General features: G+C 41.3%; 7 protein-coding genes across 19 annotated transcripts; 4 read left to right on the top strand and 3 right to left on the bottom strand.

Moving 5' to 3' along the window:
• The first annotated feature begins 26932 nt into the window (after positions 1-26932).
• On the top strand, positions 26933-58736 carry atf7ip (activating transcription factor 7 interacting protein). Of its 5 annotated transcripts, XM_085277087.1 has the most exons (15): positions 26933-27525; positions 48582-48634; positions 49532-50047; positions 50184-50241; positions 50425-50634; positions 51495-51676; positions 51908-52045; positions 52170-52241; positions 52332-52402; positions 54041-54105; positions 55637-56317; positions 56406-56507; positions 56595-56672; positions 56836-56921; positions 57185-58736. In XM_085277087.1, exons 3-15 carry the CDS (start codon positions 49538-49540, stop codon positions 57644-57646), a joined length of 2715 nt encoding a protein of 904 aa, XP_085133213.1. In that variant the 5' UTR covers positions 26933-27525; positions 48582-48634; positions 49532-49537; the 3' UTR covers positions 57647-58736. The 5 variants fall into 5 exon arrangements, with proteins under 5 accessions (XP_085133213.1, XP_085133212.1, XP_085133209.1 ...); XM_085277086.1 differs by having other exon boundaries at positions 50184-50634; positions 55640-56317; XM_085277083.1 differs by having other exon boundaries at positions 26934-27525; positions 50184-50634.
• A 4626-nt stretch (positions 58737-63362) lies between these two features.
• On the bottom strand, positions 63363-72538 carry LOC146572729 (uncharacterized). The gene is made up of 2 exons (XM_085278502.1): positions 72376-72538; positions 63363-64534 (listed from the first exon to the last, which is right to left on the bottom strand). The coding sequence occupies exons 1-2, from the start codon at positions 72536-72538 to the stop codon at positions 63363-63365; spliced, it is 1335 nt and encodes a 444-aa protein (XP_085134628.1).
• On the top strand, positions 72425-223762 carry grin2bb (glutamate receptor, ionotropic, N-methyl D-aspartate 2B, genome duplicate b). Of its 5 annotated transcripts, none has more exons than XM_085277082.1 (17): positions 72425-72774; positions 80469-81176; positions 103674-104363; positions 148882-149025; positions 151090-151360; positions 154834-155026; positions 169896-170010; positions 170204-170409; positions 188437-188608; positions 192692-192845; positions 196451-196576; positions 198290-198519; positions 199853-200013; positions 201302-201489; positions 214012-214250; positions 220681-221674; positions 222644-223762. In XM_085277082.1, exons 2-17 carry the CDS (start codon positions 81168-81170, stop codon positions 223048-223050), a joined length of 4299 nt encoding a protein of 1432 aa, XP_085133208.1. In that variant the 5' UTR covers positions 72425-72774; positions 80469-81167; the 3' UTR covers positions 223051-223762. The 5 variants fall into 5 exon arrangements, with proteins under 5 accessions (XP_085133208.1, XP_085133203.1, XP_085133205.1 ...); XM_085277077.1 differs by adding an exon at positions 74555-74569 and having other exon boundaries at positions 220681-223762; XM_085277079.1 differs by having other exon boundaries at positions 72425-72716; positions 220681-223762.
• Positions 223763-230457: 6695 nt separating this feature from the next.
• LOC146572727 (uncharacterized) lies at positions 230458-235520 on the bottom strand. The gene is made up of 4 exons (XM_085277075.1): positions 235195-235520; positions 232901-233037; positions 232536-232665; positions 230458-230970 (listed from the first exon to the last, which is right to left on the bottom strand). The coding sequence occupies exons 2-4, from the start codon at positions 233013-233015 to the stop codon at positions 230643-230645; spliced, it is 573 nt and encodes a 190-aa protein (XP_085133201.1). The 5' UTR covers positions 233016-233037; positions 235195-235520; the 3' UTR covers positions 230458-230642.
• nfam1 (NFAT activating protein with ITAM motif 1) lies at positions 230933-243947 on the top strand. 2 transcript variants are annotated; one of them, XM_085277073.1, is made up of 7 exons: positions 230933-231126; positions 238000-238228; positions 238420-238692; positions 241936-242048; positions 242868-242981; positions 243085-243195; positions 243285-243947. In XM_085277073.1, the coding sequence occupies exons 2-7, from the start codon at positions 238135-238137 to the stop codon at positions 243345-243347; spliced, it is 768 nt and encodes a 255-aa protein (XP_085133199.1). In that variant the 5' UTR covers positions 230933-231126; positions 238000-238134; the 3' UTR covers positions 243348-243947. The 2 variants fall into 2 exon arrangements, with proteins under 2 accessions (XP_085133199.1, XP_085133200.1); XM_085277074.1 differs by lacking the exon at positions 230933-231126 and having other exon boundaries at positions 237865-238228.
• A 3826-nt stretch (positions 243948-247773) lies between these two features.
• f8a (coagulation factor VIII associated) lies at positions 247774-255443 on the top strand. Of its 2 annotated transcripts, none has more exons than XM_085277067.1 (12): positions 247774-247927; positions 248371-248417; positions 248559-248631; positions 250409-250568; positions 250751-250819; positions 250949-251069; positions 251192-251284; positions 251559-251623; positions 253167-253248; positions 253352-253398; positions 254811-254866; positions 254977-255443. In XM_085277067.1, exons 1-12 carry the CDS (start codon positions 247869-247871, stop codon positions 255056-255058), a joined length of 954 nt encoding a protein of 317 aa, XP_085133193.1. In that variant the 5' UTR covers positions 247774-247868; the 3' UTR covers positions 255059-255443. The 2 variants fall into 2 exon arrangements, with proteins under 2 accessions (XP_085133193.1, XP_085133194.1); XM_085277068.1 differs by lacking the exon at positions 247774-247927 and adding an exon at positions 247973-248010.
• A 1187-nt stretch (positions 255444-256630) lies between these two features.
• Positions 256631-262460, bottom strand: emp1a (epithelial membrane protein 1a). 3 transcript variants are annotated; one of them, XM_085277072.1, is made up of 5 exons: positions 262314-262460; positions 260646-260736; positions 260439-260538; positions 260063-260203; positions 256631-257890 (listed from the first exon to the last, which is right to left on the bottom strand). In XM_085277072.1, exons 2-5 carry the CDS (start codon positions 260718-260720, stop codon positions 257730-257732), a joined length of 477 nt encoding a protein of 158 aa, XP_085133198.1. In that variant the 5' UTR covers positions 260721-260736; positions 262314-262460; the 3' UTR covers positions 256631-257729. The 3 variants fall into 3 exon arrangements, with proteins under 3 accessions (XP_085133198.1, XP_085133197.1, XP_085133195.1); XM_085277071.1 differs by lacking the exon at positions 262314-262460 and adding an exon at positions 261611-261676; XM_085277069.1 differs by lacking the exon at positions 262314-262460 and adding an exon at positions 261549-261666.
• Positions 262461-266114: the final 3654 nt, after the last annotated feature.

Genomic DNA, 266114 nt, shown 5'->3' with positions numbered 1-266114 from the left:
GTGGCATCAATCAGACCACTGGTATAATAAAAGCATATTTATCAAAGACCAGTGGTCTGATATCATCACCGTTAATGAACAGCTTTTCCCATCAAAGACTCGGTGCTGTTTCCTGCAGTATATTGCAAGTAAACCTGACAAGTTTGGGATCAAGTTTTGGGTGGCTTGCGACCTAAAATCCAAGTACATTTGCAATGTCTTCCCATATCTTGGCAAGGACCCCAATCGTCCCACTGGGGAGAGACTTTCTGAAAATGTAGTAATGAACTCGCTCACTTTTTATTATTATTTGTAAATATGTGTACAAATGGTTGGTTTTTTGTACTGTTTTTATCAATAAATCTCAGCAACAAAGGACATACACCCATGTGTGTTGATTTCTCCCTAAGATGGCAAACTGAAACACTCCAAGTTGGTGACTTTTGGAGATTTATTTCCCTGGATGATTGAGAATGCATCAAGACGAACACAAAAGGAAGTTCACAGCTTTTAGCAGCTCCCCCCCCGACAAACAAAGAGGCAGTTGGCAGTTAGAAATTAGCAATCATTCACACACACCCACTCCCCTCCAGAATTCTCAGGTAACAACCTAATTTACATATGAATGACTAGCCAATTTAGCTTCCACTTGGCTGAAGCTAAAGCCTAGCTAAAAGCCATTTGGCTGGTAGGCGGGTTTTAAAGGTAGGTTTTAAAGGTAGAAAAGCCAACTGGCTGCTCTCGGGGGCTCTAAGTGATCATGAAACTGACCTTACAGCCCATTGTTAGTCAGTGGTGCTAGTTCTGCTCATTATGCAAATGTACTGTTTATAAGGTTAGGGCAGGGGTGTCGAACTCCAGGCCTCGAGGGCCGGTGTCCTGCAGGTTTTAGATATCACCTTGGGTCAAATCACCTGAATCAAATGATTAGTTCATTACCAGCCCTCTGGAGAACTTCGAGACATGTTGATCAGGTAATTTAGCCATTTAAATCAGCTGTGTTGGATCAAGGACACATCCAAAACCTGCAGGACACCGGCCCTCGAGGCCTGGAGTTCGACACCTGTGGGTTAGGGAAACATGCAGTCAGCTGAGATTGAAGAAGTCCCCTCTATGAGTGACGAAACATTTCTCCCACTAAAAACGCTATGTCCGGATGAACACAATCAGCGTTTTGGGAGCTTTAGTGAAGGTTGCAAATTATTTTCTTATGGTTGCTGACAGTGGACTCTTATCTGTACTTGTCCTGATAGACCTCAGCTCAGCATTTGATGTTGACCATAATATTTTATTACAGCGAATAGAGCATGCTGTAGGAATTAAAGGTACTGTATTGCCATGGTTTGAATCATACCTACCTAACAGACTCCAATTTGTTCATCTAATCGGAGAGTCCTCTACACATACTCCAAATTAATTATGGAGTTCCACAGGGTTCCATGCTAGGACCACTTCTGTTCACATTATACATGCTTCCCTTAGTCACTATCATTAAAAGACATAGCATACATTTTCATTGCTATGCAGATGACACCCAGCTTTATCGTCCCATGAATCTACGTAGATAAGACACACCAATTAAATTGCAGGAATGTCTTAAAGACATAAAGACCTGCTTCTAAATTCTAGATTATAGATACCTGGGGAGCATTACCTTGGCCTCCAGTAACCCTGCGAGGGATTTACCAGGATGTGTCCTTCACTGTGTATGTTAAACAAATATGAATGACTTTCATGCATTGTGCACAATAGCTCTAAAATTAGAAGCTGAAGCTTCCAGGGCCCTCTTCTGTGGAACCTGATCCCAGTTTAGATTTGGGAGACAGACACTTCTCTATTTTTAGGATTAGCTTTAAAACTTAATTTTTTGACAAAGCTTATGGTTAGGGCTGGATCAGGTACCCTGAATCCTCCCTTAGTTATGCTGCAATAGGGCTAGGCTACTCAGGGGTTCCCATGAGGCACTGATTGTTAACTTACTTAACTCACTTTTTTTCACTATGTGTTTAGATACCCCTTTGAATTTTTGCATTAGTCATTATTCATCTCCGAATCTCTTTCATAGCGTTTCTTATCCTGTCTTCCTGCCTTCACTGACCACTGGTCACGAGAGATGGCTGCCCTTCCCTGAGCCTGTTTCTACCAGGGGTTTTTATTCCTGTTCAAAGGGAGTTTTTCCTTCCCACTGTTGCCAAGTGCTTGTTTACAGGGGGTCATTAGATTGTTGTGAGTTTTTTCTGTATTATTGTAGGGTCTTTATCATATACTATAAAGTGCCTCAGTTTGACAGTTGTTGTGATTTAGAGTAACATAAATAAAACTTGTTGAAATTGTTTTACGGAGGGGAGCATGGCAGTTCTGGAAGAGGCTGCTGCAGCAGGAGTTTTTCCGACAATGTTTGAGTGTATGCAAATTAGCATTAGATAACCAGCATCACATGTTGCCTGTTTGAATGCTGGGGCTGATTACAATGCAGTTACAACATGGTGTAAAAGAATATCCAACCTCACTTGTTTGTGGGCTGCAGGCTTATCACTTACAAAGCAAAATATAAATGGCAGTGAGAATATCTGTAAACAATAAGAAACAAATGGTTCCAAAAATGTTTTAAAAAGTATGCCTCAGGCTACATTAAACCTCAGTGAGGTCTTAAGAAGTTCACCTGTTTTTCCTTGTTTTCTCCTTTCAATAACATTGATTATGCTTGGGTTTGCAAGCATGCACAACTTCCAGTCATAGCATTACGGCCATATTGACAGCATTGATATCACTTTTCCACAAAAACATGTGCTGAGTCACCTTGTATCAGTAATGTCACTGCATTAATGTGTGTGGAGAAGCCCAATTGGTTTTAGAGCATTTGTGCTCCACTGAGACACCTGTAAAAAGGCATGGCCATACATCAAATAGAGTGCTGAGCATTTCTGCACTCCTGCAAGCATGCTAATTAAAAAGCAAAAAAAAAACACAAGACAAACCTCCCTTATGCAAGTGAGAAAGAAGCTGCGTTGAGAGTGCTTTACCACACAGTACAAACATCTGGACTTTTCTGTTTCACTTTTATTTTACAGTCAGTATATACGTGTGTAAAGCTTGCAGAGGCAGGAAGAGCTTTTAAAAGACACACAAAAGTAAATCAATCTGCGCATAAATGTGGACATACAACTCAAGTCAATGGAAGTCCTCTTCTGACCACTTGCACATGTGTGTATTTACCATTGACCTCAGTCATGTAGCCAGCACACCATAACTTGTGGTTTAAAGCTTTACATGCAGGACCATTACATGTGGCAACTGTTGGGTTTCCAGCTATGACTCAACAACTTTACAGCAATGCAGTTGTAGCCAGATGGGCTACTCGCCTTCCGTTGTTTTTCTTCTCTCATTCTCTCTCTCTCTCGCTCGCTCTACCACCCTCGCTCTCTTTCCACTGCACTCGCTCCTTGTATCAGGTGATCGGGTTAATTGGGAACCCACCTGCACATTGATTGCAGGGTGGCGCTAGCCTGTATAAAGCTAAGCCGATGTCTTGTTGGATTAATTCCTCCCGAGCTTCTGGTACGATACAGCAGTAAATGCTGGCGTACTGCGACGGACTGATCAGCAAGAGCCGATTATATGACAGCTACAGGTATGCTCTTGCTTAACCTTGGATTCCCTCCGAATACTGGAATTGGTGTTAATATCCTTTTCCGGCCTGTTGTAGCGCAGCAGTCTGTTTAATTCTGCCATTGCGGAGAGAGGTGTTCGTGGTATCTCCACCAATGAGAGTATAGTGCCTCCGGTCCTGGGGTAAGCTGTTAGAACTACTTTTATTAGCCTTCATAGCTATAAGAGTTTAAGGTTACACTTATCTGTTTCAGGGTTCACTGCTGTACTCACCTCTCCATGGTAAATTGTCCAACCTAAATTGGAAGAGTGGACTGCCTTCTCAGCTGCTGTTGTGAACTCCTCCTTGGTGGAGTCTGCTGTCTTGTCTTGTTTTGTCTTATCTTGTTTTTATTAAGTAGGCTTACCTTTTTTGGGTTCGCCTGGTGTTTTATTTTACCCTGGACTGTTGTTCGTACCCATACTTCTGTGATCGGGCTGAAGTGATCCTCTGCCCGAGTGTCGTGCTGGGACTCTAAATCGCCTGGGTGGCCGGTCTCAGCCGGTGGGGAGCCAGACCGGCCTACGCCTGAGAATAATTATTACCAGCACGAGTGGTAGTTTGACCCATGGGGAATAAGCCTTTCCCGTGTGTATGTGTGTGTGTGTGTGTGTGGGTGTGCGTGTGATTTCTTTTATTAAAGTGTGTTTTAGTCTTTTTATGATTTGTAGCGAGCCTGACGCTCAGTGTCCTTTTATTCTTTTAACATACTTTTCTGTGTTTTATTTCAGTGAAGGAGGACGAGCCAGTGGCCCTGGGACCTCAGGTGGTGGGTCGTTTTCACACTTTCTTTTGTACAGCACTGGGTGGTCTGCAGTGATTCTTGTGGTGTGATTTTCTTTTGGTTCCACGGCTGCTGGTAAGTCCAAGTTCCACGATTGTTTATTTTTACTGTAGGACACTGTCAATAATGACGCTACATCTTGACTTTTAATATTTTATTTATAAAATATTATTTATAATATTTTATTCATTTCTATAAATAAAACTGTTTTAATATTGGAAGCCAACCTGCCTCAGTGTGCATCCTTGAATCTGTGCGGTCTTCTTTTATTCCTTTTCTTTTTTTCTTAAATATATTTCCTGGGGGTGTAATTCCCCTAGGTGGCGTTGTCAAGTTTATTTATTTTGTTCATAACCCCGCCGACCACTTGGTCACACAGTGAAAAGGCAGGAGGTTGTTTTTTTTTTTTGTCCCTTACTGCCCACACTACTTGGCTCCCTGCAATTTTCCCCCAAATTAAAGTCAAGCTAAACGGTAGCACCTTTAATACAGTTGAGAGCAAATATATACAGATGATCAAAAAATATTTCCAATGAAGAGGAAAAACTGCACAAGGACATTATTATGAACAACAGAGTGGTTAAATTAAAATTTACGTACACCTGAATGCAGTTAAGAAACTATTTGATCATACCATTCATCTGTCCATTACCACTTATCCACTCCAGGGGCGCAGCGAGAGGGACTAGAGGCTATTCTTGTCTCTCTGTGTGAGTAGAGACACCATGAATGATGGGAAGTTCCATGTGTAAGGAACCCAGGGGGTCTCCCACACAAACTTCTGCATAGCAAGGTAAACACGTGTCTCTTCTCTTTTCCTGCTGGAGATCATGTAGGAGCCCCAGCTTGTTTAGGTTAGAAGAAATGCATGAACCATGTGGAATACTTTGTCTTTGGCCTCCAGTGCCTCATCTGCATGATTTGAGCAAGTGGGAAAATAAAAACATGTGTCCCTCAGGTGTTGCCTGTGCTCAGTTGCAGGGTTTCCTCCTTCCTTTTCCTGTAACTACATGAGGTCGTAATATTCACTAAACAATGCCAGAGGTATTAAGAGATCGGTAGAGAAACCTGAAATACTGATCTTCAGGGAAGTCAGTGTGAGTCACGGGTGTAACCAAGTCAGTGGTGTTTTGGCCATGCCTTTCCCCGAGGCTAAATGGGCAGTATCAAAAAGCAAGAGGATAGGTTCTGCTGTCCTGCAAACCTCATTCAACAATCTGACAGGGCTCTCTATGATCAGGAGGCCTCATGCAATTTCTAAACTGGTAAGCTATCAATACTAGTGTGCAAACGATGATCCTTTGCTCACTGTAAATGTGCTTTTAGAGCTATCCGGTCGTTAAGTGATGACGTGATGAATCCTACTTCCGGGCCTAAAGTAGTCTGCGTATAATATGGCTTTTGTGTTGTTAACATGTTTAATGTTATGTATTTTCTTCTATTTAATCTCAAAGCTCCTAAAACAGTCAGTGATCACTGTTGACCTCCCTCGGCTTTTATTACCGCTAAGCTCAGTTTTTAAAACCTTAGGATGTAACTACAGCCCAGCCCATGCAGCAGTATATGAATGACTAACCTTGTATTGTGGATGGATTATCTCAGTTGTTCTCCTGGCTGAAGTTTGGTCCTTTTACAGCATCCTGCCATTCGATTACATTTGTTCCTGACCACCGAGAGCACTCACGTTAACTTTTATCGAATGGAAAAAAAGTTAGCTTGTTTATATTATGCTAACATAGCTGTGTCACTAGCGGTCACGTAGCACATCATTATATACCAGCTAGCCAAACTTCAGTAACCCTACAAACGTCACTGCTGTTTAGTTTTCTGTCTTCATTTATGTTGGAAGTGATAACAGAGCTGTACGTTTTAATTTGTTTCCAAAACCCCGCAGTCAGGACATGCTATATTGTATTTCGATAGCAGCTAGCGAGCTAACTTCCTGCTAACTTCTAACTCCGTTAAATGTCCTAAATTCCGTTTTCATGGATGCCTGGATGTTAAACTCAATTGTTACACCTGGTAGAGCAGAACGCTGATCATTTTATTAAAGACTTTAGACAGTTTCTCAACTCTCAGTAATGCCATAGTGATCGTGGCATCACTATGGCATTATGGCACAGCGGTGGCTCTGGGAAAATGTGTATTCCCCAACTCTTTAATAATAATAATGGATTGGATTTATATAGCGCTTTTCAAGGCACCCAAAGCGCTTTACAATGCCACTATTCACTCTCACATTCACACACTGGTGGAGGCAAGCTACAGTTATAGCCACAGCTGCCCTGGGGCAGACTGACAGAAGCGAGGCCTACACCAGTAGGCGGTAGGGTACAGTATCTTGCCCAAGGACACAACGACCAGGACAGAGAGCCCGGGGATCGAGCCCGGGGTTACAGATGCACTTCCCAACCCCCTGAGCCACGGTCAGCCAGTGATTTTTGGATATTGCTGGCTATCGTTGGGTAAAAATCAGTTGCAAAGAAGGCACTCCACCAAAAACTTTCTAGTTATTGTTTTGGTTGCTAGCAGATTGGCATGGTTTCTGTAGTTTTCCATGATTCCATGCAACTGATTGGGAAATACTTATTTTTCCTACACAACTGATGGTTGCCAGAGGATCATGGACGGGTCTCTAGGTGACTGGAGCCTACATTGTCAACATAATTTTCATGTGTCAAAAATTTTGAAATTATTAAATGTCATGTGGTTAGCGATTATGTCTGCAAAACTTCAACAGAACTCAAACAGCTTTGTCTACCTCACAATTTATGACAATCTCCTGAAAATCTGAAAGTTTTATTTCTTTAACTGTTCCAGGCATCATCATGGGAATGTGAGGTGTTTGGACAATAATATTTGTGAAGTCAGTGAGCTGCTTAAGACCCAAAGGGAACATCATGAGTGTGGTTTGATGTGTTGCAGTGAGATGTTGCCACGGTTATTTAACTGTACCTAGCTTCAGGACTTTGAGGTGGACAGTTAATCTTAGCAGTAAGGAGATCGCACTAGTTATGGCTGAAAGTAGGGACATCCTGGACATAAAGCTGTGAAGGAGCATCATTGCCATTGCTGTTTGAATAACTGTAATTTCCTAATCCCTCCATTGACGGACGCAGATGTAATCCAGATGACTGTGAATAAATGAATAATGTGACCCATATTCAGCACTAGGCATGCACCTGAACCAATATTTAACATGTTAGATGAGGCAACATGAAAGGTTTAGCAAATTTCCCCATTCTATTAGGGAACAGCACAGTTGAGTTGATATTTTGGTTTTCTGGTCTACCAGTATTTTTTCTCAATGAATCGTTATGCAACTTGGCACAACCTTGTCCCTGTGTATGAGCCCTTAGTGCATGAGCCCTTAGTGCGCAGGGAGCCACCAGCCACCCGCACAGTACAGAGTACAGAGATGGTCGGAGGAGAGCGAGGAGGCTCTTAAGGATTGTTTTGAGTCGACTGTGTGGGAGGTGATCTGTGACGACCACGGAGAGGACATCAACAGCCTTACTACATGCATAACTGATTATATTAATTTCTGTGTGGATAACACCGTACCTACCAGGACTGTACAGTGTTTCTCCAACAGCAAACCTTGGATTACCCCAGAAATTAAAGCTGTCCTCAAGCAGAAGAGGAGGGCCTTCAAATCCAAAGACAAAGAGGAGTTGAAAAGGGTGCAGAGAGAGTTGAGGGGACTGATAAGGAATGGGAAGGACAGCTACAGGCAAAAGATGGAGAACCAGCTTCAACAAAACAACGTTGGTGAAGTCTGGAGAGGCCTCAGAACCATCTCAGGCCACAAACATCAGAACTCTCTGCCTGGGAGGGATGTGAGGTGGGCAAATGAACTGAATTATTTCTTCAACAGATTTCATTCAGCCATGAGGCAGTCTCCAACATCGGCTGCAGACTCACCCACCCCCACTGCTGCTGTTCCACCTCTGACACCTCAGACACTTCACACCACCTCTATTCACCCTGCTCACTCCTCCCCACCCCCAACAACAGCATCCAATACACACTCAACACAAGGCTCCAGCCTGTCTCTCTCAACCACCCAGGTTAGGAGGGAACTGAGGAGGATTAATGGCAAGAAGGCAGCGGGCCCAGATGACATCAGCTCGAGGGTCGTCAGGTCCTGCGCGGATCAACTGTGTGGGGTGATGGAGCACCTCTTCAACCTGAGCCTGAGGCTGGGAAGAGTCCCACAGCTCTGGAAAACCTCCTGTGTTGTACCAGTGCCAAAGACTTCACGCCCCAAGGACCTCAACAGCTACAGGCCGGTGGCTCTGACATCCCACCTGATGAAGACCCTGGAGCGGTTGGTCCTGGCTCAGCTTCGGCGCCTAACAAGCTCATCACTGGACCCACTTCAGTTTGCCTACCAGCCTGGCATTGGAGCGGATGATGCCGTCATTCACCTCCTACATCGTTCCGTCGCTCACCTGGAGACCGCTGGAAGCACTGTGAGAATCATGTTCTTTGATTTCTCCAGTGCCTTCAACACTATTCTTCCCTTGGTTCTGAAGGACAAGCTGGAGAACTCTGGAGTGGACCATCACCTCACTACCTGGATTTTGGACTACCTCACCGACCGACCACAGTATGTGAGAACTCAGGGCTGTGTGTCGGACAGGGTCGTCTGCAGTACGGGGGCCCCACAGGGAACGGTTCTGGCTCCGTTCCTCTTCACCATCTACACTGCAGACGTCTCCCACAATTCCACCCAGTGCTTCCTGCAGAAGTTCTCTGATGACTCTGCAATAGTCGGCCTCCTCACTGATGGGGACGACAAGGAGTACAGAGGACTGACTCAAGACTTTGTGGACTGGTGCCAGCTGAACTACCTCCAGATCAACGCCAGTAAAACCAAGGAGCTGGTGGTAGACTTCCGCAGGCACAAGCATTCTCCACTGCAACCACTGAACATCCAAGGTATGGACATTGAGGCTGTGGACAGCTACAGGTACCTTGGTGTTCATCTGAACAACAGACTGGACTGGACTCATAACTCAGATGCCCTCTACAGGAAAGGGCAGAGCAGGCTGTACCTGCTGCGGAGACTCAGGTCGTTTGGAGTGGAGGGCCCACTCCTGAAGACCTTCTATGACTCTGTGGTGGCCTCTGCTATCTTTTATGGCGTGGTTTGCTGGGGTGGCAGCATCTCTGCTGGGGACAGGAAGAGACTGAACAGGCTGATCCGAAGGGCCAGCTCTGTTCTAGGATGCCCTCTGGACCCAGTGGAGGTGGTGAGTGACAGGAGAATGGCGGCTAAGCTGTCATCCCTGTTGGACAACATCTCCCACCCCATTGCAGGACACTCTGACAGCACTGAGCAGCTCCTTCAGTGGGAGACTGCGGCACCCACGGTGTGGGACGGAGAGATTTCGCAGGTCTTTCCTCCCCACTGCTGTCAGACTCCACAACAAAGACTTTAACTGATCAAACACACACATCCACAAATGTGCAATAATCTTTTCTGGCATCGTTGTATTTTTACTCAGTTGTATATAGCATTTGTATTTTATTTTTATCTTATTGTATATTTTATTCTATTTTATTCTACTGTATATAGTATTTTATTTTATTCTATTCTGCACAGTTGTGTACTGTATTTATTCTTATTGTATTCTAATTTTTGTTTCATAACTTTTGCACTGTCCACTTCCTGCTGTGACAAAACAAATTTCCCACATGTGGGACTAATAAAGGTTATCTTATCTTATCTTATGCTGCATTGTGCAAGAGTTGACAAACAGTGCTTCAGTTGAACATTAAGCTTATTCCTATTTGTTCCTGTTTGCAAACAATAAAAAACATTTTTTTAAAAACAGTAATTTTACTAAAAGAGAATCAGTTATGCTTTTTCTTGTCTGTGCATGTTCTCAGTCATCCAGGTTATATTAGTCTTAAGTACTTTATCTGAAGGCAACTCAAGAGCTTAAGACAAGGGGTTAGTGGGTCTGCCCCCGTGGAGGTGGTCCTGAGAGTTGAGGACCCTTCCTGTGATGACCGCCTTAACTGAATACTTTATACACTGCCTTTATCTGACAACAGAGCTCTCTGCAGGTATACAGGCTATCCTCTGACTTAGAGCGGTTTCTGAACCATAAATTCCCATAATTCAGAGAATGACAGGTTGGGGCAACGAATTTTGGGAACACATCCAAGGGGACCACCTCACTAGGGGTTTTGCTGGGTTCCAGCATCAGAAATCCTGCATTCTGAATTAGAATTGTGAGCTGGAATGCCTTCTCCGGATTTCCAAAGAGAAAGTTGGGAGAAGCCGCACCAACCCCATTTATAATCTAAGATGGCAACAGTGCAGAAAAACAGTAGTAATATGGTAAAATCCTGTAATCTGCAATGAAACTGTAGAGCACTGAGCAGACTATCTGTGGATGTGTTGCAGCTGTGTTTTTGAGCATCATTGGCTCTACCACAATTTTTCCTTGCTTTTCCGACTACAACTGTAACATGGTCTGAGAGATGTGACTCCCTGCTCCAACTTTTGTGGTAAGAGGAAGACAGCATTAAAGATACAGAATACATATACATGTATTGTTGCATCCCTAATATATACATATACATGTCACAGTGGTGGAAGCACGTTCTAAATACCGCTGTGCTATTGAGAGCATCCTCACTGGATGCATCACCACCTGATATGGCACCCCTTATAACCGCAAAGCTATCTAGAGAGTGGTGCGGTGTGCTGAAAGGATAATTGAAGGTGAGCTTCCCTCCCTCCAGGACTTCTCCAGGAAGCAGGGCCTGAGGAAAGTGGAGAGGATCATCAAAGACTCCAGTCACCCCAGCCAACTGTTCAAACTACTTCCATCAGGTACTGCAGTATCCGGTCCCAAACCAGCAGACTGAGGCTGTGTCCCAATTCAGGGTCTGCACGCTTGAAGTACGCATTTCAAGTGTGGTTATGTCACCGCCATGCGACGACAGCTGTCCCAATTCGAAGTGTGCTTCAAATGCATACTCCAAATGCGCCGTCGATTTCCCCAAATATCAAGCGTGGTTCGGTGTACGCTTCGTGGTCCCATATATCCCACAATTCATAGCGCGGCGGTGGGTGTGGATAATTTTGCCGCGAAATACGGCAGAAGGGAGCGGCCGAAGAGGTTTTTTGTTTTTTTTTCCAAACTTTATTGAACTTATAAAGCGAACAGTCAGTCATTCCAGTTCAGTTTGTACAGTAGACATACAACGCAAATAAGAGTAACAATATACAGTACAATGAAATAAGAAGGATAAATAAATAAAGGATAAAAAAAGAAAAAAAAGGGGGGGGGAATGTGACAGACTTCATAACAACTTTGTACTTGAAAGTTGTGACAGCTCATCCGTTAAACATTTCTGAATGAATTTCAATCAATGATAAACCTTTTTTATTGGAAGTTAATTTAAGAGAGTTTAAGTAATATTCAATTTCAATCAAAGACTAATTAAATGATGGGGTTGAGTTTTGAAATTGACATTTATGTAAGTGGACTTTCCCTAATAAGATGGAGCAGCCGAAGAGTGAACTGTCAAAAGTACTGAATATGACGTCACTTATTTATGTACGAATGTTTAATAATTAAAGTCAGTCATATATCCACAAACACAACAAGCTGAAAGTCAGTGATATATATATATATATATATGTGTGTGTAATATATATATATATGTGTGTGTAATATATATATATATATATATATATATATATATATATATATATATATATATATATATATATATATATATATATATATTAGGGGTGCAACGATACACAAAATTCACGGTTCGGTTCGGTTCGATACTTTGGTGTCACGGTTCGATATTTTTTCGATACAAAAAAATGTTCATGCCTTTTTAATTTGTCATTTATTAAAATTATAAATATATATTTTAACTCAAAATTACAGTTTTTAAATTTAACCCTAACCCTTGTGCGCGTTTTTTATTTTGACAGCGAATGCGCACCTGCGGACCACTTATGTGCACCCCTGGTTATTTAGCTCGTCATATTGCAGCCACAGAAATTCTTTTGTCCATGAAACCATAAAGCTGCACTTTCTTTTTGCCTTATAGTCTCATTTGTCATAACTTCTCCGTTTTGTGGTAAGCTTTTCTTTGGCTGTCACTTTTTCACCCCGACCTGTCTTATTTGGCTCAGCAGAACTAAAATATATATACTGCTACTTTTACACACGGACTCACATAAGCTCAGCGATTCTCTGCGCGATCAACCTCTCACATGTTTAAGCTTGCTGCGGGAGATTTCACTTGTCATGTTTGCATAGTAAGCTAACGATTAATAAGACGATGTCAGAGGAATTGGTGCACAAATTATCATCACTCACAGATCAGTGCTGTCATTGCAAAGTGAAAGCAAATAAACAAGCGCAAATTCAAACGCGATTTCAATATGTCACATATTGACAGTGGCTCACCGATGCCAATGACATAATTACCCAGCTACATTTCTGAAAGAATGCAAAAGCATTGACATATATTTTTCCTACAATAGCCCGACGGGCAGGGCAGAGAGATTTTTGTAGCCCGACTGGAAAGATCGCTAGCTCCGGGACGTCGGGCTAGCGATTTTGCAAGCCCTGTATCTGATCTCATCTTTGGAAAAGAGAGTTTATTACAGAGAAATGTCTCTTTCCAAAATAAAAGCTATACTATCCGCTTCTTCTGGGCTATATTCTCAGCAGCATAAGGAGAATCACATGCTAACAGCTGTCTAAATGACTCGGCTAAAGTTAGTAGCATGCTTGTTGTTTTTGTCTTTGCACTAGGATGATGTCGGCGTAAATGTGCAGTCATATTCGTTGTGTTCCCACTAGTGCTTTCAGGTTAATCTCGTTGAAATGACCTTAACGCCACAACACGGCAAATCTCCGTTAACGAGCTACCGCCGATCGCCCCGTGCATGGGGCTAGACGGCCAACACGTTAACGAGCTAACTGCGCTAACACACTAGTTCACACCAATGTAATTAAGCATTGCATGGCACATCCAACATACTGTTTTACTTTAGTCCATGACTCGCTTACCTTCAGGGTCATACGTCACATGAAAACCAAAATAATTCCAAATGCCAGATCTGAATGAGGGTGGGGGAGGTCCATCTTGCAAGGAGAGCTTAACTTCTGTCTCGCTAGCTTGCCCTGCGCTCTTCCTCCTGACTATGCTGTCTGTGTTGAGCGCTCAGTGGATCTGCGCTCGACAGTGCAGCCTAGGCGGAGTAGTCGAACGCAGATTCACTGAGCGCTCAACACAGACAGCATCGTCAGAAGGAAAGTTGATAAAATAAATTACAAATGTTGTATTGTTCGATACATATGCGTACCGAACCGAAAGCACTGTATCGAACGGTTCAATATCGATACGAATATCGTTGCACCCCTAATATATCATAATAATCTGACAATACTATAATATTGGCCATATTATATTTACATTACCACAGTGAGATGACTTTAGTCTCATGAACAACATTAACTAATTGTTATTTACTAACTAATCTTAAATGACTGTTCAGCACAGAAATGAAGCCCAACAATTTTGTTTTACAGTCTCGTGGTCTCAGCCTCAGATACTCAACTAATCAAAGTGATGTCATGACAAAAATATATGACCAACAAAACATTTTTCTCCTTCATTTCTGTCAAACAATGCTGTATGTAACGTGTCTCGCGGTTAGTATCATGGTTGCTAGGCAACCTGAACAGCGCAACGAAGCATATACCGTCCCATTTCACAAGCCTCTCACTTCTGCACTTCTCGTACTTATAGTACGCACCGTACGTAGTACGCGTAGTGCGCGTACTTCAAGCGTGCAGACCCTGAATTGGAACACAGCCTGAGACAGCTTTTTCCATCAGGCCATCAGATTGCTAAACACTTCATAGACACCTCACCTTCACTTATCGGAATGTCAACATTATGCACTCCATACTGTACATAAATGCCATTTCTTTTGCACAATATCCAACTGCTAACCTCTGTATATTTTATTTATTTTATTTTATATATATGTATACACACACACATATATGATTTGGTATACATATTAAGTAATGCGCATGCATTCTCATATTTGTACATATATTTATTATAATTCTCATATTGCTATTCTTATATTTTGCTTTGTTATTATGTTTCTTGTATTTTGCACACCTCGGTTGCTTGTGAAGCTTGCACACAAGAATTTCACTCACATGTGCTGTACCAGTGTACCAGCACACATGATGTGACAATAAAAGTGATTTTAGTCTTTTTTCCCCCCAAACAGTCTATGATTTCAAATAAAGAGGTCAGCAAGTACAAGTTACAAGCAACCGCTGCTAGCTCAATTCTCAAGCTTCAGGTTGCTCTAAACGTTTGTTTTTTTATATTCTTGGTTTGAGATGATGTCAGTGACAGCAGATATCCTCAATATGGCCATCTCTGGCACACAGTGGGAGATGTAAGCACAAAACCCCCGCCTACCTGCTGTTCAAATCTTTTCTTTACAAGCACTAGCCAATAAGAGGAATGCTGGCTTGAAAAGGAGGGGGATGGGAGGTGAAAGGTCTTGTTCCACAAGCGCTGAGCTGAGGGGTTCCACCCAGGCTCATAAAGATGATTTTGAACAGTGAATCATAAAAACTCTGAGTCCAAGAATAAAATTTAGGAGTTGGACATGAGCTCTGAGTTAATGAAATGGGTCCAGTTAAAGATGTCTGAGATGTCATACACTTTGGATTCCAGCCAATCATTTTACCTTTGTAAGCGTAGTAGGTGCATGGGCCCAGGTACATACGTTCTTTTAGAGCAGAGCTACAGATTAAAAACGCCCAAGGCCAAGCGGTCAAAAGTCTGGCTGTACTTCACAGCAAAAGATGCAAACTCAACAGCCTGCAACAAGTGCTTTAAGCTGATACTGTGCAAAGAAGGTAACACCTCGAATCTGATGAAACACCTGGCGACGCGTAGCGTTTTTTTAAAAGCAATGCACCGTATTTGATAGCTTGCTGCGAAACCTCACATCGAGCACATCTACTGCAGGTGGGTTGCCTGTTATCGGACCCTGAGTTAGCAACATCCCCCAAAACTCCGAAGAGGAGAGTCCTGGCCCCTAGCCCTGCCAGTGTAGCAGAAATGATGACGGATGATGATGGCAGCAGCAGCAGCCGTTCTTCTCTGGGTCAGTAGCTTAATGTTGTTCGTGTGTAATTTACGTTGAGTAGGCTAACCACGTTATTAAAATAATGCACGTAAGGTGAACTAGCAAACACCGTCGTAGTTACACGCGGCTGTCTTCTTGTTTGATGGCAAATACTCCCTTCACCCTGGCCAAAAAGGCTAAAATGACCAAAGAAAAAGTGGAAAACAGTTAAACGAGAGGTTTTTGGACAAAGTTGGTGTTTTGTTTTTCCCCCCCCATTGTTTAAGCACTGCTTCCAGCCAAGAGTGATACCATAAATCCCCTATAGCTGCAAAAAAGGCTAACATTGTTCTCTTTTTACAAAAAAACAGCTAAACATGAGAGGTTTTTGGACAAAGTTTGTGTTCTTCATTCTTTAAGCACCGGTTCGAGCACCGTTTAAGCACCGGCACTGTTTCAAAAGTACCGGTTTGGTACTGGTATCGGATAAAACCTAAACGATACCCATCCTTAGTCCCGTCGCAGTGTGGACACTCAAAAACACAGACTTTCTAAAATGATGACGCATTTTAGTCATGTGATGCAGTCATGTGACCAATTAAACAAAGATAGCAGTTGTTTTGATTGCTCTCAATTTTGACAGCCCTAAAAAAGATTAATATCACTTTGTACATGGTCCGGATAGCTTTTCTTCAATTCTTTAATTCTCAATCGCTTTTGCGCACGCGCAGGACTGGAACGTAAGCATTTTCAACTCTGTGAAAACGACTGAAAACGCTAGTGTGGACGCGGAGCGCTTTCAGACGAAAAAGCCATTTTCAAATCTATCCGAGCTAGTGTGGATGTAGCCTAAATTGCTCCACTCCTATAGGTCTGAACGTCAGTGTGAATGGTTGCTTTGTGATTGGATTCTTCAACATATAGTGAAGTCCTGACAATTGTGAATTTCTAAACAGTGATGTCATGAAACTTCTACATCTGAACCATAGGGAAGCTGGTTCTCAAATTTGTTTCTACACAGCATTCAAATTCCGGAAACAGCTGTTTCGATGCTGAAAAACCCATGTAGGCTTACTTTTCCCCCCACACACATAAAGGTTGATTGGGATCTCATAATTTCTCTAACAATTTCTCATCTATAAACACAAAATTGATAATAGCATTGCTATATAAAAAGTGTTATCTTTACTATGGCAGGAATCAGAAATCTCTAAATGCAGCTGAGTCCTTATCTGATGAATAAATTGTGCAAATTTTAGGGTTAAAAAACCTTGTATTTCTACTTTTTGAAGTCCAACTATCAACTTAACATGGGTTTCTTCCCAATTTAAAAGATGAGGTCAAAAACGTTTGTAATTACACTTACTTGTCAGATGATGACACTATAACAGGTAGCCTTGGATTCAGGTAAGGTCTAAAATGGATTAGTGTTAAGAGTCAGGATTTATCAAGTAGAAAATGCATTTAAATTACTTTCACTCAATTTTCTTCTTCTTAAAGCTTTTCTGCACCTCTAAACACATGCTATTTGGAATACCTGATTTTCACTACACGATTATTGCAACAACACATTGCAGTATCTGTGGAAAATTTGAACTTTTTAAAAAGTGTGCCTTGTGCCTTGTGCTTTACGCTGGGAAGAGGGGGGAGGGGCGGTAGTTACACTCAGTAGCACAGGAACAGAGCCGGAGAGAAAGAGAGCCAGGGACAACAACGTCACATTAGAAAGGTATAGTAATCATCAGTGTTGGGACTAACGCGTTATTAAGTAACGCGTTACAGTAACTGATAGGTTTGTAGCTTGAACCTATTTGCTGGAACGTTGAAGGCAATATAATTACACAGCAAGCAAGACACGAAGTAGGCAAAGTTCTTCTTGTTACTCATGCATGAGGGAGACCTGCCTGGAGCCAAGTGTCGTTCCACCACTTGACCTCCATCAGACTCTCAGCCAGGTTCCCCATAGCACTCCTTTTATTGTGGTTACATGAACATGCATAGGGTCATTAACATATGACGTCTACATACAAACAAAGAGTACCTTGCCTCTGTGTGTGTGTGTGTGTGTGTGTGTGTGTGTGTGTGTGTGTGGTCCTGCTGATCAAAGGCTCATATAACATGAAAGCACAAAAGGTACATCCTTGGTCAGGAAGAGGGTAGTCTCCCCCTCACCCTAGATGGTTCACCCTAGATAACACGGTGAGGAAGTCCAGCAGTTCATCTAAACAAAAAGCACTTAGACTAGAACAGACGTAGCTACGTTAATCCTACTGTAAAACAATAAGACAAGGTACGACCTCTCTCGTGCTCCCAGAGTGCTCTCTAATGCACACAAAGTTTGCAGACTATCAAGGATCAAACCTCTACCAATCTACAACTAATTATAAAACTCTAAGCATATATAAGTAGATATTTCTAAGCATAAATGACAATCAACAATACAAAACCTAACAGTAACTACGTTATTATTGTGGTAACGAGCACAGTAACTAGTTATTATGCCAAAACCGGGAACGCGTTACTCGTTACTGGGATTTAGATAGGCTCGTTATTCGTTACTTCATGTGGTGGCTATCGCGGAGCTTCCACAGATTCAATAACATTAGCAAGTGGTGGAGGCCAGCAGGTGGATGAAGGAAAAGGGAGCCAAGAGGAGAGACCCGAAGCGGCCGCTGGTCCGAGAGTGTCAGGTGAACTGAACTTCAGGTAAGAAGTTATAACCTGCAGTCCATCTGGGTCAGATATAAACCAAGTTTAGGTGGAGTTTATTTTCGTTATGCTGACTTTTTCGTACTGCGTGCTAGCTAGCATGACGGAGTTTCTATACAGCTGGGTGGGTGCTATGTTACTGATGTTGAACTTTATTTTGTTCATAAGGTTAATTATTAGAGTTGCCAAGCATCCAGTAAAAAACGGAATCGTCTCGTATTCAGAGAAAATATTACGCATTTCGTATTGAGGTGAAAAAGAACATTTTGTCCCGGACTTCAGCTACAATGAAAAAGACACAAAGCTGGAGTTATTCTGTGTTTACGCTGCACAGCTGCCTCTTCTTCTCTCATCCTCTCACCCTCCCTCTCCTGTTTCTACTTCAATCATGAAACTGATCAATGATCAGCTGATCGGCTTTTCTCTCTTGTTTATTTGTCGCTCACTTTGCGCCAGAAAGAGGAAACCAGCGGATGTCGCGGTTGTCACGGTTTGCCGGGGCAAGCCGTGTGGAGTTGGAGAAAGGACCCAAAAGGCGGCAGCTCTGGTGCAGGTGAGTATTTATATACAGGAGTGGGTAAAAACAGCAATCAGGGCTCTAGACTAACTTTTTGCCATGGGCGTACCGGTACGCCTAACTTTAAAAAGTTAGGCGTACCGGCCCGGCCCGGCCCGCAGACAGCTCCGACGGGCCGGGCAAAATCACGTCCGGCGAGTCGGGCTGCGAGGTAGTAGTGGCGGAGAGAAGGTGTGGTGTGAGGTGGAGAAAGGCCTGCATGGTCGGGGAAAGCGATTCCAATAGCCATGGCAGGCCGGAAAAGAGCCGTTGCAGCCGATTTTCCGCTGCGCGGCGAAGCTCTTCCGGGGGGTGTTCCAGCCATAGGCTGAGAAGATTCTCCACAGTGAAAATGATATCGTCCTTTAGCTCCTCAGAAGGGTTGCAAACTGCTGGGTCGTGGTAGTGGCTGGTTCGTACTGTCACGGTTTGCCAGGGCAAGCCGTGTGGAGTTGGAGAAAGGACCCAAAAGGCGGCAGCTCTGGTGCAGGTGAGTATTTATTTACAGGAGTGGGTACAAACAGCAATGGTGGGTGAACATGAAACCGGAAACCTAAACTGGGTAAACTAACAACACAAACCAGAAACGAAGATGCAGGGAGATCCGAGGAAATACACATGGAGAGATGCAGGGAGACCGAGGGGAAACAACACAGACGAACCAGCAACTAACCACGAAAACAACAGCAGCACTTTTAAGCTTGATCAGCTGTTGTTAGAATTGATTTAATATTAATTTCTAGTATCAGCTGATGTTTGCTGGAGCCACAGCTGTAAACCTGCTGGTCATGATATCGGTTTGAATATGTGATGAGAGGGAAACATGAAGATGAAACCAGGAGATGTCCTTCCTGAATCATCAGAGCTGTGATGGAGAAACAGACTTACCTTTTAGTTAACATGAATGAGTTGAAGGGAAGTTATGAACTGTTTCTGAGAGACAAATAACACCAGGATCCTTTTCTAAGTAGCTGACAGCTGGTAACTGTGCAGGGGCGGGTCTAGCAAAGTGTTGCCAGGGGTCCATGTAGGGCATTAAAAGGAAAAGGGGGGCACAAGAAAATACTTTCTTATTCTCATTTAAAATGTCTCACTTTTAAAAAAATAATTATCTGAGTCTTGCAACAAACAATTGATAGATTGATACATATATACCATCAGAACAGTGTACATCACTGTCACAACAGCGTTTATTTTCATTCAAAGGCTTTATGATTTTTCCTATAATGGTGGGCTGGTCTCTAGTCAAAATGCCCGGGACGATTTTTTTGTCCCAGTCCAGCTCTGTATGCAGCTCATCTGCAGTCTGGTGTTGCCTACATCTTCCTATTCAGAAGGCAGAATTTCCGAGTTCTGAGTACAATCAAAAGCACCACGACTGCAGTTTTTGTGTTGGATGTAAAAAGCAGGCTAGGATAGAATCAGGTGTGGGATTTCTCTCGTGGAAATGTGCACATTATTTTTTCCTTTCTATTGGTAGGTGGCACAGTGCACTTGTGGCATGTAAGCAAGCTAGAAGACTGGCAATCTTGCTGGGTATCCAGTTACGGAAGCAACACATTAACAAGAGAATTCTGAGTAAAACCAAAGTTACTTTCCCTAGTAACTAGTTACTCTGAAAGTAACGAGTAACTTGAAGTAACTGAGTTACTTTTGATAGAAGTAACTAGTAATGTAACTAAGTTACTAATTTAAAGTAACTTACCCAACACTGGTAATCATCCACAACTATTTTCAGTTGCAGATGATAAAGGATTCAGAAAGTTTATTCATGCAGGTCCATATGACAGAGAATATGCATGTTCTTTTTGTTTTCATATTATAATTTATATTTAATTGTGTTGTGGTTTGCAGTGTTTTGTGTTGTTTCACTTTAAATTTGTAAAAGGAAAAAGCTGAAAATTTAAATAGTTAAAAGTTGAAATGTAAATAGTTGATTTTTGTATTATATGATTTATTTATTACATTTTATGTGGAGTGAATAAATAAAAGTATATTTACGGTGGCCCCTACAGACAAAGCACATACAAACTTCAAATCGCGTACGAACTCTGAAGCACGTACAAACTCCAAAACACATAAAAACACGTACAAACTCCAAAACACGTAAAAACACGTACAAACTCCAAAACACGTAAAAACTCAGAAGCACATAAAAACTCAAAACACGTACAAAACAGAAGTGCTCCAGGATGCTAGGAGCAGTGTTGAGCTTTTGTTACATAGAGGCAGTGTTGCCAACTTAGCAACTTTGTCGCTATATTTAGTGAGTTTTCAGACCCCCTTAGCGACTTTTTTCCTAAAAAGCGACTAGTGACAAATCTGGCGACTTTTTCTGGTGTTATTGGAGACTTATTTATGACGACTTTTTGACGTGAAAGGGCGTGTTGCTCTTACTCTCAAAAAGCAGCGGTGCTGCCGTGGGCACCTCACCCGTGCTAAAGCGCTCACGGGCGGAGGATAGTCCTCCCCCAGCTGCAGGAGATGTTCACACCTATGCGTCCAAACTGCAAATGAACCACACATGAGCGAAGCCGCTGCTCCCGCACTGACTGTAACGCAGTCAGTTCTTCTTTTACTGTTATGCTGTTTTGTGGATCACAAGGTTTAAAACTACTTATAAACACACACACACACACATAATGTAACTCCACCAGAGTGCCTATTTCGAGTCACTTTTGCCGGTCGAAGCCCGGATAAAGGAGCAGGGTTGGAATTGTGACATTAAAAAACAATAATTGCTAAAAGAAATTTAATTTGTAGTTCTAAATAAATTCTAAATGCATTTAGGACGTTTTTTTGCTCACTTTATGTCTCTTCCACGATGTTATTTCTCTCTCCAACAGCGTAGGTTACAATTATATTAGCATGACCAATTATGCAAATTAGGTGATGACATCATTTAGCGACTTCTAGCGACTTTTAGGACAGCCAATAGCGATTTTCCCTACTGAGGAGTTGGCAACACTGCATAGAGGCTACACAAGCCAGCAAGTACCAACGACCGGATTTGGTGTGTGGTAATAACAGGTAAATTAACTTTTTTTTTTTAATTATTTGACTATATATGAATGCTTGTGTATAAATACTAGGGGTGCAACGATATTCGTATCGATATTGAACCGTTCGATACAGTGCTTTCGGTTCGGTACGCATATGTATCGAACAATACAAAATTTTTAATTTATTTTATCAACTTTCCTTCTGACGATGCTGTCTGTGTTGAGCGCTCAGTGAATCTGCACTCGACAGTGCAGCCTAGACGGAGCAGTCGAGTGCAGATTCACTGAGCGCAGGGCAAGCTGCACTCGACAGTGCAGCCTAGGCGGAGTAGTCGAGTGCAGATTCACTGAGCGCAGGGCAAGCTAGCGAGACAGAAGTTAAGTATGGGCAGAAATCTGTGCCATCAGAAACTGAATTTGAATAAGTTAAATTTGAATTTGAATTGCTCAGACTGAATCTGAATTGTAACTTGAATAAATGCTTTTGAAAACCGAATTTGAATTAGTCTAATTTGAAATTGAATTTATGGTTTGAAAATGATCATCACTAAATTGAAATTGAATTTTAGATTTTGAAAATGAATTGATTTGCTTTGAAACTGCATTTTATCCTTTAAAAATTCAGCTCTCGAATACTTTCAGTTTCACTTCTCACCATTCAGTTTCAGTTCTACAATTCAATTTCAGTTCCAAAATTCAGTTTTTTGGAACTTACATCCGGTTCCGGTTCAAGCGCAGATTAATAGAACTACGTTTTACTAGCGGACCGAAAGTGTTACTGACGGGAATCTACAGCGTCTTGAGCTGAATTAAGACTTCAGAAGTCATTCGTCATGTCGAATGACCAGCGGATGAACTCTCAGGTTGGTAATAAATGTACTACATGTATAAGAACAAGCGTCATGTTAACAAATGATAGCCGTACGGTAACTTTTATGCTTATTGTAGCTGCTAGCTAAAAACGCTAATTTAGCGTAGTTTGCCCTGAATTCAGCTTTGACAACAAATATGATCGACTGTTTCTAGTAGAATTCCAAAGTTGTCATCTTGGACCCTCTCAGAGTACCCCCTCTGTATGCTTGCAGAGACCCCTACAGTAGGGAAACATGCAAAACGGTGTCCAAACCTTTGTATTTTAGCTTTATTTATGTCTTACACAGCATCCCAACTCTTTAGCTAACTTAATAACTTTAGCTAAAGTGAATAGTTAGTCTAATTCATTAGTGCAGCATTACTGGATAACTTAAAAACTTTACCTATGAGATCAAGAGAAGGCGGGTCAATGCTGGGTGTGGTTTGAAAACTTTGTGTTATTGCATTTTATTTTTGCTCATATGTAGAGATATGTTCTCTACTCTTATAAAGGTCCATTTCAGTAACAGATTCAGTGTTTTACATAAGCTGTTTTCACAAATCCATATGGAATAACCAGTTATGGAAGTTAGGTCAGGCGTGATGCTGGCTTCCAGTACTGTATTTTTAACTTTAAATAGGAAAAAATTTGCCCTTGTTTGTGAGATTTTGAAAGCATGCCAAGTCTATGAGAACCGGTTTCAGCCAGTTGGAGCCGGTTCCTTTGCTTTGGGCTGAAAATGAGAGAGATGAGAAATGTGATCTAGGTTCAAAATTCTGTGTGCTGGTTATTCGTCGTTGATGTCTTGTTGTGCTGCTGATTAGAAATCTTGGTTGTTTCAGATGTAATGTTGTACTTCACACATAATAATAATGATGATGATAATAATAATAAAAAAGTGGTCAGGTTTTACACAGATTTTTATCCTATTAAAATGAGAATGTTTGTGCTTAAGACATGCTACACTTGCGTATTTTCCAGCTTCATATTTTGTTGTGGCTGTTTGTAATTATTTAATCCTGGTAGCTGTCTGGTAGCAATATGAGTACTAAGGGGATGTTACACAGAAGAGCAGTGATGTGGCAAATAAAGACTGAAATATCAGGAAAGTTATTTGTAAAATTACAGAAAAAATTGACCTTTTAACATTACCTAAAGCAGTGAATCTTACAATAGTTTTCAGACTAGGCGACTAAAGTCTTTCTCATGTATTCAAGTTACCTGTACAGGCCTCCTAGCTATATTTCAGTTATTTAGAAAGTTCAGTTGCTGCTACATAGGGATATGCGCGACTACTTAACTAGATGTATAGATGTTACTCCCCTTGCTAGTAGACATCAGAAACACTAGTTGGCTAGTAGGGCTGCCACAATTTGTTGACATAATCTATGACATCGACTATTAAAAAGTGGTTAGTCCATCATTTTATTGTTGACGCGTCATATACATACCACATAAATGTGTTTTTGTAACTGCAATACACTGCAGGAAGGTATGGGGGCAGTATCACATTTTCCATCTGCAGGACTGCACTCAGTTTGGGATGCTATTTACACTTCTCTGACATGAGGCACATGGGTGGAAACAGTCCTCTTCCCACATGCTTACACTACTGTAAATACCACACGGTTCGGGAAGGAAGCTGACTGAATGCAGGAAGCACATGACAACCAGACTATTACCAACACGTATTAGCGTAAACTGACCTTACGTGGACTTTGTCTTGGGAAGATGGCAAATTAAAGACTGTCTAAAGTTCGATTTGAAACTTTGCACCCTTTGTTGTGCTCATAAAGAACTTTAGTTAATTTTTAATATGATTTTCTGGCGTTCTCTTGTTTACGCGGAGACTCTAAAGGATCTGGCACACCATGTAGACAAATTGGCTGGCAGATCATGATTGTGGTTTACCGTGAGCTACAGTTTCTTTATCATTGGCTTTGTGGCTGACTTATCGTGTTCAGCTGAGGTTAAAAACAGTGTGTCCGGATGGTGGTTAAAGCTAAATTTAATGTGGGCTTTGGTATTAAACTAATATTTTTAATATAATGATATTAAAAATGATCCTCCAGAATTGTTTGTCCTTCCAGAATTGTTTCTATTTGAAACAGACTACATAGCTTTTGTGGAGATTTATATATTTAGCTTGTTAGTTTAAGGTTAGCTTCACAAAGTCAATAAAATTATACACTGAAAACAAGTGTCTGTTACTCATGCCTACCCAAAATCTCCTTCTGCTATAAACAAGCACTACAATACATGCAGAAGTTTGGACACCTCAAGGCAAATTAAACGTTTATTAAATTTCAAAGTAAAAAGAAATGAATAAAGCCCTTCGGGGAAATAAGATGTGTCATTTCATTATATATTTAACTCCCATCCCAAACATTCAATGAAACTCTCAGAAGTCAGCATTAATTAACTCATTAGGTCTCATACAGTTCATGTATGTGTCTCGCCTGTCATCCTATGATAGCTGGGATAGGCTCCAGCGCTCACTGGCGTCCCTGAAGAAAGTGGGTGAATGGACTTGTACCGACAAATTTTCTGACCACTCCAACTTTGCTCTCCTACTTAGGAAATCTCGAGTTAAGCTAACTGATGCTTAAAAGCCTATTATAATATCATTAATAACGGTAATTAACAGGAACACTGTAGAACTGCTGGGCAGAAAGGCCAATTGAAAACTCCATATGATGACAAGGGACCCGGCTCAGCATCGGTAAAGGGAGACCTTACCTATGCACAGATGACCTCTGGATAAGCCAACGCCTTTCTGAAAGCTTGATTAAGGTGAGAGACTGGTGGCAGCTGAGACTGCAACCTTGCAAATCTTACCAAAGGTATATTTGGAGGAAATGGGAACATGGAAAAATTCTGCTTTAAGGCTTGAGAAGAATGGACCCTGTTATAAATACATGTATACACAAACACCACTCAAGAACTCACAATTATCAACAAGTATTATGTGAAAGTGTGAGTACTTCAAACTAATGCATACAAATGTAGTTTTTTTATTACTGCAGGAAGTCAAGCCTGCTGTGGGTTTTAATAAGCAAATTTGTGGCTACAAATGAGTGTGTAAAGACAGAGTGAAACAAATGCGATTATTGAGATTTATTTTTTTTAAATAAAGAGGCATGTGTACAGACAGCTTTATAACTCTGCCGAAACATACAAGCTCACCTGCCGATATAGTGAGATTTCCAGCATTAGGAATTTTAAATAATCCCGACAAATAAATTGAAAAGTACTCTAATTTTAAAAGAATTTATTCCTTCACTTGCACGGGTAACTATGCAAAAATACTTCTACCATCAAAGCAGCGTGTTATGATTTATTGAGGACTCTAAACGGTGATTCACCAAACTGAGAGCTTCAGCTATGCAGGCTATTTTCAGGCTGCTTGTACTGCCTAAGCGAAGGAAAATGTAAACGTTTTTTATTGCTGTGTGTTCAATTTATGCCCCAATATCAATGTATGAGAACTAAGCTACAGTGTAGCCTAGCTGATTTGACCACAGGGGGTGACTTGTCTAAGCTCAAGGCTGCTTTCTCCAGCACTGCAGACATGTCGGTGTGCAAAAGGGTGTGAGAAAGAGAGAGACACGCAGGCTCTTGGAGAGCACAGATACCAGCTCCCCTGCTCCCGATCACATGGATTCTGCTGCAAAGGGACTCAGACAACACGAGGTGCAAAGGTTTAAGCTATTCCTTTTCTGGAATACCAACAAACATGAGAATATAAGACCACTATAACTCACCCCCTGCTGGCCTCTTGGGGAACAGCAAGTTCCTCAAGCACAAGTGAGTGCACAAAATGGCTGACCTGAATTAATGCTTTGTGATCTCAGAAGGAAATGACTGCAAAAAGACTGTTGTTTCTAATAAATAGCATAACATAACATAACATAACTACTCGCTGGGACCTTCAGGTGGACTCTTCTCATGTGTGCACTTCCGCGTAGAAAGTGCAACACTTCAATGTACCTAACACCCTGCATAACCACCATGCTTGCCGATGCAGCAGGTCTGTGTAACTGTGAGTGTAGGTTTATAAAACTACAATCACACTACTGTCTGTAGTTAGGTTACAGACAAATTTTCAGGCTGTTGTTTGGCAGAAGGCTCCTCCCCCTCCCTATAACCCCTCCCCCTTAGCACTGTAATGTCTCTGGGCTCTGTCTGGACACCCCTCCCCCTCCATGCCAATGTTCAGCTGCCTGTTCTCTACCACTCATTGGCTCTGTGATTCTGTCTCAAACCTGCTCCTCCTGCTGCAGGGTAACTACAAGCTGCAGCACATTTTCTTTGAGTCCTGCATATCCTCCATACTAACCGACCTAAAACATCCTGCAGCGGTTCATATACATACCTTGCCTGCTTTTATCTACCGACTTCAGCACGGTGACCAACAGGATGCTTTAAAAAAAAAAAAAACCGGGTGAACCACTCAGACTGCATCTCTGGACTGCGCGACCGTTAGTCGTTTAACGACCAAACCCCCTCTCCCCCGGTCGCAACGTCAGCCGTTGGAGTTTTTTTGTGCGTGCGCGAAAGGAGGAGGAGTCTGTTCGCGAGTCAGAGGGGGCGCGGAGCAGTCGGTTGAATCCGCGAACACAACAGTTGTTGTTGTGGCACAGCTCACTAGTTTCCCCGGTTCATCTTGAGAACGTGGACTTGATGCAGCACTCATAACGCATCCCGAGAGCATCGGCGCTTCACACAGGGGGTCCGTAAGAGTTGGTTTGGACACCAGCGGGTGAGGAGGGGACCGTACGGAACGAAGCTTAAAATCGCGGGAACGTCGGCGGACAGCGTAGAGAAATTCGGTGAGTCGAGGTACTGCAGTTAGCATGCTACCCAGACAGCTTATTTGTACTTTTATTTAATAGCAGTGAATGTCATCCTTTATGGAACTTGTGGTTCTGAACAGAAACATTTGATATGAATTAGGGGAAAAAATCTGTTACTGGTAGTTGGCTGCATACAATGCAACAGTGACCCCTACAGACCGGGATTACAGCAGACATGCATAATGAAAACCCTGTCAGCTAGCAGTGTCAGTGTTCGCTAAATGAATAATGGTATATTGATACTGTTTTGGTTTTTTTAATCGATATCACGGAGTGAAAACATTTTATTTGCAGCTTTTATTTACAGACATTTTTTTTAAAAAATTCTCTAATGGCTTATATTCGATTCGTTTTTTTGTGTGCTAGAAAAGTCGTTTGCATAACCAGTCTGGAGTCATAACATCCGTGTATGCTAGCATTAAACTGTGAATTGATTTGAATGCTGATATATCTTACATTTGTTATTCAGGTAGTTTTTTTTAAATTACATACAGCATATATTTTAGAACATTTGAGCTTTAAAAAAATTACATGTCTATTCCTTGATTTCTGATAAACGTTGTGAAACAAGTCACCTTTATCTTTAGTTATATAAATCAGCAGTCCCCAACCTTTTTTGCGCCACGGACCGGTTTGTGCCCGACAATATTTTCACGGACTGGCCTTTAATGTGTCGCGGATAAAACTAGTACCGGTAACGAAAAAAAGATTTATTCATAACACAGGTGAAAAGACCCAGGAAAACCGAGTTAACGATAAAAACGATAACAAAATAACGCTGAAAACCGATAAAAACCCTGAAAACCATACATTTCACACCTGAGCCTCAACTCTTGCGACCCGGTACCAAACGACTCACGGACCGGTACCGGTTCGAGGCCCAGGGGTTGGGGACAGCTGATATAAATAATAGTCGCTTTACTATCTGCTGATTGAAGAAAGAGTTCTTACATCTCATCAGTAATCAAATACTTTAAGTTTGCTTCCCAATTCAGAATGTGGAAATGCACACTTGTGTCTCTGATGTTTTTGTACCTCATTTTATGGCTTTTTAGGTAAAGTTCTACAAAGTCAATGTAGCAACTGCGCCATGTTGGTGCTAGGAAGCAGCGAATATAATCAGCATGTTGACATAACAAAAAGCTTTGTGGCGTCCGTTATTGATCTTCTGTGGATGCTAAATGAAAATGTGGCTTTTATTTTAAAAATAATATCCACAAAAGTTTTTTAGCTCTTACTAGATGGTATCCCTAAATTCACTGCTACAGTATAATCTTTTTAACTTAGCTGTCTAAAGTGACTAGAAGTGAGTAGGAGAAAGCTGCATTCCTCATATTGAGCAGCTGAACCCGCCCCCTCCCCCTCTTGGTTTAAAGTGGTACAATCCAGTAATTTTCCATTTCACTCTCCTAGGATGTGGGTGTGGCCTAAAGTCAATGATCAGACAAGAGTTGAGCAGGTTTTGGTTTTTTTACCTGCCAGTGACTTTACTTGAAAACTGAAATCTCCACCTTTTATGGTTTTGGTGGAAAGATGGAAAGATGTACATGATCATTACACTGCACTAAAGATCAGACACCAAATGTCTTGGGCAATTTCTCAGTTTTCAGTGCTGTAGTCTTTCATCATATTTTCCAACATCTTACATATTTTTTTAAAAAAAATCAGTTAATATAAAGTCAACAGTTTCATATTTGCTTTTAATTTTTTGAATCATGCCTTGTTTCTGGTTTCACCTCCCCCTCTTCACTTCTGCAGTGCTCACATGGTGCACTTGTAATTCATTACAGAGACTGTTGTTTCCCTACAGAACAGGAAGCAGCCCTTAAAGGCACAACCTATTTTTTTGTGTGTGTGTGTGTGTTTAAAGTTATATTTGACTTTGCTGTAGCTATTTATTGTGCTTTTCCTGTAATCCAGGTTTTTGCAATTACTGTAATAGTAATATGCTATGCTACAGTTTGTAGTTTTACCTGTGTTCGCTTTAAGATTGTATTCAGTTTGGATGTGTGTTTTAACCGGTGCCCTTTCGGTTGCAAAAAAACAGAATGCTCGATTAAGCCCTAAACTCCGCACGAAAATGTTTAGTGGTCAAAATAAACTTTTTCCCCCCCTAGATCTCTGTAGAACCAGAGGTTCTTTTTGCAACCACAACTGTCACCCTCTGGTGGCCGTCAGATAGAAGCCACTTCCAGGTTAGCTTCGTATATGTTAGAAATGCGTAAAACAAAAAATGTCAGCTAGCAGTGGCAGTGGCCAGTGATAAATTAATTACTTTCTAATACCATAGAATTGATAATATTACACTGGCAAATTTTTAAAATTCTGATTAATATGACATTAAATGTTAAAACAAACAACAAAAAGCTACTTAAACATTGTCACTGTTTTTGTTCATAACAAACTGTTTCAGGTGGGAAAAACTACAAAAATATAATGAATTTTCTCCCAAATTTCACAACTGGAAATGTACATTTGTGTCTTGGGTATGTTCATACCTCACTTCAAGACATTAAAAGCCAGTCCTACAACATCAGTGTAGCGACTGTGCCGTGTTGGTGCTAGGAAGCTGCAGACATAATCAGTGTCCTGCAAAGGTGGTAATTTGGGCGAGGGACAAAAAAAATGACAGATCTTAATGTGTAGTTGTTTATCTTGAGATAGAAACTAATGAAGAAGGTGCCAAAGTAATAAATGGACTATGTCACTCTGTTTTGTGTCGTTGGATTGGCAGCTTTACTGAAGAGTTAGCGATTTAAAAAATACACTTGCAGGAATCGCTCTAGCTTATCAAACTGCAATCTAGATAGAGCCTTCAATGTGATAGAATAGAAAAATATAATGGCTAATGTGAGTAAGAGGCAGCTGCACCCCTCCCCTCTTGGTTTAAAGTGGTACAGTCTAGTAATTTTCCATTCCACTGTCCTAGGATGTGGGTGTGGCCTAAAGTCGATCTCATCAGACAAGAATTAAGCAGGTTTTGTCTTTGACCTATCACACAAATTTACTACAAATGAGAAATCTCACTTTGTTTTTGGTTTTGGTGAACTGATGCGCAGAATAGATATAAGGCCAGTGGAGTGATTTCTGAACTGCATAAAATATCAGGCACCAAGTGGTTTGGGCAATTTCATCTGTCTTCAGATTTGGAGTCTTTCATATTTTCCAACTCCCCGTTATAATGTTATTGATAACCGTGTCCATAGAAACAGAGAAAATTAAGAGTTTAATATTTGGTTTTTACCCTTTTAGAACATGGTATGGCCTTGTTTTTGGTTTCACCTCCCCCGCTTCACCCAGCGGCAGTGCTCACATGGTGCACTTGTAATTCATTACAGTCTCTTTTTTTTTTTTATCTGCAGAAGAGGAAGCAGCCCTTAAAGGCACCACATACATTTTTCAAAAGCTTTCTTGTAGATGTTATATTTGACTTTGCTGAATTTATTTAACTTCTTATACCGTGTAAGATTGTCTGTATTGAGTTTTATAAATCAGCAATTTGTAGAGCTAGCTTCATTAAGATTTTAAGATTGTAAATAAAAAAATATTTTGTTTTGTTTTCTATCATTAAAATCGAGACCTTCTGGGGAGCTCCATGTGGAGAAAAGGGGGAGTTAGTGTGACAGCAGTCCTGGTTTATACATGTTTGCTACCAGATGTAAGTCGGCACTGTGCAGCTGTTGGCTCATGACAACTATAGGCCAAGAGTTTTTGGCCTCAGTGATAAATATGAGCAGAATTTGATGACATAACTCAGATTCATCTGAAATTTTAATGTGTATATTAGACAAGGGCGTAAAGTGCCATTCAGGTAGGCCACATCACTGTACCATGTCACACAGAGCATACTTGTATCTTGCAGCATTTTCTGTAGAGAAATAATTAAAAATAATATATCACATTATATAACTGGTCAAGTGACAAAATGCATATTGATTCTCAATACTCTCAATACGTGCCACTGCTATTGTGTGACATTATTTGTTATGTATCTTAAATTCTTACAAAGCGGTGCACTTCAACATGAAATGGTATTCATGTTGGTATATCATAGTAGTTATGGTTAAAACCATGTCACCATGGTTATTTATTGAAATTTAAGCTAATTCTTAATAGATTGATCAAATAAATCAAATGTAGAAATATAGAGACATAACTGATTTGTCCACAATGAAAAGGCAAATCAGTTTGTGTGTTTCTCATTTAATTACAGATTCTGACATTTACATGTTATGTTATGAAATTATTCTTATGGAAGTTAGGTCAGGCGTGATGCTGGCTTCCAGTACTGTATTTTCAACTTTAAATAGGAAAAAATTTGCCCTTGTTTGTGAGATTTTGAAAGCATGCCAAGTCTATGCGAACCGGTTTCAGCCAGTTGGAGCCGGTTCCTTTGCTTTGGGCTGAAAATGAGAGAGATGAGAAATGTGATCTAGGTTCAAAATTCTGTGTGCTGGTTATTCGTCGTTGATGTCTTGTTGTGCTGCTGATTAGAAATCTTGGTTGTTTCAAATGTAATGTTGTACTTCACACATAATAATGATGATGATAATAACAATAAAAAAGTGGTCAGGTTTTACACAGATTTTTATCCTATTAAAATGAGAATGTTTGTGCTTAAGACATGCTACACTTGCGTATTTTCCAGCTTCATATTTTGTTGTGGCTGTTTGTAATTATTTAATCCTGGTAGCTGTCTGGTAGCAATATGAGTACTAAGGGGATGTTACACAGAAGAGCAGTGATGTGGCAAATAAAGACTGAAATATCAGGAAAGTTATTTGTAAAATTACAGAAAAAATTGACCTTTTAACATTACCTAAAGCAGTGAATCTTACAATAGTTTTCAGACTAGGCGACTAAAGTCTTTCTCATGTATTCAAGTTACCTGTACAGGCCTCCTAGCTATATTTCAGTTATTTAGAAAGTTCAGTTGCTGCTACATAGGGATATGCGCGACTACTTAACTAGATGTATAGATGTTACTCCCCTTGCTAGTAGACATCAGAAACACTAGTTGGCTAGTAGGGCTGCCACAATTTGTTGACATAATCTATGACATCGACTATTAAAAAGTGGTTAGTCCATCATTTTATTGTTGACGCGTCATATACATACCACATAAATGTGTTTTTGTAACTGCAATACACTGCAGGAAGGTATGGGGGCAGTATCACATTTTCCATCTGCAAGACTGCACTCAATATTAACAAAGAAGAAGTGTAGGCGAATGGCAATGCAGGAAGACGGAAGAAAATGGAAACTGAGATTTTAAAAAATGCGAAAGCATTTCACAGAAAACAAACTTAAATGCAGACTGTGCAAAGTAGGGCTGCCACAAACGATTATTTTGCTAGTCGACTAGTCACCGATTATTTTTGCGATTAGTCGACTAATCAGATCATGCATCCATTGGACGTAAAACGTACAGCTTATTGCACTAGCATGCATCTGCTCTTGTTTAACTATCATTAGCTTACAGCTTTAAGTGTTTAAGGTATGTGCTAACTAAAAGTAGAGACAAGATGATAGTTTATTAAATTTTAATGAAATTTGCAGATTTTTTCGGTGGAGCTTAATTAGAGCTGGGCGATATGAGATTTTTTCATATCACGATATGTTTTTTTCATTTCAGGCGATAACGATATCTATCACGATATAAGCCAAATAACTATATTTGTAAGATTTAAATGTGCCGTTGCTCACAAGTAAAATGTGAAATAATCAGCAGCTTGTTTGTATTTAAATATTTATTTCCCATAATAAGTTCAACAGGGTAGATGTACTTAAGGAACATGAGACTTTTTCAGATAAATAAAGGCAAATATTGCAAACTACACAAAAGGCAGCCGCTAAAGCGTTTAAGTTTCAAAATAGAACAAACGAAACAGACTAAATTGTCAATTCCACTTAGAAACAAAATATTAATTCTAAAAATAAATCTTAGTTTGTTTTACAGAAGAACAGACAAAACTGACTAACTTTTGTCAATATCAAATAAACAGAACTAAAAGGAAATTCTCAATCTCTCCTTGTTGTATAGCTTAGCTTTTCAAACAGTTTTAACAGTTACTTTAGTCTGACAAAAGCCGAATGACGAATTAGCGCTTCCAGTCAGAGACTGAGGCTACGTCCACACGTACACGGGTATTTTTGAAAACGGAGATTTTCCTTTTTCGTTTTAAAAAATAATCCCGTCCACACATAAAGGCAGAAATGAAGGAAAACGCTGCTATGAACATGCCAAAGCAGCAGGTGGCGCTAGATTCCTAACCGTGCAGAAATATTGGCCAATCAGAAGTCTAGAAGCCTCGGTGGGAAAAAGTAAACAAAGCTGGGGCATAGAAGCAGAACCGAGTCGTATGTGTGGAGGGACAGTAACTGTGTGTGTGTATGTAAGCATTTAAACACTGCAGAGAGTAGAATTAACAGTAACAGTATTGTAGAAATTCATTTCACCGAAACAATAACGTGGCGCACAGTGTGACGCATGCACCAGTTTATTGTATTTCCAGACTTGCTTTCGGCACAATTTACAGTGCACGCTACTCTGTTTTTTGTCAGACTTGAAATAGCCGAAATACCTTCACACTACGGAACTTCTATGGCTCTTCCGTTCGACAATCTCTCCGGCATTGGAACCATCATCTGTTTTCTCTTCGGTCACGCTCGGTTGATTTTTCTAGTCGGCACACTCATTTCCTCCATTACGCGCTGGCTCCATTACCCGCTGGCTGCTTCCCAAACAAACACACGTGCGGCTTGGCACTTGTGCTGTACGTAACAAGTCACGCCACGTGACGCTGCGGCTGTGATTGGTTCGGCTCTGCGCTACTTAATTTGGATTGGCTGACCTTTTTTTTTTTTTTTTTTTTTTTTTTTTTAAGAGGACAAGAGCGGCGAGGTCTATCGCGATAGCTTAATTTCTCTATCGAGTAAAAGTTATATCGCGATACATATCGTTATCGTTCTATCGCCCAGCTCTAAGCTTAATAATCTCAGTCGTCTGCTCCTTGCTATCTAAAATATAACAGGACACCGGAGTATATCCTCGAGCATCTCACACTTCTGATAATCAGTTGTCTGCTTGACGTTTATTCAGCTGTGTAAAAACTATAACTTTAATCTCAGCCAAACCGATTTACTCAGGAACAAAGAAAATACTGAAAAAAACCAAACAATAACATTTTAAGTTATCTAAGTGACTTATATATGTTTAACCTGAGTAGCGAAAGATGGCAGTGGGTTTGAAAACGATTTGCCGGGAGTCCGGTGTTCTCACCGGCTCTAGTGAGCCTTGAACCCGGGCTAGCTATCGAGCTGGTGGGTAACAGACGTCTCTGAAAACGTCGGAGCACTTTTGAAAATATGTGGTGTCTTGATACACTGAGCTGGTGTTTGAAGTTTACACAGCTACATTCTCGCCTGAAAATATGTTAAGTTTATTTTGTGACCCAGAAAGAATAATAAGAGTAATATTAAAACTAACTAGCTGCCGCTATTGTTGGAAACTGAGCTGGCATGCGCTATGAATTCTGGGACAGGGTTGGGCTACGAAGTATACACCCGACCCATCCTTCAAATCTTGGGAAATAAAGGACGCATTTGTTGGCGGCATTTGTCGGAGTCTTCGAATTTGGACAATCTTCGTCGTGTCGCTGTAACGTAATTGGCCTACTAATGCGGGCACAGGAAGATGCGGTTCCTGAATTTGGACACAGCTACGATACCGGACACTGCTTCTTCTTTGGGGTTTAAAGGCAGCTGGCATCGTTGTACATGCAGTGCTGCCAACTTCTGTTTCAGTCCGTTATTACACTCTTAAATCCTGCTACTTATTCCTGCGTCTTTTGGGATCTTACAAAGCTTCAAAACAACGCATCGACTACTAAATTAGTTGTCGACGATTTTGATAGTCGACGTAATTGTGACTAGTTGACTAATCATGGCAGCCCTAGTGCAAAGCGACAGCAGTAGTTTAAATGCTCATAAACTGCAGCTCATAAATATTTAAATCCCCAGATTTGATCTATGATATCAAATCTGAATGGGTCAGTTTTATAGATTTACGTTAATGTGTTGCGTTGATACTTAATGTTATAATGTTATGACAATGCTTGCTAAGCGAACACCATTTTAGTTTTGTTAGCTAATAAGTGAAATGTGATAGTAAACCATTAAACAGGAGAAGCTACACTGTCTCCTAGTTTGGGGGGTTTTCCACACAATTGCAGCCGTAATGATTAGTTGGCTTTCCATTCGGTTTCTTAACAGAATAGTTAAACATCTAGTCACCTAGTCAGGGTTTTGTGGTCTGTAGGGTTGTGTAATGTCATATTGTCTGCAATACCAGAATATATATTACATGATAAGTGTCATATCTCAATATCATTGCTGTAGCAAAACTATGGTTATACATTGTCTAGGTCATGCAACAAAGAGATAATCCCAGGCATGTCTGATAGCAAGAGCTGCCTGCCAGTCTCAGGTGATGATTTAATACTTAAAAAGGGAGCTACTTCAGCAACCTCCAATAAAGTAGTAGTGTAAAATATGTAAAGAATGTTGTTTCCACTGAAAATGGAAACAAGAAACTTGTTTCACCACTTAAAGAAGAACACACTGTCAAGTACAGCCAGATTATGAAGCAGGGGATGTGCGACCGAAATGTTAAAAAAAAAAAAAAAGACTCGACTGTGCATAACTGCACTCACTAGCTGCACTCCCTATGACAGAAGGAGCAAATGTTTGATGAATATTACCAATACTGTTACATGGTGGTCAAGGAATGCTTTAAGCAAACTGGTCAAAAAGCTTGAAGCAAGTTACAACTACCCAGGTAGAAAATATTTTTCATTGGCCACACTGAGCGAATTGTGCACTCTAGCCAGTAATAAAACTGTAAAACCTGTAATCTGTGTTCAGCTATTCTTTTCACAAACAGTTGGCACATTAAGTAACTCCCGATGTTTTATTTTGCATATTTTTACTGGATACCCTTCCTGATGCAGTCTCAGAGAGATTTGTGTCTCCTCCCTCTGACTACCTCCTCCAGCTTATTCAGGGAAACATCGAGCCTCTTCCAGGCCATCCAATAGACGTAATCTCTCCAGCATATCTTGGGTGTACGCCTGTGCCTTCTCCCGGCAGGTTCCTGGCCGGAATACCTTACCCAGGAGATGACAGATGTCTCAATGTGGAGGTGTAGGGGCTCTACTCTGAACCCCTCTCAGATGACAAACTCCTCACCCGATCACGAAGGGAAAGCTTATCCATGCTTCGGAGAAAGCTAATTTCCATGGCCTGTATCTGTGATCTCATTCTAATTTTGTTAACAAAAAGATCAGACCTAAATTAACAAATGTAAGGTGTTTCTAAACAACTATGCACCATCTTGTGGCAGGTGACTGCATTACATTTAGGACACAATCATTTCATGGGATTGGGAATCTATTAAAATTTTAACAATTTATTCAAACGACTAGTAACTCTGATAGAGAGTAGTGAAAACAGCAATGATTAGTCGACTACTATATATCTACTGAAGGAAATTTTGTCATAAGGCAGTTAGCTCGAGGGTCCATTCGGACACCGATGTGCCTTCTTGTTTTTTGTGACCATAGGGACTCATCCGCAGAAAACTTACTTTGCAGTGTACTAATTATACATGCTGCCCAGGCTGCGGATTTCAAAGAAATATAACAGGAATGGCTACTTAGCCGTCCGGTCTTCAGCTCCGCATCAGAGTATAATCATGATTAAAGCCTGGATAACCTTTTCCTTTTCCATCTGTTGATGCCTGAGAATTTCATCTTCAGTGAGTGAACATAAAGGTTGGTACATATGTCCGCATAACTCTCCATGTTGTGCAATTGTCCATGGACAAATTACATTACGATGCACCAACAACACATGGACTTGGCAGTGGACTTCAGGCTTGATTCCTGTTATACTTTAAAACATCCCTGAAAGTCAATAGATGACAGGTGTACAAACCAGCGTAATTCTGCAGCACTAGAAAATTAGCGACCGTGTTTCCTTTGTCAGAGTAACCAGGCCACTGCTGCAACGATTGCTAAGAGCATTAATCTGTTTTCTCCAGTCACAACAAATTTGCTGTCAAATGTGATTCTACTGCAGTATTGGTAACTGTGATGGAAGGCTCTTGGCCAAGGTGCTGTGAAAGATCACCATAGCCTTCCATGTCACTGAAGTTGTTGTGGGCTCTGTCAACCTAGTTAGTTATATTTCTCAGGAGGTGCATGTCAGGTTGTGTGCAAGGTTACAGTGTAGCATTAAAAGGAGTTTCTGGTTATGTTGTAACTTACAACGTAACTTCCTTCAGCTGATTCTGTTCCCAAGCGACCTAATGGTGTGTCCTTGGTCTATCTCAGGGACTTCTCGGAACACCTGAAAAACTTCATCTAGGATGTGTCAGAATAACCATCCAAGCCATCTCAATGGGCCCCTTTTGCATGGAGGAGTACTGTCCCTACCCTAAACCTCTCCTGAATGACTGAGCTCCTCATCCTGTCTCTAAAGCAGGAATTATACTCTCCTTGTCAGTGTGTCCGCTCCGATCTCAATTACATAAATTTTGAAGTCACATGTTTAGCATGAGGGTTTGTGTGCTTTCCTGTTTCACGTCCATGGAGAATTTACATTAAAATGCACCAACTACATATGCTCCTCAGGCAGCAGAATTCTAGCTGATATCCAAGAAGTATAACAAGAATGACTTCTTGACTGTCAGGTCTCCAGCTGTCGATGTTCGCTTCTGCAACAGAGTAAAAATCATGACTTAAGGGACAGGCCAGTCACCTGTTCAGCCTTGCAGGGTAACTTAAAAGCTATACGTGGGCCCATCACAGGAGGGAGCGTAGGGGTTTGGTGCTTTTTCAACTGGGAAGAGGTCTTGCCATTATAGTTTGAACATTTAATTATATGTGATATTTGATATGTGAATGTGAACTGGGTATGCTTGACCCAGCTAGGTTTGGTTCTAAATAAGAAGTAGAACTAGTGAAAGGGAAAATGTCTCCGCCTTTAATTTGGAGCACTTGGACTTTAACCACGTTCATAAAGGTGAGCTAGCCTTTACTACATTTACTAAATAGGCTAAGCCTAGGATTGTGCCATCGTCCATACATCATTTCAGTCAGTCCACTGAATCTGTATTGGTGTCTGCCAAGTGTCATCGAGTCTTCCAGCAAGAATCTGGAGCAAGGTAGGGTTGTTCCCAGCTATTAATTTCTTATCAGTCAAGCTTTAGATTTAGATTAATCCAACAATTTAAACACGAGAAAACGCATTCTCTTGAAAGTTAGTTGCAAAAGCAGGATTAGCTCTCTTACCTTACAGTTACCATTGTAATACTCGGTGTGCTTGTGGGTTGCTTCATGCCACCCACAAAGTACCAATATTTCACAAATATATTTTTCAGAAGTAAAAGAGAGAAATATATGGGAAAAAGTACTAGTACTTTACAAATACTATTATTTTATTGTAGCCTAGCCAAATAGGAATACTTTGAGACATTGCTAACAAATACATTTGCTATAAATACTGTCAAATTATGAAGCTGGCTAATTTATGTTAACATGTCAACAAATGCAATTGAAATGACCATTTACTGCTGTGGGTCCAATGAATGTTAATTAGAATATGTCTTCTCCTTTTATACTTAAAAAGAGTCTTCTGTTTATACAAACCAGCAGGGAGGGGAGAAACAAATATAGTTCTTTTTAAAATAGAGTGGTATTAAACAGGCGTATGTGGGGAAAGGCTAGCTATATTAATTACAAAAGGCATTCTCAGGCAGTCAGCCATTTTGTGCTCTAGCATTCACTGCAGCCCATCAAAGGAATAGAGTGGGGGATGGAAAAGTGTCAAAGTTGCTAGCTTGTTGACTTGTCTAAATTATCGAGTCAGGAAATTTTAGCTGTGTCCTGCAAAGTTTTTCACAGAAAACAGTGTGTGAGTTCCATGGCCTCTTTATGCTTGAATGTCTGTTTTTAGACAGAGAGGAGGAAGCTGTTAATACTGGATTTGTGAGTCCTTAATTCTGGACTTTATTACCACGCAGCAAACTTCCGAGAAAACCCACTTTTAGACATAAACAAGGATGAGTTATTGCAGAACAGACAGAAGTAAAATTTGATCAAAAAGCTTAAGGAGAATGAACAGGTCTTTCAAAGCCAAGGGTAAAATATCTGCCTCCACAAGAGGACTAGAACACACAACAAATCTTTTCCTGTTCAGCATAGACTTATTTAGACCTGAATATGTAACTATAGAGTCTGAATCATTTAGGTAGGTTTGAAATTGTAATTTATCTTTATAGTTCCCTCCCTTTTTATGAGAACCCCCCTACTCCTGAAATGGTTTAGTCCATGCCTGGCTGTAAACCTCCAGAGAGCCGACTGCAGGTGTGGGGGAGGGGTTCGGTGCTCTGTTGTCAGGCTGTGGCTCTGACTTTGTGTGCTAGCTGTAGCTATTTCATACAATGTGACCTAAACTCAAATTATTCCACACAGCCTTCAGACTCTTGAAAAAATAAAATGGAGCAACTACATGCAGATGTTTTGGTTCTGCAGTTAACCAAAAGTGTGGGGTTATTGTTTTTGTTTATTTTTTGTTTATTTAATGCCTTAAAATTAACTTAAGGTCGACTTTATTTTGGTGGATGGTGTACTTCACTTTGTATTTGTAACCATCCATAGCATTTTTCTGTAGTCATTACACAAACCCCGCTCAGCTTGCCTGATTCACATGGATCTCCTGGTTCTCCCACCCCCACCCTTTCCCTAGTTTTCTTCCCTTTTTTCCTTTTACCCAGCTCTCGCTGGAGTCTAATTTGTCACAAGAAGGGGGGGGAGGCACAATCACGCGTACAATGTTTGAGAAATGGTAGGCAAAAAGTCAGTGCTTATAAACGCAACAGTTAAAATCATGTCAAAAGAAATTTCCTTTCTTTTGACTACTTTTCAGAAATTGGTTTCTACAATACTACTACTACAATACTACTACAAGACTACTTTATTTATATTTTCTACTGTAATTTCCTTATTTTTTTACGTGTTGTTTTTATTACTATGCGCTTTGGGGTTTTCAGCTAAGGGAACAGTTAAAGGAACGTCACACACTGTCTTGATGGCAAATAGCTGGATATATGTAGATAAAGGAATCCCACTGGAGAGAGGAATGATCAAATATAGTGGCAATAGCTTGGTCCCCAAGTTGATCTGTCCACATGCCTGCTGAACAAAAGTGAAAACTAAATCCATAAGGAAAGCATAAAAACTGACTGTGGCAGGTGGCAGACTATACCTGATGGGCTGTGTTCAGTTTTATTGCTGTCGCTGAGTGAGTTCAAACTGCGACTGCATCCACTTATAGATGAATTATGAATTTGACAGCATATCGAGAATGTGTTCAAGGATAAAGTCTTGTAATTGCACCTGTTTCTCTGGAAAGTATCGTCAGTACCATCATGTGTACTTGAACACATTTTTTCCTTTTAACAGTTTTGGTATTGGACGTGCTCTTCCCTTCTAAAGTGTCCACGTTTGAATGTATCCATCTAAATGTTTTCTATACATCTCACCCTGTTCAAGGTCTTGGCAGACTGGAACCTCTCCTGGCATGCATACACTATCTCAGAGCAAACATCCGCGCACTTTTTCTCAAACCTCTGGGTGATTCAGATTTTCCAGTTCACCTGACTTTTCCATCCACTGTGGTTGGAAACTGGAGCTTCAGAGTCCTAGTATTATAATATTAAGAAAGCTTTGATTGAATTTGTGTACGAATATTTTAGATTGTGTGACAGCCATAGACCCAAGGTTGCTACCTGTTTAGGGGAATTTTGAAATTTTTTTCCTGTGTTTAAGGATATAAAATCACTTCAGCTAACATTAAATGTTTTGGTCAGACTTTACCACATATGATTTTTTTTGTTATTGTTGTGGTTCCTACTAAACATGAGATCTTGTTGCCGGTGTAGCAGGCAGTAAGAGCTCAGTGTGCCTGCGCACAGCAGATCAGCGTGGCCATTTTAGGTTTCATTGAATCCAGATGCAGGAGGAGAGGGTGGGGGAAGGGAAGACTGCGCATTCTGCGCAGTAATGTAGGAATGCAGGCTCTGACCTCACTGGCTGACATCTATCCCCCCCCCCACCACAGTATTTAGCCTTCATAAAAATGTCTAATATCAGATAGCAGTTAATTGCTTTTTCAGTGTATAGTTAATCAGAAAATAAAACCAACAACATCTTGAGTGTGTGACAGGCTTAGACAGCGAAGTCTCAGGTTTACTGGTTGAAGGACATACGGCAGTCTGAAAGAGAAAAGGCGTTATTTTATTACCCAGTTCTTCAGACTTATAAAATATTTAGCAATATTTGAGGTTGTCGAGATTTTCTTAATTCTTCAATCCTAGCTTAGGGTGGTAGTGAGCAAGTGAGCACAAGACTTCTGGTCTCTTGTAACAAAAATAAGCTAAACCAGGATTTACAGTAGATCACTAACATGCAGAGATAACACTCAGTCGTCAAATTTGCTGTTTCCTCAAGATCTACGTATGCATATCAAGATTTCTGCAGATACGCATTGCTTTCCCCCCTCCCCCCTTCTTTTTTTGTGGGTGGGGCTTGTTATGTGATCTGATCCAGCTTGTACTCTGCATGCTCCTCGCAGCAGCGCTGGTGGCCATTTTGTGTTTCTGTCATGGAAGAAAGGAGGGTTAGGCAAAGAGTGCACTGCAAGCTTTTATTGACTCTGGCAAGAGGGCTGTTGATGAAGACAGGTGCAGGTTGAATATGAATGACAATTTAAATAAAATTGTATTTCTATCCTACTTCATCTTATTTTGTCGTTTTTGTGTCAAATCAGGAAATTACCATAAATAGTTCTTTTTAATTTGATGAATCATTCAAAGCAAACCTAATTAGAAGAAGTGATTAAAAAAATGAACCATGTAGGCTTTTGATTTTATATTTTTAGGTGTGTGTTCTTTGTTCCTCTTGAGTAGAGGAACCACCCCCGCATAGGAATGGTTTAGTCTCATTTAACAGCAGCCCTCCCTGCTGAGGGAGAGGCTGGGCGGGTAGAGGCTGCTTATTGTGTCAGACTCTGCTCTCTTTTTTTTTTTTTTTTTTTTCTTACTGGATGCAGCTAGCATGATACTTTGGGGCTAAGAAAGCACCATTTATTCTCAATAAAAGATATATACACACACTTTCTTTCCTTTTTTGCTGAGATAATCTTTTAACATTCAATAAAAACAATAGACTGTATACACAGTTTGGTACAAAATTGCTTAACTGGCTTGTTTGATATGTTTTAGGAAGACATTAAAGACGTTTCAGCGGGTCTAGAACATTCTAGCGGTAGTATTTTAGATAAAACCAAAAAAAACTTCTGGTTTTCCCTTGGTAATTCTGAAAGTGCAGTATTACTTCAAAAAGAAATAAAGTAAAATTTTCTTTGTTTGAACGCCCCACCCCCACTTCCGCCCTACAGCAGAATGGTTCAGCCCATGAGCAAGAGGGAGAGGCTGTTCCAGAGAGAGCGCCTTTCTCTCTCTCTGTGTGTGTGTGTGTGTGTGTGTGTCTGTCTGTGTGAAAGAGACAGATGGAGAGAGGGGGAGGGTGGCTTCAGCTTGTTCTAGGTTGAGTGTCGAAAGTGTGCAATTTAGCGCTGGTTGTGCAGTGCTAGCTAAGCTGAGACTAAAGTGCACATTGTGCTGCTTTTTGTTGTGTTAGTGACTTTATTTGTTTTCTGTGTTGTTGCTTTTCATTTGGTTGTGTATATATAATGTAATGTCACTTCTTTTTTAACTTTTTTTTTTTTACTGTTTGGTTTGTCTTTAGCACAGACTGCGTAGTAGCTTTAGAGGAAAAACATAGACTCCTCCCCTTTACCTTTGATCGTCCTCTGCTCAGTAATTTATCTGACCTTCAGTGGATGCCATATTTTCTAGAGTCATCCTGATAAAGGTGAACACATACAAAAAAATAATTTCTATCATTGTTTAGTATTGAGGCTTTTGTTAATTTTTTTTTTTTTTAGAGATTTGGCGCATTGAGCTGTTTGGGTTTGTTTGGTCCACTCAGTTTGATTTTCAGTTTCAGCCTTAACAGTCTAAAGGTTTAGGTTTTTTTTTTTTTTCCAGTTCTGTTTTGAAAGTGTGAATACAGTGAATACTAAGCCAAAGGATGTCTGTGGAGATGGTGCAGGGCTCTAGGTTTTGAAATATTTCAACAAATTAAAAAAAATCAGTAAACCTTTTGGTGCCTCTACCTTTCATCGGATCTTAACACATCCTGCAAATGTATGGTCAGCTTATCACTGAACAGAAAGGAAATGTGATCCTGATTAGCGTGTGCACACTGTCTACATTATACATGGCTTAAATTGTTTATATCTGAACAATATGAATTCATGTTTATTTAAGGTTTTTTGGAGGGTTTTTTTTTTTTTTTTTTTGCATGTTTTGTCTTGAGGAAAACATTACAAAATTACTGCTTTCTGTGAGACCTATCCCTAAGGTACTAGTGCACCGCCTGTAAATACTTATGCGATGGAAAGAATTTAAAACAGCTATTGTTTCCCCCTCCCTGGTTTCTAATAAATTCAACATTTTGTGTGAAAGTGTGGCATTTAGCATGGCCAAGAAGAGTCCTGTGAGATTATGTTACAGTCTGACTCCGGTCCTCAGGAGTCATTAGAGAGCGTTGAAAACTGTGGCTAACACGGTGCTCAGCTCAAGAACAGCAAGTCCTCAGGTTATTGGAGTAAACCATGGCCGATCATATATGTATCCAGTTCAGATTAATTCTATCAAAGATTTAGCAGAGAGCCCAGAGGGAGCAGTAAAATTTTCCCTGAAAGGGCTTAATATTTTTAATTGCATAAAAACAGTGGATTGAAACAGTTTAATATTTTTAACACTGCAAGCACAGAACAGCATAAAATACTGTGCTTTCAAATAAACATAATGCCCTTAACCTTTTCATCATAAATGTCCTCTGCCGGTGATGTTTTTAATAAAAGGACAGATCCCCCCCCCCTGCCCTTTGTTAAAATGGTTTGTCCCGTGCTGGCTGTAGATTTCCATACAGTGGACTAGTTTGTGCTAGAGTTGGGGGATGGGTGTTGCCATGCAACAGTCTGTGCAGGGTACTTTCCCTCTGTCTGTGCGCTGCTAGCTAGTGTTGTCACTTTGAATCACCTTGTTGTTGAATTGTGCTATACAAATAAACTTGCCTTGCCTTGCCTTGCCTTGATAATCACTACGCTACATTTAAAAATGATAAAAGGATTAAACTTGCATGTATTTATGGCAAGCTGTAAATAAATCTTGCTACTGTGACAGCAGGAAGGGAGGAAAAAATTTAGCGGCTCATGTTATGCAACAAGACACGTTGCTGTGTCAGGAGTGCTCAACAGGCTTTTCATTTGAAAATGGTTTAATTAATAGCTAGTACAGACTTTATATGACTGCAATGTGCTTGATGGACTGGTCCTAACTGAGCCCCTCCTCTCTTTTGTAGTCTGCTGTTGGCCTCTTACCCAGTGCCTGCTTCACAGTCAGTAGGCCCCAATCCTACATAACCTGCTTTTAAATTGTGGGTTTTTAAATTAGTTTTTAAAGTATTTCAACAGTTAGAGTCTCTCTGTTATTTAAGTTGACGTCTTTTTAAGAGATCTCAAGTTCTCCTAATGAGATTTTTTAACTTGAAGATCTAGAAGATCTTTTAACTATGTTTTATTTTAATAGAAAGAAAGATTTTTTACTTTACTCAAAAAGGTAGCATTTCGACAGTCTGTCATCATCCTCTCAAAATGTAAGTTGTAAATCTCAAATAACAATATACTGTAATAACACAGCTGCCCAACTGTGTTGTCTTAGTCCAAAGCGGGCTTTCTTGGCTTGAGTTGCTGATAAACACGTGTGTTTTCTTTGAACTCACTGGTTTATTTGTTCATGCTGACCCGTGGTACACTCACACACTGTTTCTAGTGTTTAATGGTGCACAGTGGACAAACAAACAAAGTAACGAGGGATTTAACATTAACTGAAATCTGTAGGTCAGCCAGAGATGTGACGATGAATAACTTCGCGCTTCGTCACAAACATGCTCGACAGCGTGTGTTGGTGGAAAGGCCAAGATGTTAAGCCAGGTTGTCTTATGTTGTCTTGAAAACTGATGATCAAGATGTCATTAAGTATGACCGTGTCTTCCATCTGTACCAGCGATGTTCTTCCATGTTCTGAAAGAGAAGGTTTTGATGTTGCATGTAACCACAAAGTATGAATGTCAAGTCTTGATTGTTTGCTTGGCTGCTAAAAGACTGAAGAAGGTTAGAGGTTTTCTTGCTGCAACACAAACTCCTCTCCAGTCTCTCAAAGCAAGTGACCTTGCTTCTGCTTTATTTGGAAGTAGTTATGCTTGTAGTCGAGATTGACAGAGTTTGTAATCGGCAGTTTAATGACCGCTTATCGGGGGCTGACACAGTGAGTTTCAAGGAATACTTCTAAAGGAATGAGCAGCTATTTTGTAACTTGGAGTAAAGATTTGTTTAAGTCCAAGGATGGAGTCTGAATATCTCTCCATGGCTCTTTCCTTTGATGCACCCTCTGTAGCTTCAAATAAATGAAGCAGTTGCTGTTCATATTTAGTAAGCTGTTAGTCATAGCCTGGCTTAGAAAACATTGCAAAAATAAAACGCAAGTGTTAAATTAAAAAGTGCATCTGTGGCATAGTAAGATCCTTGAACTCGGTTTAATCACATAGTTGTGTTTTTAAGGACACAGAAACAGTGGGTGTCTGCTGTTTCAGTAGTCAGTGGATTCTCTCTTGGGAAACATTCACAACTTGTATGAATCGTCATTTAGTGATTTGAATTCCAATCTATAAACCTTCATGTGTTGGCTTTCCTATGGGTTTCTGTTGTGTGAAGTTTGATTAACGTTGTGCTGTTTCTGCTGATTTAGGATAAATAATTTTTTAAAAAATAGTGTTTACCTTTTTTGGCCTAATTTGGAGTGAAGATTAAATGCCACACCCTGATGCTACTCATACATGTTATGACTGCTTTCTGCACTTTACAGGGGCAAAATGACTAGTTCTCGTAGCTGCAAGCAACTATTAAAAATCTATGCACTGAGCGTTTATACACAGAACTGCGCTTTTTTACAGTCTGTGTACATTTTTAAAGACCATAACAATGATTAATAATAAAACCTGACAAAATCGACTCAATACTTTTTCTGCTTGTTTTATAGCAATAAAAAGGTTGGATTTAAAGATCACTTTAATAATATTATCAGCAAATAACTGAGATTATGTTTGGCTTAATTAGCACTTTCTTTAAATGTTCTACAATTTGTTCACAATGTGACAGCTTGCCGAAGTGTCAGGCTGAATAGAAAACTCTTGCTAAGCAGAGTTGTGCTGCAACCTGATACACCTGAATGAGAATCCTTCTCAGCTAGCTACTGAGAGCTCGGGCTGACATTAAACAACAGATCCAGCGGCCATTTTGAGTTCCTGCACTAAATCCAGGAGCAGTAAATGAGGCCGTGGGACGGGGGAGGGGGATAGTCGGCTCTGCGCAGTGTGCAGTAACACTGGAATGTGAAGCAAACCAATAATTGTTCTTGCAGTTTTCACTGCTCCACATATTTGTGAACGCTTTTTTAGGAGTTTTTTTTTCTGATTCTTCTTGTTTTTCAGGTCAGATCTTTTTTAGGCAATTGTATTGAAATGCTGCCTTACTTATTTTTAGAACAATAGGAAGGAAAACAGCAAGAAACATGCATGCTCATGTAAAAACAGAGTAGGGAAGGCCTAACATATTGAACGTGTGTACAAACATCTCACTGTGCTGCTCAGCATTAAAGCTGGAGCTATACGCTCAGTCCACATTAGTCTTTGTGTTTTTCCATATACATGTGGCAGCCTGCTAAGCTTCAACATACACAAGGCTAAATGAGAGATTTTTGCAAGTTGAGGCTGTTTTCCCTCGGTTCTCTCTGCACCATGTGAGTACTGCAGTAGCAGTAAAGCTAACCAAGTTTACAGTGTGAAACTGACACGGCTTACTGCTCATTCCTGGTCGGAGTTTAAAGGTTTCTCATGTAGTAACCACTTTTTATGTTGTGTTTTTGCACTGAAACCAGTATAAAGACATGGCTGTTTGAGGTTCCTACCATCTGAATGTCTGTTTTTGCTTTTTACCACTAGAAGCGACAGTCTGATCTTAGCAGCTGGGGGAAAAATAAGACCAAAAATATAACAAAACTGTCAGTGACTGCATGTTTTTGTTTTTTTCTTCTTACCTGTACATAATTATGTTTTGTTTTTTGGGTTTTTTTTTTAGTTCAACCTTTCTGCAGTAAAACATCTTTTTCTGTCCATCATTCTGGCAAACCACTTTCCTGTTTTGCGTCCTTTTGTGTTAACCTTTTGTGTGTTTGTCACCACTTTGGCGACCTTCACCAGTTTGTCACCACTCTATTGGTGTTCTTCTTAAGCCTCTTGCTTGCAGATAACTGAATAATCGCCCAAAATATAATTGTGATATTACGTTATTGTGTTTACCTTTGAGTAATTTTTGCCTTGTGAGTTACTGAATTTTGAAAAAAAAATAGTTTCGAGTTTTGTCACGTCATAAATACTATTCCTAAAAAATTCCAAATTAAGGCAATTTCATTTGCTTTACCAGCACGAGTAAGCGAAAGCTGGTCACGACCGATAATTTTACACTGCAGAAACAAATGTAAGGAAGAAGCATCAGTCTTATCAAAATCCGGGATTTAGTGTCCTTAGTCTACTTTACTGTATGCTATTTTAAATCTGGATATAAATAAGTATGTTAAAAAATACAGTAATTGACATAATTGCACTTTTAGTTGATGCAATTCATATTGACCTGGAAAAATATATCACTTTGAAGCCAAAGAGACAGTTAGAGCTCAAGTTACTAAGACATTTGCTAACAAATTATTCTCATTTGTCCTTCAGGTTGTCGACAAGTCCTGTATTAAGTCCATTGTCAGGAACCCTTTGGCTTGAAGGTGAGTTCTAAATACTTTTTCTATGCTACTTAATATTATAACACATGAGTGTAAAAGAAGAAAATTACTGCAAGTAAAGTATCTCCTGCACACAGCTCAGGTTCATTTTTACTTCTGACACCCATAAAATGAAGGTAAAATCAACACATGCTTCCACGCATATAAAATAAGTAGACATGAAATGAATCCTTGTAGAATGTGACAACTAGCCTTAACAGTAAATTGTGCACAACAATCACAACTATACGGAAAGTCCTTCATGTTTTGCATAACCCTTTTGCTGCTGCCAGCACAGCCTGAATGGGTCCGTTCTGATTTGCTGACGAGGGAACCAATAGGAGGATGGGGGGATGGGAGGAAGGTTGAGCTGCTGCTGTTGTTAACTCGTGCCACTTCTGTTCTCAGGATTGGGGCTTAGGTAAACATGAAATCCGTAGTTTTTCAGAAAAGTGAGGTAGAGGGGATTTGCAGAAGCAAGTTTAGCTTTTCTGACTACCATGAAAAAAGGTTTCCTGGCTTACTGAGCTGCTTGTTGACTTAAGTCACTGTAGGACAGATGAAGCAATGTGTAATCAGATGGATGAGTGTGATTTGGCTTGGATGCTGAGTTAAATTTGTAGTAAAGGAACGGGCTGCTAAGGAACCATCAGTTTGGTGCAGAGACAGCTGTGACAGAAGAACCTTCCAGAAAGAAAAAGCTAATGCCAAAGAGCTCTGCAGTGTCCTCTAGTGTTTTCTCGGAAACGGTGCACCCAATACTGTGCAATGCGTAAAGATCAGAATCAGGAAAGGTTAATTAGCGGAAGACACTGTGCCATTAACTTTTACAGCTCTGGGTGTTGTCTGTTCTCATTAATCCCTTCTGAATGCATGTTATCTATTATCTCTACTCCACAGGCAAAGATGGAAGTTATTGTGACAGAAGAGAAGAAGAAGATTTTCCGCGCCAGGAAAACCATGAAGATCAGTGATAGACATCAGCTGGAGAACCTGCACAGCACTTTGCTCACTGTGGGTACAAGTTTGTCCAACCCATCTCCACCACCTCTGATGAATGGAACACATAAAGAGGACGGACAAAAAGTGGGCGACAAAGAGCAAAACAACATCCTGGACTTGAACACTCCCCAGACTACACCACCCGTCTCTCCGACCGCTCTGAGCTCTCCCACACCGTCCCTGTCCCTAAATTTGTCTCCTTCCCCTCCCTCTTCAAGTCCAAAAGGACTCGAAGAAATGACTGCTCCGAGATCACCAGTGGATCCTCTAAATTTTGAACTGAAAAAGGTAGAAGAAGATGAGAAGAAAGATGGCACACCATCATCATCAAGTGAACCTGTCACAGCTAGAACAGACTGCAAGGGACAACAGGAAAAAGACACTGAGGTGATCCCAGCTGAGGAAAAGAAGAAGGTAAATGCATGGAAACATGAACAAAACTGTCAGATACCTTTATATTTATTTAAAAAAATTAGTTTATACTGTAGTTCGTATTGAAAGTGGAGAGCCCGAAAAACGTTTAATTGGTTATCATTTTTAATTTTCTCAGGAGGACCACACTGTAGAAGAGGACCCAGCTGTAGATTTGGCAGTGGACCCACTGAAAGGTTTGGATACACCTGTGCCACCTGCAGTATCTGACTTCACAGAACCAATGGAAACAGATAGTGACACTACAAAGGAAATGGACACTGAGGCTTCCACAGCCAAAGTACCAGATGAAAAGCCTTCTTCTCCTAAATGTACCACTTCCGATTCTTCCTCATCTTCTTGCTCTATACCCAATCCAGCTTCTTCTTGTGTGGACCAAAAACAATCAGTGGAAATCAAAGATGACATAAAAGAAGAAGAGACTGACAAAGCGGATGTGAAGAAAGGCTTGACGTGTGAGGAAAAGATGGAGGTGGGCTCTGTAAAAGTGGAGCCCAAAAAGGAAAAAACTAATGTGGGACAAGCCTCAAAGCCATCTCGACCATCGTCCACTCCACCATCTGATACAGGTATGAGATGGTGGATGTTGCAACGCAAAAAGCAATTATATACTACATGACATGTGAATAGGATAATGTAACACTGTACTCAAAACATAAATGATTTGATAAGATTTCAAGTCAGAATGCAGAATCCTTGCATACTTTACCATGGGATAAATCGGCTTCCTCTGATCCTGAAGGGAAAAGTTGGGTGGTTTCTTTTTCGGAAAATTGTCACAGGAAATTTATCATTTGAGGATTTTACTGCAATAAATTTCCTGGATGATATTGCAGTTTGATACGTGGAACTCTTTCGCAGTTCTTGGAGTTGGAGGAAGTTGTGCCTTTTTTCTGTGTGACTGCAGGAGTAGGAAAAGATTGCAGTTAGTACTCTATATTTGGTGTTGTTTTTACTTGAGGGTAGGGACTCATCCAGCACAAGAGGACCCTTTGTAAGTTTACAGGGATTCGTTTAGACTTCAGTTCATATGCTGATTGGTCAAACAAACAGAAGAAGAAAAAAACACCAGGTGTAAACACTGGAAAAATGTTAACCATGTAAACAACGGCTCTTATTGCTAGCTTGTAAAAACGGCGTCACAGAGTAAGGAACCACTGGTAAAGTCCATATGAATATGGACTCGGTTTATATTAGGACATGCCTTTGATTCAATTACTAACTAACCTCTGATCAGCTTTTACATAACTTCAGCGTTCATAATGGCAGTATCAATAGAAACAGAAAATAAAGCCTTCAGAGGTATGCAGTTCTTTTTGAGGGCCCCGGGTCACTGAAAGGGAGACCCAACAAATGTTCTTATTGAAAGTAACTGTTACTGGTTCTGTGTTAAGTTTAAATATTTTGGTGTTTGTCTTTGTTTGCTAAGCAGTGAAAGAGGAGAGGAGCTCAACCTCGGGACTGAAACGCACTTTATCGGAGGGCTCTGAAAAAGATGGGCAAACTGTAAAAATAGAGGGTAAGAGGCCCAAGATGGACCGTGAGGAGTTGGAGGCCCAACTGGAACTTAAAATTACTACAAAAGCTGGCAGTCATCATAAACTCGGGAAGGTTTGTATTCGAGTATTCAGATATGCTTTTACTCTAATAGCTTTTAAACACTGGTTGCATTAAATCCATTCACACATACAGCATAATTGATGCCGACTTCATTTTTTTCACAGTGCTCTGTGGCCTTAATTATAATAATTTTGACTGATATAGCTGAGCTTGGATAAATATAAGTTTCTCTTCACCAATTTTCCTAACATTTCATCCCTTTCACCTCATTCTTCTTCGCAGATTGTGCAGCAGTTAGTGGAGGAGCGATTGAAGGTGTTGGAGCTCACCATTTTCGACAAACATTTCCAAGAGCTGAAGGACAGAGTAGACAAAATTGACTGCGCCACTAAACACCAAGCTGCCATTAACACACTCCAAGTGAGTGCAGGTTAACTTTTTATGTTAAATTAAATTTGTCCCATAAGGAGAACATGTTGGGCATTGGAAGATGCTCTGCTTCCATTTGACAAGTATCTAAAGTCTACTTGGTGTTTCTCTTCAGGCCAAGATTGCCCGACTATCAAAAAAGTTTGGAGAGGCTAATCAGGTATCGGAGAATAAAAGGAAACAGGAGGTAAGATGTTTTTTTTGTAACTTGTTAAAATGTTTCCATTTGGCATGCAGGTGATGAAAAATGTTGAAACTTCTTATTTGTTTTCTACAGGCACTTGCTGCTGTTGCTGCTGCTACTGCTGCCAAAACGGCAGCGGTTACGAATAACCCTCAAGCTCAGCGGTAAGTGTTCAGGACTCATTTTCAGTCTAGATCCCTGTCAGCTATGCTTTGTATGTTAAGTCATGTATTTGAGAGACAAATCTCCATGGCTTTTTTAAAAGACATTTTAGTCCCTTCAGTGGAAGTTAACACCTTTTGACAGTCCACTTGTCAGTCTGATTTTGAGGTTTCAAAACTGACAGCATCAGTGTATTTAAACATGTAATCTTTGAATCATACAGCAGTTTGTGCAGGATGATATTTTGTGTGAATATAATTTTGCTTTTGTATGAACGTGACAATACCGGACTAAAGCAAGTACTTACTACACACGAAACCGTTACACTGTGAATAGTTGACATTGTCCCGGGTTGCTAAGTGTAATCACTAGATTACAAACAAATGGACAGAATATCAATCTTTACGTCCTCTAAATCCATACTTTTTTGGAAACAAGAATCCATGTCCCTTGTTCGGTTTGTCAGGACCATCTTTTTGAAAGTCTTAATTTCGCTCCAAATATTTCTAAAGACTTGTTTGGAATAAACAAACACATGCCCCAGTGTGTGTTTTGCACCTGCAAAGTAACCCCACATGGGTCCAGGTCCTGAGTCTTGTGACGTTCTACAATATGAAGCCTGAGCGTTTCTTCAGGCAGTGCAGAGTGTAGTTAAAACTGCACCTCTCCTCCCAACAGCGTGCTCCGTCGACAGACAATAGAGCCGCAGCCTGAGGTGCCCAGAGAGGGATTGGTGCCCTCTGTTGATAAGACTCCGGCACTGTCTGTCAAGATGGAGGAAGAAGACGAGGAAATGGAGGAGGAAGAGGAAGCAGATATGTCCCGCCATGTTGCCATGGCGAGAAAGCTGGCAGAGTACAATGAAGGGAAATGCAGAGCAGACATTAAACTCCGCACGATTCCCTCGCACTTGGAAAACGTGCTCTACCACAACTGCAAGAGAAGCTCAGGGAACCCAAGACCTGACCGCTACGCCTCGTACATTTTCCGCTACTTAGTGCCATACGATGTCTACTGTGACTGGGTCGCAAAGGTCAACTACGTTGGATTATTGGGCAAAGAGGCCTTGCCCGTAAACTTGAGGAGGGCAATGAGGATGTACATTGAGCGTCGATTTCCTGTGCTGTCTTGTGAGAAGTGGAGAGAAATTCGAGACGTTATCAATGAAATACTGCGAGTAAAGAGAAGGCCGGAGTTTTTTCGAGAGTACGAGGAAAGAACTGGCATGTCGTTTTGACGCTTGAACGCCACAGGAACTGAAGCATACTGGGACAATTGTCATTATTCGTGGTAGAACATATATAAACATTTTGTCAAAATATCACCCTCCAGTCACTTAGATCTTTGTAGGTGTTCTTAAAAATTATCATGTTGAAAAGGATATTAATCTCTGCTGACAGACTTTGTGAAGTTGGCACCATGCTTGAAGAGAGCGAACTGCAGTTAAATACCGATGAATGATTTTGTGAAAACTCGGACACACGCTTTAAGTTTGATTCTCGTTCCTACCACAAAGATGACTGTGTTACATGGAATAAATCTAAATGTCAACACCTTACCTCATTCACTCTTCATCCTGTAAAGGACATAAGCAACTTCAAGTGTCAACAACTCTAAGTATCAGCAATCTTTCTAAACAGGCCAGGCTGGACTTCCATGGAGGTAAAGCAGACATCCACAACTGTTTCTTCATCCAGCACAGCAGGTGAGTAACAAAGATCTGTCTTTAATTTTTTTTATGGTAAATGTTGTGTACGTTTTGTTTGTTTGTTCTTTGACAGAATTAATGGCTTCTTGTGGGAGTTTTGAAACTTTAGCTTTTTTCTTCATGTGGGTTTGCATGTTGTTCGTTCTTTGTGTGTACTTGAAGCCTGACCAGTGTTGGATATTTGGGACCTATTCCCAGGTTTTAGGTAGTACAAATTCAGGTATTGGTGTATTGGCTAAACAATAAATGAAAATGGGATCCAGTGCAAGCTGTGACAGATAAAGCTAGGATTTGACACAACAATGCAGTCATTTCAGAACAGTTTAGAGTGATCTTCAAATAATAGACAAAGTATACTATATCCCTAATGCATACTTACACAGTTAAACAAATGGCACATTAGACTTGTCCTTATCTATTTACTTTCTAGCAACAGAAAGTTGCTTTTGTCTGCTTCGTTATTTATGAGCGGTTTCCACAGCAGAGATCCCTGCATGTTTGATTTGGCAGATTTCTTTATGGCAGATCTGATAGTTTACTTCACAAACCTAACTGTTGTGTTATTTTGAAGACATGGCTCAACTTTGCACCATAGTTTGCTCAGTTCTGATGCATACTCTGCTGCATGTGCTGCAAATAGTGGTGAGACTTTTGTAAACAGCAGAGTCAAAGCCTCTTTTTTTATTCTTTATTTTTTGTTTTTTTCTTCAGGAAAGTGTTATAGTTATTATAGTTCTGTATTTTCTAATTAGTTTTTATTTTTCTTTCATTTTAACCTTTTGTTTAAAATTCCGTCTAGTTAGTTTGTTTTAGTATTTATTTGTTTTACACTTAGTTTGGATCTTTATAATTATTTATGTCCGAGACAAGATTTAAGAAAATCAGTACAGCAGTTAGAATCAAAAAACACTGAACTTTCTGAAAATGGATACAATTTTTACCAAACATTATAAGTACTAAACTTTCTCCTACACTCTTTATTTTATTTTGATTAGTTTTCACAATTTTTTTTGGAGAAGTCTTGTTTTTATTTAGTTTTCACAATACACCGAAACCTTCAGAAATAAGAAAACAGTCGACTTCTTAGTAAGTGTTTACAATGTAGCCAATTATATATAGGAAAAAAATATTGCCTAGTTTTAATTTTCAGCAATGTTAATTGAGTTGGTTACAGAAACACCGCGAAAGTGAGCGTATCAAACTTCTGGCTGCTCTTTAATGTTTATTCCTGTTAAGAAGCCATGTTTGTAATTGGAAGTTTATTGACCATGACAGAATTACAGAAAATAGGTCATCTTACCTTTCATGTTTTCCAGGAGCAGTGTGGAAAAGTGTCATTGAATTTGTCTGCATGTTGTATTTTTGCATAGATGTCTCAAAATCTTTTGTCCATGTCATGCTGGGATGGGTTTTTAACTGCCATCACCTTTACTAGCAATTAACAAATGATTGACAGTCTTTTGAGCAAAAGTGTACCCTGTGCAGATATTTTCAAGTCTCTTCTAACAAGTCTCTTTCCCCCCCCCAGTAGTTCCAGTTCCTACCGCAACCCCTGCCGCAGCTTCAGCCCCTGCTGCAGCTTCAGCTCCAACTCCCACCTCCACTTCAACTGCCATGGTTCAGCAGACCCCTATCCTCCAGCTGATCACTTCCAACTCTAATCCCACCTCCACCTTGGCCACTGGCAGTACCACCCAGAGTCAAACGGGCACCCTCCTCTTGAAGACTGCCTCTGGGAGTAGCATGATGGCTACAGGCCAGCCGCTTCTCATCCAGTTGCCTTTATCAGTGAACGGCCAGGCAGGGACACTGGTCAACATCCCCGTCTCGTCTTTGTCTGCAGCCAGCTCACTGAACAAGTCCAAAACCACTGCTTCTACCGCCACGTTTATACTCAAGCCTGCACCTGTCACGACCACAGCCACAGCCTCGGCACCAGCCGTGGCCACTGTCCCAGCCCTCCATGGCTCCAGTGCCCAGATGTCCTCTGGCCAGATCTCTCTTGCTCGTGCTGTGTATCAAGGCGGTGTAAGTGGAATAACTACACCCCATGCTGGGGTATCTGTGACCACGGCCAGGACACCAGCTCAGTCTGTCTCTGTAGTCGGGGCCATGTCTTCAGTCTCTTCACCTACAACATCTGGGCCAGCAGCAACCGGATCCACTGCTCCGGGACCTCCACAGGGGATGTCTTTGACATCAAAGACAGGTGAGGATGACTGAAGAGCACGGAGGTGCTGCTGACATTTCATTTTCCTTAACTTGGTACTAAATTTAGATTGTTTTGTATTTCTCAGACAACCAAGTTACAGTAACCGCTGCATCTAAAGCAGCTGCACCAGCGGCACGACCCAAAGGCTCCGTAATTGACCTCACCGAGGACGATGATGATGTCCAAGGTTAGAGTTGGCGAACTTTTTGTTTTGTTTTTACTTCCCCTAATATATGTTATTAAGGCTAATTATGTTATGTTTTATGGTTTTCAGTGACTGGAGTGAAGAATGCTACTGTTACAACTCCCTCACCGAGCCCACGCACTAACCCAGTCATCAGCATCCACAACAGTAAGAGCACCAAATTACACTAAACAAATTTTATCACTCTGGCAAATTATAAAGTATCTAGTAATTTAGGCAGATGCCTATGCATATGTATCCTGTGCTTTAATTCTAACTTATACATATAATCTGAGTTTCTTGTTTTGTTTGCTTTTGTTTTTGTTTTCAGATACAGGAGCAAGAGCATCCCCTCTAAGCAATCAGAACAGTTCTGGCAATCCTCAGTTGACAGTACATCACCGCCCCCCAGTGGTGGTGAGCTTTTAGAACTGGATTCTAAATATTTCTCACACAGGCACTTCACTACTTTTCTGTTCTGTAACTTCAATGTTTAAGTCTTGGTGAATTGTTATTTTAACATGATTTGCTGATGGTTGGTTTCTAAAGCTATTATTAGATTTTTCTCTGTTGAAAACTACAGCTGTTAGCTGTTTTGGGAGTTATCCAAGCACGAATGATCCTTTTGCCACAACTAAAAGGAAAGAACAAGCTGTGACACCAGATTTCTTTTTTTGCAGGATACTCCATTAAAATCCCGCAGTGTAACCACTACTACTACACCAACTCGAGGCTCCAGCATGGCGCTTCCACCGCTCCCTCCTGCACCCGCACCATCACGCTTACCCCCAGAGGCTGAACGGACCTCACCTCCTCAACAACCTCAGCTAAAGCTGGTGCAGAGTCAGACTGGTATAGTGCTCTCCTGGTGTGTTGGAGAAGTTGATCGGACCTGCGCAGCTGTAGAAAGCTATCACCTTTATGCCTTTCATCAAGATAACTCTAACAGCAATGCATCTCAGCAGCACTGGAAGAAAATTGGGGAGGTGAAGGCCCTTCCACTGCCTATGGCCTGTACGCTGACCCAGTTCCAGTCTGGCTCCACGTATCACTTTGCTGTTCGAGCCAAAGATGTATATGGGCGCTTTGGCTCTTTCTGCGAACCTCAGTGCACAAATGTCATCAGTTCCAGCTCTAGTTGAACCGTTACAGAAAAGACATAGCGTTTTGCCTTTGATAGTTTATGACTTTTCACCTGTTTTGTGTTAGGAACTGAAATATTGTACGCTGGACAAAAACAAACACCTGTAAATGTCTTCCCACATAACAACTGGGCAACAAACTGACTTGGAGAGTTCAAGTGGCAAACGGTTGGTTTTGTCTGACTCATCATATGTAATGTGTTTTTTGTGACTTAAGCTGTTGTGTATATAAGTTGAAAAAGTTTGCCCCTCCTGCCAGATCAGGTATTTGTGTTGTTCGCTCCTGATCTTCAGACCCAGATCTTTTTTTTTTCTTTTTTTTTTCTTCCTCTTTTACTTGACAGGATTTTTTTTTTTCCATGTAAACTAAATTGCACAGAAATGTATAAATGTGTGGTAGAAACAGAATGATAACTTTTGTAAGTTTTGTCTGGCAACCAGACTTTCACAAGCATAATAAAGAGGTTTTATTAAAGTCAGCGACAGGTTAAATATTCTGTATTTAATGCCATAGCACTCCTCTGCAGTTAGACTTTAGTCACCTAGGCCTAGAGAGCCTGGATGACTCCTTTGTAGTTCCCATAGGATTGGCAAGTTGTTCATAGAGGTTTGTGGGTGATGCTATGTGAAATCTGTTTCAAAGAGTGCTGCATCCACAACGTTCTTGTGATTGCCCAATTGGTGCAGACAAATCGTCACCGACACAGTGGCGACTGCCAGCAACCACTCACCAGCTGGTTGTGGGATACATACTTTTCCTAAACAACCTGGGGTTGCCAGTGGATCACTGACTGATCCCTAGGCCTATGTGAATGAGGCTTCAGCAATCGATGTCAAAGCGCGCATATATATATATATATTTTTTTTTTTTTTTTTTTAACCTCATTACCAGTGGTTGCCGGATGATTACAGAGTGGACATTAAGCCTGTGTGGCTCGGACCATACAGAAACCACAAAGCAGAAAACCAATGCCTAACAAAGACATGGACTTTGGTAACAGGATACAGAAAATATAGTCATGTGGGGACCAAAATCAAAAAGGTTATGTTATTGTCTCTGAATGTGCACAATAAACCTTGTCAGATGGCAGTCCTGTGACTCAGTGGATGTCTTATACTGGTGTTCTTCAAATGCGAGAACAAGATCAGAACAACTATTTGGATAAATCCTTGTGAAGGCATCAAGAGGATTATTGAAATGCTTTAAACAGCTGTAACCACTCCGTTATTTTATTGAGCGACAGATAATTTGGAGATGCTACTTAACCTTAACAAAGCTGTCTCTGGACTGCAAATGGAAACCCAATGAACCACATGGAGAACATGCAGAGTGCACGGCTGACCATAACGTTCAAGCAGAGAACCTTGTTTCTGTGAGGCGACAGTGCGCTAACCACTGCTCAAATGTGCTACCTATCCTTCTCTAGTGGGACTAGCTGCACAGCCCCATTAAAATCAAAGCAGAAATTGATTCTCAGACTGCCTCGTTAAAGAGTTCTTGGGCTTTGACCTGTGGAAGCTGGTCAAAAGAAGAATACACTTGATTTTAGTCTTAGCGGAAAGAGGAACTGAAACGAACCATTCTGGTAAAGAAAATTGCCAGGCTGGTAGATGATCTGGTTTGGAATTTTAACAACAAGACAGTCTCATGTCTCCAGGAAACTGGCAATGCAATGTCTGGAAGAAAGGGAAGTAGAAACTAGCTCGGACTGAGACAAACTGTGTACATTGGCTGGCCATGAGCTCTGACTGACGTTGGCATGTCTCGGATGAGGATCTATAAACAGACTAGGTGGAAGAGGTGCAGTCTCATTCTTATAAAGTGCTTTTCTACTCCGAACACTCAAAGCACTACATACTAAAATCCTCATTCATCGATTCGCGCAAGCACGCAAGTGCTTTCTACGTAATATTCACACTCCAATGAATGCATCAAGGTTCACTAGTTGGCATGCAGATTTGAGCAGCCAGGGATCAAGCCACCAACTTTCTGATTAGTGTCCTGCTAATCTACTAAAAAGTCCTGGCTTCAGGGATGGTATATGGAAGTGCACTTCCCTGGTAAGATTAGATGAAAATGCTGACAGGGCATGTTGCACTGCTCTGATGAAGGATGGAGGAACTCAGTCCAGAAAATCTGAAGTGCAATAGACTAAGCTCACTGCAATATGATAAAATCAACTATGGTAAATCAAGACAGAAAAGCTAAGTGGTCCTCTGGAAGTGATTGGCAGAGGGAGAGACTGGTTCACCAGATTAGGCTGTGACAAGACATGCCTGGATCCAACAGTGCTGCATCAATATAAGCCTTGGAAGATGACATCTGAAATTTTTAAATCACTGTCAAAGTCTTTAGTATCATTGCATTTTTGACTTTTTCATGGACCTCAAATTTGCGCAGTGAGCAAAATAGGTGTCAAGCTCAATCTTCATGTTGAGGATCATCACTGGTGATAAGCTGTGCCTTCAAGAGACAGACAGTCCTCAGTGGATGAGTGGAATTTTGAGGGCATTGCATCAAGAGATAAAACTAGACCTGGAAAATATCTCTAGACTGTAACATTATGAAAGGTCCGAGAGAGAAAATTTGGGACAAAAGATCTGAACTGTGGCACTTTCCCATTGTACAGTTGTGCACATTCATCACAGAACCACCTTCCTCGCTCAGATCCAGGTTTGAGGCCCACTGTTTTGATGGATATGATACAATGTGCACTGAAAATGTGAACATGCAGTTGGTCAGTACAGAACATCCATAGAAAAAAAAATGGAAGTAGCAAGGTTGCTGGAAGTGGCGCAGCACTGCTCATAAAAAGTACCTTGAAGGGAATAGTGACAAAATTGAAATTGGAGCTTAATGGAGTCTTAATGGAGTCTTCTCGATGGTCTGTACGAGCCAGTGTTGGAACTTTGAGCTGTACAGGCTATAACATCACATTCACTGGCTTCACCTGGGATGGGTACCAGCCTTCATGGAAACATTTAATTAGGTCCGACCTTAGTGATGGCTTTGGTTCTTCCAGGTCATACAGAGGCTTGATTCAATCTCCACACTTACAGACTTTGACTCAGGGGCTTTTTACGGTTACTGCATTGGTTCTACCACTCACAAACAATCATGTCACTACAGCCCATCACCATTTGAGAACTGAGGACGTGAGAATTTGCTGAAGTATTCTTTTACAAATGATAGGTGTCGCCACCCAGACAAGCAGCGTGCAGGTATAATTGGCCTTTGAGTCTTCTCAGTCCATGAAGGCTGAGGGTTGAATGAGTGTTTCTGCAAATTTTGCCTAAAGTCCTTGCCCACATGTTATGCCATACAGGAGTGAGTAGATGTCTTAGAAAAAACTGTGGAAAATTACGATGTAAACAAGCTCACATCCAGGTAGATATTTAAAACCAACAAAGAGATTACAGATGACTGTAGCGTGCCCTTCATTACATTTTGAGTTTGTTTACCTTTTTTCTTCATTGGCTCGTCATTGATGTTTGACATTTATTTGCTATCCACGTAAGCAAGGCAAGGTTTCAAATGGAACAATTAAATTCTTTCACCATAAAGAAAGTAAACAATCTTAACTTCCAATCCAACTGCAAGTATCAAGAAACTATTGGGGTTGTCGAGATTCATATCATTCTGAGCCCTTATGAATTCACACTCAAATACTACTGAGACAGCACCATTTGCTGCCTTAAAAGATTTAGTGCTTAGGCCTTCAGTCAGATCCTGGGTTGAAGTTAAGGGTTTTGCCATAAGCTAGAAAAATAAAAACAGCAAGATGGCCAGCAGCAATGTGTCATTGTTGGAAGGCAACAATAACTCAAATATCCACTTGTTACAAGCAAAGTATACAAAAGAGCGTATCTGAACACAACATTTGTCGAGCCTATAAGCAGATGGGCTACAGCAGCAGAAGACCACAACTTCTGCCATACCTGTCCGCTAAGAACAGGAAACCGAGGCTACAATTTACGTGGGCTCATCAAAATTATGTGAGGGGTCTGCAGAGATGTTTTCTGTCCTTCTGGAGGGAAAATCCACAGCGATGATCCTGTCTCCAGACTGATTGTCTGTTGCACTCTGGCGCTGTCCTGCTTCGTGGCTGAGCCGAACCAGACAGCGATAGATCTGCACAGGACTGTCTGGATGAAGGCAGTGAAGAAGATGACCCTATGACAGGGTTAAGTTTCTGACTTGCCACAACTTTTTCCAGACAAATTCTATATGTGAGGAGCACTTTAGATCACGTGAAGTGGTAGATCCTAGGAATCTGAAGTGATCCACAGTAACTACTGTATTGTTGAGGATGGCAAAAGGTGGGAAGGTTTTTTGGGTTCTTCAAAAGTCCACCGTCATCTCCACAGTTTTGAGCGGGTTCAACTTCAGGTGGTTCTAACTGCACCAGTGGACCAGTTTATCTGCTTCCCTAACTATGCACGGATTTATCCTCATTTTGGATCAGACCAATGATAGTGGTGTCATCCACAAACTTTAGGAGTTTCACAGATGGTTCTTCTGAGGTGCAGTGATTACTGTAGAGGTAGAAAAGCAGCAGTCAAACTGTGAGTACGTCGTTTTTCAAACAAAGGTAAGTCAGCTTGAGTCTAGTTGAATGCGATTGATCGATTGACCTTGGCCTTTCTGATCTACAGCTGCACTGTGTAAGGTATAAAAATGCTGCAACAGTTACTGGAGAGCAGGCAGAAGCTATTGAAGGACACACAAGACTTCAGCACAAGAGCCCTGATTGGTTCCGATGGCGTGCCGGGAGAATCACAGCTTCGGTGAGGCACGCTGTATTTGCCACAAGTTTAGAAACTCCCGCCCAAAGCGTGGTTAATCGTGTGTGCTACCCTGAAAAGTCTATGTGTATTGTGCAAACAAGATGGGGACTGGAACATGAGGAGGACGCACGAAAGGCCTACACTGAAAAAATTGCAGCACTTCACCACTATCTGCAGGTTCGTTTGTGCGGTTTTATTGTGAACACACGTTTTCCTGAACTTGGAGCATCTCCTGATGGACTCACTATGCGTGAATGTTGTGGGAAAGGGTGCTTTTAAATACAGAACGGACAGCATTAAGCAAGCAGTGGATGCGCAGGATAAAGACTTCTGCCTGGAGTTAGCTGCAAATGGACTTCACTTTTAAAGAGGACGCACTCTTACTACTGTCAAGTGCAAACACAAATCTTCGTGACCAGCGCCAAGCACTGTGACCTCATTGTATGGACCCAAAGAGACATGGCTGTGGTTAGCATCTTCCCTGATGTAGACTTCTGTGAACCACGATTGAAGAAAGCACAGGAGTTAATCAAAAAAAAAAAAAGTGCCTTCCTGAACTTCGAATATTTTTCTCTATGCGTAGTGCAGCTCTGAATATCTAATTCTTTCTTTCTGGGGTCTACTTTTATGCCTGATGTGCGTAGACATGTTCACAATTTGCTTTCACTACTTTTGTACTAACAAAATACCACTTTACAAAATGTAAATAAAGAAACAAAAGATTTTTTTCTTGCCTTTCATTACTTTTATTACAACAATGTCAAAGGCGATCAAAGTAGTTACAGTGACGAATAAGTGTCAGTTACAGTTTACAAATACATTAATGTAATGACAACGTTTTTATAACATAACGCACTACCAACTGTCTTGAAATTACTATGTCTTAAGAGAAATGATCACAATACATACAGCACACGTTTACGAATTTTTAACAAGAGCAAGTTTCAGTTGTCCCTGGTTTTACCACCACACTGGGACACATGTTCACCAAAACGCAGCAAACCTTCACTATTTTATCAAGAAGGGTCACATCTTCACCCTCACATGGAAGAAGTAGACGGATTGGCATGGTGGTATGCAGCATTTTGAACTTATTGCGCAAAGTACCTATTACTCGCTCAACATGAATTCTTAGGTGGGCAATGGCTCTCTTATCTTCTATGTCCCTGGCATCGAGTTGACAGAAGCCCTTTGTATATGCAGGGATCTTAACCTCTGCACACATCATTCCCACAGGATTTCTGATGGCAAAGCCTCTGTCAGCCAAAACTACATCCCCTGGTAACAGCCTTTGAAGAATACCACAGTTCTCTGTGATATGTCTGTCTGATGCACTCCCACCCCACCCCTTGGAAATGAATGAAATTGCACCAAGAGGTGTAATCCCAACGAGGTATTTCATGGTGTGTGTACCCTTATACTGAGAGTATGTTTGTGCATGTGCCTTTAAATTTGATGGTCTTTCTGTACAAATTTCAAAACAATCTACAATGATGGCTACCCGTTTTCCAAAAATTTCAATAAATTGAGGGGGCATTGTGGCCTGTAAACAGTGCCTCTCTGGCCAGTGCACCAAGGCTCCTAAGCGGGCATACAAAACATCAATGGTATCGGTAAAGACAGAAGACAGAGTTTTGTGGGAAACATTGAATAGATCACAAAGATGCTGGACAGGAAGATCAAGTCTGAGACGCATGAGTGTGAGTAATAGCATTTGGAAATGCGACAGTTTCTGTGACGCTGGCAGGAAAGCTTTTACATTGTCAAACACGGCCAGTAAAATTGCAAAACAAGGTAGTCCAGTGTAATATCTTACTTTTTCCGTGTCATCCTTTAAAAAATGTTCATTCAGCTCTGTCTTTTTCAGTTGTGATTGAAGCTTCCTGTTCTCCTCCAACAGCCGGTTTACTTCTGCTCTGCTCTGTTCACAGCACACACAATCCTTCGTCTGTCTTGTAGCCTCTGTGTGTCTTACTGTCAGATCAAGATTTTCTACATTTGCAGTTGCTAACTCGGCCTCCACTTGTCCAACACAACTCTGGCCCACAGCCTCCTTGGCAAGGTGACTATGGTGTTGGTCTTCTGTCTGTCCAACTTGAGCTGCTCTTCATGTGTAACTGCTGCACAGGCCTCACCTTCACACTCTACTACTCCTTTATGAAAGCCTGTCAGCTACAAAGAGTACACACACAAAAGGGAAATGTTCAGCAGTATTCCAAATAAGGGCGCATGATTAATTAAAACGCTATGTGATGATTGCCGGACAGTGAGAGCACTTTTTTTAATTTTAGGATGGGGTGGTGGTGTTCTTTACCTCCGACTGCCGCTCTTTGTTGCGTTCGCTGTCTGTGACGGTCAGAATTAGATGTTAGGATTTCGGAGTGCCCCATATGGAGCGTTGGAACCCAGTCAGGATTTGTCTCATCCATTACATAGGCTGGTTTACCTACAATTACGCAAAAATAATATTAGCGTATCTATACATAGAAAGTATGTCTGCGAATTTACTCAGTAGGATGTTTGCCCTCTGAGCGCATCAACATTAAAACTAATAGGCTATAAAGCTTGATTTGTACATATTTAGAACTTACCGGACTGAAAATGTCTGGAGCACACCAACAGATGTTTGGAGATGGAAGAGAACTTGATATCAGGTCTTCTCACAGCTGCTATCCAGGTTTGGTTACATCAGCAACATGAGCTCCCTCATGTTGCTTCCAGGTGGGGAAAGAATGAAAAGATAAACCGTTTTCAGGCTTGTTCCTTTGCCGGTCGCGCGAACTAACGTTACAACCGATTACACAGCAAGTACGAACCATAGCTAATGTTCTCCGTGTGCTTTCGCTCCTCTTTCGCTAGCGCTTTTTTTGACCCAGAAATATGGCGCCTCAACCAAAAATCCTGACCACGCCCCCTCCCGTGACATCACGCTCCAAAGGCCTCCAAAGACTGCATCCTTGGTTCACCTGTTTGGCCAGTAGGCAAACTGCAGGGGTTCGAGCAGGATTTCTTTGATGTCTTTCAGGAGTGTTAACACCATACATGCCTCCCTGCCGATTTCAGTGCCCCTCCCGATAATCTCCCGGAGCCACCATTCTCCCGAATTTCTCCCGATTTTCCACCCGGACAACAAAATTGAAAAGCCATATCGCAGAATTCATAGCGCGGCCCTGCCAATTCCAGTTTCCAACAATGGCGGCAGCTACTTAGTTTTAATATTCCTCTTATTATTCTTTCAGGGTCGCAAAATAAACTTTTAACATATTTTCAGGTGAGAATGTAGCTGTGTAAACTTCAAATATCTGAGCCGGCGAGAACACCAAACTCCCGACACATCGTTTTCAAACCCCCGCGGTCTTTCGCTACTCGGGTTAAACATGATATATAAGTCACTTTGACAACTTAAAAATGTTATTGTTTGGCTTTTTCAGTGTTTTATTTGTTCGTGAGTAACTCGGTTTGGCTGAGATTAAAGTTATTCGATTATATTAAATTAATTTAACTTTATTAATCCCTCGGGACGTTGTTTACAACGGTGACATTTAACGTTTTATGCGATAAATAAACACTGTAAAATGTATTTACCCCCCCCACAACAGCCCTTTTGAATGTCTCACTAATTCTGAGGTTGGCAAGTATGGTTAACACTAGTCTTTCAAAGGACTTAATGACAACAGACATCATGGCGGCAGGATGATGGTGGAGATGATGGGGGGAGGGGGCAATAGGTCAGCACAGAGTCTCAGATACAAGGGGGGCAAACTGTCCTGGAACCCCGGTGTTCCGTCTCTGACAGAGCAGACAAACATCCTCTTCACAGATCTTTAATGTAAGCAGGGGGTCAGAGGGGAGGGAGTGAGGGCTGCTGATTCTTTTTGTGTGGATGTGAGGGTGAGCATAAGGGACGTGTGAATAGTTGTCTTTCACATCTGCAGTAGAAGGTGTTAAGGTCGTCAGTCAATTGAGGATCCTCTTCACAGAGGGGGGATGGACTCCTGTTACTAGAATGTGCTGCAGGTCTCTCCAAACTGAAGCAGGGTCATTGGCTGAGAAGTAGTTTTTTTTTAACTTCTCATTGTAACTCCTCTTAGCGACCCTGATCTCCTTGCTCAGCTTGTTTGTGGCCTGCTTGTACAGGGCCCGGTTCCCGCTGCTGTAGGCCTCCTCCTTGGTCTGGCACTGCTTCCCCAGATTTGGACTAAACCATGGTTTGTTATTATTGTATGTGCAAAAGGTCTCAGTTTACACCCCCCACGCACGGGGCGATCTGCGCTAACTTGCTAACGGAGATTTGCAGCGTTAATGTGGTTATGGCGTTAACATCATTTTAACGAGATTAACACTGACAGCGCTAGAATAAATCTTCTTTTTTTGGTACTGGTACTGGTTTTATTTTGTTGTATTTATCGGCAATACCGTAAAAGCTGGTGCGTGAAAATATTGTTGGACATAAACCGGTCCGTGGCGCAAAAAAGGTTGGGGACTGCTGCTTTAATGTGGCCACAGTCAGACCAAGGCTCTCAGTAGCTGAGCTGCTTTGTATATCTTAGTGTTTCCTTTGTGCCTTTCTAGTGAGAATTGAAAAGATGAACACATCACATTAAGCACTGAAGTGAAATTCATTTTATATTCTCTTATATTATAAATAACATCTGGTCAGTTTGGGTTAAAAACATTCTGAAGTGCCATACATTTTGATTATTTGACTTCAACAGAGACCTTAAAGTTTCACATAGACAACCCAACATTTCCCATTTAGGAAGCACTTACCAAAAAGAAAGGAAAAAAAAACCTCTGGCAGCAATTTACCTCAACAGACTGCAGAGTGAGGAAAACTGAGCACTGTAAAAACAACAGACAATAAACACTGAGCAGATCCAGTAGCCACCACAACTCTGGACCACACATTGCTGGCGCCACTGATACTGCAGAAAAGTGCAGGGAGGGAGAGGATAAAAGCATTAAAGCATAATCCACAGTGCAGAGAAAACAGTAGGTAAACGCATACATCAGTGGCATTAGAGTAAGCAGATGCCTAATGGAAACTTTAAGTTTCCATTGACAGAAAAAAACATTGCACGATAAGTAAAAGAGGTAAACTGGCCTAAAAGAAAATGATCTTACATATAAACTTCTTTGATTCAACAGCTCTGTAATGACAAAAAGAGAAGACACAGAGACTTAAAGGTGGATCTTTCCGGATTCTTGAATTATTATGGTTTTATTCAGCTCAGTGTTTTGTTTTTTTTTCTAAATTAAGCATGTGAGCTACTGTTAACATGAGCGTAAGAACTGCACATTAATGCTGCGACCTCCACACTAATGTCTGTGGTTATCATTGCAGTTGACAGGTTTTGCTGTGATATTATTTAATCCTAGCTACAATAAGTAATGATATGAAACGAAAAGTCAAGTTTGTGGCCACTGTTCGTTGCTGACCTGCAGTACTTTCAGTTGCCACAGAGGGGAGCCCTGGAGCCTTCAAAATCAAGTACTGCCAATACAGCTATTGCTGTCATGGCTACAATTCTAACAACTGGTAACTCACCAAACTGTATTATTCTTTGTTTTGTGCATCATGGTCTGCTCTCCTAATCACAATCGAGGTTTGCTGCAGATAATGTTTTGTTATATTGTGTATTTTATTTTAATATGCTACAGCTAAACAGCAAATCCACACAGTCCACACCAACAACATATCAGAAGAACACACAAAAGACAGAGAAGAAAAATCATGAGACTGGTGCTCTAATCTCTCATCATAATGCACGACACAATGCTAAAAGATTACTTTAGTGGAATTTTATGTCTCACAGATACATGGAAAATATTGTGGATCCTGTTACTGCCATCATGAAGTTTCAGTCTTTCTTTCTTTTTGTCTTTTTGGGATATTTGTCACACTTACATGTTTCATATTTAAATATTACACAAAGATAACCTAAGTAAATTCAAGATACAATTTTTAAATAATTACTTCATTTATCAAAGGAAAAAAGTTATACAAACCGACCTGGTCTTATGTGGAAAAAAAAATGCTCCCTAAACATAATAACTAGTTGCAACAAGAACTGAAAACAATTTTTTTTTTATGAAATTAGCAGTAATCCACAGTTCCTTATTGCAGCTTCCTACAGTAAGTAAGTTCTCTGATAATGGTGTATTTTATGTATTTTATCCATACTGTCTTCCAAATCTGGCTCCAAACATCCATCCATCACCAGGCCAACCGCAAGATGTAATCTCTCCAACATATCCTGCATCTGCGCCGGGGGCTCCTCACACTAAGACATGCCTGGAACATTTAATCCCTCTGAGAGAGAAGATATCAAAGGACACTTCCACCCTGCCTGGGATATCGTTACCAGGGATGCACCCTGGAGGCAAGCCTGGGGAGGGAAGTTGAGGGAACATGCCTGGTGGCTGGGCCGATGGAGACCAAAGAGATGATATGGGCCCACCTCCTGAAGGAGGTGCTGTATGGCGTTTAGTATAATATTTGTTGTACGGTGATCAAGAGTGGGGGCTCTGACAGTTCAATGTCGGGCTATTGAGGCTGGCTATGGAAGAAAAAAATGAACTTTTTGGCACTAATGTTAAGGATTCAAAATGTTTAGCACAACACAAGTGGGTGATAGCTCTGTGGCTACATCCATCATTTAAATACAGTCTTTGACCCACATGGACAAGTGACGAGGCACCGTAAGAATCATGCTGATGCAGTAATACGAACTACAGGAGTTGTTGGATACCCTTTTTCAAGCACACATTCCCATAAACTTTACCTGTAGGCAGCTTCATTCACAAGCTGGCAGGTTTCTGTGGCAACACGCCACATAAGCGGGATGCCTTTCTGTTTGATTTTATTACATATTTAGTTCAGGCACAAAGAATAAAAAAAATAAAATAAAGTAAAAAAAAATGCTTGTTTTGAATTAAAACCACATGTTAGATGTGACAAAACTATCAGTGTCAAAAAAACAAAAAACAAAAAAACCCCCACATGTTAGAAAGCTCCATTTTCTGTGTTGTTAGGCGAATCATACATGCACCTATACAAACTACCACTAGAGGTCTCTCACATAATCTACTGCTTCATATTTCCCACGGAATGAAACTGTAAATAACACACTTTCTGCACCAAAGAGAAGGTACAGAATCATACCTGTTTGTCTATTGAATTAACACAAGTCAGCGATGGAAAGAGTAAATGAATTTAAGAAAAAGAAGAAGAAAAACTACAAAATCATAACAACAAACCTATGTAAGTTATATTTTCACAATTAGAAAAACTTAGTTTCACACTGCAACAGTAATCCTAACATATATGTAACTAATACTCAAAATTCCCAGTTCTACCACTCATATTTAGTACAATAAGCTGAGTGTATATAAAGACTTCAAGCAAACTGTAACTTTTTTATATACTGATGAGTGTAAATAAGTGTAAATTCTATTTCACAGGCTGATTGCGTGCATATTTCTTATGTAAATAATTGAGCTGTAATATAAAAAGTGAACACACATCGAATACAGTAGATAACCCAATAATTGAAAAAAAGCTGCAGCCTACTGTGTGTAAGCAAAGAATTTCCATTAGCATTTTATTTGGGCCTTTACTGAGCTTTTATGGGGGTGAATGTACAAGCACAGGAACACAGAACACACTGTCAAATATACACTCACCTCTCACTTTATTAGGTACGCCTGGTTAACTGCTTAACTGCTTAATGCAATCAGATGACACAAACTTAAGCATGTAGACAGGGTCAGGACAGCCTGCTGAAGTTCAAACTGATGAGCATTAGAATAAGTAGGAGAGGTAATTTTGTAACTTTGATTGTGGCATGGTTGCTGGTGGCAGACAGCTTGGTCTGAGTATTTCAGAAATGATCTCTATTGTTTAATCTCTATTGTCATAGTGTTAACAGAGAATATCCACTAGCTCACTTATGAAAATGCCTTGTTGATGCCATTAGTCATAACCACTCGTTACAACCAACATGCGTAGAAGAGCACAAGTTGCCACTTCAGCTAACAACAGAAAAGTCAGGCAATACATTCACAGAGTAAAGCTGGGCAAACACTGTGCGATTTTTTTCAGTCGCGTTATTCAGCTTCTGCTCAAACTGTACGATTGACTCGCAGGGGTTAGAAATTGGTAGGTAACGATGCAGGGTCTCACACTATACGGCCCGATGCTCTGATGCGACCCGAGTGCTCACACCGTGCGTCCATAAAAATGAAGGTTATAACAGAAAATCTGTCGCTCTATGGGATCAGAACGATGCCACCTTGAAATGAAACCGAGAAAAAATATTGTAACTGAAATAAATGTACTGAAAAATCTTGTATTGAAACTGAGAAAAAAATGATAGTGAAAAACAATGAATTGAAACTGTAAATTGTTTTGTTTTCGCGTACAATTTGTTTCAGTTGAGACCCTGCATCGTGACCTACGAACTTCTAACCCCTGCGAGTCAATCGTACAGTTTGAGCAGAAGCAATAACGCGACTGAAAAAAATCGCAGTGTTTGCCCAGCTTAATGTGTGCTAAAATAACTACTTTAGTCACTACATAAAAAAAATCTGTACTTTCTTTTCACAACACCACGATCACAAGGACTGCACGTATCCACAAGTTTTGGTAGTTTTGGTACTTCAGCATGTAGATAGCCCTATGAAAAGTAGCGAGCATGAAGGAAGCAAGGTTTTTGTTTTGTTTATTTTGTCTGTCAGAACTGTTGTTTGGAGCGACGTTTTTTAAGTGGCAGGTCATTTCAAACGCTACGTTTCTTTCAACTCAACAAACATCAACAAACACGCGAACTGTTTGTGTGCAGTTTGTTGCTAGCTTAACGTCCAGCTGCTGTATTTCACAGGGAGAGAAAAGAAAGAGCCAACTTCACTCAGAGATGGAGAAAGATGGGGAGAGGAAGAAGAGAGGTTAGATGCAAAGGTAAGGACTGCTCAGTGAGATTTGACAAACTGGAAATTTAAAGTTTACATGTGAGATAATCTGTTTTCATATTGTGTGAAATGGCTAAACAAGCTGAGGTTGACTGTGTTATGGATCAAAATCATTAAAAGCATGAAAATCCTCTGCTGATTAGTGCAGGATTAACAGGTTAGATTGCTGTACTGTGATGGATTTAAAGTAAAGAACAAGTGTGGGACTGGTGCACAGTGACTGTCTAGTTAGTATAAACAGTGTACCCTCAGTGCAGAGGATGGAAATCAGCCAGGACAACTCATGAAACATCTGCTGACACCTGGTTGAGTCAGGTGTGTAAATTTGTAAAGAGCAAGAGGTCAGCTGATCACAGTCTGTACATTAAGACCCCCCCCCCCCCCCCCCACTGAATCCCACTTTAACTCTTGACACATTCCTGTTTTAAGTCAAAGAAAATGGAGCTCTCTCTTTTTCACATTTTCCTTCTATCTATCTATCTATCTATCTATCTATCTATCTATCTATCTATCTATCTATCTATCTATCTATCTATATGTGTGTATATATATATATATATATATATATATATATATATATATATATATATACATGCTTGCTATTATTTTAGATACAGTAAACTAGTCTTAATGCCAAAATAGAGTTTAATACAGTTTTAAGTTGTGACTTTCGGCTTTGCAGAACTTTAGATTTTTACTTTTTTGTAAAAAGCATCATTAGCAGTCCTAATGTACTTTGAAATGCAGGTGTTTTACTTGTAATGGGGTATCGTTTCGCAGTGTGGCACTGTTCTTTCAGCTCGTTCCGCTGTCTCCCTCAGATGCTGCCGAGTCTAATCTCCAATTAAAACAGAGCAACAACAGAGGGAGCCATTGCTTTCTGTATTGGAAACAATTTTCTTGACAATTGTTGCAGCAGCCTGGCTTCACTGTACCATATCTCTAATTCACAACCCTACAGAAGGACCCACCTCCACATCGCTCTCTCTTTCTCTCGCTCTCTTGGAAGGAGGGGGAGGAGAGCGAGCGCAGTTTGAGTTGCGCTCGCTCTACGCCAGCCAGAGGTGTGTTTCGGCTCCACACTCTGTATCTCTGCGTAGCAGCACCCAACCATGCAGCCAGCCTGAGTGCCATGTCCAACAGCTGTGTTGGCAAAGGGTTACCGCTCATCTGAAGGGAAGGTAGCGTCTTGCTTTGAGGAGGACAGAAGATAAAAGAAGACTGACCAGTTGCAGAGAGAGAGAGAGGGGGGGATATAACTGAAAGCCCCCTCCTCGCCTCACTAAACAGAGCAAAAACGGAAGGCTTTGGAGTATTCAATTTTTTCTTTCGTTTTATATTTTTCTTATTCCTCATCGCAGTGCTGGGAGGTGCTTCATCTTTTCATATAGTCTCTCTCTCCGTCATTTGCCTCCTCATCTATTTCTCCATCTACCTGGTGTACAATTTCTTATATTTATGAGTGAGATAGAGGGGAAAGAAGGGAATTTTGTTTTTCCAATTTTTTTTGCCCTTTCTTTCTCCCTCTTCACTCTTCCTTCTTCTCTTTTCACCAAACCATATCATTCCTGTCATTCCCTCCTTTGCATTTCACATCAAAATGCTGCTCGTCAGGTCATCATACCCCATCCTACGCCTCTTTCTGTGTCTAAAGTCTGATGATTAATGATCTTGGATGATTTTTTTTTCAAAGACAACTAAAAAACTCCTCATGAATGACTATTTTTTCCCCCCCTTTTCCTTCTCTTTTGGTCCCCTCCACACCCATTTCTTTTGCATCACACTCTTGCGGGATTCTTAATTGTTACTCTAGGTAGGTTCAATATCGTTTAGTGTCTGTCTATCTGTCTGTCTGTGTGTATTTGTGTGTGCTTTACGTATACATAAAACACACATTAACACACACATGCACTCGCACACTAAACTACGCCTAAAGGATGAGCGTTCAGTGAGTCGACATCGGTCTGGTCTCGCATCCTTCTCCTCATCTGTCCTCATCATCATGGCCAAGTGCGCCCATTTTTAATTGTTGTCTTTGAGAAATCTTTTTTTTTTTTATCTGTACACATGTCATGATTTAATAATAAAAAAATCTTTATATATATTTATTTGTTTAGTAACACATTTGTAACACATTTGAAATGGAAAAAAATGAGTTTGCAGTCTCACTGGTGTAATTTTATTGACTTTGACAGCCGAATTTTGGCAAAGTTTGGGATATTTGTCCTAAAAGGAATGATATTCTTTTCACATGATCTGCTGAGCTGCATTCAAAGTTTGGCGCTAATGGCCATCTCAAGTCATTAATAGTGTATCCCATTTCATGCTTGATTTTGTGCTTATTTTGATTCTGCCAGTCCATCAGCAGCCATTAGTACTTTTACTGCCTCCCTGCCCCTTCCCATCCCACACACACACACACACACACACACACACACACACCAACGCACACAGACACACAATCTTCCCTCTTCAGCATGTTTTCAGTTTTCCTCCCTCTTTTACCCAAATCTCTCCATTTTCTTTTATTCCCCGCTTTCATTCTCACTCCCTTTCGGGCCAACAGAGACCGGTTACCATTAGCTGGATGTTGATCAGTGGATTCAGCGGGTAATTCCTCGCTGTGGATTTAAGGTGTAATAGACAGCAGGTCTTTAGATAGAGACAGACTGATAGACAGATTAAAATAGGTAGAACTTCACGCGCCATTTCATCACTACCTTCCTCTTTTCCTCTGTCACATTTGTCCCCTTTCCCTCTGTGTTTTGTTTGACGCTACGTCTCTACTTCTCACCGCCACACCTTTTTTGGGAGAGCTGCTTTAAAGCGTTACCACTGCTAGTCTATTCTCAATTAGCCCATATACACATGGACATTTAACTGAAAATTGCCTGTGCACTCAGCCGTAAGGTGAAAAATTTTGCCTACTAGCATAGGCCCACACCAACTACTTTAGTCTCACCGCCCACCCCCTTCTTATGGACTGATAAAGAGGCTTAATGAATCCCTCTTTCTTGATTGTTCTGAGAGTGGGATGTCGTCATGAAGGAATATGAAGGACCGCTCGTTTTGCTCTGTCTTTGCTTTTGTGTCTCAACTCTGCTCCTCTGTAAAACATCTCCACTACAGTCTATAAATTATGTGTTACAGAAAAGAGTTAATTAGGTGAGTAGTGAATTAATAAAGCACTCACTTCTTCTTTGCAAGTGAGCGTATGCACATGCATGAAAAGAAGGTGTGTACCCTAAATACGTGTGCAAGAGCACAGCTGACGGAGCAAGAGTGTGCATGCGTTTGTGTACATTCGGAAGTCTGCATGAAGCTGGTGGAAATGTATTCTGCATGAACTTTCATCTGCAGGTGATGGCTGTTTTTGTATTTTCCACCACAGTTGCTTGCACGGTTTCACCTTTCGTCGTCGCTCTGTGACTAATTGGTTGTTTATCCACTTAAAAAAAAAAAGTCTGTATAATTGAGATTACATCTTCAAGAATTTCACACTCTCACACGTTCAGCTGCATTTCGGAGCACAAAATATCCCTCACTCATGCACTATTTCTAACGCGCAGAATGAAGCTTATACCAGGTGACTCACTCAGTTAGTCCAGTGCAGCGTGCAGGTGCATGGATTTACATCTGTTCATTACTATTCTCTCATTCCTTATTGTGCGCCTAAGCTGGTGGAGGTGCGTTAGCCAGTGCCAAACTGATGTCATCCTCCTCCTGTGTTACCTTTCTTCTTCTTGTTTCCTCCCCAGTGGGTCTGCGACAGATCGTTGACAGTGAATAAATCACAGACCTAATATCACTCATACACCAGCTTTGCTCTAATTGACTCTTCAGCAGGACTTTATTGAGTACAGTGCACACTAAAGGCGATGCAAAAGACTGTATGCTGGGAATTAGGCTATAAAGTCCCATTTCAAATTAAAATGGTTAGGTAAATAATACTAATATTTAACAAAGTTAGGAACTGCTTCACAGGAAGAAATTTATAAGCTTTAAAAAAACTCCTGGAAAAAAACAGAAAGGCAAATAATGAAAAATAAAAGAACATTGCTACCTTTTAAACATCCATGAAAGCTTTTCCATAAAAATGTTTTAAGAAGAGATTTAAAAGACAGTAAAGAAGTTCCCTTTTTGACCTCAAAGGTCGGACTGTGCCACAGTTTGGCAGCTCTGACAGCAAGCACCTGCTGACCTTTGTCTACTAGCAGAAACTTTGGGATAACCAGCAGATCGCCCTGTATACGCCCTGCCCTATGTAACAGGTTAATAAGCCCTTAATGTGCTTCAGATGAAAGATGTATGATCAGTGAGATTTTAAAATCAATACAAAGTGAGAATTTGCCTGTACTCAAGTAATGTGTTTATATTCTTGATGCCAGTTAGCTGTTAAAAAGTAAAAACAGAATAAATATCCTAAAAATGATTAAAATGCACCATTAGACAAAAGAGAGCAAAAGTGAACTGAGTCTGTAGGTAAGAATAACTACAGGATAACAATAACTAAATAATAAGAGTCACACCTTTTAATGATCTCCTATTAATGTAATCTGTTTTGTGTCAGTATGAAAACAGTTTCTAGGCATTTCTCATAAGCAGCTGTAAAATAGAACATGATTTTTAGGCAGTCTTCATACATGATGTTGGACGTTCTCTATATAGACCAAAGTACTGGGCCACACATTACACCAGCCAGTTGGTCATAGAAGCCAAAGCCATGAAGCTCCCGGCGCCCAGTTTTTGTGCTGATGTTAATGAGTGTTGGCGACTTTTACGCACTGCTCTGTAACCTGGCACGGTCTAAGTCCTAAAGCCTTCACCTTTGCAATAATATATCTAACAGCTGATTGTGGGATATCTAGGAGGGATGAAATTTTAAAAACTGACAAAGTTTCCATGCTATCACAGTACCACGCTCAAACTCGGAGAGCTCGTTTAAAATTCTTTCACATATGTTTGTACAGGCAGGCTGGCCATGTGCTTGATTTAAACATCAGTGGCAACTGGGCTGAAAACACCTGAATTCAGATGTGTGGTTCAATACTTTGGTCCGTTAATGCTGTACATGAAAAACACAAAATCACCATTTAAAAACAAACTAATTTCACATGCCATAAAACAAGTAATCAGTTAGCCGCTGTTCATTTTGAGTAATATTGAGTTACGTATACATAACCATAAAAGCATTCACATTTACATCCATAAAATGGCTCTCTGGGATTGCATAATTCAATATTTTGAGAAGCTGTTGGTTCATAGCGAGGATACTAAATGAATAAACAAATAAGCCTTGTCCAGTTGTTTAATGCAAAAGGTTTATGTAAGGATGTACCGCATTATTCTACGAGTCAAGCCATCAGAATCATATTAATGCCACTATGAGAGTCAGAGATAATTAGAAGGAGTCAGAGAGAAAGATGGATTTTTGTAAATAAAATTTGTTGAATGAATAATTCATTTCACTGCCAGACGGGATTAAAATTCTACACATGCACATATCCTCTGACAGTTTTCCTAAGGGCTAAACTCTGTGTACCTACATATCCTGCATCTACTTCAAGATGCAATAAATACGCACATGTTGCCAGAAATAGGCATATCCCATCTTATGAGCGTGTGCCAGTAAAGATCTGTTAAAGGATGAAAAACTAGACATAGCATACATTAGTCAGGCTACAGCTTAGATATTTTTAATACTGATGGATCATTACATCATTTTATACCACCACAAGGGAACTTAGTGATTTGAGACTGCGACCATGTGCAATGAATTTGCAGGTTTCTTGCCTTTGTAATGGTTATGCATAGATGGGGACCAGTTACTGTCCTCGATGCATCAAGACAGAGTTAGTCTGCTATTAGTCTGTAAATTAATAAGGTCAAATTGGGAATTTGACCTTATTAATGTGCAACATGTTTGTGATCAGTTGACTGTGATGAATCTCAAATGCGCAGCTATCTGCATACACAGCAATGCACATTAACTCCTTACATTCAGAGTTGAGCTCTAACCTCAGAGAGATAAAACAGAAATTTAAAAATTCCTCCGCAAACTGTGGTGGGCTGCGAATCTTTGGAGACAGGTTGCCTCCGCAGTCACCTTTCAATCTAAAGTGGTTGCCCAGATGATGAGGATGTTGCGTGCTCGATGTTTGGGTGACCTTGTCTTTGGTTGCAACTGGGAACCGCTGATTTTTCCAGGTCACAAGCTGGTGGTCATCTAATGTGACCAAGCCATCACAGAGCATGAGACTGATGCGCTGCAGCAACTCTGGTCCTTAGTGGAGCTTTTACACGATACACAAAAACATTTTGCAATTTTGAATTGCAGTCCGTTAAAACTTAATCAGTGTTTTGAAGTTTGTCAGTGGTGGCCGGTGAATCTTATTCAATTTTTTTATGCGATGTCCGACCCAGAGTGAGGAAAAACCATTTAATTCAGCTTACAAACCAAATGTAACATTCATTTAATATATGAATGTACAATTAATGCCAACATTAAAAAGAAGTTCACGTAGTTCTGTATAAAAAAACAACTCACCGTGAACATTTAACTATGATTTCTAACACTTCTTAAACACTTCCTTGTAAAAAATAACTTACTTTCAAAGTTATTTGTACATATTAAGTAAAATGTTCCTGTAGTGTGTAAATAATAATTAGTTGCTCTGCTTGTTCTTTCGTAGAATAATGCACAGTGCTGTTAATTTCCTCCCATAAATGTTTCATGTCTCTAACAGCCTAGGCTTTATCCGTTCCCGCTGTTTTAAAAAGCAAGCACGGAAAGGTAAATAATGCATCTGCATGGCTGCATCCAACTTTTGCTGCACCAGTTAGAAGTCCTGCGTATATACTGTGTTTTTCAACCTGCTGTCTGATGATGACGTCCACTTGTTTTTTACTTGTACCTTCTTCTCCCCTTTAAGACACCACGTAGGAGTCCAAAAGATCAGCTGACGATGATTTAGGGTCGAATTAAAATCCACAACCTGAGTCACAATGCTGCGCCCAAATTTAGCCTAGCCTCAATACAAAGCCTGTCACTTCGACTCTTTAATCTCCACCTTCTGTGTTCTCTCTCCCTGATTTTGTTCTTGATTGTATCTCTGCCACTTTGGCCTTTCTTTCAAAGTTTGGTCCCTCTATGCCACTACTCTTAGTCCACTTGCAGAATAAGTTACGCCTCTAGTAGTTCGCCCAAAGAGCGTTGTCCTAGATACCTCAAAGCCAATCCTGCTTTTTATTTTTATATTTTTATTCATAGAAACAATAGCAAAATCAACAAAATAGATAAAGGTAAAGGCATGCAATATCTGAAGCTTATAATCTGCATGACAATGTCGCTGTTTAATGAATGCAGGACAGGACAAGCAGAAAGTCAGAGCTCTCTGGTTCAAAAGAACTTTAGCCCTAATTTTATTTTCACCATTGATGCAAACGACAGGGAGGTAATACAGAGAGAGAGAGAGAGACAGAGAGCTGCCTGGCATGAGGAGAGAGCCCAAACAACCAGATCACACTTTTTTAACTTAAATGACCCTGATAGTGTTGAGAATTTAAGCTGTCATCCCTGAAAGGATATCATCTTTCAGTAATGTATGCAGATGTATGTCTTCAGACTCATGGGAAAGACAAAGTAGGGGTGATTTGCAGGATTTTTATCCCTGAGACTGGTTTAGATCATTAAGGTTAGGAAAGTTTGGATTTATTTATTTATTTATTTCCTGAAGCAGGCTGGATGATTCCTGTGATCAGCTGTTCATGTGCCAAATTACATCACAATTAAAAACACACCTTTCAGATTTTCATGTATTTTGAAACTGGGGTTGTTTTTTGGTTGGATACCTTGAATGTAAATGGCGCTGTCTCTAAAGCACTTTAGGTCAGCTTCTGTTGTTTAAATATGCTAAAAATAAAATAGACGTGACAGTCAACATAAAAAGGTTTAAACATTTTTCATACTGCATGTCTGAGGTCTATTTTTTCAACACAATTCAACAGGCATACTGAAGTTAGAGGATAGAAACAAAGTATCGATCCTATTGTGCTAGTATCGGTCTGACACCTATACCAGCGTTGTTTTCAGTACTGTCGATATTTGGGTTGATCCTCCCACCTTTAGCCTACGCTGCTTTACTCTGTCGGCCCTGGAAGATCTGTGTAAAAACAGGGAACAAACAAGTTGAAAAACAATCATTTAATTTGCACATAGATTTAAGGATTCTGCACATTTGAAAAACAATAAATTGATCAAAAATCAATAATGACACTTTTAACCATGAAGGGGAATCACACCAGAGACTTTTTAAGCTTAAAGCCAAAAGTACTGTCCTGCTCCCATAAAACTCCCAGAAGCCCATTGAATTCTTTACAACAGCCACTTGTTTTGTGCACTGACCTGAGCACATAGTGGAATAAATATCTATAGCTATAAAATATTAGAGTCTTGAGGATTTCAGTCACACTCTACTAGCCAACTCCTGTTTTTGAATATTTTAAATTCAGCATTTGCTTTTTAAGCTGTCTTCTTCATGCCTATCCCCACTGGTGTAATGTGCATCATGTGACATGTGATAAATTGAGGGCTGCAATTCTGAAATGATCAGACATAAACAGTCGCAATCTGAAACAGTAACAGATGAAAACCAGGATGTGGATGTATAATCTCCTAGTGTGCTCTGTGTTGGTATATATTCTGGCGGAAGAAAGTAATTTTTTAGCATATCTTTCCAAAAAATCGTACCTAAAAAAATCAGTGTTGCATTGATTCATTAATTTAATAACGAGCCTTAAAGCCAGCGTGTTTATTGAGTACAGGCAGACCTTATAAAGGCCTGAGAAGGAAAAAAAACTACCAAAAGTATCTCCTGTGAAAAAACAACAACAACAACAATGTAACAACATTCAGCACATTCAGATTGCAGTGAAAAGGGCATGTAGACACAGCGGCTTGACTGAGTTAAGCCTTGACCTCAGAGGCAATTGACTTGTGTACACAGTGGCTTTCTGCCATCCGCAGCCTTACTCGGCCATCTGACTCTTTCCTTGTCTCTTTCAGACGAGGAGCGGGCCGGCAAGCTGAGGATCATGACTGGCTAAATTAAGCAAAGGCACAGAGCGACAGAAGAAGGAATAGAGGGAAGCAGGAGAAGAAGAAAAAGACGAAGAGTACGCGCACATATACACACACTGCTGCTCATCTCCTCATCTCCACGGCAACAGTATTCACACACTTGCAGACTTGAGGAAGGAGACCTGCATCACCAACTTTGGAGGAAGAGGAAAGACAATCAGATGGAAAAAGACGAATGAAAGTCCGCCCGTTCGACACTCTCCGTTCGCCATCATTCGGCTTTTCTTCCCCATAAGAGTGCTGACATTTTGAGTTGATGATCCGTTTTTAAATTCCTCTAAAACGCTCAGTGAAAAGCATTTTTCAGCCAGTTTGGATCTGGTTCTTTGCAGATTAGACTTTTTGTTCTTGGTTTTTTAAACCTTCCTGCTCTCCCCCACCCCACCACCACCATCACCACTACCACTACCCCCTCACACTGATAACAGCCCAAGCGTCACCCCTCTCCACCCATCAAGCACAACTCTGCTCATCCCTCAGCCTGCTAGACCTCACTTTTCAGCCCTCCGCGTGTGCCTTCGTCTGTCCACCATCCCTTCATCCGAGGCTATGAGAGGAGGAGTCGAATCCCAGATCACTCCATCATGCCAGTTCTGAAGAGTAGAGAGGAGATCCGGGCTGGCAATGTTCAAGGTAGGCCAGTGATTTAAGTAATTGGGGCTGTGCATATGTGTCCATGGGTATCGCTTAAAACTTCACCCCAAATTACATCTTTGATAAGCCGGGGAATCAGAAAATGGTGAATAAAATCTCTATCGCAGCAGCTCAGCGGAGTCTAAGGTGACACACACAAATATAAACGACGTGCAATTTAAAATGACATTTAGCAGCCATGCAAATGCAGATTCTTTCTATTTCAGAGGCTGCAAATGGGTGGCATTTCCCACTGAAAATTGACTTAGATTGCCTTGTTTTTCTCACATTTCACAGCTTTTACTACTTTAATCAACTTAATGAACTTTCACATGTACTGTAACATCTGAAACGCTGCCACCACTGTGACCGCTGATATCCGGCAGTTGCGATTAACTCAACCCTTATTTAACCTTCTTAGAAACTGCCCTCGTTCATGATAATTTCAGGTCATGTAAACTACGAGAGGAGGTGGAAATAATGGCTTAATGGCCGCTTTGTGAAATATGAAGGATTTCCTTCATGGTTTGATCGGGTCAAACTAAATGTATTTTTCCGTATAGTTAAAAAAAAGGTCTGATAATAAAACACTGCACATTTTTCATGCAGTTTAAATAAATCTTCAGTTCTATTCATGCACATTGCTTAACAAAAGGCCTGTTTTAGAGGGTAAGTCACTTTCTGTGGCCATGTTTATTTTCAGTAAGAGTGAGCAATCACAAGAAACAGAAGAAACAAAACATTTATAGTGCAAAAGGAAAAAAAGTACAAATTGCGTGTGTGTGGTTTTTTTTTGTTTTTGTCACTTGTTCTTTCTCGTGGTGCTTTGTGAGGGAGCTCGGTGTTGAGATAAGGGATAACGAGACACTAGCTTCAATAAGCACATCAAAACGAGGAGTTGTGCCGCTTTACGAGGGAAAACAGGTCTAGACAATAGTGACTGCATAAAGCAACAGAGTGGAGGAAGCTGGAGCCGATTTTATTGCTGAGCTCGTGCTCCTGGCAGCCGCTCAGGAGTTCGACCGATGAAAGGCATATTTAAAAGTTGGAGGGGCGCAGAAAGACAATGGAACAAGGTGTCTGAGAGGCTGCAAGTAAAATAAGCCTTTAAAGGAGAATTTGCATGGCTTTCATTAGCAACAGAGCGCACCGTTAGATCAGGGGAAAGTGCGTTCGTGTCTTCCTCGACAGTTTTGAAACAGAATATGTGCAAAATCCTTTGTTCTGTCACTGCGTCCGGCTCCTGCCAGCAGAGCAGCTCTAGGATTTGTCTCCTGGTGGCATCGCGGATTAGATTCTTGGCCGGATTGGTGTTTAGCAACGGGTGAGGCCAGTTTACGCTCCCAAATCTTTGAACTAATTTGCGCTCGCCGGCTCACAGGAGTCTGATGTAACTATCTGATTATGATGCACGTCTTTGCCGAAGCGTGACTTGGAGGAGGTGTGACAGCTGGTGTGTCCCTCCCTCGCAAAACACAACAGCTTCAACAATGTACCGGCTGTATTCTGCTCACTTATTAACATATGCTGTTCAGGCTCCGCGGTGTCCAAATTCCTGCCCACAGTATTTCAATCAAAACTTCGTTTTCCATTTCAACACTCTGATTTTCCGTTATGATGACAGCGAGCAGGAGAGGGGTTAAGGCGTGGCAGACAAAAAAGAAAAAGGAAGAAAAACAGGCAAAGATCCAGGCGCAGGCGCCAAATCCTGAGGGAGCTTCACTGACACTGGATGAAGGAGGCAGCTTTGTAGACAGATGTACCTCGGAGTGCATAAGCAGCAAGGCCTTGGAGGGGTGTGCGTTGTTGTTGCGCCGCTGTGATGCTGCGTGTTTTTCCGGAGGGCGGGTTGGGCAGAGAGGATTACTGGATCTGAGTACTGGCTCTCTTGTCAGGCGGGAAGCGTGGCCCTTAGTTTGATCGGTGAACCGTGAACGGAGTGGCAGCAGTGAACTGCCATGACGGTACCGAGCCGAGATCTTGATGCTGGAGCTCAGAGACAGCCGGCTGAGTCAGTTTTGGACGCGAGCCTCATGTGACCAGCTTTACAAATGTTGATTGAGTCGTCGAAGGATTACAGGTGCTGAGCAGCCTGGTGTTTATTGCTTACCCAGAGCCAGAGAGAGAGAGAGGGAGAGGCAGAAGTGCAAAGCAGCTAAGGTGCAGAAATTCCTCATCCACCCATGCATTTGTGGGGTTCTTCCTTCGTGTATAATGATAAAAAAAAAAAAACCTCTGAAAAGATGCTCTTCACTCAGTCGCCAGTTCACAGCTGAAATCTGGATTCTTCCATGTGTATCCTGTTCGGTATTTTTTTTTCTGCTTCCATGCTTCCAATTAGTTTGCCTGGCACGCAGGTCCTCACAGCATCTTACTGTGTTAATATTTCAGGTAAATACAACAGTCCCGCCTGAAGGTAGAACTGACGCAACACCTAACAGCTCTGACACCTTATTAGAAACCAGATTGAACAGATAAGACGTGCTGCCACGTTATCAGTTTGAATGCATTTCAGTGCAGCCCCCTTCCACCGTGCTTATCGACGACCGGTGGGCTGACGAACGACAGCTTTAGATCCAAGTTTCATCAACTTTGAAACCAACAATTTAACATTCGCACTCACTCCACGCAGCGGTTGACCCGCTCAGTGCAGGTGAGAAACCCTCAGAGCGTAGCCATGTGAATTTCTAATAGTAATTGTACCTCCTCTCTTGAGATGACGGCCAGCTCTTCACTTCACCTTCAAGTGAGGCCCTTCAGAGCTGATTAGGTAGGACGACATGTAGCGAAAGCTCTTTAGTCTGACTTTCCTTCTAAATTACGCTGTAGGAGTAACATTGTTCTGTTCTGGTTGCGGCACCTCTGCTCGCTCGCTTGATCGACGGTACGAGTAGCTGTACGGGAGTTGCCTTTTTACGGTCAACAAACAGCCTAATTTTTCATTGTTATGCAGAGCGACTGGTTCCTCGCGTCATCTCTCAGGTGATTTGTTGTTCTTTTTATTTATTCGTCAGAATTTGTAAAGTCCCTGGGCCGACCCACTGAGCAGTTTCCCGGTAATTAGGTGTCTAAATGGTAGACAAACAGTGAGGTTAAAATTGCTTTTTGTTGGTGTAAAAGTGATGTCAAACTCACACCCAGCTGCTGTTTTGTCATCGCATCAAAAAGAAATCTTGCAACAGGGAACAAAGAGAGAGAAGCTTAGGTGAGACTCATGTCTGTGACACATGAACTGTGAAGTCATACTTTCTAATATTTAGCACACAGCAGGCTACTGTTAAAAAACACTTCAGCGTGTCTTAGGTGAGGGTGCTGCTTGCATCGAGTACAGGAGGCAAGAATCAGAATGTTCTTCTACTAAAAAATATTTGGAAATAATTTTAGGTAAATGAGCCAAACTGGATGAGCTACTCGGCTGTCACGCGGGTTCCTTCAGAGCTGCTTTAATTCTTTATGGCACAGATTCAAATAAGTGCTCAGAGAGTTTGAGCCATGTTGACACGATAGCATCTCACAGTTACTGCAGATGTGTCAGCCGCACCATGATGTGAATCTCCCACTTCACCAATTCCCAAAGGTGGTCTACTGAACTGTGATCTGGTGAGATGATTTGAGCCTTGTGACACGATGCTTTCCTGCTGGAATCAGCGATCAGAAGATGAGTGCACTGTGGTCACAAAGGTTTGGACATGGTCAGCAACAGTACGCAGGCAGGCTGTGGCGTTTAAATGATGCTCAGTTGGTACTAAAGGGCCCAAAGGTATGCCGAGAAATTAGACGACCTGACAGCAGGCGATGCTGAGTGAACAGCAGCCTCACTTTCTGTTCATGGGGGACAGGAATGACACCCGGTCTTCTGCTGCTGTAGCACATCTCCTTCAAGGTCTGACAGGTTTCAGAGATGCTCTTCTGCATACCTTGGTTGCAACAAGTGGTTATTTAAGTTCCTGTTTCTATCAGCTCAAATCCATTCTCTAGCAAACAAGAGAAATATATACAAATATGAGAGAAAACAAGAGACATTGTCACCCCATAATAAGAACCCATTGTGTTGAGGTTCTGATTATATGCGCTGTCAACCAGATGTTACTTTTACATCCAATAAATTTCATTTATTGGTCTTTATCTGCGCATATAAGCTCTTAGCCCAGAAACCATCTGGCTGTGAGAATCAGCTTTTAGATAACCAGCTATTTCACATCTTTATCGAGCATCTTTTGATATTTACGGCTGTATTGGTGTTACATCATTTGTAATGCCTGGCCTAACCTGTGCTACATCTAGCTTTGGCAACATAAAATGGCAATTTAAATGTGTTTACCGCAACATACGGGGTTCATATTTATACGTGTTTGTGTGGCATGTAAATTAAGCGATGAATAATTAAACTGCCCGGGCCAAAAGTGGTCTGTATTTAGCTGGAGAAATAGCATAGCAATAGAAAACAATGGCAGCCCAGCGTAGAACTTTGTCATTTGGACAGTCAGTTGGACTTTTATACATTTACATGATAAAAAAAATAAAAGATAGATTAAAATGGTGATTGGTGGTTCATACAGACAGTGTGATAACACAAAGTGTACACGCAATCTCATTTTTATTAGAGAGTGAGAGAAACCCAAGATGCCTCTTCTACCTCTCCTCTTCAGTACCTAGTCATGTGTGACTGCGAGAGAAGGAGGAAGAGCTAAGAATAGAGAAAAGGGGGCCCGATGCTGTGATGCCGCCGCTACCCACGTTCTGTAACTGAGCGTGCTCTCGACACCATTTCTGCTGGCCTGTTTGTGCAGGCTCTGCTCACCATATACACTGCAGCTACCTCAGTGGAAATACTTTTCTTTTCGTCAAGGTATCAGATGCAGAAGTTCAGCTAGAAATGGCTCTTTCATCCTTCCTGTGTTCGATAATAACACGATCTGACTGTCACACATGGAGAGATTTAATCAGAAACAGTCACTCTTTATGTCATGCCAAGGGGAGCCTGTTTGAAGCTCCTCCACCGACAGGCAGGGACTAGAGCGAGAGGCTTTTTTAATCGGTTTTCTTTTTAAAACACAGATAGAAGCGACTGAAACAAAAGACAAGATCTGGCACCGAGGGCCGAGGTGCAGAGACAAGTAGAACTGATGGAGGGTTAGATAGCAGAATAAGATTGAGTCATATTTGATGATATTGTCCTCAAAAGGCTCACAAGAAAGAGACACCGGGACTCCCGAGAAATCACGTTGTGCAGATGACTTCGCTAAGAGGGGATTATAAGGCGATAATTATGTTTTCAAAGAGGGAGATGATGAAAGATAGAGAAGGAACAAATATATTAGAATCAAAAGAAGAAATAGGTTTGTGTGATGGCACTCATCAGAACACAAAACTTGCTGCCAGATGGCTAATTTATTTACAGATATGCTAGAAACACCACCTGCTGGATAAGAAAGTAACATAGTTTCCATCTTCTGTAAGGTAAAATCTGGATTTTACTGCAGGGCTTGCTGTGCCGTGCCGTCTTGTTTATATTTAGCAGTGTTAACAGCAGGTGGTATCTACTTGCCAAACCTGTTCAAAGTGTCAGTGAATCTGTCTCCATTTGACCCTCAGTGGGGGCAACTTGTCAATTAATTAGCCGTGACTTGAGACCGAGAGTGGGTTTGAAGCGCAGACAGCTGCAGGAATGAGGAGGAAAATGCCCCCGCTCAAATACAGAGCCGAACAAGAAGCAGCGAGATGTACTTATTGGGGAAGGAGCTGCGGCTGTCAGCGTTTTTTCTTCTTCTTCTCCCCTTAATGAAGCTGTGGAACAGGTGATCAGTGAGACAGAGAGGAGGATTAAAGGTAGAGTTAACCTCTCGGGAGGGTAAACTGGAAGGTGAGCGCTTCTGCGAGATTTAGGTCTAAGTGTAGGAGTGTGTGTGAGCCAAGCGCAGAGGGCAGATCACATCCTCAGTGTATAAAAGATTTCAATTTGCCCCTCCCGACATTTGTTGCAATCAGTCATCAAATGCCTCCAAGAGCTGAAAGAAAGCTCTCACATTAATATTCAAACTAGAAAACGCACTGATGTTTCCTGAAAACCTCCAGCAACAGCAGCCGTGCACGCCTGCGATGCACTCACAGGTGAACTTCACGGGTAAAACACTGACCTGATGTTATGATTCACTGAAGAGAACATTGGAGATCCAAGTGCAGGGCTCCGTAGGCCAAATAATTCAACAAAAAAAACCCCCAAAACAATCTTTTAGCATTCATTACATACTTTTATTTAACCAGGAAGCCCCATTAAGCTGAGATTTCCTGACAAAGCGAAACATGGCCAAGGTAGCAGCCATACAAACGCAATACATTTTACAAATGCCACAGATACAACATAAAATGCAAGCTCTACAACATGATATACAATACACAAATACCCGCAACAAAGAAACACAAGTTGCCTTTCAGGAAAAAACCACAAGTCTCCTTCACCACATTCTGGGTGATGCTTTTAGATTCAGCAATAGAGTTTTTCCCACATCTGTTGAAACCCTCAGCCCATCAAAAACCATCCATTTGGAGGAGAATAGCAGGAAAATATTGGAGCTGAGACATAACAAAGGCTCAGAAGTAAACTGGAAGTACACCCAGTATCGCTTTACAGATACTATTTTTATTTAAAACCAGTTTCCTGTTTCCTGAGAGTTTTCAGTAAAGGCCAACCCAAATAATGGAGAATGTACTGGTGGGAAGGTTTTTAACAGAAAAATACTATGTGTGTACACTTTCAGTGGATTTACCCTCAGATATAACAATTCTAAAATCATCAACCCTGATTGCTGATTGCACTTACTGTAATGTACTCAGTCGACAGTGTTTACAAGAAAAGTTTAATCCAAAGAGTCCAGGAATGCACAGCGGACCATCGTGACACAAAGCAGATGACAAAGGGAAAGACAGGACTGTGCAGCGTACACACTCAGAGATGACTGTGGATGAGACGCAGATGAAAGCAGTTCAGCTCATCTATTAGACGTAGGTGGATCAATCTAAATATCGATAGTATTGATAACAATGCTGACAGTGATATTGGATTGATACTAGCATGATAGCATCGATAAATTGTTACTGAACAAAGTCCATCAGGTTCAGTAGCCCACTGAATTGTGCTAAATAAATTGTTCCTTTTAAAATGAAAGAAATATACGTGTTTTGACTGTCACCTCTGTTTTATTTATTGCCTATAGCACAGTTAAGCAGAAGCTGACCCAGAGGGATTCAAAGACAGACACATTTACATTCAAGGTCACCAAAAAAATCCAGGTTCAAAATACATCACACAAGTGATGATGGTTCATCTCATAAACCATGACACACTGCTCTGCCCTGCATAAACTGGCGTTATAGGCTTAAGGTATCAGCATCGGTACTGGTATCTGCAATTCCCTGCATTTACTTGATACTGATTGATACTAAAATGTGCAGTATGGCACAGCACTATGAACTATACGATGACAAAAGGTGGGAAAAGAACAGGACGTGAAACCAAAACCTTCAAAGCAAAACAGGAAGTAACAGACTGGGATATTTTGGAAAATGCAGCTTTTTCTTAGCTTTTTGGATTTTCATCTACACATAAATTGTGTTTTAGGTCAATGAAAATGGAGCTTTTGAAAAAATAAAAGACTCCAAAAAGGACTTTTAAGATGAAGATTTTCAGAAACTCTATATAATCCAAGAAACCCAAAATAAAGATTTTGTTGTACAAGGTGCACACTTTATCTGTTCTTTTCTTCACATCGGCCTGTGTTGTTGTTTATAGGCTTCTGATAAGCCAGACGTTTTTTAGTGTTCTGATTATATTACCTGTTTGTTTGATATGCTCTCGTGCATTCATGTAGACTAGATTAAAAATCTCTCATTTAAAAAATAACCGTATACGTGTGGATGCAGCCTGACACTAAACAGCGTGTGGATGTGGTAAATATAAAATATAAAGTGGTAAATATAAAACCACTGTGTTACAGCTGGTCACAGTAAAGCCTTGGCGGTACTGCATGGAGGTTATTTACCTCTAAGATATGTTGTTAAGCTTACTGGGTTTTAATTAAATACACACATGTTCACAGTTGGAATACGTTTTATTAAAAAGCCACCATGTAGTTGTAGTTATTCTTAAAAAACAGCCCCACAGAAATAGAATGTTTCATCCTTACAGGAGATACTGTACGCAGACTGTGAAGACCATTTTTAAACAAAGAGGAGCTGATTAGAAATTACCAACAGTTTGATTAACTGATGGGTTTTTTCCCTCTGTAAAAATGCCCATTATGAGATAGTCTCTCAGTTGTGGGGATTTGCTGCTCAGTTTTAATTTAACTGTAAGCCTAATATCATTGGATTATGAGTTGTTTGGACAGCAATTTGAAGAAAACTTGCAGATCAGTTAGTAATAAAAATAACTGTTGCCCTAGTTGGATAAATCCCCTAAAGCCGTTTCACTGTGTAATCACGACAATCTCAAACTAAACTGAAACAACAGAAACGGAACCTTTTAAAGAATAAATATATAATATATTAATACTGAACACCATAATCTTCTAATACTGCAAATATCTGCTATCCACATTTAAGCGTAACACTTCATGCGGTGCTCATGTGTTAATCTGAATGTTTCAGCTGTTTCAGCATTGTGCAGCTTGTCTGTATGCAGTGTCCTCATCATTAGCAGCTCTGTCACTGTGTTGTCACGTTTTAAGGAATAAGCTTGTCTGTCTCTGCTGGATCTGCAGAACTCCACAGTCTTTTCTTCTGTCTGTGGCCAAGATTTTTAATGACTGTACTTCAGAAACTCTGGTTAGATAATCACAAAAAAACAAGCAAAACAGTGTTGTCTGGCAGGTTCAGAGTCACAAGCTTTGTCCTTCTGATTTTCTTTCGATGGAAAGTCAAAACTCTTTTAGAGATGCTAAAATGTGTTTTATGTAGAAACCCCCCCCCCCCCCAAATCATTGGCTCAAACACATTAAATTTGTCAGGTCTTTATTTGAATTTCCACCTTTTGCCACGTGCAAGGGAGAAAACAAAACAGAAACACACCATAGCCCTCGGTGTGACACGTGCATCCGCACACTGAGGAAAACTTGGCCAGAGGTTGGAGCAGATGTTTTCTGGATGTTATTTGAATGGTGACCAGCTGACAGAGCTGAGAGGTTTGGTGCCGAGCGTTTAGACTCGCTCTAAGACACATCAAGGACATTTTTTCCTGTAATATTTGTTATCAGTGGTTGACAGTCTGGGTATTATATTTGCACAACAGCTCAGTAAATCCAACAAAATGACTTGTCTTCTTGGCACAGAGAGGGCAGACCAGCTGCCGATGCTGGAGGAGGTATGACGATGTGTAGTAGAGGAATTCAAAGGTCTGTGGCCTCAGGTAATTAAGGGGAATTATAAAACAGACAGAGTGGATAGCCACTGAGTTATTTTATCTACTCCCTTGATGCCACAGGCTTGCTATCAAATCCTCAAGAGAGCTGTAGCTGTTCAACACTCAGATTGTGCCACCAGAGAAGCAGTTGAGACCAAAATTGCTTGTGGATGGAAAACTACGGTATCATGTTTCTGCTTTTCAGAAAGGCCACTAAAAGAAACCTGCGAAAATACATTTCAGCCGAGGTTGAAAACATAGTGTGAGTGGCTTTTTATACACTGTGCTGTGGGTAGCACATTGTATCAGAGTGAGTTACAAGACCCTTTTTAAAAAGAAAAAGAAAAAACAGTGTGCACTGTAGGCTATTGTACCATTACATACATATTGCAGAAGCATGCACCGACGAAACAGAGGACTGCTGTGGCAGTGTAACCTCAGTGGAATAAATGGCTTCAATGAGGTAATGAAGACCTCAGGGGATAGATGGATCCTGCCTCAACCCTGTGTTTGTCATCGTCCCTTTGCCTGAGTGTGTATATTCTGTTGTCCGCGTGTGCGCACTCTCTGTCCCAGTCAGTTTATTTGCCTCTGATGAAGAGACCATATAATGTTGTTTCGAGGGCTGAGGCAGCTTCAGTACAACAGTAGAGATCCACAGTGCGTCTCGTTATAAGTGCAATTAGCAGGGAGAGGATTCTCGACCAAACTAAAGTGCACTTAATGAAACACCCAAGACCCTCTTCAATAAGGCAGTGATTTTTCTCTGCCATTCTGGCCCGTATGCAACGCAGTGCGCAAGGTGACAGATTAGTCGGTAGGGAAGAAGTCTTAAGATTACTTAAACAGATTTTACTCCTCTCTTCTTTCCAACGTTCCTTAGGTTCATTGAAGTTTGTGGAGATTCACATTTGGAAAGCTGTCTTGAGCATTTCAAGTGGTTTGAGGTCTGGACTTTCCAGTACGTTCATTCTTTTGTTTTCCAGCCATTCTGTTGCAGTATGCTGTGCTTGGCATCACTATCCTGTTGCATGACCATTTTCAGCCAAGCTTTAACTGCCGGACAGATGGTGTCACATTTGACTCTAGAATACTTTGGTATACAAAGGAGTTTGGGGTTGGACTCAGTGACAGCAAGGTGCACAGGTCCCGTGGCTGCAAAACAAGCCCAGATCATCACCTCACCGGCACTGTGCTTAACAGCTGCTGTGAGGTGTTTGTGCAGATATGGTTTTTGCAGAAGTCTTGTGTTCAGTTGCACCTTTGCAATCCTAAACTTTGCTGCTATGTTATTTTCAGAGAGAGAAGCCTTTCTCCTGGTAACCCTTCCAAATAAGCCATACATGTGCAGTCTCTTTCTAACTGTTCTGCCATGAACTTTAACATTTCATATGCTAACTGAGGCCTATGGAGTCTGTGAAGTGGCTCTCAAGGTTTTTTGCAATTCCTCTGAGGATTGCAGGGTTTGACCTTGTGGTAGGTTTCCTGGGACATCGACGCCTGGGAAGATGTTTCTAACTATACAAAGATTACAAATTGAAATAGTGTTATAAGCCTTCTGAGATTGATGGGTGGTTACAATTGCTACTAACTACCAAAACCGCTTTTGCTGCTTTCATGGAGGTCCTCACATTTGCTGATGATCAGGTAATCAAGTGCATTTGACTAGCAGCACCTTGGTGTTACTGACCCTCTCGTTTGTGAAGGCGTACTTAGATTTCACACACTGCTTCTGCTTCTTGGCTTAGGTATAATAGGCCATATTTTGTTGTTCATCTGAGGTTGTATTTTACAAACTGAAAGAGAAACATTTATTTTTATTGCTTTAATATGTAAAACCTTAGAACTTTCAGAGGGTCTACTTTCTTTTTCAAAACTATATATCTTTTTATCTGCTTTCTCTCAGCCTCTCTCATCCCACTCAGTGACTAAATTAAAATCTTGAAGCATCCAAAGTGTCAGCATGATTCAGTGCAAGAGGCTATTTATCTAATGGTCAATGCATTCCTGATATGAGGCAAAAACCAATTAACAAGTGCGATGTGGTTTATATGGTTTATTCCTTACAGACCCTCCGCTGTAATTTAAAAGAACACACGCATATCCACACAGCTGTAGCTGTTGACGTTTTTCTTTAGTCTTTAAATCACCATCCCACAGCCTTAAATACTCATTTGAGGACCAAATTATTATTTGTGTTTAGTATTCGTCCACAGCTGGAAATAGTTCACGCAAATAAACAATTTGCTCATGTTTGAGAAATATTGGCTGAAAAATGAAAGGATCGGGCTGTTTTAATAAGGTCTTTCGTCTTTTAAAAAGATGTTTAGATTCCTGTTTAAGAGGGGTGAATAATATTTAGGAAAATGTAAACGGGAGTGGCACAGATAGAGCAGGGTGGGGAAGCGTTTAAAGATGGACCGAGGCATATTTGGTTCTGGTCATTTGATTTCACGGTGAACAAAAGCAGCTTAGTCTGTATCTTTTTATCCAGTTATGACTGTAACAGTACAGTGGGGAGGCAGGGTATTTTGCTGCTAACAGCCAGGCCTCGCTGACAGTTGACTTTGTGAGACTTTGTGAGAGTGAATTGAATAATTATAGAGGATGTAAATAGAACTTTTGTTAGCTTCCACCACCTCTGCAGGAGAGTCATTATAGCTGCATGATGTCTGATTACCTGAGTGAATACAACGGTATCACATGAGTCTGACTGACACATCACTTTTTGGTGAAATACAAGCTGTTCCATGGAGCACGCGTCTTTTCCATCTATGAAACAGCTCATGAGTCAGTTTTCTAATTCTGTTAAAAATAAAAAGGGTTACATCCTAAAGAGCTGTGACATCGAAACGCCGAAAACGACTGTCCTCAAAATGAAAGTGAGAGTGAGTGCTCAAAACCCATTTTCAGAATTTCACTTCAATGTGTCGTTTAGCAGCTTAATAAATAACAAAAATTATGTCAGCAAAAAGTTAAAATAAATTAAAATACATATTATGTCACCAGCACATGAATGGAAGTATTGGGCTAAAACGTAAGATCAATAGGTACTTTCACTGTGGTCCCCAGTCACACAAGCTTGGAGATCGGTCAGTGACTGCCTGGCAACGACTGGTCGCTAGGCAAAAATGCCTGGCAGGAGGTTGCTTGGTGTCACTTGGTGACACTGGTCGCACAGAGGTTTCCTCCTTTCAAGTGCATTAGGTGGATTTTGCATGGAAGTAAAACACTCACCAACTACTTGCTATGCGGCTATGAAGGGTTCAACATTTACCTTGAATAAAGCATGACCAGAATTATTGCCAAACTTGCAAGCTCAATCTCTGGGTGACCAACTGGTTATGGTAGCTACTTATAGCAATGCAATCAGAGTCAGGAAGTTTCCCTCCTATTTTTATTCTAGTGTGACCAAGGTATTGTAACGATAATCTAATTACCGTTTTTGCAATAGTAAACCCTTACTTTACTTATTACTTAAAAAAAGTAATCAGATTACAGTAACGCGTTACTGCCCATCTCTGGTTACCAGCTGTCAGCTACGTAAAAAAGGATCCTGGTGTAGAAAGTAATATTAAATAAATTCTAACAACAGCTTATTAAGCTTAAACGTGCTGCTGTTGTTTATCCGCTGGTTTCCTCTTTCTGGTGTAAAGTGGGCCAAAAACAAACAAGAGAGGCGAGAGTCGCGACAGAAAAGCCGATCAGCTGATCATTGATCAGTGTCATGATTGAAGTAGCAACAGGAGAGGGAGGGGGAGAGAGGCAGTCGCTCCATGTATCGGTTGTTAAGCTTAACGTGTAAATGCTTTACAAACATTCAGAGATGAACTTACACACTTGCTTTACTTCTCTCTTGGATAATTTTTTCAGAGATGAAATGCCGGTTTGGTAGCGAGGCTCCAAATGCTCAACCAGACCGCCAACAGGTCTAGTACTCCAAAGCCGCTCTATCATGTTACGCATGCTGCCCCGACCTGCTAAGGTTATCAGCTGAGTTGCGCCATGTGGCAAGTTTTGTGAGGTGCTTTTGTGATATTTAATGGATTGGATTACAGTTTTTATTTCTCTCCTATATCTGATCCAGTAATTTAGGTCAGTATCAGACCGATACCGATACGTAATATCGGATCGGTCCATCTCTATTTTAAACTAGCTTCCTTCTGTGATTTTAAGGCCCCTTTGGACATTGAGATATAGTACGCGAGACAGTTGCTGATTTGCTCCTGTGTGGCTGAAAAACCAGTCTCCCAATCTCCACCAGCTAATAGAGTACAGTTTTGAATTATTGATGCTGTGTTGGAGTTACGACAATAAGCAGAAATGTCAAACATTGTCACCTGCTGCTGCGTCTCACCGAGGGAAATCCAGACCTTTAAATTAAATAAAAACCCTCAACGCTGAGATTTTTTTTCCGCTGTTGGACTGTCGGCTCATACTGTGTGTATTCCTCGAAGTCAAGTAGTTTTCTAATTCACCAAAGCGTCGAGTTTAGTGCAATTTGATATTACTTATAAGTCATGTCTGATGCAGCGTGTGCTTCAGCTCGGATGAGAAAAGTACCACTCTTACCTTTAACTGACCACCCACTGAATGTAAATGGGCTCCTTAATAGATATGCCTGTCAGCTTATGTTATCCACAATGCCTTTCAGTCACTATACAGTTCAACCCACCACATCAAGCCCCCAGGGATATAGCAGGGCCTGGTAATGATGGCCTACGTATGTTTCAAATAAAGTGGCAGCTTGAGTTTTAATGTCTCAGACGGCTGCTTAGAGCCTGTGCAGCATACACCCTGGAGTCTGTAATCCACTGCAATATCCATGGGAAACATGTGACCAGTAAAGTCCTCACAAATTGGGGGAATTGACAGGGGACAAGCTGATCAAAGCAAACTATTGATGGACTGATTGATCATGTCGATTTTTCACTGGCAGATTGGAGCCCTGTGATGGCGAGCTTGTGCAGTTGCATGTCTTATGCAGCTCTGGTTATTCAATTGGTGGTCTGTGCCATTTGACAGACTTCTGTGATCAATGTTCTTTGTAAATGTTAAGGCCGATACGGTTGATGGCGCCATCTTATTGGCATGATCTAGCTCAGCCCAGATGGTGCTGTGCGCACATTAACCTCACGGTGTGCGTGTGTGTATTGGTGCATGTAGGGAGGGCACAAACTCATCTTCTCACATTGGGGAAAACATGAGGCCACGTACTCAATCAGGAGGGATGACATGTCTGACTGTATTAAGGATTTAACCATTCTCCAGATCCACACTCCTTGTCTTCTGCTCATAATAAGTAAAAAATATTTTTTCAACTGCAGGCTTGATGATGAATCTGTTCACTCTTAACCTGAGGCACACCTGCTCTAGCCTTACATTATCAATTCTGTATTACCAAATAGCAACATGAGCACATGGCTAATTAACATAGCGTTACCTAATGCAAGAAGCTATTTCTGGACCTATATTTACACTCATGCTTGGACCAACACATAGGACATTTTTCATTAAGAGCTATCTTTATTTCACTCACAAACAGACCGTATACAAAAGATGGACATAACCACCACCCATTAGTTAACAAGGTCATATTGTGAAGCCTCAAGCTGAGCATTTTTACTGTTGCCATTTTGGCTTTTTAAAGCAAGTTTGGTGTGGATTGCCTAAGAGTTGTCCACAATATTATATGTGATACAACTGCCAGTTGCTAGGGAAAAATGTGTTATCCTTCCCTGGCTGGCAGTGGTTCCTGGCTCTCACTGGATTAAACTGGATGCAAAGAAGGTGCTGCACCAAAAACTTCCAAAGAGATTGCTTTGGTTGCTAGCAGATTGCCATAGTTGCTTGTAGTTTTTCATGCTTGTCTGTAAATATTGTGTACTAGTAGTACAACTTGGAAAAGTGCGACACAAATGGTAAATTGACTTCAAAATAGAATTGTTCCTTGGAACTACCAACGTGTTTTAAAATGTGCAACTTTTACTTTTAAGGCAAATTCTCTCCATCTCTGAATTGTGTTGCACTTTTCACTTTTTCTGATCTGATCTTTTGTACCTGGCTATAAACTTTTTAACATGAGAACTGAATCCACATTGGAGGCAGCCTCTAGTGGGACCTATAGGAACTGCATTCTTTGGCTTTGTTCTTCACCTGCAAATGTTGCCCTTTGTGTTGTATATGCTGCCTTCCAGATAGCTCGGAACACTGCAGGAAGAGCAGGAAAAACAGGATTTGTGTTGGTTCTTAGCAATGTAGAGCCATTCGGGTATCACTAGCAATACAGCATAATAATTGTTTATTTGCACTTAAAAACACTGCACAGGACATTTGTGGATAGAGCTTGGTCAGTGCTCTGTGCATAGCTTAGTTAACGAGTCATAAATACACAACAGTGGCAATATAAATGAAAGGTTTTGCAGTTTTACTACTGTTTACATCCAGTGCTGCCATCTTGGAATACTAACTCAGAGTTGCTGGGGTTGCTCTAGCTTTCCAAGTGGTAAAAGCTGAGGGAGTGTTCCAGATTAACATTAGAACTGGGATTCGGAAAGTTAGACTTCCAACTTATTCAAGAACACAGCAATAGAATATGCGAGCCAATAGGACATTTTTTTGTCATAGACATCTATATTCAAGCTTTTTTAATTATGTAATCAGCAGAGTCGTCCTCTATTGGCCATTATTCAAGTTTTTGACATTGTTAAGGCCATCTTTTATATACAGATCATGTTTTCACCATAAAACCTGGCTCTGTTTCCCTCACAGCTGTTTCGCTTAACTTTAACAATGCCTGTCTTATGGGCTCAAAATGTGGTCATAAATATTTTGTACTTGTAAAAAAGATTTGTGTGTGCGTAAAAAAGATTTGTATGTGTAAAAAAGATTTGTATGTGTAAAAAGAATTTGTGTGTGCGTAAAAAAGATTTGTATGTGTAAAAAAGATTTGTGTGTGCGTAAAAAAGATTTGTATGTGTAAAAAAGATTTGTATGTGTAAAAAAGATTTGTGTGTGCGTAAAAAAGATTTGTGTGTGTGCGTAAAAAAGATTTGTATGTGTAAAAAAGATTTGTGTGTGCGTAAAAAAGATTTGTATGTGTAAAAAAGATTTGTGTGTGTGCGTAAAAAAGATTTGTATGTGTAAAAAAGATTTGTGTGTGGACTTAGAAAAAAAAACCCTGCAAGTTACAAGTACGGATTTTTGACCCTATTTTTCTTCCCTTCATCTGATTGGTCAATGTCATGTCAATCACAAATGTAACAATCCAATCAGAGAACAGATGGGTTTGGCTGTCGGAGGGGCACTTTTTTGAACTGCAGGTCCTTGAAGGGTGATACCGTTTGAAGCTGGAGGATCGCTATATAAATATCCGATAGCAGCTAGGTCCCCTAACTTTCAGTAGCTGTTGAAAGGATAAAGTTGTGGTATGTCAGTGGTTAGAAATAACATTATTACTTTAGGATTAGTTTAACACAAAGTCAGGGCTGACCCAGGACCATTGCTGTGAGTCACAGTGCGCAGCATAAAAGTCCTTTCACATCGGATGCAGGATACGCTGCTAATGCTAACTAAAAGCAAAGGATCCAGAATTTGTTACGCTGGCTGCTGGGCTATGTGTGTTTTTGCAGCTGCTCTACCTGTACTAGATGCACCTGCTCCTTGTCTTTTCTATCTCTGACTTTATGTCCTCTACAAGAGTTTATTTTTTTTGCTAGTTCTTCAAATGTTCAATAAAAACATGTATGCTAATTCATAACGAAGAAAGCTTTGTAATGAAGACTGTCATTTCCAAAACACTGCCCGCCCCCACCCCGCAGTCCGCAGCGCTGTTGAAAAGGCTGTGGAAGTCCCTGTATTAAACACGTAGACCTGTGACATAAAAATCACCAAACTCGGACGACCACAGACTGTTTTCCTTCGTGGTGATGAAGGAAAACGCTGGGTTGGCATGTAAAAGGGCATTTATTCCCTTCAAAGACCTGCAGTTCAAAAAAAGCGCCCCTCGACAGCCAAACCCATCTGTTCTCTGATTGGATTGTTACATTTGTGATTGACATGACATTGACCAATCAGCTGAAGGGAAGAAAAATAGGGTCAAAAATCCGTACTTGTAACTTGCAGGGTTTTTTTTTTCTAAGTCCACACACAAATCTTTTTTACGCACACACAAATCTTTTTTACGCACACACAAATCTTTTTTACACATGCAAATCTTTTTTACGCACAGACAAATCTTTTTTACACACACAAATCTTTTTTACAAGTACAAAATATTTATGACCACATTTTGAGCCCATACTGTCTGAGAAACATAATGAGAGACAAAAGGGCAGAGGGGTGTATCGAAAATTTGTTGGTTTCAGAAACGTGTTTGACCCACGGAGCACACATTTGGGCTTTGTGTCTGCACGTGCCGTTTAATCACGTCTGCAGTAAATTACTGGATACAAGAAGTGCACTCATGGCAGTGTCTTGTGTTAGCGCCCATTGCCACTTATCCATGTTCTCTTTGTAATTGCTGTGTGTGCGCTGTAATGGGCACGCATGAGCACATAGATTCAAATGTCAGCTCGGATTTGTTGATGCTGTTTTGTTCTAATAGGCTGTGAGTAAATAATCCACTCTCGACACCCTGCGTTTAAATGTTATTAATTGGGGGGGGGGGGCTGTTAATGACGGCGGAGACGTTGCATGAAGGTCTGATTAGTCCACATGTCACAGCCGCTCCCGCTCAGTGTTGCCGGCTGGCTGCTCCCATCCATCGTGTTATTTCTGTTTATTTGCCGGTAGCACTTCTGGACATCCATTTTTAATGTGAGGGACGGTCAAAAAAAAAGAAAAAAGGAGGACTGGATCTTCTCCGTCTGCAGGAGCGCGTTAACTCACCTCACAGGTGTTGTGCACATGTTTGCGCGGAAGGGGCCCTCGTGCTGTTTGTTTTATGTTACAAGTATTTTATTTTTGTCAGTGAGAGTCGGCGCCGGCAATATGCGCCAGCTTAGATAAAAAGTAAATTGTGTATTATTAGGGGCACGCACTGCATGTAGTGTACTGTGCGGGTTGTGTGTATCTTCCTGTCCAGGGTGTTATGTGGAGGCATATTTGAATTGTTACCATGGAAACCGAGCTCTGCCGTTACACAGGAACCCGGATGATTCTGTGCGTCTCTCCGCTCTCTCTCCCTCTCCTGCTGCTGTCACACTTCTTGTGGGATTTTAAACATTTTTTTCATACTTTCTCTCCACTGCCCTCTCTGAGTGATTTCATCTGCTCATTTTCAGAAGTTCAGCCATTTTTATCCAACTTACTGTACACTATAGCTTTCACAAAACAAAAATAGACCCCAAAACATTTCATTAACCTCCTCCCCACCATTGGTCCTTCTTTTATCATCTCATGGTAATCATGTCTTCTTTTAATCTTCCCTTCTTCCACCTTCCACGCCTCCCTCCTTCACTCCCTCCTTTGGGTTTCTTATTGCTGTTCCTTCCTCCACCTCCATCTCTTTTGTGTATGTCTCTATTTATTCTCTCCTCTCGCCCCTCTCTTCTCTCTCCTCTTCTCTCTGCTGCCTTCCTCCCACTCGCTTCCTCCTCCTCCTCTCTCTCTCTAGGCTCTGGTGTCTTCATGGAGAATTCAGCTCGTTTACAATTAGCATGTGCACCTGCAATTAAGCCTGACAAACCTCTGGTAATTAGACCTTTTAGACAAACTGTTTGGTTTTTTTTCTTTGGTATGTGGCGATCACATCCAGGCGGTTCGGCCTCTTTCTTTTAGCGCAGATTTGCTGGTTTCTGTCAGACATCAGCAGTGCTCACAACTTCTCTCTCCCTCTTTTGGTTTTTTTGGACTTTTATGCTATGGGTGCTGACTGTATCAGCTCCGCAACACACAGGCTGCTTGATAAATAAAAGATTAGCAAAGGTGTTGTGTGAAGGAGGTAGAGAGACAAAGCTTTTTATTCTTACCCTTCATTTATCCCTCTCCTCAAGTGCTCCTTTGTGCTTAATTTAGAATAGAGGCATAAACATATACTCATTAGGATTCCTCATCTTTATCTGTGCAGAAAATATGCCCAAATTTGCACTCCCTGTTCACTTGTATGTGCGCGCACTCAGAAACCACAATTCTCACATCAGGCTATGACTAATTGTGTTTCTCCCTGCCTGTCACCTCCCTCTGCTTACATCTTTCACCCCGCCTCTGCCTTTTCTATCTCTCCCACTTTCTTTCCCTTCGCCCCTCTTCCTTCCATGCTCGTCTCCGCTCATCTTTGTACATGTGCTAATAGTAGCAGCGAATACCGGCAATAATACTGACTAACAGGTCTGCAGTTGACTTCAAAGATCAGCAAATGGGTCTCAGAGGGTTGAAGGGAGCGACCAAAAAGACAGGTTTGGAGGGCTAAGGAGAGAAAAGCAGTGGAAGCAGTGAGGGAGAGGGAGAGGGAGGGAGGGAGGGAGGGAGGGAGAGACACTCAGTGAGTGTCTAATGGTCACTTAGCCTGGCAGCAAGTCCATGAAGCTGTGAGGCTGTCAATCTGTCAAAATGCACCCAGTGCTATCATGACTCCCTTAAAACAGAGACGCACACACACTCACTTACACACACACAAACACACAAAACTCCCTCTCTTTCCTGCTCTGTCTTTGATGTGTGCCACAGGGTTCCTCCGAGGAAGTCACGGCACAGTTTAATGGATGTGGCGTTGTCACTTGATGCTCTATGAGAGCTCACAGCCCTCTCTCTCTCTGTGAGGTTTTATTTCCAGCTATATGGGTCACTTAGCTTGTTCTGCGGTTAAAGGGTCAAATTTTCTGTATTTTGATAGCCTGGCCAGAACTGGGCTTATTAGCCTTATCCTTAACATAAAGCAAAGAGCAAAGACATTATTACTGCTCTGGAGTCCAGTGGCAGCATGCTTTACACCACCGGATTCGGCACTTTACATTGTGCTTGGTGATTTAAGGCTTGAATGCAGCTGCTTGGCCATGGAAACCTAATCTATGAAAGTCTCTACACACAGTTCATCAGCAAATCTGAAGACCGCATGAAGTTTAGAGGTCTGTAGCGATTGACGGAGCAGAAAGCTCCGAGATTTTATGTGACCTACCACTTCATGGCTGAGTTTCTGTTGTTCCAAATCTGATCCACTTTGTTATAATAGCACTAACCGTGGACTCTGGAATATATATTGGTGAGGAAATTTAATGATTGGATTTGATGTACAGGTGGCATCCTTTCATGGTACCACGCTGGAAGTCACTGAGCTCCTGAGATCGACCCATTCTTTCACAAATGTTAGTAGAAACAGTCTGCATGCCTAGGTGCTAAATTTTATACACCCGTGGTCTTGGGAATAATTGGAACATCTGAATTCAGTGATTTGGATGGGTGAGTGAATACTTTTGGCAATATAGTGTATGTCCGGCAAGCGTAATGGCGAGTTACTGGCCCGTTTGAAAGGAAAGCTGTAGTGAGACTGAAAACAGATGTCGGCAAACTGAGGAGTGTATTTAGGAACACTCCTCAGTGCAAACTTTTGGGAAAAAATATTATGTTGGACACAATTTCAAGTCCTTAAGTTGTGAGGTGATTTGAATCCTAGCCCTGTTGCCAGGGGTTGTCCTTTCTCAAACAGCAGGACCTTGGCAACCCATGCCAAAACAGCTCAGGTATTTACAAGTTCAAATTTTTAAAGCGGCTGGATTTTATTTTGAACTGTGCAGTCACACAAACCATTAAAAATTGCCCCGTTTTTCCGATTTAGATTCATGTAATCTGTGTAGATTCACGCAAACAACAGCTGTGACACTTTGTAAACTAGTGTAAAATAAATTACTGAATTGTGCTCGCGGACCAAATTTGTTGTGGTTCCAGTCTTTGAAAGAGCTGCAAGGTCAGCCTTGAGCAGTACGTGTTGTTGGATGTGGTGGCAAAAGTCACAAGATCTTCAGCTTTGAGAGTTTTATCAGAGGTGGGACCAAGTCATTGTTTTGCAAGTCTCAAGTAAGTCTCAAGTCTTTATCCTCAAGTCTCAAGTCAAGTCTCAAGTAATGTCAGGCAAGTCAGAGTCGAGTCTCAAGTCACTGGTGTAAAAGTCCGAGTCAAGTCACAAGTCTGAAACTTTGAATTTCAAGTCCTTTCGAGTCTTTAAAAAAAAAAAAAATGAAAAAAGCATGTTGCAGTTATGCTAAATGTAAATATTAGACCATGTAATTTTAAAATCTGTGTTTTTCTCAACACATGACAAAATAGTGAACTTAGAAAATATACACAAATTGTGAAATTGCACCTCTTTAAAATGCAGCTCAATTAAACCTAGCTCCAAGAATAATTTTCACCGACAGTTCTGAGATAAGCTGCATGTTATTCTTGGATGCGGTTGTAGGACCAGCTTCAATATGCAAGATGTTGACTGTGAGATCCAGCTGCTTACAAGCTTAATAAAAGAGTGTCAAAAAGCTGACTCGCAGGCCAGAATCAACCTACAAAAGGGTCCAATCAAGCTCAGTGGATGGAATTGCAGCGATTTAGGCTACACCTTTTGGCTTTTTCCTGTATTTTGCATCAGGAAGCACTCGGTTGCAAGAAAAGATCACATCCCAAGAGCAAAATGATTTATTATTATCTGTGTTATTGTCAGTTTTACAGCGTCCTTTCTGCCATACCACCGAAGTAGGACGGCTAATTCGAGAAGCCGTGCCTACGCATTTTTGTTTTATGACAGTAATGTTTCTTTATAATTACAGCAAACCGACAGGTAAACTGAGTTATATTGTTGAAGTTTCTCTTATGTTTTTTCGCAAAGCTGAAAAAATGAGAACATGATGATGATAAACTTTGCAGGCTGTTCATGACCTGTTTTGCAAATTGATGTGTCATTGACTGTTTTTCTGAATGTACTGTGATCTGATATGTCCCAGCTCTTGACGTGGGCTGTGGTTACTGTCATTTTCTGCAGGTGGTCGTGTTTTGCATCATCACTGTTGTGTATTAATTAATTTATATTTCAGTTCATATTTAAAGTGTTAAACATCATTTTCAGATGTTTTGCATTTATCTTCTCTTTCTGTCTCTGTTCTCTTTGCCTCCAGGGACGGCATTTACACTCCTCCACAATGCTTGTCAGCCTCCACCGTTCTCACTCCCATCTTCAGGACAAGCAGTTGATCTCCCCCTCCTCCCCCCATCCTCCCTCCCCTCCTCCAGACCAGTCATCCTATCACCCTTATCCGTGCCCTCGGCTGACGCTGCCTTTCCTCTCTCTGTCCTTCTCTCTGCTCCTCCTCTCCATTGTCCTCTTGCCCGTCTGCGAGTCCCGCAGGGGCGGAGGTCCAGGAACTGGGCCTGGAGGTTCCCCAGGGGGACAAGGAGGCCAGAGGGGAGGCAGCAACCAGAGGGGTGTAGTTATCCCTCCGCATTACTCCCCCGGCTCTCCAGCACTTCCCCCCATCAGTCCCAAGTTGATCAACTCGCTCAGCATTGCTGTCATCCTGGTGGGCAACTCTAGTGAAGTAGCCTTGGGGGCTGGACTTGAGAAGGAGGACTTCCTCCACATCCCGTATCCTCCCAAAGTCGAGGTGGTCACCATGAACGAGACCGACCCCAAAAGTATCATCAATCGGATCTGCGCTCAAATGACAAGGAACCCACTGCAAGGCGTCGTGTTCGGTGACGACACAGATCAGGAGGCCATCGCTCAGATCCTGGACTTCATCTCTGCACAGACACACATCCCCATACTGGGCATCAGAGGAGGATCTGCCATGGTCATGGCTGCTAAGGTAGGAGAACTCGGCTGAGTGCATCAATGCTTTGATCCACAGTCCACTATAATCGGGAACAAATATTAAGGTGAAGGGAAAAGAGATATACCTCATCCTGCTGTAGAATAATGCCTCCTAGATACAATTTAGAGTAATGTACTTACGACTAATAATATAATTCCCGTGCAGGTTTCTAGATTAATCATATCAGCTGCAATAATTCCAGTCAAAATTCACTGAAAGAAAACAAATAGCTGAATCATTTTTTCTGAGATAATGAACTGGTTTTTTTTTTTATGAGTGTGAAGTCTATCAGTAGTATCATTTGTTAATTTGTCCTTGTACTTTTTATGTTGCATCAGCCCCTCGGTGCTCGGTGCTGCTTCTTATTCCAAACCAGCCTCTCGACTGATTGACTTTGCTGTTAATAGACCCCCCCCCCCCTGCCCTCCGAGCCTGACGTCACATCGGAGCTCCTGACAGCGAGTCGACTCAACGTTCAAAGGACTCACAGTGGAAAACAAAAGAATACATAATAAGTCAAAAAACCATCTCTGTGGGACTGAGATACACGAGATTTGGCACAAACTGGGCTGCACAAGTAGAATCCATAACCCCGAAATGGAAGAACAGCTTTGAAATGTAGCCTCAAAGATGTCATGTTAATAGCCTTTTAAGTTTCTCACAGAGGAATGGCGGGGTCCGTACAAGCGTGCAGGAGGAGTTTTTAAAAAATTTGTTTTTAGTTTTTTTTAAATTAACTTTTAGATGCATGCTCGCTGTGGGGCGTACAGTAGATTCAACATATTGTTTGTTACCAAGTGCAAAAGTTTCTGTTGACCTTGTTATAGTTTGGAAAAACAAATCTTACCTTCCAGCCACATATCTATTAGTGGAATAAGTTGAGTGTGTTTTTTAAAGTGTATTGAACATTTTTAAAAGTCCTGAAAGTTTTATCGCAGTACTGCATTATGTTAGAGGCTGGTGAGGACTTTAAGGAAATGACAGCAATTAAATCAGGGATTCGGGTCGGCTCGGAAAAGCTCCATTGCCCATAATTTTTCAAAACTCACATAAAAGTCAAACCACTGTATGCTCATACTGATTGAAAACCTCCGATGAAAAAGCTGCAAATATTATCATGCAATAAATAGCACATGCATTTTTCTCTACTGCATACTTGCAATTTTTCAGAGATGAAAATAATCATTAGAAAAAATTACAGATAGATTGCTTAAAACTGCTGCAGTTAAAGACTTCACATTAGCAGCTCTCGTGTGTATTGTGAAAATGTAAATTCTCCACCACCAACCTGAACAGTTGCTACACGGCAACGATCCGTTTTTTCACCCTGCCACCTAAATGTTGCGGCAGAAATAGAGATTCATCAGACCAGGCAATGTTTTTCAAATTTTCTGTAGACCAGTTTTGTGAGACTTTTAGATCAAGTGTCCCGTTCTTCTACTGCTGAAGCCCATCTGCATCATGCTCCAGTATTTTTTAAATTCAGTGCTCTTCTGCATACTTTGGTTGTAGTGAGGGTGTTTTTTGGATTACTGTTAAAAACAGTTTGCAGATCAGCAGCTTCTAAAATACACAGACCAGCCCGCCTGGCACCAGCAACCTTGCGACATCCAGATTCACTTAAATCCCTCTATTCTGATGCTCAGGTTGAGCTTCAGCAGCTCGGTTAGGCCAGGGGTTGCTGCCACGAATAGCAGCAAGACCCAGCACAGAACACAGCAGACATCAAAACCAACAGCAGATATTAAGTTAGACACAGCATGAAAACAAGAAGCTGGAGTGGAGGTGGGCTGCAAAGTAGCTTGCAGATATGCATCAACTGTAGGCAGGCTAAAGTGACTTAAAATACCACAACTTAAATAGCAATCCATTAGAACTGGGTAGTGATTGAGCCCGAGCTGAACTGAAATCGGCCTGTTATGGCTGTTTGTGGCTTGAATTTGTGCCTGCTTGAACTGATTCTGTGCTCGAATATGTTTATTATGGATCATAAAATCCCCCGAAACAGCAAGTGAGTTTAATATGATCTGGAAATCGCATCTTGTGCCTTGACTTGTTGCTTCAAAGAACATTTTCAATCAAGGATACCTCTCAATTTGAGTAAACAAAGAATCAAATGAATGCTCCAAATCAAAGAGAGCTGCTTTAATGTCCTTGCAAGAAGGAGCTCTCTCCAGTGAGAAACACTCAGAGCCTACGCAGCCTTTTCTTCCCCGCTTCTCTAAAAGACAGTTGCATGGACGTTGCGTAGAGAAAGAATGCAATGAAGAGATGATACTGAAGAGATGAAGACAGAGTGAACAGAATAAACAAGTGAGGGGGGGGGGGGCGGGGTGAAGGTTATGACATAACACAACGTGTGTGGGTGTGAAGGAGGAAGAGGAGTTTGCTTAACCTATAATTATCGCATTTTGCAGCTGACAGGGAGACAGAGGCCACAGGCTGAGAGTGACAGAGGCGAAAGGATTGATAAGAGTGTGAGAGTCATGTAAAAGCACTGCTGAGGAAATGCGATGCATGAGAGAGAAATGTGTGCATGTGTGTGGGTTAATGCATTTGATGCTGAACACAGTTTTTCAGGAAATCTCAGTAGTTTCTCATTCTCAGTGATTACCGCTCACTTGGCTCGTTCTCCTTAAACCTTTATTCTTCTTCTGCTTGTTGTCAGTCACACACACACACGAGGGGGTGAATGCAGTGGATACGGTTGGCACGGCAACCACTTGCTTACACATTTCCCTCTACGTACTGTATAAAAGCAATTAGTGTGAGATAGAGGAAAGCAATGATTATTTCTGAGTCTGACAAAAGCAGAGCTGAAAGAGAAAAGGTCATGGCTGCTAAGGATGTGGCGGTGGGTGAGGTTTTGAATTGAAAGATGAAAAGATTAACGCTAAAAAAAAACGAGGTTAAAAATGCAGAGAGGATCCAAAACAGGCCAGCGAGACTAAGAGGAAAAGTGATTTGCCTTTCAGTGGCGTAAGTTCAAATTTTTAAAGCGGCTGGATTTTATTTTAAACTGTGCAGTCACACAAACCATTAAAAATTGCCCCGTTTTTCCGATTTAGATTCATGTAATCTGTGTAGATTCACGCAAACAACAGCTGTGACACTTTGCAAACTAGTGTAAAATAAATTACTGAATTGTTGCGGTTCCAGTCTTTGAAAGAGCTGCGTGTTGTTGGATGTGGTGGCAAAAGTCACAAGATCTTCAGCTTTGAGAGTTTTATACTTAAATTTTGTTTTCATTCAGTGGTTAGTTAGCTTTAGGCGGACAAAAAAAGATTTGCTGAGAGCAAGAAGCCAAAACTTTGTGGTTATGTTTAGTTGAAGCTGGTGGAAAATATTTTATCTTCCAGTTTACCTGTGTGATGAGTTCCTTCAGGGAATAATCTCAGGAATGCAAGTGCAAAATCATGCTTGAAGCAGTTTTATAAAGATATATTTTGGAGGTTTTATCCCTCATGGGTATAAATGGAATGGTACTTATATAGCGCCTTTCTACTCAATTCAGCACTCCAAGCACTTTCTACTGCAGGTCTCACTGACCCAGTCTCTCACACACACACACACACACACACACCACACACACACACACACACACACACACACACACACACACACACACACACACACACACACCCTTTTTATCTTTCTTACATTCACACACACAAACTCGCACTCATGGATGTAACTCGGGGTTCGGTATCTTGCTCAAAGATTATTGGGCATGTGGCCGGAGAATCAGGGATCAGCCCGATTGGTATTTAAACCACTCTAACACCTGAGTCACTGGAAAGACGACAGGAAGCTGGGAGGAAGAAGTAGTAAAAAGCCTCTCTTGGAAATCAGTTAAAAATGATGTTGTCACTCCTGCACAGTAACAAATAGCTTTATGAGCTGTCATAAGACTGGGGTGAACATTTTGGTTTTCTAATAATTTCTACTGCAGGAGGCAAATAAATTTTGCATTTGATATAAGTTTTCATCAGTAAACTGGGATTACTGTGTTGTAAATATTCCAAACCACTGACATTAATGTCTCCTTTAACAGTGGTGTGCTACTGCCACATCAGGGTTTTTTTTAGATTTTGGTCAGTTCCTTAACATAAAAATTCAAGTAGCACCACTCTGACCTGAGGTTTTATAGTTTGAGGAGAGGACCAGCCTGGAAAACCTTACATATATGGCAAAAGTAATGGAGCCATATATACACCTAAAGGACTCGTGACTTTTATGTACTATGCACCTCAGCACTCCACGACAACACTCTTTAACTTTACTGATAGTTGATCGTGGATTGTCTAAGAAGAAATAGATTTTAGAGACTGATTTGTTGCTGTGGTGCCATCCAACTACCAAACCAGTGACCTCTCAAAACCGACGCCGTTCTTTCGTAAATGTTTATAAATGCAGGATATACGGCTTGGTGCATGATTTTATACAATTGTGGCAAAGCATGGAGATGAAAACCCGATCAGTTCAGCTTTTAATGACCCAGTGTCTCTCCCAACTTGGCACAACAGACTGGTGACCTTCACCATCACAGTGTGCATTTATTTCTGTGAACTTATTTATGTCTCTTTTTAAACCAAACCCTGACTTTCTCCTAAACCTAATCAGCTAGTCAGTGAGGTAAATCGAAACAAATGTGAGTGAAATCGAAACACCTCTGCAACCCCTCCTCTTCTTGTACTGGCTTTGCTGCTCGTTCAAAAAAGGAGCTCTTAACAGTTCACATGTGTGAACTGTTGAAGACCTCTGACTTAGTTTAGAGCAGCTGGCAATAGATACAGGAAGTCCAAAAGACCAAACTAGAAACACAACAAGTTGCAGAAACATGTGTGTCAGAGTATTTTTGTTTTTAAAGGTTTTATTATTCATATAATAATCAACTAAGAGTGTTTATATTTCTCTTCTGTACTCAACCAGCTGTATATTTTAATTGCTGGCTCCCTACTTTATAACGGAAACTGTTTGCTTTCACATAATCACTCTTTTGCCTTCACATTGTCACTGTTTGCCTTCACATTAATTGTCAGCAGCAGGAAACCGCCACCCAAGAGTAAGAAACAACCTTGTAGAAAACACAAAGTTTTTGAGAAACCACACCTGCGTTCTTGACAAGATAAGGATGATATTTCCTTTTTTGTATGCTTCATGATGTGTATAAATAAAGCCAGACTGCACCAAGGAGGTGTGTGAGTCTCTCCCTGAGTCTCTCACCCGTGCACGTTTAAAACTGCTCTAAGTGTCTGAGTGATATTTCATTGCATCTGAGTACTTGATAATAGAATATCTTTAACAATGTGTTTGCATGTTTGTGCAATTATGTCTGCAAAAAAGCAGCTGGATGTCAGGTTTAGTGATGGAGGTGACCCCAAATGCAGACTCATAGGTTGGTGTCAAATGAAAAAAAGCTTTATTAAAGAAGGAAACCTGGTCCATAAGGAATCACAGGACCTCCAGACATACACACAGAGAGCTATGAAACGAGACGACAGGAACAGTAACCAGAAAAAAATAAGGGGAAACAAGAGTTGTAAACACATACAAGGTCATTATGGAGATGGAAACACCAGGAAACACAGCTATAACTAATCGGGAAAACTTGGAATTGGAAGCAAAACCAAATACAATGTACATGACACAGGAGAGTATCAGAAATCAAACAGGATGTCAGGTTTGCTGTGTGGCAGGAAGAGTAGGACTAACTATAAGAGACAAGAGATTAACTAAAAGAGACAGTTTTATTGCTGTTAGAAACAATGAATTAGGTTCTAGTAGAAACAATTAGTACCTACTCCGATCAATTTGCCACAGTTTTCAGGGTTTTCCATCAGGACATAGTACCTGCTTAGCTGGTGTTCCAAGCGATCCGAGCAAGTACTAAAATGCGACATTGTCCGACAGCATTCGACTGATTGACTGGTCAGTGGCGTCACTTGATGAGGTATGACAGCATCTCGTTCACAGAAATTACAACCACCATTTTTGAAACCCAGCAACGAGGGAAATGGCTACAAAAACAACGCGTTGGACTGAGAAGTCACAGACCAAGCAGCAGGTATATCGTTGCCTCGAATTTTTAGCATTGGTCTCATATACTAATTACGTCACAGGGGCTTGGACATGTTGCTATAACAACAAGCACGCACATTAGGTGGTATAAAAAAACAGTCGATCTGATTTGAGCTGTGGTGAGTCGATCCGAGTAGGTACTAATAGAAAAGGGGCTTAAAGCAACAAGGGAAGCAAAACTGAACATAATGCACTCAAGACGGGAGACTATCAAAATAAAACAGGAAGTAACAAACAGAAACCAAGACTAAAAGACACAAGGGAACAAAATGGAGATACAGAAGGTGATGAACAACCTCCCATTAACTTAAGGCACAGATCATGGAACAGAGCTACAACATCATAACAGAAAGCCTGAATGTCAACAATACAGAATATAGAAGTATATAAAGATACACAAAACTAGAAAACTCCAAACTATGACGCAGGAAGAGCTAAACAAGAGAACATCAGTGACAGAGACTTAACTATGCACAATGGACACGAGGGAGGCAGGGTAAATATCATAAACAGTAACTGGAACAAAAGCACAAAGCTGAAAACTGAATAAACAAACTAAGAATCAAACTGAAGATAAGCGATAATCAACGCAACTTAGAAATCCAAAAACACAAAATGCTGGCGCAAGACCCAGGACCATAACATGGAGAGGTTTTCCTGCATCAGTAACTTAGTTCTCATACTGTAACCAGTCAATTCTCTCTCAGACAGTAGATGTCTAATCTGTTGTTCCTGCTGAAGCCTTTAATTTATTTCAAACTTTAGAGCAAGCCACTCGATTTCTCAGGAACTGGTGAAAACAGCACTAGACATGCTTGTCCTCTTTATCGCATTCAGTCTTTTAAACGAGACTCCTCCACATGCATTACAGTCTATATTGAGATGATGCGAGCAAATAATAAACTGATCTCATACTTTGCAGAGTCCTTGGCTTTATTTCCCTTTCCAGTACTTCATTGTAATGAAACTGTGACAGTTGCAGGTAGGCCCATTATGCACCAAACCATTTGCACGCTTCCATTTAGCCATTAATTCAGTGTGTGCCATGTGTTGGTATTGGCATAATAGGGCGACAGAGTTGGTCCTGGCCCGCACTCAACTGTGGCTCTGGAGACTAATGAGGTCTTTCAGATCTATTGTTGGGACTTAAGCTGTGTGTCTGTGCATGCATGTGGATACGTCGAGCATGCTGGTGTTCAGTGATAATAGCCTCTTTGCCTGTGTTTGGGGAGATTACAGCAGTTGTCTGCGCCACAAACAAGGTACCTAGAGGCATACAGCATCCAGATACTATTTCTCATAAATGGTCTGCTTGTCTTAAAGGTGATTTTTTTTTTTTGCCCAGTCTTTTGTTGCTCTATTCAATACTTCTTACTGTGTTTTTTTTTAAACCCATACAGGGGCCTTGCAGCTTGCACTTCTTGCTTGTTTAACGTCTGCCTCTCTTGGGTGAAAAACTGTCTGTCAGGTGGGCAGTAATACAGCACATGGATGAATGGGCTGCTGTGCTGTGGCTTCGTGGTTTGTCCATTTGAAAGAAATGTAAACTTCTTTGTATAAGAAGAACAAGCTGCTTTCGTATCTCCTCAGGATAAAAAAACAAAAAACTCATCTTTTTATGCAGACCTAGCTCTCTCTGCCACTGAAAACTGATTCACTGCTCCCTGATTGATTACTGCAATTATACGCCCTCTCTATCTTAAAATAGGCATTATTTTCAGAGACGCATGTGTGGACTTCTTGTAAGGCAGACATGATCGGAGAAGTAAATTATTTTCCGGACTTGTTTGGCCACTTTGTCTGACATTAGTAAGGCCAACTGCTAGCTGTACAGTGATGCGTGTCCTTGCCAATCTGTTGCAGCTGATGATTTTTTGAGCCAAGGGTGCACTCTGTTTCCTCATGCGATTGTTCTCATTCCCAGTTTGTGGTTTTATGGGTGCTGTCCTTTCATCCTGCGTGCACCAGGTATCCCATTATGCTTGCTAGTTGTACATGAGGGGATAATGGGCTACCACCGTAATGCCCCCTTTTGGCAATTAGTTCAAATCCAGAAAGGCAAGAGAATTAAGGCGCAAACTACAATAACAAACTGCATGTATACCTATTATCACTTATAGCTCATCAGCTTTCCTGTTTTTGTCACTTTCATTTTTAAATCCTATTTCTTCATTTCCAGAAAATGTGCAGAACATAATCATTAACACAGGGCATCTGTAACGTGGAAAGACAATTTGTGCAGGAGATGTCTGCAATCAGTCTCATAAATGACACAGGCGGGAGTGTCGGCCCCATTTGTGTAGTGTCACCGCAACAAAAATGCTCCATATGTCTGATGTAACTTCCACAATTGATGCTGATGCACTTGTACTGCAGTGATACAGCTGGTTTACAAGAGCAAAGAAAAGTCTGAACAAGACTTTTCTTGTCAGTTGGAGCCGCTGGCCCCAATTCAGATTTTATCTGTGGCATTACCTTTTTTTGGATTGTTTTTATTTGGGCATGTTAGGGTTACTTTGTAGGCTTGCACAGGGAAGAAAAGAAGTGACTGGATTTGGATGGGGTAAAACAACAGGCACGCTTCAGTAATGATTACTCTATTCATTCTCTCTCTGTAAAACGAATCCCATCCTATTAGAGCTTTAAACATACTTTTCTCTCTCGCTCACTTTGTCTTCGTGACGTACCGTGGCAGTCTGCATTTGATTGATGTCCCTATTTTCCTAGCCTAGCTGTACGTTTAACCCTTTACCAGTCTAACAGATGGAGGCTGTGATAGGGAAGAAATCTGCCTTGAAATAATCCTGCTTGACAGTCGTTCTTCTGGCCTTCGACAGCTGAATTTAGGTACTGTATGAGGACACGAGTGCCTGAATCTCAAAGCTAAAAATCAAGGCAGCCCAGTCTAATCTGAGGTGTCGTGAAACAACAAAGCCTGAAGCTGGTCTTTCGTAGTGAATCGCAAATGGAAAGGAGTTAATTAAATCTGTAATGACGTCCAGGTAGTTTTTTCAGGGTGAGTTTAGTGATTTGGTTTTTAAAAGCCCGCAGCTGCAGCTCAATTTTCAGACCTGTCTCCTACAGTTTGCATGTAAAATGGGACACGGTCTGACGCACGTCTTTTTGGTCCAAATGAGGCAAAAAATTTAATGAACATATCAGATAAGTTGAAAAATGTTCACTGACAACTTACTTTAGATATTTTCCCCACAATGCCAGCACAAGCCCGCTTATGCCAACAATATTTAGATCACTTCTAAAAAGAAGAAAAACAGTATTATATTAACAAAGTGAAATCTTTGCACATGTAATCTGTTTACACCACTCACTGCAATATTTCAGTGAGTAAAAACTGGAGATTTTGGAGAATCTCTCTGCTCATCCTTAAAAAACAACTGTGGAGTGGAGGATAAAAGTGGGAACCCTAAAAATCTATCTACAGCAGATGAACAGTATCTGAAAATCATACCTCAAGAAATACGAAACAAAATCCACCTTCTCACTGGACGATACATAGACTGCAACTTACACGACATCACCCATTTATCTGTCGCATCAATTTAATTTTTGCTATCCATCAAGAGTCTGACAGCAAAGTCATAGATCAGATGCCGAAGTTGATACTGTACTCCTTTAAGGATGATATGTAGTTTGAGGGGCTACACATATATATCACAGCATTGCCTAACATAGGACAAATGCAATATAGTGCAAAAGTCTTGTGCTACCACTCATTTATCAGTCATTATTCATGAATTGCTGAGCAGCTTACCAGAGTCATTGTCTGCAGTGAGAATTTTCTGCATCATCCAGTAGTTGCAGAGCGGATTCAGTCCATGCTGACTCATGAAGAGACTAAGGCCTCAGTCACAAAGGCCTAGAAATCAGTCAGTGACTCCTGGCAGCCTTGGGTCATAAGGGAAAACTGTAGGTTCCCTGACAGGTTGGTGAGTGGTTCCCTGAGGTTGCTGGCTGTCATCAGTTGAAATCAGTCTGAAGAGGGTTCAACATGAAGAACCACCTTGAAATTGCTTTGGTGACAAGGAAATAGCCACAGTCAACCATAATTTGCATGAAAGAAACTAACTTGACAAAGACTCACTCAGACCAGAAAAGGAGAACTGAGTTATTATTTTATTATTATTCTAGATCAGCCAAACGGAGGTATGTTTAGTAGGCTGATAGAATTGTGGCCTAAACATAATAACTTGTTCTGCCACCTTTGGCAGCAAGAACTCCAATCTCGCATTTGTGATCACTGGGAGCAAGTCTTTCACATCACCGTGGAGAAATTATTGCCCACTCTTCTTTGTTTTAACTCAATCACATCAGAGGATTTTTGAGCATGAAAAGCTTGTTTAAGGTTAGGCCAGAGCATCTCAGTCAGATTTAAGTCAGGACTGTGACTAGACCACTTCTAGAGGTGGACTTGCTGGTGTGTTTCTCATCATTGTCCTGCTGCATAACCTGACATCTGCTTGAGCTTCAGGGCATGAACTGATGGCCGGACATTTTCATTCAGGATTTTCTGCTAGATAGCAGAATTCATGGTTCCATCAAATATGGCTAGTTCTCCATGTCGTGAAGAAGCAAAGCAGCCTCAGGCCATAACACTGCCATCACCATATTCAACTGTTGCTATATTGCATTTTTTATGAAGTGCTGTGTTAGTTTTATGCCACGTGTAACAGGACTTAAACCTTCCAAAAGGTTCAACGTTTGTCTCTTCAGTCCACAGAATATTTCCCCCCAAATTTTGGGGGTCATTAAGATTTCTTTTAGCAAATGTGAGAGAAGCCTGTGTTTCTTTTTGGTGAGCAGTGTTTTTTTCCTTGAAACTCTCCCATGGATGCCATTTTTGCCCAATCTCTTTCATATTATTGAATCATGAACCCTGATGTCAACTGAAGCAAGTGAGGCCTGCAGTTATTAAATGTTGTTCTGGATTCTTTTGTGACCTGCTGAATGAGTCATCGATGCACTCTTGGAGTCATTTTGGGAAACCTTCCCACTGCTGGGAAGGATTTGCAACTGTTCCAAGTTTGCAGCTCTCACCATGGTTGACTGGATTTCCAGAGCCTTAGAAATGACTTGTTGATGACTTTGTTTCTCAGCTGTTCTTGAGTTTCTTTCGAATGTGGCATGGTGTGTTGCTTGTTGAGCTCTTTTAGCCTACTTTACTTTGTCAGACGGGTTCTATTTAAGTAGATCTCAGGCCTGGGTGTGGCTGGACTTTTATGCTCGTTGTGCTACTAAGATAATTACTGCTCATTCTTATTAAAGATATTATTCTAACTTATCATCAACTGTAAGTTACTACTCAAAACCCCCCCCAAAAAAACGTAACCATTATTTTCTAGTATTAGTTTGCAGACTTTTGAAGTAAAGTATTTCCTCTGCCTCGGAGGTTATGTTTTTGGTACTATTTGCATGCATGCGTGTCAAGTTTTGAATAAATCCTGATAAAAACTAGGAATGTAGAGTCGAGTCATGTTAACGATCCACTGTGGTGACTGTGGTGGATGTAAGTCTTCAAGGTCAACTTAATGACATACTGAAAATAGACACAAAACATAGAGACTGTGATTGTTACGAGTGTGGTGTGTCGACATATAGAAAGTACTGGTATAAAGATTTAAAATATAATGTCACATTTGACCTCTGACCTTTAAATTTCACATCTGTCTTTCTTCCCAAAATGTGTTATATCTTTAAATAACGTGTTGTAAAGAGGAAGACTATGAGCTGCCTAGTTAGTTAAAAATACACTATTATATAATATTATATAATCAGCTCAAGCTATTCATGTCCACTTATTTACAAATCGATACTTATTATCCATTACCCACTCCTACATAATGTTTGTGTAGTCGGAGAAAACATCTGTCACGCTCTTATCTAATTTGCACGACTTCTTAAAGTACATTAAAAAAACAAAGAAAACAAAATGAATATATATAAAAAATACAATACTGTTCCTTTAGAAGTACATACTGTGCAGGGAGCGAGCTGCCTTGGTGGAGGTTTGCACTCTTAGACTGCTTCTTGTGTTTTAAATTAAAGTTTACAGTTTGGTTGTCGAGCGTCTAACCAAATCATTGTGTTACTTAACCACGTGCCCCCCTTCTTCTCTGCCGGCTCACTCAGTAGGGCTCCTGGTAATTTCTTTGCTGTGGTCACTTTTCCTGTTTTAAAACATATTTATGGGAAATAAAATGGTCTGTATAATTTATTTCAATGAGCCCAAGTTGTAATTTAGCATCTAATTCCTTCTCCTAATGTGTTGAAATCCCAGCTGAATACTCGTGCATGAGTGATTCTACCTTGGCTCATTATGGCCAGCACAGTTCTGCTTTCTTACAGCTTACATGCAGCGGCAGCAAGAGAAAACATTCAAGCTGCCAGTTTGTGGAGCTAAAAATTTAATGTCAGCGCTGTTTCCTGACAGTGGGCCACTTAGATTGTTTTCAAAGCGCTCCCAGGATGAGACAGATTTACTCATGCCGCTTCAAGCACTTTCTCTCTAACACAAACAAGGGACCGCGGGCATCAAGGTTCAGGTAAAAGGCGGTGTGCGGCTAAAGTGTTTTATCCCATCGCTTCCTCATCCCGTTTCATCTCCTCATCTTCATCTTCTGTACGGGGGTCTTTGAAACAACATACCATAGACTGTTTACGAATGTGGTCCCACACTCACTGTCCTATGATATCAGGCCGCGCGCACACAATGAGCTCGTTCTCTACTCTAAGTTTTTCTTGATAAATTTCTACATTTTAATTGTGCCCTTCAAATGAGCTGCAAATCCCCCTTTTCCTCTCGCTTTCTCTTTCTCTCCCTCCTTGTCTTTCTTCCCGTTTAATGAGTTCGTTTTATCAGCCGCTGCGCTGTGCGTGGACAGTATGAGTAATTTTCGAGATCACAGGAGACTTCTCTGCATTGCACTCGGTTACAACAGGTTGTCAGAAGGCTTTGGGAGCCTCACTTGGCTTCTCCCTGCCAGCAGTAACTATCCAGCTTTTTAGCATTCCAATAAATGAGGCCTAATTACCCGGCTAATCTTATTAACTAAAGATGGAATATGATTTAAATGGAATCAGATTAGCCTTTCATGACACCAGCAGATAGATATTATATTTCAAGCGCCTCTCCAACCAAACAGTTTGAGACCAGTTATGTTAACACATATTGATCAACACGACTTTTTCTCCTTAAGAAAACTGTCTCCATTTATTTTGTTTTTAAATGTCAGTATTGATTAGCACTCACCAGCCACTTGTTAAGTGCACCTGTTCAGCTACAGGTGTACAAGTGTACTCCTGCAAATATCTTATCAGCCAATCACATGGCAGCAACTCTGTGAATTTAAGCATTTCTGAACTTCAGCAGGTGAAGCTGACCTGCTGGAGTTCAAACTGAGCACCAGAATGGGGAAGAAAGGGGAGTTAAGCCATTTCGATTGTGACATGATTGTTATTGTTGGAATGGTTGGTCTGAGTGTTTCAGAAACTTCTGATCTATGAGATTAGATTTTTTTTCACACAACCATATCTAGGTTGAGAATTGTCCAAAAAAGAGAAAATATCCAGTGAGTGAACTTCTCGGGGAGAAAATGCCTAGTTGATATCAGAGGTCACAGGAGAATCGCCTGACTATTTTGACCTGATAGGAAAGAAAATGTAACTTAAATAAACACTCACTACAACCTAGTTAGCAGAAGAGCATCTCTGCACCTTGAAGCAGACAGCTAGAGGAGCAGGAGAGCACACCAGTTGGGTCAGAACCTGGTGTAAACAACATGAAAGCATGGATCCACCCTACCTTGTATCAACAGTTTTGGTTGGTGGTGGTTTAATTGTTTGGAGGATATTTTCGTATCCTTCCTTAGCCCATTAACAGCATTGTTTTAAACACCACAGCCCACCTCAGTATTATTTCTGAACATGTCCATCCCTTTTATGACCACAGTGTACCCATCCTCTGCTACTTACAGGATCTTAGAAAGCTTAATCTCAAACTAGTTTCTTGGTGTCAGTGAATTCACTTCACTCAAATGACCTCCACAGTCACTGGACTTCAATCCAATAGAGCACCTTTGGGATGCGGTGGAGCCGGAGATTCACATCATGGATGCCCTTCTGTGTTATCATGTCAATATGGGCCAAAGTCTCTGAGGAATGCTTCCAGTTCTTGTTGAATATGTCATAAAGATATATGTCATAAACACCGAGCAGGGTGTCACCTAAAAGCTATCCCATCTTTTAAATTCAGTGCATGAGTTCATACAAACATGTTTCTGAAAATAGTTCAGAGGAGAAAGAAACCCCTGACTGACATAAAGTAGCTCAGACTTTAAGTCAACTTGACGCTCCCACAGTGGGGGATTGGTTACTGGGTTTTTAGCTTGCATTATACCTCATAGTTTTTATATTGTTACTGTGAAAATGTTGATTTTTAGGCAATGTTAAAAATTATGGCGCAGTTAAAAATAAGAACCTGGTTTTACTGCATGAGTCATTTCTCTTGGAAAGCACTCGGATATCTTTTTGTCGACGGGGACGTCAGATTAGGAAAAGCTCAGATGTGTTGTTTTAGGAGGCAGTAACAAGCAAATATTTTTTTTAAGTTTAGAGGACTTGTTGTGATCACAGACTGACAAAGAATTGGTTCCCGTGACCTTTAAGAAAAAAGCAGTGATCAGATTGAGTGACGGACCATCCTGTTGCTTTCTGTGTTTTCTGTTTGTGTGCCAATCACAGCTGCTGTCTGGTCGGTTACAAATCTGAACATCAAGTTGTTGCCTGTGGGATTGAACATATTAATGCTGACAGATGCCTCAGTTATGGCAAGTAATCATGGACTTTCATGGAGTAAAGCCTGCCTACATTAAATCACCTTGCATAATAATCCTGTAGTTTTACAATACAGAACACTAACATAACTCCACACCATTCAGATCCCAAAGCCTTGTTACACCCCAAAAACTCACACTATGTCAAATTTGTATTTGCTGCGGATATTAGTGCAAGCTCCCGATGCCATTGCTCATGAAACTGACCTTCATCGTGGTACTGTTTGTTATGTTTAGGGAATACAGAGAGATATAAAAAAAAAAGTCGACAAGAGATAAAAGATATAAAGATAAGAGCCAGAGCTTAAAAAAAACTGTCACAAAAACTCTGGTGGTTTTCATGCTTTTGCATCAGGCTGAGCAAGGTCTCTTAAATACAGAGAGAGCTGGCTGACTTGTGGGTATTTAATCCCAAACAGGCAGGAAGGTTGAGTTTGTTCTAATTGCATGGAACAGGGGAGTGCAGTCATTTACATTCATCAGCGAACCTCCATTTGGGATTGAGATAAGCGAAGAGAGAGCGGCGGCGTGGCAGCAGCGGAAAGAGACATTTTGGTGCAGGATTGAAGTTTTGTTCTCGTATCAACGAAATTCCACAATGTGTTGCTCCACGCTGTCTATAAGTGCAATTTACCGTCATCCTATTATGATGCATTTTGTCAGTTTCAGCAAAAAAAGAAAAAGTTGAGTGAAAACACAAGAAGTACAAAATACAGAAAGAAAACTTTTTTTTTAAGTGGAACCTGCTTGTATGTCTGTAACTGTGGGTTTGCAAACACCTATAATTGACCATGTAGCGGTGTTTTAGTCAAACTAGTCCTAGGCAATCAAAGATGAAGCACTAAAGCTGTTGAGAGATTGTTTTACATGCATGCACTTTACACCAGATCCCCAAAGACACAGGATCCAGTGTGGATTTTGACGGAGTCCATAGCAACAAACTGTTGTTTCCAATCCATGCTGTTGTCATGGATTGGAAAAACACATCTTAAGCCCATTGCATCTCTTCTTTCAGGAGTCATTTTAGGTTGAATGTGTTACTCTGGGACACTCGGATGTGAGGTTAGGGAGAATCTGGAATCAAATCCCCAATCATTCAATTAATGGCCGGCCCACTCACTTCGCCACCTGAGCAGCTTCCGATTATGTAATCCTGTCTCACGTTGAGTGTATTTGCACTGTAGAAACACTGATGCCCTTTTTAAAGAATGAAAATGTGCTCTCAGCATTGTCTGAATGCAGAAACATGTTTGCTACGTTCATATCTTCCCCAGCCGAGTGTTTGTTTGCCACGGACTGCGAGCGTGCTAGTGATGGAGAGCGGCGAGTAATATCTGTTGGTGACAGCTGGCGAGTCTCTCCAGTAGGAGAGACTGACACATCCGGCTCAGTGGTCTTTATCTGTGGTGAGAGTGACACCCAGTGAGTGGCACCTTTGCTGGCACTTATCTCAATCAGCTTTGGCCTGAATCTCAACACTTACGCTACGCTGCACTCGGGCCTCCTGCTGCGGCTTACAGCAACATCGGCTGTTAGTGTGCACTTGAAGCCTCGCTTTGCTTAATTCGCCTCAGATGGAAAACATACAGTGGAGCGTGCACACTGTGCTTCAGGTAGCTTCAGGTTGTTGCCGGCTGCAGAGCCATCAAACTGTCACTCTGCAGAGGACCGGGCCTGCAAACTGTTGCTGAGACAGCCAAACGATGACAGTGACGGAGTTATACAATGACTCTACAGTACAATAACTCCTGTATTAAATATCAGTGGTTCTCAGCCCTGGGGGCTGCGTTCTATATTTAGTACAAGGGATGTGAAATGCAAGCACACAGAAAGCGTCATGTAAGTCTCTACCACTGCAGATACAGGATACTTTATTGCTAACAGTGTGATTGTGAAATCTTAGTTGATGCACTACCACAAAGCACCTTTGGAGAGATCAGTTGTCACGAGCTGGGTTTTTCTATGAGTATGCTCACTCTGAGGCTGATGATACCAAGGTGAAGAGGGAATGTGACAGTGCAGCTGTTAGACCCTGCAGAGTGTTATCACACACAGTCCAGTTCATTCAGCAAGCACTGCCGGGGAGTGCCAAATCCCAGAATGTGTAGCTTTACTGTATATAAATTCTGCCTGTTTCTGTGTGTTCACTGTTTTTCTCATTTTTTCCCTATTGTTTCTGCGGATTCCTCACTGTCTCTCCTTTCCTACTTTATCTTTAAACCACATCTTTCTCCTGCTCGTCTCTTCCCTCTAATCTTCCCCTATTTCCTTTTTTTTCTTCCTTCTGTTCTGCTTCAAAGTAAGCCAGAGCTTCCCGGCAAGCACCGGCTCAAAGCTTACGTTCTCGCCCTTCAAAGCCACTGCTCGGGTATAAGTGAAGCAAATTCAATACAGCTTGCATTTTCGAGATGTCAAGGGAAATACGAGTATAAATGGTAAATTATAGAAGTGCGTTTCCTCATTCAGGGTCCTGTTGTACGTCGACTTACAAAAATAAGTGTAAAGCTTCTTTTATCATTGTGAAAATTAACAAATGAAATGCTCTCAGAAATCTCACACACACTCAGTGCTTAAGGTAAAACTGTCTTCTCTCAACTAAAGGGATGCAACAAAATATTATTTTGGTTTAATTTGTCAAATTTGATCAATATATTAAAGACAAATATCAATGTTTAATTTGACCAACCAGAGTCAGTACATGCCTTTTCACATGGGCTCTTACCAAATTAAAATGTCTAAAGGGGAAATTGGCAGAAGGGGGAAGAAAATCAGAAACCCAATTAGAGGGTTTAACACATATATAATAAAGCTTTTTGCCTGTTTAGGAGCATTTCCTCTTCAGTTATCACACATATTTTACATCATACCTAACAAAATTTTGTTATTAGTTATTCTGTGAATCTCATAGGTACTTTCGGCTTCTCTCATATTCCCAAGAGGTCGCCGTGGCGATCCACATGATTTGATTTGGTACAGATTTTGTGCCGGATGTTCTTCCTGACACGCCATCCCATTTATCTTGGCTTGGCATCAGCTTGAGACCCCCAACGCCGGGTTTGTCTCTCCCCCTCGTCTTGAACCAGGGACCTTTCACACGTTCCCATAAATAATATGTAAAATGTAATAAATGCAAACTAATGATAATAAAGTAAACTTTTCAGGCCAATCACACCATTATTTTTCATGCAGACTGACTTTATTGTTAGCATAATGTGCATTTTTTATGTTTGTGGTAGTTAATTCAAGCAGCAGGAGGCGCTCCTTTGATCTCACTTTAATAGGTGAGTGCATTTAAGGAGGGTAAAGTAGAGTAGTGTAAATGTTGAAAGACGGTCTTGCACAGGGTTGATTTATTTTTACCCGTATGGTTCTGTTCTGGGACCTCCCCACCATACTTTGTGCATATATGAAAGGCATGAGGTGGAAGAAGAGCAACAAGAAACCCATCACAGCAGAAGGCAGATGGTCTAATATTGATCAATTCAAACACAACATGAAAAGGAGGAACTGGGATAGAGGTGGGTTGCAAAGCAGCTTGCAGATTCAGAAAGATCAGAATCAAATGCTTTTTTAATCCCTAAATGTCTTCTGGTTCTGATTCTGATTCCAAATATTCTGAATGTGTAAGTTGCTTTGACACCCACCTCTGTCCCAGCTCCTCCTTTTCATGCAGTATTTGAGTTGTTCAATATTCACAGCAACTGTAAGGAGACTAAAGTTGCTTAAATAGCACACCCTATATGAGATGCCTGCCTGGGCTAACGCTATGCTTGATTATTAGAAATCAGTGAGCTGAATTAATGGTAAATAAAAATTGAAGTTTTGCTCAAGGACGCTGATCTGTCTCATTAAAGCAGAGTTGTGGGCTTTCTTTGAAATAGGTAATATGTTTTGTTTAAATGAAAAATCTGAATGTATCCAGCATAAAATAAGAGCTTGCAGGAATCAGCTTATTATATCAACTTATTATAAATCTTGAAAAATAAAATGTTTCGATAGCAAGTAGCGGCTTTGTAAGCTTTCCAAATGTCAGGTTGTGATGCTAGTCTTGCATGACAGTCTCAGTCTTTGTGGGGTCTTTTTTTCTTTAACATGATATGATGAATCATTACATTTTGAAAATATTTAACAGATTATTCAAAAATGATTTGTTACTTGCAGTCCTACAGCAGCAGGCCCATGTTCATGTGCTGTAGGGAAGGGTGTGGCGGTGGGGTATTTTGTTCTGATGAAACGGTGACATAACTCTGCCTCCGCTGTTGTAGCGAGACCTCATTATGTTGAATCATAAGCCACGAAACAGCAAAGATGTTACAAGGATACACACACACACGGCTCGCTCTTCATTATAGGCGCCAGCTCATACTACGAGCAGGCAGGACTCAATATACAGTCCACTTCTGTCAGATTGAGTTAGCCTATTTTAGTTACATGTAGTAGACTCCATGTGTGAGGACGAGTGGGCGTTTTGCGATCTGCACACCGTCAGCGTCAATGAGATGATATACGGAGAATTTGGCCTCCTCAGCCTGATCTGAAGGAACTGATTTGAAGAGCAAAGTCAAAACAAAATTGGGACTAGTACAGCTAATAATATTAGCGAGACAATTTGTCACTTCTTTTCCCAAAGGGCCAAATGTGTAATTGAGCTACGAACATAAGTGGCCTGTAATTGAGCTATTATAATTGACCTCAGGTGTGTGCATGAGTAAAACTACGAGCAGGAGTGCGCTCACATGTGCGTTCTTCTCGCTCTCTTTTCAAATGCAGACTAAGCACATAGGAACGGATATGTTCCTACATTTGTGTGCATACAGTGCGGCGGAGTGTAAGTAGGTATTTTTTCACACTAATGGCATCTTTAGCAAGACCGTTTCTATAGAAACCGAGTTGCCACGGAAACACTGCACGTCTCTTTGAATTAGAAATGTCTTTCTCTATCCCTCGCTTCTCCCTTCTCCGCGTGTCTCTTGCTCGCTCTTTGCTTCCCAGTCCTCTTCTTCCCCGACTTCCCTGGCTTTGACAGGCCAGCTGCTGTCAGTCAAAAAAGTCTTGCACTGTCGAAGGAGACGTGCAGCACAAATGGAGGAAATGCGGGAAAGATGGGTTGGCATCTGCGCTGGAGGAGAGGGACAGAGGGAGGGAGGGCATCCTATTTTTTTAATTTTTTTATTTTTTAGAGGGTGAGAAGGGAAAAGGCAACATATTGAAATAGGAAGGAAATGCTGAATGGTATTCAGAAGATAACGAGGAGGAAGATGCTGTGAAACAGAAGAGCGGGAAGATTGAAGGAGGGAGGGCTACAAAGACAGAGGGAAAAGATAGCTGATGAAAGGGAAGGGGTGAAGTGATTGATTTTTGCTCTCTCTGGTGCCCGTGGTATCTGTGTAACCATGCTGCCACATTTATCCGGCCTATCTGATTTAACCGAGGCGCGCGTGATAAAGGGATGGGAGAGAGAGCGATGCAAGAAAAAAAAAAGGGCAGAAAAAGTGCAAGCGACTCAGAGAGGCATAGAGAGAAGAAGACAAAGCAGAGTGGAGGCATTGGGATGATGACATATTGGGGGGGAAATCGCCTTCATTCACCGGGCTCTCATGAATGTCTGAAAGTCGCGGAGGAGTAAGAGATTGACGCTTCAAGAAAAGTGGAGGGAGGGGATGAGGGAACTCTGAAAGGGAAATGGAGTTAAGACGTGATGAGGGAAGGCGCGTTATGACAAGGTTTTGAACCGCATGTCTCTCTTTGCGCTGCGCTCTTGACTTCAGCCTGCACTCTCACCCTGTGTGCTTGTTAGAGAGGAAAGCTGAATTGAAAAGGCTGAGTGTGGGGATGCAGGGAAGATAGAGGGAAGCAGGAGGGTGAGGCAGAGGGAGGAGAGAGGGCAAATATGAGTTTTGACACAGTTAAAGGCTCACTAAAGGCTTACAGCTGTAGATCAGCCTAGTAATGCAGTGCAGTATGCTGCGCATTCACAGTGCAGATTACGACCTTGTTTCACTTTAATTGCCTGATTTGTCTTCTTTTAAGCAAATATTGAATCTCTAGTGTTTATCTGCTTTGATTTTACCTTGCAGTTGCTGCTTCCTGCTCCTCCACCAGCACCGCAACAGATTCACGTCACATGTGCCCTCCCTGTGTGCGGAAGACCTTTTTTTTTTTTCATTATCTCTCCTCTTGATGTTTCTTTTTTTCTCTTTAAATTTGCTGTCAAGCCATATGTCTTCCATAAATGTTCCACATTCAAAGCTTTGAGTTCCCCCCCTTTTCCTGCAAGGCTTTTAATGTGAAAAACCTGCAGGAAGTGCAGGATTTTATTGACAGCGCAGGGTTAATCTGACTGCACATAATTAGTGAATAAGTGAAAGCAGGACATCTGTTAAATATTGAAATGGAGTGGCGACAGTGTCACGAGCCTATTCTGCTAATGAAACACTGAATTCCCCATGTGAGCGATCAGACTAAAGGTACCCGTTAATTGCTTCAAGAAGGTTTTGAGAGGATTTGTTATTGAATTCATATCGAGCTCTGAATCCACTTTTTATTGGTGGCTTTGGCTCCAGCTGTAGAATAGATTGTCTGTTAATCACGGGGCTTGGTAGTTAAATCCCCGGCCCCTCCGCTTCTAAAAAGAGACACCGAACCTTAGATTAGCCTTGATGGCAGTCCAGAGTTACTGAAGCTGCCATCAAAACTGTTGTTTGTACTGGCCACACATGCAGTCGTTTTAGTTGCAGCAGATGTTATGATTCAAAATGAAATAGCTTTTCTGCTCCTGATGTGTTGAGGAGTGAAGGGTTTCTGTTCTGTAACTTCCTCTTTTATTTTGTAATCCCTGGTTTTTATGCTTCCTATTTGCTTCCTGCCTTTGTTCTTTTCCTGACAGTTTCATGCATTCCCTTTCCCTCTCTGTTCGCCAGATTGTGTTGTTAGTTTAATCAATCAAGCTTGCAAGCCAGTTTGCGTTCCTCATGTTTGTTTGTTTGTTTTTTAGTTCTGCAGTTCTAAGATTTCTTGTATATTTTAGTTTCTTTCCTAATTTTTCTCCTTTTTCCACCCCTGGTTTTGGACTTTACCTTCTTGCCTGTCATCCATTCATGACTTTAGTCCATTTATTAAAGACTCTGCTTTTAGGCTTGTACCTATTATTGGTCTTCCTCTAAAACAAAAACACTTCAAGTGTTTTGTAGTTCCACAGAGTGGATTTTAGATTTATGATTAGCGTTAAACTTAAACCTGAGTTTCTGCTGTCCTGAGCAGTTCTTTCATTGAGTATTGTGTTTCTGCTGTGTGATGTGCATTAGCTCACTCAGATTACTTCTGCTGAGATGCTACATGCAGGATATAGATTCTTTGCACTCTGAGGACTGCATATAAAACTAAAATAAATACTTCCATAAATACTAAGTAAATAATACAGATTTTATTTTATTATACACTTAAAATTACCTGGAGGTCAGAGAATACTGTCTAAACGTTACAGTTGGTTAATATTTGTTCCTCTCAAAAGTGTCACAAGTTCTTATTTTTACACGATGGCTTTCAGGTAAATATTTAATTATTCATTCAACATGTTTTTAAAGGGTGATTTATGTGATTTAGTTTCAGAGCACGAGCTGATATCCTCGTGTTGGTGTTGTTCCCAGATCATCATACTAAATGTTGTTCCAGGATCAACATTGCAAGTGACCAATCAGAATGTTGTGACGTCATACTTTTGCGACTTCGGGAAAAACCGCCGTAAAACAAAAAACTGTACTTAAGCTGCGAGAAACCGCCTCTGTCCGCCGATCAACGGACCCTAACCCTAACCGTAACCCTTTAATAAACAGTAAGCAGAATTGATATTGTCCTTGCAACATTGGAATTTCATAAATGCACGAATGGCTTGGCGCGCAAAAGAATAACGTCACAACAATGTGATTGGTCACTTGCAATGTTGAACCTGGAACAACATTTTCATGATGGTCTGGGAACAACACCAACACGAGGATATCAGATCATCCAGTTTCAGATTTACTCTGAAACTAGATTTACTCAGATTTACTCTCTGCTCCACTATCTTCAGTCAGTGTTTCCAGCTGTTGAGTTAGCACATGTTTGTTTATGTTGCCAACTTTATTTCCCTTCACACACACATAGGAGATCATTAGAGACCATTTAAAAGATATCATGAAGGTTATGTCGGCAACAGAGCTCAACAAATCCAATGATTGTACTAATCAATCAACCCTTTTGGAGTTGAAGAATAATGTTATCAGTCAAATACATACCACCAGAAGGCGGCCTCCTCCGTCTTAGCAGTAGGTCATTATCTCCTCATTAAATGGAGGCTGTGCACCCTGCTGTACAGAAGCAGTACACAGCCATGCGTTTCCAGGTTAAAACAACAGCAAACATCCATATTTGAAGGCTGAAGAGGCGGCGCTGCCTGAATCCACTTTGCTCTCTGCTCTGGTCTGCTTACCTTTCATTATCTCGTGACATTTCTTCTGTTTTCACAAGCTGTATGGTTAGGTTTGGGCAAAAAACGCACAGTTAAACAGGTGATTCTACAGAATCGGTGCCATTTGTAGCTGAGAAAGAAACAATTACATTAACAATGTAAAAAAAATTATGTGACGTGACTTGGTAGTGCTTAGAAATCAGTTTTCTTATCTTAACATCAAATTTAGGTTAATATTTTCTGAAGCATGACAAACTTGGATTTAACCACATAACATTGCTTCTGTAATTTAACTTTTTATTTTTACAATAAGTTTATGATCATTTCTTTTAGTTTAACTGTCCCTCACAAATTATTGCAGATTCTAATTAAATATAAAAGAAAAGAAAATACGTCAAACACCATCCGTTGGAGGTTGCGGTGAATAATTGGTCATCCAGCTCAGCATTTTCTCTTGAAATGTGCTGGAATTCACACAGCTTTGTCACATATTGATGGTATATTTTGTTTATTTAATATAAAAATGTAACTTAACAATTTACAGAGGTTTAAAATCGAAGGGTTAAATAAACCTCCACTTTTCTTCTAGTCCTGCACCTTATTTGTCTCTCTGCCATTTTTTATTTGCCACTGTTGAACCTGAAAATATATAAAACTCAATCACCTCTTTTTATATCGTTTGATTTTATCAGCACAGAAACATAAATCATGCAGCTGGATCGCGCGAGGGATGGAGCCTATTCCAGCTGTCATGGGGTGTGAGGCAGCGAGAGGTCAATTTACCCTAACATGCTAATATTAGGGTGATATTTGTGGACTGTGGGAGGAAGCAATAGCCCCACAGAATCACAAGAAGAACATTCAAACGGCCGAACAGGAAGTGTGCTAAATACTGCACCACTGCGCTGCTCTCTGGGTCAAAGAAAACAGTGTAATCTGTTGCATTGTGAGAAGTTGGGGATATATTTCACATATTTCAGTCTCTGCTTGTCTGCCCTCATTACATTGCAGTAATTGAATTAGTTTTAAAACTCACAGGGTTCATGAAAAAGTGATCGTACTTTATAAAAAAAATCTATAATCCATCTATTAATGCTCATATGTGTCTCTCCTATTTTTATTTGGCACACCAGTCGCTTCTCCGGGCCACGTGATAGCCGGGGTCAGGTCTAATTATGTCTCGTGCTCGTTTGGATTGGTGGGATATGGCCCAATCAGCATGCAAGCTCCCATGTGTCAGTGATTAATTACCTGCGTTCTCCGCTGTGCTAACGAGCTTAATCAACTCCTCATGAAGGAGCTTTCTATTAGCAGGCTGGGCCAGAGGTGATGCTCCCTACCCTCCACCTCTCACCCCCACCCCCTCCACCCTGTCTCATTGTCTTACTTAGACTTGCGATGTCTGACAAGCTCCCCACGTTCATGTTTTATTTTAGTCGGAGATTGCTACGTGGAGCAAAAACCTACATTCTCACCTTTATCTTCTGTCATTTTTTATTATAATGAACGGTTTCCCGTCTTTTACACATTTGCTTTGCAGACTTGATTTAATCTGTTCTTCTCTGCCGTCTTCTCTGCCACTCCGTGTTAGGACAAGGCTTTGGTCTTGACTGACATAACGTGAGTGCTGCCGGAGCGTCACATGTAACAGTGGGAGATTGAATCAGACAATTAATTGTATCTCCCTCTCGGTGCACACAGTGGTGATGGAATGGTGGAGAAAGCTTGAGGCAAACAGTGGTTTTCTGTGCTTTCAAAGGAGCCCTTGTGTTTCTGTGTGTGTGTGCGTGCTGCAGGGGTTTACTGGGCATTACATGTCATTTGGTGTGTATAAGTGTGTGCATGTGTTTATATGTAGTAGCGAATGTATTTGTGAGACAGGGAGATTAATTTGTTCTAATTAGACATTCAGTTGATGATTATGTTTCAGTAGCTAGTGGTGCAGAATTGAATCCATGATGGAGTCTTTTAGAGGAGATAATAGAAACCCTCTGGTGTTTTAATGAATTCTGATGGCAGAGTGCTGGTTGTAGGTTTATCACATCTGGTTTACCATAAGAGAAGAACTCGTAAGGGGGAAAAAACATTTTAAATCAGTGTTTATAGCACTGTGGAGTCGGAACTTTCTTCTAATTTTCTTAAATAGTCTTCAGGAATAGTTTTCCAGGCTTCGTGAAGGACATTCAGAGCTCTTGTTTGGATGTTTGTTGCCTTTTGTTTAGTTCTCTGTTAAGATGATACCACACTGCTTTAATAATGGAGAGGTCTGGGTTGTGGGGAGGCCAATCCATGACCAACAGTGCTACAGGGTATGTTTTTCTACCCAGGTATGCTTTGACTACACTGACAGTGTGTTTGGGACCATTACCAGCTAGATTCTTTCCAGATGGTATTGCATGGTGGATCATAAATCTTAGGCTGCTGGTAACTGCATAAAGATACAATTTAAAATTGTCCTTTGTTAAGTTGTCCATTATGCACAGACACAACAGTGGTTTATCCCTTGAATTAGGTGCCTTTCTTGTGCCTGAAGGATTCCTCGCTCAATGTTAAGTGGCTTAAAAAAACAAGAAAGCAAACAATACATACACCTGAAATGGAACAAAGACTTGACTGAAGATGGGTGAAAAAGCAATCAGTGTTGAGAGAAAAGCTTTAAAGACCTCCAGAAAGTCTGGAAAAATATTGCTTAAGACCACTTAGAACAGACTCTGAAGCAGAAGTGCAGAAATGAGGGGTGACTGAAGACCTTTGCACAGTGAAGCACCTAACTACTTACACTCTAAACAGCCCTCTAATATATCCTGTCTTCGTGATGTTTAGTTGAATCGCTTTAGAGAGGGCTTGATGGATGTGATCTGGAGCCTGATGTTTGGGCTGGCTTATTGAATTGCAGCTGTCTGAGTACACAAAAGCACTGCACAGGTGTACCTTCCGGTATTTCATTCAATTTCAGTCTTCAAAAGGGGAAGTAAACAAATATGAGCACTGCCTGCATTCATTCAAATAATAAGCTTTTTAAGGGACAATTTAAAGTTTGATGTAAAATCATAAACCCTTCGAATATAACACAACACAAGGGACTTTTATTCTCTGAGTGATAACTGAATGCAGCCGCCTCCTCTGAGTCTGTCAGCTGTGACCTAGCGCTGCTCGCTTAGCCAAGTGTGAGCCATGTGGCACTCTTCCTCAGCCAGTGATTGAGCCTTTTTCTCCCTGCTTAGTGTGTGATTTGAAGATGATGTCACTGTTTAAAATGGTTTGGGTCTACTCCTGCCTCTAGAGGGGAGGATTACCGCAAATCAATACAAAGTTGTTCTGAGTGATCACCTTTATCATGTGATGAGACATTTCTGTCCTGTGGGGAGTGGTCTCTTCCTGGATGCCACCACCTCTGTTCTTCCTGGAAGAGACACAAGAGAGCCCTGAAAGGTTGGACGAGTATGAAGTTGATGTGAATCATGTGCTACAGCCTTGCTGTGGTGCATCACCTTTCTGAGAAACTTTAGGCTGGATTTTGCAGCAGGTTCTCATCTGTGAATAACAGATCCTGCTGCAGCTTAATGTCTTAAAAATGATCAATTACCTTTAAACACTTTATAACATGACTTCATATGTTTACTCTATTACACACTTTAATTTTGACATAGCAGAGGGCGTGAGTATTGATAATCCTGTTATTCTTCTCAGAATAGCTAGAAAATAGTTTGCCTCACTACTGGGGATAATAGAGATATGACTCATAATTTCGTTAGTATGACTGTAATTTAGGATGATCTAAGAGGACCAAGAAGGGAAGGCTTAAATGTACTGAAACTGAGACTGTGCACAAGTCTTTAGCCACCCCTCATGGCTCTCTGTTTTGCTTAAAATGGATGAACCAGTGTCGTGTGAACAGATAACAGACAACTTAGCAAAGAACCAAATTGAAGTAGTGTCTTTAGGCTCTTTGTTATTAACAGTCTGTCACAAAAACACATCATTATCTGAATGAATGAATCTGTGATAAATGTCAAAGGTAATTTAGTCTGACAGGCAAAGGGCTGTTAATTGAAAACTTTGCATCTGCTAGTGTGGTGTACTGTGCGTTCTCAAAAGGATTTGAGAAACCTGGTCAAGTAAAGGACAAAAAAGAGGTGGCAGCTCTATGACAGGTCAGACTGTCTACAACAGGTGACATGTGTCTGGAAATCACATGTTAAAACAGGAAAAAATCCACCTCAGACCTGACGCAGGACCTGACCATTCATTAGATCCATCTGCTGTCGGCTGAAACCTCAGCAGACATGATCTCAGTGTCTTTCAAGATGTCATTCTTTAGAAAGGGAAACGGAGAGAAAAGCCTGAGGTACACAAGAACTGGATGAAAATCGGTGGCGACAGGTGTGATGGAGTGATGAAACCAAATTGAAAATCTTTATTCAAATCGTCGGCAGTATGTACTGAGGTCAGGAGAGTGGTATGCCAGTGCTTGTAAATGGTTTATAGCTGCATTTTAGTCAGTGGTGTTAAAATTCATGCAATTATGAAGACAGGAAGGTACCGTCAGATTTCTATCCACTGGGTAATAACATCTGGAAAGCATCTGATTGGCAAATTAATTAATTTTTCAGCATGTCAATGAAAAAACTAAACACTGAACGTAAAAGCATACCTGACAACAAAATCCTACAATTGATCGCTAAAAGTCATAGATTGGCCTCCCAGAGCCCGGACCTACATGTTATTGTAGCAGTGTGGGATCATTTTAATAGAGAACAGAACAAAAGCAGCCAACATCCAAAGAAGGGCTTTGGATGTCCTTCAAGAAGCCTGCAGAACTGTTCCTGAAAACTACTTAAATAAATTAGAAGAAAAGCTATTTTGAAGAATAAAGGCAGTCATACTGCATCAAAATGTGCACCACTGCATAACACACACAACATAAGCGCATTAGAGTCGTAAAATCTCTGTTTTTGCCTCATTTGCTGTTTTTCCCTGTATGTTTGCACAATTCAATTAATTCCTGCACCTGCATTCTATTGTGATAGCAAATTGTGAGAGGTAGCTTGAGACTTTTGCACCGTACTATATGGTTATTTTTAAAAAGTCATTCTGCAGAAATCATGTGTTTTCTAAGTAAACAAAAAGGTAATCTTATAGGTACGTTTTGACCAACTGAAAACTCGCCTGAGGCGTTATATCAAATGAAAACATGGAAATAAGTGAAAAAAAAAAAGATTTAGTCAGTACGTGAGTGAAGAAGAATAAAAATTGAACTTCTTTTAGCTGTAACATTGTAGTCAGAGCTACTTAGAAACATATAGTGAGCTATTTTAAAAATATATATATATTTTGAGGGGGGAAAAGGGGTCAGTGTTCCCCATTTCTGTTTTCTGGAGCTCTGCTTGGGTTTTTTAGCCGTAGTGCTGAAGTTGGTTAAACTGCTGTTGATCCATGCTGGTACAGCCTCTTATGCTGCCGTCCACTGTCATTGACTCGTTCATCACCGCTGTCAGCATCCCAGCAGTAGAGACGCATTATGGTGAGAGCTGAGCTTTTATTTCTCTGTGTGGAAATCTGAAATTTCAGCACCAGATGCTCTGAATGAAGGCATAAAATTCAAGTCCCACTCGTCAGACATGAGACTCTTGCAGACTGCATCGGCACTGTCGGTTCACAGAGGACTCGGTTTTATATTTGCCATATTTAAGGCAACACTCAGTCGAATAAGTGTTTATAAAGATAAAGAATAATTAGGTGACGGCATTAAAAGAAATCATTTACAAATTAATTTAGATTGTAGGGACCACATAACCAAGGATCCTGCTGATGGCAGTCGGTACCTTTAGGCAGAAGTGTGCTGTTTGTTAACCAATAACAGCTTTCTGCAGGGAGCTGATGCACTGAGCCTGCTGTAAGGCTGTAGCATGTAATTTGCAGATGTGTGAGCTTTACTCAGCAGGTGGGGAGGAAGAAAGGAGCTGCCTTCCAGTCACTAGTGGGAGACTCAACATATAATTATTTTTGGATCCACCGTGCTTCCATGTATACATTCTGATGCAGTTTTGTAAAGACAGATTTAGTTAGAATAAATATCCTTAAAAATCTTTAAAAAGGGTAATTCAATCCAGATTCTTCAGTAGAAGAGAAATTGTTTTCAAAGAACATTTGATTATGTTTTTAGTTGTTAATAAACTTGTAATTACTAATAATTATGACTACAATTATCGTTCTAAATTAATATAATCTGAAGCCTGAAGATGGTTTGTGAAATAAACGGGTTCATTTCTCTTCCTTCACCAGAAAACAGGGTGTATTTGCTTTATTATATATAATACGGCATATACACAGTATACTGTGTAAAGCACATGTAATGCAGCACACCTGTGGTCCCTTTTAGACACGCCCCAGCATTCTGCAGGTATCATTTTTAGACAGATGCTCTCAGCCTGCAGGTCAGTTTAAAACTGTCTTGCAGATTCAAAGCTTGATACGAGAAAAGAAAAAAAAAGTTACCTGGCGCTGTTTTTCTTCACTCTGGCATTGCCTCCACTCTAGCTGATTCCCTTGCAGGAAGGGATTCGATTTTCCCCAACCAATTACTAGAAACTAATATAAGCTCTTGAAGCCAATGGCAGCATTTGTAGCCATGCCAACATACTGAGTTGTAGGAGTATAGGAGCGGATTCATACAAAACAGTTTAGATTGGTTCACCATGTGCCTCCAGGATGGCATTGGATATTTAAAATATCCTGGTGGAGGCACTCCACTCAGCAAATGTTGACAATGGTCTTAGCCCTGCTTTAGTTGAGTCATGATCGGCTAATCATTACTCCTCTTGCGGCACATATAGGACAGGAAACTGCTACGCCAGACATCCACTTCATTGAGAGGACTTGAAGGTGGCAAACTGAGTGAGCAAGTAGTCACAGTTTTCATTTAAGATTGTTCCTAATTAATCCGTGCTGTCACAAATATACAAGTGGTGGATGGAAGAATCTGAAAAAAAGTCTTTTCTGCCTGTTTAGGCTTGTTGAACAGGTAGATGTAAAGAAAGCGGACGCTGCTCTTTACTGTCTGTGGATGCCTTAAAGTTGAATTGGATGAAACTGTAGTTAAAGTAACTGTCTGGTGGTGAAATTCATATGAGACAGCCATCTACCGCCTCCCCCCACAAGCCTTACCGAAGGCCCTGTGTTGTGTCAGCCATCCACATCCTCAGCTCACTTCCTCAGAGGTGTTTTTGGGAAAGAAAATGACCTCACACTTACATATGAGGATACCCTTCTAAGTTCTGTTCACATCTCTAAAAATGGTTGACCTTGGAATATCAAAAGCTGGCACATCACGCTGGGAACACACCCAGTGGGTCAGTAAAAACAAAAAATAAAGACGTCTAAATGTTTCCTCGCCTGGTGGAGAGCACCCATTTAAAAGCCCGCCTCGATGTCCTTAAGTTGCTCCACATCCATTTACATTTCCATCCTAAGGACTGCACATGGCTGCTCTGCTATGCCTTAATTTAGAAAGAAACATTCCATTAACATTAATATGAGGTGGCACATGCGCGCGCGCACACACACACACACACACACACACAAAATCTGAGGACTGTTAGAATACGCCGCGATACACATTCGGTTTATGTAGCCTTCATTCATTTTATTTTAGACTCTATGTAAGGACGTTGGTTTGACAACAACAGTGACCATCTTTTTAAAAATCTGTTTGCGTAGCATGTGCGTGTTCGCGTGTGCGTTTGTTGAAGCCAGGGGGAGAGTAAGCGTGTGTAGTCTTTGTTAAATCCCACAGCGAGGGGGAACGTTGCATCCCAGGAGGTTTGCTTGGACCGTTCTGCTGTTTTCTAACATGGAGTGGCCTCTGGTACTTCTGCAAATGTTCCCAAAACAGTGTCGAATTAAACCGTCACTTTTAATTACAGCAAAAAGCTTCATTAGGTTACTTGTTAAGGCAAATGTAGACAAGCGCGCTCTCAGTCATCTCCACAGCCTCTCTTTCTCTCTCTAAGCTTAAAAAGAAATTTGTCACTATGTTTTTTTTTTAATTTAATTAATTTAAAATATATATATATTTGTACATTTTTTGTTTAATTTATTTAATTTTTAAAAAATTGTAATAAATTCTTATTTATTTATTTTTATTCTTTTATTTATTTTTTTCGTTTCACTGACTTGAGCCAGTAGCATGGGAGTTGTTCAAGCATGCACTAATGATTACATTATATTGCTTAAATTACTCCGTTATGTTTACTCCTACATAATTATGCACATGATAGGGGACCAAATAGAAATCAGCTCTTTACACCAGCAGCGCTTAATCAGTCCAAGCCAACTTTTATCAGCGCTAACAATGTTTAATGAAGACATTAAATGATAACGAGTTAATGAATGTTGTTTTTACTCGCCGTCTGTATGTTTTATGATCTCAAATGCTGCCTCGTATCCAGACGATGGGTTTGTAAAATAACCCATCACCACCACCGCTGCCGCCGCCGCCATCATCATCATCATCGCTCCACTGGCAGTTGTGGGAGTGAATCATATTTCAGCGCTTCTGAAATCATTTCCTAGACCCAAAATAGCAAGGGTAATTCAATCAGAACATTATGGGATGTTTAAAATGAAGTGTACTGAATGGAGCCGAGGATTAGACGTCGAAACAGGGTCGTTGATAATTAAACAGCCGAATATAAGATTAATTAAAGCGCCGTGTGTGTTTGATTAAAAATATGATGATGAAGCAAGCTGGGCTCAAACTGAGAGATTGACAGCGGCGATGGCGGGCGGCGGTGCTCGGGATGTGCGGAGGAGAGATAGACAGAGGGAGAAAGATGAAAGGTGGTGAAAGACGAGTGTGATGAAGTGGAATAAGCTGAGTGTTGGTGGGATGTGTGTGCACTGCCACTTGTGCACATGTTTTGTGTGTGTGTGTGTTTGTGAGCCCTCGTCTCTGGGAGTTCTTAGGGTTTGCCTGTTTTCTCAAGCGAGACTCTACTCTACTCTTGCTCATCCTTAACAGCTATTGCTCTCTCTCTCTCTGTCTCACGCACACACTCACTCTCTGTCCTCTTTGTCTGCCTCTCTTCCTCTCTGCTGTCTCTTTACCCTTCAATCCTCTCCCACCAGGGCTTGTTGAGCGGTGGGCCAATATGTCGCTCTTCCTCTGCAAATCTAATTGGAGACAGGCTTTCATTGGCATGACATGGAGATGAGTTGCCAAATCCTTTCAGCCCTCCTGCTAGAGGCTCTCTCTGCTCGGCTCTTGTACAGCGCCGCTCGCTGACGCAGAGGCTGCAGCCACAGAGGCTGCAGCCGCAGAGGCGGCCTCGACTCCGGCCACGTATCCAGAGAAGTGTCTGTGACGATCTGAGGAAGAAAAAAAAATCAAACGCACCCAACGCCCGCTGTCCTGATGGGTTTAAATCATGCAGCAGCCACTTGATGCTGTTCCGGCAGACATAATTCATTCATACGTGTAAGAATGAGAGGGATAGTTGCCAGCACAGCGGGGACTTGTGCTTTATGTACACACAGATGAGTGTGCACATTAAAAATACTGGGTATCTCTGTCGTCTGCTGGGTCTCGAGTGAGTTCAGCGAGAGTGCGGAGTCACTGATTTAACTGTAGGTTATGCTCACATGTTAGGCAGCAGTACCTCAGGGAGCTGGAGGAACACACACACACAGAGGTTTGTGTTCGTTATCTGGCTCTCTGGTGTCACATCTACCCAAAGTTTGAATAATGCCTCTCAAGTGATTCCACCCGCCTTCGTCCCCCCCCCCCAATTGACACAAATAACTGTTGCAGACTCTGTGGTGCTACACCTAGGCCTTTTAGAGATTCCTGTAGTGTAGCCAAAACACCAGAGCCGTGTTTAATGTGTCTGGATGAAAAAGAAGCTTTGGCATGATACAAAACGAGCAAGTGTGGTGATTAGTGTGGGAAAAAAACAATTGTAATACAGTAAATGGTCATGACATGCCACAGGAGAAGGGGAAAAAAGGGATGGGGCGGTAAATGTGCTGCTTTTATTTATTTATTTATAATTAAATTACTCAAGAGTACCACTTTTATGAGCTTTACACGTGCTCTGTGAGTGTGAGAGAAACAATGATGGCAAAATTAAAAAATAAAAATAAATAAAGCAAACTGAGCACCAAAACAGTTACCCTCCCATTTCTCCACAATAAACGTACCTCAGTGCTTTGCGGATTTTTTTTAGGAACTAGACAAAAAAAGTGGATGTGGTAAAAAAAAACAACAACTTATTAAAACTTGCCTTTTTTTTTAGCAAGCTGTTTTCTTGGTCTTTGAGGTTTTCAGTTTTATTTGTCATATGCAAGTTAGGTGTATTCACAACTGGTCGCAACATCGGGTAAATTCACATTTAGTTTGGATTTTTTAAACCCTTCTTAATGCAATGCCAAAGGTATTTTGTGTTTCCTCCCAGGACTGATTCAGGGATTGTTTGCTTGTTAGGCGAATGTGAAAACCACTACACTATGGAACCACTAGGCCTTCTTGACGTTTATAGTCTATAAATGTAATTTAGTTGTCTTTGGGAGCCATAAAAGAGGTTTTTAATCTCAATGGGACTTTTCCTGGTTAAATAAAGGTTAATAATAAAAAAAAAAAAATAATAATATCTGCTGGTGGGCTCTTTACTGTTGTTACTGTTTTTCAGTAATCTACATCCTGTATTGATTTAACAAGCATTATTAATCCCATTCAACATACAGTTCAGAGCAATACCTAAAAAAACAATATATAAATAAATCTGGCAACCGTTTGAGCTTTTATGCTACAAGTGTTTTTGTGTTAATACAGATCGTGACGAGTTCCACTGTGTCTTTTGTGGATCTAGGGAAAGCGTATGATAGGGTGCCAAGAGAGGAGCTGTGGTGCTGCATGAAGGAGTGGCACAGACGTATCTGAGGATGGTGCAGGACATGTATGAGGAGAGCAAGACTTTGGTGAGGTGTGCAGTAGGAGTGACAGATGGGGTTCAAGGTGGTGGCGGGATTACATTGGATCGGCTCTGAGTCCCTTCTTGTTTGCAGTGATGATGGTGTCACGGTCACCGAACCTCTCTGCTAATAAGAGCTAAGCCTTCCATCTGACGTCAATCCAGGGGCAACCAGAGCGAGGCGCTGCACACAAATGATTGAACTTTGAATTCAGGTGTTCCAATCACTTCCTTGTCCATAGGTGTATAAAATGAAGCACCTAGGCATGCAGACCGCTTCTACAAACATTTGTGAAAAATGGGTCACTCTCAGCAGCTCTGAATTCTAGCGTGGTATCGTGACAGGATGCCATCTGTGCAACAAGTTCAGTCGTGAAATCTCCTCACTACTAAGTATTCCACAGTCAGCTGTTAGTGGTATTATAACAAAGTAAGAGTGATTGGGAACGACAGCAACTCAGCCACAAAGTGGTAGGTACATGTAAAACCACAGAGCGGGGTCAGCGGATGCTGAGGTGCATAGTAAGCAGAGGTCTGGGTAGAAGAGTTGAGGCTATTATAGCTGCAAAGGGTGAGCGAATTGTAGAGGAGGGATAGTGGATGCATTGGACAAAGGATGTTGAATAAGGAGCTGACAGGTAAGAGGAAAAGAGGAAGACCACAGAGAAAATTCACGGATGTGATGAAGGAGGACATGCGGACGGTTGGTGTGACAAAAGAGGATGATCGGGGTAGGGTGAGATGGAGGCAGATTATCTGCTGTGGCGACCACTAAAGGGAGCAACAGGAGATGCACACAGGGAAGATAAATCTTCCTCTTTCACAGTCGCATGCAACCATTTATGCCACTATCTATGCTGCACTCAGTGCAGCCTCTGATGTGAACAACTCTAAGCATGTTCATGATATTTAACCTGGGTCATAGGTCCCTTCACATATTTAGTCTCCAGTGTGCAGACACGGTCCACACCCCATTTTTACTATCCATCCACTCGTTACTTAACGAGCTGTGTTGGGGTGAGAGGCAGGGAACACCCTGGGCAGGTTGCAAATGTATTGCAAGGCTAACACAGAGAGACAGACGACCATTCACACCTATGCTGAATTCAGTTTCACTAATTAATGTAATGCGCAGGTCTTTGGACTGTGGGAGGAAATTGGAGTACATAAAGAAAACCCACACAAGACAGTCCTGTCCTGTCTTGTGTGCTGGCTCACCTCTCCACCTTTACTGGATTTGAGGAATTTATAGTTAACCAGAAGCAAGCAGCATTAGCACATTAGCACTACACAATGCTCATCAGCAGGGTTATATAGTCAGAATGCAACAACTATGCTTATCAGCCAAAAAGTTTTGTGATGACATAACAGTGTTTCAGGTTTTCTTAAACTTCGGATTAAGAACCTATGAACGACTGCATAAAAACAATGTGGTTTTATTTCCCTGTTTTACACATCCACTGCTCAAGCTGAGCCTATTAGTGTTATTAAAAACCAGTCATGTACATGAAGCCCTTTTCGAAAATTTTATAAAAAGACAATTTGAAATATTAAAATGTCTGTTAGAAAAAGCCTCAATTTTTGTCAGTTTAATTATCTTCTACTAATTATCCATATCCATTAATTCTATTAATTATCATATAATCATCCATCAGTGGTGAAAGTGATGGCCACAGACGAGAAACGCAAAAGCTTCTTTCATCAGCGTCTGTCTAGAATAAAAAAAACGTTTGAAAAATGATTCATCTGCTATTGTTATCATTGTAAGCGGCCTGTTTAATGGGTGCAAATGGAGAGCTTGCAACAATAACTTCAGACAGTAGGGCTTAGTGAACAGTCGACTATGATGGCAGTGTATATAGTGTCTTCAGTTCATTAGAAATAATTGTTTGGTTTTATCAGTGTGAGTCTCAGATGTAATTGCTTTCAGGGATCAGTCCTTTATATTTTTCCAACCTGCAGACATTCTCAACAAATCAGACACCTTAAATTAGACATTGGAATTCATGTCACACACACACACACACGCGTGCACACACACACACACACACTTGTGATTTATAGAAAAAGAGACACAAAAACAGAGCTTGAAAATTAGGTGACAAGCCGCTTTCGCAGGCTGTCGGTCAAGCAGCGTGTGATGCAAAATGACAGGCAGGATAGCAGGCGGGCAGAGAGGCAGGCTGCCTCGGTAATGGCACACACACACACACCTGCAGCCCACAGGACACTTCACACCAATGTGAAATGAACTAATGGAGCTGCAGGACATTATGTAAAATAAACGACAGAGAGGAAAAAGACAGGGCAAGGTCAAAGGATTCAAGAGAAAGAGAGAGGGAGAAAAAGGAGACACTAATGCCATGCGAATAAAGGACAGAAATTAAATTGGGGGTGATTAGGATAAGAAAGAGAAAGTAGAATGAGATGATGATTAGCTGTAATCTAAGTAGCAGAGAATGAAATAAGTAGTGCCCTCACAATCCGTCTGAATGGCAGGTTTGGTCTCGCGAGTGATTAGACCATTCTGAGCCCTCTTAGAAAGTAGGAATCAGGAGAAAGGCGATACCAAGACAAAGAGGGACTTTAAGGAGAAGGGGGATACTGTGTGAGTAAGTAAGTGAGAGGAAGTGATAAAGAAAGATAGGGAATGACTAAGTAGCTTCGATGTACATGAGAGGTGGCGGCTGCACAAAAAAAGAGTTAAAGAGAGGAAATGTTTAAAGGTGAGCGAAGCAAAGTGGGTCCGTTTTGCCAGAGCGCCACTTCAGCCAGTTATCTGTTTTTGGTATCTGACCTCGCAGAGGGGTTTGGCCTTATTTGGCAGCCCCATTTAAAGTGGGATGTGTTCTTGTGGTTGTGTTTTTTCTGCACACCTTTTAACTAGATTAGTAGATTGGTTCTTACTCCTATAGACTGAAAGTGCTCATGTAAGACCGTCGAAAACAGGGATGCAAAGTCATTTTACCTGCTGGGCCACATACAACCCACTGTAAGGTGAAGTGGGCCAGACCAACACAAACATTACAGATAAGGTTCTGGTCGATCGTTGCTCAGACTGTCCTGTTATTATATATTTAGAGTATAGTTTTTTATTAATTCTTAGTAAATGTCCTTATGCCTTTGGTGTAGTGTGGGTGGCAATGGGCGGAGAGGGTCTTTATTATTAGAAAAAGCTCTAACGCTTATAATAAAATACAGTTAAAACTTCAAAATTTATTCACTCAGTCACATTTTCTAAAGCTGTGAAGTGGGCCAGATTGGAATATTTGCCAGGCCCATTTTGGCCCCTGGGCCTTATGGTGGACACCTGTAATCTAAAGCATTTTCAGCTTAAGCCCTTAAAAGTTTGAACCTTTTTTTTTCAATTTTTTCCTGAATTTTTTTGTTTTGTTCATTCCCTGATTCTCTATCCTCTGATAAAATAAAACAAATAAAATATGAATTTGCAAATATCAGTTTAGATTTGTGTATTATTTGCTACATCTGGCATTTATTTATTTTGCAGTTTATTGCTTAAAAATATATTCTGCAATTTATTGTAATTTTTTCAGGAAGAAAAACATCACGTCAAGTCAAGTCTCAAAAACTCAGAAAAAAAAATCATGTATCAAATGTAATACACTTGGTATTACCAAAAAATAAATACATAAATAAATAACCAAAGTTGTGTATAGTTGGAGGAGACATAGGTGTAATCGTGAGTCTTAGTTACGTCGGTCTCTAACTGTGGGGCGGCAGACGAAATATAAACAACTAATAAAAAGTGTGAGGTGTGTTTGATCAGTCATATAATATTCTGTGTTGTATTTTACACATTTCCGCCTTTTAATTATGCTTACATGCTCCTCTGTGTTTAGTTTTGCTGATTAATTTAATATGCCGCCAACCTGCCGGGGCCTGCAGATGAAAATTAGCACGTGTGGCTAAATGTGGTATATTTACATGATGAATTGAAGTGCTAATGTTAACTAATATGCAGGGTCAAACATAGACATAGTTCACAGATGGATGGATCCAGGAAACACACATTAAACCTGTACGAAATTATCATTATTATTATTTATTTAAAAAGGAGGCTCTCATTCTTTTTATTTATTTTTTATGTTTCATATTTAATTAATAGAGATAATTGTACAGTTATGATTGAAGGTCAAAAACCTGTTTTGAAACCTCTTTAGGGCCACGATTAAAACTCCAGCATGTTAGCTATTTATACGTTTGTTGGCATAAAGAAGTACATTCTGAGAATCGAACATCTTATAAAACAGCTACAGCATTTTTGAAGTGCAGTATTTAAATATTTCTTCAGGTTATTAAATTACACAGATTTTCAGAAAGCACTTGAATGAATCAACTGCTGTTGGAGTCCGTAATTAAAATTTTTGTGCGCCAAAGGTGCTCTGTTGTATTGAGATCTGGTGACTGTGGAGGTCATTTGAGTGCAGAGAACACGCACAAGAAGCCAGTTTAATGTGACTTGAGTTTTGGCACATGATGCATTATCCTGCTGGAAGCAGTCATCAGTACACTGTGCTAATAAAGGGACATGATCAGCAACAATACTCGGGTATTCTGTGGTGTTTAAACACAGTCAGTTGGTATTCCACGCACCATTACACCAGCAGCTATCACGGTTCTGGGTCATTTTGACCCAGCATTTTCTGTTTCAGTTTATTCTGGTTTAGGGTTTTGTTCTTAGGTTTTGTGTTTTGCGCCCTCGTGTTTAGTGTAGGTTTAGTTCAGTGTCAAGTCTGCGTCTTTGTGAATTGTTTCCTGTTTTACTTTGAAGGCCCATGTCTTATGTCAGTGTTCTAGTTTTGCTTCCTCTGTCTCGTTAGGTCTAACTTCTCCCAGCTGTGTTCCCACCTGTTCCTTGTTCCCTCATGTGTATTTATTGTGTGTCCTCCAGCGCTCAGCGTCGCGTCGTACCCTCAGAATCGCCTGTGTGTTCTTGTCTTAGCATTCTCAGTTTGGTTTATGTTTTGTTTTGTGCCAGCAATAAAGCTGAGGTTCTTTGAGTTTGCCATTCAGTCTCCAAGAGTCCTGCATTTGGATCCTCACCTCCGCCTGCCCGCACACAGAGCCCTGACAGCAGCAGCCTGAACTATTGATACAAGGCACTCTTACATGTTGTTTACACCAAATTCGGACCCTTCCATCCGAATGTCGCAGCAGAAATCGAGACTCACCAGACCAGGCAATGATTTTCCAGCCTTCTATTGTGCCATTTTTATTGAACTGATCTGGTTAAATAGCTCACTAAACAGTATATGGTTTGTGGGAGGAGAGTTCTCCCACATTTGTGCTCGCAACTGTCTCAGAAATCTTGGAAATACCAAATCCCACAAAATGATCAAAACATCCAGCCCTCAGTGCTTCACTGCAGCGCTGTTCTTTTTACTCTTTACTCAGAGAGAAAGACTTTAAGAGCGGTTCTTCAATATGAAATATCATTTTTAAAAAAGCTTTGAGCAGCGAGCTTTGTAGTTTTGGGGATTTTTGGAAGATACTGCTAATACAAGAGGAAACAGTGCACTCGCATTGTCAGCTACACTCCAAGAGCACATTTATTTAGGGCACGGTCTACGGCACCCATGCTCTCTGTAATGACACCTCAAGTCACGCATTTCAATAGTTTGTTTTTTAAACAGCCTCTAAGAACAGAAGGCACGGCAGAACGAGCTGTTTCAAATTTGACTACACGGGCAACACGTGTTAGTAGGATGACATCATCCTTCGTTTTGGTTCACGCGAACCGTCGCGTCGCCGATAATAAAAAATTACATTACATTATTATAAAGAGTATCGCCAGCCTCATCTGTTTAAAGTGGGGACGTGTGTGAAAGAAGAGGGTAGTATAATGTCAGGTAAACCACATGTTGCACTCATCCACACAAATTTAAAACTCAGCAGGTTGAAGCTGCAGTCATCAAACAATGATGGATTTTGATGGAAGTGTGAGGTTAGAGATGAATAGTGCATTAGCCGCCGGTCATGCCTGAAAATACCTTCATTACCGAGTTGAGTGTATGAACTGTCAAAGCAGGGAATACGCCAGGCTTCAGCCTGCTCACACACACAAATGTAAACACTCGACTTTTCTACTCATTTCCAGCGTTGCCAGCCCCTCCAACGTCACTTGACACTGCAATGTTGTTAGCATATAATCGCAGTGAAAGGTAGGTAGTACATCCTTTCTCCCCCTCTGGGTAAGAAAGTGGTGGAATAGGGAAGACTGGCTTTGATGTGGAGTGGAGGTCGTGCACGTAACCCGAGCGCTGCTCTGCTTCCTGCATGACTAACATGTGCATATGCAGGTTTATATAATTAGTCCGTGCATGGGTAAGATGTTCCACAGGGGGCAAATAGAAGAAAGCACAAAATACTGAATCTTCTACTTTAAAATCGAAGATCGTGTGAAGCGAAGCAAATGAGCGCTAACTGATTAAAAGTTTTCTTTTCTTGGTGCTGCTGTGAATTATGGCCCAACATTTCACATCGGTTTTTGCCACAGTTTATCTAAAATGACAAATAAGTAAACAAGACAAGACGGAATTAAAAAGCAATGTAAATTTTTTTAATCAATCCAAGTCACAGGAGACCTTTGTCTACAGTTATGCCTGTAACATCTTTTTTTGCCTTATGTTGGACCAACAAACCCCAATAAAGCTGAAAAAAAGAATAAATAAGAACATGGATGTAAGCTGGTTTTAAATATGTACTTTTAGCTCAAGCCTCCTTCCAGACTGCACCTGGCAACCAGTCATTCGTGGACGGTAATTTTGAAGACTTTTAATTTATTGCCATGGCCATCTTTGTTTAGTAACCAAATGGATCACATTTTAATCAGAAGTAGAGATGGGCAGTTATCTGCTAACAGTACCAGCTGCTAGCCTTTGCTGGTAGATCATTTTAAGTTGGATTCCAGTGAAATTTGGTACACAAGTTCGTGTTTATCATTTGGTCATCCTGATCACTGTCACATCCCAACTCTCACCTGCTCAACGTGTTGCTCTCTGGCAGGTGTTACAGGTTCCTGAAAGCAAGACAAACAGACCCAGCTTCTTCTCAAGTGTCATGACCTCTCCCCCTCAACACCACTACCACCTCATCTTCCATTTCTCCTTTACCTCCTTCCTGCAATAATTTCGCTCTTGTGCAATATCACAGCCAATAGAGCAATATCTTAGATCATCAGAATCCTTTGTGTAATAGTGTCTATTGTCGGTTAAGTCATTGTGAAATTGCAAAATTCTTGAAACTCACTTGTTGTTATCACATTACATGGTTACCATACCTTGCGTAGATGGGAATTGATAAGAATTTAGCAATTTCGATTCCATTATCAATATCACTTATTGATTTGATTCTCTTATCGATTCTCCTTGTGTTCTCACTGGCTCTGCTTTGTGTAACCACTATCATTAAGTAGCATATCAAAGATATTACATTCCTGCAAATTAATTCTTGCTGTGTGGTCAAATGTCTGTGCATGTTGGGGGTATTTCTCTGATTTTTTTTGGAGGCTGCAGCCTGACTGCTCATCAGTTTGTTGCCTGTTCAAGTTCAATGTCTGGCTGCTGGGCTGGGGTCAGGGTAGCATTAGCAGGCTGTCTGGCTAACTTAGCATTAACATGCTATCTGTGCAGATGATTGCAAGGAGTGAAGTTGTGTTTACAAAATAGTGTACTTATTTCTGTCCTGGATGCAGTTTGCGCTTTACCATCACAATATCATTCTTTTGTGCAATAAAAATGAAAGCAATGTCCATATCCATGCTGAAGACTACACCACTGTTTTCCTAATCCTGCACTTGAACTGAAATCAGCTAATTGTAGTACAAGTGCAACCAATAAGCAGGATCATTAGGCCAGCAAACTAATGGTTCCAAGGAATTAGCATTCTGGGAACTGGTTCTCAATTCCCATCCCTACTATATAATATAATATATAGTACATTTTAAATAGTTAAATGCAAATGACTGCATGTTTGTTCTTTATTTTTCTTTTTGCTTCTGAAGGTGTAGCCTCTCTGCAGTTTTGTTATATGTTGCATAATAGCAACAAAAGACTTCTAAGTCTAATTCTAATCTCCTTGTAGCACCATTATCATGCTTTCATTTGCATAAAATTTTCTTTTATGCTCAAATACTCAAGATTTCCATTTAAAGGTGGACTCAAATACAGACCAAACCACAGAGTAAAACAAAAAGCGAGCTTTATTAAAACCTGATAATTAAAGTCCACAGAAGCAACAAAAGGTAAACAAGTCCAGAAGGGAGAAAGAAAAGCCCCAAATAACAGACAACACACACATTTAGACATGAAGCCTGGAAACGCTGAAAACTGACACAAGGGAACCGGGAAGTACAACAGACGATCCAGCAAAGACAAAGAAGCAGACGGGAATATTTATACACAGAGGGCTGATTAGGGAATCAGAAACAGAAGGGCAACGAGATGCTAGTGAAAACAATCAGGAGGCAAAACTTCCAACATGAGAACAGAAAGCTAAACTGAAACTCAAACACAAATGTGTTCAATAAAAATTGAAAGCAGAAATCAAAGATTTAAAAAAAGGAACCGTGCCAAATATCTGCAAACCTAAAGAGATTTCCATCAGCTGCACTGCATCTTGTGATTGCCTTAACGGTTATTAGTTAAAGCTGGCATGCTAACAGGTTAAACTGAGATGAGGGCATGGTCAGCTTTTATAATAACAATAAGAAATTCTATTTTTTTGGCACCTTTAAAACACTAAGGTTCACCTAATACAACATCAGAATAGCAAGAATAATAGGAGAGATTAAAACCTTGGAATAATATGTGAGTGTAAAACATGTCAAACACTATGGTTATAGTTGACCCGCTGATGTGAACAGATGAGTTTTCAGCTGTGATTTGAACTGTGTAATAGAGTCTAGTTGACGGAGGTGAAGTGGAGGTGAGTTCCAGTGCAGCTAAAGGCTCTGGCACCCGTGGTGTTAAGTCTGAAGCGAGAGGGGCTCAGGAGTGGAGCTTAGGCTGAGCAGAGAAAGGGTGTGAAAGGATGATGGAGGTCTGAGAGTTATGGAGGGGGGTGCCATGAAAGTGAGGAGCAGGATGTGTTAGGGAAAAGTGAGTGAATGAAGCTGGATCATCATAAATGTAATATGATTGGGTGAGTTCTGAACCATTTGAAGTTGATTAAGAAGTTCTGAGGGGGATAATCCAAACAAGAGGTGGCCAGGTCGCGACCCAGAACTTGTGAGGTGTTGAGAAAGAAAAAGGGCGTAGACTAGAAATGTTGCGTAGTTGGAAGAAAGCTGAATGTGAGACATTATTAATGTTGGCGGTAAAGGAGGGAGAATGGCTCCAAGATTTCCGAAATAAGCAAAAGTGTGGACTTGAAAACATGTATAGAAACAATATTGACTTTATTTTGAAAGTGAGTCTAAGCATCAGTGTCTTACACGCATGTTTTAAAGAACTTCTGGTAGTTCTTTATACAGCTTAAGGTGAGATCTCTATTCTAGTCGCCCTTTAACAGAAGGCCTCATTGTGGACAGACTAAAAAAGGCTGCTGACACGATGCTGTTCTCATTACAGCAGCTCTGTCACGTCTCCTCGGAGGGAGGACGTTTGTAAATAATCCATCGTAACTTCTTTCTCCTGATAAGTTGTTTGGTGGTTTTACATGACTGACCTTCCCTTAACCGCTTCGTGACTCCTGGAGCAAAAAAAGAGCTTTCTTTTTTTTTCCCTTGCAGAAAAATGTTTTGACTCCTGCTGCAAAGTTGCTACCCTGCAATAAATATCATTGAACCAGGTGGCCATCTTAATTGTGCACTCAGTAGCATAGTAAATGTGATGAGGCTCTCTGATTATGAATGTCACCTTGTCTGTGTTAGAATATTCATAAATATCTTTAAGATATCAAAAGGGTTTGCATCACATGCGCTCTGTGACTGAGCCACAGAGTATTGGTGCATATTCTGTGGTGCAGTCAGACAGCATTAAAGGAGGATGGTAAACTCTGAGCTACAGACAAGACTATATTTGTTTCTCTGGCTTGCAGGAGCTGGATACGCTCCATAATCATCTGTGCCCTACCTTCCAGTTCTCTCTCATGCTGTATGACTCATGACCTTATTTGCTGATTGGCTCTGTGTATCTCGTTTCCAGGACGACCACTCCATGTTTTTCCAGTTTGGTCCAGCCATCGAGCAGCAGGCCTCCGTCATGTTGAACATTATGGAGGAGTATGACTGGTACATCTTTTCCATAGTCACCACGTATTACCCTGGTTACCAGGACTTTGTCAACAAGGTAAATAAATACAAAAAACAGACGCTTTCAATTATACTGCATCATGAATTTGTTACTATGTAGCCAATGTGTTAGACAGACTGTACCATGACCTAAAAAATGAGTCTTTGTCAGATATTTGCTTTAATAATGCACCAAAAGGCACCGACAATGTGCAGTAAAAAAGATGGACGTAGCTACCATTAAGTGACATCACTCATTGGTTTTGACTTGTGCATTTTGAAGCTTCAGCAATTTGTCTTGTTGGTTTTATTTAGTCACACCTTTATGAAGGTGTGGATTGCTAAGTTATTGCCTCACAGCAATGAGGTCCCAAGTTCGACTCCACCACCTTTCTGTGTTGGGTTTGCATCGACAAGAACACCCAGCCTCGTCCTGTGGCAGCTGGGATAGGCTCCAGCCCCCCCCCCCCCATGGTCCTGATAAGGATAAGCAAAAGAGAATGGAAGGAGGCTGCCTTATAGACTGTGTAAAAGAAGGACAAAGATTCTTGGTTGCAAAAATGGAGCCAATGCAAAAGTGCCTTGAGCTGATGTTGTGATGGGCAAGAAGGCAATTTCACAGTCAGACCCACCCCTGCCCATCACAGCTGTTTTTTTTTTTGTTTATTTGTTTTATTACTCTGAGATGGCAACGGTGAAATTAATTTAGAGGCTTCAAAACGAGACAAGATTTCAGAAACAAATGGATAGGGTCACGATAGCTACATCCATCATTTATAGAGAGGCTATGGGGAGCTCCTTGGGCTTGACCTGGCAGTCAGACGAACCACACTCCTAACTTCAGGGTTGAATCAAATTTAAATGAATGAAGTATGAAAAAATATAATAAAACAAAATTCCCTGATTGGTCAGTAAAAATCTAGCGATTGCTTTGGTTGCTAACGAATCAGTTAGCCATAGTGTGCATGGAAAACACTGACTTGTTCGCAAACACTCGCCAGCTACTCTTCGTGCAGTAGTGAACTTGTGGAAAGTGCGACATAAATTAGAACTGGAGACATTTCAAAGTAAAATTCAGCTGCAATGCTGAAACAAAAACACATTTACGTAAAAGTATCTTATCTGCCTTTATCCAAAATATACAACTACTTGATAATAAGTTGAAATCAGAAATATAAGGAGGAGTATTATCTGCAAAGATAAATGTATTTCTGTGATAAGAACTGGTTTATAATGGTCGTCACGTTTTTCAACCTTAGATTCATCCAACAGATATGTTTCACACTGGGTATTATTACTTTTGTCTTTTGGCTACCTAATATAAGAAGCCTGAGATTAATGTACTTCCTTTAATAAGATACATTCTCCTTTTAGTCTCCAATCTGTTTCTTTAAAAAAAACATAAAGAGGGTATTTGGAGTCTGGTACTTCTCTGGGGAGTCGTATTATCTTTATAACATAAACTCTGTGTGTTTGGAAAATAAGAAAAAAAGCCCAAAGAAAAAACTGATTGTATTTCTATAGTCACTTTGCATGAGCATCATAAATCTCGTTGTGCTCTCCTCTCTCAAGCAAATTTTAAAAATGTTTCGAAGACCCAAATTTTCTTCCTTAAGTACAAAACAAAGTTAATGCTGTGATGAGAAGTTGCCTATTTTTAATCTCGTACAACTCAGTTTGAAATGATTCCCTTGAGGAACAGCTATTATCAAAAGCTGCAATACTTACTGCATCCAAGTGCCGTATACTGTTTCAGTTAGAGATCTATAAATACAGATTTGGAGACAAGCTAAATAAAAACTCACGTCTTCCTGCGTTGCTCATTTATCTGTTTACAGGTGAGCACGGAAAAATAAAACCAGCACCATCTCCTAGAGAATTTTCTTTCTGTGTGTGAAGATATAGCTGTAATATCTGGGAAAAGGAGATTACCTAATCTTTTTTTTACCTAATCGACCATGGCTTCCTCCTCCCAGGAGATGTGTAGAGACTAACTGTTTGGCAGTCTCGAGGTTGGAGGAGGAGACATCTCAGTCAGTTTTGTTCCAGTATATCTCCTTCACAACTACACTGCATGTGTGCAGCCCACGCGTCTTCAAACAATCTCCTGCTTTCTCTCCAGGTCCGCAGCACCATCGAGAACAGCTTTGTAGGCTGGGAGCTAGAAGAAGTCCTCCTACTGGATATGTCCGTGGATGATGGCGACCTCAAGATTCAGAACCAGCTAAAGAAACTGCAGAGCCCTGTCATTCTGCTCTACTGCACAAAGGAAGAGGCTACCACTATTTTTGAAGTGGCTCATTCTGTGGGCCTCACAGGTTACGGCTTCACCTGGATTGTGCCCTCGCTTGTGGCTGGTGATGCAGACCACGTTCCCTCAGTCTTCCCCACAGGTACACCCAGACACCAGAGCAGAAGAAAGTCTGTCAAGATTTTAAATTTTAGGTTTATGTGTCATATGGTTGAAATGGACCTATTAGATTGATTTGCAGCAACATAATTTTATTCCTGAACGCTGATCGAGCCACATTTGAAAAGATTTTGTGTGATTCATAGATAAAACCCTTTTTTTTTTTCATATTGTGCCTCGATTTATCCTCTTTAAGAAGCAAGCTGTTTCAGCTGTTCACCCTTTAAATCATCTTTCTTCTGATTGGCTGTCCCCTCATGTTACCGACATGACCAAATGAAAAATATCCCATCTCTTTGGCACCATGCACATGCTGCAGTAGAAAGAGTCTGAAAAACTCGAGCAGTCTGACACATAAGCTCTCAGCTCACATGGATTATTTGCACTTGACCTCGTTATTTGAAACTTTGGCCATGTTTAATATGAGCATTTCCAACGTGAGCAAGGGAAAGCATAATACTTCAGTTTCAAGGTGTATTTTAATGCAGCCCATTAAAAATAGAATGTATTTATTTTAGTATCACACAGGATATTTATCGTGATGCTTTAACCTGAGTGAAAGATCCACCTCGTTCTCTCTCTTCTTGTAATATTAGTAGATTTCTACTGTTTAGAGTTTCGTTTCTAGAGTTAGTCGAGTCAGGAGGACACTTGCGATGAAGCGGGGCTGAACTTTTCATTCTTTATGTTTCCTAAGATTTCTAAACTTCCAGATGAACACGTGTTAAACAGATTTAATTTATCTGTGTTTATTTTCCATGAATTCTGATCAGTTTTTCAAGAAACTGTTGAGCAATAATCCATTCCGCGTTGTCGGCACGGGCCAAAGAAATGTTGCCAACATCTCTGAGGGGGAAGTTCTGAGTGACTGAGCTGCCAGTTCGCATCCCCAGGCGTATGTGGCAGCGCTGAGTGGGGGTTTTACGCTCACAGCCGACAGGTTTGCTGGGCAAGGATTTAGTATTTATGCATCAGAGTGCATTCAATGAACTACATTTTTCACATATAGTTTGGAAATAATGGGAAGGCTTGATTGCGTCATAGCTTGGCTCGTGCGTAGTATTCTGCCATGTAATTCAGAGTGGAAACACCAGAATGCAGTTCGAAAGCTTTATTGAAAATACAGCAAGTAATGCACCGAAACGTGGAGCTGGGTCTGAGCAGAGATAAGCGGCCAGAAGTTCTGTGAAGGGGAGGAGAGGAGAGGAGAAGATTATCTGAGAAGGAGAAGAGCTGCACAGGTATGATTGTGGAGTGAGTAATGGAAACAGTTTTACTCGCGAGCTTCTGGTCCAGAAAGGAGGTTTTCTGATGGAAGTAGGGTTTTGCGAATCCTTCCAATGCAGGGTGTGACTGAGCAGTAGCCGGGGCTGGAGACAACGCTGACCTCCACGAAACGTCAGATGGGAAACAAAGATAGGAATTTAAACGAGGAGTGAGTTAACTAGAAGAGACGGAGCAACAGTATTGAGTTACTTGGAAAACAGGTTCCTGATTTCCAACAAGGAGAGTCTGATTACACTGCAGAAATCTGTCTGTCTAACCAAGTCTTACAATCTTATATCCAGCCAAAAAGTCTTTTAGATTTTGTTTTGAGAGTGATATGTTAAGCATGAGCACAGGGAATAGGATTATTAATCTCGTTTTGAGAATATATGTCTTTTACTTCTTATTTAGTATATAAATTCTAAAAGTAGTTGTTTGAGATGACATTTCCAGCTAGAAATCTTGTTTCAAGACCTCTTAGTAACATTTCACACACTTATACACCACTTGATTATAGTCTGGATCTTCTCAAATAAATGTTTGTTTTAATATATTTAGATAGCCAGTTTTTGCAGTGTACCACCACAGAGGTTAAGACAGTGTGGTGAAGATCTGCTGCCAGATAAATCTGCTGCCTTCAAATACTGCTGAGTTGATTGCATTTAATCTGAGAAGTAGTGGAAAGGACTGACTAGACGACAATACCCCACCTAAAGGTGGCGCGCACCACTTTGCCTGAAATTCGAGGACGTGTTAGAAAAGAAAAGACAAAGGATAACCCGGCCTGCCCCTTCCCATGACGCTCTTCATCGTGGGGTCTTTGGACGGCTATTCCTGTGCTGCATCATATTTTATACTGGCCATTCATCGTTTTATTCTGCCTCACTAACTGTCAATGTTCATAAAAATTTCTTTGTTCCTTTAAACCAGATCAATGAGGTCTGAAGTGTATTGTTAAGGCTCCACTGCAGTCTCATAACATCTTGTCTGTCCTGTGAGAGGACTCTCTCCTGAGCTTTGTATAAATGTAATGTGCTTTGAATTTACACAGTCTACTACACACTGAAGGACTGTGGTCTCGGTTTTTGCATTTCCATTTACCAAGCTGACATCAAGATGCTGAAATGTCTGCAATGTTGCTTTATTCTGTGGTAGGTTCTCATAAGACTTTGTAACAAAATGTGGGCACAATTGACAGATGGGCCTGTTTGCATATATGCAAATGTTCTCCTGCTGTATTTGCACCACACCAGTGGCAGTCAGTGATTAGGTACACGCTGATTTTTGTGAACTGAGTTCATAATGTGCTTGGAAATTAATTTTATCGTGTGTTATCGTTTTGAATCCACTGATTTTTCATGAATAAGTGATAAATCATGACTAAACACACATTAGTTTTATATTGTAGCTATTGTTTTACTAATAAGCTGAAGTCTGGCCCCATTGTTACCAAAATTCCCAGTGATGGTTTCAAAGTATTTCTCCAGGGATTCAGGTCCTTTTTGCAGTGGCTCTCCCTAGAGCCCTTCCACTCACTGAGCATGTTTAAAGCCATTTATTTCAACTACAGTTAATTTATTACCGTATTTCCATTTGCCTGAGCAGGTGAAAAATCAGATTTTAACATATGTTTGAAACCAGCAGAAACACCATTTTTAGCCAGCCTAAAAATGGTGTTTTGGCTTTTCTCTTTTTTCCCAATAGATTTGCAGCCCAGGTTTCAAATGACACACATAATCCTAACCAGCCATGAAAAATGACCTGAAAACGCAGTTGTTTCTGTGTGCAAGAAATGGATGTTGACGTGTGATAGCCAGCGGTTTCTCATGCTTGGAAAACCAAGCATAACAAAGTGAGCTCAGGAGTGACCGTAGTCTCAACTGATGCTCATATTTAGCTCTTTCTTTTTCTTTCTTTTTTTCACCTTTTCAATATTGTTTTCAACATTTTAGACATTCCTTCTGAGTTTTGTCTCCCTTTTGTCTCTTTTTTTTCACCTTCTCTAAAATGCTTTTATTTTTGTATATCTTGCACCCTCTGGCTAATTTTCACAGCACTCAGCTCGCCTGTTTTTCTCATACTACTGTCTCTCTCTCTTCCTTTCATCTTTCTTTTTTCCCTCTCTCTTTCCATACATCCCTTTCTCTCACCTCATTTCTCTCTCCTTTGCTCTCTCACTATCTCTCCCAGGGCTTATCTCAGTGTCATATGACGAATGGGACTACAACATCGAGGCCAGGGTACGCGATGCAGTGGCTGTCATTGCTACGGCAACCTCTACCATGATACTGGATCGAGGGCCACACACCATGCAGAAGTCAAGCTGCCTCGGGACACCTGACAAGAAGAGCTCAAACACCGGACACTCCAAGGAAATACTGAAGTGAGTTGGCTGGATGATGTGCATACATGGTGAAATGTGTAAAGAAATCAAACCCCTCAACTCTGAATGTCCCGGTCTAATGAACCAGACCTGCAATGCAATACTGTGCTTACCTTGCAAAGCGGCGTGATTCTTGAGAACCTATAATCTTCATCACGAGAGAATCCAGGCAGTCAGCTACCTCTGCGGGACGTTCATTGTCTAAAAACACATGAGCTACATTGTTTACTACACGTACTGCTTTCCTAGCTCCTAAAGCTTCTCAGATTGTGGCTCGTTTTTCTTTGTGGCCTGTGTTCATTGATCTTGTTCTTTGAAGTTAGCCTGTGGTAGAGGGTGATAGAGGATACCTCCAACCACCTGCCACGGACAACTTCCCAATAAAGCATGTCGGGTTAGCATTTTCTGTGTGGCTGTAATAAAAGTGTTTGCTGGTGTTTATCCAAAGATAAGTGTCTTTCAGTAGCAGCTACTTCATGTGGAGAGGTTTAATGTTTTCAAGGTTAATTTTTAAGATTTTTACATGGAGCTTGCAATAATCGTTTTCTTGGTTTTACTCATTTTTGATATTATTTGGACATTTTGATGGACTGATTAGCAGAGACAGACAGGAGTCTTCATGGATGATCATATTCACAGACTACATTGTGACCTGCGGTAAGAGTAAGGAGCAGGTGAAAGAGAGTCTGGAGAGGTGGCAGTATGCTCTGGAGAGAAGACGAATGAATGTTAGCATAAGCAAGATTCCCACTGTCCATGACTTCTATTGGAAGGCATGGACAGTGCACAGGAGAGGTGATGTAGAGAGTGCAGGTAGGGTGGGATGAGTGACGATGAGTGTCAGGTGTGCCAGAAGGATAGCAGCAAGAGTGAAAGGAAAGGTTGCTATTTACCTGCTATGGTAAATGGTTTGGAGAAAGAGCTGCTAACAAAAAACGCAGGAGGCCACGCTGAAGCCTGCAGAGTTGAAGATGTTAAGATATTCATTGGATATGATACTCATTTGAAATGATTACAACAGAGGGACATATCAGGTTGAGCAGTTTGGAGACAAAGTTAGAGAAGTAAGGTTGAGATGGTTTGGACATGTGCAGAGGAGGGTTAGTGGATATATTGGCCAAATGAAGTTGAACATGGAGCTGCCAGGCAGCAGGAAATGAGGAAGACCACAGAGGAGGTTCATGGCTGTACTGAAGCACACCATGCAGAGAGCTGGTGTGACAGAGGGAGATGCTAGGGATAGGGTGAGATGGAGGCAGATCCACTGTGTCATGTGAGAACAAAGAGGCTGACAGGTGAGCAGGTGGTACAGCAGTAGCTAGGTGGGGTAGGACACAAATCAGTGGGTTAGGAGGCTGCCAGTTGCCCCTTGAGACAAACTGGTTTGCTTTTCCATCATATTTTTTTAGCACCAGTTGTCTTGAAAGCTTTAAGAAATACGTGCATATCAAGACAACAACAGAGGCAGAAGCTGGGTGGAAAACAAGAGGAGACAAATATGAAAAATCAACAACTTGTTTTATCTTGTTATTGCTCCACAATCACTCTCCTTTTCATTTCACCTGCCATGCAGTCACATGGATGTAGTGTACAAGTGGAACATCTATTTTCTTTTTCCACTTTTGGTTTTCCGTTATTGTTTGGTTCGGTTAAGAAAAAACAAATTTGGCTGTGTGTGGAGTATAAGACATTTAGCTTCTATCTGCCATTCTCATAAATCCAGCACTGAGTGATTCCAATCAGTATTTACAATGTACATGAAGAGTCTTGAGTGAAAACCAGCTGCAAAATCAACATATATTGGTGTTCAGACATTGTTTTAATACGAGCACCATCCAGTAAAGATAATCTCCCTTACTGAAAAAAAAAAACAATAAGCTTCTTTCACCTAATTTTATAAAGCTTAAAATTTATATTTGCAGCCAATGGACATGGTGTGTTACAAGAAAATGCCTTTAGAAGTAAAATATGTTTTTAAATTAATTATATCAAAGCCAAAGCAGCCATCTGGTTTTTGGTTGCCGGAGGAAAAACTACTATTACAAATCTAGAAAATGTGCGACCCCACACATGAAATACAACGTGGGCACAAAAAAACACGCACAGACATTGAACAAAGCAGAGACGTTTCCTTCGGGAGAGCCAGAATTTGTTTTAATGGCCAATAAAAACTTAAAAAAGATGAACAGAAACATTAACTCCCTTCTTATCTTTATCTTAACTCACAGCCATCTTTAAAGAAAAACATCCTTCTCGCCCCCCTCTCCTTCTTCCTCTGAACTTCCTTGTTTTGCTTTTTTGGCACATTACAGAACAAGACGGAGCATTGGTATTCAATAATTAATCCCCATTTAACTTCATGGGGCATGCTTTTAGTGTTCACATTGATCACAGATTCCACAGCTAATTGAATGCTCGGGGACTGCCGGATTAATGGAAAAAAAGAGATCCATAAAACAACAGTGGGGTTATCACTCGCACACAGAAACACGCATGTAAACACAGATGTGTTGGTATAGTGTGACATTTAAGTGCTCCTTAGGGCTTATTTTAATAAAAACTAAGGACTCCTGAGGACATCTCCTCTAATAAAAGCGGTGCTTTAGCCTTACAAAACTACTCACCTGTCTGCCTCTCTCTCTCTCTCTCCTTCTCTGTTTTTTTATTTGTTTTTTTTTTTTCACTGTCAGTTTGAATTTCAGGATTGCGAAGAAACAGGGAGATATTAGGCAACCTCCCTTGCCACTACTGCATTAATCTCCAGGCTGAGGTTGATGTATTACTGCAAATTTGGGTCTTGTCTTTACCCTTGTTTCTGGGTTGTTGTTGTTTTTATATGTGGAGCACTTATGCGTGCCATCGAGGTTTAAGCCACCAACAGGACAGAGATAACAATAGCGCCACGGCCATGAATATTTCAGTTTCCAAAGGACGCTATTAGACCCAGGGTTAGCTCTCAATCATCCTTCGGGCACACACCTGGGATGTTGCCGTGCTCTGTTTGTGTGGGTGTGTGCTGCATGTGTGTTGATACTGTGTGTTTTCCAGCCATCCGTTCCATTTTTCCCCATTTGACTGAGTGAAGCTAGAGAATTTGGACCACTGGGTCCTGATGGTGACTCCAGGGGCTAGCAGGGGTCTAGAACACACATACTTAAACAAGCGCACACACACACTGCATATGCATAATTCCAACTCTTCCATTCACTCATCCCAAGAGACAAAAGCAATAATAAGGCCATATGTCTCTATGAACTCCTATATAGCTACAGGCCACAGTGGGCTGCATGCATGCTGGATTAGCATGGCATCCTGTCAGCGCTGATGGACGGAGATGGGAGATCCCGGTGAGTCACGCTCACAAATTTGTTTAGGGGCTGCTTGACCTCTCACACACACACACACACACACACAGGCTGCAGTTACTCCAACATGGAAACCTAGACAAATAAGCAAATGCACGCACAAGCGCACAGAGCTCTAGAGGCCATCCATTGTTTCCTGCCTGACAGAGAGGACAGGAACACTGGGGTAATGAGAAAATGTGCTCCAAGTGGTTTCTGGATGAGGCGCTAAGGGGCTTATTTGTGTGTGCAGAGAAAGTGATGTTCTTTATTGTGTGTGTGTGTGTGTGTGTGTGTGTGTGTGTGTGTGTGTGTGTGTGTGTGTGTGTGTGTGTGAGGGCTGGCATTCAAAATTCTCTCAAATCCCTGTGCTGTTACAAATTCCTCACCGGTAGATATGATGTAAGACATGATAAATATTTTGTAGTGAGTGTGCTTTTATGCAGTCTGACAAGACATTTTCCTTCACGGCTGTGGGCTCGCTGCATGCCATTCTTTTGAGCATTCAGTAAAATTCAGCCCAAAAAAGTCACTGCTGCTTCCTGTGCATGCGAGGCAAGCGTGCTCCTCTCGTTTTCTTTTACCTTTAACCTCCTAAGACCAGAACTCTTCCACGGCATGCATTTTTACTTTCTCTTTGATATTTGGTCACATTGGGGCCCGATGAATGTAAAAACAAAGAATTACCAGATTTCTTTTTTTTTACCTTATTTTTGAGGATATTCATTTAAAATTGTGAGAGAACAGTAGCAGTATAATGTCCTCATAAGTGGATATCAGGCCCTTGTAGAGCAAAATTCTGTATTAACCCAAAATGTGATGTCCACATATGTGGACGCCAGGTCCTAGGAGGTTAAAGTATTTTTTCCTTCCTGTTTTTTGTCCTGCAGCAGGAGAGCACCATTATTACATTTCTTAATATGCACAATAAAAGTGTCTGTCTAATAAATCTGTGTTTATTAGATGGCAAACAAGCCATTGCATTGTGCTTCTGGGAATCCTCGCCACTGAAGAGGGCTAGAGTTATAGACTGTAAATAAAGATGGTTCCCACCATGAGGTCCAGCTGGGAGCATTTTTTGCCAACATCATACTGATGTTTTAATGTACTTGGTGGGCAGTTCTGACTGACAGACTGAGTCTGAGGAACTGGACTTCTTTTTTGTAACATATGTAAAAGACGGGGCTTCATAGCGTTCCAGTTTACACATCTGTCTAACATATAAACTTCCACAGTTTGAGACCTGGTGGAAATGCAAATCCACAAGAGGGTTTGATCTGGTGTAAAAAATCTGCCTGACTGTGACCCTTTGTGAAAAGGGAACAACTGAAAGAAGTTTACATTTAATATTAAAGGTAAATATACCCTTTTGGGCAATATCACACATGATAACCTGATTTGCAACATAAAAAAAGGGAAAAAGAGCAAAACAAGAAACATATAAATAAAATTCTTGTGATATCCTGCAATAAAACTTGTGATCTGAAATTGTAGAATTCCAGGTATTCAGTGAGTCTCCTATAAAACGTTAAACCTGCTTCAAGCAACCCTCTGAAGTCTACAGGAATACAGTCATAAGCTAACTTGATCTACAAACGGTTATATTATCAATGCTGTTTTTTTAATATAACATGATGTTCATTTTAGTTCTGTTATGGCCCATCTACACTGAAAAAAGTTGGATTTATGTAAGCATCTTGCGTGTATTTAACACAATTGCCTCATGCTTTAAAGTGAAGTGTAACTATATAGTGTAGAAACTACATGATATACAGAGAGGGTGGATTAAATTGTTCATATCATGTTCAATAATATAGCAATGTTAAATCTCGCGACACTGCACAGGATTTCAGTCTCGCGCGCTTTGGATCATGGTTTGAGGAAGGCATCCATCTCAGTCAAGTCAAGCAGCCGCCTCTACTTTCTTCGGTATACCGAAAAAAGTAAATTGGGTGGTTGTTACATTAAAGTCCACCCCTACATACTCCAGTATAAAGTAACAGCACCGGCAAGTAACAAAAGGGTCTGCTAGTTTGGGTGCGCCGAGGATGAATCCACTGGTCATCCATGGCAGCATCATCAAATATGTTATCTCCAGGAAATGAGCCAATCCGCATTCCCCATCCTCCAGAACCACCAATGATGGAAAGGCACCTGCACACTTAGATTTGCATACAACATTAGCACAGCAGTCGTAACAAGGCCCTATTAGAGTCCAAAAGGAGGAGGACTTGTTTTAGGGCATACAGTAGCTGTCCCCATCCTTCTGTTTCTATTCACCAAGTAAAGAACTAAAAACATCTGTACGGTGTTAGTACAGGAGCTCAGCTTGAGGCTTTATAACTGGACCTCACTAACCAATGGGTGACATCGTGGTGGTCACCATCTTTTATTTACAGTCTGTGAGTCTAACACACTTTAGTAGCAATGATGGGATGGGAAGGCCTGTTTGCCTTCTACAAAACACAGATTTATTATAGATGAAGCTTCCAGGTCTGAAAGAACCTCAGCCCTGCATCGATCTTCTCTGGGTGCAAAATGAAGTCTGATTGTATAGAAGTCAGTAGAAAACAAGGCATCAGTTTCTGCACACCAGTACCTGAGCAAAGATGAATAGATGGATGAATTTAGGGCAGGCCTACCTTTTTTTGCTGTTGCTTTGTGCTGTATAAGCTTGACATGTTAATAGCTTATCAATCAAAAGCATCCCTCAATCATCACATCTGGTTTCAGTCCAGTAAGATGGCATCAGCTTATAAACTTAGGTCAGTTCTTCACATGAGGAACTCACTAACAATGAGTGAGGCCACTGTGACTGGTATTCATCTTTTAAATGCAGCCTATGCTATCTATCTACAGACTGCATCAGTCTTTTAAATATCTTTCTATTGCTAACGCTTCTTTTTTTCCTTTTTCCACCTCTCACTCAAAGATTGTCGTCCATTTTTCCTGAAAACCTGTATCAAGTACATGTCTCAGTTACAAAATGTTGACTCAGAAAGTAATGTTTAAGCTTTCCACATCCCACCCCTCCTCCCTCTTTTGCCCATCTCATGCTAAAAACTGTTGATCCTAGTTTTCTATTTATAGCTACATTGAAAGGAGGGAGGATTTATGTGTTTCAGAGCTGAATCACTTATATTTGACATGAATTCAATTTCTATCCGCGCCCTGTTTATAGCTAATTGCTGTAAGGGAGATTTAAATGCCACAGAAATAACCAATCAATATTTCAAAAGGCCTTTTACTTATTGTATTGTTCGCTTACTGGATCAGCAAACAGTGGTTCACATCTGTAACGCTGCTCCCGGTGCTGCTGCTCCTGCTCACTTTCGAGACGATACAGTGTGTGAGAACTTAATGAAGACTGTTTATTTCTGCACCGCCATACTCATGTCAATATTTTAATTAAAGCGCTCTGATTGGAAGAAATGATTAACATAATTTATGTTAATCTCTTGATTATTTTCTAAATTGTTTTTTATTGCCTTTTTCCAGACACCAAAGGGACTTCTTAAGCACATTTTTCCAACCGACCAATAAATCATTAAAGTAGAGAAAAACAGGAAATTATATCTTTATATAAAAGCAACAGCTTAAAGTTTGTATTAATTGATGTTGCAGTACAATTTAATTTATAACAGGCACTGTAAAATAAAAACCTAAATGTGTGTTTTGGATATTTTTTCTTCTAATAATAGTTATTCTCTAGTATTATTCAACGATCCCCAGGAGAAAGCACTTGGTGACAGTGACAGTAGTTTCTTCCTTTAAACAAGAAGAAAACTGCACAGATCACAAGAGACATGTGATTACCAAAATAAAACAGGAAGTAAAAGAATTACACTGGGGAGGCTATACTTAACTGAAATACAGAGAAAGGACACGCAAACCAATGTTCAAGCTGTAAACAGAATAGTTCACAACATGTTCCCTTTTCAGTCATCTGTTCAGACGTAGCCTCAGAGCGATATCACAATATTTATCACGTAATGTCGTCATATTTCAGATAATTTTGCGCTAATTTTAAATATGATGAAAATTGAACATTTTATTGATAATTGTAGCTCAGAGGCAGCAGCGTTTATTAGCCCAAACAAAATTAATCCTTTTTTTCTAGCGAGCTGCTGCCACTGATGACAGACTACCTAATTCAAAGCAGAAATCTATCACGGTGCCAACAGCGGCATCATTTTAGTACAATGGTAGTGACTCAGCAATTTATACAGTGACACAGCAAATGTGGTCAAATGTAAACACATAAGTATCCCAGGTAGTGTTTTATCTGGAAGTATAACATGACTGCTTAATACTTAACCTCTCTCTCAGATGTGCTTCGGTTGGTTGTCACTGAGTGCGTGCTATTTAGTGTAAGAAAAAGTCAGTAACACTTTTTTGACATTTTCATGTAAATATTAACCATTATTATCAAGGCACTGCCCCAGCTGTCTGTATTCTTTTTGCTTCGAACATTTAAATATGAGTTTAGCTTTGTACTCACCCCTTCTGCCTTTCCTGTCACCCCTACAGCCATCCAAATTTCACTGACATTTTCTGGTCTGTAGTTGAGCTCTGGTCAGTCAGTATGGCCCTTTAATTGGTTTTAAATGTAGATTATATTTAGTATTTTTTCTTATACTTACAACAAAAAGTTTTACTTGTGAGGAAAAACTGGAAGTTTCATTCTTTTTTTGTTTTTTTATATAAAATTTCAACATCTGGGCGCCCTGATAACCATGTACTTAGGACTTAACCGGGTGGATTGTTGCTTCTGCATTAGATGCAAACCAACCCTAACCCTATAAAAAAACACTGACTAGCTTAAAAATTGAGAATAAGTTTCAAAGTTTCAAACTAAAGTTTCATGTTCTGATTACCAGGTTTACAGTTAAATATTAACTATCGCGTTAGTCACTGATGATGAGATTTCAGGGGGTTGACTCCTGGCCAGTGAGCTTTTTCCCCACATCATTCCCTGCTACCTTTCCCAACATTCCCTGTCTGTCCAAAAATGTTAAATGAAAAAAAAGTAACAAAGTGAAAATCTGCTATGTGGGGCTCGCTGTCAGAGAAGAATTCTTTTAAAATTTCACTTAAATGATGTTTTTCTCTGTGTGATGGTTAAACATCATTGTGAATTTATGAGAACGTGTTTTTGGGTGGACTTTAATGTATCCTCCAGCAGTATTTAATCTGGCTGTCAGGCTGAGCTAAGGTGTTCATTCAAACATGTTCAAATGCGAGCTGATAAAAAATTATGCCCTCTAGTTTCCTACAGTTTAAGCTGCCTTTTGCTCAGCGTCTTCACCCACACACACAAGGCTAGCTCGCTATTTTCAGACACCTAATAATTTTGTTGCTTCTTCCCGTTTAAAAACGTAAACCTACCTTTTTTAAGGAAGCAGCAGTAGCTGTGTGTCCACCATGAACAGTCTCAGACAAGAAAAAAATAACAACATACGGACACAAAGATGTTCCTGAGACGCTCAAAGAATAAAAAAGTATATGGAGATCACAAGGAGAAGAAAAAGAAAAGCAGCCGACACAAAAACAGGAAAGTTTGAGACACATGACTACATGACTATCACCAGCACAGTAAATTGACAAGCTTGTGCTTTTCCCCGTGGTACTCAGGTTTGCTTTAGCTAGTTGCTACCGGGGATATGGGATCATCTGAGGTATTTGGTCCTCTTATTGACAAATGTTAGAAATCTTCTTTATATCACCGTCTGTCAAATTAGGTCTTTAGTTCTACAAATATGCTCTATTTGTAGAGGTTAACAAGGACTGATGAGTGTGTCCTTATTTACTAATTTTAAAATCAAATCAGCCACAGTAAAAAACAACAACAACAAAAACATAACTATGAAAGGTCATTGTCATCTTCTCTTTTGCCCTTGTTCACATTTTAAATGTAAGCGATCTCTGTGATACACGCTCCCTCTCTTCAGACTCCACAGGTAGCTGTCTGATGTCTCCTGCACATCAGGGGTCCTCGCGGGCCCGGATCACACGGAGCTCCTGTGGACTCTCTTATTAAAGGCTGCAGCTCAAAGAGATTCGGAGCCTTACATCTTTTCAGTGTGGAGTCCGGCAGCACTGTGTTTGTGTATTTAGCTTTCGGGGCTGTGGCACTTGAAAAACATGGCTCAATAAATAAGAAATAAAATCATTTGGGGGATTTGGAATTGTATGTTGGGCGGTTGCATGGTGGTACAGTGGTTGGCGCTTTTACCTCACAGCCAGAATTTTTTGGGTTTGACACAGATTTTCTTCGTGGTACTCTGCTTTTCAGTCTGGAAACATGAACATTGGCTGTAGGAGTAGAGGTTATCTGGTTACCTGGTTTCACCTCTTGCCCAGTGACAGCTCGGATAGGCTCCAGCCTTCCCATAACCCAGGATTGGAGAAGCCTGAGGATCTTTTTTTTTTTGTTAAATTGTTAAATTTGTTAAATTTGATATTATTTAACTAAATCCCCTAAAATTAAAACGAACAGGGCAGAATAAAAATTTAGCGTTTAGCAACGCGATGGCTCGGTTGGCACCGATGCCTCACAGCAAGATGCTCATCTTTGGATTTGTGAAACTCGTTTACAAGCAACAAAGCAGTTTATATTCAAATGACAGAAAATGTTTGATTATGATACATGCTGGAGATGTCATGCTGGTCATGTAACTCATGAGGAAGGGCTATTTCAAGCTAATGAATTTGATTTGCAATCAGGCGAAACATGGAAATTATTCTCTGTATTCGTGTTCAAGACGCTTTTTTTAATAGGCTCAATTACACTTTGATTACCTCTGCAGACTCTCAGAGTGAGAACTATTAGGCTAATCTAAAACTTGTTAGGTCACACTGTGAACCTGCCACTGTTAAAGTTTACAAATACATAGCGGTTTTATATGTGTTTGCATTGTGACGGCTGACAATCTTTCGGTTGTAGTGTTGGTGAAATTGCTGTGTGCTAAACAGTCTCTCGCTACAGTCTGGGAAACCAGTGGCTTCTTATTCCTAAAGCAAAATCAGTCGAGAGATAGTAGCTTTGGGAATCTAAATGCAAATCCTCATTTGCTCTCTACATGTACTGTTTACCAGCTTTTAGGACCAAAAGTCCTGTCCTTTGCCCACAGATTCAGCATATTCATACACAGATATCTGTTTTTAGATTTTAACCTCGCTGCAACCAGAAAATATTTTGTCTTTTAATCGCAGCTTTTGCACCCATATCCCACCTGTTGCCACCTTGTTTAATTTGTTCTGAAGTGGACCTCGAGTAGCACGGCTCATCATTTCTACTCTGTATTTTTCATAATTCACGGTATTGTGAGGCTGTCCACTCTCTACTCGCTGTCACAGCTTCTATCCTGCAGGACATGTAAAGTGTAGTACACATTTTATCAGTAACTGGTAACTTTTGAAAGGCAGGCCTCAGGAGTCATCCACAGCAACCTGATACAGTTTGTCCATGCGAGTGTGTGTGCGAATACATGCACACACTTCCTTACACACACGCGCGCCAGAGATATATATTTTTACATCCCTGCATTGCAGCGACAGAGAATTTGTGACCTTGTTCTGCTTCACTCTGAGATTAAAAAAAAGAGAAATTCAAAAGGAGTCATGATATCAAATGGCTCAGAAACACATTTGAAGATATTTGGGGGATAGAAAAACACACACACAAAAATAGGGATTGTGTCCATGCCATTGATGATTCATTGTCTCTGTTGCTAAAAAATAAATTCCCCTCACAGCCAGTGATTAGATGGGGAACAGTTGGTGAGCGAGGCGCACAAAGCGCTGCATATGGCTGTGATGAAGCCGCGTGAGCTTCGGTTAGTGGCTCATCCCAGTAGTTTTTATGTTTTTATTTATTTATATATATATATATTTTATATTCCTCCTCCAGAGGGGAGCTCTGACACGAAGAGGGATCAAACAGCACATAAAAGCTACATCAATAGTACAGGGCTACAAAATGATAAACAGAGCAGCCTCCTCTGCTGTAAATTCACAGCGTGCATCAGTCTTTGTAAAGGCACAGGTTAATGTACGGGAAGATGAATCCTATTGATGTGTGATTCGACGCGCTTCTCCGAGGTTAGATGGAGAGATTGATCTGAAACTGAAAGACAGCATGAGGGGAAGTCAGTAAACACTCAGGTTCAGACTAAAAAATACTCCTCTCTCTTCCTCTCCTTCAACCAGCCTCTCATCTGTGAGATTACTGTTCCCATGGCAACGCAGCTGATTGCACAGAAATTGCTGTGGTTGTGGGAGCCATGGCAACACATTGCATTAAATTATCCTGCCTGCTCATGTTGCAGTTTTACGTACGCCTGCTTGCGTCACCCGCTTGTGACGACACGTCAAAGCCGTCTTGTCTGCAGTCAAAATAACACTGCTGAGCTGCTGAGTATTACTGAGACTTAATATAGACAGATACGCAGTTATTTTTATTGTCTACAATCTTGTAGTGCTCGTCAAACAAATAAAAGCACAAGAGAAGAAAATATAAAACTGCTACAACTGGGAATTTGGCTAAATTTGACCTCAGCTTACTTTACCATAAAACATTTTTCTGCATCACATGCGATGCTGATTTGATGGTGAAGCAGCATCTTCGCCGCTGTGAGCGAATATGTTTTTTAAAGATTTGCAGAGAGTGTTTTGTAAAACTACAAATACTGAGCTGTCAAATTCAGATTCTCTGCAACTTGTACTTTGTTTTCTTTGGCAAATGAATCAAAGCCATAGAGGTGGTGAGAGAGTCTTTAACCACATGTGAACAAAGACCTATACAAAAAGATTACACAGGGGTCGCCACAGGATCATCTGCCTTCATCTCACCCTATCCCTAACATCGTTTGTCACACCAACCCTCTACATGTCTTTCTTTCCTACATCCATGAATCTTCTCTGGGGCCTTCCTCTTTTCCTTCTGGCTGGCAGCTCCATCTTCAACATCTTTTCTCCAGTATATCCACTATCCTCTGCACAGGTCCACAACATCTTAACTTCGCTGCTCTAACTTTGTCTTCCAACCACTCAACTTCAGCGGTCCCTCTGACGTACTCATTTGTAATCTTGTCTATCCTGATCACTTCCAGTGAAAATCTTAACATCTTCAACTCTGTCTCCTATCTTTCTGTCAGTGCCCCCATCTCCAAATCATACATCATAGCAGGTTTCAATACCATGTTGTAAATCTTCTCTTTTGCTCTTACATATAATTATTATATGTGCATTATTGATACAGTTTACATTTTTTGCCTTTACCACGTAAAATGCAGTTACCATGACACCTCTATTGCCAGCATACCGCGTCAGGCTCTGAGGGGACACATTCCAAAACCTCCATCACATGCTGGCGCACCAAAACAGGTGTTTTCACACCTGTAGTTCATTTACTATGGCCCTGATCAGCTGATGAGCTTGTACACTTGAAGTTTTCTTCAGTGTTTTGGGGAGAAAACACAGAAAAAAATTCACATGAACCATAATGCCTCACTAGAAACCATGTGAGAACAGTTTGTAGTGGTACACAGATGTGTCTGGGGCAGGAACAGTGAATGCACATCAGTGGTACTCTACCACATGTCTGCTCAGAATGCAAAGCATGCTTAGCTATGAGAACGCATTTAGCCCAGACGCCTGATAATTCACACCAAACCTTCTGGGTGCGGTTGTTTTGGTCCGCATTCGAGTGCAGATGCCTTTAGTTATCAAACATTTATAGTTATCAAAGGTTCACTGTTGACTACTAATGCAAAAGAAAAAAAAACAGTTGTAAATATCAATCAAATAAACATTATGCTGTCTCTTTAGCAATTGCTTATGCTGGGAAACATGTATTCATGGAGGTTTTTCTGTTGGTTGTGGTTCCACAAACCATCCACATCCTCTCCTCCTCCTCCTTACCCCCCCTCAGAGCTCTTACACAGTCTTCCTTCTCTACTTCTCAGATTACAACCATCCATTATTGGTATGAACCTTTAACTCGCCTGTGCCGCCTGTGCACTCCTACAGGCTTATACGCATCATATCATTACCAATAAGCGATGATACCGGCGCTGTAGTTGTTTGGTTAACATTGTGCTTCACAAGTGCACCGTGCACCGAGTGAAATGTGCTTAAGTGATCGAGAATGGGTTTTTTGCAAAAATGGTGAAGGATAATTTACAAGCAGTGTCTAACCAGGTGTAAAATTTTTGAAGGCTTTTCCAGGAAAATGTCGGATTTGTGAGTTGGTGGAGGACGCTGAACAGGATTCATTGTTTTAGTCAAACTGTATTAGGAGGCTAATCCCATGTTACACGTGCATTACAGCACTTGTAGTGCGCAAGCCAGCCAGTACGCAGCAAATAGGCAATTCATGGAGGCTTGAGTCATATTATTGACTTGCTCCAAGCATGTAGCCTACTTAGAACTCTGCGTGTGTGTGTGTGTGTGTGTGTGAGGTCGGATATAAATATAGTTGAAGAGATCACAGATAGAAGTACCGAATGTTCTAGTGGGAGGTACTTGCGATAAAATCTTGGGCAAGTTTCAGGCCCATTGCTCATCTGTTGTCTGCAATTTATTTATTTATTTTCTACTCACTTGTGAAAAGATGTATTGTCCTTTTCACACTGTTGACTTGCTTGAAGATAATGGTGGGTAAAATGTGTTTCATACATCCTTTTAAGCACACACACACGCTCACACACACTGAGCTCCTTACTCCTTGCATTCAGACAAGATATTTATTTCTCCGGTGGATTGTTTCAGAGGCAGAGCGTCTCCATGGTGATGGCAGCCCACAGATCAGGATGAGGAAGAGTGCGGGAAGGAGGCGGCAGAGAGAAAGAGAGAGAGAGATGATTCCACCTTATCTGCCACTGCTGTGCACTTGTTGAAACACATACTGTATATGCTGATTATTATCCACACAGCACTTAACGCACTCTCTCCTCCTTTACCCACTCCTCCACCTTTCACTCTCGCTTTACCTGCTCCTGCTCTGTTCTTCTTAACACTATAACTATGCTTCAAACTGGGTCACCTTCGTTGTGGTCGTGGTTGAGTTAAGAGACTGCATAAAATATCAAGATTGCTATTGCTGCCACAAATAATAATTACAATAACAATGAAAAGAATATTGCTGCTCACACCGTGCAGCAAAGTTTGTAACTAGATTCTGAACAATGTGGAGAATTTTAGCAGCTGAACGCCAAATAATAATGAAAAAAGACTTGAAAAAGAAAAATGTTTGGTATTTGTACACATATAGCCTCCACAGCTTGTGTTATAATATGTCAGTTCAGGTTTCAGATGAATTCCTGATAATCTTTTACATCCACAGCGTGTTTGGTTCGTCTTGCTGTTAGTAATTCTGTTTTAGATCAGCGTTAAAGATGGCAAAGCAGCATTTAAATATTCATTAAACATGTTTTAAGGAAATCCAGAATGAAGTTTAAATTCTCCACATTTTGCTTTGTGGTCAACAACCGCGTGTTGATATTGGATTTTTCCATTTTCAGGTACCTTATGAATGTGACATTTGAAGGCCGAAACCTGTCATTTAGCGAAGAAGGCCACCAGATGTTTCCCAAGCTGGTCATCATTCTTCTAGACAAGGACAGACAGTGGGACAGGGTAAACCTTCTTCTCTTCTCTTCTCTTCTCTTCTCTTCTCTTCTCTTCTCTTCTCTTCTCTTCTCTTCTCTTCTCTCTGCCCTTTTCCTCCTCTGATGCTTCTGCGATGTGTCTGTCACTTTTCTGCCACTTGAAGTACTCGTTACAGTGGCGTGCACATTACACACAGCTGTCCTCCCACTCACTCATACAGGTTGGCAAATGGGAGAGAGGCTCCTTGACGATGAGGTACCACGTTTGGCCTCGCTTTGAGCTGTACTCAGGAGCGGAGGAGCGTAAGGACCACCTGTCCATCGTGACTCTGGAGGAGGCGCCGTTTGTAATTGTGGAGGATGTGGACCCGCTCAGCGGGACCTGCATGAGGAACACGGTGCCATGCCGCAAACAGCTCAAACTAAGGTGAGAAATTAAGTTGGAGTGTAAGAATTTAAAGTTTTCCTCTGTTAAACCTTCAGATTTGTGGCACTGCTATTTTTTAATAATAACATCAACCTTGGACCAGCTGTGTCTGTAGTTTAATAGAATATTTTGAAGTCTGTGCTAGTTTTCTTTTTAAAAAGAAGAAGTGCTACAATCAAACACACTCCTTACAGCCTTGAATAATTCTGTTTTGCTTGCATTTTCTCTTTTTTGTGTATCTTTGGCTTTCTTATTACACCGCGCCGCCCCTGCAGCATGCTGTAATGGTTCTCCTGTTTTTGTCTTTACTAAATGTGCCACTTGTTTTACTTCTGCTAACCAGATTACTGACTTGCTTTCTGTTCCTGTTTTTCTGCCTCCCCCCTCCTCTTCACCATGACCCTCTTGCCATCCCGTTGTCCTTAGAGTGTGATAATTAATTGTTCTTCATTGGCCTCCTTTTCTATCAATGGCGTACCTGAAATCTCCTCAGGGTGTGCTACATCTTGGAGCTCATTGTTTTTATTGACAGATCTTTCACCGTGTTCTTTCTCCCGTTCCTCTTTTCTCAAGATTTCTCTCTCAGCAACACATATAGCATTTCAGGAGCAGCCATCAATACTTCGAAGGCAATATGCAGGAGTTATTTCTACCCAAAAAATACTGCAAGAGCCAGATTCACAGAGCGCTGCAGAGTCACCTTTGTATGCACAAAAGCATAAATAAACGGGCACAGTATTGTTGCCAAAACCGAAATAAACATTAATAACCACTTTAGTCCATGCGCAATCATGAAGGTTGTTCATTTGATATAGCTGAATTCATAAAACCACAATTTCGATAAATAGAAGTTGACACACCCTTGTGTGAATACAAAACACTCAAACAAATACATTTGTCCTTAGTCTGGCACTGGAAATATCCAGCAAACAGTGCCAGAGCTTCCATTCACAGCTGTTGTGCACCTGTATCTGCTGTAAGCCAAAACAACCCATTGACTGATGACGCACAGGTTGGTTAAATGTTTGCCCCAAAGTGCGTTATTCTTAGTCCCTCATGACTGTGTAATTTGGATGACAGCCTCTAAATGTGTTTACGTGCTCTCTGCTCTTGCTCTGAGAAAAGTGAGTATTAGTCGTGACATATTAAACTTTTCCTTGTGATTTGCAGTGTTAGATGGATGTATTAAACATAGCACAGGCTTCGAATTCAAGTGTAAAAGAATATAAAAGAAATGCACTAAACTAACATGCACTAACAGCTTAGGCTTCAGACTAGTCAATGTTTTTTTCTACTTTGTGCTGAAGTAAAGTCAGCTCATCATCAAGTTGTCTTCATATGTTCATCTTAACAGCGTGACCGCAAAGTCAAACTGTGATCCTTTTAGTAAATTAGTTATTAATAGGGCATATGTATATCACATATTTATATATATTGTATCAATATATACTAAATATATATATACACATATATGTATGTATGTGTGTATATATATATATGTGTATATATATATATATATGTGTATATATATATATATATATATGTGTATATATATATATATATATATATATATATACACCCAGCACGCCCCTGCGGGCGGTTTATCCTTCAAGCTCGGGTCCTCTACCAGAGGCCTGGGAGCTTGAGGGTCCTGCGCAGTATCTTAGCTGTTCCCAGGACTGCGCTCTTCTGGACAGAGATCTCCGTTGTTGTTCCCGGGATCTGCTGGAGCCACTCGCCTAGCTTGGGAGTCACCGCACCTAGTGCTCTGATTACCACGGGGACCACCGTTACCTTCACCCTCCACATCCTCTCGAGCTCTTCTCTGAGCCCTTGGTATTTCTCCAGCTTCTCGTGTTCCTTCTTCCTGATATTGCTGTCATTCGGAACCGCTACATCGATCACTACGGCCGTCTTCTTCTGTTTGTCTACCACCACTATGTCCGGTTGGTTAGCCACCACCATTTTGTCCGTCTGTATCTGGAAGTCCCACAGGATCTTAGCTCGGTCATTCTCCACCACCCTTGGGGGCATCTCCCATTTTGACCTCGGGACTTCCAGGTTATACTCGGCACAGATGTTCCTGTACACTATGCCGGCCACTTGGTTATGGCGTTCCATGTATGCCTTGCCTGCTAGCATCTTGCACCCTGCTGTTATGTGCTGGATTGTCTCTGGGGCATCTTTACACAGCCTGCACCTGGGGTCTTGCCTGGTGTGATAGACCCCAGCCTCTATGGATCTTGTGCTCAGAGCTTGTTCTTGTGCTGCCATGATTAGTGCCTCTGTGCTGTCTTTCAGTCCAGCTTTGTCCAGCCACTGGTAGGATTTCTGGATATCAGCCACCTCCTCTATCTGCCGGTGGTACATACCGTGCAGGGGCCTGTCCTTCCATGATGGTTCCTCGTCTCCCTCCTCTTTCTTGGGTTTCTGCTGCCTGAGGTATTCACTGAGCACTCGGTCAGTTGGGGCCATCTTCCCAATGTATTCTTGGATGTTCGTTGTCTCATCCTGGACTGTGGTGCTGACACTCACCAGTCCCCGGCCCCCTTCCTTCCGCTTAGCGTACAGCCTCAGGGTGCTGGACTTGGGGTGAAACCCTCCATGCATGGTAAGGAGCTTTCTTGTCTTTATGTCAGTGGCTTCTATCTCCTCCTTTGGCCAGCCTATTACCCCAGCAGGGTACCTGATCACGGGCAGGGCGTACGTGTTGATGGCCCGGATCTTGTTCTTACCATTCAGCTGATTCCTCAGGACTTGCCTGACCCTCTGCAGGTACTTGGTGGTTGCAGCTTTTCTAGTGGCCTCTTCATGGTTCCCATTCGCCTGTGGGATCCCCAGGTACTTGTAACTGTCCTCTATGTCTGCAATGTTGCCTTCTGGTAGTTCAATCCCCTCAGTTCTGACTACCTTCCCTCTCTTTGTTACCATCCGACTACACTTCTCCAGTCCGAACGACATTCCAATGTCATTGCTGTATAGCCTGGTAGTGTGGATCAGTGAATCGATGTCTCGTTCACTCTTGGCATACAGCTTGATGTCATCCATGTACAGGAGGTGGCTGACAACTGCTCCGTTCCGTAGTCGGTATCCGTAGCCAGTCTTGTTAATGATCTCACTGAGGGGGTTCAGGCCTATGCAGAACAGCAGTGGGGACAGAGCATCTCCTTGGTAGATCCCGCACTTGATGGTGACTTGTGCTATGGGCTTGGAGTTGGCCTCTAGTGTTGTACACCACATCCCCATTGAGTTCCTGATGAAGGCTCTTAGGGTCCCATTGATCTTGTACAATTCTAGGCATTCCAGTATCCAGCTGTGGGGCATTGAGTCATAGGCCTTCTTGTAATCAATCCAGGCAGTGCACAGGTTGGTCAGTCTGGTCTTGCAGTCTCGGCTGATTGTTCTGTCTACCAGTAGCTGGTGTTTTGCGCCTCTGGTATTCTTGCCAATTCCTTTCTGTGTCCCGCTCATGTATTGACCCATGTGCCTGTTCATCTTAGCCGATATGATGCCTGACAGGAGCTTCCATGTAGTACTGAGGCAGGTTATTGGTCGGTAGTTGGAGGGGACCGGTCCCTTCTTGGGGTCCTTGGGGATCAGGACCGTCCGGCCTTCAGTTAGCCATTCCGGGTGTCTCTCGTTAACTAGCAGCTGGTTCATTTGTGCTGCCAGACGCTCGTGGAGTGCAGTCAGCTTCTTCAGCCAGTAGGCGTGAACCATGTCGGGCCCTGGTGCTGTCCAACTCTTCATACTGGAGACCCTTTCTTGGATATCTGCCACTGTGATGGTTACTGGACCCTGTTCAGGGAGGTCGCTGTGGTCTGCCCTCAGATCCTCTAGCCACTGAGCATTGCCGTTATGGGTTGCATCCTTCTCCCATATGCTCTTCCAGTATTGCTCCGTCTCCAGCCTTGGTGGTGCTGTTCTCTTATTGTTCCCTTGCCACTGAGAGTACACCTTTGCTGGTTCTGTGGAGAACAGCTGGTTTATTCTCCTGCCTTCTATCTCTCTGGTGTACCTCCTCAAGCGGCTGGCCAAGGCTGTGAGTCTTTGCTTGGCAGTTTCCAAGGCCTCAGGTATGGACAGCTTGCTGTATTTCTTAGGCACCTTATTTGTCGCACCTTTCTGCAACTCCGTTAGTTGGCTAACCTCCCTCCGTGCTACTTTGATCTTGCCCTCTAGCCTCCTTCTCCATGGAGGGTACTGCCCCTTGTTGCTGTTCAACTTGTAGCCAAGCATCTCACTGATCACTGCTGCCGTATTGTAGATCAGCTTGTTAGTGTCGGTAATCGTGGTTGTAGGTATTGCCCGTAGTGCTGCATTAACATCATCTAGCAGACCTTCTGAGGGTACTTCACGTAATCTTGGTAACCGGCTACGGGGGATCCAGGTTTCAAGCTTGGCCATGATCCTGTTTTTCAGGTCAGTTCCTCTCGCACTCAACGATCCTTCTCCTATCGCACTTGGGGCTATGTACCCAATCTCGGGTGGGGGTGATGATATCTCCCTCCTGACCTGGCGTCCTGACTCCTCCTTGCCGTAGCATTTGTGTTGTACCTCGTCAATCTCTAGCTGTGAGAGCAGTCCTTTCTTTCGAATGTTGGAACACTGAGCTACTAGTTGTTTCGCCGTCATTGTGGATATTGGGTATCGAAGAAAAAATATATATATATACATATATGTATGTATGTGTATATATATATATGTGTGTATATATATATGTGTGTGTGTGTATATATATATATATATATATATATATATATATATATATATATATATATATATATATAAATTTAACCCTAACCCTTGTGCGTGTTTTTTATTATATATATATATATATATATATGTGTGTGTGTGTATATATATATATATATATATATATATATATATATATATATATACACACACACACATATATATATATACACACACACATATATATATATATATACACACATATATATATATGTGTGTATATATATATTAGGGGTGCAACGATACACAAAATTCACGGTTCGGTTCGGTTCGATACTTTGGTGTCACGGTTCGATATTTTTTTGATACAAAAAAAATGTTCATGCCTTTTTAATTTGTCATTTATTAAAATTATAAATATATATTTTAACTCAAAAGTACAGTTCTTAAATTTAACCCTAACCCTTGTGCGTGTTTTTTATTTTGACAGCGAATGCGCACCTGCGGACCACTTATGTGCAGCCCTGGTTATTTAGCTCATCATATTGCAGCCACAGAAATTCTTTTGTCCATGAAACCATAAAGCTGCACTTTCTTTTTGCCTTATAGTCTGATTTGTCATAACTTCTCCGTTTTGTGGTAAGCTTTTCTTTGGCTGTCACTTCTTCACCCTGACCTGTCTTATTTGGCTCAGCAGAACTAAAATATATATGCTGCTGCTTTTACACACGCACTCACATAAGCTCAGCGATTCTCTGCGCGATCAGCCTCTCAAATGTTTAAGCTTGCTGCGGGAGATTTCACTTGTCATGTTTGCATAGTAAGCTAACGATTAATAAGACGATGTCAGAGGAATTGGTGCACAAATTATCATCACTCACAGATCAGTGCTGTCGCTCTCTATACACAGTTCGCACGATTGCAAAGTGAAAGCAAAAAAACAAGCGCAACTTCAAACGCGATTTCAATATGTCACATATTGACAGTGGCTCACCGATGCCAATGACATAATTACCCAGCTACATTTCTGAAAGAATGCAAAAGCATTGACATATATTTTTCCTTCCTACAATAGCCCGACGGGCAGGGCAGAGATAGATTTTGGTAGCCCGACTGAAAAAAATCGCTAGCCCCGGGACGTCGGGCTAGCGATATTGCAAGCCCTGTATCTGATTGAGGAATCACTCATCTTTGGAAAAGAGAGTTTATTACAGAGAAATGTCTCTTTCCAAAATAAAAGCTATACTATCCGCTTCTTCTGGGCTATATTCTCAGCAGCATAAGGAGAATCATGTGCTAACAGCTGTCTAAATGACTCGGCTAAAGTTAGTAGCATGCTTGTTGTTTTTGTCTTTGCACTAGGATGATGTCGGCATAAATGTGCAGTCATATTTGTTGTGTTCCCACTAGTGCTTTCGGGTTAATGTCATGGTCCTGGGCCATGTGGGCCCAGTATTCTTAGTTCCTTGTATTTTTGTATTTCGTTCCTTATTTAGGCCATGTTTCCTGAGTTGCCCTGTTGTGTTGTTCCCTAAGTGTTTTCCCTTCGTGACTCTTACCCCCTGTGTGCCCCTCTGTGTATTTATGAGCCCTCGTCTCTCTTTGTGTTTTATTCTATGTTTTCCCCAGCCCGTTATGTCTGCGTTCTCCCCGTGCTCTCTCTCCTCCTGTTTGAACCTCTGTGTACTTCCTGTTTTACTTTGCCCATCTCCCATCAGTGTTGCGTTCACTCCTGCCGTGTCTTGTTATGATTATCAGTGTCACCTGTGTTCCCCGTGTGCATCCACTTCCCCTGATCATCCCTCATGTGTATTTAGTCTCTGTGTTTCATGCAGTCTGTGTCGCGTCGTCTGTGTTACCACCCCCTGTGTTCTGTATCTCCAGCCATAGCTTTTTCTTAGTTTATGTCCAGTTTAGGTTTTCTGTTTGAACTATTACCCTTATACTGCCCTCGCTCTGGTTTGTTCTGTTATCAGCCATAATAAAAGGCTCGCTTTTGTTTAATCCACTCCTGCATCTTCGCTTGTGTTCGCGTCTGGGTCCAACACACACATTCCCACACGGTCTATCTCCACGGACCGTGACAGTACGACGCGACCATGCCGGACCCAGCGACACAAGAACGGGAGATCATCCGGACAGTGGAGTCGCTATGCGGCAAGTGGTTGCGGCGTTCCAGAGAGGAGGAACGGAACGAGTTAGCCCGCCAAGTAGGGGTATGCGTGTCCGTATTCCTTTGGTTATGGGAGGCGCTGCATCCCCTCGTCATTGACTTTCTCGTCTCCTCTCTCCAACTCCGCCCGCAACTGCAGCGGTCCTGTGTGCGTGAGCCGTCGCCAGAGTCATGCGGTAGCTCAGTTTCCCCGCTGCCTCGTGAGCCAGAAGCCGTCAGAGTCGGTACGGTGAGGCTCACCGCCGCCACACCCTCGGCTCACGCTCCATCGGCTTCTGCATCCTCGCCACCGCCTGACTGCACTACGCGGATCAAGGAGATGCCAGCGGCTATTGACTTCAGCGAGGAGGAGCGGCAGCAAGTATTACGGGCGTATCGCGAGGACGAGCGCCGTTGGAAGCCCTGGCTCATCCCCGAGGAGGAGTTCTCGCCAACCGCCCCGCCTCGCACCTGCCGCCCGCCCTCGCCGCCTCGATCGGACTACTCGTCTCCTGCTGTCTTTCTGGCACGGATGTGGTTGGAGGACGAGGAGCCGGTCGCTATGGAAAGTCAGGTTTTGTCCAAAGCCGCTTCAAGGAAAAAACGGCATTCTCGCCGCCGTCGCACACCGCTACGTCCCGCCTCGCCCCCCACGGAGCATCACGAGGATGCTGTGGGGATCCTGGATGTCGATCTCGAGGAGCAGCAGCACGCCGCATACGCACAGCTAGAGGAAGAGTTCGGGAGGGAGCCGTGGCTCGCCCCTGATCGTGGTGAGCGCTCTTTCCGGGGAACACGCCTGGCTCTGGGGGGCCCTCGGAGCTGCCAGGGTCTGCCACCCCTCACCTCCCCAACAGCCAATGCTTCAGCCTCAGTGGCTCCCTCAAGGAAGAGGCGACATCCACGTCGCCGCAGCACCTTGCAGCAGCTGGAGGTTGGTGGAACTCTCGTTTCCTCTCGGACTCCGTTAATAATAGAGGTTAGTGACAATCTTTCGCCTCAAAGTCTTCCTGAGTTGCTGGAATGTGACTGTCATGAAGGGTTCGCAGATGCTCCAGAGATAAAGACAATTTCTACATGTGGTGGAGGAGCGATAGCTACCCAGTGCTCCTCAACACCACCCATTCTCTTGCTAAACGATGAAAGTATTGATCACGAACTCATGTTTGGTGTGAAGGGTGGTGATATAACCTCTGGTCATGAGCGGTGTGACTTAAATAATGACACCCTGTCTGTACCCAGTGATCAACCTGACTGTTCCTCAGCTCGTTCATCTCGTGACTCTACTACTTGTTATGAATTGTGTGAGACCAAATTATTAGGTAAACCAGAGGAGAACAATTCAAAGCAGCCTCTGAGTGATGCTCTCACTCCTGTACTCAATAAGCACAATTCACCTGAGTTTCGTGTCCCAAGTCAAGAGGACAGTAATGGCAATGTGGGTTATGTTCTGAACTCTAAGAGTGAATTGTGCCCCCCCCAAAGAAGATGGGGGACACATGTCTGAACCACGTAGCTCCAGCACCCCGCAGGGCGCAGTGAATGCTGGGGCAGAGATCCGGGCCTCCGATACTGTCTCTAATGATCATGTTTTACCTTCAGTTTGTGTAAATCTGGAATCATGTTCTTTTGTTTCTTCTAACTCATTACAGGATGGGGTGTTGGTTGGGAGCACTACTGATTTAGTAAGCTCACAGTCTGCACCACCACTGGCAGCCACAGCCCTATCAGACACTGCGTTAGCTGCACTTCCATTCATAGATGACTCAGAGTCTCTGTCTAAATCAACTTCTGGTGGGGGGCTAGCTGGGGAACGCAGGCCTGAGACTGCCAAATACCAGGCCGAGCTGCATGATTCCTGTCAGTCAGAGCATAATAAGGCTTCAATCCCCTCTGACAGCATCACTTTTGATTTGTTTGTGACTAATATGGTCACTGCTAAAGCTAATGGCTCTGTCAAACCAATCACAGAAGAGTGTATTCAGACTCTTGGCATTAACCTAGTGCCAGCCGTCCCATCAGAAGGAAGTGTAACTGCTGTACGTGTAAGCACAGACTCTAATAAGGTTACAAGTCCACCACATGACTGCAAAATGAATGTGAATGTGTCTTCTTTGACCAGTTGTGCCACCTTAATGGATGTCCAGGAACCTAGCCGTGAACTGATTAATCATGTTTCTAGGAACGGTTCAGTTATAAATACAGCTCATGTGGTCGAACTAGCCCCTTTGGTGACTGAAACCCTGTCACAGGTGGAGACTGAAGAAACGTCACGTTGTCTTCCTGTGACAGAGGAAATAAACAGTGCTGAGAGCCTTGGGGGTCCACCTTTCGAACAGGGTTTGTCCATAACAGTTAACTTGCTTGCTAGGAATGGCGAGATTTCCGCTAGAGATGGTGCAGAGACTGTTACTGACTCTGGGCAATATTATGGGGTAGATGCTGCCTGTGTGTTCAAGATTAATCAATGTAATTCTGGTGAGGGTGAGGCAGCCACTCTGAGTTTGTGTTTTTCTGCTTCTGAGATAAAAGAACCAAAGACTGAGAATAAAGACTCTGACTTTATGTTTGTGAAGGAAAACCAGAATATGAATTTGGACAATGACAGGCAGACCTCTGAAAGGAACACACACCTAGTACTTGGCTGCGACACCACTTTCTCTCAGACTGCCATGGACATTTCTGTTCTGGGTTCTGAACCCGACAGTGACCAAATGAATAATGTTTTCAGGGGCGATCTGGTGGGAAATGAACCATGTGATGTTACATTAAATTCCCCAGAGAGTCAGCGGCATCTTTTTTCTGCCAGAGTAACGGCTCAGCCGCCTGTTCAGCTCTCTGTTTTGCCAGGGGTCTCCATGACTGCTCATCCTGCATCCGTAGCTGAATGCCTGGGTGTGCCACTCCGGCACCCTGCAGCAGCCACACCACTTCACGCCACGCCAGCTGGAGGGTCCGAGGGGCCCGTTCAGCCACCCGTCTCGGCTGGAGGGTCCGAGGGGCCCGTTCAGCCACCCATCTCCGCTGGAGGGTCCGAGGGGCCCGTTCAGCCTCCTGTCTCCGCTGGAGGGTCCGAGGGGCCCGTTCAGCCACCAGCTGCTCCACCGGCAGCCTCGTCCACGTTTGCTGCAGCCGTGTCTTCATCCACGCTAGCTGCGGCCTCCGTGTCTCCATCCACGTCGCCGCCTGGTCCAGCTTCATCCGAGTCTTCATCCTCGCCTGGTCCAGCCTCAGCCTCAGCAGCATCGCCTGGTCCAGCCTCAGCCTCAGCAGCATCGCCTGGCCCAGCCTCAGAGTCTTCGTCCTCGTCTGGCCCAGCCTCAGAGTCTTCGTCCTCGTCTGGCCCAGCCTCAGAGTCTTCGTCCTCGTCTGGCCCAGCCTCAGAGTCCTCGTCCCCGTCTGGCCCAGCCTCAGAGTCTCCCGCCTCGCCTGGTCCTGCCTCGACTGGCCCTGTGCCCACCGGGCCTCGGCCAGTACGCCTGACACTGGAGAGCCGCCGCTGCTTCCCGCGCGGCCGGCCCCCTGAACTGCTCCGTCGTCTCCTTCGCCGCCGCCGCCTTCTGCGTGGCCGGCCTCCTGAACTGCTCCGTCGTCTCCTTCGCCGCCGCCGCTGCCTTCTGCGCGGCCGGCCTCCTGAACTACTCCGTCGTTGTCTCCTTCGCCGCCGCCGCTGCCTTCCGTGCGGCCGGCCTCCTGAACTGTTCCGTCGTCCCCTTCGTCGCCGCCGTTGCCTTCCGCGCGGCCGGCCCCCTGAACTGTTTCCACGTCTCCGCCGTTGCCGTCCGCATGGTCGGCCCCCTGAACTGCACTGTGTTTTTGGGTTGTTTTTCTTGGGCTGTTGGGTTGTTTGCTGTGCTCTTTTGTTTTCTGTTCCGAGCCCTCCATCCTGGGCCCCCGCCGCCCGCCCTGGGTCGTTTCCTGTTTGGTTTTGGTTTTTCTGTGTTTGGGCTGTCTGGTGCTAGCCCTTGAGGGGGGGGTGATGTCATGGTCCTGGGCCATGTGGGCCCAGTATTCTTAGTTCCTTGTATTTTTGTATTTCGTTCCTTATTTAGGCCATGTTTCCTGAGTTGCCCTGTTGTGTTGTTCCCTAAGTGTTTTCCCTTCGTGACTCTTACCCCCTGTGTGCCCCTCTGTGTATTTATGAGCCCTCGTCTCTCTTTGTGTTTTATTCTATGTTTTCCCCAGCCCGTTATGTCTGCGTTCTCCCCGTGCTCTCTCTCCTCCTGTTTGAACCTCTGTGTACTTCCTGTTTTACTTTGCCCATCTCCCATCAGTGTTGCGTTCACTCCTGCCGTGTCTTGTTATGATTATCAGTGTCACCTGTGTTCCCCGTGTGCATCCACTTCCCCTGATCATCCCTCATGTGTATTTAGTCTCTGTGTTTCATGCAGTCTGTGTCGCGTCGTCTGTGTTACCACCCCCTGTGTTCCGTATCTCCAGCCATAGCTTTTTCTTAGTTTATGTCCAGTTTAGGTTTTCTGTTTGAACTATTACCCTTATACTGCCCTCGCTCTGGTTTGTTCTGTTATCAACCATAATAAAAGGCTCGCTTTTGTTTAATCCACTCCTGCATCTTCGCTTGTGTTCGCGTCTGGGTCCAACACACACATTCCCACACGGTCTATCTCCACGGACCGTGACAGTTAATCTCGTTGAAATGACCTTAACGCCACAACACGGCAAATCTCCGTTAACGAGCTACCGCCGATCGCCCCGTGCATGGGGCTATACGGCCAACACATTAACGAGCTAACTGCGCTAACACACTAGTTCCCACCCATGTAATTGAGCATTGCATGGCACATCCAACATACTGTTTTACTTTAGTCCATGACTCGCTTACCTTCAGGGTCATACGTCACATGAAAACCAAAATAATTCCAAACGCCAGATCTGAATGAGGGTGGGGAAGGTTAGGGTTGCCAACTCCCTGAAAAATAAATAAGGGACACCTCACGACCAGCTCCCGATCATCAATCGCTCGTGAGGGTGTCACCGCAGCTGCTCACACGCAAACACGTAAACGTCGGTGAAAAAGATGGAGCAGCACGGCTGTGCAGCGTGTGATCTGGACACAAGCGATGGAGGCACAACTTGTAGAACTTTGGAAAGCTCATCCGAGCCTTTTTGATGTGGCATCACAAAATTACCACGACCACAACAACCGTGAAAATAGTTGGATTTACACTGTTGCTCAATCACAGCTGCCTGATCAATGTCTTTCATTAGCAATTTAGCAAAGTTGATGGTGGTGGTGAGTCTGTGTGAGTGAAAGACAGAGAGAGCGAGCGACAAATTTTCTGTTATAATCTTCATTTTATGGAGGCACAGTGTGCGCACTCAGGTCGCATCAGAGCATCGGGTGAGACCCTGCATCGTGACCTACCAACTTCTAACCCCTGCGAGTCAATTGTCCATCCATCCATCCATCTTCATCCGCTTTATCCGGGGCCGGGTCGCGGGGGCAGCAGCCTAAGCAAAGAGGCCCAGACCTCCCTCTCCCCAGCCACCTCCTCCAGCTTATCCGGGGGAATACCAAGGCGTTCCCAGGCCAGCCGAGAGATATAATCTCTCCAGCGTGTCCTGGGTCTGCCCCGGGGCCTCCTCCCGGTGGGACATGCCTGGAACACCTCACCCAGGAGGCGCCCAGGGGGCATCCTTGTCAGATGCCCGAACCACCTCAGCTGGCTCCTTTCGATGTGGAGCAGCAGCTGCTCTACTCTGAGCCCCTCCCGGATGGCCGAACTTCTCACCCTATCTCTAAGGGAGAGGCGAGTCAATTGTGCAGTTTGAAAATCGCACAGTGTCTGCCCAGCTTTAGGTGTACTGTCGTCCGGGACTTGCACCGCAGTGTCGGCGTTTGTTTCCCTGTTGGCCATGCTTCTTGTTGTGGTCATCTGTTGTCTTCCGGTATTTTCTCCGTAAGCGACCTTTCCTCGACCAATGAGATAAGCAGTAATCTGACTTGTCATACTCGAATTGTCATAAGTGTGCTGTCAGCTCATTGGTCACAAAGCAGGAGAGGGACTGGGATTTATGTTTTCAAACAAAGCGTTAATTCCATTAAAAGTTATAGACTACTTTTGATTATCACTGTATTACGGGACAAAGTGCGTCCCTTATTAGCTCAATACGGGACGTGTACTTTTGTTTCGAAATACGGGACGATTCCGTTTTTTAAGGGACGGTTGGCAACCCTAGGGAAGGTCCATGTTGCAAGGAGAGCTTAACTTCTGTCTTGCTAGCTTGCCCTGCGCTCTTCCTTCTGACTATGCTGTCTGTGTTGAGCGCTCAGTGGATCTGCGCTCAACAGTGCAGCCTAGGCAGAGTAGTCGAACGCAGATTCACTGAGCGCTCAACACAGACAGCATCGTCAGAAGGAAAGTTGATAAAATGAATTACAAATGTTGTATTGTTCGATACATATGCGTACCGAACCGAAAGCACTGTATCGAACGGTTCAATATCGATACGAATATCGTTGCACCCCTAATATATATATATATATATATATATATATATATATATATATATATATATATATATATACATATATATACATATACATATATACATATATATAAAAACACCCAGCACGCCCCTGCGGGCGGTTTATCCTTCAAGCTCGGGTCCTCTACCAGAGGCCTGGGAGCTTGAGGGTCCTGCGCAGTATCTTAGCTGTTCCCAGGACTGCGCTCTTCTGGACAGAGATCTCCGATGTTATTCCCGGGATCTGCTGGAGCCACTCGCCTAGCTTGGGAGTCACCGCACCTAGTGCTCCGATTACCACGGGGACCACCGTTACCTTCACCCTCCACATCCTCTCGAGCTCTTCTCTGAGCCCTTGGTATTTCTCCAGCTTCTCGTGTTCCTTCTTCCTGATATTGCTGTCATTCGGAACCGCTACATCGATCACTACGGCCATCTTCTTCTGTTTGTCTACCACCACTATATCCGGTTGGTTAGCCACCACCATTTTGTCCGTCTGTATCTGGAAGTCCCACAGGATCTTAGCTCGGTCATTCTCCACCACCCTTGGGGGCATCTCCCATTTTGACCTCGGGACTTCCAGGTTATACTCGGCACAGATGTTCCTGTACACTATGCCGGCCACTTGGTTATGGCGTTCCATGTATGCCTTGCCTGCTAGCATCTTGCACCCTGCTGTTATGTGCTGGATTGTCTCTGGGGCATCTTTACACAGCCTGCACCTGGGGTCTTGCCTGGTGTGATAGACCCCAGCCTCTATGGATCTTGTGCTCAGAGCTTGTTCTTGTGCTGCCATGATTAGTGCCTCTGTGCTGTCTTTCAGTCCAGCTTTGTCCAGCCACTGGTAGGATTTCTGGATATCAGCCACCTCCTCTATCTGCCGGTGGTACATACCGTGCAGGGGCCTGTCCTTCCATGATGGTTCCTCGTCTCCCTCCTCTTTCTTGGGTTTCTGCTGCCTGAGGTATTCACTGAGCACTCGGTCAGTTGGGGCCATCTTCCTAATGTATTCTTGGATGTTCGTTGTCTCATCCTGGACTGTGGTGCTGACACTCACCAGTCCCCGGCCCCCTTCCTTCCGCTTAGCGTACAGCCTCAGGGTGCTGGATTTGGGGTGAAACCCTCCATGCATGGTAAGGAGCTTCCTTGTCTTTATGTCAGTGGCTTCTATCTCCTCCTTTGGCCAGCCTATTACCCCAGCAGGGTACCTGATCACGGGCAGGGCGTACGTGTTGATGGCCCAGATCTTGTTCTTACCATTCAGCTGACTCCTCAGGACTTGCCTGACCCTCTGCAGGTACTTGGTGGTTGCAGCTTTTCTAGCGGCCTCTTCATGGTTCCCATTCGCCTGTGGGATCCCCAAGTACTTGTAACTGTCCTCTATGTCTGCAATGTTGCCTTCTGGTAGTTCAATCCCCTCAGTTCTGACTACCTTCCCTCTCTTTGTTACCATCCGACTACACTTCTCCAGTCCGAACGACATTCCAATGTCATTGCTGTATAGCCTGGTAGTGTGGATCAGTGAATCGATGTCTCGTTCACTCTTGGCATACAGCTTGATGTCATCCATGTACAGGAGGTGGCTGACAACTGCTCCGTTCCGTAGTCGGTATCCGTAGCCAGTCTTGTTAATGATCTCACTGAGGGGGTTCAGGCCTATGCAGAACAGCAGTGGGGACAGAGCATCTCCTTGGTAGATCCCGCACTTGATGGTGACTTGTGCTATGGGCTTGGATTTGGCCTCTAGTGTTGTACGCCACATCCCCATTGAGTTCCTGATGAAGGCTCTTAGGGTCCCATTGATCTTGTACAATTCTAGGCATTCCAGTATCCAGCTGTGGGGCATTGAGTCATAGGCCTTCTTGTAATCAATCCAGGCAGTGCACAGGTTGGTCAGTCTGGTCTTGCAGTCTCGGCTGACTGTTCTGTCTACCAGTAGCTGGTGTTTTGCGCCTCTGGTATTCTTGCCAATTCCTTTCTGTGTCCCGCTCATGTATTGACCCATGTGCCTGTTCATCTTAGCCGATATGATGCCTGACAGGAGCTTCCATGTAGTACTGAGGCAGGTTATTGGTCGGTAGTTGGAGGGGACCGGTCCCTTCTTGGGGTCCTTGGGGATCAGGACCGTCCGGCCTTCAGTTAGCCATTCCGGGTGTCTCTCGTTAACTAGCAGCTGGTTCATTTGTGCTGCCAGACGCTCGTGGAGTGCAGTCAGCTTCTTCAGCCAGTAGGCGTGAACCATGTCGGGCCCTGGTGCTGTCCAACTCTTCATACTGGAGACCCTTTCTTGGATATCTGCCACTGTGATGGTTACTGGACCCTGTTCAGGGAGGTCGCTGTGGTCAGCCCTCAGATCCTCTAGCCACTGAGCATTGCTGTTATGGGTTGCATCCTTCTCCCATATGCTCTTCCAGTATTGCTCCGTCTCCAGCCTTGGTGGTGCTGTTCTCTTATTGTTCCCTTGCCACTGAGAGTACACCTTTGCTGGTTCTGTGGAGAACAGCTGGTTTATTCTCCTGCCTTCTATCTCTCTGGTGTACCTCCTCAAGCGGCTGGCCAAGGCTGTGAGTCTTTGCTTGGCAGTTTCCAAGGCCTCAGGTATGGACAGCTTGCTGTATTTCTTAGGCACCTTATTTGTCGCACCTTTATGCAACTCCGTTAGTTGGCTAACCTCCCTCCGTGCTACTTTGATCTTGCCCTCTAGCCGCCTCCTCCATGGAGGGTACTGCCCCTTGTCGCTGTTCAACTTGTAGCCAAGCATCTCACTGATCACTGTTGCCGTATTGTAGATCAGCTTGTTAGTGTCGGTAATCGTGGTTGTAGGTATTGTCTGTAGTGCTGCATTAACATCATCTAGCAGACCTTCTGAGGGAACTTCACGTAATCTTGGTAACCGGCTACGCGGGATCCAGGTTTCAAGCTTGGCCATGATCCTATTTTATATATATATATATATATATATATATATATATATATATATATATATATATATATGTGTGTGTGTGTATATATATATATATATATATATATATATATGTGTGTGTATATGTATATATATATGTGTATATGTGTATATATATGTCTGTGAATATATTATATTTTTGTGTCACCCATTAAGCTGTTGGCAGTAGTTTGCTTTGGATTTTTGGCTGAAAGGCTTCAGATAGAAAGCTTGAATCGACTTGTTATCTTTATCTGTTATGAATATTAAATTTTTAGTTTCAGTTCAATCAGTTAAAAAAAACAACAACAACTACTGAATCTACATTGTTAGGCTTAGTCAGTCCGGTACCCAGTGTTAGAATTAAAGAAAACCTTCTGTTATGTGCTCAGAAGTAGCAGGATATAAAAACATATATGGACATAACATATGGTAACGTAACATAAAGTTGCACTGTTCAGAGTTATTGCAAGAGGTATGAAAGATTTTATTTATCTGTCTTTGTAACAGCAGAAAAATTTAACATAGATCTCGAGAGGAGTCCCAGAATAAAAAAGGTGTTAAATGAGAGTAGCACGCCCCCCTTGATGAGCATGTGAACGGTCATAAGGTTGCATCCAGTAAGGATTTTTACTGTTGCTTCTGCTTCTGAGGTTCTTCAGGAATCATTTGATCTAAACAGTAAAATTTTAATTTCTTTTAGTTGAATCTAAGCCGCAGTCAATCCTCAAAAAGCCCCTTTGGTACTAATTTCACCTACTGAGTGCCAGCCAATATTTTCCGGCCGGAAAATATACATTTTTCCTACATCCTGCGATTGCCAGAGGCTCTCTGGCTGGTCTCTAGGCCTATGTGACTGGGGCCTTAGTTCACTAGGGTGAGTTACAATTTCAAGCAAGAGGTCATCAACTGCCGTCTCCCTCATGGTGGACTAGCTTTTCATGAGTTTCTTACTCCTTTCATATCGGGGTGGAGTGTATAAAGGAAGACAAATTTATTGACTGTATACAAAATCCAAAAGACTAAACAAGGTCTACATAACACGACTACCAAAGAGCATGATAAAGTACAGGCTGCACTACGGAGAAAGAAGACAAACAATCTGATGAGACCAAAGAAAAAAAAGACTATTCATGCATCCTGTACTGATTGGGACCAACAAACAAAAGAGGAATGAGACACAGGTGAAAGCAATCAGGATAATCAGGAAGCTCTCTCTGTAAAAAGTCTTCTCAAGTCAGCCATCCTGAATGAGAATGTGTATGGGCACCATCTTTTGGTTGCGTCCAGGAAGGATTTTTACTGTTGTTACAACTGCTTCTGATTCTTTCATTAATTGTTTGATCTAAAAAAGGTCATAAAATATGGTAAAAATTTTAATTTCCCAGAGTTAAATCAAATCCTTGTTTCGAATCACAGCCAGAATACTTTATTAATCACTGAGGAAATTATTGTCCATCCAACAGTGCAAAATCAGAAAAAGTCTGCTAAAAAAAAAAGCAAACAAACAACAATTTGCATTGTAAAAGCAAACTTAAAAAGTATGTAAGTAAAAAAAAAGATCCACATTAAAAGTGTTTATATCTGAACCTAGTATTTCCAGGTGTGGTAATCAGTGCCAAACCTTGGTGATGTCTTCTTTCTTTTGCATTTGCTGGTTTTATGTACTCAGACCAAACAAAACTTTGATCTCGAGTTCGTGAAACCTTTTATCCTGCTCTCTGATTTGCATTTATTCCTCTTTGTCCAGCAATCAAACAGGTGATTCAGGGATTTACATCAAGCGCTGCTGCAAAGGTTTCTGTATCGACATCCTGAAGAAAATCGCCAAGACGGTCAAGTTTACTTATGACCTCTACCTGGTCACCAACGGCAAACACGGCAAAAAGGTTAATGGGACTTGGAACGGCATGGTTGGAGAGGTGAGAATATTTTCTTTTACTCTTCCAGATTCCATGTTAGTTTTTTTTTATCTTTTTAAAATAAATTACTGCCTTAGATACTGTTGCACTGCAGTAGGCAGATGTAGATATAAATGCAGTGTATTGTTGTTCAGAAAACTGATCAATGGTGTTCTAAGTTCATCCCAACACTGGGAAAAAAAGAAAGCATCAGCTTGAAAATACCCTCCGGGACAGTTTGGTCAATTTCATTCAGATCTGCTGGCAAATCAGCTCACTGTGGATTTCATAGCTGGCCGAATGCTGGAGAAAAGCACTGGAGACGTCGCCATACAACCATTATTGAACCATTAGAGAGACACAATGATAGTTTATACTCATAATCTAAGTATTTTTAATTTCTTTCTCTGATTTCCATCATAACGATTGGACTTACAGTATAACTGCAGTGCTTTATATTTGTATAGCTCATCATTGGTAGCAGTGTGTTGCTGATGGTGGTGCCTACCATCTATTGTATTATTTGCATTCATTCATTCATTCATTTAGTCAACATGAATGAGGTATGACAGAAAAAGGTGCACCATAAATAGACAGATTCTGATGCAGACATTGCTTCCTTGCACAATAGCGGCCGATTGTTTGATTGTGTTATTGCGATTAAGAAAGCAAATGCACATCTTTCTTCATCTTAGTAAGAGATTTGATTGACAATTATTTTGATTATGAAATGGTTGTGATCTGAGAGCCACGTGATGTCCATTCCACGTGCACAGACTCTTAATACTTGATGATTTTTTTCAATGTATATCTCTGTGTAAGTTTGTGTTATTTCATGGCAAACTTGCATGCCGGTTGTTGTCTGTCAGTCCTCAGTCGCACAGGCTAACAACTCCCTGGAAACCTCAGGTCGCTAGGGCAAAAAGTGGAAGTTGCTAACTAAGACCAGGTGAAGAGGTGTGCTGCACCAAAACCTCCTGCGGTCGCTAGAAAATTGCTTCATCTTCTAGTTTACAAAGAAGATGCTGGGTTTTCTGGAACAACACGTTCTCATCCCAAAGCGTAACATTTTACGCTAGGTGACAAATCGTCAACATATTACGTTTTCAGGCACCCAACACCTTCCTACATGACGACATCGGAAAACTGAGGACACATGTTTGCTCTTCTCCTTAAAATCGCTTGCGGACACACTATTTAACGTCATCAAAGTGGTGGTTAAGGTTAGGAATCAGTTTATGGTTAGGGCTAGGGAGAAGGTTAGGTTTAGGGCTGGAATACAGGGCTGGAACGACAATTTGACAAATGATCAGGAAATAAACATTTTTCTTTACAACCTGTAATTGCCAGAGTCACTGACTGGTATCTCGGCCTGTGTTACTGGATCCTTAGTTAGCTCACTGAGATACGTTATTGCAACTAGAGCAAGACATCATAAGCTGAGGTTGCATTGCTTTTCATGAGTCTATTACTTTTTCCTTTCATGGGTGGAGTGTATAAAAGAGGACTTGAAGTGGATGCTTCAAGAACAACATGCAAGCCATTCATTGACTGCTTATAACACCCCCCCCCCCACCCCCCCAAAGAAAAACAAAACAAAACAAAAAGACAAACCAAAACAAAAAAACCCCATAAAAGTCAACATAACAGGAATCTAAAAGAGTATTGAGATCACAGAAACACACAGCAATCAGAAAAAGAACAAAGACGAAAAATATCACGAGACGAAAGAAGCAGACAGGAGTAGTTATACACTCAAACAAAAAGTCAAGACTAGTTATACACCCTGAGCTGATTGGGAACAAGAAACAAAAGAAGAATGAGAGACAAGTGTGAGCAATCAGGATCATCAGATAACAAAAGTAATATATATATATGAAGGAAAACTGACCTTAAAGGCAAAACAGGAAATAAAAGAAACACACAAGCATAACTAAGCATGGAACAGGCACAGAAAACAGTGAAGGAGCTACAACTTATAAAAATCACAAATCTAAACCAAAACATTGGATTGCAAACCTGAAACTCATCACTAGACTAAACATAAAGGTAGAATAAGGACTCAAAATCACATGAACTATGACTCACACCTGTACAGTGTCACTAAAGCAGAAACCCAAAGATCGCTAAGAAACAGTAAGACCAGCACATTTTATATGTGAGTGTTTTGTTCAGTTCATTTTGTTGTAGATAGTGAAATAATTTTTGAAACAGCTCTTCTACAGAAACATCTCTTTGCTAGAAGGCCCTAAAAAGGCAGCCTCCTTTTGTGGTTGGGTCATAGATTTATGTATGTTATGTATAGCAGCGTGTTAATTTCAAAGTTTTCTCCCAGGCTGTCTTTGGTCTGCGAGTCTGCCTTTGGGACTGTGGACCCAATTTGAATGTATTTAGTATGCTTTATGTTTATTTATTCAACATATTTTCATTATTTTCTAATTCTCCCCAGATTTTTAATGATTTGTTTGAAAATATCATTAGAGTACACAGACTTTCAGATTTTAAGCATTTTAAAATCAATTAAGCAATCAAGTGCCTAAAGTATGAAATCAAATACAGATACTGCTACAGTCAGTAAGTGTTATGCTTTAGTTTAATTATTGGTTATTTTTATAGTGAGTTTTATTTCGCTCTAACTGTATATGACGCAGACAGAAAATCCTGTCTGCACACACAAAAAAACAAGCAATGATTCAGTGAACAATGACCAGACTTTCCAAAATTTCCAGTTTTATTATTTTAACTGTCTGCAAGTATCGAGGCCATGTCAAAAATGTAGTTCTTTGAACGGCCTTTGATGTATAACCTATAAATAAGAGAGACATTACTTTGCCCGAAATCCTGGTCCAGCAAATGCTGGTGATTTTTGAACAGTGTTAGCATATGGTGCTAACTCTGTTTGGATTGTGATCAGTAATTTCTTATAAACCAGAAGTTTGATCATCGCCTATTTGTAATGTTACTAAAACACAGTACGCAAAGAACTGCAACAGTTTGACATCTTTGAGTTAATCATAGATAATAAACTTTTTCCATGTTAATTTAGAAGTTTTGGAATTTTTGACGTTAAAAAGAGGAAAAAAACAAAACAAACCCTTTCAGCTTGGTTTTCGCACACTGCGTCATCTCTCTGTTGGTTTCTCACTGCTTCAGCACTTGTTCCCTATAGCTTGGCCTTGGGTGGGGAGAGGGGTGGGGGAGGCTGTGATCAACTCCACAAAAACTCAAGAGGACGCTATGATGGTCCTAATCAGAGATGGGGAAAGAAAAATGCATGTAGAGAAAGGCGGAGTGATTGGGCAAGAGAGGCAGAGAGGGAGAAAGCAGCCTCAAGGAAAGACCCATTTCTCTCCTGCACATTGCACATCCACCACAATGCAGCCTTCACAAATGAACGCGATGTCAGACCTAACTTATCATGACATCGAGCGAATTATTTCATTATTACGATGGGAACATTGATTAGTGAAGATGTGCAGTGTAGTGTAAACTAAGTAAATCTCCAGACCAGTTACCATAGATTGTGGTGTATATTTGCTGCTGTTGTACGTTGGCATAGAGGCAGTGCTATTCAAATGTGCAATGCACCCATGCACAAATTCATTAGTACACATCCTTAAATGCTTAAGCAAGCAGCTAATGATTTAATTTGAATGGGGGAAATAGGACAACAGATGCAGAAAACAGAACAGAACGAGAGAGCAAGAAGAGAGCGGGCCACTATGAAGAAGTGTGACAAACAGAGGGAACAAGCAGCATGCAGGATTCCTGTTCACTCTGGCGTACATACATCCCTTTTTAACAGTCTTTTGTGCTCCTTTTTTATTCATGGCCTGAGGCTCCAGAAACTTTGGACTAAATATACCTGTACACACTTAGAGGGAGGCTGGGCTGGTGGGGAGTTCAGCTCTGACCCAGTGTGGAAATGATCTCCTTTTCCTCCTGATTTCAATCTTTGGGAAAAGCCTGTTGGTCTCTTAGCAAACATGGTGGATAGTTTAAAAATGATAGCACTGATTTACCATCCCCCTTAAAGACCTGGGAATATTCAGCACTGAGCTTCTATGTTCCCCTCCTGTCCGTGTCTGCCTGTTTGTTCCTCAGGTAGTGGATAAGAACGCCCACATGGCGGTGGGTTCGCTCACCATCAACGAGGAGAGGTCAGAGGTCATCGACTTCTCTGTGCCCTTCATTGAGACGGGCATCAGTGTCATGGTCTCCCGTAGCAATGGGACCGTCTCCCCGTCGGCCTTTCTAGGTAAGTAAAAACACACCTGATGGTCCTGGCAGATGTACAGCACAATCAAGAACAATCAGATGCGCACACACGCTCGTATCGCATAATAAATGCAGAATCACAGACAGAGATGACACTAGGTGAGTACATTGCTTGTTTATGGTGAACAACAGAGGTGGGACCAAGTCATTGTTTTGCAAGTCTCAAGTAAGTCTCAAGTCTTTATCCTCAAGTCTCAAGTCAAGTCTCAAGTAATGTCAGGCAAGTCAGAGTCGAGTCTCAAGTCACTGGTGTAAAAGTCCGAGTCAAGTCACAAGTCTGAAACTTTGAATTTCAAGTCCTTTCGAGTCTTTTAAAAAAAAAAACGAAAAAATAATGTTGCAGTTATGCTAAATGTAAATATTAGACCATGTAATTTTTTAATCTGTGTTTTTCTCAACACATGACAAAATAGTGAACTTAGAAAATATACACAAATTGTGAAATTGCACCTCTTTAAAATGCAGCTCAATTAAACCTAGCTCCAAGAATAATTTTCACCGACAGTTCTGAGATAAGCTGCATGTTATTCTTGGATGCGGTTGTAGGACCAGCTTTAAAATCGCATGACAAAAATATCATACATATTAAAAAAAACTGAATCACCAATGTAGCCTGGACAACATTTGCTAGTTAGATGAAGTCAGCTATCTCATCTTAGCATATTTATATGCATATTTATAATCATACGGTTCTTGGAGTGAGTGCACACACTCATGAAGTTTAGTAACTTCCGGTCACTGCAACAAGCCCAGGTACAGTTTACCGACGGATGGGTGCAGGACCTTGAAATGCACCGTGTAGAACGAAAGACCATCGTACGTATCATAAGTTTACCAGTCTCACAAATCGTCGTCATAAATACACATTCGTTAACCGTTTATTAATAGGACCTTTGAGCTCAACGGTAATTAATTAGTAGTGGAAATAATTTCTGGTAGCATCACAGAAATGTAGCAGTGACAATAATACTGTATGCTGTAATCGTACTGGGCAATTAGTGATACAAAAAACCTGTTTTATCCTGTGAATAAAAGTATATGTTTTTGTCAATGTACCATAATAACAGAAGTGAAACGCAATATTGTGTCAGGACAATTCACTATTTATGCACAATAAATAAAGGAGCATAGCGCCACAATTTCTGTTCAGCGCCAGACTTGCTTGTAACCTATATCACCAATTATGTTATGAAAATGACGTATTAAGTACTAAAAGACACTGACCTTCGTGTAAATGCTTGGAGCAGACTAACCTGTGAGCTGGAGTGTTCTGGGACGTTATATTTGATCTTTGAATGGCTGCAATCCAGACCATCCGTCGCGTCTTTGTTACTTTGGAAACATGGCTCGAACAATTTCTCTTCAACGACGTAATCCGATAACAACCGATCTCTTTACCCGTCGGCTTCCCGTGGCTGTCATGCGACCGGCTATTGCAGTTAATAATACAACAGCTTCTTGACATTTTTGTGTTTCTTTTTATCGCTGTGTGACTGATTTCAATTGAAAGCCTGCGTGCGCTAGTACCGCTTGCCACGAGTTCCCAGAATCCTTTGCGGTTCTACCCGTGAATGACGTCACATTTTCAATCTCTATATAATATGCATGTTAAATTTTATATTTGGGGTAAAATATCAAGTCTTTTCAAGTAAACCGGTTCAAGTCCAATTCAAGTCCCAAGTCATTGGTGTAAAAGTCCAAGTCAAGTCACAAGTCTTAGAACATTTTTTCAAGTCAAGTCTAAAGTCATAAAATTAATGACTCGAGTCTGACTCGAGTCCAAGTCATGTGACTCGAGTCCACACCTCTGGTGAACAACCTGTTCTGGCAGCAATAAAACTAACAACTTTAACAACACAGAGACATAAAAAGCAACAGGGAGCAAGATATCAGTCAAAATCACTTGAAAAAGGTATGGCTGCAGTGATGAGTATTGAAAAAAGTTTCAAGAATCATTTTTATTGTTGGCATTCAATGCAGGTTTACAGAGAAATGATAAATTTATGGCCTTGAAAACAGCAGCTGACAAAAAAATCTCACAACAAGGTCCACGGAGAGGTTATTCTGAAAGTTTAATGGAATAGCAGATGTTCAACATTTTTAGGAATTTTCTTTCTTAATAATTGAAGAAGGAACTTAAAGTTCTGTCCTTTTTCCTTTGTGCCAGAGAATCTCATTTCATGTTGCACACGGGGGCAGGCGTTTTTCACACATTTATCAGGACACTCTTTCTGTTGTTCTAAAGCTCATTGGGATGTTTTAAAGTGAAAAAGGAGTAGGCAGAAACTACAATCATCTTGTTTTGTCAGCTAATTTTTCATGATTTGACAAATGCAGTGTGTTTCCAGTGCATGTTTCCGTCAAAGTAAAAGGTCCTCTGTCCTTTATTAGTTTAGCTATTTATAATATTTAAAGCGCTAGCAGTAAAAATATAATAAGCCTGTTACAAAAACACGTTTCTTTCTTCTTTCATTTCTTAAGTTGAATCTACAAAAAAACAGGTATTAAATATTTTTGCACCAACAAGGTGATTCCCAAAGAGCTATTACTTAAAAACTTCAAAAAATATTTGAGGAAACTGCACAAGTGGAGGACAAAATCCATTATTAAGCAAAGGACACACAAGAACTGGACTGAAAATCAGTGACAATAGGTCTGATGGAGTGGCCCTGTCATGGTTTGGGGATGCATTTCGGCAAAGTGTTGTTGGGGATCTTGTCAAAATTCATTAGAATTATAAACATCCATCAAAGTTTGATCCACCGTGTAACACCATCTGGTAAGTGTCTGATGGGCAAATTAATTAAGTAATAATTACGTTTTCAGCATCACAATGATCCCAAAACACTTAAAGAACTATTCCTATAGAAAGAAATGACAAAAATGCTGCCTAAGAGAGTTGACGTACCAAACATCGACTCTCAAGCTCATTACAATTGTACAAACTCTTTTTTCCTTATATACTTACATGTTGTATTTCCATATATGTTTACACACATTTCAATAAAGAAAATGTCCCATTTTCTAAGCAAAACATAATGAAATGAGGGGTTGTTAAGACTTTAAACAGTACTATAAATATGCTGATTTGTTATTGTTTAAAAAGTGATGTAATGTAAAGAATGAAAGGAAAAGAGTTGGACCTCATGAAAGTGCTTAGAAAAATGAAACTGCAAAATACTATAGAGCTGAAAATTGGACAAATTTAACTGACTGTGAAGTGCTCAGGAAGAGCTGTCTGGTGAACCTTTGGTGGGGATTGTTTTGTCAGCTACAACACTGTGGTGTTTGTCACAGACCATAATATACGATACAAACTACAAAGCAATTGGAAAACGTGCCTCCTTCTCAGTGTTTCTCTTCAGAGGTGCTTGTTAGTGTTCACAGAAACTCAGACAAAATCCATAAATGTGACAAGCACAAAGCACATAGCGTCTGAATACAAATAGGCATGTTGATACCCGAGGGGTGGTGGTGGGGAGGAGGGGGTGGGGGGTTATATTATAATTTGCTTTCATTTGCTTTAATGAACTTCCTTTCTCTGTCTTCTCACAACCTCCCTCCCTGTTTCCCTCTCTCTTTCAGAGCCCTTCAGTGCCGACGTCTGGGTGATGATGTTTGTGATGCTGCTGATCGTGTCGGCAGTGGCTGTGTTTGTGTTTGAGTACTTTAGCCCGGTGGGTTACAATCGCTGTCTGGCAGACGGACGAGGTGAGAGGACACACACGTCCATTAACACACAAACCCAGACCCACTCGATTCCTGCTGCTAAAAGGTAACAATGAGGTACATTTTTAGGCAATCTGATGTGCTCTAATGCAGTCTTAGCCAGCAGGCTTTGTTAACTTGAATGCAGCATTCAAACTGAGCCCTCCAGGTGCTAAATTACTTTGACAATCCCGTCTGAATGAGTTCAACTGGAGCTCTGGGACTTCCTACTTGATGTCTTGAGTGCTTATCTGCATCTATAGTCACTTAAGCTCTTTCACTAATGAAAAGGATCATTGGCAAGAACCAGATAGCTGATCTTAAGTATTCTTAGCATCGCTGCGCAAAAACAAAGACTCCTCTGTTCCTGCATTACAAAATCGTTTCTGTTCTCAAATAGTACAGCAGCATTACACCGCCACATCTACGGTTGTAAAACTGCTGAATACAGTTAACAAGATCTGGTACCTTACACTGAAAATGTATGTCAGGTCTAATGATGTCTGACAGTATCAAACAACACTACCCTGTTGAATCAAATGCAGTCTCAGCACTCCATTCATATCAACTTGCCTATCAAAATCAATGGCTCAGATTCATTCTGGGTTTCCTTTTTTTCCCTCTAGCTTTTATATGCTCGCTCTGTTTGACTCTGAGGATTGTATTAGGTTGCCACAATAGCAACCTCTCAAGATAAAATCAGAGAAGTGTTATATTGCTGCTTACAGCCTTTTTTTTCTTTCAAGGACCGAAGGGAATAAAATAGTTTGGAGTAATGTTTCCTACAGTGCTGTTTTCTGAATGTCTTATGGGTTGTGTCACTTAATCGCTGGGTTGTGTAAGGCTGTTGTCCTGTACTGCTGCTGCAGCTGTAGCATATGTAATTGCAGCCTGCTGTGCGCCCATCTCCCCCCCACCTCCCTTCGTCCCTCTCCTCATTTCTGTGGTAGGTAGTGTATCCTTCCTGCCACCTTGTCATACTCCCGTAGAGGTAGGTGGAGCAGAGTTAGTAGTGTGTAACAGTGGGTTGTCATTGCCATGTCTGGAAGAACAGATGTTGACTGTAGAGCACATCCTGCGATCACTGACAAACTAAAGGATGGGGCTAAATCTATGCCGTGTTCCTCCCATCCATCAAATGAGTCCTTCAATGAGTAAATGCAGATAAAGCAAGGTAATACCTGTGATCTGTGAAACTGATCCCTTTTTCAAATCAAATCAAATCACTTTTATTGTCACATCACATGTGCAGGCACACTGGCACAGCACATGCGAGTGAAATTCTTGTGTGCGAGCCCCACAAGCAACAGAGATGTGCAAACACAACAACACAAACGAGCAAAATACAAGAATGGCCAACCTGAAACTAATAAATATATGTACAATATATAATAGTATATGCATTTCTGGATGTGTATACTAAATATTTTCCTACGTGTGTGTGTGTGTGTGTGTGTGTGTGTGTGTGTATACACATTTTTACAAATTAAATAGTAAAAAAAATAATAATAATAATAATAATAAAATATATAAAATATACAGAGTTGAATATGTGCAAAACAAGTGGCATTTATATACAGTGTGGATTGCATAATGTTGAAGTTCCAGTAGTGAAGCTGAGGTGTCTATGACGTGTTCAGCAGTCTGATGGCTTCTCCCATTTTGCTTTGCATCCTCCTCCTCCTCCCCCTCCTCTCCTGTCATTCTGTCTCCCAGAGCCCGGCGGCCCCTCCTTCACCATCGGTAAGGCCATCTGGCTGCTTTGGGGTCTGGTTTTCAACAACTCTGTCCCTGTGCAGAATCCCAAAGGCACCACCAGTAAGATCATGGTGTCAGTGTGGGCCTTCTTTGCTGTCATCTTCCTGGCATCCTACACTGCCAACCTGGCTGCCTTCATGATCCAGGAGGAGTACGTTGACCAGGTGTCAGGCCTGTCAGACAAAAAGGTGTGAATTTAAGGCAATGTGATAGTTTGTGGGGTGAAGGAGCAGATGGGTGTGAACACATGTGAGAGTGGGCTACTTAATTTGGAGTGAAACTAGTGTCTGTTTTATTATTTTTTTATTAATTTACTTTTTCTATTTAGAATGAATATTCAAGATACTAGCCCCATGTTTGCCTACTGGTGGTGGTCAGAAGGCCCGGTGGCGCCTGTGTCCGGCAGCCTCGCCTCTGTCAGTGCGCCCCAGGGCAGCTGTGGCTACAATGTAGCTTGCCATCACCAGTTGTGAATGTGTGTGTGAATGGGTGAATGACTGAATGTAGTGTAAAGCGCTTTGGGTCCTTAGGACTAGAAAAGCGCTATACAAATGCAGGCCATTTACCATTTACCATTCAATTCAGTTTTATTTATATAGCAGCAAATCACAACAACAGCCACCTAAAGGTGCTTTATTTTGTAAGTTAAGGAGCCTGTATTACTGCAGACAGCAGCCTGCTTTGAGCAAGCACACAGTGGGAAGGAAAAACTCACTTTTAACTGCAAGAAACCTTCGACAAAACCAGGCTCAGGGAGGAACAGCCATCTGCTGTGACCGGTGGGGGGTGAGGGGAGGAAGATGAGACCAAAACCCCCCCAAAATATTATGGATGAGTGTTTCGATTCAGTGCTTTGAACTTATTTGATCTCTCTGCTAACTTGCTACTGTAGCTAGTTTTGATGCAGGTGCAACATGTGGTTTTTCAGAATGGGGCCGTTAGCTTATTGTAACTGGTAGTTTAATGTAATAGCTCAGTCACAGAGTAAAAATAGATAGAACCTCCTTACAACAAATAAAAAAAATGCTTGCCTGGCGGTTGCATTTAAATTTTTATTTTTCCTCTGTCCAGAGGTCGAGGGTGTTACACTCTCAACATCTTTCCACACTTGATTGCAAAACGATTGCACAGATTGCTTCTCATAAGGGGACACAACCCTGTATGGATGGATGGATGAGACTGATGTGCATTTTGAATTTGTCATTTAATCTAGAAAAATTAAAAAATTAACGATTGCATCAAGTAATTAAATAAGAAATAAAACTAAGAAACTAAAACTGCTGCTTTGATCTTTTCAGCATTTTTATGCTTGTAACATAAATTGCAGATCTTTATTCTGAACTTGATCTGATGAGTCATACATATTTGTCTAAACATGTCCAAGGATTCTTCACATCTCTAAACAGTTAGTTGATTTTAAGCTTGCTAAAGTCCTGCTTAACAGTGCATTAAAAGGATATTTGATGCAGCTCACTGCTCTTTTCTCTGTGTGTTTTCTTTTCCCGAAACCCCCCACCGCAGTTCCAGAAGCCTAACGAATTCTCACCGCCGTTCCGGTTCGGCACGGTGCCCAATGGGAGCACAGAACGCAACATCCGCAACAACTACCGGGACATGCATGCCTACATGACGAGCTTCCACCAGAAGAATGTAGACGAAGCCCTGTACAGTCTGAAGACTGGGTGAGGAGCAGAGAGATAGCGGGCCTGATGTGGGACGCTAGGAGGGAGTTGAAAAGATTTCAGGAGGGAGAAGAGAGACTGTGTTATGGAGCCGTAAGGTCCTGTACTGATGCAATACACAGAAAAGATGATGAAGGAAAAAGGAGAGGGAGACAGAGGAAAAGAGAGCATTCTGGGTAATGTGGGTGGGCAGCGTATCTGCCTGCCACTGGCACCCAGAATAGCAGCGTAGCATGCGTTTGCTCTGAAAGCTAGGTAACATCTTTACTTCCTCTTCACTCTTTCTCTCTCCCTGTCTTCAAACGCTTTCACCCACCACGGCTGAAGAAAACAGAACAGGGACGAACCTGTGATGAAGGGCACAGAGGTCCTGGAGCCCTGAGGGGCCCTTGGTGGAGATTTGTCACCAATCTGAAGACCGTCATGTCATTGTATCTGTTAACCCAGGGTTAATATGGATAGAACACAATGCAGAGGTTTTACAGGAAACATGGCAGTTCACCACCCCAGACCCTGAAACACTTTGGTCTCATGGTCAGTTTAGTTACTGGGCTTGAAGATTCGTTCTCAACACTGGAAACAAAAGTGATATATTTTACTTCTTCACATCTGAATGGAATTGGTCATTTAAACAGCGAGGTTTATATTTGAACTCTATGACCGGTGTTTAGGTGTTATCTATCACATGATGACACCTAAACAATTTCCATGACAAGAGAACAACCTAAAATAGATTCCTTTCCTCATTACAGAAGAGTTAATGGCCTAAATTTCTCCTACCTGGTTTACTGTACTAATTTATATTTTATTTGTATTTTACTTGAATTGCCTCTGTGCTATTACTGCCTTAAAAAGATCACACAGTCTTGCCTTGTAGCACTTTATATGAGAGAAACTCAATTTCCTTGTAAATTTTCTCAGTGTTTTGCAATTTCTTATTAACTGTTACCTGAAAAAAAGAGAATTAATACCAATTAATCATAAACAAGCATAGCTTGGAGTTTGCAGTCAGTGCAGTGGATACCAGGTCAGGTCAACATGCAAAAATGTGCAGAGACAAACATATCATTAAAAATGACTTACCTGCCTTTTTTCTTTACTGCCTAATCACACCGTACTTTACAGGGAACCTCTCAGACCATTCAATGACACAGATGATTGTGATTCAGTGTCTTAAAATCTCCATTTGACATAATGAATCGGTGATTTGAACATTGTCACTATTTGTGGTGAAGGTGGCTTCACAGCTTTGACTTCCAGCTCATTTTTCTTCTGTCATCCTTCACAGCAAATTGGATGCCTTCATCTATGACGCTGCAGTGCTAAACTACATGGCTGGCAGAGATGAGGGGTGTAAGCTGGTCACCATCGGGAGCGGCAAAGTGTTTGCCTCCACCGGATACGGCATCGCCATCCAGAAAGACTCAGGGTGGAAACGGGCCGTGGATCTGGCTATTCTGATGCTATTTGGAGATGGTAAGGAGTGAAATGATGCAATACAGGAAATTAATAAATATTCTAGTGTCTCGTATCTCATATAACAATTATACAAGTTATGCAAGTCATCACAGTCTTAAAAGATTAGATAATTGTCATGTAAATTTAGTTTTTTAAAGATAATGATGTGTTTTTAGTGTCATAACTGCAGTGACTATTGCCTACTGCAGAGAGGGCTTGGGCAAGTAATGTTGTGATAGTGATATTACAGGCAAATTAAATAGACCATTACTTTTAAGAAACTTCTGCTGCAGCCTTAATTTGTACAATAATCATTCAGGTTGAAAATAACAAAGTGAAGTCATGCTCTCATCGGGGTAGTAAAACTGGAGTCATGGAAGGAACAGTGACTCAGAAGGTGGCCGGTGCTCGCTATGGTGACAACCCAAGAGCCTGCTGATGAAACCCAGCAGTCAGCGAGGCTGTCGAGCTGCAGGATGAGGCCTCCAGAGCCAGGTTGGCTCATCGCAGGCCTTAATCAACAGCGCGGTACCAGCAGGCCTGAAAGGCTGCAGCTGCTGTGGCTGTAGAAATGAAAGTTTCAACGGGGGATGGTTTGGTTATTTGGTAGCTCGGGAGGTGTTTTTGCAAAAGCCCGCTTTGGCAAAGAAATTAAATATTGACCTTAACTGAACATTGCTAGGAGTAAAGCTGGACAAAGGTGGTCTTGAAATGCTGAACCCTGTAGATGTTGTTCGATTGTTGTGATCGTCTTATGTCTCCACATTGATTTCAGGAACAGGGCCTACGGAACGGCAGAGTGATTAGGTGGAAAAACCAAATTCAGCTCGAACACCTTAAATATATTTGATTTGTTCAGGCTCGGTCTGGAGCACATCAGTAAGGATGGTCCTATACATATATCAGTGACATGATTTGAATGTTTGTCTGCAGCAGTAATATATCGAAGGGGGTTTGATACGGCCATTAAAAATTCTATATTTCGATTTTGACTCTGTTTTGAGTCAAAATAAAAATATAGTAACTTTGCTTAAGTCAAAGTTTTCTTTTTACCTTTGTAATATTGAACACCCATAGATCATCCACTGTCTAAAATAAGCAGTTTTAGCACCTCTTCTCACTTTAAGCCTCCTTTACTATGATCGACTGCTCCTCGTGAACACAAGGTATGGACAGCAGGTGGGTGTGTTCATCTCAGGTGGGTATGGTTACCAGGTAGGTATCGTCTGGTGGGTATAGCCATCTTAAACAGAAAAATAGGAACAGGGATGTTTACTGTCATTCACAAAAATCCAAAATTAGAAAAAAAACTGGCCATATTTTATCACACACACACACACACACACACACACACACACACACACACATATGTATTTATACATATATGTGTGTGTGTGTGTGTGTGTGTGTGTGTGTGTGTGTGTGTCAGAAAAGAATAATAGGTCCACTTGAAAGTAAAGTCCTTCCCATTTTTTGACTGATGTACAGTTTAATAGATACAGACATATAAAAACTTTAAAGCTCAGTCTACAATGAAAAGTACATACATTTTTAAAACCTTCACCACCTCCACTGGGTGATACGTGATATGTGCAGGGAGTTCTGGGGCTGAGTGCTTATAACCAGCACATTTATCTTTCTTTAAATTGGTGCTGCAGCTTCATCATATATTATGGTGGCACCATTACATCAATATGGTGTTATTTCAATATAAAGGAGGCAGAGTCCTGAATACAGGACTCAAAGGAGAGGAACTAGAAAATAATGGTGTTGACACCGTCTGTGAAATGTGATACTGTATGCATCACAGAGCAATGCTCTCAGTTTGCCGGTTCTGTTTTGTTTTAAGCTCCAGCTCCGTGTGTTTTGGGTGGTGACTGAAAGAAAGCAGCAGGATGTTTGATGTCATTCTAAAAGAGTGATGATGATGAGAGCACTGATCCACGAGAGGCTTAGTATTGAGCTGCCACCCTCTACATGATCAGAGTATTGGGCTAGCAAACAAGGTTTGGGTACACAGTGATGGTGCAAACTTTGCAACTCCTTTTGGACGAGGGTTGGCTACAAACTGCTGGCAGAGGTTCGTGCAGTGAGATAGGTGACAAATGAAACTATAGTGAACCTAGAATGAATTCAGCTCATCTGTATCACAGTCCCGTGAAAAACCAAGTACACTCCATTATTCAAAGCTTGTAGAACCACCTTTAGCAGCAATAACTTGAATTTTTTTTCTGTGATTTTGTCAGTCTCTCACATCTTTGTTGGGGGATTTTGCCCCAGTATTTTTTACACATTGCTTCAATTTATTGATTTTTGCACTCATTTTTTTATGCACAGCTCTTTTAAGGTCTGACCACGACCTTTGATGTGTGGATTTTGACTGGGCCATTGCAACAGCTTAGTTGTTTTCTTTTTCAGCTATTCTGTTATAGATTTGTTGGTCTGCTTGGGATCATTGTTCTGTTGCATGAACCAAGCTTTAGGGAGTTCATGGCTGACTGAATGACTGCAATGGGCCAAGGTCCTGTGGCTCAAATCATCACCCCGCCACCACCGTGCTTGACAGTTAGCATGAGGTGTTTTCGCTGATATGCTGTTTCGAGTTGTGGTGGTTTTCTCCAAACATAGACTGTGCATTCTGGCCAAAAATCACCTTGGTCTTGTCTTTCCAAAGAACATTATTCCAGACGTCTTGTGATTTGTTCAGATAAACTTTGCAAACTTAAGTTGTTTTGCCATGTTCATTTTTTTGAGAAAAGCAACCTATCCAAACAGGCCATACTGGTTTGGGCTTTTTCTAATTGTACTGTCATAACACGCTAACTAAGGCGGAGTCTGATTTGTATCTACAGAGTTTTTTTGCAGTTTCTCTGAGTCTGACTTTGGGGTGAATTGGAGTTGCTGGGATGTCCACTCCTCAGAAGATTGTGGCGTTGTATTAACATACACCTTAATGCTCCAGACCGGAAAACTGAAAACTTTTCTGCTTTTGTAGAAGTGTATACACTAGATGTCAATCATTTACTCAAGCCCGTAGCATCTGGCTGCTACTTACCCTCTGAATTCCTGAGGAAGCAGTAAGGGTATACTTAGTTTTTCCTAGGACTGCACTGAAACCTGGGAAAGCTCTTTTTTTCATGTGACTGTACATACTGTAAATCACCAATTGTCACCAACTTGTCAGTGGTGGTAGTTTCTCCACCCATGAAACGTGCAACTGCTGAATGTAGACTGTGTTATTTGTATAAATTAGTCCAGTCAGAAATGTTAACAAGGGAAAAGTTCGAGGGGTACTCCAGGGGGAACTAAAGCACCCCAGGAAAATAGTTTGATGTCCTTCGCATATTGGTAGCTGTGAAAGGGAAATGCAGTCTAATTAATTAATTTAAATGAAATGACCGACCCGGAAGAGTCTGTCTGATATTTGTGTGAAACAGAAAATAGAGTCTGACCTTTAAAGTTATATATTCAATACTGTTCAAAAGTCTCGAGCCATCCTGCGTTTCTTTATATTTTGTTTCCAGACTTTCTGGTAATTTTTTAAAAGAGGTCTCGAGGCTTTCAGGAGGACTTTCAAAGTGTTTCTTTGGATATCGACTGCTTTTTCACTAGTTTTCAGTCTAGTTCTTGTAGCTGATTATTTTCAGGGATTTTTTTCTTCTTTTTTTTTTAAACCACATAACTGTGACCTATGAATTATTCAAGCATAAAAAGACACCGCACTCAAGGTATAAAGGTGTTGTGTCAATACATAACAGACAACCTAGCAAAGATTCTGCTGAAGCCTAATCAGAAATGGTCTCTTCCTTAAGAAGCCAATCTTACCATGATACCATGCATCTGATTGGCAACAGTTTCAGTTTTCAGCATGACAATGATCCCAAACGCTCAGCCAGTGCAGTAAAATAGAACCTGAATAATAATGGATTGGATTTATATAGCGCTTTTCAAGGCACCCAAAGTGCTTTACAATGCCACTATTCATTCACTCTCACATTCACACACTGGTGGAGGCAAACTACGGTTGTAGCCACAGCTGCCCTGGGGCAGACTGACAGAAGCGAGGCTGCCATATCGCGCCATCGGCCCCTCTGGCCAACACCAGTAGGCGGTAGTGTCTTGCCCAAGGACACAACAACCAGGACAGAGAGCGCGGGGATCGAACCGGCGACCTTCCGGTTACAGATACGCCTCCCAACCCCCTGAGCCACGGTCGCCCCATGTTACACTTTATATTCAACACTGAGTGTTTTGAATAGAAAAACACTCAGCATGACTCACCTATCAGTCATGGATTGGCTGCCCAGAGCCTTGACGGCAACACTGTTGAAGCAGTTTAGGATCATTTTGACTGAGAAGAGAACAAAAGGCAGCCAACATCCAAAGAAGAGCTTTGAATGTCTTTCAAGAAGCCTTCAAAAACATTTACTCAAGACTACTTAAAGAAACTACCAGAAAGCTTGTTCACAGAAGTTCACGATGTGTTAAAGAATAAAGGTGGTCATACCAAAAATTTACTTTTAAGTTTGTTAAAACTGTACAAATTCTGTTTTACTTATTATCTTTTCATCTGTGATGGCATGTTTCAGTAAACTTATTCCTCATTTTCCAAGCAAAATTTTAAAAAAATGAGGGGTGGCTCAAGACTTTTGCACAGTACCCTACTGTACTAAAAAAATAATAGTGAAACTACCGCCTTGGTCTACTACCGTTACATTTTGTACCTCAGGAAATAAAAGACACAACTGTTCCTGATGTGAATCTTTGCCTTCAGAGAATACACCTTCTCCACTTCGACTGATAGCATGTCCTCCACACTGCTCACCTCACTACCTGCCAGATCTTATACTCTACAGCACGCTGACACACACTCATACATACACAGACGTGGCCTTCCAGGTGCTATCACTTTCCATTGTGTCGTGCGAGATGGATAAAGAGGTCAGTACGGAGAGAACATTCACCTTGGATCAGATCGTTCGGAGTCAGATTGATCCAGACGTCGACACACACTGTTGGGAACTTCCCGAGTGGCGTACATTAAAGTGCTGGCTTGTGAAAGGATGTGATTGTGACATGTAGCTGTGTGGATGCTTGAGTGTTGTGACACATCTCCACGAATTTATCCAAATGGAAGTAAAATCTTGCCGTGTACACGAGGCCAGCACATCAAGCATTACCTCTCATTACCTCTTGCAGATTGTTTGGCTGTCAACACACATACAGGTTAAGAGATCAGACTCATCGATGTTTGCTCATTTCCGTTGCTTCCTGTTTGAGTCAAGTTGTATGCAGAGGGGAAGGGGTCAGTAGCGGCTTTGCAACAGGAAATAGTGGAACTGCATACAGAATAGCCAGGAATGATGCAAGATCAGGAGGAACAGGTAAAGGTGGAGGAGAGGGGTGGGGTGGGAACAATGAAAAATAAGAATAAGCAGAGTAATAGGAGAAGAATTTTAATCATAGATATTTCTTTCACATGATAAATTCTGCTCATTAATCTAATATATCATCAATTTGGTTCACATTCTACAAAAAAAGCGCAAGCTATGCAGATTTAATAGCAGTAAGTATTCAGTTTGGAGAGCTGTTGCAAACTGTTTAGATGAATCAGTCATGCTGGAGCTAAACATCTGTTTGGAAATTTAAAGGGAATCAATGAATTCCCATTTGTGCTTTGTAGTCACAAGTCAGTCTAAAAAGTAGGTTATTCTATCAAATATTTCTCAGGCAATCTCCCACCACTTTGATCATTTAAATTTCCTTTTTGAGGCCATTTATTTCCCAAATCTTTCTGCCCTAATGTGACGTGATGCTCATTCTATTGTTTCAGCTCTGTTGATGTGACAAAAGTAGTTCTTTAATCACCAAAAAAATCACCTTGCAACGGATTGCATTTCCCCAAGTTGAAAGGTTATACTCCTTGTTTTAGTCCATCCAATGACTATCTGTGTGTTACTCATCAGCATGAAAAAACTGTCAGCCCCCCACTTTAATACTACCACATAACACAGTGCTCTGTATCCCTCACTGAGGCTCATTTTGGTCTTAATGTACCAACCTACTGTTTGTCCCAGCAAGTCTAATACTTTTGTTTTATCAATGGAGTCTCAAACACGTGCACAGCTTTGCCGTCTTCATTGGCACTGTGTCTCTTACTCTCACCTCGACATATGGACATAGATGACATGCATATTTTGTTTTTTTTAACATGCAGGGTTAATATTTTATCCTAAGCAACAATCTTTCCCTAAACCAAAGTAGTTTTTCGTCAATACACCCAAACAAAAATTAAATGAACACAAAAGTTGAAAAATGTAACTAAAAACAGAATGCATCGATTTGCAAATATTCTAAACCCATGTTTTATTCACAGTAAAATGCAGAAAACATGACATTTTGAAAGTGAGACATTTTTATTTCATAAAACAAATATTAGCTCATTTTGAATTTGGCAGTAAACGTTGGGTAACAAAAGGCTGGAAAATTAAGTGGTACTAAAAAGAAACAGCTGGAGGAACATTTTGTAACTAATTAGGTGAACTTTCAACAAGTCAGTAAAATGATTGGACCATCGAGCGGCAGATGGCCGCCCATCCCTGAGCTTCATTCTTCTGGAGGTTTCTTCCTGTTAAAAAGCATATTTCCTTTCTACTGTCACGCAAGTGATTACACATGGGCTACATGCAGTGTTGGGGAGTAACGGAATACATGTACCGCCGTTACGTATTTAAAATACAAAATATGAGTAACTGTATTCCGTTACAGTTACCGTTTAAAAAGGTGGTATTCAGAATACAGTTACTTTGTTGAAATAAATGGATTACACTGCGGTACTTTCCTGTTTCATTTTGTCGCGGGTCAGGACTGTTTGGGTTTTGTTTGACAGCTACGTTCTGTTGTTCCAGGCGGCAGCGCTACGGTTGCCATGGTTACAGGGCGACGCTCTCTCTCTCTCTCTCTCTCTCTGCGACTGTGTGTTTCCTGGGTGAGAGAGCGCCTTTTCGTTGTTGTTGTTGTGCTAAGCTAACAGGCAGAATGCTACAAGCATAGCTCTAAAGAATGTAGCATCATGGCCAGTGTAGTCCGTGTTGCAGGGAGAATGGACTGCCATACACATTATGGGTCTGTGAGCGCGAGGAGGGAGAGAGAAAAAGGGGAGTGGAAAGGTTGGAGTTGTCATCGAGGAAAAACGGGAGCTGGAAGCATGTAAATATAATAATAACCACTTCAGCCAAGAAGAGTGCCTGACGAGCCCAGTTGTAAGTAAGCTATTAGGACTCGACTGTACACCGTGTTCGTGTTTTCCTCCGAAAACAATAAGTTCCGTTGGAGCAGCCTTTCAACGCCTCTCTCTGTCTCTCGCAAGAAAAGTTGACCCACACAACAAAGTAAAGCTATTTTTCGGCTACGAGCCGACAGGGACCCCGCCGTATTAGTCAGAGGTCCCTTTACTACAGCTCGGAGTCGCGGACCTTCAGTAATAGTAATAAATCACACAGCAATAGTACATTCACGTTGTTGTAAAAAGCATGATAATATATTAACAGTGGCGTGTCTAGAAAATTTTTGTTGGGGGGGCCAGGTAGGGGCACAGATTTGGAGAAGGGTGGCATATTTAATTGGCAGATAATGTTTAAAAAAAAATTCTACCAACCATTAACCATAATTCAATAATCCTATAAACCTAATAACCAAATGCACTTTTAACTCTTATTAGAATGAGATTTTAACCACTACGGTGCAAAGTTTTTAGATACTGCGTTGCTAAAGGACAAGAGATACAATCAGTGTTTTGTCAGTGTTTACTCAGCATTCAAGGACATCAATATTTGCATAGTATTTTTACTGACATATAGTGCACATATGTTTTGGGCAAAAACATTTTTGAAAATTAAAATACGAACATTTGTAACAAACAATTGACAAATTAGCCAATGCCAATGCAAAACTTTATCTGCCTGTTAAAAAAAGAAGATAATCTTCTCACAAACTGGTGTTTGATTTTGAAACAGGAAAAAAGTGGGGAAACAAATGAAAAAACTAACATTTGAATAAAACCTGAAAGCAAGTAAATACTTTCTATGCTGCCTTATGGTAAACTTTGGTAATATTGATAAAGAACAACACTGGCTGATGATAAAATACAGTCAGCTGGCATGGTGACACTGCCAGTATTAACCTGCAGGGCTGGACTGGGACAGAAAATCGGGCATTTTTACTACAGACTGACCCACCAGGTAGTAAAGCCATAAAGACTTTGACTGAAAACAAACCCTGTTGTGACAGTGATGTACAGTCTTGTTGGTATATGTATGATTTCTATACATTTTACGTCAGATAAAAACTTTGGTTGTAAGATTTAGATAATTATTTAATAAAAGCTAGATATTTTAAATGAGAATAAGAAAGAAAAGTATTTCTTTGTTCCCCACCTTTCCCTGTTAATGCCCTACCTGCCCCCCTGGAAACACTTTGCTAGACCCGCCCCTGCACAGTTACCAACTGTCAGCTACATAAAAAAGGATCCTGGTGTTATTTGTCTCTCAGAAACAGTTCATAACTTCCCTTCAACTCATTCATGTCACCTAAAAGGTAAACCTGTTTCTCCATCACCTGTTCAGCTCTGATGGTTCAGTAAGGACATCTCCTGGTTTCATCTTCATGTTTCCCTCTCACCACATATCTAAACAGACATCATGACCAGCAGCTTTACAGCTGTGGCTCCAGCAAACATCAGCTGATACTAGAAATTAATATTAAATACATTCTAACAACAGCTGATCAAGCTTAAACGTGCTGCTGTTGTTTAGCGCGACATCCGCTGGTTTCCTCTTTCTGGCGCAAAGTGGGCGATAAATAAACAAGAGAGACGATCAGCTGATCATTGATCAGTTTCATGATTGAAGTAGCAACAGGAGAGGGAGGGGGGGAGAGAACGAGAGAAGAAGAGGCAGCTGTGCAGCGTAACGACAGAATAAATCCAGCTTTGTGTCTTTTTCCATTCTAGCTGAAGTTCGGGACAAACTGCGTCTCTTCTCAGCTCAATATGAAACGTGTAATATTTTCTCTGAATGAGGGACCATTCCATTTTTTTAAGGAGCCGTTGGCAACTCTACTAACTAACCTTATGAATAAAATAAAGTTCACTATCAGTAACATCATAGCACCCACCCAGCTGTATAAAAACTCCGTCAAACTGGCTAGAACGCAGTACGAGTTATTGCAACTGACAGTAAAAAGTCAGCACAACGAAAATAAACTCCACCTAAACTTAGTTCATATCTGACCCAGATAGACTGCAGGTCATAACTTCTTACCTGAAGTTCAGTTCACCTGACACTCGGACTGGCGGCTGCTTCGGGGCTCTCCTCCTGCCTCCCCTTCCCTCATCCACCTGTTGCCTCTGTGGAAGCCCCGTCATAGCCACCACCAAACAACGGAGTTATTTCTACACATCGACCTGCATCTGGCCAATCCACCACCTCTCATTGTTCATGCCATTACAAAAAAAATAAAAAATAAGTCACGGGGCATGTGCCCGGTATGCCCGATGGCCAGTCCAGCTATGTTAACCTGCAACCAAATCTGCAGCTCCATACAGCAATGTTACGACTTAGATTATATCTTATAACTCATAACTCTTATGTTAGCTGCCCTCAGTAGCCTACTGTCTGAAATATTCCACAGCTGCAATAATTCTTTAAGTGTTATTTTTTTTCCTTGGTATTCTAATTTCACCAAAGTTTACTAAACTCACCAAACTTAATATTACTTACCGGGACATTTATTCTGTCCTCATTTTCTTTCACCGAAAAATTGTTTCCTGCAGTGCCGTCTTTCGGCTTGGCTCTCCTACCTTTGCTAACGTGATGCACATAGCGCAGAAGCGATGCTGCATTCACTTACACTCGGATATCTGAGCGTCACCGTGAAAACATAATCGGATATTTGATTGAATTTTATTGTTTTGCCTTTGGGGTGGCACCTGGGGTGGCCAGTCTGGTTTGGGGGGTGGCCTGTGCCCCCCCAGGCCACCCCGCTGGACACGCCATTGTATATTAAGTAATCCAATGTATTCAGAATACGTTACTGTCATTGAGTAACGTAACGGAATACGTTACAGAATACATTTTGGGGCATGTATTCTGTATTCTGTAATGGAATACATTTTAAAAGTAACCTTCCCAACACTGGCTACATGTGATTGTTAGGGTTTTCTCTGTATTATTGTAGGGTCTTTACCTTACAGCATAAAGTTGTATTGTTGTGATTTGGTGCCATATTAATAAAACTGAATTGAACTGAACTATAAAGAGAGCATGTTTGACAGGCAGAGTTTCTCAGAGGCAAAGATGGACAGAGATTCCCCAATCTGCAAACAAAACTGTGTCTGCAAGCTGTGGAACTTCATCCTAATTATAGAATATTGTTCTGCAATGTAAAATTGCAAAACTGAAGTTCTAATCATGTATATTACATAGTATCAGCAAAACATCCAGAGAATCTGGAGAAATCTCTGTGCGCAAGGGACAAGTCCATAAATCAAAACTGTTTGTAATCTTTGGCTGCTCGGGCAGGACTGCATGATTCTGTCATAGAAATCACTGCACGGACTCAGAAACACTTCCAGAAATCAGTGTCTGTGAGACGACTGCGTCATCTAAAAATGTATGTTGCAAAAACGTAGTCATAAATGAAAATGATCCAGAAACACCGCCGTCTTCTTTTGACCTAACCTCTTTGAAAATGTAATAAGACTAAGTGGAAAATGTCAATTTTGAATTTAAGATTCTTTTCGTAAAACATGAATTCTGCATTCTCCAGACCAAAGAGAAGAGGCTCCATCTGGCTTGTAATCAGAGCTCAGTTCAAAAGCCTGAATCTGGTGTTAGAGCATTCTCATTCCCAACGTGTCACATACCGACGATTTGTAACGGCCCGAGGCATTGCATAGTAACGTGAAAGGTACCCTTCCACATCCTTTTGAGACGATCCGGATTCTCAATTGAATCTAACAGATTACCACTTGTGGCGGTAACACATCTCCGTTTCCAGAGCAGAGGCTCCAGCCCTCCATTCCAGGCCTAACTATAACCTTAATCCTTAACCAAAACCTTAACCCTATCAGATCGTGTTTTCCAAAGTGATTCCAAACAGCTCTCATGCCTCCGAGCGCATAACATACTGACGATTTGTCACATAGTGTTGGGATGTTATGTGTTGGGATGGGAACATGTTTGTTAGAGTCTAATGAACTGGAAAGGCACCATTGATGCTGAAAGGTATATATAGGTTTAATTAAGAGCAACATTATTATGCAGATAATAATGGACTCAACTCGTGATGTTGCTGCCATCAAATTCAAAATGACCTTATTTTGTTCTTACATTTTCTTTGTTTAAACATTTGATATGTTTTCCAAAGTGCAAAACACAAAACTCCTAAACGATCTACAATGTAATCTGCGTGTGTTGAAAATACCAGCAATAATTTTAAAAAATGTGCATATGATACAAGCGTAAATAATCCAGAACCACCGAGCACTGGTTTGAACAAAGTCACTGTGCTCTGCTGCTTCGTGATATTTTCTATGTAAACTCAGCAGTGGGTACACAATGTTTGTTCATACTTGTTTATCCATGTCTTTTTATTTATTTATTTCGTTTTTACTATTTGCCTCATTAGGAAGAATAGTGGAGTCAAAAAGTTCTTATTGGACTTTATTGGTGTTAATTTGTTAGTATTGTTCACTGTAAATTGACAAACACTGCAATAAATGCACAGCAATCGTAATTGTGTGGGGAAAATCTGATATTGTGTCAACCACTTCTCCCTCGACCGCTCCAACCTCCTGATGCAGACTCTATTGTTCTATAAAACAGGGCCATTATCTCGCTGTATTTAATCATCAGGACACTAGTGTTGAAGGACTTGTGTGTACTTCTGTGACACCCATCAAATCTGGTAGAAAAGCAGAATTTGACCCCTCTGGATACAAACACAGTGCACACGACCACACCTATGTGTGCAAACACTCACACACACAATAGTTTTATGTAAGCAGCAGGAAAATACCTTATACACACCATAAGCTCATACACAGATCTAACAAATCTCTCTGGACGTGTCCTCCCCCTTTAGTAATCTCCCCGGGGATGCGGAACTGGCGGCGACACAGTTTTTAGACGGAAACCCTTCTCACATGACCATGCACACTTCCTCTCCTAGGACTGCTGAGTCCCAGCAGGCAGTTGTATTTTTGGTCCCCCCCCCACCAACACAACAAAGGGGTTAGCCTTGCATAAGCAGTCCTTAATGAGGAGGCTTGTCTGGGGGGCATTCAGTCAGAATAATAGAACGTGACATTTGTTGCATGTACATGAGACCTGAGCTGTTTTTGGCAACAATGGCCCATCTAGAAAAAACCAAACAAGTGCCGTCTTGTTTTGTACACATATTTATACATTTAGACACCTACAAACCCATCTGCATGTCACACTTGACCAGCGCTTTTGACCGGTGTGTATGTGTCTCCAGGTGAGATGGAGGAGTTGGAGGCCCTCTGGCTGACGGGCATCTGCCACAATGAGAAGAACGAGGTGATGAGCAGTCAGCTGGACGTGGACAACATGGCAGGGGTCTTCTACATGCTCGGGGCTGCCATGGTTCTGTCATTCATCACCTTCATCTGTGAACATTTGTTCTACTGGCAGCTGCGCTTCTGCTTCATGGGCGTGTGCTCTGGAAAGCCCGGATTCACCTTTTCCATTAGCAGAGTGAGTGTGCTCGTGTTTTATTTTAGGTCTGACCTCTGTCCTTCTGACAGAAAGATCACAGGAGTGGCTGTTTTAAAACCACTGGCTGTGGTTGAGGTGGATGGAGTCAGTCAGGGAGATGCGATGACTCACCTGAGCTACCTGCGGCTTCTTTTTTTTTTTTTTTTTAGCTCAGGCTGTTGTTAACAACAAAAACAAATTCTAGTGATATAAAAAAAATACTCCAGATAGCTGCTAGAGCCCGTTATTATCTATTCAAACTCAATTTAATACTGCCAGTCATAGACAAAGAAGGTGTTTATCCTTTATCCAATTATGTGCATTTCAGTGTCACTTTTGTTAGTTAACATCTATTTCATATTTTATTTAGTGGAATTAATGCAACAAGAAAAAATCCTATTTTACTTTATTGGTGGATTACTTTAGAGATCATTGCAGGGCAGTAACATAACTGACCTCTGAAAGCACTGATATATGGGTTTACAACAGCTGCATCTTAAATAAATAACATAGGCAACAAATGTCCTTCCAGAAACTGATCTTACCCTCTGGCAGCCATCTTGGTAACACCTCTGGGGAACTTATTTGGCATTTAATTCGAGGTCTCTGTCACACTTAACAGGGAGAAAGCCATAACTTTAATTGTAATGGTTACCAGAACTGCATGTTCACATGAAATGGTGAAAAACAGCTTCAAAAGATAGCACTTAGACTACATATATGAGAAGTTATGCAACGTTACAGCATCCAGGAGCGACAACAGCAGCTCTTCCTAAAGAGCATGGAGCAAATGCTGTGCTAAATCACATGATCAGTACACTAAGACAAGAAATCTGAGTGAACTTGGGTGCATTTTTGTCTTTTCTATGATGACAAGTCAATATGTTGATGTTGAAGCTCTGCTGTTCACATGTCAGTGCAAAAACAGAAAAAAGAAGAAAGGACGCTTCATGGCCCTGATGTTCGATCCTGCAGGTGCTTCTCAGCAGGCCAGGTATAAGTACAAAAAAGAGAAACAAAGCCCAGGAAAACTTAAAAAAAAATAAAAAATTTCCAGCCTCTACAAATATGACCGTAAAGAAGTACTGAGACACTTTGTCATCAGCTAAACACCCGATAACGCCCATCAACTCTAACACAAATGGCTTATCCTGTATTTTTATCAGTTTTGTTACATCCTCCTCCCTTCACCTCCAACCGGTCACGGCAGATGACCGGCCCTCGTCGATGACAGCCTCGTTCTGCTCTAGGTTTCTTCCTGTTAAAAGGGAGTTTTTCCTTCCTGCTGTCACCTAAGTGCTTGCTCATAGGGGCATGAGCACAGGGAGTCATATGCTTGTTGGGGTTTTCTCTGTTTTCTCTGTATTATTGTAGGGTCTCTACCTTACAATATAAGGCACCTTGAGGCAATTATTGTTGTAATTTGGTGCTACATTAATAAAACTGAATTGAATGGAATTGATTGGTTCTTTGGAAATAACAAATTAACACAAAAAGTAGGCATTTCAGAGGCTTGACACAAACTGTTTGTTATCCATATCTGAAAAGCAAATGTGCTTCTGTCTGCTAGAAATACCTGCACTTGGAGCTGAGGTGAAAAGCGAGCCATCGTCAAGAAGCGAGACACAGAAATCATTAAGATTTGGACACATTTTCAGAGCCTCTCTCCTGGAAGTCATTCATTGTGCCGTGCTTGTTTGTAAGCAGAGGGAGTTAGCATGCTAAAAATGAAACCTGAGAGAAGCTGAAACCTTTTTTTTTTACCTTGTCACCTCCTCCCCATGTAAATTGGGTCCATATAAATAGTCATTTGAAGTGTCAAGCATTTGCATAATGTTACCTTTTAAGAAGCAGGTTGCTGTTGTATGCAAATTGCCTTAGTTATTATTGCCCAGGAAAAAGGGACACTGCTGTTTATGGGTTTGGTCTTAAGGATGAAGGTGTTTCTAATTGTAAGGTAATCTGGTTTACACCTACTCAGAATGACCAGAAGGACAATAAAAGAGAGTGCAGGCCATAAGCGCTACTGAAGCACACTGTCTTCTGTGTTTTTGAAATGGTAGCAACCTCCATCTGTGTTAGATTTCTTTTTCTTTTTTTTTTTTACAAAGCGTGAGAAGAGCTTGTCACTTGTTGAATTAAATAAATTCTAGTTGCAGACAAATTTCAGAATTGTCTCCTACAACTCAAGAGCGGATTAGTCAAGCAGATGTATGGGCAGAAATCTGTGCCATCAGAAACTGAATTTGAATAAGTTCAATTTGAATTTGAATTGCTCAGATTGAATCTGAATTGTAACTTGAATAAATGCTTTTGAAAACTGAATTTGAATTAGTCTAATTTGAAATTGAATTTATGGTTTGAAAATGATCATCACTAAATTGAAATTGAATTTTATATTTTGAAAATGAATTGATTTGCTTTGAAACTGCATTTTATCCTTTAAAAATTCAGCTCTCGAATAATTTCAGTTTCACTTCTCACCATTCAATTTCAGTTCCAAAATTCAGTTTTTTGGAACTTACATCCGGTTCCGGTTCAAGCGCAGATTAATAGAACTACGTTTTACTAGCGGACCGAAAGTGTCACCGACGGGCATCTACAGCGTCTTGAGCTGAATTAAGGCTTCAGAAGTCATTCGTCATGTCGAATGACCAGCGGATAAACTCTCAGGTTGGTAATAAATGTATTACATGTATAAGAACAAGCGTCATGTTAACAAATGATAGCCGTACAGTAACTGTTATGCTTATTGTAGCTGTTAGCTAAAAACGCTAATTTAGCGTAGTTTGCCCTGAATTCAGCTTTGACAAACAAATATGATCGACTGTTTCTAGTAGAATTCCAAAGTTGTCATCTTGTACCCTCTCAGAATGCTTGCAGAGACCCCTACAGTAGGGAAACCTGCAAAACGGTGCCCAAACCTTTGTATTTTAGCTTTATTTATGCCTTACACAGCATCTCAACTCTTTAGCTAACTTAATAACTTTAGCTAAAGTGAATAGTTAGTCTAATTCATTAGTGCAGCATTACTGGATCACCTCTGTTTGAAGTGATATAATGTGATATACAACTATCACTGAAACAGCAAACTTTGTAAATAAGCAAACAACACTTCTCATTCTCTAAACGTTTGGCCACAGCTGTAGATTACACTATCAGTACTTGTTCACTCTTGACAATAATTACATTTCTAAATTTACTTTGTGCATTTACAGGTAAACAATATCTAATATTTTATCTAAATGACTGCTTTGTCTTTGAAAAGGGTGAAGAGCCTGAGGCCGGTGACAGTCCAGTTCTACTCTAAGTACATCCTTACAGTGGCTCACAGGACAAGGCTACATTCCTGTCCTGCCAGAAGAGAAGACAAACTTCAGAGTCTTCATGCAGTTCAACCACACCTGTCATATTCCATATGACAGGGGTCTCAAACTCCAGTCCTCAAGGGTCAAAGTGTCATGCAACTTTTCCATGCCCTCGAGGACTGGAGTTTGAGACACCTGCCGTATGGTGTTCATGCTGTTTTCTACCCCACAGTTACAGCATGTCTGACTGCCTGTTCAGCATATGCAAAAATATATGAGTTTAAGCATGTGATGACTAAGGCCTTCCATTATGGTGTTTGTCATCACATGTCACAGACATCTGGATGATCATTTGGAATAAATAAAATACTAAAAACATGTTACTTCATCTTTTATCTTTATTATTATTATTATTGTTCTTATTTTACACTTTTCATTGTTAGGCATTAGGTTTATTTGTAGTAGTCCTTTCCAACGTCTTTCCCTCTTCCATGTTACTGTGTCAGCTTGTCAGCATCTATTTGGGTTTGGAAGTGGAACAGAAAGTAAAGAAATCCAAAGTGCCATTAAAACCAGCAGAGGTTCTTATATTTCAGAAGAAGGGATTAATTCAAAAGAAATGACCTCAATGCCATATTTTATTTAGGAACCCTAGAGAGCACTTTGCAAAATAACACATTCTTATAATTTCACCCTCAGATGAGCCAAGCTACGACTGTCAGGGAAGGTGATGTAGGTACAGAGCATATGAGAATGGTTAAGTTAATGTCTCTTGTCTATATGAAGGCACAAGAGGGATCAATGGCAAGGCGTAGAGATTCAGTATCTTCAGTCTTCAGTGGACACTCCATTTCTGGCACAAAACACCTGTAAAAGATGGTCGATTTAGGAGGTGACCCGACAATTTCAGCCTGTCAAACATAGTAATGGAGCAGTGTGTTTTTAAAAAGCAAAAATCTAATTAAGCATGCACTCAGTACCCTAAAAATTATTATGGTAGTTAAACACAGTGCTAGTCACATATCATATCTGCACTAATGAATTAGACTAACTATTCACTTTAGCTAAAGTTATTAAGTTAGCTAAAGAGTTGGGATGCTGTGTAAGGCATAAATAAAGCTAAAATACAAAGGTTTGGGCACCGTTTTGCATGTTTCCCTACTGTAGGGGTCTCTGCAAGCATTCTGAGAGGGTCCAAGATGACAACTTTGGAATTCTACTAGAAACAGTCGATCATATTTGTTTGTCAAAGCTGAATTCAGGGCAAACTACGCTAAATTAGCGTTTTTAGCTAACAGCTACAATAAGCATAACAGTTACTGTACGGCTATCTTTTGTTAACATGACGCTTGTTCTTATACATGTAATACATTTATTACCAACCTGAGAGTTTATCCGCTGGTCATTCGACATGACGAATGACTTCTGAAGCCTTAATTCAGCTCAAGACGCTGTAGATGCCCGTCGGTAACACTTTCGGTTCGCTAGTAAAACGTAGTTCTATTAATCTGCGCTTGAACCGGAACCGGATGTAAGTTCCAAAAAACTGGATTTTGGAACTGAAATTGAATTGTAGAACTGAAACTGAATGGTGAGAAGTGAAACTGAAATTATTCGAGAGCTGAATTTTTAAAGGATAAAATGCAGTTTCAAAGCAAATCAATTCATTTTCAAACCATAAATTCAATTTCAAATTAGACTAATTCAAATTCAGTTTTCAAAAGCATTTATTCAAGTTACAATTCAGATTCAATCTGAGCAATTCAAATTCAAATTGAACTTATTCAAATTCAGTTTCTGATGGCACAGATTTCTGCCCATACAGATGTCTGTCATACATTTCCATGCCTGTTTGAAGATTGTAGCTGCGAGAAATATTTCCAAATGGCAGGGCTGGTCACATAAAGCAAGAAGGTGACAAGTGATGGGACAGCAAGGGGCTAAGAAAATTTAGAGACAGATCAAAAGATAAGTTAGCAACAGTCATGATAAAAGAATAAAACTGGTAACAGGACAAAGGGTAGCAGAGAACAGACACAGTGGTGTGCCTAGAACCTGTGTTTCATTACCTTTCACTGCAGCTGTAGTAGCGATAGATGCAGACAGATAAAGACAGACAATCCCATCGGAGCGGCTGCTGCTCACCAAAGCACCCGGAAACGGAGATAAGGCAGACCCAAAGACAGAATGGAGGCATAAAGGAAAAGAGGGGGTGGGGGTGGTTGACGAATCGCATTCATGAAAGTGACTAAGAGGCCGACGGAAACAGTTTCTGACAAGTTGACGCCTTTGAGGAATACTGGCCTGCACACTGGCTGGTGGGTAGTGCGTCCTCGACCTTTCAGAGTTGGCTGTTGCCTAAACCACAGATTCCCCCAGCCCCCATTTAAATATGCTTGTTTGACTCCACTCGCAAAATCTTCCGCTCACATGAAAATGCTGCTTCTACTAACCAACCATAGCAAACACACACACACACACACTGATGGATGGTGACCTTATGAGTAAAATTTAGTCAGTGGTTATATCTTTTACCTGTGAGACAAAAGTGATTGATCCCTATTGTTTATAAAGAGAAACAAGTAAGTAGAAAGACAGCAAGGCGAGTGTCTGCTAAATTTAAATGACATTGATCAAACCTATTGACTCACTTGCTCCCCTTGTGATATCAATTAAGGCTCTGATCTGCTCTGTCTCTTCTCACTCAGTTCTCTGTGTCTGAGGTTGAGGGCTGAGCAGCAGCTGTGAGGGTCCTCGTCGTTCCCCAGAGAAAATTCATTTATGAACTCAGACCCTATTACTGTTTAATAGTGTGTAAACAAGAGGGTGGTCATAGAGAACATGGCAATGCATTAACCTCTCTGCCTCTGCCTGTTTCTGTTTGCCTCCCTCTCCCTCTCTCCCTCTCTCTGTCTGTCTCTGTGTCTGGTATCTGCCTCCGTCTCTCTTAACATTAAACCCTCCTCTGGTTCTTGACTCCTTACTCCTGCCACACATTTTGCTGTTATTGTGATCTCTCTTGGGAGTCATACCTTATCACACTCACTCTTTCTCCCTTCCATGGTCTCACCCTCTCTTTATCTCTCTCTACCTTCCCTTTTCTTCTCATTATCAATCTGCAGGGTATCTACAGCTGCATCCATGGAGTCCAAATCGAGGAAAACAAGTCCACCATAGACTCCCCCTCATCCACCATAAAGAAGAACATGAACAACACTCACTCGAACATCCTGCGGTTGCTCCGCACTGCCAAGGACATGACTGCCGTTCCGGGCGTTAACGGCTCTCCACACGCCGCCCTGGAATATAGCCACAGCGGCCGTGAGTCGGCTATATACGATATCCAGGAGCACCGGCGCAGCCTGGTGGGTCACCCTGTAGACTGCAAGTCTGCGCCACCCTACATGCCAGAGGACAACATGTTCAGTGACTACATCAGCGAGGTGGAGAGGACTTTTGGCAACTTGCCCCTGAAGGACAGCAACTTGTACCAGGACCATTACCGGCACCACCACCCGGCTCTGGGTATGTCCGGCCCCCCGCCAAATAGGCCGCGTAGCTTAGGCAGCGCTAGCTCGTTGGAGGGGGGCATGTTCGATTGCGACAGTTTGGGGGGAGGGGTAGCGCCTATCTTCACCACCCAGCCCCGCCCCTCCATGACTCACAGGAATACCAGTAAATTTGACCTGATCGCTGGCCACACCCCTGCGGATTCCAGCCAGGGTGGGTTCAAGGGCAGCAATGTGTACGGCAGGTTTTCTTTCAAAGGAGGTGCATCCAGCACGGGGCTCATCGGGGGGCATGACAGGTACTGTGGGGGTGGGGGAGGCTCAGGGGGTGACGATGGGAACATTCGCTCTGATGTGTCGGATATCTCCACGCACACCGTCACCTACGGCAACCTGGAAGGAAACGCCAAGCGGCGTAAGCAGTACAGGGACAGCCTGAAAAAGAGGCCAGCCTCTGCCAAGTGCAGACGGGAGCAGGACGAGATAGAGCTGAGCGGCTTCAGGAGGAGACCCCACCACCACACCGTCCACCACCACTTCCCCCACGGGCCCCAGGCACACCGCACGGTCTCACCACCCCTGGAGCGGAAGAGGGGAGGAGGAGGGGGTAATGCTTCACCTTACTTATTCCGCAGGGATAAAGAGAACCTGAGGGATTTCTATGCGGACCAGTTCCGCTCCAAGGAGGGCAAGGCCATGTGGGAGCAAGAGGGTGGAAGTGGTGTGGGCGGTGGTAGCGGTGGTGGTATCTGTAAAAGCTTAGTACCTGTGGAAGACTTCCTCAAAGGTAAAGAAAAGAAATCGGATGGGCTTGGTCCGGTGTCGGCAGGGCAGCAGGCCCACACCTGCTGGGAAAAGGGGGTGTCAGGGATAGGAGGGGGTGGCATAGCAGGGGGTGACTGGGAGTGTCGTAACTGCCACAGTGTGTGCCACCATAGTGGAGGAGGCAGTACTTGTCCAGTTAGTGGAGTTGGGGGGACCAGCAGTCGTCCCAGCTCCGCCACATCCAAACGCTGTGACTCCTGTAAGATTCAGCCGAGCAACCTTTATAACATTAGTGAGGATAACAACATGATGTTCACTGGAGTTAAGGGTAGCGTAGGACCCAGCCAAACACAAACTCAGGCACAGCGCAGGAAGCTAGGGCCGGGCGGGAGGGTGTTACGGAGGCAGCACTCATACGACACATTTGTGGACCTGCAGAGGGAGGGGGCAGGTCGCATGGGGATGGGTGGGGGCGTTGGGGGGCAGTTTCAACAGCCCCGGAGTGTGAGCTTGAAAGACAGAGATCGCTCCATGGAGGGCCCCAGCCCTTATGCTCACATGTTTGAGAGGTATTCAGGTGATAGAGAGTCTCCAATGTTTGGAGGGATAGGCGGGGATAGGGCCAAGGGAGGCTCCTCCTGCAGTTTGTTCCGTGGAGGCGAAGGTGGGTTGCATCGGCGGTCGGTGGGGGAAAGAGACCTGAGGGACAGAGATAGAGCTATGATGGGAGGTGGGGGCTGTGGTGGTGGTGGTGGTGGTGGTGGTAGCAGAGGGGCCGGGACTTACTCCTTGTCTAAATCTCTCTACCCAGATAAGGTGAACCAGAATCCCTTCATCCCAACCTTCGGCGACGACCAGTGTCTTTTACACGGTGCCAAACCGTACTACATCAAAAAGCCACAGACGCAGCAACAGCAGCAGCAGCAGCAACTTCTCAACAACAGCCGAGGAGGAGGGGACTTCCGCAGCTCCATGGGAGCAACTTCCTATTTGCCCGCATCCGCCACAGCTGGGGTGATGTCCAATGTGGCCCCCAGGTTCCCCCAAGAGCTGTGTCTGGGCGGGGTGGGAGGGCCCATGGGGAACCACCACGGGGGCAACAAACTACTGCCTGGGGGCAGGGACACGTTAGGTTTGGGGCAGGGACAGAGACCATTCAACGGTGCCAGCAATGGACACGTTTATGAAAAGCTCTCCAGCATTGAGTCAGACGTTTGAGAGCGAAGACAGTGGAAGAAAGAGAGAGGCGAGAGGGAGGAGTTGAAGTGGGCGAAGAAAATGAGGGGAAGAGGAAAAAGCAGAAACAGCACAGGCTGATGACCTCTCTGCGTGAAGAAAATGACAAGGCACAATTGTGTGTATGTGTGTGTGCGCGCGCGCGTGTGTGCTGTTCTCACTCCACTAAATGGAAAGAATTTGGACAATGCACACAGGCCACTGCCGGCTAAGCTGTGGTGAAGTCCGGCGGGAGACAAGTTTTTAATGAGAAGAGAGGATTCTGGTGCTGCTCCGATGCTCAGTGAAAGATCTAAAGGGAGGGAGGGAGGAATGGGAGGGAAGTAGTAGGGAAGGGGGGGTGAAATCAAATTTCCAGCCTCTGCTCTCGTCACATGCTCTTTGTCTTTCCCTCCCTCCTGCAGCTCCTCAACACCAAAACAAACGTTTTGTTTAGCAACGGAAATACAATCATGAATGAGAAATCAACACTTCTGCTGAAGTAACAGGGTACACTAACAATAACTGTATTGATAATGTTAATAATATTATTGAATATTATTCCAGTGTTTAATGATGATCGGTTTGGATTGTTTTTAAAGTTTATTTATTTGAATAGTTCATGTTACATATTTGTATGATGTTGATTCTTTCTTAGCTTACCAATTTACAGGAGTCTGATAGACCCGATGTCGGTACAGATCTTTTTTTTCGTGGGGGGTGAGGGTGAGGGGGGGGTTCCTGTAATTTGGACTCTTCTTTGCTATCAATTCTTCATGTTTTTTGTTTTGTTTTCTTTTACTTTTCTCACTTTTGATTGCTGTGAAGTGTACGTGAAAGGCATGATTTGCTGAGTACATCGTGTGTACTTGGAAAATTTGCAAAGGTCTTTTTTTTCTCAGCTGCAGAAACGACATCATCATACTGATTTGCCGTTTTGCTGTCATTTCTTTCTGCCTGGCAGTTCCAAATGGGTCTCACATTTTGAGCTGGATGTGCCTTAAAGGACTAATACTGATTCTCCATCTATCTTCTGTTGGAAAGACAGATTCACCTGCGAGTAATTAATCAATTGGTTTGAAAACTGAACATCCAAGTCACCATTTCCAATACGAGAGCAGAGTTCGAGGTGTTTAGCTGACTGTATAACACAATGCTAGACACGGAGGAAGCTTAAATTTGCACTTTGATCCCCGACCAATAAAAGAAAGCAGCGGCAGGATCGCACAGTTTAAATGCAGAATCGTCTTCTTGTATTAACGCCACAGTTAATCTAACCACAAGTAATTTTCCTTGAAATCATTTACCTCCACAAGCTTCATCACTCCTCCCCTCCTCATAACAGATGACCCAGAAGTCAACTATCCATTAATCATGTGTAAATCGTATTTAATGTCCTCTTGTTGCTGCCGTGGCGTTTCATTGGGTCTGGCTCAATTGGCCGTGACAGTTTTTCTGTTCAGGACAGGAACATAATGGACTTTCAGAGAGAGGCCTCTGTTTCTGGTATGAGCAGTTAATTTTTTTATGATTACTGTTACAAGCCTTGCCTGCCACATTAGATAGTCACATTTGAGGAATGGCAAGTGGGGTTTATCGCTGTATTGTGCAGGTGTCAACGACCACAGCGGGCTCGTGAATTTTTTTTAATACACAGTCCCACATAATTATCTCATAACTCAGAACAGTGCCACCGCAGTTTAAAAGACACTTTTCAGAGGATCTGTACATTTAAAAAAAAGTTTGCAGTCAGCTTAGCTGAGCATAAAGATTGAAGATAACAAGGGGAAGTAGCTAACCTGGCTCTATCTTGGAATAATAAAATCCACATATCAGTGCCTCTAAGGCTCACTAATAACATGTTGTATCCTATTAGTTTAATTATCTCAAATTGACATAAATACTTTTTCAGAGAGCTTGTAAGCTGTTGCCATGCCAGAAACTTCCATTTTTAGCACATCCAGCCAAAGGTCCAATAAGCTTCTGCCACGGAAAAGCATCCATCCACAATTCAAAAGAATCGCTACTCCTCCGAGAGTATTAGTTAGATTTCAGTGAAATGTGCACACAGTGATCCCCTAATCAATCATCCAGATAGTGCTCAAGGTCAGGGTCACATTTGTAGGGCTCATAAGCCTACTACATCATTGATGTTCTGGTTTATTAGCAAGACAGTGACTACTGTTTTATACTCCTGTTTTGAAGCCTTAATCCTAGTTTTATTGAACTCATCGTCTGTTTTTATTTCTTTCTGGGAGCAGAAGTGACTGTTAGCATGGTGAATCTATTCACTGGACATATAATTCATTGTAGGCATACTGCTCTTTACCTATAAGAGCTCAGTAACATAGAAATAAAATACCACATGGTTTGGACAGTTTGTTACAGCATGTGCTTTCTTTACTAATATTATTAAAATTGCTTCAAAAGCCACAAAAACTGTCAAAATGTCGGGTTTACTGAATTAGCTGAAGTTAACCCTAGCACACAGCTAGTAGCCTAGCTTAGACTAGCCCCTCCCCCTGTCATTCCAAACAGCAAATTATGTGTTGGCTAACTATAAGATTTTATTAAATTTAAATGGATGAGTTATACAAAAGAACCTCTTCCAATTTATAAAAGAAAAAATAAGCTATAAAGACCAAAAACTGTTATTTTTTTAATAAATTTATTTTTTATGTAAAGTCAGCCAACTTAATATGGAAGTCTATAGGGAATTGTTTACCTCGAAACGCCATTAAAGGAACTACAAATCAAATTCAGCTTCATTTTTCAGCCCTGGGCTTGCTGGTTGGTCTCCAGTTTATGCTAACCCAAGCTAATTGACTGTAGCTTCATAATATCAACCTTCTAATCTACATTAGCAACATGTCAGCTTTTTCCTCCAGGTTATTATCCTGCAGTGGACCTGGATATATAATAAATGTACCCCTCTGTGCTCTCGGTCATCCTTTCTACACTCATCATTAACAAATCCCTCAAATAAAACATAAAAAAGAAATCTCAGTATGTACTGTAGCCCTGATTTATCCCTCCACCCGGCCCTAATCTGTTTCACATGCTGAGATTTTTGATGAAGAAGAGAATTGGCCCTCAAGTTCAAGGTCCTGTGTGGATTGTGTCAACTGCAGACTTTTGTAAGGGGGGAAAACAGAGTAAAGAGATGTAGGCGCACTAAAATAAGGTGGGACGCTGTGTGAAAAACACCACCTTTATTATCGATTGACTTATTTTTATGTTGCTAAAAAAAAAACAGGCAGCTTCCAAATCCACATCAGACACTCAGATGATCTCTGCTCTGACTGAATATGAAGGTGAAAACTAAGTTGTGTATTTCCTAAGTTTCCTGCTCTCTCTGTCCTTTAAATTGTATTATTATTCATGAAAAGTATATTCTACTTAAAGTCACTGGTCCAGTTTGACTTGAAGTCATGTTACCAAACCAAATTTTGATATCTACAAAGCACAATCCTGTCTGAATGGATCTAATACTTAGTTTGTAGAACATCCCGGTCAATTTTTTAGAAGACTTTCCTTCCCTTGGTGGACAAGTCAGTATGTATGATACAAGGGTGATGATGAGGGGCGGGGGGTGTCCAGTGTTTGTAAGCACTTGCATGTATACACTTTTCTTTATTTCTGTTTTTTAACTTTCAATTTTAGCCCAAAAAATGTGTGTTCTTGAATGATATTTGGAATTTTATCACTTTCACTGGTACTGATGATCCATGTAGTACTATAGGTGTGTGTGTGTGTGTGTGTTTTTGTAAGAGAAGAGCGATCTAAAAGTCAAAATTTTTCAGTTTCACTCAAATGCCGAATCTGAGTAAAACTTTTCACTATGGTAAAGATAGAAGACACTTTTCTTTTCTTTTTTTTACTGTTAACCTTATATAACTTTCTTGATACTTTGTGGCTCAGTTCTTGCTTTACACACTCGCTGTCACTTAAAAAAAACTTTTTTTCCCTCTCATTTCAACGATTTTTTCCCTTTTGAATATAGCTCATTATTTCTGTTATTGTATGTGCCTGAAAACATACGCTTGATTACCTCTGTGTGTGCTCATATGGGAGACAGAGTGCGTCTGAGAGATATAGCTGTTTGTTGTACATGTACTATAAAGCTGTATGTAAATACTTTACCTCACGCTCATGGACTTTTGATAAAAACCTGTACAAAACAACAGCAGAGAGTACATCTATTTGGGATAAATCTTTCATTCTGAGATCCCCAATGCAGAACTGCTTTTTGTAATGACTTCAGGCCAGGATACGTGCAGTCATTTATTATCACACAGATAGTGCACACATTTAACGAGTGTTGCGTTTTGGGGTTTTTTTGTTGTTTTTTGACCAGTTAAGAAGGCTGTTTTTTTTTTCTCGCGAGGGGAGATCGTAAACCACCGCCAATAATTGCTACCCAGAAAGCACAATAGATTATCTATTGCATTTTTACAGAGGTGTGGTCTCTTTTTTTGTCCCTCTTTAGCTAAGTCTTCTGTTATGTTGTGTTTGGTCACAGAGGAGATCGAACAAATCTATTCCCGAGCTGTACAGATTGTGAAAAATGTACATATGTCAAAAAAATCTAGTTCATCCTTGCATTTTTTTTGTATGGAGAGAAATTACTTGTGTGCAGAGAGTATTTCAAATTTGATTGAATATTTAGTAATATTGAAAAATGAGATTAAACACAGTCAATGTGAAAATAAGTGCTGAGAAATATTATTCTTCTGTCTCTTTGGAATAAAAGTGTTAAGTATTAATAAAAAATAAGAAATTTCAGCTGGTTGGTCTTTTCTTTTTCTCCTGCAGTTTATGTGCATGTCTGTAGGTTGACCGTGATGTCACATGAAGGGATCACATTGCTGTGTCCATGTGCGGTCCTGTGACATTATGGCTGCTGCAGAATGCCATCTTTTTTGCTCTTTCATTGCATCTTTTGCTTGTCATTCTCTGTTTTCCAGTGGGAAGAAAAAAACCACAAAGAGGCATGAGAGAGGCAGAGGAGATAAGGAGAACAAAAAATAATGGGAGATATATTGAGGGAAAGGAGAAGTGATGCAAACTGAACCGAGCAGCAGAGATCAAAGCCCCCAAAAACCTCTCTCTCCCCCTCCCCTTACTCTTCAGACTCTCTCTTTACTCTTGTCCAGCAACAGGAGTTATTTAAAGAAACCAGCCGGTTTGAAAATGTACCGATGCCTTGCCTACAGATTTGGAGGGAAGGTTTTTTTTAACAGCTGCAGTCCTGGATGGTTGAACAGAACAAGGTGAGGCATAGGTAGAAATAACCTTTTCATAAGTTAATCAGCTTCTGAAAAAAAAAAGTAAAAACATCAGCCTTTTTTTTTTTTGCTTACTTCTTCGATCCCTCCATCAACCCAACAACCCCAGGATGCATTGCAACACATGTAACTACTTCTTGACAATTAACTGTTACCTAGCAACTGGCTCTTTTTGCTGAGATGGGGAGGGGTGTAGAAAGAGAGACGGGGAGGGAGATTTATACAGTATTCCCACGGCATCTTAACTGGATTGGATGCAACAATGCATTGACAATACAGTACCAAAATGGAAAGTACAGCCTGAGCTGAACGCCCACACGTAGCAGCGAAGAGGGAAGGGGGCGTGCAGGGAGAGGAGGGGGGGAAAGAGAGGTGTGGTGGTTTGATATACAGTATGGGGGTGGGGGGATCACTGGTGGAAGATTTAAAAAAAGGAAGGAATTAGCGTGCAGCTGCAAGTTGAAAGTGAGAAAAAAGGGAGAGAATGGACACGCCACCCTGCAGTATGAGATGAGGATGATAAGTGAAGTTGTAGAAGAGGAGTAGGGAGAAGCTGGTTGCTGTAGAAACACTTGGCAAAGTTTTAATGAAGGCATAAAGTTGGCTGTCTGCACTCAAGACGCACACACACGATCACCATACGCAAACAAACATTATAATTATGTTAGAAAATAATGGGCAGCCCCTGCTGGGCCCACGAGGGTCGTTCCTGGACTTCAGCTGAAATAAATAAATAAATGAAGATCAGCCTCCGTGAATCGGTGTAAAGCCGCGTGTGATTACGGCGGCAGACGAGCACTGACACCCTGTGGCAAAAACAGGGCATCCGCCTTGTTGGGACACGCACAGGTACCAGGAGAACAGCCTTCGTCTGCAGTGTTGCAGACGTCCACGCCTCTCACCGTCAGCCCTATGTGTGCGGTTAGGTGTCTGCCTTTCAAAGGTTATTTGTGTAATAAATATAGGCTTGAATATTAAATCAAGTAACGCACACTTAATGTTTCCATGAATAAAATTAGTTGCGCTGTGGACTTATTTTAAGGGTGTATTTTTTCCTGTTTTGGGCATTTAAAAAAAAAACTTAGCCAAATTGTCTACAAACCTCCATTTTTATTATGTCCTCTGCAGGCATGACTCACGGTGAGTTACTCTGGTCTAGAAGAAAGACGGAAACCCCGACGATTTTCATGCTTCTGTTCGATTTCTTACATAAAATCATTATGTAATTATTCTGCTTGTTCCTCCTCACATAAGAACTCCTCGCTCTCCCTGAAATCATTTGTCCATGCCTAGTTACAGATATGTGGGAAAAATAATGTGTCCTTATCCTTTAGATGCTACACCCGACTGTGAACTTCAAGGACTTGTGCTGTCTGCATGTAGACTATCGCTGTGTTGGTTATCATGATAAGCACCTTTATTTCAGTCAAATCAAATAGAGACCCTCTCTTTTTAAAGTGCGAGAGACTTAAAAAAAAAAGTGGGGTGTGAACTTCTTTCGACTTCCTTAAGTGGGGGCATGCCAGAGAAAGGTTTGACAATAACCTAATGAAACAAGTCTTTCTTCTTCTTGTTTTACGCGCACACCATCCTTGCATTTTGCGCGCTGTAATATATTATATTCAATCCAATAAGGAGGTGGCGTGGGAGTATTGCTTCGTTTGGGGGGGTTGGAATGCTCTTTAATAAAAACAATAGGAATCACGTGGCTTAAAAGTGATGTAATGGTTATTTTATTTCTAGACATTGTGCTACTCGTTAGGCATGATTTCTAACCTTTCTATAAATAGCCCTTTGAAAGTGAACCTTAAATAAACATAAAACAGCCACTAACAACAAGAAGATAATTTAGTTGTTGGCTGATGTATTCGGTTTTGTTTAGTGATCAGTTTCTTTAGCTCTCAACCGTCCTTGATAGCGGACAGCTTTTTGGATTATCCCGTCACATTATTTCTGTATCTAATCAATCTACACGGATTAGATACAGTGCGGCTAAAGTAGCAGAGAGCTTCTGGAACAGCAATTAGGTTTGTGTAAGGTTGTTTCCCAAGTTGAGGTGATCCATAAAATAAAAGAAGAGAGAATGAGAAGTGGAACTGATGAGGCAAAAACCGCAATGAAATGGTGATAACAGTTTATTAAAGAATTTTAGTCTCTCACTAATAAAAATCAGAGGTTATATTGCATATGTAGAAACTTTACACTGTTTATAAAGGGATTTATAATTCGTTTCGGTAAACCCAACAAAGCCTCCAACTTTTTCCCTCTTTCCGTCGCACGCCCCCGCCCCCAACTCTGTCCATCCATCTATGTGTCACTCTTGACCAGCTTCACTCCCCTATTCTTCAGGACTCTCACCCGCCTCCTCCTCACCACCCTGCTCCCTCTGGGCGGGCTCACGCTCACTGCGCTCCTCGGGGTGTATCGGGCCAGACTCGCCACCTTCCCTTTCAGGCTGTGAGCCCGCCTGCCTTCCGCCTCCTCCTCCTCATCCTCCGCATCCTCCCCCTGGTAGCCGTAGCGACGGAGAAATGGTTCCAGCGTTGCTAGGCGATGAGAGAGCTCGGCGATGCGTCGGTGCAGCAGAGAGACTTCCCTGAAGAGGTCGTTGACAGACTCGGACAGAGGGCGCACCCTGCAGGAGGAACAGAGGACGGTTAACTTCAGAGGACCGCTCACACATATGGAGCGCTGTATGAAATTAATTATGACTGTGGATAAAGTCTTGAAAGACTTGATCCAAAGCAATCTGTGTGGTTACAGGAGACAAAGGAGGCAAAGACAGGCTGAGGTGAGAGTAAGAAATGCTCCTGTTCGTCTTCAAATTGGATTGGTTTACTCTCTCGTGACTTTTGATGCTCCCAAAATACATTTGTGGCAGTTCATTCATATCTCACTTTAGAATAAAAACTTGCTCTTTTTTTCAGTTCAGCTAAAGTTTAATTTAAGTAATCCAGTTCATAAAATGGTGAGTATATACATAATGCACTGGTGGAAACTTTCTGGGCATATCTTGCTATTGCCTGGTCCATATTGACATGATAGCATTAGACAGCTGCTGCAGATTTCTTGGATTGAGATCTGGTGACTTTGGAGGCCATTTGAACACAATGAACTCAGTGTCAAGAAACCAGTTTGATATGATGTCGGCTTTATGGCATGGTGTGTTATGCTGCTGGAAGCAGCATCAGAGGATTGGTACACTGTGGTCATGAAGGGATGGACACGGTTAGCAACAATACTGTCGTGTAAAACAATGCTCAGTTGGTACTAAGGGGCCCAAAGTGTGCCAAATACAGTTACACCATTAGACCACCAGCAGCTACAGCCCCAAACCACTGATACACGGTAGGATGGATTCACGCTTTCATGCTTTCATGATCCTGCCATTGAAATTTCACAGCAGAAGTTGAGACTCAAGCAATGCAAATATTAGCCTTAATTTTACCTCAACTTCTTAGCTGACAGATATGGTCTTCTGCTGAGTTCAAAAGATGCTCTTTTGCATATACTTTGGTTGTTACGAGTGTTTATTTGAGCCACTGTTGCATTCCTATCAGCTCAAAGCAGTCTGGCCATTCTCCTCTGATCCCTGGCCTCAACAGGACATTTCCATCCAGAAAAATGCTACTCACTGGATATTTGTTCTTTTGTGCACCATTCTCTGTAAACCCTGGAGATGGCTGTGTGGGGGAAAATCCCAGTAGATCAGCAGTTTCTGAAACACTCAGACCAGCCATTTGGCATCAATAACCGTGCTTTCAAAGTCACTTAAATCACCTTTCTTCCTCATTTTGATGCTTGATTTGAACTTTATCAGGCCACCTCGACCATGTCTACGTCCCTAAATGCACAGACTTGATTGTCTAGTTAGAGGTTTGCATTAACAAGCAGTCAACAAGCAGGGCATTGGTGTACCCTACAAAGTAATGGGAAATGCGTTCACATGGTCTTAATAAAATATGAAATCTCCCAGGCTGACTAAAACAAGCCTCAATAAAAATAAAAAAACACAGAGTGAACTCTTCTTGCCAACAAACGATGCTGAAGAAATAAACATTTGCCTTAAAAGCAGATACTGTTAAACAGTAGTCATCTAATCACATAAAAGCGACTCTTTTGTCTAATCCTCAGAAACTGAGTAAACAAACCTCAGGCTGATTAGACATCATGATGATGGGTGATAAAGGTTAGGCCCACCTGGAGTAGTCGGGCAGCAGCGTGCTGGGCTGTGAGTGCAGCAGAGTTTTGATCTCACTGAAGATGCGTTTTCCCCAGGCATCTAAAACTCTGGTCACACTGCGCACTGAGGCCACATTCACGCTCTCAGCTGAAAGCGAAGCGTGACACCATCAGGCTTCAATTTATGGAACAACAAAACATCCTGTATGAATCATGAAAATGAAGAAAGCGTGTGCTTTAATTGTTCAAGAACTGTTTCTCTGAAGTGTCTCGGATTGCTGCGTTTCATTCAGCTGCCATAGCTCACGGCTTCAAACGCACAGTGATTTACGGGCTCCGTATCTCCAAACAGAATAGATCAAACACAGGCTTGTGATTTATACCTCCCTCTCTGTAGTTCCAGTACCCGTAATCCACTTCATTCTCCTCCTCGGCTGCATAGGCCCCAGTTGCTGTGGCAACCACCATCAGCGCCATCAACAGAGAGTGAGGGCCCATGTCGAGCAGATACACGCTCCCCCTTATAAAAGATGAAGAAGAAGAGAACAAATGTGCCTGTGTCAAAGTTATTTTTCAAACCAACCTTTTTTTCCCCTCTTTGTTTTTAAAGCAGAAAAAAAATGTGTTTACATCGCCGACAAAGATGTGTGGAAATCAAAGCAACTTCATGTGCCACTAATTAGTGAAAAGGCGAGCATTTTTTTTGTGTGTGTGTGTTTTGCCAGTGCGATGTGCAACTTTGCTACTGTTTTTGTTTTATTATATTTTACTTTATTGTCTCAGTTAGGACAATTTCTTGGAATCTGCCCGTGCTAAGACTAATCACTGCTTAAAAAATGGAAAAGTGATCAAAGAAAATTTGTTGATAAAGATAGACGTAGCTTCTGAGTACAAAAAGTAAACCAAATCAAAAGTGTCTTAAACATCACTTCTTTCTAATGGCCAGCAGGAGGCGCCTCCTCTGTTTGGAAATCATAGTTTTGTATAGAAATCTTTGACAAAATAAACAGACTACTCCCGCTTGTTTAAAACTGCCCTTACTAACCATAATCTAAGCTATTTTAGGTAAATTATGTCCCCGTTCAGCTTCTCTGTTTCTCTGTGAAATGATCTGTCCTGTTTGAAAACAGTAAAAACAGTACAATGCTCAGCTTCAGGCATAGTGGGACTTCGCCAGCTACTGGGCTGACTTTGCAGTGGCTATGTGCATCTTTCATATACAGTCTTTGGGTCAATTGGCACACGTGTGCCAGTAATAACTGTTACTGTCTTAGTAAATAAAAGACATCTTTCACTTAAACTGTAAGAAATAAATGTGTATAATTATGAAAAAAGTTAGCTCATTGTAATTATTCTGTAACCCTCCTATAATAATTTTGAAGCAAAATGTTTATGTTAATTCACAGAAAATGAAATTATTTTTTTAAAATGTATTTATTTTACTTTTTACTTTGGAGGCATACTGATGAAAAAACAAATAATAAATAAATATACAAATAAATGAATAAATAAATTACTATATGCAATAGTGAAAAAACAGGAACAATTCTGTCATTTGATTGTTTATCTATTACTTCATTCCTTTGTTAGAGTATGAATCGTGGTGGGGAAGGTCTTTATCAGTAGGAAAAGCTGTATAATATAAAATACAGTCCAAAATTATGCCTTTCTTCATATATTCCAAAGCTTTCCAGTGGACCAGCTTGGAGTCTTTCCCAGGCCAATTTTGGCCCCTGGGCCTCCTGTTTGACATCCCCGGTATAGAGTTTACCAAAAAGCCTTAGAACCTGGTACTTTATTACCAAAAAATACAAAAATGTTTGTGAGTATGACTGATAGCTCAAAGCATAAATGCAATGCGACTTCACTTCTTGTCTGGCAGCTTTATCTCCAGCCTTTTTCATAAAATCAAACTATGGATGTTTCGACCACAGCTTGATCCGGTGAGTCCAACAGCACCTTATTTTTGGTTAAAAAGATCACTGGTGGGGTTAGAAAGCTGGAGACTCGTGTAATACTCCCAGTCACTGTGGCAGATCCAGGATCCACAGAGGGAAAAAGAAGACGTGTAAAAACACTTGTACGTCTCTGCTTTCCCTCCAATAAAACCCCACTGATGACAACACAGCTACTTGATAATGGGGCAGGATGCGAACCAAAAAAATCTTGTTCCCTGTCGAACTGAAGGGATGAAGAAAACAGGCTTTTTCCAGTTGGACCTGTCTGTGTGTGTGGAGAGAGCAACAGCAGTTCAGTTAGGAAAAAGAAAAGGAAGGCAAGTTTTTGATTTTTAGAGTCCAGTTTTAATGGGGAAGAAAAGAGAAATGCTAAAGGCAGGCGGCCCAGAAAACCAACCAAGCAAAGGGAAAAGCAAAACATCAGCACTGCATCCATATGACAGATCTGTGAATCATACTGGACAGTAATAAGTCGATGACTCACTGCTGAGGTATTGTAAATGTTCTCAGGAGGTCTGAATTTGGAGGCTGATCAAAGGAGGAGTGAAAATTAACCGCACAACAGCACCACGCAAACCAGCCGTCACCTGTTATGATCATGGTTTGTGGCTGTGCTGGAACAAAAACACTTTGCAACTTTGCAAACTAATGCCGCAGCGGCAGAAGTATCACAAGCTGGGAGCTGTTTCGGAAAAATAAGCAAATGAGCCGATACTCACGACTTGAAATGATGATGATGCTTTTAAGACTCAGCAGGAAGTCCTTCTCCCTCTCCCATGCGGTTTGAATACCAGATGTCTCTGCTCCTCTCGCCTCTCCACCCTGTCGCTGCCACGGTCCCTCTACTTACTTCTTCTCCCTTCTCTCCTGTTTTCTCCGACGCTCTCTCCACCCTCTTCTCCCAGCTTTGGGATAATTAAGAGAAGAGTGTGCGGCAGGTCCGGTACAGAGCTCTTTTTAAAACAAGTTTAGGGTTTGGGAGCTGTGCTAGCTTTTAGACCCCAACACACGCCCACCTCCAACTCTCTCTCTCCCTCTCATGCATATCACATGCAGACAAATTCTGCAATCCAGCTGCTGCCAGATGTGTGGCACATCCTCTTCTCTGAGATGTGATTTACCCCGTACTCCTTCTGTCTCATCTTCAGCGTGGGTATATGTATATTTGAGACTGTAATCTCACTCTGCTGGAGGATCACATCTCTGCACCGTGGTCTCCTTAAAAATGTTACAAATCCTTTTTATCTGACCGTTTAACACCTTCTGCCCTCCACACAGCGATATTCAACTATAAGAAGCAACTGCTGCTAGTATTTATGTCAGAAACAGAGAAACAAGAGAAACATCTTTTACTTTTCTAGTAAACTTTAATAGAAAACCTGCATGTTTACTCTACACTGTATTGTAGACCCACTTACTCTGTAAATTAAGAATAAATATACAAAATATAATGCATTTTTAGAGGTTAAACCAACTAACAATATATACATAACATGCATTAGTTTGTTTTCTTTATTTAATATGTTGAAGAATATTTTCTCTGTAATTTGTTTGATGTTCATCCTCCAGCGTCTCTAAAATCCTCTTACAGTCATAATAATAAAATATGTATATTGTGAAGAAATAGAAGCTGTTATCTGCATGCTAAAAACACAAATGAAAAATAATTGTGGAAAATGTTGCAGTAAGTTAAACTGAAGTCATTTTGACTTCCTCTATGTAATCTGATTAAGTGCAGGAAAGTATTCAAGTTCTGTAACACGTAACGTTAAGTATAGATAAATCCATTTAAAGCGAGCATAAAGTATAAGCATAAAATATACTCCAATATGTTTACTAATACTGTGCTCATAAATAATTTTCCCTTAAACTTTGAGATAAAGATTCAAATGATTTAACATTAACAAGTAATTAAGGACTTATAATTGTTGTTTAATCACCCATTAAGGTTTTTAGACATGATCCGAAGAGCCTGCTGAAGTTCACACTGAGCATTGGAATGGGGAAGAAAAGCGAACTAAATAATTTTATTTCATATTTCAGAAACTCCATGTAGATTTCTGCTGCAGCAAACAGATAGTTCGGGCAGAATTTGGTGGAAACAACATGAAAGCATGGATCCCTGTGTAAACATTTCACACTGGTGGTGTTGTCATGGTATGAAGAACATTTATCTGAGTGGTGGCTACCACAGCCTACCTGAGTGTTGTTGCTCATCATGTCCATGTCTTTATGACCACAGTGTACCCAGCTTCTGATGCCTGCTTCCAGTAGGATAATGCACCAGTTCACAAAGTGCAAATCATCTCAACTTGGTTTCTTGAACATGACATCAAGTTCACTTTACCCAAACGGCCTCTACAAAATACAGTAGTAGTTGCAGTAAATCAAAACTTGAACATCTTCCTTATATAATATTACAGAGCAGAAGGCTAATGTACGTCAAAAGGGAAACACCAGCTAAGTAAAGTTCCTCAGCAAAGCCTAGTAGTTCATTAAACCTTTGTTTCAGCACTGGAAACTTTTAAACTCAGGGGATGTTAGGAGTCCAATCCAGTATATTAAAGGCACATAACCTCATTTCTCAGTGCACCGATTAAAGCTAAAAAGGCAATACAGTGACTCCAGTTCAACTGGTTCAGAATTCCAGTGAGGCACTTGTTTGCATGTCAGATTTAAAAGGACCTCTTAGGTTAAGTGCCCTTTTGTGCTGTGCTCCTGTAAACCTGACTATCTGTGGCTTTACTGTATACTTCACTCCCCAGGAAGGAGGAGAGATAAGAAGTGCATTATAGTGGGTATGAAATGGAAAGAGTTATTTCTCAGTGACTGGCATCCAGATGTTATTCCCCCTCTCTATGTCTGTTTTCATGCTGTGGGCTGAGGTGAGGTCAGAGTTGGACGGTAATCTCTCCAGAAAGGAAACGCTGAAAAAGTCAGGTGGACGGGTGGAGAGAAGAAGGAGGGCGTAGGAACAAAAAAGACAAATGGAGTTAAATAACAATAACTGCCACACTTTAACATCTGCACATCTCCATTGGCAGCTTCAGAGAGAGCGAATCAGCAGAGAGTTACTGCCGTGAAGAAGTCACACAACCCGCGACAGCTGGTTCACATTAACAAAAGGCAATTTGTCACCTTCAGCTAAATTCCAGCCATGTACACACGCACACACACACACACACACACACACACACACACACACACACTTATTTCCGCTCCCTGCTCGAGTCTTCTCTTTCTGCTGTTGTCTGAAAACCACATGACGAGGTGCGCACTCGTGGCTCACTGTTACTTCGCCAACACTGTCTCACTGTGGACGAAAGCCAAAACTGCAGTTTGCTTCCCATCCAGACGCTGACGTAACAGCAAACTGCAACCAGGAGAAGTCTTTCTTTGGACAAAACAAAAACTTTTAGAGTTGCCTGTGAAAAGTCTTTAACCTTTAGTGTTTTTAGACTTTAATATTGTGTGCCATGTCCTAGACTAACATGTAAAATGCTGTTTTTGCTTGTTCCCTTTAGAGTGCGTCAGTGTCCATCAAACATTTTGGGGAAGTGTTTTTTGGCAGAAAGAGGAACTTCAACAGTCTATAGAGTCACAAAACATTGTCATCGAAAAAGAATACAGACACTTTTATCAAACTATCCAATCGCACCATGGAATCTCAACCGTTTTGGACCCTTTTCTTCAAGTTGACATGGATACCTGCATTTTTCCTTCTCACTGTCTGTTCAGCAATGGATTCACCAAGTGAGCCACCACATTTGTGTTGTGACTGATATTTATTTGACTGGGATGAGTGTTTTCTGTTGCTTACGTGTGCGACTAACCCTGTAGTCTAGAAATAGATCGGAGAATAAATGAACTGCAGCAAATTTATTTCGTGTCCAGCGCTGAGTCATTTCAGCCCTAATGTGAACCTCTAACATGTCTTTTCACAGGTATCAGTCTGGAGCGCGAAGTCTTTGTGGCCTTTAGAGGTGAAAATCTCAACATTACATGCAATTTGATCAAAGCAGTAAACCAAACGGAAGATGGCTGCTTGACATGCTTTGATCCAAAAAACAAAACAATATACAATAATACCATCCCCACAATGGATACCAAACAGGAAAGATTTTCCTGGCATCTGGAGCTGAAAAACCTGAAGCTTTCAGGACTTTACTCCTGCCAGTATCAAACGGTGAAGGTGGATTGGTTTCTTCGAGTGACAGGTTAGTCCAAAAGAAAGAAAATGAAGATGAAAGCTCCAACTATAAGACATCTTTATCACAGTTACTCAGCAGTAAAGTATTCTAAGGAAGGAAGACCTGCCTTAACCTTCCTCTCGTGTTAGCTTTCTGTTATCATCTCTTATGTTAGCGGGTCGGTTTTGACCCGTGAATTAAATCAGCTATAAAATATACTAAAAACAATAAGTTATCATCCAATTTGTTTCTCATCTCTTGGTTACCTTGTTAGGCTTCCTTATCCATGAAAATGTTGGTTTTAATACTTTTGGCGTGGGCCTCTGGGTCTTTTTTTGTCACTGTACCCCTCGATTTCAATTTTAAAAAAATTGTAAAATTAACCTCAAGAGAATCATATTAATAAATAAAAGGTTTCTGTGTTACCTGAGTATTACTGAGGGGTATAGGACACATCTCTTAAATAAATCTGTTTTATTGATTTTTTTCATTTTAAGATTAATAACTAAAATGACATCTATGGTGTTACGGGTCAATTTCGACCCATAGACATTTACATCAAGAAAAGACAAAAAAAGGTTGTTTTTTTCAGCAGTAGACCTTTAATATAAACTGAAAAAAAGAAAAAGTCCACTCCTCCTTTGTTTTGGTTATAGCCGTGGGTAATTGTGGGCTTTTTATCACTTCCCAATGATACAGCTTCACCTCAGTTTCCTTTGTGAAGTTCTTGTCCGTGGTCATATCTGGTAAAAAATAAAATAAAATAAAATATCACAGCTGATCCTGCAGTCCAGTGGTCATATGGAGGACCACACATTTTCATTGTTTCTTCTCAGGAGTGCCACTCGCAGCTTTGACTGTGAAAATCTGTACATTCCAGGCATAGTTGGTTTTTGCATCACAGGCTTCCCAGATTTTTCTGCCGTTTTTCCCTGGCTTACTGGGTATATATTGCCGGAAGGGGCATTTTCCTCAAAAAGTGGACAAGACGTTCATCCACTGTCACTGGCCCTGGGATGAACATCAGTGGAAGAAACTGCACCCATCTCTCCCAGACATCCCTGATGGGAGCAAGCTTGTCAGACCTCGGTCTGATCTCTCTGTTGTCAAATCTGAGGACTCTTGAATCAAAATGATATCAAATGTGTGAAGTGACATCGTTGCCCAGAAAATGTTTCTGCCTGTCGATGCATCCCATAGACCAGGGCTGCCCAATCCCAGTCCTCGAGAGCTACTATCCTGCAGCTTTTAGATGCATCCCTACTCCAACACAGCTGAATCAAATGGTTTGATTACCTCTTCAGCATGCCATCATGTTTGGCAAAGGCCTGATAACAAGCCATTCATTTGATTCAGCTGTGTTGGAGTAGGGATGCATCTAAAAGCTGCAGGATAGTAGCTCTCGAGGACTGGGATTGGGCACCCCTGCCATAGACGATCAGTGGCCTCATTGCAGCATCTGTACACTCCAGCAAGAAGAACACCAATGAAAGCATCCAGGTATTCCTCATCATGTCGCCATGGACTTTTTTTTCCTTCAAGGTTTATCATAGTAATGATGATTCTTTCTAGTGACAATGGCATAAATATCTCAAAACATCTCTTGATGTCACTGACTTTGGTCAGAGCAAACCTTGTGATTCCAGGGGTCATTTTGATGACATTTGCAGCAGCTGCCCTGCCATGTACATCATGAGGTACTGAGCTCCAAAAGATCTTACCATTTTTGGACTTGAATCTTTCAGCAGGAGTAGCTTCAGCACCAGCGACCTCCACCTCTGATCAGATGTGTCTGTGTCTTCTGGATGATAGTCCACATTGTCTTCCTCCTTAGAAACCTGCCCAACTGAATCGCTATGCTGCTCTGTGTCCTCTCCTTCATTTTCACCAAAAATATGATCCTGAACTTGGCTCACTGTGAATCTTCTTCTCATTTTTTGTATGCTGCAAATTGTAAATGTGCACTCTGGAAGTCAAATGGCCACTCAAATAGTGAATTCACCTCACATGCCCGTGTTTATTTTGTTTTGTTTTTGTGCAGGTATACTGCAAAAAACATGCAAAATAAGAATCCCCTAAAGCTCATATGATTAGGAGAGGTGCTTGCTGTAAGTGTTTTAGCTGACAGTGCACTTATGATTTCAGTTTTGGCTTTAATTATTGCTTTATACTCATAATATTATACTTGGGTCGAAACCGACCCTAACAACACAAAGGTCATAATTTTAACTAGGGCATTTTATAATTTAGTGAAAATATTTTTTTTTTGGTTTTATTTTGTAGAAATAGAGGTTCCTGACAAAGTCAAAAAGCCTTGATACAATAAACAAATCTATGTGGTTTTTTTATGCATTTGAAATTTAAAATGGGTCGGTGCCGACCCTAACACGAGAGGAGGGTTAAGAAACAGATTCACTGCATTTTTTCAGATTTCTTTTTTTTTAAAGAGTAAATCTGTTTAAAAGGCTCTCTGTTAAAGACATGCAGGACATGAAGATAACTGTTTGTAATCATACAATGAGTGTAACTTCTCAACTTTCCCTTCTTATTCCTTCTTTTTAAATCTTCCTCTTTCTTCAAATGAAGCAGCGTCCATCTGTGATCCTGTCACAGATGAACACGATAAATTCAAAAGAAAGCTACTGCAGTGGCAGGGCAGTTAAAACATGTTTTGAAAATAAGATTAAGATGCTTGAATCAGGGCTGCTTTGATACATATTATTAGTGTCGAGGAGGTTGGTGGGGTCAGTGGCTGAACTACGATGATACCTTGCTGCTATTGAACAACACTAAAAATAAGAAGTTTTTATAGTTGCATCCTTTACAAATACAAGCAATAATCAAAATAAGTTGTAACACAGCTTTAAGGTGAATTAATTAAGAATAGGCTTTCAAATCCTTACAGTCCCACGAAGGGGGATCATATACAGTTTGCTATTTTCCACTGGTTCTTGAAGGGCATGCGTACTGATGAAAAAGTATTGCGTAGTTCATACAGAAAAGAATAAATAAACAGCATTCTGTGTAATAAAAACAACATTTTTTCTCTCTTATCCTTCCAGTAGCTTTGCTATCCCTGAGATCTATCTTCCGACCCTTTGAAAGGTCCTGAATCTTCTTTTGGAAACCCTTGTACGTCTTGAGAAATTAGCCAGAACAGACGCCAAAGGCCATTTGATCTGCATGTTATCCAGTTGTGATGAAGTCCACCACAGGGTGACATAATTTTTTTTTAATGTATTTATTTTTTTGTCTTTGTGGTTTTTCCAGATGAAGGCTACAAGGAACCTGTTAACACAGAGTTCATCATCATGGCCATTTTCACGGGTGTGCTGTTGATCTTCAGTGTGCTCGGCTCGGTGTATGTCTTCAGAGGACATTGGGTAAGACTGATCCTGCTGTTAAGCAAGCAGTAGTTAAGAAACAGCAGGTTACAACACACCAGAGTTGTGTCACAGTTTAATGAGGGATATTTTGACAAATTTTTAACTGTATCCAGGCTTGCTCAGTTCTACAAACAAAGGTATTTAACCTCAGTGGGATGGTTGTCCCCTTTGGACGTGGTCCTGAGGGTCACTGACCCACTATTAATCACATGAGTAATCACACAACCCGAGGCATGCTCTCTAGATTAAGTTATAAGTTGGAATTTAAAATGCCCCAGTGAGAATTTTCATCTGAAACTGATTATATGATTTAATCCTGATTATACTTAAGTTTAATAAGTGTGAACAATTATACTGCCAATAACAAACAGCTGTCCAACATCAGGCAGTGTCATCTCAGTCTCAATCACAAAACCCAACTCAGATTAATGGAAATAGTCACATGCCACCAGTTTTGTCATGTCTTTATTGCCTCATAAACTGCACTGGGACTGCTGTTACTGAACTACTGAATTATAATCATTTACACACTGATTTGAGCCAAAGAAAACCTAATACTCTGATTTGCAACATGCTCAATTTCTTCATCTTATCAGTGGCTGTGCTTCTTTTGTAGTCCCAGTGGACTTGAGCTCTTATACAGGAAGTGCATTGAATGCGAAAATGAAGTTAGCGCCATAAACTCTGAATACAAACACAAGACAAAAAACTAGAAAGGGAGCAGCTGTGAAGAAAGCCTCGTGTTTTACTCGTTTGTATGTTGCACACCTGTGATTGTTTTTTGGTTTTTTTTGATGAATCCAACTCCATCTTTAGACTGAGAAACATGGAACTGGCGAGAAAAAACTAAAGCAAAGCCAAGAAGAGAAGAAGGTGACAAAGAAGGAGGACGATAGCTTGGATGCAACAGCAGCTCAGTCCTACTATGCCGTGAGCACCTCTCTCCTCATCAGTGTCTTTCACCTGAACTTCCTTACATTCATGTGGTCATTTCCAACATTTATTTGGACACTGACATGAAGATCTCTTTCAGAGTCTAGAGCCTCGTCCCAGGTCTATTTATGATGTACTGGACAGCTCACCTGCCAGAAGAGAGAATGACCAAGACAAAGCCAAACCCATGAAAAAGGAACCACCCAAAAAGGTCAGCGAACTTTGAGTGTCTTTTCAAAATAACGTGGTGTCAAAATAAAACGCGTAAATGTTGACCTGCCTTTCATTTTACCTCCACAGGCAGCGCAAAAGACAAAAGACAAGGATGAAGGTGTTTTTGAGTCTGTTTATGAGAACTTTTAGATCAACTCGTGATTGTGGGATCATAATCCAGCGCTTTTCTACTTTAATCTCATCTGTGTCAGCGACACTGAGAGAATCATCTTTCAATAAAATCAACAAAAACCACAAATGCAAAGTAAAAGTAGTTTGGTACAACACAAAGATTTCTAAAAGTGTGTAAAAAATGTAAATGAACAGAAGCATTCCCATCAGAATGAGCACAGTGTATCAAAAGTACTAAAGGTTTTCACTAAATACTACGACTGTACTATGTAAAAGTCTTTAGCTACACCTCATTTCTTTAGATTTTGTGCACCAATTTATTCAAACAGCCAAGGCAAAAAGAGAGTTTGAACAGTTCTAATGAGCTTAAAAGTCAGTATTCAGTATGAGCACCTATATTTTCCACCAAAGCCTGAAATTTCTTGCTCAACTTTCTTGTCATTTCTTTAAGTAGTCTTTAGGAATAGTTCTCCAGGCATCTTGATGGATGTTCAATGCTCTTCTTTGGATGTTGACTGGGTTTGCTCTATTTTCTGTTGAAATGATTCCACACCGCTTCAATAATGTTGGTGTGGGAATAAAGTCTGGTCTCTGGGGAGATCAATTCCATAACTGACAGTGTGTGTGTGTGTGTGTTGTTGTTGTTTTTTTTAAATATTATTATTGCTGGTTTTCCTTTAGTTCAGTTAGTTTGGGATCACTTTCATGCTCAAAAATGGAGTAGCTAACAATCAGATGCCAAATGGTTTTGCGTGAAAGATCAAAATCCTGTGTTTATAGTTTCATTCATTTTTGACCCCCAGTTGAATGGCAGCCCCAAACCATGACAGAGCCTCTGCCGTGTTATACACATGGCTGCACATACTCTCTGTTGTACTTCTCTCCTAAGCTCCTCCGTACTGATGATGATTTAAACCAAAAATTTCCAATTTGGATTCATCACTCTATAAGACCTGTGGCCACTGATTTTCAGTCCAGTTCTTGTTTAATTTTGCACACCAGAGCCTTTTCTCCCCTTTTCCATTCATTAACAATGCTGTTTAACAGCCACCTTCCACTGAAACCATTTCTGATGAGGCTTCAGTGAACAGTACATGGATCAACTGAAGGGTCAGATGTATCTCCACTTTTTTTCCAAGTGGAGTCTAGTGTTTGATGTCTTCTTCTCACCTTAGAAACTGTGGGTAACAGGTAGCTGATTTTCAATAAATGTGTCTCTTGTCACCTGCTTCTGTCCGGAGCTGTAGCCTTTCTACTCATTTGCAGTGTTGCCAACTCCTCAGTAAGGAAAATCGCTATTGGCTGTCCTAAAAGTCGCTAGAAGTCGCTAAATGACGTCATCGCCTAATTTGCATAATTGGTCATGCTAATCTAATTGTAACCTATGTTGTTGGAGAGAGAGAAATAACATCGTGGAACAGACATAAAGTGAGTAAAAAACGTCCTAAATGCATTTAGAGTTTATTTAGAACTACAAATTAAATTTCTTTTAGCAATTATTGTTTTTTTTAATGTCACAATTCCAACCCTGCTCCTTTACTCGGGTTTGGACCGGTGTTCCAGATCTACTGGCGTTTAGATCAACTGGCGTTGGTCGAACAGATGTGTGGCAGTCTTGCGTTTCAGTAGCTCCTACCGACAAACCAGCAAAAAAACGCCAAATGTGTCATCTGTGACACTTGTGAGGTTGTCTCAAACACACTCCGTCAGTCTTGATGCTGTTGAACAACAAAATGTATAAAAATGTGGCGAGTTTACCTGGTGATATCCTCATGCGCGACGCGATCGCAAAAACAGCAAACAAGTAACACCACGCCGATGTTGTTCACAGGACAGCAAGAGTAAACGATCGGGAGAACCTTGTCGTCGTTATCGTTCCCCTCGCACGGTTTATTTCTCCGAATTCAGCGTTTTTGCTTCACAACTAAAGCGAGCAGTTTACTTTGTGCACTAACATGGAGTCGAGTCAACCAGCGCCACCTCTGGCCAAGTGCCACAGCCTACAGCCAGATCAACCTGTGACACATCTGCACCACGTTTGAATAAGTGTCATGCACATTTGTACCTTTCAATTGTGTCTGTTTGTGCGTCATGCAAATAAACCTTTGAAAAGAATGAAATGATATCATATATTCCTTATTGGCCTACATTTGTTCAAAATCCCAAATTATATACACAAAGTCATAGACATCACCACTCCAATTGGTCATCATGATTTTGATATTCTCTTTTTCCATAACAATGAAATACACCTTGGACAAATATGACACATCAATATTTCATTAGTGTTGTAACACCACATGTCGTTAGCATAGTCTGTCTGTGTCTTCCCTCTGCAAACGAACATTTCAGAGTTGGTTGTTATATACAGTCTGTATAAGTGTGGTTAATCTAATAAACATTTGTAAGGAGATGGCAGTTACTGTGAATGTACTGCAGGTGATTAGTAATAAACAGTCAGACAATGACCCTGACAATCTCATTCAATCTTGCAGATTGAATGCACCTTCTGTGGAAAGTGGTACCACACAGTGTTGTGGACAAATGTTGTGGGTGCTAAATAAACAGAAAAAAGTGATCCCTGTTGTCTTTGCTTACTGATTGTTTTTAGTGTTGACAATCCACATTGCTGGCATTGCATCTGTCAACATGTTTGTGGGCAGATTTGGATGTACCAGGGGTAAGTGCAGCCACTCAGCCTCTACTCAATGTGATCATAGCAGCAGGTGCAGATGTGTCACAAGTTAATCTAGTAGTAGGCTATGGTAGTAGTGGACTGACCTCCATTGGAGACTGCTCCAGCTGCTGTGTGATAGTGGATCTGCTACAAATTGAAGATCATAAGCAAGTTTTGGAAATTAACCCTTGTATTATGTTGAAGAACAAACAATTGACATTGATTTTGTTGCGGGTCATTTTGACCCATACTGTGTAAATCCACTCAGAATTATCCAAAAACTGCAATAAAACAATAGCAACTTTATTTTCCATTAGATAAACATGTAGAACACAGACATACAACAGTGACTTTCCATAACTATTTTAGGAACAATTTGGTTTTTCGTTCTTACAAACACATTTCTTTTGAACTTGCCCAACGTTCTCAGTTTTTCAATGCTCAACATTTTCAATTTTGTCCACATGTTGGACAAAATGTGCTTTCTGCAGATGTACTTCTTGCATTCCTCACAGAAAGTGCTTGTTTTCAAACAGGAATCTTCCTAACTAAGATTTAAAACAAAAGATTTCTACGTCTCCACCAGTCTCACAAACAGATGACAAACCAAGCGACACACCTGAGTCACTGACTTTCTTAAATCCACTCACTCTCACTGGCTGTTTATTACTAATCACTGTGTAACTGCTGTGAATTCACAGTAACTGCCATCTCCTTACAAATGTTCATTAGATTAACCACACTTATACAGACTGTATATAACTCCAGCCATGTTGATGGATTGCGTAAATTGGCTGGAAATATTAATTTCCAGGGAAAAGACACAGACAGACGATGCTTACAGGATGTGATGTGACAACACTAATGAAATATTGATGTGTCATATTTGTCCAAGGTGTATTTCATTGTTATGGAAAAAGAGAATATCAAAATCATGATGACCAATTGGAGTGGTGATGTCTATGACTTTGGCTACGTTCACACTGCAGGCGAAAGCGCATCAAATCCGATTTTTTTGACCCTATGCGACCCATATCCGATCATGGTATGACAGTGTGAACGGCACAAATCTGATATTTTCAAATCCAATCTGGGTCACTTTCGTATGTGGTACTGAATCCGATACATATCCGATGTTTCAGAAAGCAACTGCTGTGTGAACGGTCAAGTCGCATTAAATCCATCTTTTACGTCACTGACACGAGACAGACGCCAAGCTCCTTTGACTACGATGACCTGGATGACTGAGAACCTTCACATACAAGACAGACGCCAATTATCAGCGCCAAAGAAGCGCCCGAGAAGACATCGCGAACGCTTCCTGGCCATCCGGTGAAACTGCTGGGAAGACAACGTTGGAGAAACGTGAACATTTTATTTGTACTGCATAACCTGCAGATTCTGACATAAATCTGCAACTATCCTTTGAAGCAATAAGGATCATTATTAGGTTATCTACATTATTATGTAAATAACAAAATAACTTAAAGCAAAAATTGGAAAACATGAAGTCCGAAGTCTTTATATTAAGGGCCATCAGTCAAACAATATAGTTTGCTCTGGGTCTAAACAGAGCGCGTTGTGTGTGACGTCTTCTTTTGCGCATGCGGGCCGCTTTGAGCGTTCACACTAGAGCGCGTTTGCTGTCGCATTTTATTTGTAGTGTGAACACGCAGACAAAAAAATCGGATTTGATCAAAAAATCGGAATTGAGCATTAAGACCTGCAGTGTGAACGTAGCCTAAGTTGGCAACACTGCTCATTTGGGCATGTCCTTTACGTCATGCGCCACGCAATTGCCGACGCCGACCAATGAAATCGTGAGTTGAGGCTGCTGTCACTTGGACTTCCTGGCATTGATCATGGCTGCGGAGGGCGATTTTCTGGCGAGATACCGAGCTGTGTCAAATAAACTGAAAAAGTAAGGCTTTGAAATGGCTTTGTTTAAGAAGAAAGACGGACGAATATCGGGAATAGCTAAATGTTATTTAGACTGAATGCGAGGTAACGGCTTTCAGCTAGTGCTAATAGGCTAAGCTAGCGTTACTGTTAGCCATTTGCTCGTTTTGTAGTGAAATATTTGGTCATTTTGAGATATTTAGCCCAGGTTCATCGAAAAATAAGCGATGAGTTGTTGGTGCTGTTTGACAGCTAATTGTAAAGCGCTTTGAGGGCCCCGAAAAGCGCTATATAAATGCAATCCGTTATTATTATTATTATTATTATTATTATTATTATTATTAACCCATAACTAGCCGGTAGTTTGCCACAGTACTGATATTCTATGTTTATCTAGCTGGCGTGTATCACAGTTGGCTATCTAAGATGTTTTAAAATGTGAAAATACTTTGTTTTCTTTTGTAGGCGTTTTCTTCGGAAGCCCAATGTGGCAGAGGCAAGTGAGCAATTTGGTGAGTGCCACATTAGTCCATCCATGTAAATGCTGTGATCCAGCCTATACTGCCGCACAGAAGAGTCAGCGCCTCTCCTGTGCTGTTAAATGATAGAGGCTGAATAAATGTCACCAGGCTTGTCTTTACCTGTGCTTTCAGGTCAGCTGGCAAAGGAGCTGAAGCAGCAGGACTGCCTTCAGTATGCTGCCTTCTGTAACCTGGCCATGGCTCGGTGAGTGGATCCGTATTCATTTTAACTGAATTGTGCCAAAGCACAGCAACAGGCACCTTACGGTGTAAAAGCACCTTGCACAAGTAAAGACCCCACAATAATCTGGAGAAAAACCCCAACAATTAAGCAACCCACCATGAGCAAGCACTTTGCAATGGTGGGAAGCAAAAACTCCCTTCTAACAAGAAAAATGCTCTTGCAGAACCATGTAGAACAGCAGCGTTTGTCCTGCATACATAGAGCAACAGGAATAGCAGCTAGCCAGCCTCAACAGCTAAGGACTGGACAACCAGAGTCCCAACTAGGGAATTTGTGTAACTAGATGGCTTGTTGCTATTGTCACTAGTTTGCACAGGATGTACTAGTCGTTTAATCTAATTGTTTTGCATTTTAATTGATAACCAATTCTGATAAATTGTTGCGTCCTAATGCTATGTAGCTATCTGCCACCAGATGGTGTGTCATTGCCAGAGTGCCAGAGTAGTGCAGGGCTTTCTAGATCAGTGGTGTATCCTGAGACTTCCTTGGCCAGCATTAACCCTGATATGTTTCCTATCTAACATGCCTGGAACATGCTGAGTCAACAAACAGGGTGCACTGCACAGCTGCAGACTGCACTCACCCTGGAATGGAGAGCAGTTCCTCAATAACATAATATATCCAGACACTTGTGCAGTCCATGCAGAAACCGGTAAAAATGCATAGATTTCAAATACAGTAACACAGACTTATTGCCTTAACACAGACACACACTTTTGCTTTTCTAGTCTAGCTGAGCACTCAAAGTGCTTTACACAACTTCCCTCATTCACCCACACAAGCACTTTTATTCTATCCTCTTTCTTTAAGCGCTTTCTGCCTAACATTTACACACATTCATATTCTGATGGGTGAGACTCTTGGGTTGGTATCTTGCACAAGGATATTTGGCATGCAGATTGGAGCAGCCAGGGATCGAACCACCAACCCTTCTGATTAGCAGATGACCTGCTCTGCCTCGTGAGCTGAGCCACTCCACTCAGTAACGAGGCGCTTGATTTCACTGATGTTCTTGTAGAAGACTGTGAGTAAATCCTTCATGCTTGTTTCCAAAATTTCTGGGATCTCTGCCAGGAAACTGCAGAAACTTGCTCATCATCATTATTTTGGGGTGAAATGCTCAAGGATCACACGCAGGTTTATTGATCAAATATTCACACGCTTGTCCTACATTCAGGTCATAAAAGATTCAAGTGTAGAACCAAGCATAAAAGACTTTAAGAGGGGGCTGACTTGAAGCTTGAAAATAATTCTGTTACTCATTGTGGTTTCACCACATAACGCTGCCGTGTAATAAGTCAATTTTAGTTATTTTTCCTACATCCGCTATCATTTTTTTCAGAAACAAATGATGAAATTTTTGACAAAAGTATAAGTAGCATGTCCTCATGAGGACAATTAGATAAAAAAAAAAATCACACTTTTGTTATTATAATTATGTCATAATTATCTTATTTAGCTTTCAAATGGCACGCATGTTTGTTATCAGTTTTTTAAGGTCTATAAATCTAATATTATATTTTTAGCTTAAAATATTTAGAGCAGATCACTACTTTTCTTGTTTAAAAAAAACAAAGAAACAGCATGTGAGGTTATTACATAAAGGTACAGTCGGTGGAGTGATGAGTCCTCAGTGGTCAGCAGTAGTCTTAATTGGCCCACAGGGAGAGCGTAGCATTCATAGTCATGACAGTGACCTATCGGCTGTTGTTATACATCCTCGATGTCTTGACTGCAGGTGTGAGCAGACTCTCTTTAATGCTCCTGGAGAGGCACTGGCATTAACTGACGCTGCTCGCCTCTTCCTCTCATCTGAGAAGGAGAACAGGGCACTGCAGGCTCCAGGCTTTGATGAACACCTCCAGGCTGCACTCAACTGCTACAGCTTCGCCACTAAGGTATGATCAGCTCTAGTTTTCAAATCGATTTTTAGAGTTTGATGCAGTAAATGCACTCCAGAAGAAATCAGCAAATAAAGCAGATTCACCATGGAATATTTCATTAGATCAGGGTCTGGAGAAAAGATTGTGGAGTACATTCTTGTATAGTGACTGAATTCTGATGTACAAATGAATCGCAGGTGTATATTGAGATGAACCAGCCTGTGATGGCAGCCAGCCTGTGTTTGGAACTTGGCAACGCGCTCAAGGTAAAGCTGCTGTCTCTGAGGATAAATGACCCAGAATTGGTTTTTTTGGGGATTTTTTTTTTTTTTTTTTTTTTTTAAGCAAATGATCGAAAAAATGATTCATCGTTACTCTCCTGTCTTCCTCAATAGGAGATTAACAGACCAGGAGAGGCTATTGTTCATTATCAGAGGGCTGCAGAGTTACAGACGCAAACACCCATCGAAGCTTTGCTGTCAATGGGAGAAATGGCCACGTGTAAAATCCTCACCCGTGAGTTCTGTCGGTTCTGATTGAGTAGCTGCAGTTTGTTTGCTGTGCAAACAGGATCTGACGGGACTTTTGTTTGAGTTTGTGTTACTTGTGTTTTTATGATTTTCTTTTTTCTTTTCCAGGTGATTATGACGGTGCTTTGTCAGTGTTCACAGAGATGCAGCTGATCTGTCAGGAGAAAGGACTGCAGCTACCAGGCTCCATCACCCCTGTTGGTGAGCATCTGATAAAAAAAATGATATTAGCAGAGTTTTGTAAAGATGGGGTGTTATTACAGCCTTAGCAGTTTGTGTTTTCTTAACTAAAGCTGTATCCAGCATCTTAAATTGATTAACACAATTCAACTTGAAAACTGGGATAATTAAGAGCTGCATTCCCTCGTGATTGTCTTTTTTTTTTCGTTGCTGTGCAGATTTTTCATGTTATTTGCACTAAGAGGAAAAAATGTCTTAATTTCTCATCTTTAATTTTACTTTCTTGACAACAAAGGTGCCTTTTTGGACATTGTGGCAAAATGTGAGATATCCAGGGTGCTTCTGCTCATGTTGCTTGAGGTAAGCTCATCGGTTTTGCTGATAATTAAAACAACCTCTCTCACTGCAGACTTGAGTGCAAAGTCATGTTCAGTGTTGTGTTTTTGAAGGTATGATTCAGGCCATTTGTTTAAATTTATCTAAATATGCACTTTAACAAGTTTTTATTTATAGGTAGTTGCAATAAATACCTTTAAATTCACTCTTCAAACATACTATATTGCCAAAAGTATTCGTGCAGCTGCCTTCTCACTCATATGAATTTGAGTGATGTCCCATTCTTAATCCATAGTGTTTAATATAATGTCGACCCACCCTTTGTAGCTATAACAGCTTCAACCTTTCTGGGAATTCATTCCACAAGGTTTAGGAGTTTGTTTAAGGGAATTTTTGACCAGTCTTCCAGAAGCACATTTGTGAGGTCAGTCACGGATGTTGGGTGAAAAGGCCCGGCTCGCAGTCTCCACTCTAATTCATCCAAAAGGTTTTCTGTCAGGTTGAGGTCAGGACTCTGTGCAGGCCAGTTAAATTCTTCCACACCAAATTCGCTCATCCTTGTCTTTATGGACCTTGCTTTCTGCACTCGTGTGCAGTCTTTTTGAAACAGGAAGGTACCATTGACAGACTATTTCTACAAAGTTGGGAATTTGAAATTGTCTGAAATATCTTGTTATGCTGAAGCATTAAGTTTCTTTCACTGGAACTGAGGGGCTGAGTCCGAGGGGCAACATGAGGTTCGAAGGTCTGTAGCAGTCGACTCTGCAGAAAGTTGGAGAACTCTTTGCATTGTGCGTCTCAACATCCACTGACCCCACTCTGTGATTTTATGTGCTCTGCCACTTCATGACTAAGTTGCTGTCATTCCCAATCACTTCCACGTCATTATAACACCACTAACAGCTGACTGTGGAATATTTAGTAGTGAGGAAATTTCACAACTGGACTTGTTGCACAGGTGGCATCCTATCACAGTACACAGTTGGAAATACAGTGTACTTTAAATGCACTGCAAGGAGAGAGGAGGCACAGAGTGAGAAAAAGCTGGTCCTAATGTATCCTGACACAAGTACTGCACCTCCACATGCGACACACTGTTTGACGTGACGTGAGACTCGAGCTATTAATGCAAGCATTTCTCATTTGGCAGCTTTGGACCCTCCGGTTTCACGTCTCTTCACTGTCTCTCGCACTTAATTCTCGCAGCGAGGAGCTGAGACTCGAGTGAGAGAGCTGAGGAGACACATTAGCATAATGAAAGCACCTGTTGTGTGCATTGCATAAAGTTTCATTTCTTTATTTTAACCACATAGATTCAGCAGCTTAAACACTCACCTGTACTTGAGTGTCAAACAGCCTTCCGCTGGCCAATCAGTGAACTGTTAGAAAGCAGAATAGTTTTTTAAAGCTGTTTTAAACAATGCAATTACACTTAATGACAATGTTAATTATTTATCCAGCATCTTACAGTAATTACTGTGCATCTTGAAAAATTCAGGATTGTTGGTGCAGCAGAACTTAAATGGTCCCACGTTGTTGTGGTTTTGTTTGGTTTTTTTTGGTGCAGCCTCCACCTCAGAAGTTGTTACCAGAACACGCCCAGACCCTGGAGAGATACGCGTGGGAGTCCTTTGATCCTCACAGCCAATGTAAATTCACCTCAGCACTCGACTACTTGAGTATAATAATGTGTCATTAATCCTGCGCACTTATTGAAGTTGCGTAAATGTTGTTTTTTGTCTTCTGTTTCAGTGACCTTCCTGCCTGAGAATGTTTTCCTGCTCCTGCAGTCCGTAGTGGTGAGTTTCATGATAACACGGTCTGAGTCTTCCTGTCTCGTACAGGAAAAATAATGGTCTTCACGCCCTTCATATGACAGTGATGTATTGTGTGTGTTGAAGTTTGTTTTGTTTTTTTTCCTTTGGCAATGAAGTGATTCTTTTTTTGTTTGTTTGTTTTTGCTTCAGCATTTGCAGTTTGCCAGCTTTGTGTAGGTTTTCTGCCTCAGAATTTTTCCCTCTTAGACTAAAGATATTCATTTTTTTCCCCAGTCACAGTAAAAAGAAGCAACACATGACACATTACATCATGTCGGTATTTTTACAGAGAAGCCAAAATATAGAAGCACTGTGTGAAAAACACCTTTAGTTCTTCTGTAGGTATTAAGAGAGTAAGAAGCAACCAGGTGCTGCTAATCAAATGCACAGACGTTTTGGCAGTTTGTTGGCCTGCAGCATTCATAATCACAGTGCCAATGTGGAAGACATCAGCAATGATGTGAGAGAAGCAGCTGTCGCTGCCCTTCAATCTAGGCAGGGTTACAAAGCTGATTCCAAACAATTTGAGGTCCATCATTCTGCAGTGAGACAGTCACAAGTGGAAAACATTCAAGATAGCTGTCAGTCTTCCCAGGAGTGGACGTCCCAGCAAATTAATCCCAAGATTAGATTATCCAGTGGTCAGAGAAACCGCAAAGAACCCAAGAGCTGCATTTCATAGGCTCAGTTAGCAGGTTACATGTTAAATTGCATGACCATACAGTTAAAGCATACGATAAAGCCTCTGCTTTCAGAATATGGAAGCATGACTTGGGTTTGCAAAGTTGCATCTGAACAAACTACAATACTTCTGGAACAGTGTCCTTTGGACCCCAAGCACAGCAGCAAATCTCAAACAGAGAATGGCTGAAAAAGAAAAGAAACAAGGCTCAAAGTTTAGACCACAAACTTAAGAGAGCTGTGCATAAACAAAGGACACACACCTCACCACTAAGGTTGTTCTACAATTTACTGAATCTTGAGTTGATGTTTTTCACACACTGCTTCTGTTTTTTTTGGGTTTTTTTAGCTGTTTTGTTAAATAATGATGAAATGTCTCAGGATGTCTTTACCTAATTTTAAGACCTACTATGGACCAAATAATATTTTTTACTGCGTCCTGATAAGGAACACATAAGAATTGACAGAGGCCATCCTTTTTTCTTTTTTTTTTCTTTTTTTTAAAATAACTGTATAAATAAAAAAAAGTTAATAAAAAATAATCATGTGTAATGTAGAGAAAGATTCTTCTCGAAGGAGCACGCTCTGTCTTTGGGAATGAATGGCCGGTAACAGAGAATAAATATTAACAAGTCAGAGGCCTCGTCAGGGTCCTCTGAATCTGCAGTTATGTTTTTATTAGTGAGGTGAATAACAACAGATCTGTTTTGCAGATGGCGTGTCAGGAGAAAGACACAGAGTCTCTAAAGTCTCTTCAGACTGAGCTATGGTAAGCATTTACAAATGTTAATTTCCATCATGTGAGAAAATATCTTTTACTGCTTGTCATTCTTAATTTTCCATATTGATCACATGCTTTATGCGGTTTTCCCCTTGCAGGCCGTTTCTGACAGCTGAGCAGAACCATCTTCTCCACCTGGTGGTTCAGGAGCGCATCACGCCGTCTGGTCAAGGCATTTAATACAGTCCAGTTTTTATTCGCTTCCTCTGGGAACGATACTTTATATAATGGAACATTCCTGTTTCTGAATGGGTCTGTTGTAAGGCCCGGAGAAGGGTTGTTTTCAAACTCCAGTGTTGTAACTTGGACTCAGAGAAATGTTAAACTTTGTGCTTATTCAGTCACGTAGGTTTGGAAATCAAGCTGAACTGTCTTTGTTGTCCTCAGACGTGCAGATTGCTGTTGCCAGGAATGCTTAGCTAAGAATAAATGTTGTGTATGTATCTGAGTGGAGACTATAAAACTGGACCACGTCATATGTTTTTATTATGTAAAAGTTTCAAATGTAGAAGAACTTATTGTGTTTACAGCTGGTTAGTAGATTAAACACGAATGCTTTGTTTTATCATTTTTATTAATAAATGACATAACATGGCTTAAATTCCAATATAACAAAATCTTCTACTGCATAGTTCTGTAATATGGTGCAATGACACCTCTGTCCTCCATCCCTGGGTCACTTAATTTTCACTTGTACAAATGCATGTACTTTTCTTATGATAGCAGCCCCCTACAGACACATAAGTAAACACAATAATAAAAAAAACAAAAAGGAGCTTAAAAATATATGATGGTTACAATGTACATAGACTGATGTATAATGTATTTGTTTTTTTTTTCTAGCTGTAAAATAACGATTAACAGCTAGTCGTAAATGAAGGATTGTTATTTCCTGATTGTTCAAGTACTACAACAGGAATGTTATTTGTCGTTTTTTACTCCTCAGTTAGAATTTTAACATATTAAATGATAAGATTTAGTCTCCATCAACCTTTCTGAACCTTAAAGGAACTGGTAAACATTTTGGGACTAAATTATTTACTATCTTGCTGAGTAGGAGATTAATACTACCGTAATTGTCGGGCTATAAGCCGCTACTTTTTGCACAAGCTTTGAACCCTGCGGCTTTTAGTCAGGTGCGGCTTTTCTATAGATTGTCCATGATTTTTGTGATATCGTAAGACGATTTGTTTTGTTTGTTCCGCTGTTGTACGGCACTACGTTGCCTGGCGGAAGGATCGGGGTTCAAGAGTGGTATGTTGGTCACATGTCCATCCGCCAGGCAACATAGTGCCGTACAAGTAGCGCGAAAAACAAACTTCAAAGTAGCGCTATGCGTTCAGCGGGAGTCGTGGATGACGAGCGGCGATAAACTTGCGAAAAGCAAGTTGTGCTCAACTCCACCGGTGGATTCTGACAGCGTGGAAAAGTGTGCAAACATCCACGATCACCAACGGATTTCGAAGGGCTGGACTGCTGCATGATGAAGAGGAGGACACCGCCACGGCCCTTCTGAGGGTGTTCGACTCCGACACTGACAATGACAATGAGGATTATCTTTGGTTTTGAAAGTGACAACGAAGGAAAGAAGCTGAGAGTGGATGACGTAGCCATCCTGAGCCTGTTCGTATCCGACACTGGAGAAGAGGACTTTGGTGGTTTTAGTGCGCAGGAAGATGGTGGTGAATGACTGACTTTTCTTCTTGTTAAAGCCGTGTCACTGCACCTGAGCCTAAAAGGTAGTCCAATCTATTTTTCTGGTGTGCTGTAGGTTACTGTTATGTACTACATTTGTTACTCATTTATGAAGCACAGCACATGTGCAAATATGTACCCATAACTTGATTTTCAAAATATTAATAAAAGGGGTGTGTCTCCAAACAGCCATCTCTTTCCTGACAATTCGATTTGTGCATATTCTCTTACATATGATAAGTCAATATTGAAACACCTGCGGCTTTTGGTCAGGTGCGGCTAATGTATGTACAAAACAGGATTTTCCCCTGATTTTAGCTTGTGCGGCTAATATTCAGGTGCGCTTTGTAGTCCGGGAAATACGGTAATTGTTTGACTTTGTACACTAAAGAGGACCAAGGTTTTAAAAAAACAAAACAAAGACCGTGACCATGTAAAGAGAGTTTCCTGAGCAGTTTTCTCTTCCCATCGTCTTCTACGCAACCACGCTGCACAGATTTGCCCCCTGCTGGTCATTAGGAAGAATGCAGCTCGGAAGTTGTGACCATCTTTTATGCACAGTCTTAGCAGAAGAACTGAAAATGTGAAAACACTGGCTTCAAACCGCCGTCACCTCTGAAGTTAGAGTCTCCCCTTTTTGTTTGCACCCAGCCAAAAATGCTCATGTACAGCTCAGTGACTGTTTCACTAAAGCTAAGGTGACCAAAAGTTCACTCAAATCAATCTTGCCATTTTTTTTTTTTAGCACAAAACAACAAAACAACCCAAAGCGATTATAAGCCTTTCTCAAAATGTCACACTATTCCTTTAAAGTACTTATGTCTGAACTACTACTACTATTTAAGACTAAACTGATTTATTAGCTATGTTCTGGTAATATTCCCAATAATTCAGCTCTATAAGGCGTTTTAGTCACATTATTAAAAAGAAAAAACATTATTTTGTTTGTCAGTTTTGCTGAAAAAATGTGTTTCACACTTGTAATGTTAGCATTTGCTCCATATCATTTTATATATATATATATATATATTTTTTAAAAAAGCTGTATAAACAAATGGCTCTCATTAGCATTTGGACATTTTGCTACAGTCGTAGCTTCAGATGGTGTTCATCAATTCTAAAAGAGGAGAACGAGCCCTGCCCTCTGTTTTTCCTCTCACTCTTTCTTCTTACGCAGGATGAAATAGGTGAGCGCTAAGATGAAGGTGAGGACAAACGAGATCCACGCCAGGATGTAGCAGTGTCCGTAACCTCCAGATGTGTCATTGACATGGAGCTTGGCTGTGTAGATTGAGGCTCCTGTCATTATGCAAAGGCCTGCAAGAGGGAAAATTATTATTACATGCAACCAAGACAAGGCAATCAAGAAGTAATTATTTTTCTATTATAAGATAAAGCTCGTGATGTGACCAGTGCAATCACAAGGAAATGAAAGACATGACACTTCCACCTTGTTAATTTTCCAGTGTTATGAACTCATGACATTCGCACTTTGTGTGAGTTTCTCATGTGCTCGTAGTACTATCACTGATAATGCATAATTAACTTAAAGCATGAAATTTTAATCACTCGGGACCTTTTTTTTTTTCTTTTACATCTGACATGGTGGCAAAAAACTGACTCGGTTTGTGGTCTTTTTGTTAGGGAGGATTTGCATGAAAATGTTTCTTGACTAAAATAAAAAGCAGCCAGTGTCCAATGAAACTTTAAAGAACCTCCAGGAAGCCTGGAGAACTATCGCTTACTTTAAGAAGAAAGCCTGGCTCCTTGGAAGCAAAGCATAGACATGACAGGTGGTTCGGGCTTTTGTGAGTGAATACATTTTCTAGATTTTGCTCCTCAAACGTGAAAACATGATGCTTTGTTGCACATTGACGGCAAACAAAAATGTTTGGGGGTGTTGTTGAGAAATCAGCACACCTGAGAATGCTGGAGCAGGTGTGCTGGACAACTTTTCTTTCTAGTGAACCTCATGACATTAACAGAAGCAGCACACTGTTAAATGTGATACTGTTAACTATTTGAAGTGTCAAAATCATTCATTTGTGACACCTAAAAGACTAACACACTGCTGTGCTGTGGCTGAGATCAGCTTCTACTGATTTTCTACAGATTTCATGTGTCTGAGATGCAAACACGCTCACCTTGCTGATCCATCACAGTTCACTGGTTATTGCAATGTGTGAGGTACACACAGAAAGTGAAGAACTTCTAATCACTGGTTCGCTGTTTTGTACAAACTAATGAGAATTCAAATCCACTGAGTAGTCAAGGGTCTCTCAAACAGTCATATCGAGGGCAGATTCATCTTGTTCAGCACCAAATGAAAGTGTTTGAACTCAGGACTACTGATGATTACACGACAGGGCTGCAGCTACCCATTATTTTAGTAATCTATCTGTCTATTATTATTAATGAGAAATAACAAATATTCAAAAGAGAAAAATGAACTGTTCATTGATTTTCAGTTTAGAAACTGCAAGAAAATAGCAAGTTTACCTGCAAACATCTCTTAATAAAAACAAACAAAAATAGACCCTTTCCTTGTTTTTACTCGCCATATTAAAATGATATTTTTAAAAGACAACACTTTCTTAATTGCAAAAACAAATAATAACAAGTACAGTAATATCTCCTTAATGAGGTAGATTTGGTGTGTGTGTGAGTGTCTGCATGCTTAGATGTGGTAGTGAATGCGCAAATATGCCTTTAAGTATTTACGCAAGTATGTGGCGGCTGCTATGAGGAAAAGCAGGCTAATCAGCATTTTCAGAACTGAAGCTTTGCCCTGCGCTTCGATGCAACGTTTCGTGCTGCAGAAGACAAACATTACCATGGTGTGGATGTCAATAATGTTAATGTTAATAATAACAATTTAGTATCCAACCTCCAGCCTCAGGTCAGTGTCTCGGAATCTGACTGGCCCACTTAAAATAAATGATATAATTTAATTGACTTATTTATATTTTATATTATGAGATAAATCTTATTTTTTACAGATTACATTGATCTAAATCTGCATAATAGTGTTGAAATTAAATGATGTGCACGCATCAGGATGTCACTGCTCTGACAGTATTACTCATGTTATCAACACTGGTAACAGGAAAGCCCTGACCACACCTTCCTAATTTGGGTGTCAACCAGTCAGACCACTTCATCCACATCCATGTAGTGAGAAGCCATTATATGACCTTTGTGTGTAAGTCGATTAAACTCTGCCCAGTACTGAAAGAGGAGTGGTGATTGTTGTGAACTGACACAGATAGATAGATGCCTCGCCATGCAATGAGCTCATTGGTCTGTTGAACGGATGAGGCTAAAAATTAGTTTAATTATTTACCAACATCCTTTATGAAGCTTTAAGTTTGAGCGTCGTGCTAACTTATTTAGTTAGACAAAAATCACATATGTCAGGTTTGTCAGTCGCACATCCTCCAGAGAAAATCATAAAGTCAGCCAAAAGAAACAAGACTGCAGGTAACTTACAGGCGATTATCTGTAAAATGCCAGTGAAGGTGAACCTCATTCCTTTGGGCAGGGTGAACAGCTGGGCCACAAATACAAACAAGGCAAGGATGGTGAAAACGCAGGCCAGCACTGAAGTGGCCTGCACCGCCTGGAGATAATCTGCAGCAACAAGATAATAAAAAAGTCAACAATAACACAGGCGTGAGGAAATATTCGGCCTTTTCAGTTTTATGTTTGTATTAACACCACTACCTACAGATCTACTCATTTCAGACTGACAATATTTACTGTAAACAGTGTAATACGTGATTTGTTCCGTCATCATCTTTGCCCTTCATTATATAAATAATGAAAAATCACTAACTTTAACAGGGGGACAATCTGTGGAGTTTACCTTCTGGGTAGCCTTTCAGATTTGTGTAATGCCACACATTGTTTGATAAGTCCCACCTGCCCCACAGGTCAGCTGACACTAAATCGTCGACCCACCAGGCCTGACGACACAAAGGAAAGATTTAAAGTTCATGCAGATATGTTACACATTTTCTAGAAACCGCTGTCAGATCTCCTCCAGTTAATACAGAAAATAACATCATCTTACATTGTCAATGGCGGCCACCAGGAGCAGGATGATGGTGGTTATGTGCAGAACAACGATTGCTGCCAGCATCAACATTATGGCCTTCTGAAAACTGATAATGGGGTGGGGGAAGTGGAAGGAGGCACATCGTTATTTATTTTGCAAGCGCAGACGTATGTAACACGGACTCGTACATGAGGGAGTATTAATTACACACACACACACACACACACACACACACACACACACACACACACACACACACACACACAGAGAGAGAGAGAGAGAGAAACTGTGTGAAACAAAGAAATAAAGAAATAACAGTAACAGAGAAGAGAGCCGTTTTATACAAGCCCAGACTTGCCGCAGAAATCATGCAGGCATAAACATTTTTGAATAAAACACATCTGGTGTCAAACACATCAGTGCTTTCAATCATTGTCATTACGTTTATTTATTATTTATTATATTTAATCAGCTCAGATTCATTAGCACCAATCACTGCGCCTGTAAACGCCCGCAGTTTGCTTTGAGCCTCTTTTTTTTACGTCTTTTGAGCGTTTCCGTCGACAATAAAGGCGCATTTGTTAAGACGGCATTCCCAAACGGATGACACACACAGGGCCCGCACTGTAGTCGATAACTTTAAAAAGAGCGCGATAGTACGACAACAGAAAACAATAATAAGCACAGCATAAACTCACGGACTATTCAACGCTATGTTAGTGCGCCAAATTTCCAGTTGCGCGTCTTTTTAGGACTTTTTTGCGCTCACCGTCAGTCATATTTCTTGCGCTTAAAGTAACTGAAGTTTTTCCTACAGGCTTAAAAAAAACCCACTTCAGCCATCCGTAAGAGGGTTTCACAGAGTGTGCTCCGTAAACCGTCGCCTTTCTACAAGTAAGCAAAGAGCAGAAACGTTACCTGAACGCTCTTTAACGCACCGCGCGGGAGTTATTTGGGAATGTGAAACTCTGTGGACCCACCCAGCTTTGAATTCACAGCACACACATCACCGTGTTTTCCCTCTTCTTCTTTCCCCTCACCAAGCCCCACCCATAACGTTTCTCGAGTGAAAAGTCCCAATGAAATAAACGGTGTCAGGTCGCCTCTTCCTGCAACTCCAGTGTGTGCGTAAAGGCGAGTAAGATCTTCGAAGGATTGCGTATCGTCAGATTCATTTACAAACGAAACAAACAAATAAACAAACAAACACGCGACAGCTTCACACGCACTATTTTAGTTGCTTCTTTAGTGTTTTACCTGGAAAATGTTTTTAATATAGAAATATCTTCATTCTCTCTGAGCGGCTCACCTGTGTGAGCTGTAGCTTCACTTTTTTTTGTCGCACATGGATACAAAATGCCATTTTGGACACGCTTGCAGAGCAGCCATAGTGTATCCTGGACTTGTTTTCAGGCCACTCACGCGCAGTTGCCGCTTCATTGTGTACCTAAATTGACTTCTCCAAAGATGGGACATTAAGAAGCCGTGCATGGAATATCGCAGTGCATTGTGAGCCCCAGGGAGCTCATATTCAATTCAGCAGCAGTTTCACTCTGATGGCTGAGACTTACGTTCAAGCAAGTGAAAAACAGAATTCGTGTTCATGCAGATGCATTTTTGACTGCTACAAACAAATGAAAGTAAGATCGTTCCATTGATAAAAAGATATAAATAGATTCTTACCTGCGCCTCACACGCTATGCACTTTTATGTTTCGTGCGCCACTGCCAGAAAGCAGAAAAAAAAACTGCTGAAACATCAGAGGGTCTTAACATATTCATACTGTCCGAAACAATACATGGATAGTTTCTTTACTGAGAGATGTAATTACCTCTCAGTGAAGAAAAGTAAGAAAAAGGTCATGTTACTTGATGTCACACAGACTGCAGATCTCAGTGGGCCGGGCTGTGTCACGGCTTTGGAAAAACTCTGTTTACCCCATAAGCAACCAGCCGGTACAAGGATTTGCACACTTCACACTGTGTTTTGAAAGAAAAAAAAAGAAAAAAAGATTTTCCTCAAATGTTCGTCAGAAACAAAGAAGAAAAGATGGATGTTCAAATGTAGACAAACTCCAGCCGAAATAAGAGATGGCTGAAAAATAATCAGCGCCCAGCTCACTTCATTGTGTTTCGAGGCCACATTTTAAGAGAAGTTAGTGCTTCACTCATCCGTAGCACAAGATATTTATATAAAAGTCAGTAATTGCAAGTCATGTGACATGTGTTCACAGTGAAATAGTTGCTGCTGTGCCAGAGCATGCTTAAACTTTTGTTTTCATTATTTATTGTTTCAGTCATCATAAAAAGAAAGTACTCTCCCTGTTAGCTCTACATATCAGGACACAATTGGAAAAAATTATCTTCACCGAGTCTTAAAATTAGGTAAATACAACCTCAGATGAACATATGAAATATTACACCATGTCTCTTGTAAAGCAACCTTTAGCAGCACTATCAGGCCACTCACACACAGTTTCTCAGTCTCTTACATCATTGTGGAGGAATTTTATCCCAGCGTTTTTTTACAGCTTTGCTTCAGCTTACTGAGGTTTGCTAACATTAGTTTATGTGCAGCTCTCTTAAGGTCCCATCACAACTGTTCAGTCAGGTTGTGGTCTGGACTTTAAACCATTGCAACACCTTGATCTTTTTCTTCCAACCTGCTGTAGTTTTGCTGCTGTGCTTGAGATCATTGTATTTTTGCATGTCCCACAAGCTATGCTTGTCTTTAAAATCCTTTGCTTTACAGAGGAGCACATGGTTGAGTCAGAGACTGTAAGGTACCCAGGTCCGGTGGCTGAAAAATAAACCCAAATCCTCAGCCCTCCACCACCGTGCTTGACAGATGGTACGAAGAGTTTGTGCTGATATCCTGTTTGACTTTCACTAGACATGGCACTGTGCACTGTGGCCGAACATGTCCACTTTGGTCTCATCTTTGCAAACGTGTTCTTTTAAGACAGAAGACGTGTTGCAGCCCTCTCAAATAAATCCATACTGTCTGAGTCTTTTTCTGATTAACTGTCATTATATACTAACTGAGGCCTGTAGAGTCTGAGGTGTAGTTCTTCGGTCATTCCACCTCAAATCAACACAGGCCTTTTGCTGATGAAGCTAAAATGTGACAGAAATCGTTGTAATTCTGGACATAAAATCTTTATGCAAATCACAGATGGTCAAGCAGAAAATGCTCTAAATGTTGTCTGATTGGTGATGGACTGACCCTCTTGAGGGTTTTAATGGTAACCTCTCTGTTTTTAAGATTAGGCTTAAACATAAATTAAGCATATAGTTATGGCTACATCAGAATGAAATGTATCTTAGTTTTACTGCAATACGCTTAAGCTGCTGGGGCCTTCCCATGATGCACTGTTTCTTCTTCACTCACCTTTTTACACTCACTATGTGTTTATACCTCTCTGCAATTAATTAGTGTAGATGCTGATCATCCACAGTATTGAGATCCAAATCTTTATTATTAGTTATTATTTATCTCTGAATCTCTTCCACAATGTATCTTTGTCCTGTCCTGCCGCACCTCTCTGAGCCTGGTTCTGCTGGATGTTTCTTCCTGTTAAAAGGGAGTTTTTCCTTCCAACTGTCGCCAAAACACTTGCTCAAAGGGGTTCATATGCTTGTTGGGATTTTCTCTGTATTATTGCAGGGTGTTTACCTTACAGTATAAAGCGCCTTGAGACAACTGTTGTTATAATTTGGTGCTATATAAATAAAATTGAATTGAATTAAATTCCTCTAGACATTTCTGCAAACTCAACCTTTCATGGGGGAGGAGGGGGTCTTAAGTGAATTCCTAGTTAATTTCTGGTGTTTTAACTCATGAATTCTTAGTTTTTAGAAAGTGTTTTTAGTTTAGTAACACTGTGATACTATGGGCCACAAAATACAAAATACCATATGAGTGCAATCTCCAAATAGTGATCATACTCAAAAGTGTGGTTAATTTTACAGGTGATTTACAAAAGTTGTGCTGTTTTCTAAGGATAGGAGGCATCAGGTCATTTCAATATAAAGTGCAAAAAAATAAGACGTGCCCTTTTTTGTGTTGAATATCGGCGCAACTAGCAGCAAATTGCATGTCACGATCTATTAGTAAATCAGTTTGTGTATTTAATTCAAACATTTTCTTCCCTATATTTTGTGCCTTGAGAAAGGAATTCCCAGAAATACATATGCAGCAGGGACAGTTACAAATATTCGGCAATTTCCACCTCTTGCACACAATTTTGTTGCTGTGTTCTAGTTGTAAATACCGATAGTGCTTTTTTAAAATGTAAATGTGAAAGTTTGTCTGGTTCGACTCATTAGTTAGTTTGTTTGAGTTTTGGATTTTTAGTTATTCTTCTTGTTATTCTTAGTTTGTCCAGCTCCCTCAGTTTTCCCGTCTTTCTCATTTTGTTTCTTTTCAAAAACACAAAGTGTTTTACTCAGGGGGTAAAAAACAGAGACCCAGAGTGTGATGCCAGCAAACAGTGATGAGGTTAAAGCAAAGGTAGGGTTAAAACAGAGTGAGAGAAAATATGCAGAAATGCCAAAATGTCAATATAAAATAATAAATACCAACAAAAAGAATAAACTCAATAAAAGAAATAACAGTAACAAACAATAAAAAGATAATTGAAAATGATAAAAGGACAATAAAAGACAACTGCACATAAAAGGACATTTTTGTGTCTATGTCAGAGTGTTTTATTAAGCCATTTAAAGAAAATTACTCTGTTCTGCAAGTCTCATCTCTTCAGCAAAGTTGTTCCAAAGCTGAACAGCCCCGATGACAAACGCACAGACGGCTTTAGATTTAAGCTTCAGCGTGATGATCTAAGGCTGCCAGGGGGTTTGCAATCCCAAATGACATTACAGGGTTGTGCTTTAAAACTGGCCAGTAAAATGCAGAAATCAATAAATCAATTCTAAACCGTACAGGAAGCCAGTGCAGAGAAGCCCAGACTGGGGTTATGTTTTGCTCTTTGCTAATGCTGGTAAGAAAGCAGCTGCTTTCTGAAGCAGCCGGGACTGAGATAGGCAGTCATTACCCCAGAGACACAGACACGCAGTAAAATACCAAAAATACTGAGGTACTGACATTCAAATCCTGGGTATTTTCAGGTAGTTTAATGAGGCACGCAGTGGCCTGAGCTTCCATCAGAAATGCAATTTATATAATATACACATAAACTTTTTCTGACCTTTATGAACTCGTGATAGATCGCCGATAGATTTAGTTTTCCTCCGAAACGCAAGCCTTTGTTAAATAAGAAAACAAAAGGGTAGGAGTAACGCAGAGAATAAATGTCAGTGATGAATATTAATAACGCCTTATGTTAACATACATGAGGCTTCAGTTATAGACAAACTGTCATATTCTAAACTGACATTGTCAGATAGCTCTGCTTGTCGGCTCTGGTCAAATAGAACCGCGTAATTAAGGGATTACTTGTCAGACAGTGCACATCTAGAAAAGCTT

The sequence above is a fragment of the Mchenga conophoros genome, linkage group LG6, assembly GCF_057382185.1.
Source record: "Mchenga conophoros isolate Kocher_MC1m ecotype Shallow Benthic linkage group LG6, M_conophoros_male_GT1.1, whole genome shotgun sequence".
Lineage (NCBI taxonomy): Eukaryota > Metazoa > Chordata > Actinopteri > Cichliformes > Cichlidae > Mchenga > Mchenga conophoros.
The sequence above is the reverse complement of the archived record's forward strand: the minus strand, read 5'-3'. Positions and strand labels throughout refer to the sequence as shown.

Coding starts and splice junctions, on each gene's coding strand:
- grin2bb (XM_085277079.1), top strand. Junction 192,846..196,450: donor CTCCCCGTCGGCCTTTCTAG/GTAAGTAAAAAC, acceptor TCTCTCTTTCAG/AGCCCTTCAGTGCCGACGTC. Junction 201,490..214,011: donor TCTGATGCTATTTGGAGATG/GTAAGGAGTGAA, acceptor ATGTGTCTCCAG/GTGAGATGGAGGAGTTGGAG.
- LOC146572729 (XM_085278502.1), bottom strand. CDS start 72,538: ATGGCACTCAGGCTGGCTGCATGGTTGGGTGCTGCTACGCAGAGATAC. Junction 64,535..72,375: donor AAAGAGAGAGCGATGTGGAG/GTGGGTCCTTCT, acceptor CATGAAGAGCAG/CTCAAGTTGGACAGACAGAA.
- atf7ip (XM_085277083.1), top strand. CDS start 49,538: ATGGAAGTTATTGTGACAGAAGAGAAGAAGAAGATTTTCCGCGCCAGG. Junction 51,677..51,907: donor GTCATCATAAACTCGGGAAG/GTTTGTATTCGA, acceptor TCTTCTTCGCAG/ATTGTGCAGCAGTTAGTGGA. Junction 56,508..56,594: donor GGACGATGATGATGTCCAAG/GTTAGAGTTGGC, acceptor TATGGTTTTCAG/TGACTGGAGTGAAGAATGCT.
- LOC146572727 (XM_085277075.1), bottom strand. CDS start 233,015: ATGGGCCCTCACTCTCTGTTGATGGCGCTGATGGTGGTTGCCACAGCA. Junction 232,666..232,900: donor CTGGAACTACAGAGAGGGAG/GTATAAATCACA, acceptor CTTCGCTTTCAG/CTGAGAGCGTGAATGTGGCC. Junction 230,971..232,535: donor CTGCTGCCCGACTACTCCAG/GTGGGCCTAACC, acceptor TTCCTCCTGCAG/GGTGCGCCCTCTGTCCGAGT.
- f8a (XM_085277067.1), top strand. CDS start 247,869: ATGGCTGCGGAGGGCGATTTTCTGGCGAGATACCGAGCTGTGTCAAAT. Junction 251,624..253,166: donor TTCTGCTCATGTTGCTTGAG/GTAAGCTCATCG, acceptor TTTTTGGTGCAG/CCTCCACCTCAGAAGTTGTT. Junction 254,867..254,976: donor TCTCTTCAGACTGAGCTATG/GTAAGCATTTAC, acceptor TTCCCCTTGCAG/GCCGTTTCTGACAGCTGAGC.
- nfam1 (XM_085277073.1), top strand. CDS start 238,135: ATGGAATCTCAACCGTTTTGGACCCTTTTCTTCAAGTTGACATGGATA. Junction 238,229..238,419: donor TTCAGCAATGGATTCACCAA/GTGAGCCACCAC, acceptor GTCTTTTCACAG/GTATCAGTCTGGAGCGCGAA. Junction 243,196..243,284: donor AAAAGGAACCACCCAAAAAG/GTCAGCGAACTT, acceptor TTACCTCCACAG/GCAGCGCAAAAGACAAAAGA.
- emp1a (XM_085277072.1), bottom strand. CDS start 260,720: ATGTTGATGCTGGCAGCAATCGTTGTTCTGCACATAACCACCATCATC. Junction 260,204..260,438: donor TCTGAAAGGCTACCCAGAAG/GTAAACTCCACA, acceptor TTGTTGCTGCAG/ATTATCTCCAGGCGGTGCAG. Junction 257,891..260,062: donor CATTTTACAGATAATCGCCT/GTAAGTTACCTG, acceptor TCCCTCTTGCAG/GCCTTTGCATAATGACAGGA.